The sequence below is a fragment of the Phaseolus vulgaris genome, chromosome 7 (genome assembly GCF_000499845.2).
Source record: "Phaseolus vulgaris cultivar G19833 chromosome 7, P. vulgaris v2.0, whole genome shotgun sequence".
Taxonomy (NCBI): domain Eukaryota; kingdom Viridiplantae; phylum Streptophyta; class Magnoliopsida; order Fabales; family Fabaceae; genus Phaseolus; species Phaseolus vulgaris.
The window spans coordinates 1,469,728-1,757,356 of record NC_023753.2 but is presented as its reverse complement, the minus strand read 5'-3'; the positions used below and the strand labels follow the sequence as shown (position 1 = coordinate 1,757,356).

General features: G+C 30.7%; 30 protein-coding genes, 2 long non-coding RNA genes, 1 other non-coding gene and 1 pseudogene across 46 annotated transcripts; 17 read left to right on the top strand and 17 right to left on the bottom strand.

Moving 5' to 3' along the window:
* Window positions 1–12,111: 12,111 nt before the first annotated feature.
* On the top strand, window positions 12,112–13,191 carry LOC137828620 (uncharacterized). Its single transcript, XR_011083923.1, has 2 exons — window positions 12,112–12,255; window positions 12,408–13,191. It is a non-coding gene; the product is annotated as an uncharacterized lncRNA (long non-coding RNA).
* Window positions 13,192–22,597: 9,406 nt separating this feature from the next.
* Window positions 22,598–23,975, bottom strand: LOC137828872 (transcription repressor OFP13). The gene has a single exon (XM_068635613.1). It carries the CDS (start codon window positions 23,626–23,628, stop codon window positions 22,897–22,899), a length of 732 nt encoding a protein of 243 aa, XP_068491714.1. The 5' UTR covers window positions 23,629–23,975; the 3' UTR covers window positions 22,598–22,896.
* Window positions 23,976–37,279: 13,304 nt separating this feature from the next.
* On the top strand, window positions 37,280–37,990 carry LOC137828234 (uncharacterized). Its single transcript, XR_011083843.1, has 3 exons — window positions 37,280–37,381; window positions 37,478–37,688; window positions 37,784–37,990. It is a non-coding gene; the product is annotated as an uncharacterized lncRNA (long non-coding RNA).
* A 27,368-nt stretch (window positions 37,991–65,358) lies between these two features.
* LOC137827899 (uncharacterized) lies at window positions 65,359–74,112 on the top strand. Of its 2 annotated transcripts, none has more exons than XM_068634261.1 (9): window positions 65,359–65,674; window positions 65,888–68,694; window positions 70,333–71,497; window positions 71,597–71,922; window positions 72,009–72,212; window positions 72,548–72,708; window positions 72,961–73,049; window positions 73,121–73,192; window positions 73,762–74,112. In XM_068634261.1, the coding sequence occupies exons 1-8, from the start codon at window positions 65,509–65,511 to the stop codon at window positions 73,150–73,152; spliced, it is 4,950 nt and encodes a 1,649-aa protein (XP_068490362.1). In that variant the 5' UTR covers window positions 65,359–65,508; the 3' UTR covers window positions 73,153–73,192; window positions 73,762–74,112. The 2 variants fall into 2 exon arrangements, with proteins under 2 accessions (XP_068490362.1, XP_068490363.1); XM_068634262.1 differs by having other exon boundaries at window positions 73,653–74,112.
* Window positions 74,113–82,748: 8,636 nt separating this feature from the next.
* LOC137828292 (cationic amino acid transporter 7, chloroplastic-like) lies at window positions 82,749–87,757 on the bottom strand. 2 transcript variants are annotated; one of them, XR_011083851.1, is made up of 6 exons: window positions 87,246–87,741; window positions 86,849–87,068; window positions 86,378–86,726; window positions 85,750–85,984; window positions 83,757–84,041; window positions 82,749–83,604 (listed from the first exon to the last, which is right to left on the bottom strand). XR_011083851.1 is itself a non-coding variant. In XM_068634790.1 (5 exons), the coding sequence occupies exons 1-5, from the start codon at window positions 87,619–87,621 to the stop codon at window positions 83,033–83,035; spliced, it is 1,752 nt and encodes a 583-aa protein (XP_068490891.1). In that variant the 5' UTR covers window positions 87,622–87,757; the 3' UTR covers window positions 82,749–83,032. The 2 variants fall into 2 exon arrangements, 1 of the variants encoding a protein (XP_068490891.1); XM_068634790.1 differs by lacking the exon at window positions 83,757–84,041 and having other exon boundaries at window positions 87,246–87,757.
* A 28,628-nt stretch (window positions 87,758–116,385) lies between these two features.
* On the top strand, window positions 116,386–118,371 carry LOC137827764 (transcription factor DIVARICATA). The gene is made up of 2 exons (XM_068634070.1): window positions 116,386–117,010; window positions 117,764–118,371. The coding sequence occupies exons 1-2, from the start codon at window positions 116,622–116,624 to the stop codon at window positions 118,095–118,097; spliced, it is 723 nt and encodes a 240-aa protein (XP_068490171.1). The 5' UTR covers window positions 116,386–116,621; the 3' UTR covers window positions 118,098–118,371.
* A 1,762-nt stretch (window positions 118,372–120,133) lies between these two features.
* LOC137827762 (uncharacterized) lies at window positions 120,134–122,024 on the bottom strand. Its single transcript, XM_068634069.1, has 3 exons — window positions 121,793–122,024; window positions 121,619–121,720; window positions 120,134–120,356 (listed from the first exon to the last, which is right to left on the bottom strand). The coding sequence occupies exons 1-3, from the start codon at window positions 121,934–121,936 to the stop codon at window positions 120,339–120,341; spliced, it is 264 nt and encodes an 87-aa protein (XP_068490170.1). The 5' UTR covers window positions 121,937–122,024; the 3' UTR covers window positions 120,134–120,338.
* Window positions 122,025–129,962: 7,938 nt separating this feature from the next.
* On the top strand, window positions 129,963–131,382 carry LOC137827760 (omega-6 fatty acid desaturase, endoplasmic reticulum isozyme 1). Its single transcript, XM_068634066.1, has one exon. The coding sequence runs from the start codon at window positions 130,094–130,096 to the stop codon at window positions 131,225–131,227; it is 1,134 nt and encodes a 377-aa protein (XP_068490167.1). The 5' UTR covers window positions 129,963–130,093; the 3' UTR covers window positions 131,228–131,382.
* A 1,584-nt stretch (window positions 131,383–132,966) lies between these two features.
* On the top strand, window positions 132,967–136,839 carry LOC137827761 (vesicle-associated membrane protein 727). Of its 2 annotated transcripts, XM_068634068.1 has the most exons (6): window positions 132,967–133,141; window positions 133,576–133,819; window positions 133,906–134,104; window positions 134,183–134,303; window positions 136,261–136,323; window positions 136,470–136,839. In XM_068634068.1, exons 2-6 carry the CDS (start codon window positions 133,630–133,632, stop codon window positions 136,611–136,613), a joined length of 717 nt encoding a protein of 238 aa, XP_068490169.1. In that variant the 5' UTR covers window positions 132,967–133,141; window positions 133,576–133,629; the 3' UTR covers window positions 136,614–136,839. The 2 variants fall into 2 exon arrangements, with proteins under 2 accessions (XP_068490169.1, XP_068490168.1); XM_068634067.1 differs by having other exon boundaries at window positions 132,971–133,141; window positions 133,906–134,303.
* Window positions 136,840–139,405: 2,566 nt separating this feature from the next.
* LOC137830253 (coatomer subunit delta-like) lies at window positions 139,406–145,542 on the bottom strand. The gene is made up of 12 exons (XM_068637454.1): window positions 145,335–145,542; window positions 145,149–145,203; window positions 144,541–144,580; window positions 143,429–143,652; window positions 142,773–143,015; window positions 142,510–142,684; window positions 141,995–142,299; window positions 140,778–140,976; window positions 140,540–140,693; window positions 140,158–140,220; window positions 139,961–140,057; window positions 139,406–139,822 (listed from the first exon to the last, which is right to left on the bottom strand). Exons 2-12 carry the CDS (start codon window positions 145,149–145,151, stop codon window positions 139,733–139,735), a joined length of 1,593 nt encoding a protein of 530 aa, XP_068493555.1. The 5' UTR covers window positions 145,152–145,203; window positions 145,335–145,542; the 3' UTR covers window positions 139,406–139,732.
* Window positions 145,543–147,875: 2,333 nt separating this feature from the next.
* On the bottom strand, window positions 147,876–151,271 carry LOC137830546 (small ribosomal subunit protein uS11m-like). The gene is made up of 5 exons (XM_068637965.1): window positions 151,142–151,271; window positions 150,956–151,010; window positions 150,555–150,594; window positions 149,522–149,656; window positions 147,876–149,112 (listed from the first exon to the last, which is right to left on the bottom strand). The coding sequence occupies exons 2-5, from the start codon at window positions 150,956–150,958 to the stop codon at window positions 148,238–148,240; spliced, it is 1,053 nt and encodes a 350-aa protein (XP_068494066.1). The 5' UTR covers window positions 150,959–151,010; window positions 151,142–151,271; the 3' UTR covers window positions 147,876–148,237.
* Window positions 151,272–154,636: 3,365 nt separating this feature from the next.
* On the top strand, window positions 154,637–157,127 carry LOC137828686 (uncharacterized). The gene is made up of 3 exons (XM_068635363.1): window positions 154,637–155,675; window positions 155,887–156,041; window positions 156,512–157,127. The coding sequence occupies exons 1-3, from the start codon at window positions 155,102–155,104 to the stop codon at window positions 156,764–156,766; spliced, it is 984 nt and encodes a 327-aa protein (XP_068491464.1). The 5' UTR covers window positions 154,637–155,101; the 3' UTR covers window positions 156,767–157,127.
* A 2,540-nt stretch (window positions 157,128–159,667) lies between these two features.
* Window positions 159,668–161,175, bottom strand: LOC137827952 (B3 domain-containing transcription factor VRN1-like). The gene is made up of 4 exons (XM_068634333.1): window positions 161,092–161,175; window positions 160,419–160,887; window positions 160,145–160,284; window positions 159,668–160,057 (listed from the first exon to the last, which is right to left on the bottom strand). The coding sequence occupies exons 1-4, from the start codon at window positions 161,173–161,175 to the stop codon at window positions 159,815–159,817; spliced, it is 936 nt and encodes a 311-aa protein (XP_068490434.1). The 3' UTR covers window positions 159,668–159,814.
* Window positions 161,176–164,079: 2,904 nt separating this feature from the next.
* Window positions 164,080–167,426, top strand: LOC137830545 (ribonuclease H2 subunit A). The gene is made up of 8 exons (XM_068637964.1): window positions 164,080–164,309; window positions 164,388–164,459; window positions 164,605–164,728; window positions 164,814–164,901; window positions 165,279–165,416; window positions 165,491–165,578; window positions 165,674–165,794; window positions 167,020–167,426. The coding sequence occupies exons 1-8, from the start codon at window positions 164,228–164,230 to the stop codon at window positions 167,204–167,206; spliced, it is 900 nt and encodes a 299-aa protein (XP_068494065.1). The 5' UTR covers window positions 164,080–164,227; the 3' UTR covers window positions 167,207–167,426.
* An 894-nt stretch (window positions 167,427–168,320) lies between these two features.
* LOC137830544 (uncharacterized) lies at window positions 168,321–170,068 on the bottom strand. The gene is made up of 2 exons (XM_068637962.1): window positions 169,831–170,068; window positions 168,321–168,802 (listed from the first exon to the last, which is right to left on the bottom strand). Exons 1-2 carry the CDS (start codon window positions 169,922–169,924, stop codon window positions 168,531–168,533), a joined length of 366 nt encoding a protein of 121 aa, XP_068494063.1. The 5' UTR covers window positions 169,925–170,068; the 3' UTR covers window positions 168,321–168,530.
* A 3,239-nt stretch (window positions 170,069–173,307) lies between these two features.
* Window positions 173,308–174,635, bottom strand: LOC137828972 (replication protein A 14 kDa subunit B-like). The gene is made up of 3 exons (XM_068635759.1): window positions 174,508–174,635; window positions 173,925–174,183; window positions 173,308–173,644 (listed from the first exon to the last, which is right to left on the bottom strand). The coding sequence occupies exons 2-3, from the start codon at window positions 174,178–174,180 to the stop codon at window positions 173,580–173,582; spliced, it is 321 nt and encodes a 106-aa protein (XP_068491860.1). The 5' UTR covers window positions 174,181–174,183; window positions 174,508–174,635; the 3' UTR covers window positions 173,308–173,579.
* Window positions 174,636–176,710: 2,075 nt separating this feature from the next.
* Window positions 176,711–179,021, bottom strand: LOC137830543 (ferredoxin, root R-B1-like). 2 transcript variants are annotated; one of them, XM_068637961.1, is made up of 2 exons: window positions 178,733–179,021; window positions 176,711–177,340 (listed from the first exon to the last, which is right to left on the bottom strand). In XM_068637961.1, the coding sequence occupies exon 2, from the start codon at window positions 177,330–177,332 to the stop codon at window positions 176,868–176,870; it is 465 nt and encodes a 154-aa protein (XP_068494062.1). In that variant the 5' UTR covers window positions 177,333–177,340; window positions 178,733–179,021; the 3' UTR covers window positions 176,711–176,867. The 2 variants fall into 2 exon arrangements, with proteins under 2 accessions (XP_068494062.1, XP_068494061.1); XM_068637960.1 differs by having other exon boundaries at window positions 178,388–178,882.
* Window positions 179,022–181,139: 2,118 nt separating this feature from the next.
* Window positions 181,140–181,493, bottom strand: LOC137827951 (uncharacterized). Its single transcript, XM_068634332.1, has one exon. The coding sequence runs from the start codon at window positions 181,491–181,493 to the stop codon at window positions 181,140–181,142; it is 354 nt and encodes a 117-aa protein (XP_068490433.1).
* Window positions 181,494–183,548: 2,055 nt separating this feature from the next.
* On the bottom strand, window positions 183,549–186,858 carry LOC137828356 (uncharacterized). Its single transcript, XM_068634887.1, has 2 exons — window positions 186,113–186,858; window positions 183,549–184,082 (listed from the first exon to the last, which is right to left on the bottom strand). Exons 1-2 carry the CDS (start codon window positions 186,657–186,659, stop codon window positions 183,904–183,906), a joined length of 726 nt encoding a protein of 241 aa, XP_068490988.1. The 5' UTR covers window positions 186,660–186,858; the 3' UTR covers window positions 183,549–183,903.
* A 3,301-nt stretch (window positions 186,859–190,159) lies between these two features.
* On the top strand, window positions 190,160–203,573 carry LOC137827888 (tubulin-folding cofactor D). The gene is made up of 17 exons (XM_068634247.1): window positions 190,160–190,521; window positions 190,609–191,156; window positions 191,509–191,611; window positions 193,305–193,481; window positions 194,123–194,308; window positions 195,387–195,503; window positions 195,674–195,778; window positions 196,562–196,732; window positions 196,825–197,040; window positions 197,623–197,821; window positions 198,518–198,723; window positions 198,841–199,065; window positions 199,145–199,717; window positions 199,798–200,067; window positions 201,378–201,422; window positions 202,589–202,774; window positions 203,096–203,573. Exons 1-17 carry the CDS (start codon window positions 190,339–190,341, stop codon window positions 203,384–203,386), a joined length of 3,801 nt encoding a protein of 1,266 aa, XP_068490348.1. The 5' UTR covers window positions 190,160–190,338; the 3' UTR covers window positions 203,387–203,573.
* A 4,484-nt stretch (window positions 203,574–208,057) lies between these two features.
* LOC137830540 (uncharacterized) lies at window positions 208,058–209,253 on the top strand. Its single transcript, XM_068637958.1, has one exon. It carries the CDS (start codon window positions 208,194–208,196, stop codon window positions 209,109–209,111), a length of 918 nt encoding a protein of 305 aa, XP_068494059.1. The 5' UTR covers window positions 208,058–208,193; the 3' UTR covers window positions 209,112–209,253.
* Window positions 209,254–209,801: 548 nt separating this feature from the next.
* On the bottom strand, window positions 209,802–217,034 carry LOC137830542 (ACT domain-containing protein ACR12-like). Its single transcript, XM_068637959.1, has 10 exons — window positions 216,654–217,034; window positions 215,230–215,284; window positions 214,002–214,124; window positions 213,381–213,475; window positions 212,061–212,145; window positions 211,810–211,869; window positions 210,652–210,707; window positions 210,443–210,548; window positions 210,297–210,365; window positions 209,802–210,163 (listed from the first exon to the last, which is right to left on the bottom strand). Exons 1-10 carry the CDS (start codon window positions 216,842–216,844, stop codon window positions 210,101–210,103), a joined length of 903 nt encoding a protein of 300 aa, XP_068494060.1. The 5' UTR covers window positions 216,845–217,034; the 3' UTR covers window positions 209,802–210,100.
* A 5,739-nt stretch (window positions 217,035–222,773) lies between these two features.
* LOC137827770 (uncharacterized) lies at window positions 222,774–233,077 on the top strand. 6 transcript variants are annotated; one of them, XM_068634080.1, is made up of 17 exons: window positions 222,774–222,909; window positions 223,594–223,867; window positions 223,967–224,156; window positions 224,443–224,686; window positions 225,552–225,829; window positions 226,792–226,944; window positions 227,058–227,849; window positions 227,954–228,048; window positions 228,640–228,699; window positions 228,820–228,908; window positions 229,005–229,070; window positions 229,887–230,516; window positions 230,886–230,960; window positions 231,107–231,177; window positions 231,304–231,361; window positions 231,687–231,933; window positions 232,149–233,077. In XM_068634080.1, exons 2-17 carry the CDS (start codon window positions 223,735–223,737, stop codon window positions 232,805–232,807), a joined length of 3,840 nt encoding a protein of 1,279 aa, XP_068490181.1. In that variant the 5' UTR covers window positions 222,774–222,909; window positions 223,594–223,734; the 3' UTR covers window positions 232,808–233,077. The 6 variants fall into 6 exon arrangements, with proteins under 6 accessions (XP_068490181.1, XP_068490179.1, XP_068490183.1 ...); XM_068634082.1 differs by having other exon boundaries at window positions 222,872–222,909; window positions 223,594–223,847; XM_068634081.1 differs by having other exon boundaries at window positions 222,908–223,463.
* Window positions 233,078–234,755: 1,678 nt separating this feature from the next.
* Window positions 234,756–237,449, top strand: LOC137828596 (lipoyl synthase, chloroplastic). Its single transcript, XM_068635236.1, has 7 exons — window positions 234,756–235,272; window positions 235,474–235,637; window positions 235,806–235,896; window positions 236,001–236,158; window positions 236,351–236,522; window positions 236,789–236,899; window positions 237,103–237,449. Exons 1-7 carry the CDS (start codon window positions 234,955–234,957, stop codon window positions 237,181–237,183), a joined length of 1,095 nt encoding a protein of 364 aa, XP_068491337.1. The 5' UTR covers window positions 234,756–234,954; the 3' UTR covers window positions 237,184–237,449.
* Window positions 237,450–238,526: 1,077 nt separating this feature from the next.
* On the top strand, window positions 238,527–239,492 carry LOC137828912 (germin-like protein subfamily 3 member 2). The gene has a single exon (XM_068635664.1). The coding sequence runs from the start codon at window positions 238,658–238,660 to the stop codon at window positions 239,327–239,329; it is 672 nt and encodes a 223-aa protein (XP_068491765.1). The 5' UTR covers window positions 238,527–238,657; the 3' UTR covers window positions 239,330–239,492.
* Window positions 239,493–241,390: 1,898 nt separating this feature from the next.
* LOC137830708 (uncharacterized mitochondrial protein AtMg00370-like) lies at window positions 241,391–242,000 on the bottom strand. Its single transcript, XM_068638188.1, has one exon. It carries the CDS (start codon window positions 241,998–242,000, stop codon window positions 241,497–241,499), a length of 504 nt encoding a protein of 167 aa, XP_068494289.1. The 3' UTR covers window positions 241,391–241,496.
* Window positions 242,001–242,336: 336 nt separating this feature from the next.
* On the top strand, window positions 242,337–242,408 carry TRNAN-GUU (transfer RNA asparagine (anticodon GUU)). Its single transcript has one exon. It is a non-coding gene; the product is annotated as a tRNA-Asn (tRNA).
* Window positions 242,409–242,996: 588 nt separating this feature from the next.
* Window positions 242,997–246,388, top strand: LOC137830706 (anaphase-promoting complex subunit 8-like). 2 transcript variants are annotated; one of them, XM_068638185.1, is made up of 4 exons: window positions 242,997–243,501; window positions 243,645–243,951; window positions 244,851–246,101; window positions 246,192–246,388. In XM_068638185.1, the coding sequence occupies exons 1-4, from the start codon at window positions 243,416–243,418 to the stop codon at window positions 246,273–246,275; spliced, it is 1,728 nt and encodes a 575-aa protein (XP_068494286.1). In that variant the 5' UTR covers window positions 242,997–243,415; the 3' UTR covers window positions 246,276–246,388. The 2 variants fall into 2 exon arrangements, with proteins under 2 accessions (XP_068494286.1, XP_068494287.1); XM_068638186.1 differs by lacking the exons at window positions 242,997–243,501; window positions 243,645–243,951 and adding an exon at window positions 244,094–244,276.
* A 169-nt stretch (window positions 246,389–246,557) lies between these two features.
* On the top strand, window positions 246,558–247,297 carry LOC137827950 (germin-like protein subfamily 3 member 2; annotated as a pseudogene).
* A 1,063-nt stretch (window positions 247,298–248,360) lies between these two features.
* LOC137830707 (protein trichome birefringence-like 36) lies at window positions 248,361–250,555 on the bottom strand. The gene is made up of 5 exons (XM_068638187.1): window positions 250,137–250,555; window positions 249,707–249,878; window positions 249,443–249,624; window positions 249,144–249,302; window positions 248,361–248,897 (listed from the first exon to the last, which is right to left on the bottom strand). Exons 1-5 carry the CDS (start codon window positions 250,463–250,465, stop codon window positions 248,600–248,602), a joined length of 1,140 nt encoding a protein of 379 aa, XP_068494288.1. The 5' UTR covers window positions 250,466–250,555; the 3' UTR covers window positions 248,361–248,599.
* Window positions 250,556–251,893: 1,338 nt separating this feature from the next.
* LOC137830705 (diphosphomevalonate decarboxylase 2) lies at window positions 251,894–258,014 on the bottom strand. Its single transcript, XM_068638184.1, has 10 exons — window positions 257,377–258,014; window positions 256,419–256,617; window positions 255,620–255,683; window positions 255,448–255,511; window positions 255,277–255,357; window positions 254,410–254,496; window positions 253,598–253,755; window positions 253,436–253,484; window positions 252,534–252,655; window positions 251,894–252,438 (listed from the first exon to the last, which is right to left on the bottom strand). Exons 1-10 carry the CDS (start codon window positions 257,590–257,592, stop codon window positions 252,216–252,218), a joined length of 1,263 nt encoding a protein of 420 aa, XP_068494285.1. The 5' UTR covers window positions 257,593–258,014; the 3' UTR covers window positions 251,894–252,215.
* A 3,357-nt stretch (window positions 258,015–261,371) lies between these two features.
* On the bottom strand, window positions 261,372–266,347 carry LOC137830704 (pentatricopeptide repeat-containing protein At2g35130). 2 transcript variants are annotated; one of them, XM_068638181.1, is made up of 8 exons: window positions 266,256–266,347; window positions 265,919–266,103; window positions 265,596–265,828; window positions 264,730–264,979; window positions 263,799–263,944; window positions 263,256–263,461; window positions 262,398–262,522; window positions 261,372–262,045 (listed from the first exon to the last, which is right to left on the bottom strand). In XM_068638181.1, coding segments are annotated over exons 1-8 (1,731 nt in total). In that variant the 5' UTR covers window positions 266,258–266,347; the 3' UTR covers window positions 261,372–261,461. The 2 variants fall into 2 exon arrangements, with proteins under 2 accessions (XP_068494282.1, XP_068494283.1); XM_068638182.1 differs by having other exon boundaries at window positions 265,919–266,085; window positions 266,256–266,323.
* Window positions 266,348–268,359: 2,012 nt separating this feature from the next.
* Window positions 268,360–273,695, top strand: LOC137830703 (proteasome subunit alpha type-5). Its single transcript, XM_068638180.1, has 10 exons — window positions 268,360–268,494; window positions 269,660–269,697; window positions 269,821–269,902; window positions 270,023–270,103; window positions 270,371–270,484; window positions 270,764–270,865; window positions 271,269–271,327; window positions 272,463–272,565; window positions 273,208–273,273; window positions 273,366–273,695. The coding sequence occupies exons 2-10, from the start codon at window positions 269,684–269,686 to the stop codon at window positions 273,456–273,458; spliced, it is 714 nt and encodes a 237-aa protein (XP_068494281.1). The 5' UTR covers window positions 268,360–268,494; window positions 269,660–269,683; the 3' UTR covers window positions 273,459–273,695.
* A 5,251-nt stretch (window positions 273,696–278,946) lies between these two features.
* On the bottom strand, window positions 278,947–286,612 carry LOC137830702 (protein indeterminate-domain 5, chloroplastic-like). 3 transcript variants are annotated; one of them, XM_068638179.1, is made up of 5 exons: window positions 286,447–286,612; window positions 285,785–286,032; window positions 284,963–285,359; window positions 281,612–282,771; window positions 278,947–279,283 (listed from the first exon to the last, which is right to left on the bottom strand). In XM_068638179.1, the coding sequence occupies exons 2-4, from the start codon at window positions 285,936–285,938 to the stop codon at window positions 281,643–281,645; spliced, it is 1,680 nt and encodes a 559-aa protein (XP_068494280.1). In that variant the 5' UTR covers window positions 285,939–286,032; window positions 286,447–286,612; the 3' UTR covers window positions 278,947–279,283; window positions 281,612–281,642. The 3 variants fall into 3 exon arrangements, with proteins under 3 accessions (XP_068494280.1, XP_068494278.1, XP_068494279.1); XM_068638177.1 differs by having other exon boundaries at window positions 286,165–286,518; XM_068638178.1 differs by lacking the exon at window positions 286,447–286,612 and having other exon boundaries at window positions 285,785–286,087.
* Between the last annotated feature and the right edge of the window lie 1,017 nt (window positions 286,613–287,629).

Here is a 287,629-nt window from a genome sequence, read left to right as displayed (position 1 = left end):
AAGAGAGGAAAAGTGATTTTGCAGGTCCAACGATAGTGCTTTAACATCCGCAGAAGATTTAGCCTTCTGAGGTTCAACAATGGCAGTAGACGTACCAATATAAGGATCACCTCCCACATCTGTAGTGTCTAAACCATCAAGAGAGGAGAAGTGATTTTTTAGCACCAACGACGGGGATGGTACAGTCACAATAGCAGAGACCTCCTCATGATGACCACCAATTGGAGTATTGGGTAGGTTTGTAGTATGAACATGTGATTTTTCCCGCTGAGGAGAGATAGGACGTAACTGAGGGGATACCACCACTGGATTCAAGACCTCCACATGATGAGCATCAAAAGGAGCATGAGACTCGGAGCCCTTGGCTTTCATAAGGCCAGGTGAATTCCTTAGCGTCCCCGTTTCTGGGAAATCCGAAGTGTGAGTGGGCAATCCCTGCTTTAAGAGAAGGCATATCAGCAAAATCATCCTCCACTCCACCTGATTTATCAAGAGCAGTATGACCCAAGAGTGACCCTGCTTTAGCTCCGCTAGAAGCATTAATGGTCAATTTATCAGTGCAACCTTCCACGTGCGTCGGCTGCGGATCTTTTTTACGATACTCTTTACGTTGTTTTGGGACCTCAGTCCTCCCCTGATCTCGTTCATCAAAAATTATCTTATGAGAAGATTTATGTTGAGACACAGGAGCACGACCCTGATCATGAAGCACTCGGCACTGAGCAAGCTCATCGCCTATCACCTTACAGTGAGAACAAAAAGGTGGGAGCCATTCATATTCCACACCAGCTACAAAGGTAAAGTCTGAGCGTTCAACCCAGAGATGATCAGGAAGAGGAGACAACATATCAATATCCACCAGCACTCTAGCAAACATACCCCTTTTCTTTCTCATAGTATTCTCATCCAAAACCAAAGGAGTACCAAGACATTTTATGATTGAAAAAATCACATGTGGTGATGCGAATCAAATAAAGAAGGCTTTTAATAATGAGGGACAAGATCATTCGCCCTCACATTTAAAGTTCTTCTTATTATTCTTTGCAAAAGATGAGGTCCAAAGCCCAAGCCCAAGCCCAAGAAGGACAAAGCCCAAAAAGCCCAAGTTCATCTCATGAAGGGCAAGGCCAAGTATTAAATAATAAAGAATATTGTTGAAGGTGCTTAGAGGGAAATATTAGAAACCTCTATTGTTAAAGCATCTTTTAGTCTTTAGTTAGGAGTTTTAGGGGGGGTGTATTAGTAGATAGGTGTAGGTGTAGTTTTTGGGAGGTGTCATAGTAGAAAAAGGTCACACCTCCCATGTGACTTGTTTTTGGTGGGAATTTCAAATGAGTTTATTTGAAATTTCCCACCTATTTTTCAGCACCTTAGGCTATAAATAGAGGTGCTTCCTTTGTAAAATTTAGATTGGAATTAATCTAAGAAAACTCTACTCAAATTTTGAGTGAACTTTGGAGAGCTTTTGGAGCCTTCTTCTCTAGTCTTATCTTGATGGATCATTGGAGTCCTCAAGTGGCGGCATCACTCTCATCTAGGAGCATTCCACACTTCTAGTGGCGAGATCATCCAACATTCTTCCATCTTCATGAGCACTCTCTTCTCCTTCCTTTCTTCTCTTTCCATTGTTTTTGTTAGCTTGTGTTCTTGAGATTGTTTTTGTTAGCTTGTGTTCTTGAGTTTTGGTTTGGTGTTCTTGCTGTTTTTTTTTATGAGTTTTGGTTCGGCAGTTTTATATTTCAGTCCATTCATCTTGTTCCTTTGCTTTTCTTACTCTTTTGTTCGGTTCAATTTGACTTAAATTGGTTCATCCAAATGAGTTTGGGATTTGGTACTAGTTTTTGGTGAGTTCTTGTCTTAGAACAATGATCCAACTCTAAGAAAAGTGCCTCTATAATGTCCAACTCAAGGTGATTCCTAAGAAGGTCAAGAACCTTTCTCTATATGGCTAGTGGAATCACATCATGTGGTATCATGAGTCTTAGGTTCATTCTTGTTTAATTTTTGAGTTGTGTAGCACTTTATTTCAAGAGCTCTTTTAATTTCTTGCAATTTAAGTTTCTGTTTTAGAATTTTATTTGAGTATTCTTGCTGTTTTTCTTTTACACCAAGTGTTTGTGAAAAGGTTTATGGCACTCATAATTCTTATGAGTATGGTTGCTCTTTTGGAATGGCATTATCCTTCCTAGAGTTTACCTTAAGCTTCCTTTCACTTGTTACAATTTGTGATGTGTCTTTTAATTTTTGAATCATGTCAAGTTTTGTCTTAGTCATGTTATTCCATATATGTCATTACTTCTAGTAGTACTTTTATTGTTTTGATTGTTTCTTGCTTTGGTGTCATATAATTTTCTGAATTGATGTTGATCCTTTGTGCATTTTCTTTTTAGATTTGAGTTCATACTTGTATTCTAGACCTATACAAGTTCCAATACATCATTTTCTATTATGTCTTTGCTAGTTCATCATCCTGTTTTTTTATTCCTATTAGGATTCCTCTGTTCTGAAAAAAGTGCTTACTGTTTTTCCTTATTGAAACTGATTTACGTACTTTAAAATTCTGAAATTCTGGATTTGAGATATTCAAAGTGTTAGAAAAGAATAGAAAAAAGAATCATTCAAAAATATGAAGTACACAAAAAATGATAAAAAAAATAAAAAAAATGTACATTCCTGCCAAAAAAAAATACGGTAATCTGGCAGCGATTTTAAAAAATTTATTTCTCTCAATTGGCTTACTGTTTTTAATTGATTCCAGTGCCATTTTTGAGTTAACATCTTGAAGTTTCTGTGGTATAAATTTCATAATCCAGTTCGCTCTACAACGTTCCAGTTAAATCAGTGAATATCAAGCACAGTTTGCATTTAAAATTTTTTTTTTTCCAGTAGCTAAATTTTTTTGTTTTCTTCATCTACTCTAGTGCTTTTCCTTAGGTATTCTTTTGTGTGCCTACTTTTCTCATTGAGTTCTTTATTTTCTTGATTGTCTTTCATTCTTACTCTTTGAGTTTGTCTTACATATAGTTTTCCTTTTGCAATTACCTTTCCTTGCTTATACCTTTTCTTGTTTGTCTTTATTGTTTCTTTGGTTTTGTGGTGGATTGCTCTTAAGATTGGTGTGCTTGCTTTGACATATTTCATTTGAGGATTCCAAGGCCTCAAGATCAGATTGGTGCAAGAACATTATTTCTTTGAGAGTGATCTCTTTTTCTGCCTCAATTCACTTCGGCATTTTGCTTAAAACACTCACTGTTTTTGCTAATTTTGTTTCTTAACTTGTTTGCTGTTTTTGTGTGTTTGCTGTTTTTAATTACACATGGCTGGATTTTCAAGTGATGCATCATACAAGCAGAATTCTCCTTCCAAAGCTTCAATCCTTGGTGAATTACATGAAGCACAAAGAACTATTAGACGCTTGGAAGAGAAAATGCAAAAGATGGAGGTCCAACAAGCTAGACCATCTCCTTCTATCCATGATGGGCATCATTCACATAGACCTTCAACAAGAGGTTCTTCCAATGACATAGGCCGTGAAGAGGACCATAGGAGAAGGAGAACTCCACCCCAATTCCTTGGACATAGACATCACAACCAAGGGGAGAGACCTCACTATGGCAATGGCTAGTACCAAGATGCAAAGGCTAGGCTACCTTCGGTCAAGCTTCCTTGTTTCAATGGCTCAAGTGATCCTAATGTATATTTAGATTGGGAGGCTAAGTGTGAACAAATATTTGAGATCCATGAGATCCAAGATGAGCATAAGCTTAAGCTAGCCACCCTAGAGTTTAGTGATTATGCCATGAAATGGTGGCATGGAATTGTAAAGGACATTATCTATCACAAGGGTCCTCCCGTGGACTCTTGGAACTCTTTAAAGGATCAAATGTGCGCTAGATTTGTGCCCCCACATTTTAGGAAAGACCTCATGTTGAGACTCCAACGGTTTCAACAAGGCACGCTAAATGTGGATGAATATTATAAAGAGCTAGAAACGCTTGTGCTTAAAATTGAATTAGAGGAAAGTGAGGAAGCTATGATTGCTAGGTTTGTGAGTGGTCTTAGGAAGGATATTCAAGACTTTGTTGAGTTACAAGAGTATTCATCATTGGGCTCTTTAGTTCATCTTGCAATGAAGGTGGAAGCCCAACTTGCTAAGAAAAACTCTTTCAAAAATGCTTCCAATGATGGATACTACTCCAAGTCTTGGAGAAACAAAAATTCTTTTTCTAAACATCCTTCCAATGATTCTTCTTTCAAACCCAAGGATCCTACGCCATCTACTTCTAGGCCTAAATCCCCAATTAAATCGTCTAGTCAAAAGTGTTTTAAATGTTTGAGATATGGTCACATTGCTACTAATTGCCCTTCTAAACGAAGTATGTACATGCATGAAGGCATTGTAGTTAGTGAGCATGATTCCACTTCACCTAGGCATTCTTCACCTTCTAGACCATCAAGTGAAAATGAGAGTGAAAGTCCTTGTGAAGGTGACTTATTGATGGTAAGACGTATGTTGGGCACAATTCCAAAATCTTTGAATGATACTCAAAGAGAAAATATTTTTCACACCCGATGTCTTATCAACAACAAGTTATGTTCCTTGATTATTGATGGGGGAAGTTGCACTAATGTGGCTAGTACAAGAGTTGTGGAGAAGTTAGCCTTACCCACTATCTCTCATACCAAGCCCTACAAATTACCATGGCTTAGTGAAGTAGGTGAAATCATGGTGAATAAACAAGTCCTCATTAACTTTGCAATAGGAAAGTATAAAGATGAGGTTTTATGTGATGTTGTGCCCATGGAAGCATCTCATCTTCTTTTTGGAAGGCCTTGGCAATATGATAGACATGTTTTACATGATGGCCTATCCAATACAATGTCTTTTTCCTTCCTAGGGCGCAAGGTTATATTAAAACCCCTCTCTCCCAAAGAGGTTCATGAGGACCAAATAAAAATGAAAACTAAAAGAGAAAATGAGAAAGAAAAAGAAGTAAGTACTACACCGAGTCACACCATTTTCTCCTCTAAATCCATCATGTTGACTCGTGCTATGCCTCAAATGGACCCTCCAAGGTCTTCTTCTTCTTTATCTTTTTCATTACCCAAGGTTCCTATTTCAACACCAACTTGGTTAAAATATGTTAAGGATGATTTTTTCATACCTCCTAATGGGTTTCACCATTTAAGAGGTCTTTTTCCAAAAAACATCATCATTCCCAATCAAATTTTTCCAACTTGGTCGATTTATAGGACCTCCTTTTCTGCAATCCCTTTGGTTCCATCCGCTAAGTCATGTATTCCTTTTTCTTACACTTTTGATTGTAAAAGTAAACTGACTTTGTTATATGCAGGGATTCAGAATTCGTGGGCGAATTCTCTCCAACTCGGGGAGTATGATCCGAATCAAATAAAGAAGGCTTTTAATAATGAAGGACAAGATCATTCGCCCTCACATTTAAAGTTCTTCTTATTATTCTTTGCAAAAGATGAGGCCCAAAGCCCAAGCCCAAGCCCAAGAAGGCCAAAGCCCAAAAAGCCCAAGTTCATCTCATGAAGGGCAAGGCCAAGTATTAAATAATAAAGAATATTGTTGAAGGTGCTTAGAGGGAAACATTAGAAACCTCTATTGTTAAAGCATCTTTTAGTCTTTAGTTAGGAGTTTTAGGGGGGTTGTATTAGTAGATAGGTGTAGGTGTAGTTTTTGGGAGGTGTCATAGTAGAAAAAGGTCACACCTCCCATGTGACTTGTTTTTGGTGGGAATTTCAAATGAGTTTATTTGAAATTTCCCACCTATTTTTCAGCACCTTAGGCTATAAATAGAGGTGCTTCCTTTGTAAAATTCAGATTGGAATTAATCTAAGAAAACTCTACTCAAATTTTGAGTGAACTTTGGAGAGCTTTTGGAGCCTTCTTCTCTAGTCTTATCTTGATGGATCATTGGAGTCCTCAAGTGGCGGCATCACTCTCATCTAGGAGCATTCCACACTTCTAGTGGCGAGATCATCCAACATTCTTCCATCTTCATGAGCACTCTCTTCTCCTTCCTTTCTTCTCTTTCCATTGTTTTTGTTAGCTTGTGTTCTTGAGATTGTTTTTGTTAGCTTGTGTTCTTGAGTTTTGGTTTGGTGTTCTTGCTGTTTTTTTTTATGAGTTTTGGTTCGGCAGTTTTATATTTCAGTCCATTCATCTTGTTCCTTTGCTTTTCTTACTCTTTTGTTCGGTTCAATTTGACTTAAATTGGTTCATCCAAATGAGTTTGGGATTTGGTACTAGTTTTTGGTGAGTTCTTGTCTTAGAACAATGATCCAACTCTAAGAAAAGTGCCTCTATAATGTCCAACTCAAGGTGATTCCTAAGAAGGTCAAGAACCTTTCTCTATATGGCTAGTGGAATCACATCATGTGGCCTCCAATACTCCAAAGGCAAACTATAGATTCTAACCCAGGCCTGAGTTTTTGTACTCTTCATGGTAGTTGGAACAAAATCTTTTGTCCAGGCAAAAAGTCTCAAGAAACCCGGAGATAGCTTCAAGGAACCCATCCCGAGGACCCACCGCATGTCTTCTAAAGAAGCAAACTCAAACTCATAAAAACCCTTCCCGAGAGGAATTGCTTTCCACGGTCCAAGAGCCTTCCACACCGGCTGCAATTTTTTAGTTAAGTCCAGGTGTGTGAGAGGTTTATCTCCCTTAGAAAGAATAACCCGCCCATGTAAATGAGTCTTGCATTCCTCAAGACCAGCCAAGTATTCTGTCTCATCGATCCGGACCACAATCATGTCTCCCTTAATATAAGGAGTGGGTAACTCGGACAAAGGAATATCGCATGTAGTTCCCAAAGCCTGAGCAAAAGTTTTCTTTTGTCCAGACTTAGCATATACCGTCTTCGCAGGAGATACTTCCCTATCCTTCAAACAATTCCATGGGATGATGAAACCATTAGAACCCTCCGCCATTCCAAAATACTCACTGCACCACCGCCACGTACAACCGCCCCCACACCACCACTGCGCACAGGCCCGGTCGTTGCCGCCGCCGCCGCACCACGCTATGCCCCTGGTCGACGTCGCCCGCTGCACCTTGTGGAAAGATTCGCGCAAAACGCGATCGGAGCCGCCGCGCTGGTGAAAAACGGGATCGCACGAGATGCACACCGTCGTCGCCGCCCCTGATCGCCGCTTCGCACGAGATGCACACCGTCGTCACCGCCCCTAATCGCCGCTTCGCACTGGTCAAGCGAGCACTATCGCGCCTCCGCAAAACCCTAATCGCGCCTCCGCAAAACCCTAATCGCGCCTCCGCTTTTAAGTTTTTACAAATATACTACATTATACAAAGTATGGCAGATTTTGAACCTTACAAAATTTTAGGTTATAACTTCTAAAATATTATCACAAGTAAAACTTTGATCATTATAATCAAGAATTAGAGATTTTATAAAATTTTGAATAGATTATAGATAGTGAATTCTAAAATATATTTTTAAATTTGAAAATACATTTTAAATTGTGTTTCCTAGAATTCACTTCCAAATTTAAAAATGCATTCTGGAGCACGGTCTAAAAAGTACTAATAGATTATAGAATGTGAAATCTATAATGTATTTGCATTTCTAGAAGTGAGTTTTACACTGCACAATATGAAATGTGTTCAAATTTTAAATACAAATTTTATTTTCTGGATGGTACATTCCATAAAAACAAAAATACTATTTTTAACATTTTGAAATGTACAAACTAGAAGAAAGTCATCATATTGCAAAATATAAAATTGAAACTTCACAAACAAAAATAACAAACTCACTCAAAATCGTACCACCAACTACCATGTAACACAACCACCAAGTATCTAACACAACTACCAAGCATCTAAGCTTCACAAAATACTCAAACACTACAACACCAACATATTATATGTTCACCATTGTTAATTTATTTTGAGAAGGATAAAATTATATTTTTAAATTTTAGGAGGGTACAACTATAATGTCGTGTTTTGATTCAGGAGTGAAAGTGTGAGGATTTGAGTGAGTGGAAATGTGAGGATTTGAGAAGAAAATGTAAAAAAAGTTTGTGATTAAATTGAGATATATTAAAGTGGATGTGTGAAAAAATTTATTAAAATATGTGAGTGATATGATGGTTGTGACAGTATTTTGAATTATTTGTAATGATGTAAAATACAAATTTATCCTTGTGTATAAAAAAAAATTGAAAAATGAAATATGAGTTATTTTTTGTGTAGATTTTAGTTAATTAAAATTATAAATAAAAAAATTAAAATAATTTAAAATGGAAATAAATAAATTAAATTAAATTAAATTAAATATTTTTGTGTTATATTAAAATCGTATTTTATTATTCATTTTATTAACTAATATTATTATTTTTATTAATAATATAATTAAATATTTTTTGTTAGTTAAATTTATGTATTTAGATAATTTTAGTATATTTATGATTATTTAATTTGTCTAATATTATATCCAAATCTGTCTTCACTATAGTTAAACAGACGGAAACAATGCTAAAATAAAATAAAATAAAAGTGGGGGAGAGGCTTGTTTACTTAGTTAGAAGGTTTAGAAAATTTGAAAAATCTATGAAAGGTGGTGTAAGAAATTTTTGTGTAATTGTAAGTTGAAAATGTGAAAAGTAAAAATAAAATAATATAATTTTTTTTTTGTATTTTTTTTTATCACAACTCACTTTAAAAACAACCTTATAATGAATTATAAACGTGGTCTATTTTTTATTTTCAAATCGTTTTTAAGTATAATAATTGAATGAAATAAAATAAAAATAATATATTTTTATTTCTCTTCATTTTTATTTATATTTTTTACTTTACTTTTCACCTTTTGTACCATTAAATGAACTTTAGAATTTGGGAGATGTTTCAACAATATAAAGAGTGATGTTTCAAATAAGTGTTACTAATTCCTGAAAAAAAAAACTAATAATCTTTAAAATTCACCTTTACATGAATTATTTTGGTTTTTTAAAATATATCATATTAAAAAATTATTAAATAAAAATTAATTTTAAAAAAATAAAATAATTATCGTATTAACTAAATTAAATACTATTTTAAAGATTAAAAATATTTTTTATATATGAATTAATTTTAGTATTAATAAATAGTTGTATATAATTAATTAGCAAGTATAACTTTAAAATCTAAATAATTAATAGTTAAAATCTTGGTATTTAATTAGATATTAATTTAAAAATTATTTATTAATGATAAAAATTAATTTAAATATTAATAATTTTTTTAATCTTTAAAATAATATATAATTTAATTAATATAATAATTAATTATTATTTTTCTAAAATTAATTTTTATATAATAATTTTTTTAGTAATATTACACTATATTCCTTTATAAATGAGATTGTTATAAAAGTAAAATATATTACATAATTTCATAAGATCCACTAATAATTAGTGTTCTTACTCTAAAATTTGTTGAATCCCAATGGAATGGGTTAATACCAACCAACCAAACACTAGCAAATAAAGCTTACCCTACCAATTTCAGCAGTGGACTAACTCTCCATTATTAAATGTTTTTCTTATTAAAAGAAACATATACCAGTTGCTTCAAATTTTGGTATATGTCTTCAAATTGAAAATTATTATATTTAATCGATATAAAATATTAATAAATATTTGTGTATAAAATGTTTGGATGAAAATAAAAAGAAAAATAAAACTTATAAACTAAAAAACATGCCAATATAAGTAAAGTAAAACTTACAACTAAAAAACATGCTAATATAAGTTTATTACCTGAAGTCAAGAGAACAACAATACAAAGAATTTGAAAGAACATCAAACTTTTGATATTCATGCTCGTTCTTTGAAGAAGACCTGTGTTTTCTTAACTTTCTATGTTACGTTTATATGTATGCAAGAGAAGATATCTCATATATATAAAGACAGGGATGTTAAACTCTATAATTTATAACAATATTTTTAATTTAATATTTTTTATTATGTATAAACGTAAAATAGAAAATAATAATATATTAATAAATACATAGTGTGGTTTTATAAATCAAAATACATGACAGTTAAGTCAATAACATTATTAAAACTAATTATATTTACCGTTAATGAAATTTTTAACATATATTAAAATACCCAAAGTTTAGAAAATAATTATTAATTCTAAATAAAGAAATATTTATATTCATGCTAAACATGTGAAATATAAATACCACATTAATAAAATTAAAAAATACATTATATATTATTAATTATATACATATATAATTAAATTGTTGTTTGACGCTAATAAATTGAATAAAAATCCTAAAAGTTAATTCAATTCTCTCAATTAAACAAAAAGTAATGCATGAAGATATTGATGTTTTGGCCAGAAAAATAGTTTTAGTTTTTTATAAATTTTTAAAATAATTTGGTGGTTTTATTATAATTTTATCTTTAAATAATGTAAAAACAATTAAAAAATGTATTTAAATTATTTTTACATTAATTTCTAAATAATATGGGACTATTAGATATATTAAATAAATAATATTATTTAAAAGTACAATGAAATTTATATATTCATACCTATTATACATTATATATATTTTGAAATGTCAAATAAAATAAAATTATCAGTTTTTGTTAATTGTTATTAATTATATTACATAATTGTCATAAGTAACATTATTGCATAATATTTCAAAATATAATATATTTATTTTGAAATGTATGTTTATTAAAACATACTTTATTTGATTTAGTATACATTAAAAATATTTTTATTAAGTGTAAATAATAATTATAATGAATATTCTTTTTTTTTAATAAGTCAGACTTACCTTCTTTGTTTTATTTTTTAAGTTTTTTAATTTTTAGTTAATATGATAGGTGAATTATACTCACTCTCTCTTATTCTTATGTGTCATATTTATCGATTTTTATATAAATTTCAATTTTTTTTCAAAATATTTTTATTATAGAATTATAACTTATAGAACTACAAATATTAATAATATAAGGTTCAAAACTACATCTTAAAGCATTCCAAACCCTGCGACACTTGTATGTATATACAGTCATCACACAGTTCACAACAGAACAAGAAAAAACGAGGATAAGCTAATGAAAATAAATTAACATATATAATTCATGCAAAAAGAATCAATCAAACTAATAATTTATAAATATTTCTATAAATATTGTCATATAAAATTTCAATACCAATTTCATTATTCATATAGACCACACATAGATCTATTTTCAATTACAATCATTAGATTTCATTTCAATCTCATTAACTACACATGAATTCATCGTCCTCCAGAATCACATATATTATTTTTTACTGATAAAAAAAATATTCATCACAAATTGAACTCACTCTCTTTAAACTACTAGTTTCACATACTAGATTTATCACAAAATTATGCATAAATGATCATAAAAAAAATAAAAAAAATATATATATATATATATATATATATATATATATATACTATTTTAAACCCACTTTATATATTCATGTACCTTATAATTTCAAAGGTCATAAAAAAATTCATTGTATAAAATTGTACATGACATCGGTTTCTAACCGTGTAAGATTTTTTTTCCCACTTCTCACCACAATGATGTGCTAATATATATAATTTAGATAATAATTAAAATTAATATATTATTTTTATAGAATAAGTTATAATACTTTTGAATAACAAACTATACATATACAAGAGTTTAATTTAACTTTCACAAACTTTTTCGTTTCCAAAATAAAAAGAGTATGCAATTTATTTGATTCAATTAAATCACAGTTCAAACAGAATTGGAAGAAGAACACCTAAAAAGTTTTTTACACATATTTACAAGGACTGTACTAAAAATATGATATAATGTCATAACAAAAAGACTCGATCATGACCTTCTTTCAAAACAAGAAAAACTTCGAAAAAATATACAAACCTACTGCAAAATTATTTTTTCAAAATTCTAACATTTTTATAAATCAATTTCAAAAGATATTTTATATTAGATAACTTTTTGTAAGAGCACTTTTTTTAAAAAAACAAAACAGCAACCCCTGCACCTGCACGCATATTTTTCTTTTCTTCCCTATCTCCATTTCTCTCTCTTTCCATATTCTCTTCTCTCCCTCTCTCTTAATTTTCTCTCACAATCTTCATCTATTTTAGAATCTGATCAGACCACGTTGTAGCTGGCAAGTTAAGGAACATTTCTACCTGATCAGATTTTTAAACAGAGTAAGTTCATTTTTGCTCTAAAGTTCCTTTGTTCTCTATTTTTCCTTAGGATTTAGTCATCAATCTTGGTGGGGTCAGTTGAGAAGTTTAATCCTCTCAACTTATTCTATTATATACTGAATTTTTGTTCTGTTTGGATAATTTGCATTAAGCCCGTAAATCTTGAAGCTTATCCAAACGGTGTGGAATAAAATTCTAGAAGTTGCTTGGAAAGCAAGCAATTGAGGTAAGGGAAGCTAAATTTAATTTTTAATAGCACCCTAGGATAGAAGATCTGAATGTGGAAGGGACGTGGTCCCAATATTCAATTTCTCTTGCAGGGATGTTGTGTGTTTATTTATATTGGGTTGTTTGTTTATATATTATTTAAATTTGTGAAAATATTGGGTTTTGATGATTTAGTATTAAAGTGTATTTTTTTTTATATCAAATAAACTTTTGAATATTGTGGATAACTTTTTGAATGATATTGTATGACGAAATGGTATGAAATTGAATTCATACATTTGGGACAATGTATGGACTGATGTTTGTTGTGTATTAAGTATTGATGTCGGGATAATGTAGGGACTGATGTTTGCTGTGTATTAAGTATTGATGCCTATGTGGTAACAGAGATCTCCGAGCTTCACTGATGATCTAAGTCACATAGACTAAGATATCAGGTGGTGAGAAGCTGATGGGGGAGTTCATGCACACCGTGACATATGAGATGCACGGCTTGGGTTGTATTGAACTTACCCTGATCCTTTCTGTTGGATTCGCTGGTAATCTTTGGATCAGGTGTTAGTCTCTGGTAGGACTTACTTAATACGGGTCTTCCGGAAGACGTTGTTTGTTGAATATTTATGAATGTGTAGATCCATGTGAGATCTATGTGATTGATTTATGTTGTAATTTGAAGACGATTGAATAATAGAGAAATTGGCCATGTAATTTGTTTTCTCTTTTAATTTAATTTCGTATATTATAAAATTCTATTTTCACTAGCTTACCCTTGCTTTTTGTGTTGTGTTTAAACTGCGATGACTGTACTATGTACACGAGCAGATGACCATACAGGTGCAGGAAAGCCTTAGAGGTTTCAGAGTTTTATTTTGAGCTATGAATATGAAAATATTTGTATTTCTATAAATCCTAATCATGTATTAGGAATGTTTTGAAAAACTTCAAGTTTGTATAGAAATACGTAGAACTTGTATTGTAATAGTTAAATGTTATTTTCTGGGGTGTTACACTTTTCACTATTGTATTGATGATTTTAGCTAGTTAAAATATGTTTTAACTTATTAAAAATAAATTTTATTGACTTTTTAGATTGTTAGAAGGAGACGTTAGTGATTTTAGTTGATTAAATTATGTTTTGATCAATTAAGTTAAACCAAAATTTATTGCTAATAAAAGAGTGGTGATTTTAGTGTAATATCTTTTTTTTCAGTATATTCTTTTTGTTAATTGAATTATATTTTGAGAGGTAATTTTCTATATTATTATTTGTTATCAATAATATATTTTTTTATACTTTATCAAGAAAATCAATATAAGATAATATATACATATGTTACTGTAAAAAAATCATTAAATAAAAATGAATTTAAAGAAAAAATAATAATTAGTTATTAAATTAATTAAATTATATATTATTTTAAAAGAAACTTATTTTTTTTTATCTTATCTCTCTCTTTTTTTCGTTATTCTATATTCTTCTATTTTGGAGTTTTTTTTTCTTTTTATTTCTATGGTCAATGAGTCCGGATAGTACCTACTCGGGCTCTTTTTATTTTATTCCCATGAATATTGAAGAGAGATTTTTTATTTGAATGTATTTTCTTTGAAAAAAAAATATTTATAATTCAAAGACACACTAAAAAATTATTGATATCTAAAGTAGTTTCTGTAAATAAAAAAAATATAAAGTAGTTTATATTATTAATAAATAACTTATAAATTTGTATCTAAGTACTTATCAAATTTTAACTACTTCTTCTAAGGTTGGTAGCTAAAACCTTAGTATCTAATTAATTAATTTAACTAATTTATATACCAATAACTTTTTTAGTTTATAAAATAGTATTTAATTTAGTTAATACAATAACTAATTATTTTTTAATTTTTAAAATTATTTTTTATTTAATAATATTTTTCGGTGATAATAATGTATCCATACATATTTTTTTGATGAAGATCAAGATATAAGATAGGAATTGAGAGAGTTAATTGACCTTTCCAAAGTTTCCTTTAATATATAGAGTGAAAAAAATATTATTATAAAAGAATTTCATAGGAGTAGTCTTCATTTTCTTATAAAAATATTATATCCAAATCAAACTTTTTCTTATCTTTTATCAAATCATATTTAACAAAATTTAAATTACTTAGTTAATATTATATTTTATTTTATTCAGCATAAAGTGTTAAGATGAAAATAGGAAAAAAAAGCTTACAACTAAAAAAAGTAATATATATATATATATATAAAAGTTTAGGGTTTAGGAAACCGGAAAGAAGCGAAAAGAAAAAAGAGAATGCAAAACGTAAAGACCATAGGTGTGAATATAAAGTAACATAGCCTGTGTATTGCTGGTTACAAAAAGCAAAGAAGGCCCATTTTTAGGCCCAATATTAAACTTGACCTTTTTCAACAATATCTTTTACCACAATTAACAAAAGTGTGACAAGTGAAATCAAGAATCACACAACAACACAAAGTTTGGAACAAAAACTCCTAACAAGTTTTTTTGGCAGATTTATAAGGATTGAACTGAAAATATAACCCTTAATGTAAGAACAAAAGGACTTGACCTTTTGAGAAAAAGTGTCATATTATGCAAAGCTATTGTAAAATTGTTTTTCAAAATTCTCACATTCTCATAAATCAATTTCAAATGATATTTTATATAGATAAGCTTTGCACGGTTGTATTGATTATTTTAGCTAGTTAAAAAGTATATTTTAACCTAATAAATCAATTAAAAATGAAGGTTCATGACTTTTGTGAATGTTAAAACTCGTTTTAATTGGTTTAAATTAGTTAAATGGGATTTTTAGGTATTTTAGTCTATTAAATTATATTTTTAATCGATGAAGTCAAAGCGAAATTCTTTGCTAAGAAAATAGTAGTGATTTTAGTGTAATGTCTTTTTTTCAATATATTTTTATTGTTAATTTAATTATATGTTGAGAGCTCATATTTTATAGACTTGATTAATTTTTTAATTCCTATTTTAAGGTAAAAACTTACTTTGGTTTAAATTTTAAAACACTTTCAGAAACAGGTTTAAATAAAAATAACAAGATCAAACTTTGTTAACTTACTTACAACACAATTAAAAAAAAAATACACCTCAAAATACCTTTTAAACTATAAGATCAAAATATAATCTAAAATCATAATTAAGAATTCAACAAATTTCATACCAGATTTAATCTTTTTTTTTTCTAAATACTCTCACGATTGAATTCTTTGGACAAATTTTAATTTGTTGGGTGAATGTGACAATTTCTCTAAATGAATAATGGTTGATAGTGGGGTGGCCACTATTGGTATTTCTTGAAATGTTTTTTTAATAAGCATATTTTCTTTGATATGTTAAAAAAACAGTTTTGAACTTCTTTTAATAACCAAATCCGATATTCTTATAAAATAAATAAATTAAAATATATATATATTTCAAAATCACTTATTTTAAATTTAAAAGAACAAATAGTTGATTAAATTATGTTTTGATTGAATAAGTTTGAGCAAAATTCTTTGTTAATAATAAAAAAGTGGATTTAATTTTTTTCATTAAATAAATAAATAAATATAAATCATTTAACGATGATCCAACCCTTATAAAAAATAAAGACACATCAAATTAGAGATGTATAATGATAGGAATTAAGAAAGTTTATTGATGTTTCAAAAGAGAATTTCATAGGATGCAGCAACACCTTTCACTACCACGAGGAATGCAATAACCACCATCTTTGTATCCAGTTATTTGACAAAAAAACATACACCCTTTAGGATCGGGACATGCTCCTCCTCCTACATGGCAAACAATTTCATGACGAAGTATTGGTGTATCACTGCTTGTTCCTGAAATTCATGCAAAATTTCCTTAAAAATTATATCCAAATAAAGCTTTTTCTTATCTTTTATCAAATCATATTTAACAAAATTTAACTTCTTTAGTTAAAACTATATCTAAAAAAAAATTACAACTAAAAAGCATACTAAACAAACAGATATGAGTTGAACCTGAAGCCAATAACAAAGTAATGCAAATAATTTGGAAGAACCACATCAAAGTTTTGATCTTCATACTCATTCTTTCAATAAGGTTTGTGTTTCTTTAGTTTTTCAGGCTTATGTGTATATGTATGCAAGAGAAAATATCATGTATATATATATATAGATAGACGAATAGTTAAATCCTATAATATTTTGATTGTGTATAAACTTAAAGTAGAAAATAATATATTTAATAAATATATACTATCACATTCAATAACATTATTAAACCCAATTATATATTACCTTCAATTAACTTTTTAGATATATAAGTACTGTATTCTTATTGGTCTAAAAATATTTTTTAAGATGACCAACTTTTAAAAAGTAGTTATTACTTTTAAAGGTAAGGTTTAAATTTATACTATAAATTTAAAGGCCACATTAATAGAAATCCATTATATACTATTAATTATTTTTCAAACCAATTAATTAGAAATAAAAGAATTTGGAAACATAAGTATTATGCAATAACTTAGGAAATATTTAAAATAATTTCTATATAAGTACTTTTAAAAATTAAATCAAGATAAAAAAAAAAAATCAAAGGAGTCTTTTATATAAATTTAATCAATGTATACAAGTTAAATTGTTGTTTGAGTACTAGTAATTTTTTTTTAAAAAAAAAACTCTAATTTTTTAAATTTCTAAAACAAGAATACTATGCAAATTTCTTTGAATAAATTAAATGAAGGTTTGGTCTAAATTTTTTAATTTTGAATAGTGCTTTAGTTAATGCTCACTATATTTCAAATAAGAAAAGAGTATTGAGAAACACACTACACTATCAAAGATATAAAATAAGAAGGAAAACACCATAAAATTAAATTGTTTCATCCTTACTGGAAGGCTATATCCTAAATTTAATTAAATTGCTTAATAACCTCAATTAATTCAATCTACTAAATTTTAAGTTTTTAAAAATATACTACATTAGAAAAAGACATTATACAAAAAGACATTATACAAAGTATGGAAGATTTTGAACCTTACAAAATTTTATGTTATAACTTCTAAAATATCATCAGAAGTAAACTTTGATTATTATAATCAAGAATTAGATATTTCATAAATTTTTAATAGATTATAGATAGTGAATTCTAAAATATATTTATAAATTTGAAAATACATTTTAAATTGTGCTTCCTAAAATACATTTTCATATCTAGAAATGCATTTTTGAACGCACGCTCTAAAAAGTATTAATAGATTATAGAATGTGAAATCTAGAATGTATTTGTGAGTTTTACAATGTACAATATGGAATGTGTTCAAATTTTAAATACAAATTTTATTTTCTGGATGGTACATTCCATAAAAACAAAAATATTAGTTTTAACATTTTGAAATGTTCAAACTAGAAGAAAGTCATCATATTGCAAAATATAAATTGAAACTTCACAAACAAAAATTAAAAACTCACTCAAAATCGTACCACCAACTACCATGTAACACAACCACCAAGCATCTAACACAACTACCAAGCATCTAAGCTTAACAAAATACTCAAACACTACACCACCAACATATTATATGTTCACCATTGTTAATTTATTTTGAGAAGGATAAAATTATATTTTTAAATTTTAGGAGGGTACGACTATAATGTCGTGTTTGGATTGAGGAGTGAAAGTGTGGGGATTTGAGGGAGTGAAAATGTGAAGATTTGAGAAGAAAGTGTGAAAAAATTTGTGTGATTAAATTGAGGTATGTCATGTAACACCCCATAACTTACATATAACTATTACAATAAAAGTTCTACCAGTTTCTATACAAACTTGGAGTTTTTCAAAAACATTCCTAATACATGATTAGGATTTATAGAAATACAAATATTTACATATCCACAGCTCAAAATAAAACTCTGTAACCTCTAAGGTTCTCCTGCACCTGTATGGTCATCTGCTCGTGTACATAGTACAGTCATCGCAGTTCAAACACAGTAAGAAAAACAAGGGTAAGCTAGTGAAAATATAATTTTATAATATACGCAATTAAATCAAAAGAGAAAACCAAGTTACATGATCAATTTCTCAAATTATACAATCTTCTTCAAATCCCAACATTAAAACAATCACATAGATCTCACATGGATCTACACATCCAAGATATTCAACAAACAACGTCTTCTGGAAGACCCGTATTAAGTAAGTCCTACCAGAGACTAACACCTGATCCAAAGATTACCAGCAAATCCAACAGAAAGGATCAGGATAAGTTCAGTACAACCCAAGCCGTGCATCTCATATGTCACGGTGTGCATGAACTCCCCCATCAGTTTCTCACCACCTGATATCTTAGTCTATGTGACTTAGATCATCAGTGAAGCTCGGGGATCTCTGTTACCACATAGGCATCAATACTTAATACACAACAAACATCAGTCCATACATTATTCCGACATCAATATTTAATACACAACTAACATCAGTCCATACATTATCCCAAATGTATGAATTCAATTCCATACCATTTCGCCATACAATATCATTCAAAAAGTGATCCAAAATATTCAAAATTCTATTTGACGTAAAAAAAATAACACTTTAATACTAAATCATCAAAACTGAATATTTTCACAAATTTAAATAATATATAAACAAACAACCCAATGTATATAAACACACAACATCCCTGCAAGAAAAATTGAATATTGGGACCACGTCCCTTCCGCATTCAGATCTTCTATCCTAGGGTGCTATTAAAAATTAAATTTAGCTTCCCTTACCTCAATTGCTTGCTTTCCAATCAACTTTTAGAATTTTATTCTCCACCGTTTGGATAAGCTTCAAGATTTACGGGCCTAATGCAAATTATCCAAACAGAACAAAATTTCAGTATATAATAGAATAAGTTGAGAGGATTAAACTTCTCAACTGACCCCACCAAGATTGATGACTAAATCCCAAGGAAAAACAGAGAACAAAGGATATTTAGAGTAAAAATGAACTTACTCTGTTTGAAAATCTGATCGGGTAGAAATGTTCCTTAACTCGCCAGCTACAACGTGATATGATCAGATTCTAAAATAGATGAAGATTGGGAGAGAAATTAAGAGAGAGGGAGAGAAGAGAATTGGAGAGAGAGAGAGAGGAATGGAGATAAGGAAGAATAATGGGTTTATGTTCTTTAAAAAAAAGGTGACGTTACATGTCAAAGGATGTATGAAAAAATTTATTAAAATATGTGAGTGATGTGATGGTTGTAAAGGTATTTTGAATTATTTGTAATTATATAAAATATAAAATTAAAAATTTATCTTTGTGTATAAAAAAATTAAAAAATGAAATGAGTTATTTTTGTGCGGATTTTAGTTAATTAAAATTATAAATAAAAAAATTAAAATCATTTAAAATGGAAATAAATAAATTAAATATTTTTGTGTTATATTAAAATTTTATTTTATTATTCATTTTATTAATAAATATTATTATTTAGTTAGTTCATATTTAGATAATTTTAATATTATTTATGATTATTTAATTTGTCTAATATTATATCCAAATCTATCTTCGTTTATAGTTAAACAGACGAAACCAATGCTAAAATAAAAAGAAAAATGGGGGAGAGGCTTGGTTTACTTTGTTAGAAGGGTAAGAAAATTTGGAAAATCTATGAAAGGTGGTGTAAGAATTTTTTGTGTAATTGTAAGTTGAAAATGTGAAAAGTAAAAATAAAATAATATAATTAATTCTTTTGTATTTTTTTTATCACAACTTACTTTAAAAGTAACCTTACAATCAATTATAAACGTGGTCCATTTTTTATTTTCAAATCGTTTGTAAGTATAATAATTGAATAAAATAAAATAAAAATAATATATTTTTATTTCTCTTCATTTTTATTTTTATTTTTTTCTTTATTTATCACCTTTCGTACCATTAAATGAACTTTAGAATTTGGGAGATGTTTCAACAATATAAAGAGTGATGTTTCAACCAAGTGTTACTAATTCCTTAAAGTAAAAAAAAAAATCTAATAATCTTTAAAATTCACCTTTACATGAATTATTTTAATTTTTTAAAATATATCATATTAAAAAATTATTAAATAAAAAATAATTAATTATCATATTAACTAAATTAAATACTATTTTAAAGATTAAAAGAATTTTTTACATATAAATTAATTTTAGTATCGATAAATACTAATTAATTAGCAGGTATCAATTTTAAAATCTAAATAATTAGTAGTTAAAATAATTAATTAGATAATAATTTTAAAACTATTTATCAATAATAAAAATTAATTTAATTACTAATAATTTTTTTAATCTTTAAAATCATATATAATTTAGTTAATATAATAATTAATTATTATTATTTTTTAAAATTAATTTTTATATAATAATTTTTTTAGTAATATTACACTATATTCCTTTATAAATGAGATTGTTATAAAAGTAAAATAAATTACATAATTTCATAAGATCCCACTAATAATTAGTGTTCTTACTCTAAAATTTGTTAAATCCCAATGGAATGGGTTAATACCAACCAACCAAATACTAGCAAATAAGGGTTACCCTACCAATTTCAGCAGTGGACCAACTCCATTATTAAATGTTTTTCTTATTAAAAGAAACATTTACCAGTTGCTTCAAATTTTGGTATATGTCTACAAATTGAAAAACTCCATATTCTCTTATTTCACCTCCCCCAGAATCCATTGGATGAAGCACCTTAAAATCCATGCGAAATTTAAAAATGGTTTATAAAATAATAATACCATTATTATCAAAGGGATTATGCCAATAAAGTTATTATTTAATTAACTAACTAATGGGTAATTTAAAATTTATTCATAGAGAATCATTTTATTGATATAATAGATTTTCATTTAGTTTCTTTTTATAATTTTTTATAAATAGGTATAATCTATTTTTGTATTGTAACATATGTGTTTGGTCTAGTCCTCTCATATTTTTGTATTTTTTTTTAATAATAATTTTTTCATATGATGACAGATGATTAGATGATTGTTGTTGTTTGATGTGTCAGTCTAACTATATATATATATATATATATGCAATTTCTTCCTCCACCATATCAATTTCAGCATGCACCCAATCAGCTATAGAAAATGACAAAAATACCCCTCCTAAATGACGAAAATAACCTTACACAAAAATGGGAAAAATTATTTTTGAAACTTTTATCTGAAATATTTTAAATTTCAATTTTTGGAACATATTTTTGAATTCTGAATTTTTTTATCCAGAATTTATTTTTAGTTTTGTGTTCAGAATTTTTTTTCCAGCATGTATTTTTTTATTTCTCAATTATAATTATTATTTTGGATTTTTTAATTTGAAATAAGGGTAGTTTTGGAAATTTAAAAAATTGATATGGTGGAGGTTAAAATTGATATGGTGCAGGAAGAATTTGCCATATATATAACTAATTAATTACAAGTATATCAGTAATTTCTAGAATTTTAATTTTGTTTTGGCCCAAATTAATTATGTGAACATCTCACAAATTTTATATTACTCCACACTAAAAACAATTTTAGTATTTTTATAAAATATGTTTTTACCTAATTACATTTTTAAACTTCAATGCTTCTGTAACAAAAAAAAAATTATTTCTCGTCTCTCTAATTTTAAAGTACACAATTTTTTCAAACTTTATCTAGAGTACTTTTTTGTCATTTTGTGAAACGCATTTAAACAACATGAAAACCTTGGAGGACTAAAACTAACTTCTAAAAAAGTTAGAATTAGTAAAACATATTTACCCTCTAAACAATTTAGAGGGCTAATAAAACTAACCAACAAAAAGTTTATAAGGACTAAAAATACATTACTCACTAAACAACTTGAAAGAACGAAAACTATATATTAAAATAACACATTTTTCCCTTCAATAATAGAGGCTCTTAAAATGACATTTTAAAATTTTATAGAAGTAAAATTTGATCTTTTATGAACTAAGAATTGAATTTATTGAACACGATTCAGTTATTTCTCAACTGTATCAGACCAAGTCAAGTAAAAAATATATAAATTTCAATAATATACACATATATATATAGATATATAGATACATAAATAAGAGAGACAAATTTCTGATACACCAATAATTATAAACAAGTGTAGTGCAATGTCACCTACAAAAACCAGGGAACCATGTGATCCATAGATAAGATGACAGATGGAACCCTCACTCCATTAATAAGTGTTTGTGAAAAAGAAAGAGTAAGAACTGGTTTATGTTTATGGTCTCAGAACCTTTGGTCTTTACACAAGTGTGGAAGAAAGAACATAACACATGATCACGAGGAGTTGATTTAATTAATTCTAGCTAAACATTGTTTTAATATACAGATGTATAGTAGAAGGATAAGAGAAATTACTGCTAATGCTAAGATGTTACAGCATCATCATTCCCATGCTCAACAATCTCATCACACAAGGGAGAAGAAGCAAAAGAAGAAATAGCAGAAGAATATGCAGTTGAATCAGAACAAGAGTTAGAAGTGTTAGAAGCTGCTAAACTAAAGAGCAAATCCACAAAAGCACCCACTATGAATCCGTGATTGTTCCTACCATTGACCTTGAGATACCAAGTCAAAAGCTCCTCCAAGCCCTCCCAATCCCTCACTCCATGAGACTCAACCATCTCCTCCATTGATCTCTTGAAATCCTCATAAGGGTCTTCTGACTCCATGGCAAGAACCACACTTTCTTTGAAGGGAAACCCTCTGGCCTTGGCCTTTTCCAAGATGGAGCTTGTGTCACCTGGCTCGAAGAAAAGCCTCTCTGATCTCACCCCACGCACCAACATCTCCAAAGACTCCCCATCACAGTAGTAGTAGTCTTCTGACTCTGTTGAGATGCTGGCAGATTCAGATGAGGTAGTGAACCATGACTTGGGAGTTTCGATGGCACTCTCTGAAGGGTCGAAGAACACGGAGTTAACTGTCTTGAAGATGTCATCTCGGAAAGAGAGAGTCTTGGAGTGGCCACAAGAGGGTATGAATTGCCATGAATGATGATGATGATGACTGTTAAGAAGATGCTGCTGCTGATGATGCTTTCTTGGTGCTTCTTTGGTTTTGAAAAGGGAGGGAAGTTTCAAAGCTTTCTTTCCCATTAGATCTATCTTTTGTCTGTGTGAGGAATGAGTGGTGGAGAGGTTGAGGATGTGATGGTGTTTGAGTTTCTATGGGATTTGGGAAGCGTTTTGGTTGGTGTCTGCAATAAATTTCATGAGAGTGGAGTATTTAAAGCAAGAGTCTGTGAGAGGAGGCAAGAGAATATGACAAAGAAATGGGGTCTGGTAAGTGCTTTCATGGGTGAATTTAATTTGTAGGTTTGTAGAATTCAATGTTATTCAATGCTCCCATCAACAACTGAATGTAACAGTACTTTTTTTCATCACTGTCCGCCTCATAACAGAGACAGATACTGTATATATAATCAATACATGGAGAAAATATCAAGCATATTGGAGTTTTTCTTTACCATCTTCATTAATTTGTATGCAACACATATTTAAACATTTCAATTTGCATGTAAAATTAAAAATTCTACTAAAACAGAGTCTAACGAACCGTAATTATTTCTAGTTGATGTCAGATCTCTAACACGTTCTCCACGCTGAAGACGAACTCTCCTCGGGATAGGTTCTAAATAGATGTGATGTTATATTAAGAACTGAACTTACGACTAATTCAACCTTATAAAATCAGCCACTTACGACTAATTCAATCTTATAAAATCAGCTTATAAGATTTTGCATCCATGTATGTACTCTGAATTATCCTTATCTATAGTTATAGTGTCATGGACCGAGTCCGATGTTGCGTGTTAATCGGTCGTCTGTCGATCTCGTTTTTAAGACTTTGATTCCGTATCAGCACAAATTATGAAAATCCCGAATAATCAACTTGTAAATAAAGGACAACGTTTATTTTGAAAGAATGCTAGTAATAAGGCTAAATACAGAGAAAATAGAAAAGAAGATTAATATATATATAGAGAAAGTACAGGAACAGACAAATTACACATTAGATGAGAGTATACTTATTTTTAACTGCAGTTAATATTCTAGGTTTGAGATTATCAATACTCGATATGGAATTTCTAAGAAAGAAATGAAAATGACATGGTTTATTTTATCACACAACCAACAATACATTACATTCATTATTATTGTCACGTCTCTTTGACCTAAGGAACACATTTTTCTTTATCATATCGGGAACAAGGATAAGAAATGTCTGATACTGGACCAGGAAACTGAGTCTACTTGACCCTATCAACGTTTGGAGTTAAACCACTGTGCATTTATAGTGATGGAAGGTCACCTGCTGTTAACCTTTACCTTTATGTGATAAAATTATGGAAAAGACATTAAGTGAAAAAATGTTTGTGGCATTGCAAGATTACAGAAGTAACGAAAGAGGGTGAATTCATGTGAAGGTTTTCAAAGAGGGAACGGTGGTATCACGCATTAGAATTTATTAGAAAATGAGATTCAGATCCAAAACTAGGCTCACTATTTATTATGAATTTGCTCTGCTTTTGATCTCCTATAGATATGGTAATAAATAATGTGTCATCTGGGTTCAAGGACACTTGCTTAATCGATGCCAATTCCAAATCTTACAAATTCCCCACTTCCTTTTTCCCAGTCAAATCATTGTACCTTTCAATTTATTTCTACTATCTGTGCTTTGCGTTTTCTTGAGTTGAACCATGCTGTGAAGTTACTCAGTGGTTCTGGTTGACCCTTGTGTGAATGCTACAAAAATGCGCATTTTTTGGCATAGTTATGGAATGTGCATGAATGTTTGTTGGCCACTAATAAAAAAAGAAATTCTCCCACTTTGTGATAGCATAATGCTTTATAAATATAGTTAAGTTCTACACAGAGTTCTTCAATTTCTGGTGTAGACATGCATCTCTCAAAGTTGACCAATAAAAACCATTATAAAAGTGAGAAATGGCTGACTTTTCTGCACATACAATTCACTTCAAATTAAGTTGATGGCTGTATGCCTAAATTCTATATACTGATATAAAGGAAAAATAAACAATTGTTTTTAAAATAAATAATTATAAAATTATATTGTGTCACAGTTGTAAAGTGATGTATTTTATCATATATTTTGATAAATATTTTTTTTACTGAAACGAAATAATTTTAAATTATATTATGTCACACTAGTATGAAATATTTTTTATATTATATTTATAAATTGATTGCATTTTAGTGTTAGTGTTAGTTGTTAAAGTAATATTTTTTATTGTAAAATTATGTTTCCAAAAAACTTAAAGTGATTTTAGAGTGGAACTATTAGAGAATAAGTCTCTTGTTTGTATGTTGATGAATTAAAAACAAATAAAGGATAAATGAGCGAAAAGTTACGAGTTTAAAATGTTAAGATATTTTTAAACAGATTAATTATGGAATGTCTACTAAAAATATCTCTAAGCAAATTTTCCTGTAATAAATTTTAAGAGAAAAAGTAAAAAGTAAAATAAAATAGAATAAAATTAAGTTCATTCTCATTACTTGTTTATTTTTTCATAGTTAATTTTAGGTTTTGGGGAACTTTTCAAAAACTTGTAATTTCGTTTTTTTCACACTTGTAAGCAGGCTTACACATAAATTTAGGAGACAAGTTCTTTCTCCTTACCTTACTTAAAAAATGGATTTTAATATTTTTTTTAAAAATACTCTATATAAAACAAATCACATATTTAAATAACTTTATCCACATATCTCTCTATCAGTTTTAATTTTCTTTTTTCTCCAGTCACCGCGGTTAAGATAGCAGTTCCATCATTTAAGTGTGTGAAATGATTGACAAGATTATTCATTGTATTTGACATTCGGTGATAATTTTGTTTGAATTTTGTACTCTAGTTTTACACATTTTTTTTATGAGTTTTGTGACTTAAAAAAATGAGAATGAAATAAACGAACGAAAACACAATCACCACTAATGAAAATACCACAAAATTTATCTCAATCACATATGTTCAACATCAATAACCACTATTCAATCCAGCATACTTATAAGGACATTGTTGAAATTAAAAAAATATATATAAAAAAAATATATTGAAATATAAGAAAAAATTGTTTTTTCAAGATTGGTATAGTTTAATCCTTAAAAAGTAGTATTCAGTTTCAGATTTTTAAAATAAAATACTTCCCTTTTAGTCCTTGATTTATAGAAAGGCGTTGTATATAGTTTTGTTTTCACAAATGAAAGACAATTTAATGCAAAAGATCGGAATGATTATATTTGACACATTTTTTTATAGATAAGTAATCGAATATGTCAAATTATTTTTAAAAAACTTAAAATGAACATTATGGTTTTACCGGAATTAAAAATAAACTAACCTTAATTTTTCGTATTGGAAAAGTAAATTTATTTGAAGGTAATTGTTTTTACTTTTCTCTCCATATACCAACGTTTTAGGCGTAAAACTCATAAATTTTAAAGTTATTTATTAAAAATGATTTTATGATTTGGTATCCTTTTGAGTTGTATCTTTAAAGAATAAGAGATTTACCATTTTTTCTTAGTTCATCTAAAAGTTTGGTCCTGATTAACAACTAAATTTGTTTTTGCTTGTTTATTTTTTCTCATTCGTAACTTGATACGTGTAATTTTTTTTTATCAAGAATCTTTGTTAGTTTTAAGTGGATTTTGTGGTGTTTTCTTTAGTTGTCCCTGTTGGTTTTGAATTGACAATTCTCGGTAAGTTTGTAAGATCTCTTGAGTTGACAGTTTTTAGTAAGTTTGTAGAGTCTTTCTTTTGAAAAAAAGTTATTTTGTAAAAGGGTTGGATAATCGCTGAAATGATTCATATTTATTTTTATTTTTTGTCGAGATTTTTTATTTTTTTTAGTTGGTACCAATTATTTTGTTCTAGAATAGTCCTGAAGACATGTTTGTTGAGTTTGTTGGCAATGTTGGGAGCTACCATTTGATGCAATGGTGTATCCACATCAACCACTCAACTTGACTCCATATGAACATCTATCTCGAGGCTTTAATATACTTGGGAATTAGAACCTCTTATCCAAAGCTTCACCCATATGATAAAGAAATTGAAAAGGATGCAAAAACAATAATACAAATGCTTGTACATTAGTCCATGTGACAATGGGTCCTAAAATAATAGCTTAGTTGTACAAAAAGTAACACTTAGCAAACTCGATAACAAGGTTTGTAGGGGTCCCCATGACATTTCTTATCAAATAAAGCCATGAATCTTTTAGAGAGAAACATGCCACGGAATAATTGTAGCCTCGTCAAATAAAAAGGGGAATGATAATTACATAACACGAGTTTAAGTGAATCCACAAGTACTTTGCCACTTATTACACCCAATAGATGCCTTCTAATTGAGGAGAAAATTATCAATCGTCAATTATGTTTAATATTTGTCTCTATTCAACCTCTTCTTTTCACACTTTGGTTTTCCTATATTTTCATTTCTTCCGGTATAGCTAATATAGTCTTACATCGTTTCGGAGTCGAAATAAATGACAGTTTAAATATATCTCTCTTCCTTAACTCATCGAAGAGTCTTTTAAGGACAAAACCATAATTTGAGGTCGGAACACCATCAATTTAGACGTGAAATAAATAATATGATTGTATAGTTAATATAGTCTTACATCATTCAGGAGTCGAAATAAATGACAATTTAAATATACATCTCTTCCTTAACTCATCGAAGAGTCTTTTAAAGACAAAACTGTAACTTGAGGTTAGAACACCATCAATTTAAATGTGAAATAAATAATATGATTATATCTTTTAGATTCAATCGTTTATTTGTTGTAATATTGTTATTCATTAGAAAATATATTTTTTTACATTCTTGTCTTTATTTAGTTGGTATAAATTTTCAATGTAATTATTTAATTTTTTTCTAAAGTTTTTTTTATTTTTTATTTTGTTCGCATTAGTTTAGTCTAATGTCCATGTTTTTTATCATACTATTTTTCCGTATAATAACACCTTAACATGAGTTTTTTTTTATAAAAAAAATGTCATTTTTTACCCATTTTCCTCCCAAATAGTGTAATTTCATTAATATTTCTTAAAATAAAAAATTAAAATTAGACGACTCATACCACTATACTAATTTTTAGAGATCAAAATAATTAGTTACAGTAGTAACTAAATTAGAATCCATTTTAGAAACTAAAAAAAAAATTAGTTTATAAATTAGTTTCTATTATTGTTAAATAGTTTCTAAATTGGTATCTAATTAGTTACCAAGGTTTTAACTACCAATTATTTAGATTCTAAATTTGGTAGCAAAAATCTTGGTTGTTAATTAGATACCAATTTAGAAATCATTTAACAATAATAAAAAACTAATTTAGAAACCGGAAATTTATTTAGTCCATAAAATGGTCTCTAATTTAGTCACTATAACAACTAATTATTTTTTATCTCTAAAATTAGTTTTTATTTCATGATTTTATTGTAACGTACGTGTAAAATGCAATTTCAATAAAATTTGATATAATGAAAATCATACATTATAAGTACCACTTCAGTTTAGTATAAAAATTGAAATCATAAATGGCAAGTACAACTTGTCCAATTTCAGAATAATTTTTTATTTATTTCAAAATATATCAAATGAAATTATATAAAGAAAACTCATTTTACCTATTTAATTCTTTTTAGGTGGTAGAGATTGATTTTGCACATATATTATTGGAAGTCTCCTTCAAGTTTCCAGCTACAAGCTTGATGAATGATGATTGATTTTATTCCATCTACACAGTTGAAACTCAATATTCTTGTGCCATTCCAATGTCACTAGCTAGGTGATGAAGATGTGGACATAATTAATTTAATTTCTCTAATGTCTTTGAAAACTCATGCTCATTAGTAGCACCATAGAAGTGATTCTTGAGCTGGGATCTCTGCATATCACTGTCTTCCAAATAGGTGGAAGTGAACTGTTATGTCTCCTAACCTTGCCCATGCTCCATGGATCCACATGCTACTTTCAACTCTATTATGTTTCAACAATTTTTTAACTTCAACTCATAATAAAAAAAAATAGTTTCACTTCCCAAAATGCATGTTTCAATTATTATTAAGTTTTTTATTCACTTTTTTTCTCTCCTTTTAATCCACAGTGGCAACTTCCACGTTAGAAAATCAGCATCCCAGACAAAACATATCTATCTTGCAATCTCTTCTTCCGACCATAACATTGCTAACGTGTTATTTAACTATATCCTTTTTTGTTAGTTTACTATTTAATAAGTCAATTTTCGTAGGTCAAGAACGTGAGAGATTTATTTTATAGAATAAAATTAAAAGTTGTAATCATTGATTCAAAAAAATAATACTCTGGTTTGTTGATGAAAAACATGCAAGTATTAATTTAAATCTTATTGTTAACTTTTTTAATCAATCGTTGCTTCACTTTCTAGAATAAATCCTCGTTTTAGGAGAATAGATACTATATATTTATTTATTTAAAAGTAATGTGATTAAGGAATTGACGATGATTGATTAAAGAATTTAGGAAAATATAAGTCGTGATACATAGAGTAGTCAATTTTTTCTTTTACCTTTTCCTCTCATTCAATTACTTTCATTATTCAAATAAAACAAGTTTATATTTTTTTTTCGTCAAAGTAAAATTTAATAAAAAGTTATAAAAAAAAACCCAACATCTTTAATGATATATACATGTGTGTATTTTTACCGTGAATACATTATGGATGAGATTTGGATATCTTCTTCGTTTATCGGTTGATATAACATTGTCACTGAACATAAACTTCATACATATAATATACAAAATTAATAGTATTTCAAAAAATAATATACATAACATAAACTACATTCATAAAAAAAAAATACAAAATAAACTAAATTTATGTTCTGTAATTGGGTTGGGACCCAGAGAACGATTGAAACTACTTCTCTACCTCCTCGGTCAATCGGTTTGCACTTACGTTCCTCTCCAAATAAGTTTCTTCCTTCCCTCTACTCGTTCCACTTCTCAGTCTTCGGGAAGTCCAGAGTACTTGCAAATTTAATATTTGACACTCAGTATGCTTAACATTGTATAATGACATACCTAGTTTGGAATTTGTGCTATTTATATGATTGTTATGGGCCTTTCTTATTGGGTCAAGTTCAAGAGTTGGGTCATGTTTAAAAATGCATTACCTACCTCTTGATTATTGACTAATCATGCTTAAGCGTTATTGGTTGTGTGGTGTCGGTTCGCGTAATGACTGGGTCCGAGGCATTGTCTCGGTTGTGCGGGTCCTATCAATACACTTGCCCCCAACTCAAGGATGTTTAATTCGAAGAGTTTTTGTTTGAGACCGATTGGACTTCCCGAGGTTGGATGTGACATTGGTGGCACCAAACGCGTGACGTTATATGCATTTATGAGGGGGGTTTTGGGCGCCAACTAACGAGGACCGTTGGATCTAGGGAGATCTAACGATTGAGATGAAAGTGACAATTCGTCTCCCAAACCCCTTAAGAGCTATAAATAGTGGTCCCCTATGCTCCCGACTTACTACTTTACTTGCTCCGACATCCGAAACTCACTCGTCTTGGCACGCTGCTTACCGTATTCCCCAAAAGGTTACTCATGTCTTCCTTGTCTCGTCCTACATCTTCCTCCTCGTCTCACCCTTCTCCTCTTCCTTCTCCTCCTACGTCCTTTTCGTCTTCTTCTTCTCCCAGTTCCTCCATGACTAAGCCCTTGTCGGTCGAGGCAATTCAGACATTGCCCCCGTGGAGAATGTTGTCAGGACTGACAACCCGAATGTTGTGTCTGACCAGTCGACTTCTCCTAACAATCTTTCCATCATTCGAGATTTGATTGGGTTGACCCCAAGGTGATTGAGTTTATCTCCGCCTATTGGGACTCATCTTCTCTCAATGTCTTCATGAATAAAAACCTTTTGTTGAAGTTGGATGCTCTTGATGACATCTTGGATCTTGATTACTGTGATTCGACCAACTACATTTGTATGGGTCGCTCGTCCATGCATGGTCCGTTTTTCTTTATGTATTCTTGCCTGTTCTTCGATCTTCATGTCGCCCTTCCCTTCGACGATTTCACGATAGGTGTTTTTTGGACACTCAACATTGCCCCATCGTAGCTGCATCCCACCACATGGGCCTCCCTTCAAGCCTTTTGACTCTTGTGTGACTTGCTTTGTGTCCATCCTACTCCTTGCACCTTCCTACATTATTATGTTTCGCACCTGTCTGACCCGGTTAGCTGGCTATCCCTTGTCAGCCGACCGGGTAATATTGTTTTTGCCCCCTTCATGAGCTCTTATAAGAACTTAAAGGGAAAAAATTTCAAGGTTTTTATTGAGGTCGAGGGTATGGAGATCATTTTTTACGAGCTCAATCGGTCCAAGATTCCTTTATGACGTACCTGATTTCTTAAAATGTGTGATATTTATATTACTACCATGGGCCTTACCTTATTGGGCTAGATTAGGGGGTTGAACCGTGATTAGGGTTGTATTACCTAGCTCCTAATCATGGGTTAGTCTTGCTGATCTTGCTTGAGCGTGATTGGGTTTATGATGTCAATCGACCTTATAGATGCAGGTCGTGAGACCTCGGTCGGTCCAGAGACAGATTTGAGACGTGATTTAGGTCGTATGGACCGTATTGTCAGTAATGAAGCCTAAGACATGCCCTACGAACCATACCAATATATGTAAAAACAAAAGTAAAAAAAAAAAAAAGATAAACAAAGATGATAAAATAATAAAATTTTCCTTATTTCTAAAAAATATGAAAAAAGTAAAAAATAAAAATAAAAAAATAAAAAAGCAAATTTTCTTATTCCTTTTTTAATTAAAAAGAAATTCTTTCCAAAAGTCCGGATTTCCTTTGTTCTCACCCCCTCTTTTCCTTTCATTCCTTTTTTTTACCCTCAACCCACCTTTACCACTTTTTCTGCTCACACCCCTACTATTATTTTATGCACCCCATTTGCCCACCTCTGTTTTTTCGTCTCACACCCCCTGTTTCTCTCATACTCCAAGAAAGTATCCATACTTTTTTTCTCTTTTTCCTCACTTCTATTCACCCATTTACTTTGACCACCACTTTCTCTTTACTCACACATACGGTTTTCCTGAGGAAGAAGCATAATAAAAAAAAAAGGAGAAATAAGAAGGTGAGATTTATACTATTTTATGTGTGAGATTTTCAACACGCTGAAACAGTCAACTCGTAGTATGTGATTATATTTTTATCGATGATTCAATAACGGAATAATGCCAACAATATCTAGTTATGATAGACTCCTTATAGTGGATGTGGAATTTTTAAGAAATCAAATTTGAATTAAGAAATATACTATAAGTCCAATTCAACCTAAAATTTATAAGATAAGTTTTGTATTCAATTATATACCATCTAATGTTTTAATTTTTAGTGGATGAAATTTTTAAGAAATCAAAATTTGAGTTGAGAGTCTGGAATCATATTGTTCCTTTTTTTCAGTGGCCTTTTTTCGGTGTTTGGCAACTAAAGCTGTGTGCATGAGTATATATAACGTTGGTGATGACTTGATTTGCATGTTATAGAGGGATAAACGCTTCATTTTTTTTTATCACATTCAAAGGTTGGTAAATTCTGTGTTGGCTGGTCACAATCTTTTCTAAAAGTTCTGCTGCATATATGTTTATGGGACCAATTTTGTTTGTCTTTTGTGACCTACTTGGGGCCCACAATTTCAGCCCAGGGAATTTGGCATTCCAGAAAGAGAGCTTGGATTCCACTGTTTGCACCGCACTTTTAATAACGCACCACCCTTACTAAACATGATTGGGCCCATTCTGGCCCAGTACTTTCACTGTTTGCACCACATTTTGATATATACACCGCTATACGAAATAAACTCAAGCCCATTCTTCTGGCCCAGTAATTTTCTTTTTCGCCACCCACATCTTTATTATTTGCACCGTCCGTCTCAAATAAAGTTTGGACCTATTCTGCTGGCCCCATGTCATGCTGTTCGCCATCCCGTTTTTGTTTTCTTTAAAAAAATATTTCAAAATTTGAATTTCTAAAGTATTTATTTGAGTAATTGTATGATTGGAATACCTTTTACTCCATACTTTCTTCGATGAAAATAAAAATATAAAAAATAAAAATAAAAACATAAAATCTAATAATAATTCTGAATAACAAACTATACATACAAGGTTTAATCGAACTTTAAAAAAAAAATTCATTTCCAAAACAAAAAGACTATGTAATTTCTTTGAATCAATTAAATCAGTTTAATCAGAATTGGAAAAAAACACTTAACAAATTTTTTACATATATTTACAATGATTGAACTAAAAATATGATAATATTATAAAAAAGGTCTTGATATTTTTTTTGTGACAAAAAAAATATTAAATAAAGAAATATCATGAATGTTTCAAGTATACTCATGTAAAAACAAAATATGCAAAGTTGTTTTTCAAAATCATCACATGTTCATAAATCAATTTCAAATTATATTTTATTTTGGACAAGTATTTTATCGATTATTTTAGTTAGTTAAAAAGTATCTTTTAACTTATTAAAAAAATCAATAAAAATGAAGTTTATTGACATTTTAAATTGTTAAAAGGGATCGTTAGTGATTTTTTGTAGATTAAATTACATTGACTAAGTCAAAGCAAAATTCATTACTAATAAAAAGAGTGGTGTTTTACTGTAACATCCTTTTCTAATATTCTCTTTATTAATTTAATTATATTTTTAAAAAAATAAACCTTTGTTAGAGATATATAATAATAGGAATAGAGAGACTTTTAACGTTCCAAAGTTTTCTTGAAAATAATATATTTATTAAATATATACCGTGGTTTTAAAATTCAAAATTCAAAAATTTAAGTGAACATTACGCGCAGAGAGACTTTTTGTATGGATTTTTATTTAAGTGAACGTTACCCATAGTGTTGAACAAAAATAATCGTTGACAGTTATATATTATATAATTACAAGTAGCATTAAATATATTATTAAATATATAGTACTGGTATATTATTAAATTAAAATTAACTATTAAATTATATTAAAAAAATTTAAAGAAACATAATTACAAGTAGAATAGAATACCCACATAGACATGCGGGATTTTGTCAATTCAATTACTTTTACAATTTTTTATTTAACTTTTGTAAAAAGAAATAGACATTTCCATATGAAATAAAATAGTTCTACATTTTAAATTGATTTAACTTTTGTAAAAAGAAATAGACATTTCCATATGAAATAAAATAGTTCTACATTTTAAATTGATATTGTGAATTAAATATATCTTTGATAGGAATTCCTCACATCCACACGGTGAAAATATTTCAAAGTTTTGGAATAAGAAGAAGTTAACATATTTAGTTTTTTTATTATTGATTTGGGATGTTTAATTGGTGAATTTGTAATTAGGAGAAAATTATGTTTTTTTTATAACAGGTGTGGCCAAAGTGCAAACTTTTTAAGTATAAGAAAACTTTTAGGTTTTAACATTAACAGAAGAAAAATTCACTTTGTGAAAACAAACAACTTCAGTATAACCGCACAAAAATTACATGTAATAAATAGTGTGACTATTATTAAGACTATGAAGACTAAGGTTTCATTAGACATTGCCTAAGAGATTTTGAAACCCAATCAAGATTTTTGAAAAAGAACAAAAAAGATAACCAAGAACAACAAAGGAGAGCTCTTCATTCGAAGAGCTCTTATACCTTATCTGATGTGGTGCATCAAATGGAACGCACGTAATCGTAATGGAGAAAAGAGGTGAATATTCATTATTTGATGTGGTGCATCAAATGAAACGCACATAATCACACGTCATCACAATAGAGAAATGGAGGTTCTAATGAACCCTAATTACAAATGAAAAAAAAAATGATGACTCAAACGTAAAAGAGAGAAAGACAGAGAAAAGAAAATATAAAAAAAATCTTATTTTCTTTTCTATACATAGACAGTTTGAATATATTTTACAATAAAAAGAAATTATCTAGAAAGAAAAAAAAATCAAACGAAGAACAAAAAGAAGGATGTGGAAGCTAATAATAAATTTTTTTCTTTTCTCCTGTGTGAATGAGAAAAAGGCTTTCAAAGAAAGTTGATAGTTGTGCATAGAAAGAGTACACGAGGATGAGGAAAGTGAAGAAAAAAAGTTAAAATTAATGAAACATTTTATAAAGATATTTTTATGAATAATTTAAAAATCAAGATAATTTATTTGAATGAAAAATAATATTTGACATTAATTTTTATTATAAAAAAACATAAGGGTGAGAATTAACTTATATTTGTGATCTATGAGGCTCGGACACATCTCTTAAATGATGTGTCTGTGTCGGACACACGTATCAGACATCGATATTCATATGATATTTGTGGACACATATTAGTGAAGTGTCCAATTCAAAAAATATTTGTTGTATTTCTAACAATTATAACATGACTCTAACACAATTTTAAAAAAAGAAAAATACATTAATTTTCTAAAAACTTAAATTTATTATATAAATTTTATTATAATTATAAAAATAAGGAACAAATCTTTTTTAACTAGTCCTGAGAAACATCTCTATGCTAAAAAAAACTGAAACATACTTGTACACATAAATTTTTATTACAGATTTATATAATATATAGATTGGTTGATAACTAAGAACAACAAAGGGGGAGATAAAGATCAGAGAGAAGCGCAATAGAGCTCTTAATGAAGTGTAATATTGTGTGGTTGTGAGGAAACTGGAATATTAATATAATTTGGGAGAACAGTTTGATAAAGTGGATTCATTATTGATGATCTTTTCTGAGAAATATGTTCCTTGTTGAGGAATTATTTTGTACAAAAAATGGTCCCTTTGTTTTCCCCCAACCCACGCATCCAACACCAACACCAATAATATTTGCAGGCCATTAATCTTCCCTCTTTCTCTCTCTCTCCACGCACCACTTCCCATGTGCTGCCAAACTGCACATCACGCACAAGAAAAATAAGTTTTGTTAGAGATATTACAGATTGAAGAGTCTTGTTACTTCTATAAGAATTGGAGAGTCGTGTTCATTATTCTCACAAATAACTCACCTTTAGTCTCTCCTCAATTGTTCTCTAGAGCTGGCACCACATTTATTCCAATCCTTCTAGTTCGTAAAGTAAAGTTCCTGCAAGAGGATTGAGTGCTTCTAGCATAAAGCAGAAAAAAGAGTCACTGCACTTACCATCAATGGCTTCTGCATTTTCTTTCTCTTATTCCTTGTTAGCTTCCTCACTTTTATAACTACTCCGGCACATCTCATTTCCAACACTACCTATCTATACCAGAGTTGCTCCAACCACAACACTGCACAAGGGGAAAGATTCATGCATGTAATGTTTCAGGACATGAACGAAACTGCACATGTTGCTTCTTCTGTTGATAAAAAGTTTGCAACAAGGGAAACAAATATTTTTGGATATCAGAGAGTTTATTCTCTAACTCGGTGTACTCTGGACTTATCACAGAGTGATTGCAGAAGGTGTCTGAGTGGAGTGATAGGAGAACTTATGCCTTTTAAAACTACAAAACTATAAAACTATTCTAAAAGAAAATTGTAAGTATTGTTAAAAAAGCATGTTAAACTTATGTCTTTTTAAATTTAAGGATATTTAGCCTCTTTGTTAATTTTACAATTTATTTTTTTATACTTGATTCAGTTGGTCATGAAAGTGTCATTTTGGAGCATTTGCAATTTAGTTTCGTAGTAATTAAAGACACAACGAAATTTTTTTCAAGTGAAAATAGGATTGAGAAAGGTGGATTTGGAGAAGTTTACAAGGTGAGAAAATATGACATATTAGTTTTGTATTCATCTTTAATATGACATATTAGTTTTGTGTTCATCTTTTCACCTAAATGATGATTTAATTTTTAGGGTATTCTCCTTGATGGTTGACAAATAGCGGTAAAAAAACTCTCAGCAAGCTCTAAGCAAGGTGCAGATGAATTCAAGAATGAAGTTTTATTGATAGCCAAACTTCAACACAAAAATCTTGTGGCACTCATTGGCTTTTGCCTTGAAGACCAAAACAAAATACTTATTTATGAATATGTGCCGAACAAGAGTCTTGACTACTTTTTATTTGGTTTGACACTTTCTACCCTTAATCTCTCTGTCGTTATTTATGTATAGACTCTGAGTTATATATTTCACACTTACATCTCTCACTTGAATATGTAGATTCTCAACAAGCAAATTTGTTAAGGTGGTCAGAAAGATATAACATAATTGGAGGGATTGCTTGAGGAATTCTTTATTTACATGAATATTCTCGACTCAAAGTCATACATCGTGATCTTAAACCTAGTAATATTTTATTGAATGAAAACATGATTCCAAAAATTTCAGATTTTGGTTTGGATAGAATTATTGAAATACATGAAGCACAAGGGAGGATCCAACAATCTGCTTACTAGACCCCACTATAAAAGAAACATATTTTGAACCAGAAGTTATTAGATGCGTTCAAATTGGTTTATTATGTGTTCAGCACAATCTTGATGCAAGACCAACAATGATGGAAGTTGTTTCATATTTTAGCAATCATTTGATTGAATTGTCGAAAACAGACAAACCATCATTTTTCTTGTATGGAAGAATGGATTCAAATGGCAGCTTCCCATTTTCCATTAAGGAAATGTAAACGAGTGAATTTCTTCCTCGAACCTAAATTTCAAGTTTCTATTGAACTTGTAATCAGTAATATGTACTGGTCTTATGGCCTTTAACAAGTGAAAGGTGAATTTTTGGGTCAAATTATTATATTTGTTGCTTTTATTAAATTATATAAAAAAAATCAAATAACTGTTAATGTGGACAATAGAGATATATAACTATAGGGATAGTTTATAGTAGGAGAGTTTATTTATGTTTCAAAAAATTTATATGGAAAGTTAGGTAACAAAGGTAGTGAAAAAGTGACTTTTGAAAGCACTACATAATAAGACACCCTTTATTTTTTTATGCAGCAACACCTATTACCACCAGCAGGGGCACAAATACCACCCTTATAGCCAAAGAATTTACAGAAACTTAGACAAGTATAAGCTTTGTATCATTTTCCTGTTCCAGGAGGTGCTGCTGAATAACTCTTTGCTCCTGAAATCTATTTAAAATCTAATTAACAATTATATTGAAATAAATAAAAAATTGTTTTTTATTTATCAACTTATATCTACAAATTTAACATATGTGATTAATATTATATTTCATTTTATTCAATACAAAGTGTTAGGATGAAAATATAAGAAAGATACTCTTAAAACTAAAAAACATGTTACAGAAAATAAATATGAGATTAGAGTTTAGTAACTGAAGTGAAGAGGAAAACAATACAAAATAATTTGGAAGACGCGGACACATAACGGATGCGTGCACTACACTGCGTTGAACGCATTTTTATGGGTCACATATGGTCATGTTTTTGGACACATCGGAGAAGATGCGGTCTACTCCTTAAACACGCCGAAAAGAACGCGGTGTCGTAACACCGTAGTGTGGTGAGGACCGTTAAACGGAGGTGAGGATTGCTGGAGGACGAAGAAGTCGTAACACTGTAACGCAGGTGAGGATTGTTGGACGAAGAAGAAAAAGAAAAAATAAAGGAGAAGAAACGTACTTGACAAACCGATCTTTTGAAAGTGTTGGTATATAACTGCTTGCTCCTCAAATTTATGCAAAATCTTATTACAAATTATATTCAAATTAAACTTTTTCTTATTTTTTATCAAATCATATTTAACAAAATTTAACTGACGTAGTTAACATTCTATGTCATTTTATTCAGTATAAAATGTTAAGAAAAAAATAGAAAAAAAAAACTTACAACTAAAAAAATACTAAACAAAACATATATGAGTTTATTAAGTGGAATCAAAACGAAAGCAATACAAACAATGGATATGAAAGCTTTATCTTCGTACTCATTTTATGAAAAAGATATCTGTTTATTTAGAATTTAGCTTTTCAGATTTATATGTATGGTATATGTACGCAAGAAGAAAATAACGTGTATATATATAAAAAATATATATGGATGTTAAACGCTATAACATCGTTTTTTTCTTTCTTTAATTAACATATTTTTATCGTACAAAAGTTTAAAGTAGAAATTAATACATTTAATAACCGGGAAGAAGCGAAAAGAAGAAAGAGAACACAAAACGTAAAGCTGAAATTGTATTTCGTAAAAGTGAGAAATGTGTTACAGAAAAGAAAGTAAAGAGCGTAGGTGTGAATATAAAGTAACAAGGCCTGTGTATTGTGGGTTACTTAAAGCAAAGAAGGCCCAATTCTAGGCCCAATATAAAGACTTTATCAACAATATCTTTTACCACAATTAATAATCTGTAACAAGTGAAATCAAGAATAACACAACAACAAAAGTTTGGAACAATGATCCAAGTAACAGCTGAAATCTGCAATTGAAGTATATATTCAAAATCATATGTATGTGATTAAATTCATGAATAAAGATGTTTTAAATGTAGATTAGGTGTTAAAAATAGTATGTTTTGTTGTCTAGTGAGCTTTGTGTTCTTGGATTGAGGTGAGTAATAATTATGTGTATCACTCATTATTGCTTAAGTGTTATCATAAACATTCAAATGACAGTATATATAATTAAATTATGGCTTGAATCTTAAGTAATAGAGACTAAAATATTTATTTATCATTTAGAATAAATGATGTTGAAACGACAGAGTGATTGCTTAAGTGTTAAGTATTTGGTGGTGGTGCATGAGACTCTGAAATAAATGAGAGCATTCAACGGATTTGACTCTCCAAGCCCAGGTGAAATTATGTAATTAATACTTATAAAACTTGTCAGGTGACACAATAAGTGCATTACTTAAAACACGTGGATGACATTCAAGCATTGAATAAGCCTCTGAGAAGGGAAAGACAAAAACAATTATGTGTTACTGGAGTTACGTCGCTAAAGTGGTGTGTCCAGGTGAGAAATTATTCATCGATCTCCAAAAGTAAGGTCGTTCAAGATATACATAATGGATGGTGATGATATTAATAATTGAATGTCTAATGTTATTTTCTTTTATGTGGTTAAGGTGTTAAGATAAACTTACGGTGTATTTATTAATGATGTTGATAAGATGCATACATTAGTATGGTATGCATTGTGTGCATATTGTATATGATATTGATATGATACATTACCCTTCATTGATGTGACATTTATGAGTATATAGTGAGATATATGCAATGATATTGTCGCCTCGAAAGTTGTAATATTAAACATGAAACTTCTTAAGAAACTAAGATATTATATGTTGTATTAAAGTTTTTTACAATAGATGCAGGTAATTTCCGGATAAAAAAGATGAAAATTAACTTTTACCATTAATTATTCATATTAATTAAGTGTTTGTTAGTATCTACCGAATTAAGTGTTTGTCAGTATCTACCCATACATACATGATAATAGACGTTAAATTATATTTTGTATTCAGTTGCATAAAAGATAGGTAAATTATTGATTGAAAGGGATTTAATTATAATTTATTATATTTATATTATATAAAATTTTGAGAAGTATGAATGTATAAACATACCAAGTGCTATAGAAATATTAATACTACAAAAAAATCATTAAATAAAAACTAATTTTAGAGACAAAAAATAATTAGTTACTATATTGACTAAATTAGATACCATTTTAAAGACTACAAAATTTTTTGGTTTCTAAATTAGTTTCTATGATTGTTAAATAGTTTCTAAATTGGTATCTAATTATGTACCAAAATTTTTGCTGTCAAATTTAGAATATAAATAATTGATAGTTAAAACCTTGATAACTAGATACCAATTTATAAATTATTTAACAATAATATAAACTAATTTAAAAATCAACAATTATTTTAGTCTTTAAAATGATCTTTAATCTAATCATTATAGCAACTAATTATGTTTGGTCTCTAAGTTTCTATTCAATTATTTTTTTTAAGTGTATTTTTTTCTTTATCTTTAACAAAAAAATGTTAAATGATATTAATTTAAGGATAAGTTTCATATTAATTATTATTTAATGTCTCTAACTATTTATAACTGTGCTTTGATAATAATAATAATAATATTGTTATTATTATTATTATGAAGGCATTAAAAACTTTTTTTCACAATAAAAGTTTGATAACACTCCACATGTATATTAAATTAAAAAGTTTTAAATTTAATATATGAATTTAATGAGACTATTAACTTATATTAACCGACAAAAGTTTAAAAAAAAAAGCTACAGCTTTTAAGATAATTGAATAATAGTGTAAAAGTGTTTTACATTTGGGACATGTATTTATTTTCACTGTGAAAATTTTAACACTGTAAATTAATTAAAATTATTCCTTTAAGGTAATAATTACAAAGGTTAACACTTTTTTTTTTACTTATATTACATTCCATGGTTATATAAAACGTAGAAAATTATTTTTATTTCACAGCATTTTGAAATAACCTAAAATATATATTTATTCTAAAAACATCCTACACGAGGCATCACAATTAACTAATGGAAAATTAAAATTACTATTATAAATGTTGTACATTACTAATAAGAGGCATCACAATACCAATATAACTAATGATAAAATATTAATATTCTAAATAATATTTTTTTTGTCAGAATGATAGATAATTGTAATATTAATTTACAGTACCCATGCTCATTAATTAATTTTTATTGAGTAAAAGGCTATATAAAGAAGAAAAACTAATGCTTAATCATTCATGCATGCCATTATTTAATGATTTTTAACTAAAAATTTAATTAAAGCAACATGAGAAAATGCGTGACACATGATTTTCAATAATAACGAAAGAAAAAGGAAGGTAAATCAAACTCTTTTTTTTCTTGGTATTCATTATTACACAAATACTTAAATATTTAAATTGGACTAATATTTTTTTATGAAGTTTTTTTTTATATTTTAAAAATATAATTTATAATAAAATAAAAATTAATTTAATTTATCTAAATCAAAAAAAATAATATGTAAACTACTTTAATCATTTTATTAAAAAAAAATTAGAAAATACATAAAATTGAAAATGTTTTAAATATCATTCATTTCAATATTTATTATAATTAGTGAGATCTCTACGTTGCAAAACAGTGTTAAAGTTGAGCTTCTCTTCCTCCGTTCCTCCTTCTTCATTTATGTGACTTTATTATTTTTAGTTGATGCAACTATTTTTTCTTAGTTGTTACTGTTTTTTTCATTACTTGTTCACTAATTAATATTTCATTGTTTCCATCATGAATATCAGTTCATCGATTCCCACACGAACCATTTTCACCACCATCGATCTTATCTAATTATTAAAAAACTATTTATTATATTAAATAAGGAGTTAGTTTTAAATCTAATTTAACCTTATTTTATAAGGTAAACTTTGCACTCACTTCTATGTTATGAAATTTTATAGTTCTTATTTTTAATCGATGTGAGATCTTTAACCTATTTTTCTCATGCTGAGGCTGTCAACTCATACGTGAAACTATATAATAAATAGTCTAATAGCTATCAAATAACATGTGACATGATCATCTCAACAAACTTTCAATATAATAAATTCTAAATGACTCTGATAACATATTAAGAAGTGAACTTTAAGCATAATTTTAGAACTCTTTATGAATATGTATAGTCTACCTATGTATCGTTTTTGTTAACATGTGGGTTCTGGTCTAGTCCTCCCGTATTTTTTGTATTTTCTTTCTTTTTTCTTTTTTTAATAATATTTTGTTCATGTGATGACAAATGATTGTTGTTACTTAAGGTATCAGTCTAACTCAGATCTTAAGTTGTTTAGTGATGTCTAACATGAAAACTTTTATTTTAAAAAAAAAAACTTTAAGCATAATTCAATATTATAAAATCAATTTTTTAAAGTGAAGTGTGCACTCACTTATATACTATGAAATGTCCATATATCTCTAATTGACCTGGTGTCCAACGTATTATGATTACAAACAAACACTCTTGGTAAGAAAAAACAAATAAACACATTTTAATTTATATATAACCATTTATTGTAATAGAAAATGCAATAAAAAGTCTATATCATTCCTTATTTGTAGAAAATGCAATAAAAATTCTCTATCATTCCTTATTTGTAGAAAATGCAAATAAAGATTCTCATCATTCATTTTTTTGACAAGGTGCTAATAATGATTATACCACATTATGCAATTGAAAACATAGTCAAAAGGAAAATGAATATATATTAACTTATAATGGAAATGAAGTACAAATTAACACCAACTTGTCTTGGTTTGAAACTGGTTAATCAGATCAGAATTTGCGCATAGGGGACATTTAGGGTTAGCTTTGGATACCATCACATAAATCAAACAAAGATCACAACCCATTGCAATTAATGGTGGTAGTTCTTCCTTTGGGCCATCATCAAGATTATCACCAATGTCCATTTTGGAAGCTAAACATGCTCTCTCAGATGATAATGGCAATGGAGTTCTTTTGGCACTTAGTAAATTATCAGAACTTGATCCTGGTGGTGATAGTTTCAGTTCTAAATCAATTTCTCCACAAACTTCATACTCATTTATCCCAATCTCAATCAAACTTCTTTTCTTCCCTTGCTTTGATGCTGCTTCAACCTTTCAATCAACCAAGTACAACAAACAAACATAAGAATATGATAAAGACAAAAACTTTATCAAACATGAAAAGAAGGACAAAAAGTATCATATGATTTTGATTACATTAAGAATCACATCACAGTGTTGTAATTATATATGGTTATATTAATAAAATTTGTTTATCAAGAATCACAAACAACAATGACAAAATTCTACTATTTAAATGAAGATCTATTTGTTAAATACTACATTCAATATCATTCTACAAAAGAAATTTAAGCCATAAAACATGTATGAATGAACCCAAGAAGAAATAAATTTAACTACAATTATTTTTATGGTCTATACAAAAACTCATAGTATAGTTAAAGCAATTCTCTTTGTGATCATGCAAATTGTGAGAAATGAAATGATTTTGAGACATAAAAACAAGCATTCTGAATGAATGAGTATACCTTAGGATCCATAGGTGTATACTGAAGTGAATGATGCTTAAAATTGTGTGAGCATGTATATATATAATCATTTTTTACCACGTCAAGTACATGTTTAATTTTAATCTATAGAAAATTAATTTTGTAATTATACAATAATGCTTAATTAAATAAAGTGTAAAATTATTGACATTATGAATATATTTCAATTAAATTAAAAAAATTTGCCCATGTTAAAATTATTAAAATGACGATTCATCTGACTTTCCATAATCCTAATGTAACAAAAAAAATTAATTTAAAAACATTTAACTTCAAGAAAAACATGAATTAAAAAATTAACAAAATGGCGTGAACGATGTAAAACCGTGTGATGAATGAAACCAAATTCAAATTTTGAAAAGAAAACGCCTAAGTACATTTTTATATGCAGAGACAGATCAAAAATTTAAGTTATATTGATTGACCATGAAATTATTAATGACATATTTAATTTCATATAAACTATTTCTATCACCACTTCTATTTTTATGTAGATTTATTTAATTGCTATTCTTCAAAATTTAAGGAAATTTAAAAAACTGAAAAATAAAGCAATTTTATACTCTTACACAGTCCTACATTATCATCATAAATTGTTAATGTTTTATAATTATTTAAAACATCTTCATGTAATAACAAAAAATTATCCTACATTTATTGCAAATTAAATATTTCCTACAATAAACACTTCCGGAAACTGACGCCATTAATTATTGTATTTAAATTAAATTAATAATTTGAAGTGATTTAATATTTTTATATCTCTATTCATAGAATTTTAATATAACTATGTCTCATAATGTGGGGAGAAATTATGAATTCAATATTTGAAAACAATCTGATTTAGTCACTTAATAAATAAGGCAACGGAACAATATTCATTGAAAACTTTTTTAGGCCATTTGCTTAATTTTAGTTTAGGGAATAATTTATCGCTAAATAAAAAATATTTTACAATTAATTTGTGATATATAAAAAAAAAAATTATTTCATTGTATTGGTACTTTTTTGTTTATTTATATTTTTTTAAGCTCCTATTTTTTATTTTAAGAAGCTGAGCACACGTTGTTACTACTATTTTATTTTAAATTTGTATAGTTTCGAATTGATTATTTAAAGATTTTCAGGAGTTTTAAACTGATTATTTAAAAAAATTTGGATGTTCCAATCTCAAATCCATTAAGATGGCATAGTTAGGTCAATCTATTCAAGGTATAGTTCGTTTTTTACTTCAGAGTTCCATCACAATTCTGTTCTTAGGAGGCGTATTAGTGAAAAGAGATGAATGTGTACTTAAAATATCATTGACCCCAACTTTCAAACTATCATTTGTGATTTTCCCAAGGAAACGTAGTGATATGTTTAAGTGAATAATTTATTTAGTATATGACAACTATTTTAATATGAATGATTACTAAATTAATTTATTCAAATATTTTTTGCATTTAAACAATCTAAAGATGTGTTTGTCTCCGGTAATCTCCAATTTACGTGGAAGGAAGAGAGCAGTTGGTGTGCATGTTTGGATTGGAGGTTTTGTGGGTGAGTGTGAGGATGAAAGAGTGAAGGATGTAAATTTTTGCTTCCTCTCTTATAAACCGACAAAACAGAGTACATATAAGCCGACAAAAGAGATCAGTTATAAGCCGACAAAAGAGAGTAACATAGTGAAATTAAACTGACTTAAATGTTCTTGTTTTACTGTACATGCATGTGAAAAAAACTAAAGAATCTATTAGGTAGTATTTTTCAGTTAATAAACGATTCTCATGCACGTTGTTTAGCATCAATAATCAATTAAGGTAGTATTTGAAGTTGAAAATTGATTCTCATGCTTGTTATGTAGAATAAAGAATTGATTCAAGAATTGATTCGCATGCACCTTCTCTAAAAGCAAGAAATGATTCTCATACAACTTATACATAAACCAGAATCGATTAACTTTAAAATTATATTAACTTTTTCATAATAATAGTCATAATTATCATTAATATTAATATTATATATATATATATATACTTAACATATATAACATAATATAACACAAATAAAATAATTTTAAATAATATTAAAATTTTATAAATACAAATATGAATTATTATATAAATTTAACTAACACAGTTATTTAATGATGTTATTAATAAAATAAAATAATAATAATTAATAAAATTAATAAGAAAATAAAATTTTAATATAACACAAACATACCTACTTATTTATATTAAAGAAATTATACTATTATTATTATAAATATAATAATACTTTTTAAACTTTATGAATATTCAAATTATTTATTTATATATAGAAAATTTCAAATTTTAAATATATTCGTAATTTTACATCTAAATTATTCTTCATCAAGTAATTTGTATTTTTTCCAAAAATAATTATTCAATGGTACCATAAATAATTTACATAATTTTAATTAACTCAAATCTACACAAAATACCTTGTAATTTATTATTCAATTTTTTAAAGACAAGGGTAAATTTATAATCTTACATTTTACACATTTAAAAAAATTGAAAATACTCTCACAACATTCACACCAGCCACAAACTTTTATAAATTTTTCTCGTACATCAATTATATATAACATATTGCAATCCAAACACAATCATTTTCTTCTCACTTTTCTCCTAATTTCTCACACACCCACTTCCTTAAATTCTCAAACTTTCACTCCTCAATCTAAACACAACTTAATAAGTTAGTCTCAATTAAGATATATACAAGTAAGATGTAAAAAATTATAATTAGCTTCTATAACTTATAATTTAATCATACATCAAATATTAAAATGTTAACCATACCTAATAATAATAATTTCATTGTATCTTTGTAACAAAATAAAATAAAATAATACAATATATTTGTTTTGATAGTAATTGTTAAAAAAATATATAATAACAATAATAAATCTATTAATACGTGATCATTTGACTAATAACTCATAATTTAAGGTTTTTTATCAACACTCATAATTTAACGTCGATAAACATAAAATAAAGTAACATAAATAAAAATTAAATTAGAAAACAAAAATTCAGAAATTTACTAAAAGTGAAAAGTTATTAAAACCTATAATAAAATACAGGAACAGGATAAGAGTAAGATTACACAAAATATGGTAAAACGAAGATGAATAAATCAGCATCCTTGCAAGTAAATGCAGGATAATTTCTTATAGATTAATTTTGTATAAGAAAATAAGAAAAAATGATTATATGGAATAAAGTTCATTTCTAGAATATAAGGGTTATAATAGTCTTCATCATAATTGAAACTTACCTTGTCTTTACATGTAAATTTTTAAAGAACAACAAAATTAATTTGGAGATAAAACATAATTAATAAATGGATAATGTGTGACATATAAAATAATAAAAAATAAGTTTAATATAAATTTTTTCTTCCATATATTTTTTCTTTTGCAGTATTTATAAATATATTTATAAAATTAGGATAAATATTAAATATTACATAAATTAGTAGCATCTAAGGTTTTAATTGGGTCAGTTGGTCCATTTTATTATTCCGGACCGAAGCAGTAAAGTTTAAAGGCTTTTTCTTTATATGTTTCTATGTTTTTTTTTGTATATTATTTGAAATATTTAAATTATTTTTTGATAGTCTTAGTTGATTTCAGAAGACGAGTATTTTTGTAAGTAAAAATATTTTAAGAATAAGAAATTTAGAAGATAAAAATATCATTCTAAAATATTTGTTTCAGAATATTTTGTTGACTTCTAAAATAATAAATTTAGAATTCATGTGTTTCGAAAAATATATTCTAAATATATTTTGGAAAGAATAATTCAAAAATTATTTCTAAAAAGGGTAAAAGAGTATTTTACTTGAAAATGATGGGGTGCAGGGAGACAGTTGTTGGGTGCAGGAAGAAACATTCAAGTCTAAATAAGTTTAAGCCCAGAACGCAAGGCTCCACAAAAAAAAACAATTTGAAACTTTGAAAGTGGGGTTTGAAAGAATTAATGCATTTCCACTTCATCCATGTGAAAGGGAAGAAGAAATTTGGGCGACGGAGAAGCGAATAATCGAGCAAATTTTATATTATGAAATGAAATTTTATATTATAATATCGAATTGAGAAATATACAAATATTCATCAAATAAAAAAACATCTTTAGTTTCTATATTTAAAAATAATTTAACATATATGGTTAATATTATATTTTATTTTATTCAATACAAATACAAAGTTTTTGGACGAAAATAAATTTAGAATAATGATGTGAAAGTTTTTATCTTCATACTCATTCTCTTAATATGACTTTTTTTTCTTTACATTTGCAGGATTTTTTTTATTAACAATAAAAATAAATAAATATATATACACAGTTGTTTTTAAATTCAAAACTAATCACATTCAATAATATTATTAAATTATATAACAACCTTTAATTAATATATTAGTAAGTTTATATTTTGGGTGTTACATATTAAATAAATCTGATCTGCATATTAAATAAATAATTTAAGCCGATAAAAAAAAATTATTTCAAAATATTTTATTTTAAAATTTAAAAAACTAACCTTTAATTATATAAAAATATTAATTGTTTGATATGCATTTTTTTCTTATTTTATTTTCAAATAAATTATTTTCTGTATTCATAACAATAATTTATTGAAAGATTTTTTTTTTTTAGTAAAATTGTTTGAAATGATATATTTGGTGCTTTTATTAAATTATATAGAAGAAACATTAATTATTGTGGTCAATTTATAAAAAATAAAAAGATGGAAAAGTGTCTCATTATATTAACAATTTATGTATTTTATCAAATCAAAGATAGAAGTAGTTTAAATTAAGAAAATTTATTGATTTTCCACTTTTTTTTCTTTTTATGTGGAAACTTGTCTTGGATTAGAGAGTAAAAACAATATTATAAAAGTATTACAAAGGAGTATCCACTATGCAACAACATTTTTTACTTCAGGGAGGCATGCAATAACCACCCTTCAAATGACCAAAAATTACAATAGTTTTGACAACTTTTATGGTCGTAATATCTCCCTTCTACTACTATGCAAACTGTTCTATCAATTGTTGGTGAATTCGCTTTCTCCTTAAATTTATGCAAAACTTAATTACAAATTATACCAAAAATATTTTTTTTATCAACTCATATCTAACCATTTAACTTATCGTGATTAATATTATTTTTATTTTTTTTTTATTAAGAAGTGAACTTTAATTTTAATTTAAAATTATAAAATTGATTATGTAAAGTTTTCACCTGCTTATATATATTACACACAAAAAATCAATGAGATCTACTACATATTCAATATAGAGGATTAGATGAAAATAAAAAAAAAAAAAAAAACCTTACAACTAAAAAACATGTTAAACAAAACATATATAAGTCTATTATCTAGAGTCAAGAGAAGAGCAATGCAAAGAATTTGAAATAACAACATTAAAGTTTCAATCTTCATCATATTCATTCTTTGAAGAAGGTGTGAGTTTTTTTTTTAGCTTTCTACATTTATATATGTAGGCAAGAGAAAAGTATATATATATATATTGGTTTAATAAATCACATTAAACCTAATTATATATGATCTTTAAATTTTTTTTTTACATATATAAAATACCCAAATTTTAAAAAATAGGTATTAGTTCTAAAGAAGGAAATATTTATATTCTTACTAAACATGTAAATATAAACACCACATTAATAAAATTAAAAATATCAAAGCGTAACCTACAAAGTCTTCACCATCATCTTCTTTCAAAATAAATAAATAAATAACTTAGGAAAAATATATACAAAGCTATTGTAAAACTCCATAATGTTCTTCTTTCAAAACAAGACAAATTTAGAATTTATTATTTTTTCTGATAAAAGAAAAAAAATGTTCAAAAAATATATGGAAAGTTATTACAAAACTTTTTTAAAAAAAATTGTACTGTATAGGCTGAAAAGTCAACCGAAATGTTGAATTGAAATGTTAGATCACAAGATTAAATACAAAGAAAAAATAAATATTTATTATGATTTAAGTCGTACGTAAATATAGTTTATTAGGATTTGGAAACCATACCATTAATTAGAATCAAACTTTGCTTCAATAATTATTCAATTATAATAGAATTAACGCTGAATTAATATTAAAATATTAAAAACAATGAAAATAACTAAATAACACATAAAATAATATAAAAAAAAACATAATAGCATAACTTTATAATGTTTAAAACCAAATTTATAACCCTATTTTATAGATTCTTATTATTTAATCTACATACATAAAACTATATCCTTACTTACTCCTTGCTACTTTTAGACCAAGAAAATATCTTAAATCCGCAAGATCCTTAATCTTGAATGTTTGATTAAGGCTGGTTTAATTTGAGCAATCTCTTTTTTATCATTTTCTGCCAATATTATATCATCAACATACACTAATTCAATAATGTTGTAAAAGATCCTTTAGATGAATTAATGATGAACACAAGGGATGATCATTTATAGATTGAATATATCTCATATTGAGTATATTCCATAGAAAGCAAAAATGATGACAGATTGACAAATCACTTTAATTATTAATAATTACTTTTTTGTAAGGTACAATATTGTAAAGATAATTTTTTTAAAAAAATATATATAAATAAGTATTCATTATTTATTTCATTTTAAAAAAAATCATTTAAAATTTTATCGACTCAAGTTACATTTTTTCTTAGGTTTCTTTAATATTAGAAAATAATTTTAATATGTTATGGTGTCATATTATATTTTCAAGGAAATGATAGGATATGCACCAAGCTGACTCAATTAAATTTATATAGATAAGTAGTTTGTTTTTTATTCATAATTCAATATTTTTTTCTTATTTTATTTAGATATTTTGTAGAAGATATTGGTGCATATTTGAGACTTATTTGAAAATTAAAATTTGATTCTTTAAAATTATATAAAAGAATATCTCTTAATAGGATTGATAAGAGAAATATAATTATGTGATATGATATTATTTAGATGAGTGAATTATATAAATATTTAATGTAAGATTTTTGTGAAAACTTCTATGTTGAGATATGATTATACATGTATGTGTAAAATTATGAGTAGTTCAAAATAAGATTCTCATATGTATGTGATTAAATTCATGAATACAAATGTTTTAAATGTAGATTAGGTGTTAAAAATAATATGTTTTGTTGTCTAGTGAACTTTGTGTTCTTGGATTGAGGTGAGTAATAATTATGTGTATTGCTGACTATTACTTAAGCGTTACCATAAACATTCAAATGACCATATATATAGTCAAACGATGACTTGAAACTTAAGTAATAGAGACTAAAATATTTATTTATCATTTAGAATAAATGATGTTGAAACGACAAAGTGGTTGCTTAAGTGTTAAGTATTGGTGGTGGTGCATGAGACTCTAAAATAAATGAGACCATTCAACGATCTGACTGTCCAAGCACATGCGAAATTGTGTAATTAATACTTCTAAAACTTGTTAGGCGACACAATAAGTGCATTACTTAAAACACGTGGATGATACTCAAGCATTGAATAAGCCTTTAAGACAAAAACAATTATATTTCATGGAATTACGTCACTAAAGTGGTGTGTCCAGGTGAGAAATTATTCCTTGATCTCCGAAAAGTAAGGTCGTTCAAGATAATGGATGGTGATAATATTAATAATTGAATGTATAATGTTATTTTCTTTTATGTGGTTAAGGTGTTAAGATAAACGTATGATGTATTTATTAATGATGTTGATAAGATGCATACATTAATATGGTATGCATTGTGTGCATATTGTATATAATATTGGTATGATACATTACCCTTCATTGATGTGACATTTATGAGTATATAGTGAGATATATACAATGATATTATGGCCTCGAGAGTTGTAATATTAAACATGAATTTTCTTAAGAAACTAAGATATTATATGTTGTATTAATGTTTTTTAGAATAGATGCAAGTAATTTCCGGGTAAAAAAGATAAAAATTAACTTTTACCATTAATGTTTCATATGAATTAAGTGTTTGTTAGTATCTACCCATGCATGTTTATATTAAGTCTTATAATAGATGTTAAATTATATTTTTTATTGAGATGTATGTAAATTATTGATTGAAAGTGATTTAATTATAATTTATTTTATATATGTATTTATATTTATATAAAACTTTGAGACTATGAATGTATAAACATATCAAGTGGTATAATTATATTAACACTACAAGAAAATCATTAAATAAAAACTAATTTTAGAGAAAAAAAATAATTAGTTACTACATTAACTAAATTAGAGACAATTTTAGAGACGAAAAAAATTTTGATTTCTAAATTAGTTTTTATTATTTTTAAATAGTTTCTAAATTGATATCTAATTAACTACTAAAATTATTGCTACCAAATTTGAAATATAAATAATTGGTAGTTAAAACCTTTGTAACTAATTAGATACCAATTTAGAAATTATTTAACAATAATAAAAATTAATTTAGAAAACAAAAATTATTCAAATATCTAAAATGGTCTCTAATTTAGTCACTATAAGAACTAATTATTTTAGGTCTATAAAATTGGTTTCTATTGGATCACTAAGAATAATTAGTGGTGTATTTTTTCTTCGTCTTTTAACAAATAATTGTTAAATGATATTAATTTAAGGACAAGTTTCACATTAATTATTATTTAATGTACCTAACTATTTATATATGTGATTTGGTAATAATAATAATAATAATAATAATATTGTTATTATTATTATGAAGGCATTAAAAACTTTTTTTCAAAATAAAAGTTTGATAACACTCCACAGGTATATTAAATTGAAAAGTTTTAAATTTGATATATGAATTTAATGAGACAATTAACTTATATTATCCGACAAAAGTTAAATTTTTTTTACAGCTTTTAAGATAATTGAATAATAGTGTAAAAGTGTTTTACATTTTGGACATGTATTTATTTTCATTGTGAAAATTTTAACACTATAAATTAATTAAAATTATTCCTTTTAAGGTAATAATTACAAAGGTTAACACTTTTTTTACTTATATTACATTCCATGGTTATATAAAACGTAGAAAAATAATTTTATTTCATAGAATTTTCAAAATAACCTAAAATATATATTTATTCTAAAAACATCATACACTAATGAAAAAAAAAGAAAGATGTTAGTGTGTAACAACTAACTAATAGAAAATTAAAATTACTATTATAAATGTTGTACATTACTAATACGAGGCATCACAATACCAATATAACTAATGATAAAATATTAATATTCTAAATAATATTTTTTTTTGTCAGAATGATACATAATTGTAATATTAATCTACAGCTCATTATTTATTTTTTTTCTTGAGTAAAAGGCTATAAAGAAGCAAAATTAATGCTTAATCACTCATGCGTGCCATTATTTAATGATTTTTAACTAAAAAATTAATTAAAGCAACATGAGAGAATGCGTGACACATAATTTTCAATAATAACGAAAGAAAAAGGAAGGTAAATCAAACTTTTTTTTTCTTGGTATTCATCATTACACAAATACTTAAATATTTAAATTGGACTAATGTTTTTTATGAAGTTTTAATTTTTTATATTTTAAAATAAATATTTTAAAAATATAATTTTATAATAAAATAAAAATTAATTTAATTTATCTAAATCAAACAAATTAATATGTAAACTACTTTAATCATTTTATTAAAAAAAATAGGAAATACATAAAATTGAAAATGTTTTAAATATCATTCATTTCAATTTTTATTATAATTAATGAGATCTCTCCGTTCCAAAACAGTGTTAAAGTTGAGCTTCTCTTCCTCGGTTCCTCCTTCTTCATTTATGTGACTTTATTATTTTTAGTTTATGCAAATATTTTTTCTTAGTTGTTACTGTTTTTTTTATTACTTGTTCACTAATTAATATTTCATTGTTTCCATCATGAGTATCAGTTCAACGGTTCCCACACGAACCATTTTCACCACCATCGATATTATCTAATTATTAAAAAATTATTTATTATATTAAATAAGGAGTTAGTTTTAAATATAATTTTAAGGTAAACTTTGCAATCACTTATATATTATGAAATTTTATAGTTCTTATTTTTAATCGATGTGAGATGTTTAATCTATTTTCCTCACGCTGAGACTGTCAACTCGTATGTGAAACTATATAATAAATAGTCTGATAGCGATCAAATAACAGGTGACATGATCATCTCAACAAACTTTCAATATAATAAATTCTAAATGACTCTGATAACATATTAAGAAGTGAACTTTTAAGCATAATTTTAGAACTCTTTATGAATATGTATAGTCTACCTATGTATCGTTTTTGTTAACATATGGGTTCTGGTCTAGTCCTCTCGTATTTTTTGTATTTTTTTTTCTTTTTTTAATAATACTTTGTTCATGTGATGACAAATGATTGTTGTTACTTTAGGTGTCAGTATATAACTGAGATCTTAAATTGCATAGTGATGCCTAACATGAAAACTTTTATTTTAAAAAAAAAACTTTAAGCATAATTCAATATTATAAAATCAATTTTTAAAGTGAAGTGTGCACTCACTTATATACTATGAAATGTTCATATATCTCTAATTGACCTGGTGTCCAACGTATTATGATTACAAACAAACACTCTTGATAAGAAAAAACAAATAAACACATTTTAATTTATATATAACCATTAATTGTAATAGAAAATGCAATAAAAAAGTCTTTATCATTCCTTATTTGTAGAAAATGCAATAAAAAGTCTCTATCATTCCTTATTTGTAGAAAATGCAAAAAAAGATTTTCATCATTCATTTCTTTGACAAGGTGCTAATAATGATGATACCACATTATGCAATTGAAAACATTGTCAAAAGGAAAATGAATACATATTAACTTCTAATGGAAATGAAGTACAAATTAACACCAACTTGTCTTGGTTTGAAACTTGTTAATCAGATCAGAATTTGCGCATAGGGGACATTTAGGGTTAGCTTTGGATACCATCACATAAATCAAACAAAGATCACAACCCATTGCAATTGATGGTGGTAGTTCTTCCTTTGGGCCATCATCAAGATTATCACCAATGTCAATTTTGGAAGCTAAACATGCTCTCTCAGATGATAATGGCAATGGAGTTCTTTTGGCACTTAGTAAATGATCAAAACTTGATCCTGGTGGTGATAGTTTCAGTTCTAAATCAATTTCTGCACAAACTTCATACTCATTTATCCCAATCTCAATCAAACTTCTTTTCTTCCCTTGCTTTGATGATGCTTCAACCTTTCAATCAACCAAAAAAACAACAAACAAACATAAGAATATGTTAAAGACAAAAACTTTATCAAACATGAAAAGAAGGACAAAAAGTATCATATGATTTTGATTACATTAAGAATCACATCACAGTGTTGTAATTATATGTGGTTATATTAATAAAATTTGTTCATCAAGAATCACAAACAACAATGACAAAATTCTACTATTTAAATGAAGATATGTTTGTTGAATACTACATTCAATATCATTCTACAAAAGAAATTTAAGCCATAAAACATGTATGAATGAACCCAAGAAGAAATAAGTTTAACTACAATTATTTTTATGATCTATACAAAAACTCATAGTATAGTTAAAGCAATTCTCTTTGTGATCATGCAAATTGTGAGAAATGAAATGATTTTGAGAAATGAAACAAGCATTCTGAATGAGTATACCTTAGGATCCATAGGTGTATACTGAAGTGAATGATGCTTAAAATTGTGTGAGCATGTATATATATAATCATTTTTTACCACGTCAAGTACATGTTTAATTTTAATCTATAGAAAATTAATTTTGTAATTATACAATAATGCTTAATTAAATAAAGTGTAAAATTTGCCCATGTTAAAATTATTAAAATGACGATTCATCTGACTTTCCATAATCCTAATGTAACACAAAATAAATTTTGAAAAGAAAACACCTAAGTACATTTTTATATGCAGACAGATCAAAAAAATTAAGTTATATTGATTGACCATAAAATTATTAATGACATATTTAATTTCATATAAACTATTTCTATCACCACTTCTACTTTTATGTAGATTTATTTAATTAGTATTCTTCAAAATTTAAGGAAATTTAAAAAACTGAAAAATAAAGTAATTTTATACTCTTACACAGTCATACATTATCAAGTATCATAAATTATTAATGTTTTATAATTATTTAAAAATCTTCATTAAAACTAATAACAACAAATTATCCTACATTTATTGCAAATTAAATATTTTCCTACAAGAAACACTTCCGGAAACTGACGCCATTAATTATTGTATTCATATTAAATTAATAATTTCAAGTGATTTAATATTTTTATATCTCTATTCATAAAATTTTAATATATTTTAGAGTAAATGAATAACTATTTCTTATAATGTGGTGAGAAATTATGAATTCATTATTTGAAAACAATCTGATTTAGTCACTTAATAAATAAGGCAACGGAACAATATTCATTGAAAACTTTTCTAGGCCATTTGCTTAATTTTAGTTTAGGGAATAATTTAGCGCTAAATAAAAAATATTTTACAATTAATTTGTGATATATAAAAAATAATAATTTATCACTTCATTGTATTGGTACTTTTCTGTTTATTTATATTTTTTTAAGCTCCAATTTTTTTTTATTTTAAGAAGCTTAGCACTCGTTGTTACTATTATTTTATTTTAAATTTGTATAGTTTTGAATATTTAAAGATTTTTAGGAGTTTTAAATTAATTATTTAAGAATTTTTTGATGTTCCGATCTGAAATCCATTAAGATGACATAGTTAGGTCAATCTAGTCAAGATATAGTCCATTTTTTATATCTGAGTTCCATCACAATTTTGTTCTTAAGAGGGATATTAGTGAAAAGAGATAAACGTGTACTTAAAATATCATTGACCTAAACTTTCAAACTATCATTTGTGATTTTCTCAAAGAAACGTAGTGATATGTTTAAGTGAATAATTTATTTAGTATATGACAACTATTTTAATATGAATGATTACTAAATTAATGAAGTCAAATATTTTTTTGCATATAAACAACTTAAAGATGGGTTTGTTTCCGATAATCTCCTATTTATGTGGAAGGAAGAGAGCAGTTGGTGCATGTTTGGATTGAGGGTTTTGTGGGTGAGTGTGAGGATGAAAGAGTTAATGATGTAAATTTTTGCTTCATTTCTCATAAGCTGACAAAAGAAAGTACTTATAAGCCGACAAAAGAGGATACATATCAGCTGACAAAAGAGATTACTTATAAGCCGACAAAAGAGAGTAATGTAGTGAAATTAATCTGACTTAAATGTTCTTGTTTTACTGTACATGCATGTGAAAAAATGCATGTTCTTTAGAATCAATAATCAATTAAGGTAGTATTTGAAGTTGAAAATTGATTCTCATGCTTGTTTTGTAGAATCAAGAATTGATTTGCATGCACGTTCTCTAAAAACAAAAAATCGATTCTCATACAACTTATTCATAAACCGGAATAGATTAACTTTAAAATTATATTAACATTTTCATAATAATAGTCATAATTAACGTTAATATTAATATTATATATATATATATACACACTTAACTTATATAACATAATATAACACAAATGAAATAGTTTTAAATAATATTAATTTTTTCTAACTACAAATATTAATTATTATATAAATTTAACTAAGACATATATTTAATAATATTATTAATAAAATAAAATTTTAATATAACACAAACATATCTACTTATTTATATTAAACAAATTATATTATTATTATTATTATTATAAATATAATAATATTTTTTAAACTTTATGAATATTCAAATTATTTATTTATATATACAAATTTACAAATTTTAAATATATTTATAATTTTACATCTAAATTGTTTTTATCAAGTAACTTGTATTTTTTTCAAAAAAAAAAAATTATTCAACGGTACCATAAATAATTTACATAATTTTAATTAACTCAAATGTACAAAAAATACCTCATAATTTATTATTCAATTTTTTAAAGACAGGGGTAAATTTACAATCTTACATTTTACACCTTTAAAAAAATTCAAAATACTCTCACAACATTCACATCACTCACAAACTTTAATAAAATTTTCTCATACATCAACTCTAAAATACTCCAATCCAAACACATATAATTTTCTTCTCACTTTCCTCCTAACTCCTCAAACATCCACTCCCTCACATCCTCAAACTTTCACTCCTTAATCTACACACAACTTAAGTTAGGGTTTGTTTGGATTAGAGGGTGAGGGGGAGTGGAAAGTTGAGGGTGTGAGGGAATGAAAGTGTGAAGAAAGTTGAGGTTGTTTGAATTGGGAGATGTTAGAGTGGATGTGTGAAGAAAGTTTTTGAAAAACGTGAATGATGTGATAGTTGTGAGAGTATTTTAATATATTTTGAATAGTATAAATTATAAGATTACAAATTTACCCTTGTATATAAAAAAATAATTTTGTGTACATTTTAGTTAATTAAAATAATGTAAAATTTTAAATATAAACAAAAGAATATAAAATTAAAATAATAATTATTAAAGTGGATGTGTGAGGAAAATTTATTAAAGTTTGTGAGTGATGTGATGGTTGTTAAAGTATTTTGAATTATTTTTAAAGATATAAATTATAAATTTACAAATTTATCCTTATCTTTAAAAATATTTTTATGTAAAATTGATTTAATTAAAATTTTATATATTATTCTCTTTGAATAATTATTTTAGAAAAGAAAAAATACAAGTTTCATATGATAAAAAAATGATTTAATTATTATTAATTTATTTAATATATTCATTATTATTATTTCAATTTTTTTAATTAATATTATTATTTTATAAGTTAATTCTAAATATTATTGTTATTTTAATATTTAAATATTCATATTATCAATATTAATATACTTTTTATTATTATAATTAATTTTTTATAATTTAATTATAATTTTTTATGTTTTATTATATGTGTAATATAGTTTTTAAAAAATATAAATGTGGAATGTGAATAATTCATATAGTAAATGTTGTGAATAAAATTAAGGATTTATAAGTCATTTACATATTTTGTATGACTTTCTCTCTTCCCCCTTCTCCTTTCTACGCAACTCTGAGAAGAAACATTCAGCTCCCTAGTTGGCACTTCCTCGCTCTCCCACCTCCTTTCAGCTGTTGATCCAAACACGGGAGATTCCGCACTTCTTTGCTCTCCCACCCTTCCATCTGCTGATACAAACACATCATTAGTCTCAATTAAGATATATACTAGTAAGATGTAAAAAATCATAATTAGCTTCTATAACTTATAATTTAATCATACATCTAATACTAAAATGTTATTTTTATAAAATGTTAACCATACCTAATAATAATATTTTAATTGTATCTTTATAACAAAATAAAATAATATATTTGTTTTGATAGTAATTGTTAAATTGAATGTTTATTATTAGATAAAAAATTGTATATAGTACTTATGATGAAACTCTTTATACTTCATAAAATAAATCAAGTTGTGACTTGGTCCATCCCGTCTATGTTACGGAACAATTGATATCACATGTTATTGATATCACTTGTGATGAATGAAACCAAATTCAAATTTTGAAAAAAAAAACGCCTTCGTACATTTTTATATGCAGATAGATCAAAAAATTAAGTTATATTGATTCACCATGAAATTATTAATGATATATTTAATTTCATATAAACTATTTCTATCACCACTTCTATTGTTATGTAGATTTATTTAATTAGTTTTCTTCAAAATTTAAGGAAATTTAGAAAACTAAAAAATAAAGTAATTTTATACTCTTACACAGTCATACATTATCAAGTATCATAAATTGTTAATGTTTTATAATTATTTAAAACATCTTCATTAAAACTAATAACAAAAAATTATCCTACATTTATTGCAAATTAAATATTTTCCTACAAGAAACACTTCCGGAAACTGACGCCATTAATTATTGTATTTAAATTAAATTAATAATTTCAAGTGATTTAATATTTTTATATCTCTATTTAAAAAATTTTAATATATTTTAGAGTAAATGAATAACTATGTATCATAATGTGGTGAGAAATTATGAATTCATTATTTGAAAAAATCTGATTTAGTCACTTAATAAATAAGTTGACTTTTTTAGGCCATTTGCTTAATTTTAGTTTAGGGAATAATTTAGTGCTAAATAAAAAATATTTTACAATTAATTTGTGATATATATAAAAAAATTATTATTATTTCATTGTATTGGTACTTTTCTATTTATTTTTATTTTTTTAAGCTCCTATTTTTTATTTTAAGAAGCTGAGCTTGTTACTATTATTTTATTTAAAATTTGTATAGTTTTGAATTGATTATTTAAAGATTTTCAGGAGTTTCAAATTTTATTTAAGAATTTTTGGATGTTCCGATCTCAAATTCATTAAGATGACATAATTAGGTCAATCTATTCAATGTATAGTCCATTTTTTACCTCAGGCGTATTAGTGAAAAGAGATAAACGTGTTCTTAAAATATCATTGACCCCAACTTTCAAACTATCATTTGTGATTTACTCAAGGAAACGTAGTGATGTGTTTAATAATTTATTTAGTATATGACAACTATTTTAATATGAATGATTATTAAATTAATGAAGTCAAATATTTTTTTTTGCATATAAACAATCTAAAGATGTGTTTGGTTCTAGTAATCTCCTATTTACGTGAAAGGAAGTGAGCACTTGGTGCATGTTTGAATTAGGGGTTTTGTGGGTGAGTGTGAGGATATATAAAAGAGTGAAGGATGTAAATTTTTGTTTCCTCACTTATAAGCCGACAAAAGAGAGTACTTATAAGCCGACAAAAGAGAGTACTTATAAACCAACAAAAGAGAGTACATATAAGCCGACAAAAGAGAGTACTTATAAGCCGACAAAATAGAGTACATATAAGCCGACAAAAAAAATTACTTATAAGCCGACAAAAAAGATTACTTATAAGCTGACAAAAGAGAGTAACATAGTGAAATTAATCTAACTTAAATGTTCTTGTTTTACTGTACATGCATGTCAACAAAACTAAAGAATCTATCAAGGTAGTATTTTTCTGATAAAAATTAATTCTCATGCACGTTGTTGTTTAGAATCAATAATCAATTAAGATAGTATTTAAATTTGAAAATTGATTCTCATGCATGTTTTGCATAATCAAGAATTGATTCGGATACACGTTCTCTAAAAGCAATAATCGATTCTCATACAACTTATACATAAACCATTATCGATTAACTTTAAAATTATATTAACTTTTTCATAATAATAGTTGTTAATATTAATATTATATATATATATATATTTAACATATATAACATAATATAACACAAATTAAATAGTTTTAAATAATATTATAATTTTCTAACAACAAATATTAATTATTATATAAATTTAACTAACACATATATTTAATGATATTATTAATAAAATAAAAATTTAATATAACACAAACATATCTACTTATTTATATTAAACAAATTATATTATTATTATTATTATAAATATAATAATACTTTTTAAACTTTATGAATATTCAAATTATTTATTTATATATACAAATTTACAAATTTTAAATATATTTATAATTTTACATCTAAATTGTTTTTATCAAGTAACTTGTATTTTTTTCAAAAAAAAATTATTCAACGGTACCATAAATAATTTACATAATTTTAATTAACTCAAATATACACAAAATACCTCATAATTTATTATTCAATTTTTTAAAGACAATGGTAAATTTGTAATCTTACATTTTACACATTTTAAAAAAATTCAAAATACTCTCACAACATTCACATTATCTACAAACTTTAATAAAATTTTCTCATACATCAACTCTAACATACTCCAATCCAAACACATATCATTTTCTTCTCACTTTCCTCCTAACTCCTCACACATCCACTCCCTCACATCCTCAAACTTTCACTCTTCAATCTAAACACAACTTAAGTTAGTCTCAATTAAGATATATACTAGTAAGATGTAAAAAAATCATAATTAGCTTTTATAACTTATAATTTAATCATACATCTAATACTAAAATGTTATTTTTATAAAATGTTAACCATACTTTATAATAATATTTTAATTGTATCTTTGTAACAAAATAAAATAATATATTTGTTTTGATAGTAATTGTTAAATTGAATGTTTATTATTAGATAAAAACTCTTTATACTTCATAAAATAAATCAAGTTGTAACTTAGTCCATCCCGTCTATGTTACAGGACAATTGATATCACATTATTTTTGAAGGACTTGATATACAAATAGAAAATTTCCATCTAACAAGTTTTATCTAATGCGCTTTGTATGAGAAAATATGAATCGATGCTCTTTATTTTGTCTGCTTAAGATGCACTTCAAACAAAAATCAAACAAAATATTTCACAAGATAGACAAAACGAAGACTTTGTTTGATAAGTTTTCTCTTAGATAGACTAAATTTTTAGTTAGCACAAAACACTCATTAAAATATTTATATGAGTAAAGCATATATAAATAAATTAGCTTGTACAAATGTTTGTTATCATAGAGATTATTTTGTAAAATACTATAACGAAGAGTTATATTGTCTAAATGAGTATAAGACTGTGTAAAATCTCAATAAGTTTATAATAATTTTTTATTTATTTTGTATACATTTTTCCTTTTTTTCATATCATTTAACCATTTTATTACTAATAATTTGTTTATTAAAATAATTACACTAAAGACTAGAAGTGACAAAACTGGTGAAAACTCGCAAATTTAATATCAACTATTATAATTTTTTTGTCTAGATTATTTAACTGGTTATTTTTTTTCTCTCTTTTGAACAAAATAATTTTAAAAAATAGATAGGTTAATCATTTTAAATTAGTGACATAATTACTCAATGATCAGCTCACTCAAATAAAAGAAATTGAAAAAAAAGTGATTGACGTATTTATTAAAGAACTTTATTTAAAAATATATAATAACAATAATAAATCTATTAATACGTGATCATTTAATAACTCATAATTTAACGTTGATAAACATAAAATAACCTAGCATAAATAAAAATTAATTTAGAAAACAAAAATTCACAAATTTATTAAAAGTGAAAAGTTATTAAAACCTATAATAAAATACAGGAACAAGATAAGAGTAAGATTACACAAAATATGGTAAAACAAAGATGAATAAATCAACATCCTTGCAAGTGAATGCAGGATAATTTCATATAGATTAATTTTGTATAAGAAAACAAGAAAATATATGATTATATGGAATAAAGTTCATTTCTAGACTATAAGGTTCATAAAACTCTTCATTATAATTGAAACTTATCATGCCTGAAAATTTTTAAACAAGGTTTGGAGATAAAAATAATTAATACGTATATAATGTGTGACATATAAAATAATAAAAAATAATTTTTAATATAAATTTTTGTCTTACATATACTTTTTTTCTTTTGCAGTATTATAGACATATTTATAATATTAGGATAAATATTAAATATTATATAAGTTAGTAGCATCTAAGGTTTTAGTTGGGTCAGAAGTTGGTCCATTTTATTATGCCGGGCCGAAGCGGTAAAGTTTAAAGGCTGTTTCTTTTTACACTTCTATATATTGGCTTCTTCTTCCTGCACTCATACCGTTTTCTTTCTGCACCCTCACAATTTTCTAAATCCTGAAACTGACCTTGACATTTTATTTGAAAAAGGGCACTGTGCTTACCGAAAATCGAGATCTGGGAGTGTGTTACGGATTTATCAATCAAGAATTGAATCTTTTTTTTTCGGATGAGGGGGTGTTCTGGAAGCACATTTTGCATAAATTATTGATTTCTGGATTGCTGAATCCGGAAGCCTAATTTTGTTATGGATTGGTGGATCCGAAATGCTTTCTATTGAATTATGGATTTCTAAATCCATAATGCATATTTCTGTTACGAATTGATGGATCTGGAATGCTTTGTTTGAATGATGGATTTTTGAATGTGAAATGCATATTTTGAATTATGGATTGATGGATCCAAAATTTTACCGAAGGTGCCAATCCAAAATTCTTCTGGATTTCATAATCCAGAATGCAAATAAATAAATAAATACAGTTCAAGTGCATTTTTAGAATTTTTAAAAATTAATAGGAACAATTTGGTCTTTGCATAACATTATGAGGGTGCAAGAAGAAAAATGTAAGGGTGCTGGAAGAAACTGTCCTATATTTTTCTTCCTGCACTCTTATATTTTTTGAAATACTTAAATTATTTTTGATAATTTTAGTTGATTTGAGAGAATATAAATATTTTATAAGAAAAAGTGTTTTTGGAATAAGAAATTTAGAAGATAACAAAAAATTCAGAATACATTTTTTTTTATTTCCAGAATGATAAATCGTGTTTCGGAAAATATATTCCAAAAATATTTTAAAAAGAACAATTCAGAAATTATTTTTAAAAGGGATTAAAGAGTCTTTTCCGAGAATGATGGAGTTCAGGAAGACAGTTGTTGTGGTGCAGGAAGAAGCATCCAAGTATAAATAAGTATAAGCCCAGAACGCAAGGCTCCACAAAAAAAGAATGCAATTTGAAACTTTGAAAGTGGGGTTTGAAAGAATGAATGCGTCTCCACTTCAATCCAAGGATCCCCAATTTTGAATTGTAGCGCCAAATCCACGTTCTTCATCCATGTGAAAGCGAAGCAGAAATTTGGGCGATGGAGAAGCACGTCGTGCAGATCTTCGAGCGGAAGAAGCGAATAATCGAGCAATCGCGCCAACAGTGTCATCTCTGGGAGCACCACCTTTACCCCAAACTCCTCCTCAACGGAATTCCTCCTCCTCCGTGGCTCTGCAACTCTTCTCTTCACGCGGATCCACAAGGTAACAAACCCTCTCTCTCTCTTCTCTCTCGCTGATTTTGTGCTTCGAATTATGTTATAATGACCTTGAGAAACTATAATACCCGCTTAGTGGCTAGGTTAGATAAGATATTTCGTAGAAATAGTTTCAATTAGCACTTATTATGCATGTGCCGCGACATTTTCCCTGCGGTAATTGAACTTAATTTGGTGAAAACGTTTTCTCTTTGGGCAGAGTTAAACAAAGATGACCTCGTTTCTGAAGTTGTACTTTCGCAACCGCAATATAGAGTACCTTTCCTTGGTGCATTCAGCGATCTGGATTCTGTGTCCTATGGTGTTCAATATCGAATTGGTTTGAGTAATGAAGGTCATGCTTTAGAAAAGGAGGCGGGAGGTGGGGCTCATAATTTGCCAGATTGCTCCGTCAACAGTGCTGCATGTGGCTCAAGTGGTCCTCCAGAATTCGATACAGGTGCTGTATCACCACCCCGGAATCAGATTGAAGAAAGAGCCTTGGAAATTCACGAAGACCTAGCTCGGTCTCTGTCTCTGGCAAAGGTGCAAAGGTCAAGGTCGAGGCAGAAGGCTCTGGAGCTACGTAATAGTGCAAAAGCACCCACACTATTGTCAGAGAATGATGATGATGATGCTGGTTTCTGTGCTGGCACAAGTTCAGGGGCTGTTCCCCTGACTCAACGGGAAGAACATGAAATTGAATCAGATGTGGTCAAAGAATTTCATTCCGACATCCCAAGTTGTTCCGTGAAAGAAATGGAACCACGTGATTGTGTAAGTAATTTCTCTGGCCTGAAATCTAGAAGCTCGTCTCAGAAGAAATTCAACTCTTTGAATGTTACTACTAGTTATTCTGTAGCAAAGGAAGATGGTCCTCCTCTTGATAATTTGAATGAGTCATTAGAGATAGTCAACCAACCTTGCTTTGAAAATGGAAGTATTGGCGTCAATGAAACAGAAAAATGGGAGTATCAGATCAAGGAAGATGGAAAAAGTTTGTATGATGAGACATTAACTAAATCTAAAAGTTCTAGCCAGACCAGATGTAACAGTGTATTGTTGAAGCTCGACAGCTCCTTGGGCAGTGGTAAAGGAGTTGAAATCTATGATCTTATGCAACCATTTACACATGCTGACCCAACAGATGTAAGCAAAATCACTGGTTGTAGCAATGGAAGTGGAGGGAATGCAGTTAAAGATGGCAACTCCTGCCTCAACAAACAAGAAAGTAACGTTCATAGTATGATAAAATTACTTAGAAGTTCCTGCCCATCACCAGGGCATGATCTTTTGATGACTGGTGGTTCTGTAAAGTCTATTGATAAATCAGCGCCATCACCTCAACCTTTAATTTTACAGGATCCTGTGGTGTCTGTTGTTGGGTCCTTCAGTCATCAAAATAATCCTGATTTTTCTGTAGTAAAAAGAGGATGTTCAAGTAGAAGTGGTTCTGGAAAGGTTGAAGAAGTATTGAAGTCTTCCAGATCCAATATCTGTGAGCAAAGTGATGCTTGCTCCCAATTTTCAGGTAAGAAATATTGTAATGTACAACTTACCGAAGTGGAGGCTAGAAGGTTATCTTCAAGTCCACAGTATTCCAAATTAGATATAGAAAATGACAGGAATTTTTCAGAGGAGAATGTTGCAGCACTAAGTGCTTCTGGAAAGATGAGGGCTCTGGCTACTTGTTCAAATGAAGGACGATTAAGGCCAGTGAGTTTTTCCAATTTGGATGGTGGGTCTTTACTAGCAGAATCAGTATACATTGAAACAGTGGTGGATGAAAAAGTCTTGGATGCCCAAGAAAATGTACCATCTGATGCCATTCCTGATGATAATGTTCAGCACAGGTCTGCTGCAATTGTTGGTGAAGTTGATGAGGACTTTGATGGGTTGGTTGAAGAAGATCCTTCTTGTGTTAGCCCTAGGGTTGGGCTGAATCTATCAATGTCAAAGCAACCTCCTGATTTTATTATGTCTGTGAATCCTAAGCAACTTAATTTTGATGATGTAGAACAGACACGTATGAGTGGAATTTGTCGTCCTGATTTGGAAGAGGGACAACAGGGAGTGTCACCAGAAGAAGAACCTCTGAACTCGTTGGAACCTTTAAATTTACTTGAAAAGGAAATTTCTCCTGTATGTGAAATTAACCGCAACTCTTCGGGGGAGATGCCTTTGATGAAAATGCAAGAAGTACTGATCAGAAAAGAGGGGTCACATATGGAATACCGTGCAAGCCACTCTGAGGAGGAAGACATAGCTAGGACAACAATATGTGCCGTGTCACCAGACAAAGAGATACGTATGGTGCAGAATGAATTCTGTGTTGTTACTTCTTCCTTGCTTAATCAGTCAAGTCCTTCACTAGTAGCTGGTGAAAATTCATCAAGAAGTTTGTCAAAAGAAGTCATGCCGCTCAAATTTGTTTCAGTAAACAGTAAAGTAAAAAATGATGAAAGTGGTGCTAAGTTGGCAGATTCTTCTTCTGAAGCAGTTACTGGAAATGATCAGCAAAATTCCACAGATGAAAATGTTACAAATTTCACTGTTGGGTTTCCATTTTCTGTTCCTTTGGATGATGTGAATGTTAGTTTGGCACAGCCGACCCCAAATAGCATTACTTTGTGTCAAGATGGTGACTTGTTGCGGCAGACATTGCTCAGTGATGGAAAAATTACAAGCTTTTCAGATGGCTTCCAGATTTTTAGAAGTTCCAATTATGATGTAGGGCATTCATGTCCGCAGCATAAAAGAAGGAAAATTGAAACGGAGAAATATTTACCTGCCTCTTCAAACCTCTTGGAAAAGTCACGTGATTATATTGACGAAAGGCCTGCTAGTAGAAGCTTGATTATTAAAGATGATAACCTGGAGGCTGCCCAAGAAGTTCAACAGTTGCCATCTGACCAAGAGGAGGATATTGAGCATCGGTACATGAGTAACAGCCCAACAAATGAAATGCAATACAACGGGGAATGCCAACCAACGAAAGAGACTCCACTGAAAGAGAGCAAAGAAGAGGTACAAAATATTTTGTTTTACTTTCTGAAAATATTAAATGAGTTTTTCTCTGTAATAAGTTAGTCTGCATTAGATTTCTTTCCTAAGGATTAAATATTACATATGAATTTTCTCTACACCTTGAACTAGCAGAAATGTTGTGAACATGCAAAATCAAATTGTATGTCAGAGAGAGTTGGTTAGCATCTTTGAACTTTACCATCATAATTATATCTTTGGCATACGCATAACTCGATTCATTTTAGTCAATGATCGCGAGCTTCTTTAAAATTTATTTTAGATATTATTTCTATTTTGAAAGATGAAGATTATGGATTTCAACTTTCTTCGAAATTCGAACAAGATTTCCAGCAATGTCTATGTGATGCTCCCAGGAAAACTATTTCAGAGAGCAAATTGCCAAAACTATTAAAATTTGGAGAAGTGAGAGTGCTGGAACTGAGTGATGATTGGGTCATTGTGGAGTAAAAATGATGTAGCAAAACTTTGGTTACACAATCAATTTTTATTAGAACAAGGATAGAAAACAAAGTAACAGAGGAGAATGGTGGGAAGAGAGATCACTTTTTTAAGAATCCAAGGTTAAAACTGAATCCTTATTTGAAATACAAATGCACTAATATTTATAGAAAAAACTGAGAATTAAATAAATTCCCTGAATTAAGAAAAAGACCGATTCAGATAAAAATGAAAATATAAGATTCAACCGATAATAAAACTCCATACAGTAACTCTACTATACTCCATGCAACATCTTCTATATTTTAGAGTCAGCTGTTTTAAAGATTGGATGGCCCATTTCACGGTTAATGAGCAAGTGGAAGGTTGAATTTATGATCCGACTGCCTTTTACTGTAGATAAATAACAGTGTTATGCTATATTTATATAGAAGTGGAAGCAGAAAGTGTGAAAAAGGGTTGTTGAAGAGGATGAGGAGGGAGACAATATAAGAGATAAAAGTGAGAATCCTATCTTGGTTGATAATACACGTGAATCTTGACAAATGTAAGAATAATTTAGGTAAGCTGATATTAAATTAGAAAAAGCTCTTTATGTATAAGGGTTGGACCACCCCTGAAGTGGTTCCCATTTATTTATTTTTTATTGCTGATAAAAAAAAATTAGAAAAAAAAAATTTAAAACCTAAGTGTAGAATAAGCTACTGATATAAGTTGACATTGATTCTTTAATCAGGTATTACTTGTAAGATAGAATACTATGGCATCATGTGTTCCATGTAATGCTGTTGTTTATATACACGTCTTTTTATTTTCCATTGAACGCTGTTATAGCATGCACTACCTCTCACCTTCAACGAATCTAAAATTACTTGAATTTTTGGACAGTGACACAATTTCTGGATAGTGAACGATAAATTTCAGGCAATTTTTTTTTGCTATTTATTTTTTAAAATTTAGACTTCAATATCTGTGATGTTTTACTGGATCTCTTTATTTGTCTGTGTTTACACGTTGTATTTAGCTAGAACTACACCTGTATCTGATTTTTTTTGCAATTTATACCAAAGTGAATATACAGAAGTATGTGCTTAGGTTTATTTATAGCTGTAAAAGATGCCTTTTAATTTTTTGTATAACTTTCTGAATAGACTGTTTAAATGGTTTTTCTGTTGGCAGAAACTTATAGTGGACGGAGGAGACAGAAGCGAAGACAGCCTTCTGTTGGCAGTGGCAAATCCATCAGGTTTTGGTATTGACTCAACGATGAAATGCAAGACGGATGAGAAGGTGGCGTCATTGCAGCATCAGGTTAATTGTGGACGAGAAAGTGTAGAACGTCTGAGTTGTTCTGAAAAAGGCACCTCAAGTAGAAGAATTTATCCGGAGGGAAATGCTAAATTATCAGATTGTATGTCTGCTTCTCCAGGAATGCAATGCTTGGATTTGGTTGGTACAGATGAGGCTTTACCTGAGTTTGAAGGGTTCATTATTGAAACAGCCAGTGCACAGACATGCATTACTGGAGATGAAATGGATTTGGAAACGATGGATCTGGAAACGATGGATCTTTCAAGTAACTCAATAGATAATACATCCCTTGGTAAATCTAGGTTTATGCATTCTCCATTGTGCAGTTCCATAACCCCGTACAAGTTACATAACATACCAGAGCTCTATCAGTCTTTACCTAATGGACTTCTGGAGGGCTTAGGTATAAGCAGTTCCCTTCCTCTAAGCGATGCGAGTCCAAGGTCCCTTTCTGATTTCCAACCAAATTACAAGGGCCAGTGCACTTCATCAGTTCAAACCCTTTGGGATCGGATCAATTCAAACTTTGGCAGTTCAGAAAAGCGTAAGAGTTTAAAACTAGACCTTCCCTGCATTATTGAAGTAAATGAAAATGTGGATGAGATTGCTGGTACCTTCCAAAGGGGCATTGATTCTGAAGGAATGACTGGCGCAAATAAAAGAAAACCTCTAGCTGAGATCGTAGATGATGCAAACCATTCTACATCAGTTTTACAAGATGACGTATTAGCAGGTGGGTGTGATGATGTTGTAAGCTCAAAGTTTAATCTGAGCGGGACTTGCAGTAAGGTGAAAAATAAGCTTGAGAATAGCAATAGGAAGAGATTCACAAGAAAGGGGAAGGAGAACCAGAACATATCTCTTGGAGCGAATGAGGTCAAGAGGACCACTGAATCAGTCCGCAAAAGGCCCGGTAGGCCAAAGCTCTCCGGAAAAGATAGTATGAAACGTTGCCCCATTAACAATATTGTATCCAACGTTTCTTCCTTTATTCCGTTAGTGCAACAAAAACAAGCTGCAGCGGTTGTTACAGGTTATTAATCTTGTCTATGATAAAGGTTGCGTTATTTGGAATTTACAAATCTTCTTGACATGGTCATACAATTGCTCACATAATTATTTAAACATGTAGGCAAGAGAGACATCAAAGTGAAGGCCCTGGAGGCGGCAGAGGCTGCTAAGCGTATGGCAGAAAAAAAAGAGAATGAGCGGAAGATTAAGAAAGAGGTATTGCGACTTCAGCGGGAGAAGGTAGAGCTGGAGCTGCAGAAGAGAAAAAAAGATGAAGAACGAAGGAAAAGGGAGGAACAAATGGCAACAAAGAAGCGACAAAGGGAAGATGAAGAAAAGGAGAAAGAGAAAAAGAGGAAGCGTGTTAATGACATGAAGAAGCAGCTGCAAGAGCATGAGAAGATTCGGGGAAAGAAGGAAGAGATAGAAATAGAACGCCGAACTACGGTAAAATAACATTCCCTCGTTCTCTCTTTCTCTTCTCTCTCTCTATCCTTTCAGGAAAATAATAATACATGGGCTGTCTGGTCTAGGGTGAAGAAGTCCAAGAAAACAAAACATCATTGGAAGCAAAAGAAAATCAGAAGAATTTGCGTGCGCAAGACAAAAGAGAATGCAATTTGGTGAAAATTTCTGAAAATGAATCGTTGGCCATGAGGGATTCAGCAAATTATAAATCACAAGAACCGCGTCTTGAAAATTCCGAATCTGTGAATGACTTTGCTAATAATGGAAAGGTAATTAATATTTTCTGTATTCTTCTATGTCATCGTTAATATTCATATTTAGGATGATTTCATACTACTTTGTTTAAGCCTAGGAGTATCTCCTAACAATACATGATATTTATTTCCTTGTCAGTCAAATAGTGCCAATGTTTTTAATGCGATGTCAAATTATTTTAGCGTTGATACTTGAAATAACTTTAGCTTCTACTTGTACTGGTCTTAGGAGACACAGTGCTTGTAGTAGTCAATCATTCGTTTCAAATATATAAATTTGTATTTTGGACTTGCTCTCTTGCTGTCTGTCTTTTGTAATCATCCGAAGATTTAAATATACGTCTTTATAGGTAATGGACAATTTAATCAAAGCCAGAGAAGATGGTGACTTGATAATCGAAAACACACTTCAAGAGCAATCATACGAGATTTCTCCTTATAAAGGATCAGATGATGAAGATGAAGATGAGGATGACATGCCCAATAACAAGTTTATCCCTTCATGGGCAAGGTTTGTAACTGTTCAAGCTTTTTGAGCTTTTTTTTTAGTTTGATGTCTTGGGGTTTGAATCCCTTCATAGACCCGTGGCCATTTTTTTATAAAACTGAAAGAAAAAAAAAAAAAAAACTTTAACGACAGTAAGCGTTTGGCACCAAGAATAGTAAACAGATTACTGCGGTTTGGTGATATTTATTGCTTGATGTTTAGAAACTGGTTGAAATTTTAGCTTTTCTAAAACATTGAATCTGGTTGCTTTTGCAGCAAACATAGCCTTTCTCTGATTGTTACTTCCCAGAAAATGGACCCAGAAATGATATTTCCTCAGCAAAGTTTTTGTAATATAGCAGAAGGTAAACACTTGAAATTTATAAGTTGTTTATATTATTGTCTTAAACTAACCACTAACTGCATTCTTTTGTAGTTCTTCTGCCTCGGAAGCTTCAGTTACAGTAGCACAGCATATCGATTTTAAAAAGGGATTTTGTGTTAAAAGGTACGTTGTCTCTTGACATGTATGTATGGAAAGAAGAATTTTAAGTTTTAATTTTTACTTAGCCTAATTGGGAGTTATGAAGGAAAAAAATGTTATAATATTCTTTCATTGTTTTGTTTCACTTTTATTTCAGAATATGGTGGAAGGTTTGTTTGTTCTCTTGCATCATTGATAAATCACTCACTCTTTTGGAATGAAAAATAATTAAAAGTTGATATTGTTATGAATAATAAAAAACCGTGAATGGGAATAAAAGTTGTTTTTTTTACATTAAAATGACTCAAATGATTGAAACAAATGGTAGACGAATGTGTAGAGATCATCGCTTGTGAATTGTGATGAAGGAATGATTTATGTTCTGAGCACTGAACTTTAGTAGTGAGCAAGTTTATATTTTTACATCGTACGTTATTATTTACTGGACCTAAGTTTTTTGAACGGTAAAATTAATACTTTGCAGACTAAATTGTTACGCTGTGAGAGGCTCTAACTAAGACTACGAAACAAGTTTGTGACATATATTTATCTGACAATAACGTTTAGTTCCTGTGTTTGTGAACTTATGTTAGATTTTTGTTGAGCTTCATTAAGAAGTAAGATGTAGCGGCCAAGATGAGGAATATTAAGATCATTTGACATGATGCATCTTCAACTCTCCTCCTTCTAAGGACATTCCCCTTTGTCAGAATTATTTTGTAATTGTATAGTATGAGAAAGTCACTGTATATATAAGGCATTTCCTCTTGTAAAGCGAGGAGATCCTTTCTTTGAAAACGCTTAATTCGGATTACATGTGTATTCAAGGCTTAGAAGTTTGGCTTCAAGAATGTTAGAGTGCTTATTAGTCAGATAATGTTACGCTGTTTTAAATTTGATCTAATAACATGAACAATTCTGTTCATTATTTTGCTTCACTTGAATTAAGAGCACCATGAAGTTCCATAATTATAATGTGTCCTTTAGAGAACATTGTTTGATGATCACTTGTTCTTCCAATATAATACATGTCTATCTCTTAGTCACTTATTTTGAAGAAATTCTTGAGTTTTGCCAACATAACCAACTACACATCGTTTGCTCCAATGGTATTTTCTGTCAAGCAACTATATAACCAACTTTGCCTATATTGCCACTGGAGATATTCTGTTGACAACCCCAGTCACCTATTATCCTCGTTTGTGGCATCATGCAGTGGAGGTGAACCAAAACAACTAATGCTACTGTGTTCTTTAACAAATTTGACGTGAATCAGTTTAAAGACTTACTTCTCCTTCATATCTTACAAACTGAAATCAACCATGTGTATAAGAAAAAAAAGTCTTATGAAATATTAAACATGGATAGGTGATTGACAAAGTCATTTACTCACCACACCTGCCCCCCTAAAGTCAATCAATGCCCTGGAGTTAAAAAAAATGTCAGAACCTCACCAAAACTCTCAGACATGAAAGAATCCTTCTTTAAAGTGGTGAAAAAAGTTTCTATCTCCAAAAACATTAATAATACATTGACAACCTGCTCCAGTGTACAAACTGATATTTATGATATGAAGAAAGAATATTTTCATCATTTTATAAAAAAAAAACTGAAATTTTAAACAAATAAATGGGGTTGTAGATTGATATAAGTTGTCAATATATAATATATGGAACAATAAAACAATAATCTCCCTGCTAGTGAACTTGGATATAAGTTTCATAATTTGTAACAATCACCACAAATTCTGAGGTTTTTTATAATCTTAATTGGTATACAACTAGGCAAACATATCAATCCAAATGTAATAGCAAGCATCTCGCTGTGGTGCCTCAAGCATTTGTTTCCTGCTCTCTTCCACGTCGTGTAGGTCATTATTGGTATAAACCTTGTAATAGAAGGAGACTAATTCCAATACATAATAGAAACATGTTTCTATAAAGCTACCATGAAACAAAAATGTACTTTTAACAGACAAGAGGTAACGATAAAAAAAGTGAATATAAAATGGAAATTTGCTACATTCTTGTAAGATTAAGGGAGTGAAAAGAGAAAAAACAAAGATAGGACTAGCAGCTCTTTTTCAGGCCCCATGGCAGGATTGGACCTTTATTAACGTGATTTCCAACTCAAAAGGGATGTTTCTTCCTGCACCCATCAAAGTTCTTCCTGCACCCCATCAATATTCGGAAAGACAATTTTACCCCTTTCTTTTAAATGACTTTTGGTTTAGCTTTTTTGGAATCTTCTCAGACACCCCTTTCGGTAATTTATATGTATTTTGAAAAACGTTTTTTGGAATTTTTGGAACATGTATAATACATTTCAGAATATGTTTTTCAGAATTTTCCTGAAATATATTTTTTGGGAAATAACTTTCTAGGATAAAACAAAATTAAATAGAGCATTTGGGTCATTTTAACTATTTAATGGGGTGCAGAAAGAACTTTGACGAGATCCAGAAAAGAAACACACTCAAAAGTTAGACCCAAATGTAAAACAAGTTCAAACTCCTCCACCTCCATATTTTTTTCTAGCACCCCATAACTATGCAAGCTAAAATTGTCTTTTTGAATTACAAAATCCAAAACTCAATTTTTTTCTTAATAAAATTTTTAATTAAAATCATTTTTTTAAATCTTTTAAATTGTTGAATTTGAAGTAATTTTTTCTTCCTAATTGCATAATCTAGAAATGACAAAAAAGTGAACTTTAATATTTAGGGGGTGCAACAAGAAATACATATAAGTGGATGAAAAAATGCCCTACAAACTTTTATTTGGATCAAATCCTAAAGCCCAAAAGAATATATATATATATTAATTAATTAATTAATTTACTCCTATGAGTAAAGTGAGTAGTGCACATCACTAATATGGCGGCTAAACTTTGGTTCAGATATGCTTTGAGAATGTTTGTTCTCTTTTTGAATACTTATTTCCACAAATATTGACATTCTCATTGCAACATCCATAAACTATAGGAAAAGAAATCAAACCAAAATCTATTAGAAAACATGAAGACCTTTTATCACACCTCATCATTGACATTCTCCATTTCTTCTATTTGATTAAGAAGGAACAAAAACATTTAAATATTAAGGTTGGCTAATGATTCACCTGTTTTATGCACCCATTGATCTCCATGGATATACGACACGATAGGTTCATAATTTGTTGAGAAAGTGACAAACGAAAACAGAAAAAAGAGAAAATGAAAACGAAGCGTGGTGTGTGGACCTGACACAGTTGAGTAGACAAGTGAACTAACCCATGTTGTGTCAGTGATTTGAAGTGTCTCAGTGATGGTTGAATTCTCAGAGTGATCACAAGAACAAGTTGCTTTGAATTCAATTGAGAAAGTCTTTTCATATGATCAACCATATCTTAACTAACTAAAAGCTGAACCAAAGAAACAAAATAAATAGCAGATACCCCAACCCACATGAGAATAACAAGATCAAGATCTCCCTCTCTTTCACTCAACCCCTTTTTCTATATATACTTCTTTTTTATATCTACTTTACACCAATGCACAACAATAGTAGACTCATATAGGGTGCAAGTTGAGGTCACAAATTAATATATATAGACAAGGAAAGACACCATTACAAACAACTTTTCTTTGAAGAATACAATTTTAAAATTCATCAATTTGAATAAAAAGTTTTTTTATTTTTTCATCTAAACCTTAAATCCTATAACCTAAATCTTAATTCTGAACCTTAAACCCTACACCCGTTAAAATTTATTACATGGTTGTCAACATATCAGTTAAAATCTGGTACATGGTTGTTAACATATGAGTTAAAATTTGATAGGTGATTTACTACAAGAAATTCATTAAATAAAAATTAATTTTAGAGATAAAAAATAATTAGTTGATATGTTAACTAAATTAGAGGTCATTTTAGAGACTAATTTTTTTTTTGGTTTCTAAATTAGTTTATACTATTTTTAAATTTGTATCTAATTATATACCAATGTTTTAACTACCAATTATTTAGATTCTAAATTTGGTAGAAAAATCTTAATCGTTAATTAGATACCAATTTAAAAACTATTTAATAATGATAGAAACTAATTTAAAAATAACAAAAAATTAATTTTTAAAATATTCTCTAATTTAGTCAATATAACAACTAATTATTTTTTATCTCTAAAATTAATTTTTATAATAATTTTTTTTAATGACCGTAATATGATCATCTAAGATTTTTATAATAATTTTTTTGTAATGAGTGTAAGATGATCATATGAGTTAAAATTCGGTACAAGATTGTTAATATATGAATTAAAGTTTACTACATGGTTGTCAATATATTAACCTTTTGTATATGTGTATATATATTTATATTTATATATAGTATAGATAAAGTGAGTTAATTTGTTGATTGTTTTTTTGATAAGATGTTTTGAGGTGGTCCTACTAGTTGACAGCTTTGTCTTGACATGTTGCATGAGGGAAGAAAAGAAAGAGAAATGTTTTACAATAAAGAAAGAAAAGGACTTGAAAACTTACAAGTAGTAGATAGAGTAGGGGGAATCAACACAAAGAAGAAGAAGATGAAAGTGTTGAATTCCCAAATCAAATCACTTGAAGTTGACACATTACGTTAAGTAGAGTGTGAGAGGTAAACATACAAACACAGTGAGTGAGGTAAAGTGAGTGCTGTCATGGACAATGGGATATCCCATGAAATTATAAAATACAATCTTTGCTTTTTATATCTTCATTACAAAACTGACTTTCGGCGTTGAACTTTGTCTTTTGGCATTACAAATTGGAATCCAAGTATAGTGGAAACAACCAAGGATTAATGATGGGAAATCAGAATCCATGTCCCTTGTTGGCTCTTCTTTCGTATGCTGCTTTCACTTCTTTGAATACTGTTTATTCGGATTTCAAAGTTGAAGAAATAAGACGTCAAAATCATCGTATTTGAGATATTATCTGTTCTGAAAATCGATGTTCTATCAGGATTTTGTTTCTAGAAGATGTTTCGAAGAGTTGAGAGAAAAAATGTTAAAGTCAATCATCGTGTTTAAGATATTATCTGTTTTGAAGGTTGATGTTTTGTCACGATTTTGTTTTTAGAAGATGTTTCGAAGAGTTGAGAGAAAAAAATATATTTAAACTATTAACCTCGACTCTTTAATTATGTAAAACTATATTAACAGTATCATAGCATTGTTTATCCAAACTTAGAAAAAAAAACTAAACAAATATTTCACCCCTTTCTTTTAAATGACTGTTTGTTCCAATTTCAAATCGGAGAAATAACATTATTATAGTCAATCACAACATCTGAAATATTGTCTATTTTGAAGATTGGTGTTTCGTGCTTTAACCTCGATTTTTGAACGATAAGACTATATTAACATTATTAGAACACTGTTTATCCAAACTTAGCAAAACAAAAACCTAAAGAAGCATCGATCTTATCTCATAGAACAGTTGTTATACAAAAGATACTCGACAAAGAATGATGAGAAACATTAAGTCAAGGATTCTGACTGAAGTAAAGTCTCCTTATGCATGTCACTTTAGTGGAAAAAGGTTTTACTGTTTGATTAAAGTCACAAGTTGGTTGAAAAATCTTGACATGTCAATGGGACAAAAAAACAAAGAGTCTTTACATACGATAGAACACTAGGTTTGAGTTAGTAGTAGTCTTCACATCAGATAAAAACACCTTTGCTATCTTCCAATTGCATGCAACATCAATGGAATATTGATGTGGATTACCCTTTGGGTATTACAATTGTTCTCTATTCTTTTCATGCAGATTAATCACATTTTTATCCTCCTCCACACTTTGAATCTTTCAACTTTGTTCCTTTTCAAACTCAAGTTACATTGGGATGGAACAGCTCACATGAATCAAGCTTCAAAATAAAATAAAATAAAAAGAAGATGCACATAGAAATCAATTTTTAAAATAAAAATAATTAGTTATTATATTAATTAAATTATATTTTTTTATTAGCAATAAAAAATAAATAAATAGAAACCATTTCAGGAGTGGTTCAATTCTTATACAAAAACACATGATAAAAATTTCCTATAAGAGCGCCTACCAACTTGGCAAAGGAACAATCAAACCAACACTAATAACCCTTAATGAATCAACCTCATACAAGCCAAATGATCTAAAACTCAACTATGATAAGAGATATAAGTAAAACGAGACTTTGCAAAAATCCAAGACCAAACCTTTATTTGCGCCGATGGGAACACTTCAGAAATATCTGCCACACCTCTATTGAAGATGACCGAGATCCTATGTTTCCAAATTTCACTCACTATATCAACCCAAATTGTTCTCCAAACATCATTAACCGAATTAGAAGTCTAACTCATCCTGAATTGTAAAAAACTTGACATAGGGTCCTTGCGAATTACGAGCGTCACTCCAAGTCACTCAAAGCACAGACACCATACCCGCCAAACAAACCCGCAAGTAGAGAACAAGTGACAAGCTGACTCATACTCCTCCCCACACAAACAACACAAGAAATTTCCTACCGCCACTCCGCGCCTTACCAAATTAACTATGTTATGACTAGAAAAATTATTGATTTTTTAAATTAATTTTCATTATTGATAAATAGTTTATAAATTGTACCTAATTAATTACTAAAATTTTAGCTACCAATTATTTAGATTCTAAATTTGATAGTAAAAATCTTGATAGCTAAATTAGATACCAATATAGAAATTATTTATCAATAATAAAAACTAATTTAAAAAACAATGATTTTTTTAATCTCTAAAATAATATATAATTTAGTTAATATAATAACTAACTATTTTTTGTCTCTAACATTAATTTTTATTTAATAAATTTTTTTAGTGCCAATAGAGATAAATGGGACCATGGAAAGTGAAATCAAAGATGGGGAGAAGGGAAAAGTAAGTAGAACCAAAAAAGAATAAAAAGTGAGATAGCAACATAGAGCAAAATAAAGGTTGCATGAGACAAAGATGGTTGAATTAGGATACAAAAGGAAAACATGGTGGCAACATATTGGCCCATAATATTTTGTCCATATGCTTATTTTGTCAATGAGAGACCACTAAGTAGCAAAGTTAGATAAGGCGTGGGTGTGATGATTTAGGAAGATTTCTCATACACTTTTTCTTTATTGCCATTTTTAATTCAACTGTTATACCTCAAGTTTACTGGTTCATTGCTTCTGTGAAACCTAATGTTTAAGAACAAACACTCATACTTATAAAGTTATTATTCTCTGGACGGTAATTAATTAAAGTGATGGTGCATATGAGGAATTGTAGTGGATCTTAAGAGGAACCAATGAATGATCTTGTTAATGATATGCATCTCTCATTCAACTTCATTCTTTATTCTGTGAATTCTAAAAGATTGTGATTTATAGGTTTAGTTTTAGTTTAGTTGAAGAATAAGTCACATGTGATTAGGAAAGCAGAAAGTTCAAAAATATAGAAGAAATGGTCCAAAACATGATTTGGTTTATGCTTTTGTTTTGTTTTGTGTTTTGAGTTGCATTATTTTATGCTTTCAGCGTCTAGTACTAGTGCCTACCTTGGTGGCATTCATTTTCAGACGCTCCTTCTTCATCACATCTTATTCTTACAAAATTAATGTGGAAATATAATTTTTTTATATTCGGTTAATGAAATGTTTTTGAACATGAACAAATTCCTTTGAAGTTTTGCTTTATAAATAGGTTTAATATGTTTTATTTTTCCTTTTTCTGAAAATAAATTTTTCTTAATTTATACAACTACAAGAAAATCAATTTTAAAGACAAAAAATAATTAGTTGTTATATTGATTATATTATATACTGTTTTAGAGACAAAAATTATTGGTATCTAAATTAGTTTTATATTATTGTTGGTAGCTAAATTATTAGTAGTTAATTAGATACAAATTTAAAAATTATTTATCAATAATAAAAATTAATTTAGATATCAATAAATTTTTTTAATCTCTAACATAGTATATAATTTAGTCAATAAAACAACTAATTATTTTTAGTCGGTCAAATTAGTTTCTATTATTTGGTAGCAAAATAGATATCAGTTTAAAAACTATCTATCAATAATAAAATTAATATGAAAATCACAAATTTTTTTAGCTAATTATTTTTTTTCAATGATTTTGTTGTAGAATTTAATTTAATCAATATAACAACTAATTTTTTTTTTAACATTAATTTTTATTTAATGTTTTTATATAATACTCTCAAAATAGTTATTGTGCAAAACATCGTACTCAATCCAGATACTACATTCATGAGGCAATAAAATAGAGCATTGACCTGATTAATTCGGTTTATATTTATAAATAAAAATATATTATATTATTTAGTATAATTTAATAAATTCTAAAAAATGAAACATTATTGAAGAAGATGAATCAAAAGTAAGAAAACTAAAGAATGAGCAGTTAATCCTTGTTTATAATATAAAGAAATGGAATAAAAAAAGTTGAAGCAAAGATGCAAAATGTAGCATGTATCTAACAAGAATTTTGGATTTACTAATGGTTGATGTGACAGCACAAGATGAACACAGTTTTCATAATCAGACTCTTCTTTATCAAATTATTACAATTACACCAAATTAAACCTCGGATTCTTCATGTTTCTTAATTAATGTTTCTTAATTAATTCCAAAGTTTTATGTTAATGATGAATGAATCAACACCAATTATTCTTCATCTTCTTCTTTTCAGAGTGACATCATGTCTACTTTCTCATATTAGTTGCTCCTTTCTCTCTGAAAGAGACCCATTGTCGTTGCATACACTTCTTAGCTTACAAATCACATTCTTTACCTTTATTTACTTTTTTATCTTCCTTTATTTACTCTATTAAATTACATGTCACATATTATTTTATTTTTCTCTCTTTTAACTCTCATGAGATTTATATTTAATTCTTAAAGAATAATCTTTTATTTAAAATAAATGAGTTATATAAATAGTTTTTCAAATACTATACATCACATGAAATAATTCCTCAAGTATTAAAATATAATATGGTGAAAAATAAATTCATAAATTCTAATATTTTAAAAGACTATTTATATAATTGAATTACTTTAGAAGAAGAAAATTGATCTTTTTTATCTATTTTTTTTTCTCTCACACAAAAGTATTCGCAGTTATCCTCACAAATATCAAGAAAGACAATACTGCATAGCAACCTGTTCTTAGCTGTTACAAACCTGATAATTGATAGGATTAGGGTACACAAACAAATTGTCTTTTCCTTATATTATTATGTCATTAATATTAATAAAGTATATAAAACCATAATGAATTGTGTAATCAATATTAACATATTTTTATTATAATAAACTAAATAATCACAATAATATTATCAAAATAAAAATAAAAATACTTATATTTTTCATTTTTACTTTCTTATTCTAAATTTAAAAAATTTCACTCTATTCTCTTTTTTTCTTCTTTTTTCCTTTTTCATTTATAATGTTTATAGATTTTGAAAGTTTATATAATAATATGCACAAGATTACAGAAAGATAAACAACTTTTCTCTTAAATATAATAATTTAAAAATTATATTAAAATTATTAATGGATAGTCTTTAATTTAAATTGGTGAGAATAACTTTTTTTTTAATCCATTTGTGTTTTTGGGATAGAAAGTAGAGAATTTACAAAAGGGATCATCACAAGCTAGGCCAGTGTAACTATACAATTCGCCACTTCTGCATAAGCTGCAACCTACTCTAATATTCTAATACATCTTTCTCCCCTTCAACCATCCAAAAAGGTTGAAATGATCCTCACTTCAAATTACAAAAACACATGATAAATAAAGTGCTATCTACTATCTATTATTATATACCTACACTCTGAAACTTTGGTCCTCAACTTGCTTTGATTCCACATGGATTTCTGCTCCATTTTTTACAGTCAAAGAGTGATCTCCTTGAGCGTCGAAGCTAGCATGGACACTGTAAAAGACATAGAAAAGCACTGCAACAGCCGAAAAGAATCCGAATCGAACATAGGATGGCCCATCGAGGGATCCCAACAGAAACACATTAAGAAAGATTGAGATGGAGGGGATCCAGGGCATGAATGGGACACCCCAGAATTCTGGCTTTCGAACTTGAGGGACCATGCAATGGAAAAGTTGTAATATTGCAATGGCAATAACACCAGAGACACTCAGCATCCCTGCTTTCGCCCCTCCTGTGGGTACAAATTTCCAAATAAGGGTGAACATGATTGCTGTAAAGGAAAAGGAACAGAGAAAGGACAGTGTAGGCCATGGATTGCTTGTCCCCAGAGCCACATAACGTCTATAGATCACGGCATTTGCCACCATGTAAAAGACAAAGAGGGTGCCAATTGACACCAGATTGAGGAGGACATTAAGATCAGTGAAAAGGGCGATTGCTGCTGTGAAGATCCCTGAAAAGGAAATAATGTTCGGACATGAGAAAAAAAAATGTGACACTAGAAATGCACAGTTAATATTTTGAGTCACATGGCACCACTCAAACAAGGGTACAGAGTGAGGGAAGGGAATTTTAGATAAGGGATGTGGAGAAGTCAAAACGCACCACAAAGCATAAAATCATGGAAATCAAATAGTCCATGATTGAGGGTCATGATCAGTCAATGATTCCAATGAAGAGGGAATATATTAGTCATCAAATTGTGGGGGTGGAATCAATAGAAGCCACCAATTATCTTCCATGTGAAATGCTTGGAAGGCTATTATTTTAGCAGAGTGAGTGATTCACATGTTTCCATTGAGAACACAGTTGTCACAGTCCTTGCATCCATATCCATTGAAGATAGTGTTGATGGAAGGCGTAAAGGAGGGGATAGGCACGCATACCATGCTGGGGGACCATATATTAGTATACAAAATAAAATATATTATAGGCTCACAGCACTTGAGAACATGTGACACCCATATGGCAAAATCTTTTCTAACATCTACTGTTTTGGAGTACCTTCCACACTTTCACTTTCAAATATAAATAATAATAATCATACTATGCCCCTTCTTTTCACAATTATCTATTTCAAGTGATGCATCTGACACGTCTCCTGTGCCAGTTTTCTTTCATAACTGTTATTGTGTAATTCGCACACACAACTGCTGGCCACACACCATTCACTTTTACTCAGACTCACAATGCAAACAAAGAATCACACCAACTCCTGTCAGGTAACTAGGTTCCAAGAGACTTTCAAACGGATTGGGATTTTTTAACCAAAATGATGCAATTTTTACAGGTATTTACCAAAATGGATTTTTTTTAAAAATTTATTGGCATAGGTAAGTAAGTCATGCAAGCATGTCAAGACTTTCATTTTAAGAGATTTAATTATTATTGTGCAATTACTAAAAGAAATAAAACCAATAGATAATTTTATAACAAATTATGAGAAAAATAAAATATGTTAAAAATATATAAATTATTTAATGATTGTGATTAAGGATAGTGTGGAAATTAGATTGTTATTTTTATTCAATTATATATTAATATTTGTTTAATTATTTTAATGGGAGTAAATGAAGTTATAAATCAACAGTGCAAAATAAAGAGAAATAATATTTTATTTTTGTTCACTTTTTCATATCAAAGCAATAATATCTATAAGATATCAGTGATACCTCTCGTTCAACAAACTAAGACTATATTTTTTTCAAAGGTAATCTTAACAAGAGCACAAATTATTAGTAAGGATTATACTTCCTTCAAAATAGAACAATAATTCTTACATTTCACAAATAATATTTTTATATAAATAATTAATAACATATTAATCATATTTTATAAAACTGTATAATAATATTAACATAACCAATAAGTAACTAACACAAAATTCTACCAACTTAAAGAAAAATTGGATTAAAATCAATATAGTATGAATCAAATACAACTTCACCTCTTACATTAAAATCGTGTGACATCATCACTTCAACAAATTTAAATCATGTCATGTTTACACAAAATTTTCATAATAAAATTATGTTATGTTAACCTATATAGATAGATTTTCAAAAAATACCCAATTTGATAAACACTTGTAAAATTACACTATTCTTGTTAAAAAAACCTGTTTGGATTTTCTTCAGACATCAAATGAAGGCCAATCCACCAATTTTTTTCTTTCACTTTGCAGTGAACTTCTTAAGAACAAAGTTCAAACACACTCTTAATGACACCCAATAATTAATTGATCATAAAAAAAACCCACCCTATTCAATGGTAGAGCACGATAGTAAGAGATATAGATTAAGCTCAACTCAATCCCCTCCATTGTCAACGCGACAATGCGTCAAGAATCACTATACCCATTCACAATACATTAATGAGGAAAAAAAAACACTTCTATTCATAACAGAACTTCCTCGAACACACCCCGACCAAAGAAAATGTTGTTGAAAGTGGGTCCCTTCCCCCCTCTTCCAGAAATCACACAATCAAAACCCATAACAAACATTGCTAAGCATGAAGAACACCCACAGCAGATATATACTAGAAAAAGCACCTAAGAATTAAACAGGAAGAATATATGCAAGGATTAGTGAAGTACCAAGAAAAGCAGAAGCGTTGACAGGGGTGGAGGTCCTGGGGTGGACCCTGGCGAACCATGAGGGGACCACGTTTGAGCGACCTATGACGCACATGTAACGAGCCTGACCCAGCATCGCCACCAACAGCGACGTCAGTATACCGAAACTGGCCCCCACCCCTATCACTCGTGAGGGCCATCCCCAACCGTCCGATTTCCCACTGAACGCCGCTGAAAACGGCGCTTCTGCATCGATCTGCGTACACCCAACTCACCAGATCAGATCATATCATATATCATCACTTCCATCCCTCACAACAAACACTTTTAATCTCAAAAACACCTCCATCATTCACGTTTATTACATTACGTGCCTCTTTTGTAACCAATAGCTACACAAACTTTTCATCTCCCAAAAAGTTAAACTAGCTCAAATATCTATTTCATTTAACAAATTTAAAATTATTTTTAACAAAAAGCAAAGAGACACTTCATATTGACCTACAATTTTTGTCTGCCATAACAATTGCTGATTAGACATTAGATTTTGTGGAAAATTCTTGAATTCTTGAATTCTTGTAAATGAATGCCGGTGTTTATTTATGTTTTTGAAGCTAGAAAATAACAAAAATGGAGGAATCTAACCAACCATATCGTAAGGGAGTAGTTTGGTCATGGATGCGGCCATGAGACAGTAGAGAACCGTGACGATAACCACGGAACCGGAGACTCCAACCGGAATATCCCTCACGGGATCCTTCACTTCCTCTGCCATGGTCGAAACGGCGTCGTAGCCGATGTAACTCAAGTAAACGGCGGCGGCACCTTTGAACACACCGGCAGCGCCATGCGGGAAGAATCCGCCGGGGTTTTCCGGGTTAGCGGGTTCGGTGAAATTCTTCCTACTCCCTCTCCAGAATCCTATCATTATCACGAACGCTATGAACAATATGTGCAGCGCCGTGAGGATCATGTTCACCACCGAACTCTCTCTCGTGCTAAAACACAACAAAATCAATGGTTAATGATAATAATAATAATAGTAATGATAGTAATAATAATAATAATATAGATTTGAAACTGATGAAAACAGAGGTTCAATGTTGCGGGAGCTTTGAACCTGTAGCAGATGACGAGAGTGAGGAGCAAAACGACGGCGACAGCGACGACGTCTATTTCGTTGAAGCCGTCGGGAAGAGACGGCACAGTGAGCCGCCATTTCGAGGAGGAGATTCCGATTGCGGTGCCGAGGTAGGCCGTGAAGCCTCGGGCGACGGCGGCATTGGAAAGCACGTAGTCCACCACGAGATTCGCGCCGGTCATAAAAGCTGCGAATTCACCTGCGAAAACGACGTCGTCGTGTTAGGTGAGAAAGAAAATGCGAAGAGATAGAAACAAAAAAAAGTATTAAAGGTTCATAACCGTTGGTCTCTCCACATAATTTTATATATATTTTTAATTAGTGAGCGAATATTAATATTAATAATAATGCGTCTCGCATTTGGGAGAAGGCGAACCGAAGGTGACGCGGAGATAGCTGAAGGCGCCGCCGGCGACGGGCATGTCAACGGCGAACTCGGTGTAGCAGAAGGCGGAGAGGAGGGCGCAGAAGCCGGCAATGGCGTAGGAGAGGAGTACGGCGGGGCCAGCGTAGAGGCGGGTGGCGTGGCCGGTGGTGACGAAGACGCCAGCGCCGACCATTCCGCCGATGCCGAGGGAGACGAGGTCGTACCAGCGGAGGGTCTTGCGCATGGTGGTGCCGGAGCGGGCACGAACCTGCGTGATCTCGTCGTAGGAGGTGGAGACCGAGAGAGCGCGTTGTGCAAGGCGCGTGGGGGTGTGAGAGAGGGCGCGGAGGTAGTTGCGGAAGCTCGAAAACGAAGAGGAGTCCATTGCGGAAAGGAAAAGAGGTGTTGTGAGTGTGATATGAATGGGTGTGCTTTTATAGGCTACATGCTTCAGACACAACACTTCACTCAACTATAGTTCCGGTCTACTCCAAGTATGGTAGAATCACTAAATCATGGTGCTGCTACCATCTTCTCAATAAATATTATTACTATACCCTCTTTTGAAAACGACTCTTTACACCACAATTTTAAATTCCTTCTCATCATGCCTCAAACAATACAAAACATACACTTTATAAATCAATAAAATAATATTTTCGTTATATTTAATTTAAAATAATATGTGACTGATTTGCAAATGTATATTTCAGTCCATATATATAGTCTATGTAATGTGTATGCATATATATTTAATTTATATGACATAAATTAAATTATTAAACCAACCATGCTATGATGGGTGAATGTAATGATTTGATAGATGCTTAGGAAAGTATGTTGAGTTAGCATCTAGTTTGTAATATGAAGTACATAAATTCCTTATAAAACATGTACACATACTAATAATCTTTAAGATAAATGTAAGTTGAAAATCCCATATAAACATAGATTAGTAAGAAGATTAACATAATGTTTTCTATTAAGCAAATTAACACGTGAGGAAAAAATTGTAACAATATTTTCTCTCTCTTTTTCGTATTCTCTTTATCTTCTCTCTAACTTTTCTTTCTCCGAACATTTTCTATTTCAGAATCTGATTGCACCTCACACTGACTTAGAAATCAAGGATCATTTTTATTTAACCATATTTTTAAATAAAATAAGTTTCTATTTACTTTTAAGAATTCTTTTTCTTTCGTTTTCCTTATGATTTTGTTATTAATCTTGGATTTTGTTTTGGCTATTGAATATCTTTTAAGTACAGATTCATTTGTAGTTTACATGATTATTGTGTATTAATGTTAAAATGAAATTGAATTATTATGGTTGGTGCATGAACTTTGTATGTTTATGTTTAATTAAAAAATAAACTAAATTGTTTATTAATTTATTAATATAATTATATTTTTTTGTTTTTTTTATGTTAAAAATTTATTTGAATAACCCTACCCTTGCACGTATATGTTTGTATTATGAAGTGCAATAGCTATAGTATGTACACGAGTAGTATAAATACATAACATTTAAAATACCATAAATAATTTATTTAGTCCTCTATTGAGTTCATGTAGTGGATCATAAATAGTAAAGTATTACATTAAAGTGAAGTATGAGTTGAAATTTTAACATTAAACATAAAGAGCCAGAAAAGCAACGTAAGAAGAAAAAAGTAACAAACTTATTGTCTTAGATTTTTTATTAAAAATAGTATCATGATTTTTTATATGGTATCTCAAATCTTTCAATTATCTCCTGGAAAAAAAATCTCGAAAAAATCCAACAAATCTGAGAGACATTTCTTTTGTTGTCATTGATATGTAATAGTATTATGTTTACAATTAACATATATTGAACCCCAAATTTATACGTTATTTATGAAATATTTTAGCTATATATAAATACTTTGTTCGATATATATAATTGAATTTTACATACATGTGAATAAAATCTCTATAATTTATATCTATATTTGATTTTGAAAAAAATATTTCAGAAGCTTTTAATCATTATGATACTAATTTTCGATTGTTAAGATTTATACAATAAATAAAAGTAAAGACTTACTTGCTCGAAATTCTTAAAACCTTACATTTGATAGTCTATAATAAAATTTAATCAATATACCGCAACGTTTTATAAAATAATATAATAAATTTAAATTAATGAATTTAAATGATTTATGTTTAAAATTTATTCTATACACCTTTCTATCTGGAAAATATATTGTGATAAAAAAATAAATATTAAAAAACATTATATTAGCATTGTACTATCATTAACAACCGTGTATATAGAAAAAGGAGAAGAAGGAAATAACGAAATTTTACTTTCGTCCAGATTTTTCTTTTAATTTTAAGGGTAGGGTGACTTTTAATTTTATGGGTAAAGAACTTTTGAACCATGTTCTCAATATATTAAAATGTTATATTGATAACTAAGCTTGAAAGTAAAATTAAACTACCAAAAATAGTTTAAAAGAAAAAAAAAAACCTAACTTATGCTTAAATCTGGAATGTAAACCTATAACAACAAAATCAACATTTATTTACCTGTATTATATCTGACAAAATCATCAACCATGAAATAATATTAAGGTCAAAACTTTTTTTTTACCGTAAAACATCTCATAATTTACATATAACTATTACAATAAAAGTTTTCCAGTTTCTATACAAACTTGAAGTTTTTCAAAACATTCATAATACATTATTAGGATTTATAGAAATACAAATATTTACATATTCATAGTTCAAAATAAAACTCTAAAACCTCTAAGGCTCTCCTACACCGGTATGATCATTTGCTCGTGTACATAGTACAGTCATCGCAGTTTAAACACAACAAGAAAAGTAAGGGTAAGCTAGTGAAAATAAAATTTTATAATATACACACTTAAATACAAGGAGAAAACCAAATTACATGATCAATTACTCAAATTATTCAATTTTCTTCAAATTTCAACAATAAAACAATCACATATATCTCACATGGATCTAGACATCCAGAATATTCAACAAACAACGTCTTCCGGAAGACCCATATTAAGTAAGTCCTACCAGAGACTAACACCTGATCCCAAGATTACCAACGAATCCAACAGAAATGATCAGGGTAAGTTCAATACAACCCAAGTCGTCGTGCATCTCATATGTCACGGTGTGCATGAATTCCCCCATCAGCTTCTCACCACCTGATATCTTAGTCTATGTGACTTAGATCATCAGTGAAGCTCGAAGATCTCTATTACCACATAGGCATCAATACTTAATACACAGCAACATCAGTCCATACATTATCCCAAATATATGAATTTAATTTCATACCATTTTGTCATACAATATCATTCAAAAAGTGATCCACAATATTCAAAAGTCTATTTGACATAAAAAAATAACACTTTAATACTAAATCATCAAAACCTAATATTTCCACAAATTTAAATAATATATAAACAAATAACTCAATATATATAAACACACAACATTCTTACAAGAGAAATTGAAATTGGGACCACGATCCTTCCACATCCAGATCTTCTAGCCTAGGGTTCTATTAAAAATTAAATGTAGCTTCTCTTACCTCAATTGCTTGCTTTCCAAGCAACTTCTAGAATTATAATTTTATTTTCCACCATCTGGATAATTTTCAAGATTTACGGGCCTAATGCAAGTTATCCAAACAGAACAAAAATTCAGTATATAGTAGAATAAGTTGAGAAGATTAAACTTCTCAACTGACCCCACCAATATTGGTGACTAAATCCTAAGGAAAAATAAAGAACAAATGAACTTTAGAGCAAAAATGAACTTACTCTGTTTGAAAATCTGATCGGGTAGAAATATTCCTTAACTCGCCAGCTACAACGTGGTCCTATCAAATTCTAAAATAGATGAGGTATGGAGTGATAATTTAAGAGAAAAGATAGAAGAGAGAGATGGAGAGAGAAAGAAAGGAAAGTTCCTTGCGTGAGAGGGTTTTGTTTCTGCTTTTAGACACTGGACTTTAAGCCTAACTCAACCCCATAAAACCGGTTCATGGGGTTAAGGTTTGCATCCACTTATATACAATGAAATGCTCTAATCTCTAGTTGATGTGGGATCTCCAACAATATGAAAAAAAATATTAAATTAACTTCTTAATCACCTTGAAAAATCAAATTTTAGATATCAAAACAACTCAAAATTAAGCTCTAACTCAAATTTTGTTTCTCTCAAAAACTTTATTATTACTAATTTCATATGTCAATATATATAATATTTTTGGGTTTGATTTAGAGAACTTCACTCCCTAATCCATTGCTGTGGCGAAGAAACAAATTATATTTATTTACGTAGATTAAAGTCACTCTACAACTGAGACTGTATCATAAAATGACTTGGTTTTTTAAGATTTTTAATTAAATTTTAATTTTAATTTTATTAAATTATTTAATGATATATAAGACGAATAAAAAAACTCATGTAAAATAAGGTTTTAAGAGGATCGTTATGTTCTTCGCATCTTTCAAAGTAATTTCTAAATTCTAATTCTTTTTTCGAGGTTGCGACTTTCGGCTTTCCCTTTTACCCTTTTAAGACAAGGGTCTATTAAAGTGTTTAAAACACTATTAATAAGTTTTATCACTGTTTATATACTTATTAGTGAAATATATAAAATGTTGATTTTCCATTTTCAAGTGTAAAGAAAGTTTGATTTTTATAACCTATAATTGATAAGCATATAAAATTAATCAATTACAGTTATATAAAATATAACAAAATATTTTTATTTGTATTCGAAAACAATAAATAATTAAATTTATAATAAAATAAAATATTAAAACAATTCAGAAAACAAAATAAATTTTATATTATTTAATAATTAAAATCCTATTTTATTATTTTTTATAAAAACTAAAAAACTCTTATTTGAATTTTACAATAAAAAAAACGAAGAACTAATATGAAAACTCATTCGTCATGTAAATAAAATCTAAAAACATATTTAAATTTAAAAATATTATATCGTAAGTCAATTAAAAGTTACGATTGATGTAATTTTTAAAAATAAGTATTATAAATTCAATAAACTTATTATTAAATAATAGCATAAAGTTAATTTTATATATTATCACGGATCACCTATTTATTTATTTATTCTTTGGACTAAACATGACCTACTTTTATTTATTTATTTCTAAATAGGTGAAGTGAACATTAAAATTGATATTAGTATTTTTATTTCTCCGTGACATTGTATCAGGGAAAGATATTAGAATCCAATACCTCTTACAATCCAAATCTTCTATTACTGGTCAAATATAAATGGTTCCCATCAACTTTTACATTGTTTTTAATCCTTCTTCTTTTATCAAAGGGAGTCCCCATAAAATGTATTTAGTTATTACATTCTTCTTTTCATTTATATGTTGTTTCATTTGGATATTCTGGATTTTTTTTTATAGTTAATCTCTTATTTTAGGTTACATATATTATATTTAATTGACAAAGTTGTGACACATTTTAGGTTGTAAAAGAAAAAAATATCATAATTCAAGTATCATTTTTTGTCTTGACTTTTAAGTGGTATGAGACTATATTACACATATTGCAACAAACATCCAATTAGAAACTAAGAGGAGAGTTTTCAATTTTGGTTGAAGATCCCACGTCGACTAAAGAGGAGGACAATTCAATTCATTGTATATAAGTATGTGCAAACCTCACCTCATGAGCCGGTTTTATGGGGTTGACTTTGGCTTAAAGTTCATTTTGTAATATGGTATCAAAGTCATTTTAAATTTATCCTATTGAGTGTTTGTTGGGTTTATCAGGTCACCCGCTATCAACCATCCATAATATGTTATCCACACACCTTCAATCAAGAACTAAGGATACAAGTTTTTTATTCTCACAAACAAAGTCAATAGAAATATGCATATAAATTGATATTGATATCAATTCCTAAGTGATAAGAGATTATATTCATCCGGAACATAAAAGTTATTAGCAAAAGAAATATTTAAAATGATTATAATATAGTTTATTTTTATTTACCATGTCTTATTTCGTAAACATAAAAATAGTATAATAACAAAATACCACGTGAAATGTTTTTAAAGATCACGTCCAACGTCTATCAAATATTCCATTTCCTAACAAAACTTAAAGATTCACTCTTTGAATCCACTTTGTGCGGGGCAATTGTTAACGTGCAAAAAGAATTTTTAAAGTTATGCTTTCCTATTAAGAGTTCATGATAAAATTTCCCCTTTCTCTTATTGATCAAGAGATGAGAAACTAAATTAAGATGAAACTCCTTCACTCGTTAAGGAGACTATAGAGATTTAATACTTCATAATTGATGAGATAGTTGTCTTAATTATTGTGAGAAAATAAGATTTAGGATTACTCATATTTTTTGTGAAGGGAATATGTGTGCTGATAAGTTGACTAATTTATGATTTATTCATAGAGAATCATTTTATTGGTATAATAAACTTCTATCTAGTCTGTTCTTTCAATTCTTTATGAATAGGTATAGTCTATCCATGTATAGTTTTTGTTAACATATGTGTTTTTGCCTAGTTTCCCTATATTTTTGTATTTCTTTTTAATAAAACTTTTTTCATGTGATGACATATGATTGTTGTTACTTGATATGTCAGTCTAGCTGAGATGTCAAGTTGCATAGTGATGTCTAACATGAAAACATTTTTATATATAAAAAAAAAGACTATACAGTATATATTATCCGACAGTTTAAGAATTATTGGTCTGATAAATCCAACAAACACTCATTAGGATAAACTCTAAATAATTCTGACATCATATTAGGAAATGAATTTAAGGTTAACTCGATCTTATAAAACAGACTTATAAGATGGGATTTGTACTCACTTATATAATATGAAATGTTATAATTTTGTCGATGCGGATCTTCACCACATAACCAAACCTATTCGAGTAAAGTGAAGTGAGGATGCATGTGTTTATAGATATTTATGGAAAAGTTGGGCATAAGAAATTAGTTGAATTCCATTTATGTGTGTGTATTTCCTTTGGATTTGATTGAGCAGAAAAGAAAAATGGGAGATGAAATGAAATCATGAGTAGATGCAAAGAAGATTTAGAAGTACAGAATGAGAAAAAGAGTAGGAACAAGAGAATGGAGCATTATATGCAACAGTAGGAAAAGGGATGGTGAGGAGAAGAGGACATAGGAATTGAATGATGAAGGGTGTGGAGAAGACCACTTGGGTTATGTCTTTCTCTCTGAAATTTTAAAGTTGTTTTGTTTTTGTTTTTCTTTCATCCACTCTAAACTTTTCACTCAACCTGCCACAGACATTCACCTCAGAACAACTCTCAATGGACCCAGACTCTTCTCACTCATCAAAAAGCATCTATTTTTTTCAAATATCCTTCCAAAATTAATCAAAACTTTTCTTCATAAATCATCAGATACGACAAACCTTTTTTGTTTTATTTATTTATTTTTATAATAATTATTTTTAAATTATATTAATAGCGATTTGTCGTTATATCTCGGTATAAAGCTATTATATAATTATTAAACTCAAATAATATATTCTCTTCTTAATAAGGAACCCAGTATGAGGATTATTGGACCCGTCTGTTTAAAATTATAATAGTTATTTATTTTTATTTGATAAAAACAAAAGGTTATTAATTTTTAAAATATTAACTTTAGAAAGTGTATTCACATGTTCAATGTTAAAAAATATTTTTAATTCTTAACTATCAAATTTAGTGTATTAATATATATATATATATATATATTACAATATTTTTATTTCTTAAACAGTAATTTTGAAAATTTGAGTTGTATTTTTAAATTGAAAACTTTAATGTCTCATTCAATACAATTTAATATTATGTAACTATAATAATATAAGAGAAGATACATGCACTATTCTTTCTATATCTCTTTCTTTATATACATACATATATATATATATATTGCTCTGAAAATAATATTTATAATATCAAATACAGGAAAAATAAAATATTTTCGAAGTTCTTTCAGGACCCGTATTGAGTATTAGCTTGAGATTTCATTTAGTCTTGTATTAAATACAATTATAACAATTCATATAAATGAACTAAATTTTTAAAAAAATTTACAAAAGACACAAACATCAATAAATATATATATATATAAATTATATTATATAACTTATTTCATATATCACAAATAACAAGTGAATGATTTTCAATTATGATAAGGAATCCTTAACCAAATTTCAATAAAATAATGTAATTTATTATATTTGACACTTTTTAAATTAAATTTATATTAACTACTTACATCAAATATTTGTATTTGACATATTATTGGTAAAAATTAAACTTGATCTCTTACAATAATAGGTAATAACTTTCTTCACCTCTCATCACGTGAAATATTATATATGTGATTATATTATCAATAAAAAGTGAGATATCTTCTTTATTAATGAGTTTTGTAATTAATACTACAACATTTAGAATTTAATATAATTTTAGTTATTCTCACCATACATACACATAAATGGCACACACCAACTTCACCATTGAGTATCATCACAATGCTTGAGAGTAATGCACTTGTTGTGTCATTCACAATAAATTCTAAAAATATAAATCAATTCATTAATGTTTGAATGATCATATTATCATTTAAAAACTAATATATCGCTATAAATAGTGTATTTAACCATAAGTTATCACTCAAATGTTCCTTAAATTACATATATTGTAATAAATAGTATATCTAACCATAACTCATCCCTCAAGTATTACTTAATTTGCATATCACCACTTAAACAATAACATACCAAATAATAGAATTTACATAAAAAAAAACATACAATTTCATACAAATTCAATTCCCATAATATGATTACATAAATTCATTATTAACAAGTATATACCATCTATACACTCTCCCAAAATTGGTGATGAAATTCAATAACATACATTTTGTCATCATTATATTAATTTTATAATTTGCATAATATATACACTCCAAGAAAATATAAAATATAAACCAATAATTAGTTGTTATAGTTACTAAATTAGAGATTATCCTAAAAACAAAACAAAAATGGTTTATAAAATAGCATATATTATTGTTTCATAATTTTTAAATTGATATCTAATAGCTACCAAGGTTTTAACTACAAATTTTTTCGATTCTAAATTTGGTAGCAAAATCCTTACTAGCTAATTAGATTTAAAAACCATTTAACAATCATAAACACTAATTTAGAAACCAATTTTTGTTTTATTTTTAAAACGATCTCTATTTTATACACTATAATAAATAATTACTTTTTGTCTTTAAAATTGATTTTTATTTTTTGATTTTCTTATGTTGGTTATATATATATATAGATAAAGAATCTGATTAGTTAGATTTCATTGTTTCCTTCTCAAGTATAATCTAACAACACCATAAATTTTTGGTTATTTTTTAAACTTAAAACTAAAAATTGTAAATAAACAAGATTATAATAAAAGCTTATAGCCTATTTAAAAAAATTCATTATTTTATCTGTTAACATTTATCTTTATTATACCTAAGCTATTACAAAAATATAAAAATCACACTCACTCTAATTTAAAAGAAAAAAAAAACTAAAAACTCGTGTTCTTTTATTGCTTATATTATAACAATGCATGACCATTTTTAAAGTTTATGATGATGAAAGATTCTTTGACATTTTTTCTCGGTCGGTCAGATTATTATATAAAAAGATTGTATCTGTTTATAATCTTTATGTAAATATCATATTATTCTCCGTTTTCAAAAAATATTTTAGAATGACACAAAAGTACGAGCTTTTTACGACGATTTTCATATCCAACTTTTTTTTACAGGCATAAAGTATCATAATTCTTCGAGTAGTATTAATAGGGTCAATTACTACGTCCGAGGTATTGTCCACCTTAAAGATTGGTGTTCTATCACGGTTTTATCTTTAAAAGGTGTTTTAAATGGTGAAAGGAGTATGGAGTATATAAACTATCATTGGCCTTGATTCCTGAGCGACGTGGGACTGTATTGGCATACAAGAACAAAAACTATTTTAAATATTAATATTTTTTTAATTTATAAAATATTCTAATTTCAAATTCACTAATAAAACATTATTATGTTTAATAATTTTAAAATTTATCCAAAAGAAAAGCCCAATATTTTGAAGTAATAACATTAAAAAATGTGTTGGGAAAACTAAAAGATAGCAGTTATTAAAAAATGGAATTGAGATCTGGGTAAAGAGGGTTTAAAGGCTTAAACAATGGGGAAAGAGACAGATAAAAGTTTGAAAGGTGATTAATTAAAATTTAATGAGAAAGTGGGGCCATTTAATTGTGAAAAGAAGTGAGAAAAGAACCTTTTTTTATTGGGGCATGTCCTTGGTTGATGAGTGATAATGAAGATAAGGACGGTTTTTTAAAGACAAAAAGCTTATGAGATTTTTTTTTAGGTTTATTAGGTCTTGCTTTTTACAAGTTGGAGTGGATTATCATGCATATTCATCTTTTCTTTAATCTTCTTATCTTAAATAGTTATATTCACATCTTAATTTATTTAACCCAATCACACTTTCATCCTCTAGATTAAAAATAAATATTCACTTTTCTTATATTATTAAATTCTCTCTAATTTTCTATAAACACTATATTCTCAATATATCACACTTGTTTTTCTTATATTTTCTCACCTTTATTGTTTTATTCCAGAACATCACATTAATTAAAATTTAAATAAAAAATTTATAAAATTTAAATTTAAATTTTTAAGTATAAAAACTATAACAAATTATAAAAAAATAACTTATTTAACTGTTATATATTAAAATTACAATAAAAATTATAATTTCACTAAATTGTAAATTATCCTATTAAAATATACATTTTCATTTAGTATTATTTTAATATATATATATATATTTCCAGAACCACTCATTTAATATAATATTTAAACCACATAAATCAATTAGGATACCACTAAATATAATTATTATTATAAAATTTATTTATATCTCATAATAATCGTTCAATGTTTTTCTTAATTTGAGTCCAATCAGATTTATAAATAAGTGATAACTCATTTTTGTATTTTTACTTAAACATCAAAAAGTTTTTTTTAGATGGATCTTCCTGTAAATTACCTTCTGAATCTATTTTTATAGAAACAAAAATAAAATAAAATATATATATGCGTTATTTTGAGGATTTTTGTTTACTTCGATTACTAATTTTATAACTCTAATCTTTTGAAACAATAATTTATGCTTTTAGAAAAAATAACTATCCATTGATAAAAAAATTCTTCTAACAAATGTCCCGTATGGGACTTTATTAACAAGATAACACGTTCTGGTAGTAATAGTTGAATTATATTTAGGAAGTAATATTTTTCCATTACATTTAATTTATACACTTTTCTCAGTAACAATCTTAAGTATAGTAAAGAGGTAATATTTTCTCAGACACTGTTTTCTAATAGCTCTCTTATTAAATTGGTACATTTCCACTATAATAATCTAATGACATTAAAGAGGTAACATTTTCTCATGACTTTCTCATCACTCTATTTCTGAATATCCCACCAAATAAATTAATCATCCAAACAGAATCCGTCACTGTCATTGATTTTGGAAGTGGCAATAAATATTCTATGATTTTTCATGTTTCATACGAAGAAATAGTTGTTAATTGCTACAAATTAATTCAGTGGGACACTTTATTACCCATAAATAGAGGCTTATTTTTTCTCTCAACCATTCCATATTTATTGAGGGTTCATTTTTATAGCAAGTATTTTATTTTCACATTTATTGTTATTCTTTTCAGATCTTTTTGCGATTTCAGCATTAATTGAGATTTGTGTAATTACAAACACCTCTTCTCTTGCGTTCCTTTGGGTTTCTCTGCCTCTAATAGCAAATTTATCAAAAAAAATCATTCATTCATTAATACTTTGGATTTACATGCTAATTATGATGTATCACATAAGAATAAGAAATATAAAAGATAAAAATAGTTGTAGTCTCGTAAACTTAACCTCACACGTATCAACATAAATAAAGAAATCTCGAATAATTAATCTTTATTATTAAATTAAGTTAGTATCAAGACCCATATAAATATGTGAAAAATATTTGAGAAATAAATTATATAGTGATTAAGAATACACTTATTATAAATTATATTTAATCTTCTAACCTAAAATCTTAAGACCCTGGAACAAAGTGAAAAAAATAAAATATTTTAAATAAAACATATTGAAGTTTAAGATTTGTGAAATAAAAAGAAAAATAAAAAGTTATCTAACTTTCTACTTGTTGATTAGTAATTAACAAAACCCAAATTGCCTCTAATTTCATCTCCATTTTCCAACTGTCTAGTTATAATTGACCTTTTTAATTAATGAATATTAAATTAACATTTAATATCAATGAATTTGAGTTTAAATAATAATTTAAATAAAATATCGGCTTCAAGTTTAATAAATAAAGAAAATTAAAAAAATAAAATTGGACCAAAACCAATTTTCACCGATTAATTAATTCGTATGAATAATATGACTGCAATTTTTCTTATAATGACAATTCTTTTTTCTTTCTAAAACTTGTAGCTGTGCTTGTCTAAGGAAAACTTGTTAATGTCCTTTTAAAAATATTATATTATTTCACGGATAGAAAAAAACTTGTGACTTAACTTCATTAAAAGAAAAAATATGAATCATTCATCATCATGATAATAAGAATATAAAAATTGAAGCATATATAAGAAAATTGGTCAATTGGTCTAATTATCTTTCTAATTACAATTAGTCACGAGTTTAGTATAGGTAAAAAAAATTCCAATTGTGATTTTCCATTCACATGAAAAGATTTTGTTTTGGCCTTAGGATGGTACACAAATTATCATCTTCTCTTTCATAAATATTAATGTTTTTCTTTATATATATAAAAAAATCAAGTGTGTACTAATAGGAGCTAAATAGTTATAGAACACATCAGTATCCAGTGTTAATCGATCTCTTAAGATTAATGTATTAAAGTTAAAGTATATTAACAAAGATTAAATCGTACGGAAAATTAGATAATACATACATTAATCTTTCTACTATGTTAATCTCGGTCCAATAAGATCGTATAAATAATTACAACATTCCAAACAAAGATAGGTCATTATTACAATATTTATTGTATTTGTATATCAAATACGTACTTGAGTGTCGGAAAACTTTATACAGATACGCTCATTGATCAATAACCAAGATCTGGGTACGAGAGATTGAGGATTAAAGAATAAATAATCATCACAAACAAAAATAACTACCGAGTAAAAAAAAATATTGTCTCAATTTCTTCTACAATAACAAAGTAAAATAGAAGAAAATGTCTCAATCCCTTATATATTGTGAAATAGAAAATAAATGTATAAGAAAGAATAAAAAAAGTGAAATAGAAGAAAATATCTTATACATTTATACATTATGAAATAGAAAATAAATGTATAAGAAATAGAATAAAAAAGTTATGTAATGTAATCATAACTTTCTTTTCTTAATAAAAAAACTCCCACCGACATAATTTGACTAAATTTGACCATTTCCTTTAATCATCGCAATACGGAAGAAGATTAGAGCATAAATGTTTTATAATGCAAATTAAATCAAGCCTAATCAAATAATAAATGCCTATGAAGAAATATACAAACAAAATTAGGACATTAAAAAAAATATAATTTACTAAAAAAACATTTATATATGTGTCGGTGTCTGATGTAAAAGTTTTGAACATACATTAATTGACGAAGACAAAAAAAATTGACATTATTATTTTTTTTGCAATCAACGACAAAAATTAATCACGGACCTAGACAAACTAGGCTGGCCTTATTGGGCTTTAGCCCAACAAATCCAAAAGAAGTGTTAATTATATATAAATACAACTGTAGAAGCCTATTAATATAAGGTTACTATTAGCCAATAGAATCCAAAGAAAAGGATTTTCCTTCGAAAAAATCCAACAATTTAAATTGCTAGTAAAATTTATTTTTAAAATAATAATTTACTATTTAATGATAAAGTAAAACCACTTTTAAAGAAAAAAAAAGGAATTTTAGAGTTTTTTTTATTAGTTTAGTGTAATTTGTAATTGGAATTATAAATTTATCATGAAGATTCACAAAGAGAAACTTCAATTTTAATTAAAAAAAAATATGAATTATGGGCAAATTTGTCCTTTAGATTGAAAAGGGGACAATTTTGGATTATGATTTCTTCATACTTTTTCTAAAATACAATTTAGTCCAAGCAAAACACTGTATAAAAGATGAAATAAAAACAAAAATAATAGTTTATCAGTTCAGTAAAATTGTTTAATATTCTTTTTAATTATTTTTCGTATCACATGGACTTATCTTAATGCACACATTCTCATTTGTTTCTCCAATTTATTTTTATTATATAATTTTAATATCTTTTTATATTAATATAATTTCCATCAAGAACAATAAATTGATTAATTTGAAGTTATCATACAGGAAAGTCAAAAAATCTTCACAAAATTTGGTCCTGATATCGAAGTTCTTCATTTTTTAATGCAACATTTGATACCTAACGTCTTCACATAATATTTTATTTATTTATTTATATATAGATAGATGTGTTAATAATATATGGATAAGTCAAAGTAAATTGTTGTTATTTAAAATCAAGAAATTAATTTATAATATATAAAAACTTCATATAAACTTTTCTAATGAATCAAATTATATATCCACGTGCACATGTGATTATAATTAATTTAACAATGATTTTTAGTTTTAATATTTACTATTTTATACGAAACTCACTCTTCAAAAATCAATTTAGTGTATAAAAAGAATACATAAAATCAACAAAGTTTTTAATTGATGATGGTAACAGATAGAAATTTTGGGTTAAATTAAAACTAGTCAAATTATATTATATATATTCCACTCAATCGAAACAAGATTTACACTTAAGAAAATTATAGTATAATGCAAAACATATATTTTATAATAAGGAAATATAAATTATTCTTAACACGTTTCTTTTACAAACCACGTGGAAATAGATTGGCGACAGCTATTTATGCAGTTGCTTGCAACTTAAAATTGTTTTTTATGTTTAAATTTAATATTCAGTTTAGGATTTTTTTTTATAGTCATAAAATAGAAAAATAAATTCACACTTTTTTAAGTTTGAGAGTCAATTTACTGATTTTTAAGTACATAGGACTGAAAAAGTATATTCTCTTAATATTATTTTTAAGTAGTATTGCGAAATTAACTCATTTTTTATTTTTATCTTCTTACCCACTTAAAAAACTTCTTTTAATACTCTTAAAAGAATTCTTTATGACTTATAAAAAAAACACTAGAAAATGGTTTTCATGGGTTTTATTTTTTAAAATAAGATTAATCTATTAGTTTTAAAATTTGTCGACATGCCTTTATAAATAAATAAATAATTTTTTTTAAAAAAAAATACTCTGCTACATCAGTTACATTGTAATGAATGAAATGGGTTTGCTTTTGGATTAAGCACTGTTTGAAACAGAATCGAGTTTTTTTGGATTACCACGCACTAGAAATTCCATGGTACTCAACTCAACAAAAAAAGATGCTATTTGCACACCCCATTCTACTACTACAGTCGCTTTTTAATTTTAATTCCCACAAACACCTAGAAGGTTTTTTTGCTGTGCACAATGGTTCTCATATGTACATATTTTCTTGTTTCACCTCAATATTGTTAAGATGATATGATTAAAGTCAATAATTATATTTGAGCTATTATTTACTTTAAAATCTATAAATTTTGTTACATTTCAATTTGTGAGGTTATGGACGATCATGTTTGCAAGATTGGTTTCGAAGGCCTTTTACTCTCATTGGCTTATACCTGAGGTTGAAGGACCATGAGGTCATGAACCGATCCCGCTAATAAGACGAAACGACTCAAATATTGGTTTATAGAGTTAATAGGAAGGATCTCATTTACTTCTCTTAAAGAAAGGAGGGTGTTAATGAAGATGATTGGTTGGATATGTGAGATAAAGAATAATAATGGAATAAGAGTCGGAAAAAATATTAAATACAAGAAATGACCTACTATAAGAGAAAAGGGAGACCAATTGGAAAAGACAGACTATTCGAGCAGAAACCACTGTTTATGATTAGATTATATACTCTAGATTGAGAGATATCCCTCTTTGCCAGAACACAATTCTTAAAAGGTATCTTATTGTCTTAAGAAAGAAAAATATATATAAATAATTTTTAACCTTAAATAACCTTAAATTTGAAATGATGATACTTTTGATCATACTATAACAAGAGACATTTTTATTTTTCTCAACACAAGACCAACCATAGCCAAGACAAACAAGGTCCAAAATAATTTAAAATAAGTATATTAACATAATAGGGAGGTGTATAAAGAATAAGCCCTCAACTATTTGGGCTCTGAATCAATGAATCTACGGGCTTTCCAGTCCACTATTTTGAGGGGTTGATTCTGAAAGGAGTTTAGTGTAAATTCACGAGGTGTGAAAAGAAATAGCCGAAGATGAGTGGTGTATCCCTTGAAGTGAAAGATAGCAGCGAGATGATTATGAAGTTAGGTTTGGTTAATTGAATTCATGAAAAAAAACTGCGACATTATGGGATTCTCAAAGGTCAAAGGCTGCTGATTTTGTTGTCACAACACGAAACCCTAATCAATTTCTAATCATGTTTTTCTTCATGCTTTTATACCAATTCATCTTATTCTTTCGATCTACGTATCTCTCTACCCACTCCTTATTCTGCCTACGTATTTCATTCCGCTGTATACAAATAATTATTATTTCAAAATTTTCAAAATAATAATCGTGATTATCAAGGCTACGCATTTCGTTAAGCTGTTTACAGATATTAGTTGATTAAAAAAACATGAAAAATAATAATATTTAGGATCGTCACATAAAGAATAGTATTGTCTATATTAATGTTGGTAGCTTGTCATTACTTTATATTAAAAAGAAATACACATTTAAGATATTGTGAAACTATATATTTTTTTTATATTTCTCAAGAAAAAGCTATAATTTATTCTTAACCTAAAACTTTAGTATGATGTGAGAATTTGTCGTTGTTAAAATATTTTCTAGTTATGGTATTTAATGGATGAAGATTTTTTTTCTCTACTTGAACCATGATCATAATTTTTATTATTTTTTTTATACCATTTACAGAATGATCACAATTTTTATTAATTTTCTTATAAATCATAAACCCTAAATTCTAAAAAATACTTATCACGGTATTGAAAAACAATTTTCAAACATTTCTAATTAGTTGATCAATTCATAAGATTCTCATAGGAAATCTCTATCATACCCCTCAAAATGAGTTTAGAAAATTTGAGAAACCGATACCTTCAAAATCAATGATTAAATATGACTTTTTGAGTTATAAAAAACTCAAGAAGTTGATCTCTTCAAAATTAATAATAAAAGATCATCATAAATATGTTATGTATGAGAATATAGAAAGAATAGCACAAATTTGTCTGAGTATTTATGTCCATGAATATGGGAGATAGATACTCAGACAACTGAATCTTGTGTCAAGAACCAGATTTGAACTGGTGACACGAGGATTTTCAATCCTATGCTCTACCAATGAACTATCCCGACGAGAAGAACTTCAAATAGCAATGTCTTCAAAACTGATAAATAATTTTTTCTTCAAACAATAAAGATTTTCAGAAATCGATTTCTTTGAAATAAATTACTATAAATCATGATTCAAGGTGAAGTAGTTATCTCCTATAGGATGTGAAGATGGTACACTATCATTAACGATTTAATTTGTTTTAAAATAGAAACCTATAAAAAAATTAATTGAAGAATTTCTCAAGTGTTTAACTCCAAGACGTGATCCTTAAAAACAACTTTAACAACACTGTTGCGTATTAAAAAATGCATTGAAATTAATGATATTTTGTTGCTCATGAAGCAATGATTACTTAAAAATGATTTTTCAATTAAACATATGATCCAAGACAGTGCACGCCGTCACATCTTTTATTTACGAAAAATAAACGGGGTTGTGTAGAAAAGAAGTATATAACGGAATTCGGTGTTTTTTTTCCTCGTATTCAGAAAAAAAGAGTAAATAGATAATATTTTATATACACATTAAAATTCATTGAAAGTAAAAAATTGTTAACTTTTAATTTTCTTTATTTATGATAAAAAATAGATAATATATATATTTATTAGCATTTGGCGTAATGCATTGTATTTAGTCTTGTTGGAAGGCCTAGTTGAAGCGTAGGCATGACCAAAAATAAGCAAAGAGGAAGTTATAAGATGAATCACAACCAAATATGGGAAAGAAATATATTTGGTTTGTTTTCAAATTTGCTATTTTTCTATACACTCAATCACACCCATATTATGAGTACATAGGTTCAATGAATTTCATTAGGACAAGTCTCGTCAAAACTTTTTTTTTCTTTTAAATTATGGGTGTTTATTTTTAATTTCAACCAATTAATATTATAATATATTTAATTAAATTTAAAATATATAATTTGATAAATTACAAAGTTATGTAAATTTCATCTTATAAGTCGATTTTGTAAAATTTATCTAAATTTAAAATAAATGTTTTAATTTAATATTAAAATTATTTAGAGTCTATTTTAATTTAAACTTATCTTATTAACTTTATTTCATGAAACAATTAATTTGATAAAATTAAATTAAAATTAAAAAATAACTTAATTTGTTACAATATACATCCACTACAGGAAAATCATGAAATAGAAACCAATTTTAGAGACAATAAATAATTAGTTGTTATAGTTACTAAATTAGAAACCATTTTATAAACTAAAAAAAATGGTTTCTAAATTAGTTTCTATTATTGTTAAATAGTTTCTAAATTGATATCTAATTAGCTACCAAAGTTTTAACTATCAATTATTGAAATTCTAAATTTGGTAGTAAAAACCTTGGTTGCTAATTAGATATCAATTTAGAAACTATTTAACAATAATAAATACTAATTTAGAAACTAAAAATATTTTTAGTTTATAAAATGTTCTCTAATTTAATCACTACAATAACTAATTATTTTTTTTGTCTCTAAGAATGATTTCTATTTCATGATTTTCTTGTAATGATATTTACAATTCTCATTTTTACATAATCATCGAGTCTATCATAACTGTTGTTAGTTTAACTTATCATATCATCCGTTCTCGAATCATTATCGGACCACCCATAATATATGAATGAGTTAATATCTTTGCATAAAAAAAACTTGGATTAAAAATCTTACATTAAGTAAAGATTATAACATTTACTTATTAATAATATTTAAATATGGTATAATTGGTTCTTAGTTCTTAAGAGTTAAATGTGATGAGAAGAAGATATTGTGTATGGTCAGATTCACACACAAACCCATGACATTTTGTGTATGACAGTGAATGAAAAGAAAAGCAGTGAGAAAAAGACAAAAAAAACTCTGATTATTAGTTTCTAAAGTGATGTGCCAACTTTTCTCTCACCTGTATATAGTCAACACACACCCACGTATTCTCACCCCTCACATGCACAACCCTAAACCCTAACACTCTTTTCATCTCCCTTTTTATACTACTACATCTATCCAAATATTCTTATTTTTCAACTCTGAAAAGGAGATAATCAAATAAACTTCAAACAAAGTGATCTAATAATACTTTCTATATGAAGGTAATGATTCTGAAACTTGTGATTTAGTACTGTTTTGATTAAGTTTTTTTTTAGTAAATATGATAACTACCTTTTTTCTATTTAGTTTTCTTTCACTATTGCATTAACTCTATAATGTTATTTAATAATGTGTTAAGATTATGCCTCTAGAAATTAATATAATTGATTATGCGCATGTGAAATACAGATATCTCTTAAATGATCTTAAAATTATTTATGTCGAATAAATGTATCAGTTATTCATAATTAATTGAAATAATTTTGTGAAAAAAATATATTTCTATTGAAATGTTTGTGAAAAAAATATATTTCTATTGAAATGTGCAGTATTGAGTTACATAATTTGTATATTTCTATTCTAACACATATATATCACTTATCATATATATTAATGTCATGGTAATATGTTAATAATACACTATATATGTTTTAGACCGACATGTCATGTTATATTATTCGTCAATGTTATTTCAATAAAAAAAATCTAAATATTTAAGAAAAATATCAAAACCTCAGGGTCGACATTTATTGACTTTTGAAATTTTAATTTATATCCAATCCAAATAAAATAAAATCTACAACTATTTAATTGATTAAATATTTAATTTCTATTTTAAACTTAATTAAAATTTATACCCTTTTAATTTAGATAAATTTTAATTCTATAACTTCTATAAACAACAATATTTAATATAAAATTTCAGCATATTTATTTTTACAACAATAAATAAAATCATAATAAAAAAAGTAATACAATTTAACTAAACAACCCACATATTATCATATACTGACATACTGTCTAATTTAATGTTAAATTCGGGTTTCAACATAGTTTTTTTATTATCAAATCCAGAAATATATATCAAATTCATTTGTCTTCTCTATTAATTACTTAATTATTTAAAAAAGTAATTTTCTAATAAAAAATTGAGCTTTAAACGTTTATAGATCTTTTAGTTTATAATTAACCTACCAAATAAACATATCACTGCAAACTTATATTATATAAATAACCGATTACTCTCTATTATCTCTTGACGTGTAACTTTGGGGAAAATTAATAAATTATTAATAAAATTATTCAAAAGATTGAGAAAATTTAGATTTAAAAGGGTTAAAAATGAATAATAGTCAGCTCTCGTTATATATATATATTCATTAACTTTAATCTTGAATCATTACATTAAATTTATTAAATAAAAAATTATTTAAAATAATAATAATAATTAATTATATATTAACTAAATTAAATATAATTATAAAAACTAAAAAAAATTAATAATATCTAAATTAATTTATATTATTAATAAATAATTTTAATTTTTTAAATTAATTATTAATAATTTTATAATCTAAATAACTGATAATTAAAACGAGAATTAAATATCAATTTAAAAATTATTTATCTATAGAAATCGGACACTAATAATCTCTAAAATTGTATATAATTAACTAAAATAACCATTAATTATTTTTTATTTTAATAATTTTATAGTAGTGAATGAAAAGCTAACACATTCTTTTAAAATTTAAAACACCAAGATATGTTATTTTGATATAATAGTTATATACTTCTGTATCAATAAAAAGATTATCGTGAATATAGCTTTTAAAACTCTAATAAGTAATCAAACTTCTTCTATATAACTTATTTCCTCCTCCAAAGGAAAAAAGCTTATTTGAAATAATAATAACAGTGATGGAATAGTTTGTGTAAATTGTTTGAACTATGAATATATAATTTGTTGATAGCAGTCCAAATAAGAGAAAAGGACATTTGTTTCCTCCGGAAAACTCTCATTCCAAATTCCAAAAGTTTTACTGTATAAATCAGTAGTACTGGGTTGTGTTCAGAACAGTACTGATACGATTCTGCAGAAGAAGAAAAAAATGAATAATTGAGAAAAGGGTTTTACGGCACAAGCTTTAAACAATTATTAAGTGGATTCTGTACCTATTTCAGCAATTCAACAATTGTTTTCATGATTTTGTCGCATTGAAAAAGCTCCACAGTCTTATTTTTATGGAGATTTCTGTTTCCAAAATAACGGCTACTACGCTGAACTTTCTCATTCAACTCATCAAATTACTGTTGTTAGTGTTTCTGCATGCTCTCATTCACTGCACTCTTTTCTGATATCATTGCACCTTATTTCATCATTATATATTGTTTCTCTTTTTTATCAAACACATACCAGTTTATCACAATTCACACCATCAAAAACTATCAATTTTACACTTTAACAAAAGTATCAAATTCACGACCAAAACTGCTCCAAATGCAGTTTTACTCTTTAACAATTTATTGATATTAAATTATATGGGTATTACCAGACTGGTAGTTGTTATTTTTTCATACGTTATCAATATATTGATATGACTATTAAAATACTAATATTTTAATTGTTTTTTAATTTAAATTATTATTATATTATTATAAAAAGTTATGAAGTGTGTATGTTTTATTATTTGTGGTGTCAAAGAAAAGTTTTCTTTTTCAATATCTTGATCTTACAAAATTTACAAAAACTTTAAAATGTTATTAATTAGTAATATATTATATTATTTACAAAACATGAATAAGACACAATTAATATAATATTTTGGACTCAACATGTAAATTCATACAATTTAAAAGAAAAATATAAATAAGAAGATATTTAAAAGAGATAATATCAATTTAAATTAATATTTATAAATAGACTACTAATTTGAATTTTGAAGCATCTTTGTGGGTATTTCATCACCTATTACAACTAACAAATTAAAAAATCAAATAGCTGAAAATCGAAGGACAAAAAAATAAATCCAACATTATAAGAACAATAGTAAATTATTATAAAACAATGATTTGAAAAAGATTTGTTTCAAGTTAGAGAAAAAACTATCTAATATTTCATACGATGGCACTAAGAAATTGTCAAAATTTAAATAAAGAATCCTTCTTAGAATGTAGATAGCATGAATGATCTTCCAAGAACAAAAGGTTTTTGAAATTAACGAGAGTGAACAAATTCACCAATAACTATTCATGGTGAAGAAACTTTTTGTTATCAATTATCGTTGCTGAAGTTCTTCTTTCCATTTACATTTTTTGTGATTCTAACTGAGATGTGTTTGAAATATGATGCAGTGAGTTAAAAGTTGTGTTGGGAAGATGAAGAAAAGGTGGTTGGGTCCATTTTTGATGAGGTGATGAACAGTGAAATCACGTGGAATTGCAGAGGTTAAATAATGAATTTGCATCGATGGCGTAAATCTTTAAAGTGAGGAGATAAGGGCATTAATAGTGTGTGAATGAGAGTGAAGAAGAAAAACGAGGAAGCGAAGTGACGTGGCAATTCGATCTTATCCAAAACTGAGGGAACCTAGACGCCCACGAGTAAAATTCCAAGTGGGAGCCACGTGGCATGGAACCGTGGAACCTAGTTTGAGTAGTTCTATATTTTTGTTCCGATTCGGTTCGGTTGGATTTTGGATATTTATTTTGGTGACGTTTATGAGGTTGGTAGTTTCTAGAGCGTATCAGAAGTGGGACCCATCACCTGTTCTAAGACGTCCCTGTCATTCCCACCACCATCATCACCACCACCACCACCACCCATCGCCGACAACACCACACTGCTTCACCAACCCCTCTTCAATTCCTTCTTTTCTTTTCTTTTTATGCTCACTTTTTCTATCTTTTCAATCTAGATTCTCTTCCACACTCTCCCTCACAGTGCATTATCCATGTTCATTAACAAGAAATTAACATTTTTCTTCAGATTAATTAACAAATCATTTTCTTTCTTTTTCCATTTTTTTAATAATATTTTTTTCATATGATGACAGATGATTGTTGTTACTTGAGATGTCAAGTTACATAGTGATACCTAACATGAAAACCTTTATAAATAAATTAACAAATTCTTTTCTGTAATAAAACTATTATCCAATAAGTAGCTTTTCATGGATTACATTATAAATATGTTTGCATTATCAATATATTATATTACACTCGATCATAAATAATAGCTTCGAAATATTCACTGCAAGAAAATCATGAAATAGAAACTAATTTTTAGAGACCAAAGTAATTAGTTACAATAGAAATTAAAGTAAAGACCATTTTAGAAACTACAAAAAAAATGGTTTCTAAATTAGTTTCTATTATTTTTTTTTATTGTTAAATAGTTTCTAAATTGATATCTAATTAGTAACTAAGGTTTTAACTACCAATTATTTAGTTTCTAAATTTGGTAGTAAAAACCTTGGTTGCTAATTAGATACCAATTTAGAAACTATTTAAGAATAATAAAAACTCATTTAGAAATCAAATTTCTTTTTAGTTTTTAAAATGGTATCTAATTTAGTTATTGCAACTAATTATTTTGGTTTCTACAAATTGATTTCTATTTCATGATTTTCTTGTAGTGATTTAGTTATTTTTAATCTATATAAGCCTAATTTTGAATCACTATTGTAACAATTTATTATGAATCGTCTAAAAAATAATGCTTAAAAATTAAACTAGATGTAATTCTGATCCCTATTTTTTAGTTCTATTTTTCTTAATATTAAAATAAAAGCATTTATGTTTTGTGTTGTTTTTGAGTTGTGTGATATTTAAGCAGATTGAAATAGGAAGATATTTTATCTTTTTTCTCATTTATTAGGAAGAAAGAAAAATATTGAGCGTGTAAAGTTATGACACTATCAGTGTATTAAATCAACTCCAACACAGTAAAATGTTGTTTTTATAGATAATTTAGCAATAGAGTTGGTTTACACAGTTTTAATAATAAATAGAAATTAATTTAAATATTAATAATTTTTTAATTTATATAATAATATCTAATTTAACCAATATAACAATTAATTTTATTTTATTTTTAAAATTGATTTTTGTTTAATGAAAAATATTTTATTTTTAATGGAGTTCGATCAAAAAGATTCAAATACTAAACAATATACAGAAGATCATAAGCAAATTTAGAAGAAGAAAGAGAGAAATAAGAAAGCTTAAAACTATTTAAATAATTCAAGTAGAAAGACATAATTGAATATAGATATATTGGTTTCGTGTAATTCTCTACAATGAATTTAATTATGCAATCTACAAAAACTATCGTATTTTTCAATTAACAATGTTCAACAACTAACATTAAGAAAAATAAATTACAATTGCTTACTCTTAATTGAAAATGGTACCACAAATTTTACCAATACCTAGGGTTTATAAAAGGTTTTTCATAATTAGAATTATGAAATCATGATTTGGTTAGCTTGACCAAATAAACATATATTAAAAATAAATAAAAAAACAGTTTCACCAATGATGTAATTTTTTCAGTTTAATGAAAATAGATAAAAAATTATTTACAAATTTAGACCAATAATATGACACGACTTTATTTAAAAAAGTCGAACTTATATCACACGATTTTATTTTATATATAAATCTACACCAAAATTATATCTCAATAAGACAACTTTTGTTAAAAAATTTTAGAATAGAAGTCATGTACAACTAACATGACTTTAATTAAATTTTTTATTACTATTAACTGAATCATGTAATTATTGCATAATTTTCAACTTTATAATAATTTAATGTGTTTTGAAAGTTTCATTTTAATCTTTCTATCAAATAAATTACACTGATTTTCACAATATATAGTAAAAGATTATTTCGAATTTGTAAAGTTTGAAGTTTGTAACATTGACCCTTAGTTGTTATGAAGGGGTAAAAAGAATATAAACATTGAGTCACCACTATAGTTATATCAATGATTAATGAATGAAACTATAATTTATGACATGAAATCCAACAACATCAGAGCTACCAATATATATACTAGATGTGTGATGTTTGGCATCTCACTGATTAACAATTCAAAACATAACTATTAAATTAGAATAATTTATTAGGAGAACTATGTAACATTAAATTGAAGTCTAACTATGTAACAGAACTTCAGTGTGAAACTTAATCACATTTCAACTTTTAATTAAAGTTGTGAAAATCATGTATGATTTTTTTTCTAATATTTTTAAACAAAAATTGTCCTAATATAATAACACAAGTTTAATATATATTTAAATATAAATTAAAGTGGTGTGACAAGAATTCAACTTCTTTCAAATAACACAACTTATCTAAAATTATAAATAATTTTTGTCCATTTTCATAAAAAAAAACCAAAAGTTACACAATTTTAATAAATGAAAAATGAAAAAAAAAAATTAAATATGGTAAAAAAAAATTACATTTTGGTAATTGATCTCTAACAACATGACACTTAGAAACTCATAATTTGACAATGACATAATACAAAAGTTTAGAATGAAGTATTAAAAACTATTAGAAAGTTCCAACAGCAAATGAAGTATTATACAACAAATTTTGAGAAAGTAAGTCATTGTTCAGTTATGTACACGTATCAATTTTTTTTACTGTGTATGATTCGATTTTTTCTATGGAGACACGACATTTATTGTGTCTCTGTTTTCTCAATCTTTGATGTTGTTTTATCCGTTTTCACCGAATCAAGAACTTCATAATTTCTGAATGGTTCTAAGTTTTTAACCGGCCAAAGTTCTGACAATGTTGGTTCCGTTTATATGAACTTTTTAATAACATTAATTCGGATACTTGTACGGATAAAACTTACGGCAAGTTTACACTTTACACTTATTTGTCAGACTCACACGGTTGGTAACAAAACATTTTTTTTTTAAAAATAATTATTGGAATGTGACGTAGAAGTTAATATTTCAATATAACTGAAAGATTAGTACAAGTTGAAATCTTTTAGGAAAATAGAATTAATTAGACACTAATTGAAGTTAATCTAAATTATTATTTGTCATAAACTTTCATTAGTGCCACTTTACAAGTATTTTTTTTATTAAAGTCATACTCTTAATTAATATACTTTCTAAAACAATCTATTAAGAAATTATAAAAAATATAATAATATTTTTCTGTTTTGAGAAAAACTGAAAATAAAATATAATAAATAATCACTTCACTATAATAAATAGACCTAAACCCTAATATATATATATATATATATTCAAAACTAAGTGAAAAATTAATCAAGAAACAATAGATACTATTATTTAAAATATTATTCATTTATGCAAAATCTCGCATTGCTTCGATTTTTTTTTCAGTTGGTGTTTAGAATTTTTGGAATGTATGCATTTTGTTATTTGATGCTTTTTATGTTCTTAGTATTAACTGTGTTTTTGTCTGTTTAGTTTGATGGTTATGTTATACGTTGAATTATGTATTTATTGTATAAGAGTTGATCTATCCCTGAAGTGGTTCATATTTATATATTTGTTATTACTAATAAAAAAACTGAGTAGTTTTTTATTTTTTTAAAGTTAAACTTTATTTTTTTGAAAAAAATGTGATACTTTTAATGTAATAGATAGAGTATTTTTTTTTTTCATCCAAGCATCATACCTGCACTGCAATTTTAATGCAATATTTGTCTGCAGTACAAATATTTTAATTTTTTTTCTCGAGTGTCCCAAAAAAATATTGACATTTTGAAATAATAAAAACAATTACTTTGTGAAAGAAACTTCAATTGAACATGTGAATAATACGTCACAATGTATGCACCGAATACTGAATTGAATTTGAATCTCACTCGGTGCTTCCATGCACAAACAATTTTTATCAGTTATGATTTTACATAGTCAACACAATCTCAGAAACCAAAACCATTTTGAGAAAAATAATTTATATAAGCAGCATTTTATAAAAGTTTTTCAGTTTTGCTATAAAGTGAGTGCTGTTAATAAAATAGTAAAATTGAAGATTCCATGGATAAACACAAAAGATTCTACAGTTAAATGGATTTAAGAAGAACAGAGTAAAACGGTTGGTGTTGATTTATTGGTGTCGGTTTGACCAAAGAGAGTTTTTATTTATAGAGAAAAAGATGATAAAGTTTCAGTACAACACATTCTTCCCTCTGCAGCCACGCGAGGTTTCGGGAGTTGGAATCAGAAAATGGAAATTTCTTCTATTTGCTTATCACACACACCTTTCTTTCTGAACCAATTTTGGAAGTGCTTAAACCCAACACGTTACTTCTATCTTCACTCTTACCCACATTCAAAACAAAAACAAGCTTTTCTAAACAATGGAATCGTGTTCACTTCACTATACACTCACCAAAATCAAAATCATATTCAACTAAGCTAAACCACATGCATATACATTCCACACACTACTTTTCTTTACTTTATTTCATGCGTATGTTGTAAGTGATGGAAATCACACATCGACTAGAGATGATGACAATTCATTGTATATAAGTGCGTGCAATCCTCAACCGGTTTTATGGGGTTGAGTTAGGCTTAAAGTCCACTTCTTAATATGGTATCAGAGCCATTTCGATCATATCCTAGCAAGTATTTGTTGAGTTTATCAGGCCATCATTCATAATATGTTATTCCACGCACGAGCTTCTATCTTTGTAATAGTAAGTTCTGGTATTTTAACAACTCGATAATGAATTTTTCTTTTACAACTTGTTATAGCAAAGAACCAGAAACTCGATAATTGAGTAGATCAGTTACCTAGACAGTTTAACGGTCTTTCACCAATATCAGCTGATTAGGAGATGTAAAACATGATTAAACGACTATTAGATCTGTATTAACCATTCTTAAATAAAGTTCAATGAAAATGTATAAATAAGAAGAGATTTTTATGGTGAAAAGTAAATGCTATTTAAACTCTAAACTAAACTACTTAAATTGACCTCATCTAATTTAAACATTGGAGTATTTATATAGGTACTGTACCCTCTCAAACACCTAAGAAAAACAGTTGGAGTTGAAGAAAAAACAGAAACAACTCGATAAAGAATATTCAGCTATAAACTGATGTGTTTGATTATGTTTATTTTTTTTAACCAATATTTAAATAAAATTCACTTGTGATCATTTTTTGAAAAGGGCTAAAAGAAGTTGATGAAACTAAAAGTGAGATTGAGAAGTCTAAATAAACACAGTCCCATGAAGCACAGCAGTTGAACACGTGTAAAAAAGAAATAAAAAATAAATTTGTATATTTGGGTAGAGTGATTAATTGTAGTGATTATTTATGGAAAAAAGAGAAGAAATGAGAGTGTTGGTTTTGGTAGCATGCACTGTAGAGTTTGAGAAGAAACAAAAGAAAAAACAATAAAAGCAAAAACGTGTTGGTATTGAAGACCTAATGAGGTGGACCCACCAGAACAGATTTTCCCAAACCCCACCTAAAACTAAAATAGCTTTTTCATCAACAATAGTTTAAATATTAATGTTCTTCAAACCCCGTTTTAATTAATTTCGCCCTATAAATAAATCGCGTTTTTTTCCTAAGTTTCTCACCAAACGCAGAAGCGAAATCTCCTAGAAAGCGAGACTCTCTCTCTGTTTCTCTTTCTCTCTCTCTGTTTTTCTCTCTCTACTTTTTTGTTTGTTTGGCAGAGTCAGCGAAAACAGAGAAACCAACAAGGTATTGGAACACGAAAACACGACCATAGAAGCAGAGCCTCACCTTGTTCATTGTTTTGAATTCAACTGAAAACACGACAGCTACGATGTTTCACGAGAGCAGCGTGACTCGGTGGCAGACTCAGCCGGTTCAGCCCACTGAGTGGACTCGCTACCACGACAAGCTCTTCGAGCGCGCTCTGCTCCTCGTGCCGGAGGACCTCCCCGACCGCTGGAACCAGATTGCCGGCCACGTTCCCGGTATGTCTCCGGCGGAGGTCAGGGAGCACTACGACGCGCTCGTCCACGACGTCTTCGAGATCGACTCTGGCCGAGTCGAGGTCCCGAGTTACGTCGATGACTCGGCGCCGCAACTCAGTGGCGGTGCCGGGAATTCTGCGTGGGACAGCGCGAATCAGATCTCATTCGGATCCAAACCCAAGCAGGGCGACAGCGAAAGGAAGAAAGGCACGCCTTGGACTGAAGAGGAACATAGGTTTGTCAACGATTTCGCTTCAATTCGATTCCTTCTTCTTTGCGTTTGGGGTTTTCATTTTGGATTTATTTTGTTTTGTTCATCAGGGAGCTGTTTCGTAATTGGGTGGGACTATCTTAAAAAAGAAGGGGAAAAAGAAAAAGTTCAAACCAATTTTGTGTTTTTCTCTGGTTTGATGTTCTTTTGACCGGCAAAAAAAATCTTTTCGTTTTTTTTTTTTTTCTGAATTCTACTTCTTCATGATCATTTGGTCTTACGATACGAGTTCTTCATTGTGTTTTTTTGTTCCTAAAACAATCCCCTTAAGTTCGAAGGTTTTAATTTTCAGCTGCACCTATTCATGAAAACCCTTAATTTCCTCAAAACTTGGTTTTACTCTCTTTGATTCAATAATGCTCTCACCGAGTGTACTGTGAAAGATGATGAACTTTGAGTCCTCTGTTTTTTTTTTGTCTCTATGAATTATAGTGACACAGCGTTATCATCTTCGCTTACGATCGTGCATCTTTTGTTACTGGTTTTTGGAAAACTGAATTAGAATTTCAAACAGGCAAATATCAAACGTCTGCATTGCAATATTTTTTGCTCGTCATGCATGCATTTGAAGATGGTTTAAACCCTCAATTTGCCTCTTCCTACACGTTAAACTCTCACACACAGAATCCATATTCCACTATCTGTAGCTGTGAGTCCTTATTGCAAGTGCATGAATCAGAAGGGCAGTGCTAATGAAACACACTCTTTGTGTCACAGGCTGTTTCTGATCGGGCTGAGTAAATTTGGAAAGGGAGATTGGAGAAGCATTTCAAGAAACGTTGTTGTGACAAGAACACCAACTCAAGTAGCTAGTCATGCTCAGAAATACTTCCTTCGGCAGAATTCAGGGAAGAAGGAGAGGAAAAGATCAAGCATCCATGACATAACCACAGTGGACAGTAACTCTGTGCCTGTGCCCATTGACCAGAACTGGGTTCCTCCTCCTGGTGCTTCAATGCAGCAGTCACAAGACATGCTGCAGTACCCTTCAAGCAACATGCATGATCAAATGGGTCCATTTGGGTATTCAAGCTATGGCTTTGAAATGTAAAGAATGGTAGTAGATAGAAGCTTGTTGTGTATATAGTGTTGTAGCTTTGGGTCGTATGTTTGTAAAGTTTTCATGGTTTCGCTAGCTGACAAGGGTGATTAGGAGTGTTGTTGCTAATTAAAAATTGAATATTTTAGTGTAGGTTGTGTTTTGAGTACCTTGGTGAATCCTATGAATGAAGCAGTGAGGATGAAAGGGCAGTGAATACAAATAGTGAGCCTTTTTAGAATGAATCCAATAGTAATGGAAATTCTTTTTTATTTGGCAACTTCAATAACTGCTTTTCAATTAGGATTAAGCATGTTGAGTGAATCAAAGCCTGTTTTGGTGGTTCTTTCTCCTTTATGGTAAAAGCCTGTAATCTTATTAAAGGTAATGAAAAGTGGTGCAGAACTTTTATCAAGAATAATGCGCTGTGTTTCAGACACATCATTGTAATTTCTCAGCACAGGAGAAAACTCCACCTTATCAGTTCTACCTTAAAGACCACCTTAACTAAACATCACTTTTTGTAACAAAACCAAATGAAGAGCTGTTACCAAGTAACAAACCAGCGAATTAAGGAGGAGAAACTAATGTTTTCTGCAAACCACACGCTTTCTCTAGACAACAATTCTGAATGGAAATTTTGAGGTTCATGGGTACACTTACGAGTATGTGAGTTCCTACAACATGCTCCAATCTACCATTGCAAGCTTTTTTTAGTAGCTCTAATTTAAAATATTTTATTCAGGTCATTGTAGTTACAACAGTTTTTTGGTTCTTGTCAAAAACTGTTTCACATGAGCGTCCATTAAATAACTTGCATCATCTTCGGTGGGTCATTAACGGTGTTATCTTACACTTCACAGCGAAAATCAAAACAATAGAAACAGAAATAAAAATGGGATGTTTAAAAGTACAACTCATGGACCAACTAAAAAGAGTAACATTCTTACAACATAAATATAAAAAAAAAGTACAAAGATGATATAAAAAATAGTATTTTTGTTATTTTATAAAAAATTAAAATTTTAGAAAATGATTGTATATTAGAGCAAAATTGTCTTTAAAAAAAATAGTAATTAAACTGGATGTCTTCAATCCAAACTCCAGTTCCACCCGTAAAATATAATAAATTTTTAAGTTAGATCTTAAGATTATATAGATCTCATTTTTGTCCTTGAATTATTAATAATTTTTAAGTTAGCATAATTGAGAGAGATTAAAAAATTTGATGGATTGAAAGTGTAATTATAATGATATAGAGTATTACGGAAATTCCTTCATAAACTGGGTGACCTTTTAATGCACCACCATTCTCCCAACCATAGATTGCATTTGGCTTTCATCTGAGATCTCGTGATTGTCCCCACTTTCTGTAATTGTATCATTGTCACATTAAGAACACGTGATTTCAAATCTTTTGTCGTGAGCTTTTATAAAAAATACAGTTACAAATTAAATAACTTTTTACATTAAAATTATAATTCAACGATTAAACCCACATTCACTTTGTTATTTGATCCTGCCCTTGTTAAAAATGTCATGCAACATAATTTTTAGCATATATACCTGTAAAGAAATTTATTTAAACTAAACCTTTAACGTATTTCTCATTATATTTGTCCACAAAAATTTTAAAAAATTAAAACTTGACTCAATTTTTAAGAATAAAAATCAAAGAAACCAATCTAATTTTACCATGATATGCATAAGATAAAAACCAAATTATGATGTCAATTTTCTACTAGAGACAATTATAGCAAATATACTTTATAAAAACGGGCAAACATTTCTTTACATATAACTTGGTTTTAGTACTTCAAAGAGACAAACTAAGTCTTTATAATCAAAGAATAAGCAGCCCTGTAAAATCCAAACATAGTCATTGTCTGTTCACAAGCCAAGTGAAACAGTTATATGCGTTCAAATTGATAAACGCTTAGTCACTTGAGAAAAAGTGAGAAGCTTTTATCTATTACCAAATAATTCCTAAACTGAATGCATAAACGGTGAAACTCAAAAGCTTTCCCAATATTTTCCTTAGACAAAAGTGAAAATTAACCGGAAAGGATCACATCATCATAACAAACATACCAAGTTTTGTGGATGCAATGACATGGTTTCATACATCACCATTAAAGAAATTACAGATAACAAGAAACACAATCTATATACAAAGGCCAAAGTTAACTCAGGGTTGTGTTTTATTCCCCAGGCTTATTTTCCACAAAGACATGACGGCTTGTGCGAAGGACATCACTCCTTTTGAGGTTTCTACAAAAGAAAGAAATAAGTGTTAAATTATGGTAAAGGTAGAAAGGAGAGTAAGATAAGATCCACAATAAAATTCCAATGCCACCAAGTTGCTAAAAAGCAGATGCAACTTACAAATCTAGATCTTCCATTTCAAAGATAGATTATAAAAAACATTAAATACATGGACAAGGCATAACTTGATGGAACATTCCAATCACCCCTGGCTAGTTTTGATTAAGTGCAAATCATGGTAACAGGTGACCACCCCACCAAAACTCTACCGCTATCCATGCATGTAGCACACGCAGCACTACACTTTGGGAAATGGCCCCCTTGGTTTACACCAAATTGAATTTAACAAAAAACTGAGCAAAAGCAAACAAATTATTCAAGAACAAACAGTATCAGCAGTCATCATTTTAGAACAACTTCAATGCAGTCCTTCAAGGCAATACAATTTCACTTTAAACATTGCATTGGATAATAAATAAACCATCAATTTCATCCTTGAACTATTATTTTCTCCAATGTAGTCCTCAAAGTGGAAAGAAATACTTGAGTAGTCTTAAAAAGTATTACAAATCATGCTGAGTAGTCCACGAAATATTAAAAAACACCTGAAATTGATCCAAAAACTTTATTGAAATACATCAACCAAGGGATAAAGGTAATTGATATTCAGAGGTTCAAAAAATTTCTTAAACATTTTTATTATTTTGGGGACAACTTAGACGGCAATACGATAATTTGGAGAGACCAAATTGGTGGTTTGTTTATTTACTGAAAAGAGAGAGACAGAAAAAACGGGATGAACAAAATCCACAAAATGACGAGTAGTAAAGAGAATTTTCAAATGATCTCAATTGTCAATTATTGCATAAAAGAAGTAGATAGACCTAACCAGTCACCGTCCCCACAAAACTGATAACAACGAAATCTAAAACCAAAAACTGAAATAATCAAACGGTAGAATATGATTCACAAAGAGTAAGTTCAGTGTTCTGTAAAACTCCTGTCGGTTTTGGTGCGAATAAACGAATCGTTCAAATCACGGTCACAAACAACAGATTGTTAGAAAAGAACCGCACAAATCTAACAAAAATGTCAAAAGAGAAACACCATCCATCATGTAAAATTACAAACTTCTGAAAGTTGAACTTCATCGTGATCTTTACAAGATGAAATATGAAAAGTAACAAAAAACGTAGTTTCTTGACATGCACAGAACAAATCATATTTGACAATAAAAGTATGAGTAGATCGAAAAGAAAAGCGTGCACCTTATCAGCAGTGCCTTTGTCCCCCTCAGCACTGTTTTTGTCGTTCTCAGCCTTAGCCTTCCCCTGCAGCTTCTGTTTCTCCAATCTCTCCCTCTCCCATTTCTGCACACAGAAGAAAAACATGTAACATAGGGTTACAGAGATTGAATCCAAATAGGGCGAAAATGAGAGTACCTGAATGTAGACATTCTCTTTGGCCTGTTCTTCCTCGCTCAGAACGCGACCTTTGTCGCTGAAGAAGCGACTGAAAGCCCCTCGATTCGTTGAGTCCATCGCACGAGTCACGGATCCTCGACTCACCCACGATCTCAAAGCCATTGAAGGAGTAATATTAAACGGTGGTGGCGGTGTTTCTTCCACTACAAACAAGGAAACAAGAAGTCAAACGCCCTAGAATTTTCTTTCCTTCCTTTTATATACACCGACCCATCACCGTCTCAATCTCCACCCGACCCGTTTTACCCGACCCGTTAAACCTCTTCGCTATTTTTTACCTTCGTTTAAAAATATATTGGTAATAATGATATACAATTGTTTATTAATTTCTTTGTTGGTTAATTAATTAGAATAATATATCGTGGTTTATTTTTAACTTAACTTTATATTTGTAAAATTACTACTTTTAATTAATGTTCCTGGTGAAATATATTTTTAAGTATTTAATTAGAAAATGAGCATTGGTAATGTGCTTCCTATGAAAGATTTTCTTTTGAAAGTTCTTTCTCTTTTTAATATGACTTTTTTTTGTTAATTATTTCTTGTATTGATTACTTTGATTAAAATATAATAATTGTTTTAATTCATAAAAAGACAAATATTACGAAGGGTCTAAGTTTCTCTCTCGTGGAGTGAGTATTTGAAAAGTTCAATGTTAAAAGTTAAAATTTTAGTATTATTTTTCTCTCGGTTATTAGTAATTGGAAAATATTATTTTCACACTCTATATTTCACTACATTCAGTTTAACAACTACCGAATTAACTAATAAATAAATAAATTTTAGTTTTAGAAGAAACTAATTTCTTTTTTTTAAGTGTTTAAATTTGTTTATTGACAAAACATATCCATAAATATGAGATAAAATGAGGAACAAAACTTAAACAGTTCTATAATTTTTATTTTTATTTTCAATTAAAATTAAATTTTATGTTAATGTTAAGTGAAATGAAGATTTATATTAGAAAATTATATATATTATTCAAATAAAGTTTTAATTTTATTTACCTGGTCACGTTGCATACTTCGCTTGAAATGAAAAAGTTGCAATAGATATTTATAGAAACATTTTCTTGTCGACCATTCTTCCATTAATTCTTCATGTTACTACTAGGGAGATGGAACCTAAAGAAGTGTTGATTGACTTCTTTTCCCTCCTTCTTGTTGAGCAGTTTGCTAGAACTTCAACTTGCTCCTCCTCGTCTTAGTGTTACTCATTTAGGTCTCAGTCGCTCTAACACAGGTAAATGTCAAATGACGTACCTCCAAAAGGCACTCCAACGCTCAAGTCAGCAAAGGGTACTCGGCAGTCGATTGTTAGAGTATATTTAGTAATGAGGTATCTTATTCTTGAAATTTGTGTTATTTATATTATTTTAATGGACTTACCTTACTGGACCGGATTAGTGAAGTGGATTGTGTTTAGGGGCATATTATCTAGTTTTTAGTGGTGATTTAACTTTATTGACCTTAATTTGAATGTTAATGGCTGAATGTGACGGTTGGCTCACATAAACTCGGTCAGATCGGTCATAGAGTACCAGTACAATTCATTATAATCATCTGCTAATTCTTCAAATCCTTTGGAATTTTTCTTCTTGCACATACAATTCAGTAGGAACTTGAAGTGATTAATGTTAGAAATAATCCAAATTAGTAGTGCCTATAAATAGACAATTCTTTGTATTGTTTAAATAAGAAGAACTCAATAACAGAACAGACTCTCTTCTCATATTTCTCACTGTGAGTTCCGTCTTTTGTGTGTCTGCTCTAACATCTGGTATCCAGAGCTAGGTTTTCTTCTTCGATCCAAAGGTGCTTTCTGTTTGATTGTCAATGGGGCAAACTGGTGCAAACTTCATTGCTAATTTTCCTATTCTTGATGGAAAGAATTGGGATAGATGGAGTATCCAAATGAAAGCAATTATGGGGTATCAAGAAATCAGCGAAATTGTGGAGAATGGCTACACAGATCTGGTTGAAAGAGCAACAGAAGCACAGAGAGCCACACACAAGGAAAATAAGAAGAAAGATTGCAAAGCCATGGTCCTTCTTCATCAATGTGTTGATGATGCGCATTTTGAGAAGATTGCGACAGCAAAATCCTCCCATGAGGCATGACAGATTCTTGAGAAATGTAATAAAGGGGCTGAACAGTTGAAGAAAGTTCGATTGCAGACATTGAGGCGTCAATATGAATTGATGCAAATGGAGTCACATGAAAGAATCGCTCAATTCTTCAATCGAATAATAAGCCACACGAACGCGATGAAGGCTTGCGGTGAAAAGATCTCTGATCAGTCAATGGTGGAAAAAATTCTTAGAACCCTAAACCCCAATTTCGATCATATCGTTGTGGCGATTGAGGAATCGAAAAAGATTGAAGACCTGAAAGTGGAGGACCTTCAAGGTTCCCTCGAAGCGCATGAGCAGAAGCTCATGGAAAGATCCACAGAGAAGCCTGTTGATCAGGCATTGGTGGCCCAGATTTCAAGGAAAGGGGGCTATAATGGTAGAGGTGGATACAAAGGTCGTGGTAAGGGAAAGGACTACAGAGGAGGGAATCCAAAAAATATCCAATATCAAGAACGTGAGAAGATTGATCATGCTGAAAGTTCCTCAAGAAAAGGGGGGAACAATTACTGGTGTGGTGGCAAGAAGAAGGTTGACAGAAAACGTATTAAGTGCTTTAATTGTGGGAAAGTTGGTCACTTTTCCAATGAGTGTCAAGCACCTCCAGATCAGAATGAACATAGAGGCAACCATTATGATGAAGCACACATAGCTAAAGAAGACAGTGAGGTAATTTCTGAGGAAAAACCTCTTCTTCTCATGATGATAACAAACCATGATTCCAGCTGTGATGATAAGTGGTATATAGATTCTGGTTGTTCCAATCATATGACTGGAAATCGAAATTGGTTAGTGAACTTTGATGAAACCAGAAAAAGCAATATTAGATTTGCAGATGATAGAATCATACAGGCAGAAGGGACTGGTGATGTTTTAATCAGTGGCAGAAATGGCAAGAAAGCCATACTTTCTGATGTACTCTATGTTCCTACCATGAATAGCAATTTGATTAGCCTTGGACAATTGCTGGAAAAAGGGTTTTCAATGAATATGAATCAAGGATTTCTGGAAATTTTTGATGCTACAAATAAGATGGTTTTAAAGGCTCCTATGGCACAGAACAGAACCTTTCAAGTAAATCTGAAAACTGTTGAAACACAATGTTTCTCTGTTTCAATGCTTGCTAATGATTCCTGGCTATGGCATATGCGGTTAGGACATCTAAATTTTAGAGACTTGAGTTTGCTTAGATCTAAAGAACTAGTTCATGGCTTGCCTTCAATTCAGATTCCAAGCAAAGTCTGTGACAGCTGCCAAGTGAGAAAACAACCCAGAACTGCATTCAGTTCATATACTCCCTCTAGAGCTAAAGAGCTTCTGCAAGTGATCTACTCTGATGTTTGTGGACCCTTTGATGTCCCATCATTGGGAGAAAACAAATTTTTTGTGACTTTTGTTGATGAACTGAGCAGGAAAATCTGGATATATTTGCTGAAATTAAAGAGTGAGGTGTTCCAAATTTTTCAAAACTTCAAGAGCCTAGTTGAAAAGCAGTCAGGGAAATGCATTAAGGTACTCAGGATAGATGGTGGAGGAGAATTTACTTCTGGGGAACTTGAAACTTTCTGCATAGAACAAGGTATACTGCATGAGGTGACTGCACCTTACACACCTCAACATAATGGGATAGCAGAGAGAAGAAACAGAACCATTCTAAATATGGTGAGAAGCATGTTAAAAGGTAAAACTCTTCCACATAATTTTTGGGGAGAGGCAGCAACCACTGCTGTCTATATCCTCAACAGATGTCCTACAAAGAGTTTACATTCTCAAGTTCCTGAAGAAGTCTGGTCTGGTCTGAAACCTTCAGTGAAGCATCTCAGGATTTTTGGCTCACTTTGTTATAGGCACATCCCTGATCAAAGGAGGAAGAAACTTGATGACAAAAGTGAGCCTATGATTCTTGTTGGCTACAACTCAACTGGCTCCTACAAACTCTATAACCCTGTCACAAGGCAAGTGATTTTCAGTAGGGATGTGTATTTTGATGAGTCAAATTCATGGAAGGATTTCAAAGAATCAACACCATTAATGAGCAAATGGATACTTGACTTGGATGACAGCAACACGGTTTCTCAAGAGACTCAAGAGAATGTGGTGAGATCACCACCATCCGTGAACGTTAGGCCATCAAGGGTCAGAAATTTACCTCCACATCTCACAGATTATCAACTGTTCTCTGCTAATGCTATCTCTGCAGAAGGTGATCTTGTGCAACACATGGCTTTGCTAGCTGATTCTGAACCAGTTCATTTTGAGGAAGCCATTCGCAGTGATATTTGGAGAGCAACAATGATTGAAGAAATCAAGTCCATAGAGAAGAATGACACTTGGGAATTGGTATCTTTACCTGCAAAGAAGACTCCAATTTCTGTTAAATGGGTGTTCAAGACTAAGTTGAAGTCTGATGGTACAGTGGCCAAGCACAAAGCTAGGCTAGTTGCAAAGGGTTTTATGCAAAAGGAGGGGATTGACTATTCAGAGGTATTTGCACCAGTTGCTAGACTGGAAACTGTGAGAATGCTAGTAGCCTTAACAACATGGAAAAAATGGAAATTGTGGCATTTAGATGTCAAGTCAGCCTTTCTAAATGGACCACTTGAAGAAGAAGTTTTTGTTGTTCAACCTCCTGGCTTTATCAATAAAGGGCATGAGGACAAGGTGCTGAGGTTGAAGAAAGCACTTTATGGGTTAAAACAAGCTCCAAGAGCTTGGAACAAGAGGATAGACTCCTTCTTATCAAGCTGTGGTTTTCAGAAATGTTTAGTTGAGCATGGTGTCTATGTTAAATCATTAAATCATAGTGATATCCTGTTTCTTTGCCTTTATGTAGATGATCTCTTAATCACGGGTAGTACCACAGCAGGAATTGATAAGCTGAAGCAAGATTTAAAAGGTGAGTTTGAGATGTCAGATATGGGAACATTGTCCTATTTCCTTGGTCTACAGTTTGTGCAAACTGATCAAGGCCTATTCATGCACCAGAAGAAGTACATTCTTGAGATTTTGAAGAAATTCCACATGTTAAACTGCAATGCTTCTGATAAATGTCTAATTTCAGTAATATTTCATATTAAAATATAGTCACTTATGAGGATTTATTGCTAATTTACATATAAAATAATCCCTAATTTATGAATTTATACATTTTTACATTTTTTATGATCTTTATTTGAATAAGAGTATTTTATTCCCAAATTTGGTGTTAATTGCAGATTTCTAAGGAAGATTGGAGATTTGGATTAAAGATGAATGATTTGAGCTAAAAAGATAAAGATAGAAGGTCCCAGAATGGAAAAAGATGCAAAGAAAGATTGGGCCTTTTTTATGTTTTATCATTTAGCCCATTAGCGCGACATAGGAAACAACCTAACCCTAGAAAACTAGGATAAATAGAGGGCTAGAGGCTCAACCTTAGTGTGCCAGATTGAGAGGAAAACACCATAGAGTGAATTGTAACCCAATTGGGAGAATGGAAGGTGATAGAAGTATGCGTGGCTAATTCTACCCTTTGGGATTGGGAGTAATCTGCTCAAACTCTTATGTATTGAGGTGATATTTTATATATTAATATTCAGTTCTTGATTGATTATTGGTATTGTTGTTTTACTTTTAATTCTCCGTGACAAATTGAGAATCTTAAATCTGACCGGGAGGTATTTTTAGGGTTCGGACCTAAACAACAATACTTAACATATTTGAGTGCTAGGAATAGACTTGAAATGTTAATTGCTATTAAACGTCTGAGCTTCGTTCTAAGTTGTTCTTATAAGTATGCGAGGGATCGATAGTTAGGGAACATTCTTAAGGATTTTATATGCGAGGAATCGATATAAATGATTTTTATACGGGCATCAATTTCAATTAAAGAACTTAATATTAACATGCTAATCAAAATACATGAGAGTGAGAGAGATGAAACTTAATCTCAATTTTTCCAATTGAAGCAACTAATTCTTTGTTTGTTTTCTTATTGATCAGTGCCAACATAATCACTTCAAACTCTTTTTTATTGTTTTGTTGTTATATTTAGCGAATATTGTACTCGATAATTCACTGTTCTTTGTGGGATCGATATCCGTCCTTAGGGACAATTATTACTTCTGACAAACGTGGTGCACTTGTCGTAAAAAGTCATCAGCTTCAGAAACTCCAGCAGAGGCAAATACCAAATTGGACAACTGCAAAAATGAACCTGCTGTTGATGCTACTATGTATAGACAAATGGTGGGGAGTTTGAGGTTTATTTGTCATACTAGGCCTGAAATTTCCTTTAGTGTTGGTGTGGTTAGCAGGTTTATGAGTGATCCAAGGCACTCACATCTAGTGGCAGCAAAAAGAATCTTGAGATACTTGCAAGGAACACTGACTTTTGGCATCATTTTTCCACAACAAGAAGAAAAGGTTGAACTACACCTTGTAGCCTATTCAGACTCAGATTGGTGTGGAGATTTATTGGATAGAAGGAGTACTATGGGATATGTTTTCACAATTGTTGGGGCACCTATATCTTGGTGTTCAAAAAAACAAACTGTGGTAGCTCTTTCCACATGCGAAGCAGAATATATAGCCGCCTGTTCTGCTGCCTGCCAAGCATTGTGGCTATCATCACTGATTCAAGAATTGAAGTTTGAAACTGGAAGTGTTGTTGAACTATTTGTGGACAATAAATCAGCAATCGATCTTGCAAAAAACCCAGTTTCACATGGCCGTAGCAAGCATATTGAAACCAAGTTTCACTTCCTTCGAGATCAAGTGTCCAAGGGAAGAATCAAGCTCACATATTGCAAAACTGAGTTGCAGTTAGCTGATATAATGACTAAAGCACTGAAGGGTGAGAGGTTTAAAGAACTAAGAAAGCTGATTGGAGTTGTGAGCTTGTAGTTTGAAATTTTTAAACAGATATGAAGGCAGTTTTCTATCTTAATCAGTAGTTTTATTTTTTCTGTCATGAACAGTTGTATTTTGGATTATGGTGGGGTGTTAGAAATAATCCAAATTAATAGTGCCTATAAATAGACAATTCTTTGCATTGTTTAAATAAGAAGAAATCAATAACAGAACAGACTCTCTTCTCATATTTCTCACTGTGAGTTCCATCTTTTGTGTGTCTGCTCTAACAATTAATTCAGTTGGAATTGTTGGATAGATGAACTAACCAGTGACTTGCTTCAAATGAATTGGGTGATGATCTTGTTGAGAGATTATTGTTTTCTCTGTGATGATTTGTTAATTGGAGTTTTTAACTTTCATCTAAAGGATAGTTTTCAAAATGTTCCCATAAGTATACTTCATCTATAGGATTTTGAAAATGAGGTCTATAAATGACGACGATTAAAATCAGAGACTGATATTTTTTCACCAAATTCAAGAACTACATGTTCATGAGTAATAGAAATGCTGGCACACGGATTCTGGAATCGCCCCCGGTAGAAATGCAGCTGATTGTTTTTCCTTTTTCTTTTCAATTATTCTGCAGAATCTCTGAAGATTCCTCTGTCACTATACTCCATTTTTGTCATATATTTCTTATTTTGTTCCAGTGCCGTATTTTGGCACGTTGTCATGGAGCAGTAGGAATATAACTTATTCGCTTCTTCCCCACTTTACACTAACAAATTTAGATTTGTAGACACAAACATATTTATCAAATTATATTACTTAATAGAATTAAATAAGAAAACCTTTCTACTTTCTTTCAATTCTTCAGTATTAGTTACTGTATATATATATATATATATATATATATATAGTAAATAGTTGTATTGTATGTGATGTGTGGCGAAACATGATTGAAGAGCTAGCATGTATCCAAAATAGCACATTGGTTTTAAATGGCGGATTTGCAAATTACACTACAATCCCTCTGTGCTTTCGGTCGGTTTTTGCCATTGTGTTTGGTATTGCATGTCAGCATCACACTGACATACACCAGTTTTCTGCATGGACAGAATTCCCTCTTCAAAATTTCAATGTGCTTCTGTGCCGATTACCTTCTGCACTGTCGTCCTTGTTTTGTTTGTTTCCACAGATACACGAAGTTATTTGTATATGGTGTGTATCATTACATATTTATGGTACACAAAAACTGAATCGTTACTACACACAGGTTCTAGCAAAGAAAACAATGGCTGGTGAAGGTGTCACCAAATCTGAAGTTCAGCAAAACACTCTCTCAAGGGTTCCAAATACAAAGCCTCCGTTCACTCTTGGCCAACTCAAGAAAGCCATTCCCCCACATTGCTTTCATCGCTCCCTTCTCTCTTCATTCTACTATGTTGTTTGTGACCTTTCACTGGTTTTCATTCTCTATATTGCCACCACCTACTTCCACCTTCTTCCTCACCCTCTTTCCCTCGTTGCTTGGCCAATCTATTGGGTTCTCCAAGGTTGCATTCTCACTGGGGTGTGGGTGATTGCTCATGAGTGTGGTCACCATGCCTTTAGCAAGTACCAATGGGTCGATGACCTAGTTGGTCTGACCCTTCACTCAGCACTTCTAGTCCCTTATTTTTCATGGAAAATAAGTCATCGCCGCCACCACTCCAACACGGGTTCCCTTGACCGTGATGAAGTGTTTGTCCCAAAATCCAAATCCAATGTTGCATGGTTCCACAAGTGCTTCAACAACCCACTAGGAAGGGCTGTTTCTCTTCTCATCACGCTCACACTGGGATGGCCTTTGTATTTAGCCTTCAATGTTTCTGGTAGACCCTATAATCATTTTGCAAGCCACTACCACCCTTATGCTCCCATATATTCAGACCGTGAAAGGCTTCTGATCTATGTTTCTGATGTTACTTTGCTCTGTGCCACATACTTTCTGTACCTCGTTGCAACTGTGAGAGGGCTGGTTTGGCTGGTGTGTGTTTATGGGGTGCCGTGGCTCGTTGTAAATGGCTTTCTTGTGACCATCACATATTTGCAGCACACACACTCTTCATTGCCTCACTATGATTCATCAGAATGGGAGTGGTTGAAGGGTGCTTTGGCAACTATGGACAGAGATTATGGGATTCTGAACAAGGTGTTTCACCATATAACTGATACTCATGTCACTCACCATCTCTTCTCTACAATGCCACATTACCATGCAATGGAGGCAACCAATGCAGTGAAGCCTATATTGGGTGAGTACTATCAATTTGATGACACCCCATTTTACAAGGCATTGTGGAGAGAAGCAAAAGAGTGCCTTTATGTGGAGCCAGATGAAGAAACTTCTCAGAAGGGTGTGTTTTGGTACAGGAACAAGTTTTGATGAAGCAAACAATGGGACAGAGGAAGAGTTACAAAGTTCTGTCATGTATCAATTAATTAGAAAGTTATAAATAAGTGGTTTGTGAACAGTTTGTTTCCATTATGTTGCAAATGAAAATATAATGTATTCTTAATTATATGTGGAATATGCTTTTATCTTTCTTACACAAATGCTCATAACATTGTTATTTGGTAAGAAAAATGATAGTTTGAAATGATTTAAAGTTGTATATATTTTTTTATATGATAGGTTTAAAAATAAATATATATAATAATATAAAAAATATTAAAATAATAATATTAGGAATTATAATCTAACTATATAAAAAAAAATGTAATTTGTGAATATATCATTATTCTATTGATATTGTTTCTGTTTAACTTTTTTTTTCTTTACGAAATTAGGGTGTTTTTTAGGTTAAAAATAAAAACAGGTAAAATTTAAAAATTATTAAGTTGTGATATGTTGACACCATTTCAAATATAAACTGATTTTAATAAATATTAAAGTTACACTAAAGTAGTGTTAAGTTGAATGATTTTAAGGTGACACTACTTCGTATAATCTTATTCTTATTTGAATAATTTTTTAAATTTTTTTTTATTTTGATAATGTGTGCAAAATTAATATTGTGGAAAAAAAGAATTTACTAAAGATAAGATGATGAATAAAAACATGGTACATTTGGACTTAGAGCATACATTATCAGGGTCATACAGATTTATAAATTTAATATATTTTTTTTTGTAAGATATTAAAGCATTAATTAAAAATAAGACTCTTACGTTTACACAAAATCTAAAAAAAATTGTGATAGACTAAAATCTACGATTAAAATAAAATATAACTTGTACATGGCTTTGAGCATAAGTACATTTCATTAAAAAATTAAAGTGTATATTTGTATTATAATTATTAATAAGTTTTATCTTTTAATCAGGTAGTTGGAATCTTAAAGATAGTTTTGAGTATGCAATAAATTATATTGGAATTTTTATAATTTATATTAAAATAAAATAATTGAGAAAGATAAATTGTATTGAGAGATTGAATATGAAATAAGATAAACCAATAATATTTTATCCATATACTAAATAAGGAATTACAAGAATTATTATATTTTCTGCCAGTGACGAACGTCGGAGTTCTCAGTATCCGGTTCGTACCGGTCAACATGACTAAATTCATTAAACTCCGTATAGGAGTAACAAGTCTAAAACAATAATTAGACATTAGGGTAATGTACTTTTAATTATGATTCAAACGGTAATCTAGCTCAATAATAATGATTTCATAATAATCATATATTGTACATTAGTTATACTAAACATCGAATATCGAGAATTTACTTGAATATGTAGGAGTATTTTTTACAGGTACTATCCCGACCGAAAGTTTAGGAAAGAGTAAAAATCAATAAAAAAGAACTAAGAGACAATTGTTTAGTGAAGTAAAAAAAGGAGAAAAGTAAATAATAGTTTTCTCCGTCTCTTTCTATTAAACAACATATTCTATTATATTAAATGATTTGGTTATAGTATAAATTTTAATAATAAAAAAATATCATAATTAAATGGCAAATTTAATTTTTTATTTTAATGTAAATATAATTTAATTTTCATGTTTTTAGGATGGGTGTTACTCATTAACGTTCGATATTTTTTCTAATATTTAATTAATAATTTAGAAATATACGACCAAATTTTAAAAACTATATATGTTCTTTACATATTTGTCTTAATTGAAACTTGTTCTTGTTTGATTGTAAATGGAGCGTGGGTCTCGTTTCTTCTTATCTTAATACACACGCAAAGGAGAAAACAAAAAAGGATAAAACGGGAAAATTGAGGAATTTGTGTTGCACAGCAGCAGTTGAAACACCACGTTGATCTTCTCCTTCGCTACTTCACTCAGGTTGTTAGGTTTTCTCTCTCTCTCTCTCAATTTTCATCTAACAAACAATTCTCACTCAGATTCGTAAATCTCTCGATTAGATCACTCACCAACTCTAACGTTTCGAAACCCCTATTTTTCCCCATTTTCCCGTTTGTCCCATGAAATTAAGGATCTCAAACGAACGGGATTGTTGAGTTTCAGTTTGACTTTAGATTTTGACAAATTCAAACTGTGAATGAACTGATTGAAACCGGCTCCTTATCGTGAATTGAGATTTCTATTGCGATCATTGTATCTTGAATTGAATCAAATTAGGCTTGGGTTCTGACTTCGATTTGATTAACCATTTAGGGCGTGTTAGGTCAATATTTGCAAGTTGCAATTGCAGTATGTGGGTTTTTGTGATTGGTTTTTTGTTGTTTACATCTTGGATTGGTTGTTGTGGGATTCAGGTGTTGGTGTAATTGTTTGTACCTTCTGGTGGTGGAACTTGTTGGAGATTGGAGATGAGTCAGAGGGGTTTAATATATAGCTTTGTTGCCAAAGGAACTGTTGTTTTAGCGGAACACACACAGTATACGGGGAATTTCAGTACCATTGCCGTTCAGTGCCTGCAGAAGCTACCTTCAAATAGCAGCAAATACACGTATTCCTGTGATGGGCACACCTTTAACTTCCTCATAGACAATGGATTTGGTATTTGTTTTTATGTATTATTGCCTGCTCTACTGATTTGACTTTCAATACATATGCCAATGTCAGAATTTTGTTCCCCTTTGCAGTTTTCCTTGTTGTTGCTGATGAGTCGGTTGGAAGGAGTGTTCCTTTCGTATTTCTTGAACGGGTGAAGGATGACTTTATGAAGCGCTATGGAGCAAGCATTAACAATGGTAGTACCCATCCACTTGCTGACGATGACGAAGACGACGATTTGTTTGAGGACAGATTTAGCATAGCGTATAATCTTGATAGAGAATTTGGGTTCGTTGTAACTGATCCTTTTAAATTTTTGTTTTCTTCTGTTTGTTGTGGTTTTAAATTTGCGATCTGGTTGTGTAGACCAGCACTCAAGGAGCATATGCAGTATTGCTTGAATCATCCAGAAGAAATAAGTAAACTATCAAAGTTGAAGGCCCAAATAACTGAGGTTAAGGGGATAATGATGGACAATATTGAGAAGGTACGTGTATTGAACTAAGCCTAAAGTGGCTACTATCAGATGTTTCTTAGCTCTGAATCCCCTTGCACAAATGCTAACTAGTTTATCTCTGGATATATGTTATTGTTTGTGAGATTTTCCTTAATTTCGGGGAAGGGTGGAAGGAGTTGTAAATAAGGGATGATAACATTACATTAGTATTGCAACGCTGTTTCAAACTAGTGAATTTATTAATATGATTTCCTCGTGGGACTCATAAAAATTTGAAGCCCGTATACTTACTATGTATATGTATTGCTACGACATGACACAGATATGAACATACAGAAAACTCTTTCAAATGTAAGATATGATACTGCCTACATACACTAACATGAATTTAGGGGTGGATAAACACTTTAAATAAAATGCACAAAATGTTAATAAAGAGACATTTACCATTGCTCGAGAAACACATGCTATCTTAGTGTCGATAAAAAAATGTAGAAAAATAAAAAAGGCTAGGTAGTGGGCTTGTTATCTCCCCTTCCCATTTCTGAAAAGTGAAATTATATTCTATGGACAAGTCGATTGAGGATTTTTGTGCTCTTGTAGTAACCATGGCATTCAAGGTCCATTTTTTTCTTAACAAAATTACCCACAATATGGGATCCATGAGAGCTCAAATTGAAGTTAAATGTCTGTTGTTCTCATAATTCATTAAACTGGACTTTTTTTTTCCCATTTTTTCTTTGTGGACCACCAATGGATTTTTCATATTGCTCAAGAAGGGAAAGGACAATTTAAAAACAGAGAAGGGCAAAGAATGTACCCACTGCATAGGGATTGTGCTGCTTTTTTATTGTTATTGTTAATTTTTCCTATTGTCATCTTTTATGTGTAATATCATTTGGTTATGTTCAAAGATCAAATGTTAGGTTTGTGTCTATTGAAGAATTACTCAGTGGATGATGTTCTCGACAAGTTAAAATAAAATACTTTTTAACTTTACAAACTCTTTTATTTTGTTATCAACTTAATATTAGCTATTTATTTTTCTTGTTAATAGAATAGATGAAAGGCATGTTAGGGAATTACTAATAATTTCAAGATACATATGGATAAGGATATTAGTTATGTTTCATAATCTCTCTGCAATAGCCTTAAAAGAGAGTTAAAAAGGAGGAAAAAATAGCATTGCTGTTCAATAACGAAAAGATGCATACTTTTGAATTTTGGCTTTAGGCCACTGAGGGGATTGAGCCACCTGAGGGTGAGTATATGAAGACTGGCTGTTGAGTCTTTTGCACTTGCATTCATAGAAGACTGGCAGCTTCTGTTTATTGAGCCAAGATTTTTGGAAGGTTTTTAGTCATGATAATAAAAAATATTAGTTTCATAAGAGATTTTTCTCATCTGGCTAGTAAAATTACATGGCTCATACAAGAAATGTTTTCATTTATTTCAATTTTATGTTTTTAGGCATACTAAAAGATGCTCTCCTATCACATAGAATCATTATATTGAGGGGAGAGAGACATTTCACTGTGTAGATATACCCGCCATTGTGGGTTATAAGGTCCTCTAGCTGTATTTAGAACTGCACCTTTGTCTCTCTGACTGAACCTCATGAAGCTACTATAGCATATTAGTAGGTTCTTCAAAGGCTTTAACTCAATAATACCCTTTTTGATTACTCATAAAATGTATGTGCATAAAAGCATAAGTTCAGCATTGTAACAGTTAGAGCAACAAAAAGGATGTTGACGCCCTTAGTAGCTTTGGTGGATTAATATTTAAAAAGGTATGCTACTATAGAATTTGACCCACACGTAATTTAGGGAGAAAAGAAGATTTTCATCACATTAAAAAACTGTCATGGAACTGGTAAACCAAAACTAGAACAAGAGACTGCTTAAACATTTCAACTCTTTTCAAAAGCCACTTTTCTCTCAAAATATTAAGCACTTCTAAAACATTTGTATTTTCCGTCTTGAAGGTTTTGGATCGTGGAGAGAAGATTGAGCTGCTGGTGGACAAAACAGAAAACTTGCAGTTCCAGGTATGTATTATTGTCCAAATCAAGGATTTGCATATCTCCTTTTTCAATAAATACTTTGTTTATCTAAAAGAAACAATGTTTGAATCAACTAGCCTGAATTCTGAAACAATCATACTGATGCTATTGTATTTTCCATTCAAATTTAGGCTGACAGCTTCCAGAGGCAGGGCAGGCAGCTGAGAAGGAAGATGTGGCTGCAGAATCTCCAATTTAAGCTGATGGTGGGAGGAGGAATCCTTACCTTAATCATAATTCTGTGGGTTATTGCTTGTGGGGGATTTAAATGTTGATGGAGCCACAAGAAGTTGAAGTCTGTATAAGGCAAGGATGCACAAAATGATTTACTACGTGTACATGAAATTTGGCACTGGAACTTATGGTTACTGTCATAGACTGTAATTAAGCTTGTGAGGAGAACTGCTAGTTATCTTGAATCAGGCTCATACTTTAGATGTCATCTATGGATTGGTTGTGTATATCATTGCAACAATATAAGACTATTCCCACTTTCCCTCTCTTCCCTCTCTATTTATTTCTTTAAATTCAAATTGGGTTATGCCATTGCATGCTTCCACAACTTCCATTGTCACATTAGCAATAGCTGCAATTATATCCTAGATTCACGTGTAGCTAATCAGTAAACATTTAGGATTATCAATTTATTATTACATTAACGTTAATCATGTATAAAGCAACTCCAAAGCTATGATTAAGGACATTTCAGTCTTACTTGGGTCTAAGGTAAATCGTTCGTAAGAAGATGCGTGTCCTAAGATAAAAGGTAATAACTTATCGAGAACTAAAACATTATTACTTCCCTTTGCTGATTTGAGCACCAAAATATAATTGCAATTATTTTTTTCGAGATCGAAGACCAAAGACTCAATGATCGTGAAGAGTGACAATATTTACTAGGTTTATTCAGTCTTATAAGAACATTTTTGACATTCATTGTGGGTTGAAGACCTTATGAAAGAGTGGTAACCATGTACAAAATGATGAGCAATGGCATGCATGTTCAAGAAGAAGATCAGAACAAGTACACCAGCCAATTGGAGCTGATGATGGAACTTAGAGTTAGAGACACTAAAAAAGAACAAAAAGAACATATTCTTAGAAGGACAATGGTGGTCCAACAAGGACTCTCACACACAAGCACAACAGCGAAGGGGGTGCACAAGCCACTATGGAAGAAGAAAAATGGAAGAGAAATGAAAAGTAGGGTTATATATAAATTCACCTGGGAATATTTTGGCCATTTCACTGACCCATGAGAGTGCACATCAAATGATTGGGGTGCAGAATGAAGAAGCGAGAGGGACAATGTTCCTGTCGAATTATTTTTTTTAAGTTCATCTTTTATGTTTTGAAGGATTGAAAGTTGATCATAAAGAACTATATATTATAAGATATTAGGATATGGCATGCGCAGAAAGTAAATTTAGAATGGCTTTGAAAATTGAGACTGTTAAGAAAAATACTAGCGATATAGTTAATAATACTATTAACTATACTCAAAATTTAATTGATATTAGTAAATTGATTAACTGTAATTCTATCAGTTTGCTATTTGATGGGCCAACGTACTCTAAATTTTTTATATAAAATTTTAATAGTTTAGAGATAAAATAAAAGTACTCTAAATATTAAATGAATTTGAAAAATAAAAAGTAATATTAACTCTACTATAACTATTAGATGAACATAATTAATAAAAAATATAATATTATAACTATCCTGAGTGTTGCAATACATTAAGAAATACCAAATTTAATATCAAAACTATCATAAATATTAAATGAATTTAAAACATTCTAAATATTAAATGAATTTAATAATATGCTATTTGCTACTAAAACTATTATAAATATTAAATAAATATCACAATAATGTTAAAACTTTCGTGAATACCACAGGAATTTAATGGAATTAAAATTACTCTCAGTATCAATTAAATTTAATATTTAATATTAATTTTTTATCAACATTAAAATAAATTAATAAATGTAAATTTTAATATTAAACCTACTCTATAAAGTGAAACTATTTAATGAAATTTAATATAAAAACTCTTAAATATTAAAATTTAATAAATATAAATTTCATATAAAAACTATTCTTAACATTAAAAAATTGATAAATATCAATACCCAAATGGCCTAAATAGAAAATAAATTTAAGAAACGTTCAATAAAAATGTTTTTTTCTAAATGTTTGTCTGTTCAAGTTTCGATTTATTTCATTTTTATTGTTTTTTTGGTTGATTTTCTTTTCTTGGATTGGATCCATTTATGAACATCCTTCTCATTTGGGTCCTTTACACAATTTTTTTTCTTTGATAAAAGAGCTTAAGTACTTTTCCATTTCAATAATATTTGTAATGCAATAAGGAATACAATGGAAAAAAAACTCTGGATATTCTAGACAAAAACATGAGTTGACTTATTTGATGATGTGCCAAGATATTGAATATTATAATGAATCTGCTTTCTGTTTGATTTGATCCATTATGCACCTTATTCACTAGTCATTTGCAGTCATTCTTAAATATCAATAACTTATATTGGAGTTGGCTAACCCTTCAAAGAAAACACTCTCAGATTCCTTTGCGTCCTAATATTAAAAAATAAAACAATTTATTAAAATAAAAAAACTATATTTAAACGAAAGGAAAATCAAAAAAATGAAATTAGAAATTTGATTTGTCTCCCAACATGTTTGAGACCTATCATCGTGAGTTATAATATCCCCTAGCTATAGTTAAAATTGTAACTCTATGACAGGACTTTCTTTTCGGCCATGGTGGTTTCATGAAATTGCCTGGGTTTGGTTTCGTAACATATTAGGATGTCCTTCAAAGGTTGTACGTCAATAAAAACATAACAATTAGACAAAGACAAAATATGGTAGTGAGTACGTTTGGTGAATGTTTTTGTCATATGGGCAAGAAACTCATAAAAGACTGCAACATTACATAACCAAAGACGAGAAATCCCAACATTACAGAACAGGGGGGAGGAGAGATGGTAACGAGATGATTGTAGCAGCATAAGTTCCTAATTAAAAACAGAACAGATTCAAATTAGAAGTTAAATCTCCCTGTCTAATTGGTTTACTCCCATCTAATAGAATAGTGCATTCCATACGCATGTCTCAGAGAAATACAAGACTCGTCTATCACACAGAAAAAAGATTGGAAATGCATCCTTCCACATAAAAAATACATGCTACAGATACACACACTCAAGTATTTAATTACGATATATCATACTTTGCGAAGTAAAACTAGTAAGTACAAATTCATGAATTGAGAGGCGAGTACATCTTGGGGAAGAAAAGCCTATTCATAAAATAACTTCGCTGTAAAAGCAAAACTGTTATAGGAGCTCAAATTCAAGAGGAAAGTCAATCACACAACTTGGTAGTTATCGGTTATCAATTGTGTTCTCTGAGCAAACTTGGGGGGATTACCACCCTTTAATGGTATGATGTTGGTAACCTGCAACGAGCAGTAAAAAAAGGGTAAGTTTAAGCTCTATTCGGGTCAATAAATGTCAGTTTCAACTAGATCATTTTGAAACTTCTTTTCAAATAGCACCACTGTACAGCCACAGCTGACGTAAAAATATAAACAAACCTTGAGGTCACTGAAGGTATCAGTTGCCAAAAATCGGACTGAAATAGGAAAGAAAGCTGATGAATCTGCTAGTGGAACAACAAACTCCATGGACCCACTGCCAAATAAATTAGTCAGACAACAAAAGTAACCAGAAATTAAAAAGAGAGAGAAAAATAATAAATTAGCTATAAAAAAATACTCAAGATATAGCACACCTGCGGTTGGAATTATCAATTAGAAGGACAGACCACTCCAAAATGGAATTCCTGGAATCATACCTACAAAACCAGTTTTATAACAAATCAAGATCATAACCTGAAATTAAATTATTTAGAACCAAAAATAAAATAATAAGTATTATAATAAAAAAATCATGATCTAGAAAAAATCACAGAGCTTACTAATCCATGCAAATCTGGTCATTAGATTCAGTACTTACAAGTTTCTAAGACTGAAAACCACCATTAGCATGTGCAAGTGTAACATGGATAGATTCTAATTCAAACCATAAGTTTATTTACTTCAAAATTCAACCCAAACCACTAAATATGGCCGTCCCTAACGCTTATTTGAGAGGAAGGAAAAATAAATCCGTACCTCCATTCCCCGTCAATCTGCCTAACAGATGGGGCTTCACGAAGAGCTGGAAGAGGTACAGAGATCACAACATTCCGTAGATCAAACATTGATGAAGCCTCATATTCAATGCTGACATAAGTTTCATTTCCAGAAGAGGAAGGCCAACAGTTGACTGCAATAGACACAAATAGCAGACTAAGTTATCACTACATCAATACAAAGTAGTAGAGCATATCAATTATAGTTATAAACTCACTTGTCAGTGGCACCATTGACTCATCAGTACTTTGCATTCTCCACTTTAAAAGACCAACACCTCCAGCATCACTAGCTTGACCGGTGGGGAAAGGTCTGTTGGGATCCTTTAGGCCTAGTATAGAATCATTGGCAAATAATTCTTTATTCATGTTAGGGTGTGTCTTGAAAGAGACAGCTTGATTGTCACCAGTTTGGACCTGCAAAAGTAAGGCACAATATACAAGTATTAATAATTTTAATCGACCTCCTGGGCCTATTTCAGCATTCAAAACCAGTCTTAAGCAAGAAAAATATCTAGGAGCACTACAGATGAAGGATGCTCGGGTCAGGATCAACATTAATTACTGTGCAGAAATTTCGAAAACAGTAGGTTGCAAAGAAACAAATAAAACTGAACATAAAATAAATCATTAATCATTCGAATATAGGCTGACAATTGTATTTCAAACATACAAATACCTCTTTAGTTTTTTCTTATTCATTGATGACCGAAACTATAAATTCATGCTAAACAAATTGATTTTTTCAGGAAACCCTTTCATATACACTACATACCAAAAGCACCAGAATACTTCATGAACAAACCAAGGAAACAACACTATCATCACACTAAAGGCATTGTAACCATCACTATCTTCCTTTCAATTTCATCTTTCTGCCTAACTGAATTGCCACTGCTATATTATTTGAATGACAAGGTACACTTAAAGCTACTTATATCTATGTCTCAAATAAAATGTCATGCTAAACTTCTGGTTAACTTATTTGAGGATTGAACGAGGCTTAAACACGGGCTTTTTTGAAACATTATTCTTTTGAAAATTAAGTAATTGTCTACTACTATACTACTCTTATAAAGGATGCAAACTGTGAAGAGTGTATGTAGACAAAGTAAAGAAAACAATAAAAAACAAAATATATTAGTCAGAGGAAAAAAATCTGTTTCATAAATCTAAGGAAATGGTTTTTGACATGACACAATAGAGTTATTTGATCCATATAACTGATCTCACCTACCAGGAAAGGCTTTTATTCTTTTCCTTGTAGGAAAAAAATATTTCATGTGAACTTCTTTACCGTAATACTGATAGATTTAGCAAAACATTTGTCATATATTTCATGACAATAAATAATCAATTAAAAAAAATATTCGGATTTTAAAAACCAGAAGCCTAGTGGACACACATTAAGTTATAGACAATGAGAAAGTGATACCTGTACTTGAATATGTCCATCCTCTTGGTTAAGAATTTGGAGAGACAATGTGCCTTGAACATCAAAATTACTGACACCACCATCTCGTTTCAATGTCACATTTAGTTTCTCCTCAACACTCAAAGTGATGGGATCAGTAGGTGGTGGGGCAGCAGCACGAGACTGGGAGAGTTTTGGTTGAACATCTTCAAGAATGACCTCACCTTCTGCTTTCAATGATTCCAAAAACTGATTTGTCCTCTGAGATTTACCAAGCTTCATTCCAAGACCTTTTGGTGGAGCAGTGGCTGCTGAAGTTGGACGACCTAAGCAAGAGGTCAATGGAGTAGATAAATGAAAAGGCTACTCACATTTAACAAATGTTAATTCTGGATATATATATATATATATATATATATATATATATATATATATTAGAGTAAACCACAACCAGGATACAGCATGCTTCAACACCCTTTTAAGTCATTACATAAAAAGCATTCTAAAAGGATTCAAGAAAACCTATGAAATCCAACCTTTAGGCTTGGTTGAAAAGGAATCAACATCAGAAGCCAATCCAAAACCAGAGCCGCTTCCAAAACCAGTTCCACTGCTAGATATACTCAAATTACTAAAGCTATTTTCAATTCTTCCAGAGCCCATAGACTGCAATGGACCAAATCCTCCTTTATCACCTCTGTTCTTTTCAATCTGCAGAACACATGACTTGAATAAATGATATGCAATCCCAGGCTTTAAATATAAACATCATCATAAAACATACATCTTTCAATCATACCTTGCTTTTATCAATCTCACTAGCTTTTCGCTTCATAACATCCTTAGTTTCATTAATCTTGCTCTGCAAAACCAACTTGTGCAGCTTCTCTTCATGACTCTCCATCTCACAGTATTGCTTAACTTGTGCAACAGTCACATTTTCCTTGTGCCCAAGGGAGATGACTTCATCAAATGCAAAAATCAACTCAAAGGCATGTTTGCAAATACCCTCTTCATCAAGGGAGTAAGAATATTCAGGTACCTAAAAGTATTTAGGAATGAACTCACTGTAACATTGATACTTGACAAAAGATTTACCCAATGACTGTAAATAGACCAATAAATCCAAAATAACCTCCCACTACCAACCATTAGATCAATCTTAAACCCTTTCGAGTCTTCCTATAGAAATCAAAATACTAAATGCTATGTTTAACGTAAGAGAAGCGTTTAAACTGAAAGACTGCACCATTAATACTTCGTGAGAAAACCAATATGACAGGAAAATTAGTAAACAAGGCACAGATGACAGAACAATTTCTATATTCATGCCCAGAAGTCATACTAGAGAGAAAAGCAATAATGCCACAACCCAGATAACAAAAGACAAGCAATTGAAATCAAATTTACATAATAACATAAGATGTCAAACTTCAAGCATCAGAAAGAGGATACAAGTTTTGAGAGAAGTCTCAGAGTTTCCAAATCTTCCAGTATGTTGCTGTTTTTGTTTGTTACAAGAAGCAGGTACAGTGCTTCTATTGGCTGGTAAACATAGCGCACATTCTCAGTCTCAACATATGTGTGTTGTTTTCCAGTCCCAACCAACTTGGGAAATGCTGCTAGAAGACCCTCAATTCTTATGCGAGTCATGTCCACAAATTGTCTAGAAACTAGCACTGCAAACAGAGCAAAAGTCCTGAATGTATGAGAACAATGATGTCTAATACATAATTATTTAGGCACCACCAAGTTCAACATCAATTCTAGATTAAGTTTTTCTTTTGAAAATAAAAAAAATAATACTGAATTTTAAAAAAATCAAGTAATGACAATTTATTAAGTATTACATAGAATCGTACACAACTAACATATTGAATTAAAGGATTTCATAAATATGCCGCTTCAAGTGTGATGAGACACTAGACTATACACTATACAGATAAAAACATAGAAAAAAGATTCGGGCCATGTTTCCCAATTTAATCATACAAAATACTGGGTCAGAATTGGTTTTGCCTCCTACCAGAAATGTGATTTTGGAAAAAAAAAATGAGTATGCTTGCTATTGTAAGGTAAGATTGTTTTTGCCTCAAAATCTTAATTAGGCTAGAAGTGATAAAAAGTACCTTTTACTTGAGGTTGAAAAATTTACAATTTTGGCACAAATTTATATGGAAATATAATTGAGCCGAAATCAGTTTTACAGATGCGCTCATCCAAACCCACTCGGTGTACTTCACAATCAATTTTACATATGCTCACCACACACACAGACCTTCTTATTTATTTTTTTAATGGTGCAGAATAAATAACCTAGTTACAGCTTCTGGGTGTTTAAAATTCAAATTCCGTTCATACTCTAACTATGAGCTATTTTTTAAAAAGATGCACCTTGAATTGACAGTATGTCTAATGTGTTTATCATAACTTCGGTGAAATTTCATTTAGTGGGGTACAAAAAATACAGCGACTAAACATGAAAATCAAGCCGGACTATATCAACCAAAACAATACCATCAACCGCGACGGAACAAATCAGGTGAAGAGGGCAGCAGAGAACTAACCTTTGCCAGATTTGCTAACAATGGATGCAGCAAGGACAACCTGTTAGACAGGTAAAAAAAATTTAATGGTGCAGAGGGGAAGTCAAAAAATTGAAAGAATAAGCACAACCCATTCCCAAGTAAACCCTGTCCAAACCCATCCCCAAGTAAACCCTGTCCAAACCCAACCCAACTGGCATTTGGAGAGTAAATTGATCTTACAATCAAGAATATTACATTAAACATTCACAGTTACTAGCTATATTCAACATAGACAAAAACAAAACATGCAGCATAAGCCACGCCAGAAGATCCAAGATTACCAGAAATTGTACCATGGAGATTAAAACATTTCATAAGATTTTCATTCTAACGCAGATCAAAACGTATCACTAAGTTCCTGTATTACTAAGTCCATTCGGCCTGTAAGTCTAGATCACGGGATAAAACTACAAACACATTATGAAAATAAGGGGAGAACCATACCACACCAACATCAACATAGCTAACAGGTAAAAAAACGACAAGCAGAATGAAGTAACAGAAACAAAATAATCAGAGTGAAATAGTTGAACAGAAACAAAAGTAAGTCCTCGATTATCAATCCAGAGAAGTGTAAGGAGTGTTACCATCTTTTCCGCTTAATTTTTGAAGCGGGTAAGTTTTTCTTCTGTCGAATTGAATCTACCAAACAAAATTAAACAGAGTGTTAGAAGGCATCAGATCCAGAGGTGAAGTATTCAATGAGGTATAATTGAAAGGGGAATCTGAAGAGGGAAGAGAATAGTGAAAATGTAGACTGAGAGAGAATTTACCAAAACGCGATCTGAGATCGGAGAGCGCAGATCTGATCTCAGAAGGAGAGAGCGAAGACGAAGAACCAAGGAGAAATAGCTTCACTGATGAGAAGAAAGATTGCAATGGAAGACAAAACCAGGTTCAATCTAATGAAAACGCTAAACGGTGCGTTTCATCTTGTATTTTTTATTCTCAAGCCCAACCACACTAGAAAAATGCATACTTATTTTATTGGAATAAAAAATATACAAATATATAGTATAATTAAATCATTTATTTAAATATATAAATTATATTTCATCTATAACTACATAAATTCTCCAGATTCTTCTATTATGTCCTTAATTGTATAATTTTATATTTTACTTAATTATTTATGACAATGTATAATACAAATTTCTCGGATTTATGTACACATTCTTTGTTTGTACTGTCTCCAATGATAAAATTTTATTTTTTACTTACTTACAATAATAATTTTTTTAAAAGAAACTGTCTAACTCCTCAAATTAAATATAACTGTAAAACTTCTACACCCTAATTTTATTTTTTTTGAAATTAAAAAATTGAAACTTTTAAATATAATAAGAATTTAAAAATTATATTTGGTAACTTTTTTTTTTATTTGAAAAAGAATCGAATCAGTAGAAAACATCTATTCATATGTCATTATTATTATGATGATGATGAAAGTAGTGTGTGATGCATAGTTCTTTTACAATTTCTATGATTTGTTGTTTAAAACTGTGCTCTAGCATGAAAAATGTAAAATGGAATGATTCCACTTTCATTCGTTTCGACAAAAACTCAAAAACCCTGATATGAAATGTATGCTCCTTGTATTGAACCCAGACAGAGATACGGACATAGATACGACATGAACACGAAAATACGATTAAACTAAAAATTATATGATACGGGACACGGCTATATATAAATTAAAATGTAGTAATATATTTTGTTATATAAAAAAAATTCAAGAAAAAATAATCTTTAACTTTTACTTTTTGGAGATTTTAATATTTTGTTTGAGATTTTATCTGAGTTTTAGTATGGAAGAGAAGAGGTTTTTAAAACATCGAACCGCTTTCTGATTTTTTTGACGTGTCCAAGGAGGAAAATGTGTTTGACGTATCCAGAAAGAGGACCGTTTCCGGTCCAATAAAAAGTGTCTGACACCGCGTCGGACACGCTTCCGCCGTGTGTCCGTGGTGTATCAGAAACACTGACGGCGCCTTTTTAGCCGTATCCGAGCTTCATAGATTGAACCATGAAAGAAAAACAAAATCATTCACTTGATATTCATGTAGCTTCTTTTAAGCAACACGTGTAGAGATTCACAACACTGAGTTCGACTATGAATGACACAAAGCAGGATATGGATTCTCCAACTGCTGAATAAACCATATCCAAGGGTATTTATATTTGCTGAATAAATGCATTTTTATTTTTCTGGAAATTGGTCTATTATCTTTTTGGATGGTAAGAAAAGGTGTGGTTTGCTAACATAGTAATCACAACCAATTAAATGTTTTCAATATCTATAATATTGTTTAGATAGATTGGTGAATGTTCACTACTATTGCATTTAATTTAATAGTTCCTCACGAGACGAACTTCATAAACGTCAATCTTGTCAAATCTAATGGAAGAAAATATGACAGCATTTGAGAACGCAGCTTAAGAAAGGGTTGTTTGCTAAACTCGTGATTTCATTTTGTGAAATTTGATCTATCAAATTATAAAATATCAAACTCCTATTACCAACCATTCTTACATTTAGGAGAAAGAATTTAAAGTCACATTTACAAGGTAAAAAGACTTGTTTGATGAAAGGTTTTGTGTTAAGTTCGGGCTTCATGTGGTTTGAACTTTGAAAGTTACATGTATCGTGTTTACATCCCAAAAATCTTCATCTTAATGATTGTTTTGGTGCAGATGTTGGAGATGAGGGACTTTTCCTCTGTGATGGAAGCCATGAGAAGCACAACAAAACCACTGGTGATAATGTTGGGCCTCTTCTTTTGAAAAAGTAAAATTATGATGATCATGGATTGTTTTCATTGGAGAATTACATTAAACTTTTGAAGGAAGTACTTTTATGGATCAGACTTCGTGGTTTATGCTGTGAATGTGATTCCTTTGTAATATTTTTGTTGAAGTTGGCTGCGAGTGTCGGTGTCTTTTTTATCTTCATCTGCGAGTGACAGTGTACAACATGTGAAAGTAATTTCTGAGGTGGTCATACACCTATAATATAGGCTTAAAAGATATTGTATTTATCCAAAACATATACTCAATGAGATCTAAGGACAGCATTTATTTATAGAGTATCATACCTAGAAAACTTTTATCAATGAGCTTATAAGAGGATCTAACAATGAGACTAATTAATTCACTTTCAACTAATTGAGAATCTAACTAATTTTTAGTTAACATCATGTAAAGTACCGTTGATAAATCAGCCAATTCATTTATCGACAGACAACAATTAAAGTTTGAAGGTTTAAGGGGAATGCGTGCCACTCTGCAAATCTTGCCTTCTACAAGACTCCAGATCCAAGAAGAATCATGATCCCCAATTTATAGCTCTTCAAACTGTCAAATCAATAGTATGAAATACAAATCTCCAACCATGCTACAGATCCATGATCCCTTAGAGAGAAAAAAGCATTTTTAAAATGCAGAATACTAATAATGGCTGACTATTTTAGTAAATCCTATTGCAGAAAGTTCTGGTTATTGAATCTTCAAAATTGTACAAGCTGTAAACAAGAGGAAGCAAAGTTAGAAGTAACGACAAGAATCATTATGAAATGTGCTAAAGAAAAGTATCATCATGTATGTGCCCGAAACACCACCTAGATTGTCTAAATCGAAGTAAAATAATGCTTTCTCCAACCACCTCAATAACAAACACCTAAATACGTCGTTTCTTTGGTAGTCTGCATCCATTATGGGGTTTTCTTGTGGTATCTTCAATGAATACAATTGGATTTCTACCCCCTCGAGAATCAGCAGTAAAACCCTCCTTCCAGCTCAGTATCGCTTGCCTTTTTCTCCTGAAATGAGTAAATCCATTCACTTTCATGACAACAGATTTCAATCCCAAAGCCCTAGACCTCCGGCCCACAACTTCCGCAGTTGCTTCGGCGGCATACCTAGAAAGTTTTTGCCCTGATTTCAGGTCTTTCAATGAACCAGCAGAGCCACTGAGTTTTACATTTCCTTTAGAATCTGTTACAGTCACAAAGGTATTATTCCGTAACATCTTTATATGAACATGATCGGCATCCTGCTCATACTGAACATCTGAACGAGCACCTTTAATAAAATTATCTTCACCTATAGTTCCTCTTACAAAGTCCATAGGCCTAGAATTCAAGTCAGTCACAACTTCATCCTTGCTTTTGAGGTTTACCATCTCTATATCTTGCACAAAATACCCAGGAGGTTTACCATTTGCTTTCACGTTCTGGCCCACATTAGTCCACATTCTGGGATCTATGTTCTCTCTATTCTGCATAAAATTTGGATGAGCGTTGGCATCTGCATTCACATTCTGGCCCAGATTATTCCACATTCTGGGATTTATGTTCCCTCTATTCTGCATAAAATTTGGATCAGCGTTGGCATCTGCATTCACATTATGGTTCACATTATTCCAGATTCTGGATTGTCTGTTTTCTAAATTTTGCATAGAGTCTGGACGAGCATTCTCCTCTGCATTCACATTCTGGCTAGTTTGAATCCTCCTCCTATCAAAATTTGAACTTGAAAATCCTCTAACATGTCCTGCGGTTACAAGAGAAAAATCCTTATAAATACTGTTGGGGGATGAGCTGGAAAAAAATTAAACCTCTACATGCAAAATTAAATGAAAATAGTTATTTTCAACCATTTAAAAATAAGTATTCGATTATAAGCCCCAAAGGCTACATGTCAAGAAGATCTAAATAAACAAAGTAAACCCCAAAGTCACTACTGCACCAATATTTCTAACCAAATAAAAGAAAATCAGTTATAAAATTAACTAAAGATAAACCCCTTTATCTATAGGCATCCAAACGCTACATGTCAAGAAGATCTAAATAAACAAAGTAACCAGTCACTACTGCACCAACATTTCTAACCAAGTAAAAGAAAATCAGAACTAAAACTAACTAAAGATAAACCCCTTTAAATATAGGCATCAGAAAATCACCATGCTGTGAAAAAGATAGATTCTCAGTCTCAACACATGTGTGTTGTTTTCCAGTCCCAACCAACTTGGGAAATCCTGCTAGAAGACCCTCAATTCTTATGCGAGTCATGTCCACAAACTGTCTAGAAATTAGCACTGCATACAAAGCAAAAGTCCTGACTGCATGAGAACAATGATGTCTAATACATAATTATTTAGGCACCACCAAGTTCAAGATCAATTCTAGATTAAGTTTTTCTTTTCAAACTAAAGAAATAATCCTATTCATTAAGTATTACAGCGAATCGTATACAACTAACAGATTGAACTAAAGGATTTCATAAGTATGCCGCTTCAAGTATGATGAGACAATAGACTATACACTATACAGATAAAAACATAAAAAGAAAGATTCAGGCCATGCTTCCCAATTTAATCATACAGAATACTGTGTCAGAATTGGTTTTGCCTCCAACCCGAAATGTGATTTTGGAAAAAAATGTGTATGCTTGCTATTGTAAGGTAAGATTGTTTTTGCCTCAAAATCTTAATTTGGCTAAAAGTGATAAAAAAGTACCTTTAACTTTAGGTTGAAAAATTTACAATTTTGGCACAAATTTATTTGAAAATATAATTGAGCCGAAATCAATTTTAAAAATTCATTTTCATTCAAAATCAATTTTACAAATGCGCTCATCCAAACCCACTCAGTGCACTTCAAAATCAATTTTACATATGCTCACCAAGACACACCCAGACCTTTTTTTTTTTTTTCTAATGGCACAGAATAAGTAACCTAGTTACAGCTTATGGGTGTTAAAAATTCAAATTCCGACCATACTCTAACTATGAGCTATTTTTTAAAAAGATGCACCTTGAATTGGCATATATGTCTAACGTGTTTTTCTTCACTTTGGTTTGGTGAAATTTTCATTTAGAGGGGTACAAAAAATACAACTACTAAACATTGGAACCAAACCAGACTACATCAACGAAAACAATACTATCAACCAGGGATGAACAAATCAGGTGAAGAGGAGAGCAGAGAACTAACCGTTGCCAGATTTGCTCACAATGGATGCAGCACGGACAACCTGTTGGACAGGTAAAAAAAAAATTAATGGTGCAGAGGGGAAGTAAAAAAATTGAAAGAATATGCACAACCCATTCCCAAGTAAACCCTGTCCAAACCCATCCCAACTAAGTTCCTGTATTACTAAGTCCATTCGGCCTGTATTCTAGATCATGGGATAAAACTACAAACACATTACGAAAATAACATTTCTAGCGGGAGAATCATACCACCAATGTACATAGCTAAAAGGTAAAAAAAAAAAAAAAACAAGTAGAATGAAGAAACTAAAGGAAAACAAAAACAAAATAATCAGTGTGAAATAGTTGAACAGAAACAAGTAAGTCCTCGAGTATAATCCAGAGGAGTGTAAAGAGTGTTACCATCTTTTCCGCTTAATTTTTGAAGCGGGAAAGTGTTTCTTCTGTCGAATTGAATCTACCAACAAAAATTAAACAGAGTGTTAGAAGGCATCAGATCCAGAGGTGAAGTATTCAATGAGGTATAATTGAACGGGGAATCTGAAGAGGGAAGAGAATAGTGAAAATGGGGACTGAGAGAGAATTTACCAAAACACGATCTGAGATTGGAGAGTCGCAGATTTGATATCAGAAAGAGAGAGGTTTCACTGATCAACCATGGTGAAATGGTTTCACTGATCATAAAAATTTAGGGTTTAGGGTTTATCTTGTATTTTATTTTTTTTCAAACCCAAATAAACTAAAAAAAATACATATTTATTTTATTTGACTAAAATTATATAAATATATACTATAATTAAATCATTTATTTAAATATATAAATTATATTTTATCTATAGCTAGATAAATTCTCCAATTCTTCTATTATGTCCTTCATTATGTAATTTTATTTATGACATTGTATAATACAAATTATATTTTATCTATAGCTAGATACAAATTTATTTTTACTTACATAAAGCAATATTGTTTTAAAGTAACTATCTAACTCAATTTAAATATAACTGTAAAACTTCTATACCCAAATTTTATTTGTTTTAAAAATAAAAAATTGAAACTTTTAAATATAATAAGAATTTCCAGAATTATTTATTTTTTATATTTTTTTAAAATAGAAATGTGGACTTACATAAGCCTAATACAACTTTTTCCACTGGTATTTATAATGAAGACTTAAAATTATAATATATTAATACTGAGAGAGTTTAAACTTTGAAATTATATATTTTGTGTATAATTTAAGAACAAACATATTAAAGCAAACTTTGTGGAATATATGAGATGTGTTTTGAATAGGATTTGCATAACAAGTTTTTCATAACATTTTTTTTTATAAAATAGATAAAACCAACCATTTTATCTTTCTTTTTTTCCTTTCAAAAAGAGTGCAATGACAATGAAGAATGGAAGTGGTGTATGGAAGAGGATACTTTAATTCTTTTGCTTTTAGTATAGGGGTGCACTAGTAATCATGTTGGTTCAGGGAGAAAAAGCCTAAGAACAATGGGTTGTTTCATTATTAGAAAAAACAGAATCAGTATTGTCAATTTTCCTCACATGTAGATCTTCATCAATAGGTTAAGGCAATTACTTTCTGCACCATAACTGCACCCAATTTCAGTATAAAAAGACGAAAATGCCCTTAAATAAAATGGGATAATACATTCATGACTCCCTTTTCCAAAATATGTTTTTCGATTTTTTTTTCCAAAACAAATTTATTGTATTGTGGATTTTTTTATCCAAAATGGAAAATTGATTTTTTTTCTAGATTTTTATTTCCGAAACACAATAATCTCTTCTCAATCTACTTTTCCATAATATATTATTTTTAATTTGGATTTTATTTCCAAAAATTTAAAACTATGTACGACAAAGGTTAAAAAGATTGGGTGTAGGAAGATTTGTCATGGTTAGTGTAATTTGATGATTTTGTTGCAAAGACTAGAAAACTTCAGTAAGAATACGGTTGTAAATCAAACATGTATACCTATTGTAAAAGTTGAAACTTAAGATGTTTCCATTGCAAAAAAAAATTGGAGGTTGTGGCATATGTTACCAAAGATTCTCGGATGAGAGACTCTGGAAGAGGTTGCAAAAATGCAACAGCTTTTTGAAAAATTTGCAAAACCTCGTTGTTCACAGTTGCCGGTTAGGGTTTCTTCTCTTCAATATTGGGTCTTTCACAATCTTCACACGTCTTCCTCCTCTTCATATGGTCTCTTACCTTTTTTGGCACATATATGACATCAGTTACTAACCGTCGGAACCACCAGAACAACACTCTCTCTCTCCTCTTTTCGTGGATTTTTGAGTTTCTCTCCTTGCTTATAAATAAGAGGCACGAGAATGCTCCAACATCACATCTCACACTCACGCTTCCTCTCTTATTTTCTTCTTCATCTTCCTCTCTTTCTCTCTTCCTCTTTGTTATTCTATGTTAAAAATAGCTTACTAGTTATGATCCTAAATTTTTTTCAAAAAAATCATTTTGTATCTTGTAGAACTTATGCAATACATCGTAGATAAACCCTTAGATCGAAAAATCAACTTTATTCATGTTTTAAAATCTCATTTACCACAAATACTAATTTTTTTCATATGAATCCTTTTAGGACAAGGAGCCCACACTTTATTTTTTTCACACAACTTTTTCCATGAAATTTAGTGCACCAAACAAGTTAGAAATAAATGATTGAATTTCCCACCACAACTTGATCACAACTTGTTCCAAATACTGCAGGACTAAGGAAACAACATTTGTAATAACTATTAGGAGTAAAGGCTAAAGTTTTGATTGAATTAGAGAGTGAAGAATGATGTTGTTGGTACATTTCTAACCAAAACATGGTCCACCACAAAGAACATTATTATCCACCCCTCACCTACGAAACTTACATATTCACATGGCTACTTCCACATGTTCTGTTTCACATTCAGCAACGGCTAGTTGACCCATTCTATCTCTCATAAATCAACTTTATGTTCATATCTTATCTCTAACTATATTTAAAAAAAAATTCAACGAGTGTAATAATCACATTAAAAAATACTTTATTATAATTTTTAATGTATAATTAATAACATAAAGTATTCAGCCATTCAATTATCAACTCTGCTTCTGATCTACTACTTTCAGAATATCTATAGTTTTCGTTTGCATTTATGTGGCGATTAATAAAAGAATGAAAAAAATAAAAATATTTATCTTTTAATCCAAATCTCTTAACCATTAAGTCAATCCAAGTACATTTTTTTAGCTAATTATAGAATATTTATCTGTACTTTGTATAAAAAATTATAAAAAAATTGTTCTTTAATAAGCAAAGAAAAAAAAATGGCGGTTGAACTTGACTCATTAAATGTAGTCACGACGGCGAGCATTGCAAAAGACAGTGTTGCCGATCAAATCGAGGAAACAAAATATTAAATAACTTTTTCTTTTATCTCTTTTTTAAAAAAAAAAATGCACGTCTTCTTCTGCATTTTTTTAAAATTAAATTTTCTATTTTAATTATTATAAAATTATGGAGTTATAAATAAATTATATGATAAAAATTAAAAGTAGTTTTTTTATATAATAAAGAAAATAAAAATAAAAATATTGAAGCATGTAACATAAACACGGATAATAATACAAAATAGATACAGACACATAAATACGTATAATTTTTAAAATATAGAACACATATATACATATAATTTCTAAAATATAAAATAAACACAGATCTATATATTATATAACTATGAATTATATATAAAAATTTATGTGAATAAATATGTTTTAATTTTTGGTAGTAAAAAAATATTTTTTATGACTATGAACTGATTTAAAAAAATTTGTTCATTCGATTTATACTCATAATAAAAATTTATATAATAAATTTAATTTTTTTTAAAATTAAAATATATATTTTTTAAATTGTTTAAAACTGTGTTAAAATTATCAAAAACTCAATACATATTTTTTAAATTCGACACTTCGTCATTATATTTTACAAATATACAAATATTTTAAGAATATCAGTGTGTTTAAGAATGTCAATAAGTGTATTAGATAAGAATTTGACGAGTCTCATACATAATGAATGAATGGTAAATTTGGTGTTGACCAACAGTGTTTGCATTGATTTTTTTGTTTGTGTTTTCACGTAATGTTTATTATAACAGAGAGACGCAGTAGGTCAGAAGATCACGTAATGTGAAGGATCAACTAAGCCCAAAAACCTTGGCACGTGCTGAACATGATGCTTCCACTCTCCCACACTTTTTTCATACATGTTTTTGTGTTCATATAAATTTGAGTGCAGAGAAAGTGAAAGGATTTTGCTTTCTCTGTTTCTTCAAAACCAAGCATAAAATCCATTCATGGCTTCACCACTTCACAGCAACAATAGCTTAGCAATGGAATCTCAAATACGCTGTCGTTTTCAGTTCGTTTGAGCGTCACACATCTCAATTCAATTTTGTTCATAATAAGTAAGAACAAACACTTTCACTGCCATTGTTATCTTAATCCATTCCAATCCCAAACCCAACTATTTTTTTATGGGGAACTGTTGCGTGAAGTCGGAGAAATTAACGGCCGAGATAGTGCCACGCGACGGGGCGCGAGTGTATCCCACCGTCCGGCTGCACGGCTCGCCGAAGAGCATTCTCGCGGCGTACATTCGGTTCGCGCTGCTGCACAGGGCGGTTTCGTTGGACTTCGTGGAGACGGAGCGCGTGGGAGGGGGCGAGCCGGAGGGGGCGGTGACGCTGCAGGTGGGATCGGAGGTGGTGTCGGGGTCGCGCGAGACGCTGCTGCGTTTCATCGACTCGCGGTTCCCGGGGCCCTCGGTGAGGGGCGGGAACGGGCGGGAGGTCGAAACGGCGCCGTTGCTGGCGAGCTTGACGCGGGTGCAGCACACGAGTATGCTGTGGCACGTGGAGCGGATGGTGAGGTGGGCGGAGGATTTGACGACACGTGGCGGAAGGAAGACCGTTGATCCTTCCATGGGGACTCCCAGGATGGAGATTAGGAAATTCGCCAGGAGCTACTCGGAGCTGCTTGAGATCATGATGGAGCACGCGCAGATGGAAGAAACCGTCTTGTTCCCTATTTTTGATCACGCCGATCGAGGTAGCTACCAACACAATTTTCATGTTTTTTTTTTAAATTTTTGTTGTTGTTGTTGTTATGGTTTTATGAGATTCTTGTCACATACTTTGTTGTATATGGTTTGGTCATAAAGCCCATGTGAAATTTTACTTGCCTTTGAAGCAATGTTGTGAATGGATGAAGGAACGAATATCTGTGTTATTTGGTAATTGTTTCTCAAAAAAAAATGCAGGGCTTGCTAAAGCTGCAAAAGAGGAACATGCCAGGGACCTACCTCTCATGAATGGCATAAAAGAAGTCATAAAATCTGTTGGGGTTTTGGACTCCGGCAGCCCTGATCACCAAGAGGCTTTGTACAGCCTTTTTACTCGGCTGAAGTCATTGCTGGTATGTTCTGTTCCTAGTAATTATAATCTGTTTGTCATGTTCTAAATTTGGATTTTATAAATTCTATTTGAGTTCTGGCATGGTTGAAAACCTGTTGAGAAATAAGAAATCTGATCTGGGATGTGGAAACTGTAACTATTAGTGTGTGTTTGGAAACGGATCTCAGATGTGATTTTTTTAGGTTACAAGTGAACACCATTGGTTTTACAATTTGTGCTTTTCACACTGTGAATGTGTTTTTTAGGGACAAAATGTCTTTACAAAAGCACGCTATAGCTTCTTAGTAGATCTGAACAACCAAATCTGGATTATGGAACCAAACACACTATCTGTGGCTTTATCCATACTTAGCAAGAAAAGACTTTGGCGATTGTATTTTATTTGCATTTTCTCTAGTTCTTTTTACCAATGTCAATTTGATATCTGTGTGTGTGTTTATTGGGGGTGTGATTTTGTTGATAATATTTTAGGGGCAATGCAAACAACATTTTGAGGAAGAGGAGGTGGAATTACTTCCACTAATGGAGGCTTTGGAGTTGAGTAAAGAACAGGAAGTGAGTGCACTAGAGCAGTGTTTTGATGTGATGCAGGGAACACACGGTCGGTTATTGAAGCTTCTTCTTGAAGGTCTCCCTTCTTGTGATGCTATGAAGTATCTGGACTTGATCAGCAAGTGTAGGGACAAAGAAAAGATGGAATCTATGCTCAAGATGATAGTTAAGTGATGATAGATCTTGTTTATGGGTTCAATCTTTGTGCACACATGGATGAACTGTCAGGCTTGCTTTGTCCATAGATGTAAAATTGCTTTTTTTTTAGCCAATTCTTCTTCTAAAGGAAACAAGTACCCAGCATATGTGTGGGGTTTCATGGTTCGGCTTTTGTGACCTGTGACATTCTGCTTGAACATGTCAGCCTGGCCTTTCGGTTAAGGAAACAGAAAGAAGGACAGCATTTGGAAAAGCAGGGTGTTTTCTTTTGCTTTTTTCTTTTCCTTTTCCTCATGATAGTTTGGATAAGGTTGTCATGAACACGTTCCTAAATAATGTACATCCAAATATATTCAAAAGTAAGTTAAGTTTGCCAGATTGTTTTGATTGGTAACTTCACATTTTGTTCAAATTATTTAGCCAAGTTCATGTTTGTCCATTAGCTGATAGCTCACATGGTATCTCTTCCAAATATCCCTTCCCTCTGGCTAAAGCATCAGATTCAAAGCTAGCTTCCTTATTACTACATAAAATTTTCTCTTTTTTCTGGATCCATTGTTCAAAACCTTACAAATTCAAATAACTAAGGTAAAAACTTGAATGCCTTGTTAGTTGAACAGGGACAGAGATACTAATCATTTGAAAATAGATCTATCAAATCTGTAGCTAGAAGAATAAATTCATTATTATCTATAAATGTTTTACATAATTTAGTCAGCCATAACATCATAACTAACCATGGTCATTTGGCTACCTATTTAAACCAGTAACATAGCCAAATTCCATCACCACCACACCATCATCAAAAGATTTCTGTTATTGTTATCATTGTCACTGGTGTCTACAATCTACTCTTCCTATCTTAACCACCTCACTGCCATTATATCATTAATAATATGCCATACATCTCATTATTGTTACCTTCACTGCACTCATCTTCATTACAGTCACACACCATCACCAGGGGAGAAGTTTCACTATCACCAGAACCATTCAACCACTAACCACCCCTTCAACTTTAAATTTGATTGTTACCTTTGCCCTAATAATGGACTTATCATAAAGTAATTGTGTAATTTTAAAATGCTCTCTCAGTGTAACCTGTCTCATTTGATTTTCTTACTTCTGTTTCAAGGTTTCATCATCCATTTTTGGGTTAAAACCACAGAAAGTGGGAAAATGGTGCATAAATGAAATTGTATGTCATCTTAATCTTTGTGTCATGATATATATAAAAGGAAAAGGACAAGAATGGAGACAGAAGAAAAACTAGGAGGATTTTTTGACAAAAATAAGACAGATGCGCATTTTTATTAGAAAATGATCATGGGTAGGATGCACCTATCACATTATAATTAATATCTATTTTATATAACAACTTAGATTATTGGGATCATGCAATTTTGACATGATGGGGTTATTTTTTTTGCTTTTACCAAAATGGAATTCGTTTAAAAAAAATACAAATTTAGACAAGTCGTGCTAATTCGACACAACTTCATATGCACAAATCGTCTCAATTAGACAGGACTCTGCCATGTCATACGGAAGTCGTGCCAACTTGGCACGACTTCTGCCCTGTCATACTGAAGTCGTATCAAGTTGGCACAACTTCTGTCACGTCATATTTATTTATTTATTTTTTTTTTTTATATATTGGGTAGTAAGTTATGTAATGTTAAAAATTAATTTGATACATAATTTTCTAAGAGTGTTAGTTTTAAAGAACAGAAAATTGGATAATCAGCTTATTCAAACTTTGAGCCATTAACTCCTGAGGACATTGGCGTCAGACATGGTTTTCTACTAGCCAAAAAGTATATTTTGATATTTAATGTCTCGTGTAGGCAAATTTTTTTATATTTTGATATTTAATGGTGTCGGACATGGTCCCGATTATCTAATTTGTTGTTCCTTAAAACTAACACTCTTAGACAGTTATGTATGAAATTAATTTTTAACATTACATAACTTACTACCCAATATATAAACAATAAAATTTTTATAAAAAATAAAAAATATGACGTGCAGAAGTCGTGCCAAGTTGGCACGACTTCAGTATGACGTGGCAAAGTTATGTCAAACTGAAACGATTTGTGCATATGAAGTCGTGCCGAATTGAGCCTAAATTTGTAATTTTTTTTAAACGGACATTAATTTAGTAAAAAATAAAAAAAATAACTCCATCATGGTCAAAATCTTAAATAATAATTCATTATATTAAACAAAACTATGCATCTATTGGTAGAAATCACAGTATATTAGAGATATTATTTTATAGACTAAAAATAATTTTTTAAAATAATACTTAAAACAATATCTTACATGCGTACAAACAATAAAAGCATTAACAAAAGAACATGCTCATGTTTATGACTTACTGTATCGATAGTTTTCATTATAGACTGTTGTAATTATAAAATATTTAACAAATTATTACAAAGATTAAATAAATTAAAGTTTATATAAAATCTATTGATTAGTTTAATCGAATATATATATATATATATTTATTGTAATAACTTTAATAACTATAACTATTTTCTGGAATTAAGAATAAAATATAAAAAATTGGATGACATTTTGTCAGACAAAAAAATGAATGCAAAACTCAGAACATAAATATATTTATCTATTTTGCAGAAGTTATATGTTAATACAATTGATTGATTTTAATACTATTTGCAGAATACACATAATTAATATAATTGATCTATTCAGAAGACAGTGTATTCATCAATATAAACAAACTGATAGTGAAACATATGCATGTAACATCACAGCAAATATTGGAAAAACACATCTTCATTCACCCACTAAAGAGGAAGAACTTTATCTTCTGCATCACTGAAAACTTTCAGTGGTGTATGCATTTGGAGTACTTTAACAAATTCAGATATTAATCAAGTAAGAGAACTGAACATAAATTTTCATTAATGATTCTAAAAAACATTACATGATTATTGAAATGATAGATATTCAGAAATGAAAGGAAAACCACAGCTACAAGAACATAAAGTAAGCAAATGGACATAGCTATAGCTTTTGAAAACATGAACATAACTAGCTTCTGAAAACATGAACTCGAAGCAGTGGACCTGCAGGTTCAACCAACTCAAAGATACAAATGTCACCAACTTCCAATTTACTCTCTTTTGCAAAGATAGACCAACCAGAAGAGAACCTATCATATCTGTCACCACCACTGAGTAACTTCACATACCAAGCATACGAGGACCTATTAGCCATCTGCAACACCACATTCTTCTCGCAGTTCATGTTATCCAAAAACTTGGGCACATATTTCTGTGTAAAGCAACAAACAACAGTGAGAAAGAAACTCATAATACCTATAATAAACTGGTCAAACAATGACTTCATATTAAGATTTACCGAAGCATTTTCTTCTAAGTTAGAAGGCTCTATCACAAGAGTGAAATAGGGATGTTTTGATTTAAATTTGTTGCTTATTTTTCGAGCTTTTAGTGTTCTCGGCAGATTCAAACAATTTCCACTCTGAGTTGGATTCACACCTGTGAAATGCAGAAATAGAATAAGTCACAACCTTTTTGAAATTTTAGACCCCTATTGAATTTGACCATGTTAAAGTATATTCATTTTGTCAAATATTTTAGGTGCACTAGAGATATTTTGGTGAATAACATACATTGTGACCTGATTAATGGTTGAACATGCATCCCTTTATCAGAAGGAACACCCTTATCAGCATGCACTGGTTGTACAGTGGAGTCCCTTTCCATATTACACATCAGAGTTTCTTCAAACACTTGATGAGAAGAAACCATTGATGATGCCACTGGTCTTGCATTTTGCTCCTTCTCGGTTGCATTCACGGGGTTAACTGATGCATTAGCAGAAGACAAACAATCTAACTCTAGGGCACTTTTATCAAGTATGAGTACATCAATTTGGGAGGTTCCACTGTACTTGAACACCACAAAATATCCATAACTTAAGGAATAGTTTTCAGCAAACTCTTTCCAACCCTTTTCAAACCAAACCTCACCATTCTTTTCTGTCCAATACACCACCCATTCCTTGAAGTCTGAAGCCCTAAGAGACACTGGATTTGGCAAAGAACCCCCATATCTATTTGTGAACTTGTTGGGTAGTTTCTGCAAACAAACAATTATCAGTATCCTATACAATGTTCATGTTTCTATCATAAATATGCAAACAAAGACTAACCTTTTTTTTCTGTTCTAATCAATCCTACATTGCATGTTATGAAAGTGTGATCTATTCCAAATTAAACAAGAAAAAGAAAACAATATGAAACATCTCATGCAGATACATCAGATACTAGTAACAATACTTACTATCCTTTCAACATTAGTTTCAAGAATAATCTTGAAAAAGTGGATTGGTATGGTTGCACTTCCTTGACCGAGATGAGAAGCCATGATCTGAAGATGAAAATCTATATGCAAATTTCACAATACATAACTCCAATATATATTGCAAGTAGAACCCTTGCATGCTGTGATCCAATCCAATGAGGTGAAGTGTGTACAATTCTCAAGACAAGGATTCTTGGAACTGAACAAGTTGTAGTTTGATGTTTAGGCCTTGAATCCTATCATAGCTTTAACTCATCCACTCATGTTCATTGCTGCACTTTGAAACCCGCAATTATCATTTATTATTAACTTATCAATACTCTAGTCAAAGTAGTAGTCTGTTTTACCTATAAAGTTCATCTATAAAGTTTTAATGATGGTACAGACATTTACAGAACATTCAAATTAAGAATTCTCTTACTCAAATACTACTATTAATATGTAAAAAAAATGATTTTGGTAGACTTTCAAATGAGAGTTAAAAACTTGATTTTTTGGTGACAGTTTACTATCCATCACTGTAACTATATCAACTTCTGAAATTAAAATCCTCTGAAGGAATCTCATGACAGAAAGTGTAGTAGTAAGGTCATGAAAAAATATGAAAAAATAATTTCATTTCTTATTTTTATCAGGTTAAAATTTTAAAATAATATTTTTTAGTTGTCTGATTACAAAATATATGATATTTTAAATTTAATATCATTTTTTATCATTCTAAATTTTAAAATCAACAGGGTTTCTCAGGTGAGAAGGAATATGTATGTATATTACTGTCATATTAAGTTTTTTTGTAGCTTTAAATTATACATATTTTTTAAAATTTTGCTTAATTGGTTATTTTATTATTATAGTTTATTTAGTAGCAAAATGTTGAAAATACTTACATTGGTATGTTTAGATGGATAATTCAAAAGAGTGGTTAGATTGAAGTATAAGGTGTTTAGATAAATAACTTAGAAAGTAATTCAATTATTATGAGTGGAAATTGAAATTCTATGAAGAAAACATTAAAATTCTATTGACAAAGAGTGTTATAGGTCACAATTGCCAATTGAACTATCTTGCACACTCAACACAATACTTTTTGTTCATTCAAATACTTAGATCTCATAATATTTAAGCCTGTAACCCTTATTTTAAATTTTAAATCATTGTTTGTAGCTGGTAAGTACTTATTTTTTTTTTATGTTGATGAGGGTAAATAAAGTAGATTTGATCGATTTATAAGGTTTAAATGTAACTATTATTTCAAAATAAACCAAATTCTAATTTAAAAAGAATTGGACAATCTTCAACTTTTAACATTTTTTCAATATTTTTTTACAAAACTTCTGATAATAGTTATAATATATGAAGTTTAGGGTTTACATGATAGATACAATATCAAAATATTTTGTCAAATATTGTTTTCTCAAAATTATCTACTTGAGACTAATAATAAATTTTATATTAGTTTATTGATAATCCAGATTAAGTCTAGTCCACGATCAAATTTCATTAAATATGGTAATGTTGTGAAAAATACAAGTAAGTATTATTTAGACATTAATCAATTAAAATGATGTGTATTATTTGGAAGCAACTACTTATGGCTAAAATGATGTGTATTGTTTGAAATGTAACCATTATTGACTAAGATCAAGTACTCTTGAACAACTATATATCACTTTTGGCTAAGACAAAGTATTAATTGAGCGATATTGAGCGATATTCACTCTTAACTAAAATTGAGTATTCTTTATAAACTAACCACTATTAACTAAATTTGAAGGGGAGAGTAATCTAAAAATTTCACTACAGACAAAAATTGATTTTATTGATAGTCAAAATTCGTTGGTAATGCCAAGATTTGGTATTTACCAACATACATAAATCTGTTAAATTCATCAGTAATTAATAATATTATTATTTAGTATTATTATATTTATTAAATTTAATATTATCATTTTGATACATGAAAAAAATGAACCAACCAATGAATACATGGAAGAAACTATAGCCACTAGACCAAATCAACTTAGTAATCATTTTATGATGATGATGATTATTATTAGAGATCATATAGAAATAAAGATTATGTCTTACTACACTCATACAAAAAGTGTGTACTCTTACGTAGATAACTACAAACACTAACAATGTTCTTTCTTATAACTACAAGACTAAAGATTGTTTATGAATAAGAGCTTTGTTTTTCTTATTGCAAGAGTTTCATCAGTCTTTTTTTTTCATAAAAACGTTCTTTATACATGGATGGGAAGTAAAGAATGGTTGCAAAAACATTTACAGCTATTATGTGTCAAACTAATGGTTTTGTTGTGTTATTGCTTCTTATATGTTTCATGTGAGTATGTTTTGAAGTTGCCAAAAAACACATAAAATATTATTGATTGAGCATTAAATGTGTGTGACTTTTATGACAACACTTTTGGAACACGAGATTCACAGGTTCAGACAGACAACTTTCTTTCACCTTTTGTGCAAAGCACATAGCCTAATACATCTGATTGACTCTACAATACTAACATCTCGCCTTCTTAAAAAAATTGTCAGTGTGAAACAACTTTCAACACATTTTTAAAGATATTGATGTTGACAGAATATTGTTATATCTCCTTATGAATTAATGTAAATTCTCGATAATTATAAAAGTGAGCATTTATGAGTTTGACATGTACCATAAAATGATTAAGACTTATATGTCACACAAAGTAAGCTCATAAAAAAAAAATTTAATACTTCATTATTTAAACACAAAATAGAAAATCTTAACATAGTCGTTTAATATAGATTTAACAAGTTTAGTATTCAATAATGGACTAAAAGTTATTAAATTGATACTTGAAATGTCAATTTTTTAGCTATGAAAATGGAATTCAAGCAAAATATTCTTACTTTATTTAAAAATAATAATAATTAGATAATAAGAAAATAGTTATTAACTAATGAGTATATGGATGAAAAGGGTGGTAAAACCAAAAAGGGAAACCCTAATTGCTTGTTGTGGCGGGAAACAAAAAAAACAAAGGTTTCTTCACAATTCACCCTTTCTCAAAAGCATTTTTTTTTCTGCTTTCTTTCAATTTTCACTTCACTGTAGACAAAGGAAAAAATGGGATCCAAAATTCTTCCGCAATGGGCATCCAAGCCTTGCGCCATGGGAATCGACGAGGCTGGAAGAGGCCCTGTTTTAGGTTCGCATTCCCTTTTTCATTTTTCCATTCTCCAAATGTTTTTCTCTTTCTTTTAACATATTTTGGAATTCGTTTCAGGACCCATGGTTTATGGTTGCTTATACTGTGCTCAGTCTTATATGAAAACCCTAGCCACATTGAGTTTTGCAGGTACCACACCATGCCAAATTGTTATTATTTTGTTCTATATATCATATATTATTGGAAGGATTTTTTTAAGATTTGTTAGTACTTCCACTTAGTAGTTCAATCCATTGAAATTGGAGGTTTCTCCATTGCAATTCTGTTGGTGCAGATTCTAAGACACTGAAGGAAGAGAAGAGGGAAGAGTTGTTTGAAACTTTAAAGACCAATGAGTCTATTGGATGGGCTGTAGATGTCATTGACCCTCGGGAACTATCCGCTAAAATGCTTAAGAAGTAAATCGATTGAGCTTATTCATTCCATGTTTCATTGGGTTTTTTTCTATTTACTGACTACACTTTGTTGTTGTGATTTTGACAGGAATAAGATAAACTTGAATGAGATTTCACATGACTCTGCCATGGGTCTCGTTGATAGGGTACTAAAAATGGGAGTGCTTCTAACTGAGGTTAAAACCTTCCCCATTTTATTTTAGCTGATTCATCTATTGCTCAAATGATTTGAGGTTCAATAAGGCTGGTTCCCATGCCACCTCTTTTGTGTGTTTTTCGGATTGCTGTTTTTCAGTGCAAAAAGCTGACGAGCTAGTATGTTGATATATTGAGAAAGATGTTGGTTATCTTCAACTGAATGTTCTTTCAAACACGCTCTTATTCATGACTTTCACTTTCAATTGGCACCGGATGTTTAGTTTCTTTTCTTATGTGGTGGAATTACTGAAAGAGAATCTGTTAAAACATGTTATTTTTAAGTGTATAGGGTTGATATTAAGAATATGGTAATTCAATTACTGATGCGAGCAACACACAATTTGTTTTATTACAGGTGTATATAGATACAGTTGGAGATCCAGGGAAGTATGAAATGAAGCTGTCTAAAAATTTTCCATCCATCAAATTTGTGGTTGCAAAGAAGGCTGATAGCCTTTACCCCGTTGTTAGTGGTGCAAGCATAGTTGCTAAGGTATCGGTTTCCTTTATAAAATTTCCAGGGTTGAAGTCCCATAGCCTACTTATAACCTTAATCCAATCTTTCAGGTCACAAGGGACCGTGCTTTAAGAGAATGGGTACTTGATGAGACTGCTGAAAACATGCAGAGGAACTTTGGCTCTGGATATCCTGGAGGTGAGAAGGCTGTGATTCTATCACATGTTGCAGTATCTATCATTCCGATTAACATTGTACTTACAATAAATCTGGTTGTGTTTTCATTTGTGTAGACCCCAAAACCAAGGATTGGCTAGAGGATCACAAACATCATATCTTTGGATTTCCAACATTGGTTCGATTTAGTTGGGGAACCTGCAACTCTTATTTTAAAGATGTAGCACAAGTGTTATGGTAAACTTCCTTTCTTAAGCCTTGGGGAAATCATTAACTTTAGAGCACACGATTCCCTAGCTTCTTCTGATTAATACGTGTTAATGCATTCACCATATGAATTTTTGACATGAATTATGGGGTTTTAGGTTGAGGAAGGAAGAGGTGATAAAAGAGACTAAATACTTTTTAAATTGGTACTACCTTAGTATGGTGTGATGTATATGTATTGCAATGTGATATGCTCGCGAAACTTCAAATTAGTCATTTAGTCACTATAAGTAACATTCAACAATTAGTTCCTGCATGAAAAAAAAAGGTTTTAGTCTCTGTAATATCTCTGACCCCTATTTTTACTGTGTTTCTTTTGTTTTAGTCCCATAAAAACTTAAATTTAGTCATTATGCCCTTCAGGGACTAAGGTTTTTTCATACAGGTTGATTCATAATGAGTGCTGCTAATCGAGACGAATTATTAGTTTATGCCTTAGAGCCCTAACCCTTACTATACAAAAAACAAATCATTAGATAAGGAAATATGGTAACCAATTTTAAGAGATGATGCGGAATGAGTGAAGTATGATATGATAAGAATTTTTCATATATTGTGACACCTTCCATTTGCGTTCTTGAACTTAGCCTACCTGACTACACTGGATCATTCAGGAATAATGCTAACATACTGCTAGGTGCTATTTGTAACAACCATACTTACCTAACTCAGATGTTGGGTTCAACTTACAAACTAAAACCTGTTCTGACTATCATTTACTTTAAATTTCTTTCGTATCTTATCTTCCAATAGAGTACTATTTTTTGTTTTAAAGGCTTCAAGGTTTACTTGCTACCAGTATTAGCAATCTCCTAAAAGCCTAAGGTGTTAGCTGTTGTTTAATGTTTCACGTGAATTTTGAGCTTGAAGCATAAAGAGTGCACAAGTCCTTTATACCTTTTGCTTTAATTTAATTACGAAGTGGATAGGAAAACTCATAACTCCTGGCCTTTGGTAAACTCTGTCGAAACACAACCCCTTTGGCTTCCCCTTTTGAAATTTGATAGCTTAATCCTTTGAAAAGAATGATTTATTGCCTCGCATCATAATTCATACCTATGATTTGGATGAAATTTGATTCAATTGCACGGCCACCCACCCTGGATATGGGCGAAAACATCTTTCCCTTTTCTGTTTTTATGTTCCAAATTATTTATGCTTATCAGTCTTCATTAACACTTGTAATTGTTTACAGGGAGTCTGACAATTTGGATGAAGATGGCGGTGGTGGAAGTAATAGTAATGGCAAGCGACAATTGAAATTAAGCAATGTGGGTTTTTTCTCCACATCCAAGAGGAGAAGTGAAGAAGTAGAATCAAGTGGTAAAGGACGCTGTAGGTTTTTTCAGGCTCGTAAACTTGAGCACCTCACTAATTTCTAAAACTGATGCTTAAACACTGTCCCCTCTTTGCGTTATTCCAGTCATTTCTAGCCATGTGAACATTCCAATTTCATCTTTGGTTAACATTGTCTGTATATAGACTTTCTTGGATGATACTTCACTCTAACAAGATCTGTCTTGGGTAGTATATAAATTTAAATTAGTATACTTATCTATTGATTTGAAATTGCAACCGTCGTATTAAACATTTATTTCTATTGATATGACTCAAAATGTCCTCTATTAAGCTCCCCTGGCAAAATTCCTGTGGGGATACCATTTCTCCCCAACAGGCCTACATGGGTATCTGGCCCTCTACTTTAAAATCTAGAGTTTCTTCAAGGAATTGGCAGTAGTGATTTTGATTGAATACACCTTTTATTTGGATGATCATTACTAAAATCGCCTGTGTTCCCCTTTGTGCAAAGCAAGATAGCAAACAATAGATTGTGTTTAGTTTAAAATGCTTACACTCAACATGCAAACACTATTTGTTTTGAACATTTTCAATGAAAACTCTTTGCATGCGTTCTTAATAATATAAGTAATATTTTAATGTGAGTTTTACAAACATCAGTTTTTCAAATGGAAGAAAATTGTTTTTTATACGAGGAACTTTGTTCAATTTTAAAAAATACATTCAAATTTCTGAAACTGACATTAGCTTCTATAATAAGAAACTCTTGTAAACAACTTTTGTATACTCTTAGATTCCAGAAAATGATAATATATTTTTAATGTGCTAGGAGCAAAGTAAGACTTTGCTTTCAGTTTTGTTCTTGCAGCCTTTTCTTTAAAATCAACCCACTTGTTCTATTGGTTTGTCTTTTGTTTCACTCTGATAAAAGAATATAGTAAATGGCAAAAATATATAGTTAGGATAGAAACTCTTACATTTGAAAGAGAATTTGTATTTAGCCATGTACCATTCTTTTCAAGTGGAGGGACATTTAAGGGAAGTTAATATTCTGTACATTTTCCTTTACCTATACTATTAATAAAGTTTAGACCTGCAATTTCATATAGGCATATAATTGAGTCAACCTGGTCCTGTCCACCCACACTGAATCTGTAAACCTTTCTTTTTGGTACAGATTCTCAAAAGTCTATGGTCTTTGTAAGTGCTTTGTTAGATATTTTGCGCACTGAATATATTTCTTGCAATCAGAATAAAGTTTTGTTCATAAGAAACAGATACACTTTAGCATACATTGCCTCACAGATTCAAACTAAAGAAAATACATCACTAGATCATCAAACACTATTCCTTGAAAGAACCTGTAACAGTTGTTACAAAATATACAATGAACCATTTTTGAGCTTTCTATATCAACAAAAATGACAGTATGAGAGGATAGATCAGGACTATCATAAGCATATTGGAAAATCCGATTTTGTTAAGGTTGCAGCTTGCAGCACCATGATGTTGGTTATTTCTGTTTGCAGCACCTGCTGTATAAACAGGTATAACTGCTGCACCTCCTCCTCGTGTTTCAGGTGATCCTGAATTTCCATTTCCGTGTGAGTGACCAGCACCTCCTTCTATCTTACGTCCATATAGTACCTTACGTTCCAACTTACTCTTCTGCATAATTTCTATGTAAGAAAAAAGGATTATAAACCCTTCCCAAATGAGAATTGCAGAAGAAAATGACGTGGTCTATTATTACAAAGACATGCACACACATTCCACTGGTAAATGTTAGTGCTATATAATGACTGATATTCACATTTTTGTTAAATTATTGACTGCAAAGTGGAGCCCTATATAGGTTTGGAGACTCCTCTTAAATTGTAACCTTGGGACCCCTTCACATAGAAATCTCACTCAGGCTGCTGTAAGAAAATAAGGGTAATAAATCCATTCACTTCCTCATACTAGTTAAAGATTTGTAAGCAGACAAGTAATCCAAAGTGAGTTCTTAATTTGGTATTGGATACCCCCAAAAGTCCACTAACAATGAAAGACGGAGACATCTTTCAAAAGTATATTTTTCTTTTCTAACCGACCTGTACTGAAATTCATATTCTTTGTCCTGCAATGGACTTTCAGCAAAAGGTTATTATAGCATCTGAGATTTCTGATAGTGGGAGACAAGGACCACTGAAAAGGTAATAGTCTATTCACAGAAAGAAAAGAAGATGGTACGGTTTAGGGAAGAAGGACTGTAATAGAATCAAACTATCACTATACTAAATCATCAGAAGTTCGACAATTAGAAAACTCAGCATGATTACCCTGTAATAATAGTAATACTAATAATTCTATTAAATGAATGTGAACCTCATCATATTATTATTAAGCTCCTTTTCCACAATCTTGATATAATTAATATCCTACTCTTTGTAAGATGAACACCATGGCATAGCTACTAACTGAAATACACTAATATATGAATTCATATCTGTTTCTGAAGTGAAGAAAAAATATACAAAAAAAGCACTTAGACACAACAATAAGTGTTATTTTTACTATTTTTCAATGAAATCAAAGTTTTCACTCTGATAATCAATGTGAATTTTATGGAACTAAAACTTCAGTTTTGATTGGAAATGAGTGAAAACATAAAATGCTGTATATAAATTTGAGTGTATGCACAGTTGCTTAAAAGAGATGACAGTACCTGAAGAGAAGGTGTTGTGAAGGGAATATGCTGGAGTAAGAGCAATGAGGCAGAAGAAGATGAGAAGAGAAAATCCTAATCCTCTGAAACCCATTTGTAGGTTTAGCAAGAAACCTACCAAAGATGATTCTTTTTTATATGAAAATGAAAAATGGTTTGTGGGTGAGAGTGATTGTGCGGGATGAGGAGGTGGTTGCAGGTTAAAATGAATGATTTTGAGAATTAAGAATATATTACAAAGCAAAGTTTGGCCTTATCTTTTGAAGAAAGTGGCTTCACTGTGAACCTTTTAATTTATATAAGAAAGTAAAGTAGAGTTTGTGGTCCAAAATCCAAATGTTAAATCACGAATCTCTCATCAAATCACTCTCTCATCTCAACACTGATTACAAATTTCAACCACCATCGTTACGTGTCACACCCAAGCTCATAACACATTTTTTTTCTTCTTCATACTTGCTCTTATGAAATTAAAATTACTATTTTTTGCTTTATAAAAACAAAAAGTCCATTAATTAGTATTTTATCTCTATAGGGTATAGACACTGATACGACACGAATACGAAGATACGTAAAATTTATAAAATGTAGGGTACAAGAACACGGATCTATATATTATATAATTATGGATTATATAAATTGACAATAAAAATTTATGTGCATAAATATGTTCCAGATTATTTTTTGAACCAGAAAGATGTTTTTCATGATTGGTTCAAAAGGATTTGTTTCTTATTTTTGTAATCATAATAACAATTTATACAATAAAGTTTGATTTTTAAAAAAAATTGTGTCAGAACCGTACTAGAATTGTCAGAAATCTAACAAATACTTTTTGAATTTGACATTTCACAGATACGTATCTTACAGGTGTCATACAAGTGTCGATGTCACCGACACACCATTTAAGAGGAGGGTCCGAACTTGATAGTTTATACCCCACTATTTACTAACACAATTCAATAACATAAGAATTTAGCAATTGTAATCACATCATCTCTAACCTAGATATTATTATAAAATTAAAATGATATTTTACACACACAAAAACTTATCTTCAAGTATATAGTAAAAAAGTGTGATCAATTTTAAAAAATAGATGAGATTTAAAAGGAAGTAAATATAATAAGAGAGAGGAAGTGTTTTTTTTTTGTCAATGGGGTTTTAAAAACCATGTGTATGAGTAAGGCTCAGATCATTTGATGAAATGATAAACAATGAGAGGTTGAATTATTAGAGAAGAGATAATCTAAATTTTATAAAGTTGAATAAAAAAAAATTGCTATGATGAAAGTCACAAACACACACATGTATATAACACTCTAAATCCAATTAATAATAATTTGTTACATGTTTTCACGTGAAATGTGTGTTAATCTGAGTTGCTTTTAGCTGTAATGGTATGAAATCTCCAGCAATGTCGCATTCATGTTGGACATAGTTTTTGAATTAAGAAGAATAAGACAAAAACACTGATTTGGTAGATCTACAAACTTCACTATTTCACTACCACTTATTTTCAATACCTTTTTTAGTTTCTTTCAATAACATCACTGTTGATTATAACCCTCTTCAATCCTATTACATGGGATTTAAGAATTTTAAGAATTTTGTTCTCAGTGATACATTCATAAAAATTTAAAATGAGTTATGCAATCTTTAAAAAGTACCATATAAGGAACGGTTTTATATAAGGATTGTTTGGATCCAATACTAAATTTGCAAAAAATTTAAATAACAGGTGATATATCAATAGTACTCTCCTTTTTTAAGCCAAAAGAATTATTAGTTAACTAATATTAATTTAATTACAGTTAAATAATTTTGATTCCATTTGAATTACGTGAAGTGAGATAAAAAAAAAAGGTTAGAGAGAAAGCTGAGGAATGTTTGGAAAGGAAGATTCCTTGAAAGTCCTTTTGTGAGAATAGCATTAAGGCCAAACAGGTGAAAAGAAAGTCAGCATCCAAGGCACAAGAAAAAGTTTACTTTTCATATTACTAAAAACATAAAATAAATTCATTTCATACTATTAAAAGATAAAAATATTTATTTATGTTTAATTTAAAATGTTAATATATATTATTAAAGTTGGTTATTACATATGAGAGTAATTTTTAGATGTGTCAAATTATTCTTTTTCTAATCAATTTAATATTTGAAAAAAGGTAAAAAAAATATTACATTATCTATAATCATGACAAAATTATAGAAACAAGTATAAATCATTTTATAAACACAAATTTTCAAACTCTATTATTCGAAGATTAAATGAATCAAAGTCTTTGCCTTTTTAATTTTTCAAATCTTGCTAAAGTTAAAGAAATCATTTTAAAAAACACTTGGGTGATGAATATACGCCAACCATGACAAATCAGAAAACTACGAATCTAATAAAGAAATGTAAGTTCTAAAGCGGAAAATTCACAATTTTTATAATTTATTATTTTTTATGACCAATTAATTAAGAAATAAAAAATAATAATACAAATTAATAATTATATGTACATATAATTTTGTAAAAATAGTATCAAAAGAATTATGTAGTTGTTACTTTTTAAAAATTATTTAATTATTTTGAAATTAAAATATTCAACTATTTATTTTATTAAATAAATAAATTATTTTTATTTATTAAAGAATAAAATTATCTAATTAAAAGATGAAAAAAAAAACAAATAGAGTATCTCTTTATATAATGAGGTAATGGCATAAGTATATAATATACCTTTTTATATACGAAGTCTCATAATTTCTTTTACTTTTATCCTTCCTGATACTTTTATTCTTATCAGAAAAGTGTGTGGGAACTTATCTTGATGAAAGGGGAAGATGATACTTTCAGTATTCTCAATACAAAGAAACTATGAAATGGTTTGAATCACTTCTTATTCCTTGATAGATGTAAAACTCATGTGAGGTGTCAAGAAAGCTAGATGCTTGGCTGGTAAAAGAAGAGATATGCTGAAGACAAAGATCTCGAACCACTTAGCTGAATCATGGGGATAAAAATACCAAATATTCGGGATAAAACTGCAGAAGACATTGACCATGTGATAACAAGTTACTAACTATTAGGATATTTCGACATTTTCATATCCTTCTAGCATTCAAGTAGCTACATTTGCTCATGAAAGACTCACTCTAAAACACACCAAGTGATTGGAAAGCCTTTTTATTCAGAAAAGGAAGTTTATGATGCACTTAGAAGAATGCATCCAATAAAAGCACCAACTATGAACAATACTCTAATTTTATTTTATCATAAATTTTGAAGTGCTGTGAGTTGAGGTCTAAAATTTTGAAGTGCGGTTAGAGACCAAAACTATTGCTAATAAGCTATAGAGGTACTCAACAAAGTAAATAATCTATTAGAATAGAGTAAATCTACACAGTACTCAAAAAATATAACAATGGACATGTGTGAACAAGGTAAGATATCCAATATATTTTAGTTAGGTGAAGAGTAAAATAGTCTAAATGAAACTAATACCTTTTTCATTGGAGTGTAATTGAAGACACTGGAGACAGTTGCAGACATGAGCCAAACTAGACATATAACACGAGACATAAGTTAAAGAAGATTTAAAAACATCTAACAGTTTGAAGAGAGTATGTGTACTCGGCCATTTTGGGGATTCCATAAACTCAAACGTAATTCCTAGATATACACGTAAACGGATGCTTTAGCATGAAAAACAAAATCTTCAATCGTCATCCAGTTGCTGAGTCAGCATTCTTTGATCTCCCTAGAGAAAGAGGCCTTTGAATTCACCATTTGCTAGTTGGCACAACTGATTAAAAGAGTTGGTATCTACAGAGAGTGCCATATCAAAGCCAACACAAATGAGTAGGGACAGAACAGTAGAAAATTAGAAATGCTAAACAGTTTCTGATTTTAGTTCGTATGGCGCCAATGGTAGAGGAAGAGAGCAATCACCAAATAAATCTAATTTGGGTTTTAAATTTGCACAAAAAACATGTTTGGAGAAACATTTACTTCAAGTGACTCTCGTTTCCTATTTTGAGAAGATAAAAACGAATATATCAATTGACAATAAGTGAGAAAAGTTCTAAATTGTAATGTTTCGTACCAAATGTGTTGCCAAAGTCAGTCCATATTTCGGCATCAATAGAGTTGCTACTTTCCGCAATACCAATGACCTCAATAAAATTCATAATGGGGACTTGTGGCAACCCTTTTATTGTTAATTGAGAATCATCAGTGGATTTTGCTGTGGCAATCCCACCACCAAATTGATTCACCTGAACCACTGTTCTTATTCTCTTCCCTATAAAGTTGGGAATCAACTGAGCATTTACAAATACAGCAGGATTTGACGTGTCCATGGGCTGAAACAAAAAGGGGGGAAATCAAGCTTTGCAGGTGAGGTGAAGCTTAAACAAATGTTTAATTTTCTTGCAGGGTAATAATGATTAAATAATCTGAAAAAATAAACTACTCTCAAATTTCGACCCAGAACAAATAATCACATCACAGCAAGCGTTGAAAGTGTTAACTGTTGAAAAGGAATTTTCACAAACATGTTGAGTGCACAAAAACTGAGCATGGGTGTTGTATACAACGGATCACCCAACCCCTAAAGTTAAGGCAAATTAGTGAATAAAATTCTAAATATAAAAACCCAAAAGAACAAAATTAAAGGAAGAGTGAACCTTTGAATAATTGGAAGAAACCCTTTGCTTCTGTGTGCGTAGTTTGAGAGAGAGTGAGAAATGCAATTTGAAACGAAGAGTGCGCGTAATAAGGAACAGAGCGGGAACCTTAAACGATTGCTTTTTCGTTTGGCGGGAAACTAATACCTCAATGCACTTTCTTTTTTATTTATTTATTTATGTTTATATTTCTTTCTTTCTTATTTTTCTTGTTGCTCCAATCTTCCTTTTTTTTTCATTTTTCTTGAGTAATAAATAAATTGTTAGTGCCTCTTTTAAGATGCTTTAATAGAGTAAGAATTATTAATTGAGAACTTATTCTTCTTCAAGACAAATTTTGGGAAAAATTCTTTAAAATATTAATTAACAAAAAACTTAATTTTAATATCATTAAAATATATATAAAAAAATCCACCTTAATTGGCGTCTAGACGAGTACAAATTTGGGGAAAAATTAAAATATTAATTAACAAAAAAATTAATTTTAATATCTTTAAAATATATAAAAAAAATCCACCTTAATGTCGTCTATACGAGTGCAACATGAAAATTAACATCTCATAAATAAACTTTGTTAAATTCTTCCTCTGAATTAATGAAAAATCAGTTTTAATTTTTTAAATAATTTAAATAATTTTACATGAAACATAATCTCACATTTTTAAATAATTTCAAAATCTCATATTTTTAAATAATTTCGGTTACATATGTATCTTTTACCTCTCTTCCAATTATGACTTTTGAGATAAGAGTTTCATTATTCAAACTTAAGTGAGAGAATTGACGAAAAGATTCGTTATAAATAAAATCAAACAAAAACACAATCCCACCGATAAAAACACCACAAAACTTATTTTAACCACCAATGTTTATCTTCTGAAAATGAAAAAAAAAATACATCACACTCTACCATACTTAAAAAGATATTATTGAAATTTAAAAATATATAAATATATGAATGTGCTCGAAAAAATTGTCATCAACTCCATCACTCAACTTCTAAACTTAAAAAAAGCGTCCACGAATAAAATGAAAATTTAAAATTATGAATTATAGATAGTTGGAAAGTGTGTTAAATCTTACTTCATAATCATTAATTACATTTTGAAAATTCTTTTTTAATTGACACAATTAAGTTGTTGAAATTACGTTGCTTCATTTGAATTACTTCTGAATTTTCGAAGTTGGAGTAGACTTCTGAGTTTGATATTTATCTAAAAACATTTTTGTTTCATTTCAGAATTTATTTTGAGTACCATTTCGTCTAGTTTCCAGCAAAACTGGTTTAAGAATATTTTATCAAACACAAATTATGAATTTTTTATTCACTTGTGTGCATTTAAAATGTGGGTAGACTGATTTTTGGGTTTATGTTTTTAATTATTGTCAAAATAAAAAACAATCCACAGAAAATTATGCAGACTTTGGTAGAATATATGCTTAATTTGGGACATTTTCAAAAGAAAAAAAAAATAGCATTTGAATTAGTAACAAACACTAAGAAATATAGAAAATCAAATTATATAATTATAAAAGATAAAAATATCACTCCCCAAAAGTAAGTTTACGCCCAAAATAAAAATATTTAATGAATGCCAATAACTAATAAATAAGTGCTAAAAAAAGGAAAAAATAAATAAAATTGGAAGTTGTGCTTCCACGCATGATTTCTATGTAAAAAGAATTGGAACTCGTGTTTATTAAAAAAATAATCAAAATTCGTGCTTCTGACTTCACAGTGAAATTGAAAAAAAAGAGACATTTTTGAAAAAGGAAAAGGTTTAAATAGCTTAAAAACCACAAAAATATACAAATGAAATGGTCCATATAAACCCTAAACTCACATCCTATGTAGTTTTAAATTTCCAAAATTATTCTTGAAATGAAAATCTAAAATTGAAAACAATACATTCCTATAAATTCAAAAAATTGTGTTTTAAAAATAAAAATTCAGAAAAAAAAAATCTCAATTCTAGATAAAAAAATCCACAATATAAAAGATTCGTTTCATAAAAGATTCGTTTGAGAAAACATATTTTAAGAGATCCAAAATGTATTTTTATATTCCAAGAGATCCAAAATGTATTTTTATATTCCAAGAGATTCAAAAATGTATTTTTATATGTTATATAATCATTCATATCAGAACACAAAAAACTAAGACATTTTAAAAAGGACCCAACATTCACTTAAGTTAAGGTAGTTCTTTAAAAACAAGTTCTTATTATTGGCTAAACAAGTTCCACATAAATTTAGAAGCATTAAAAATGTTGAACAAACACCAAATGAGTTTCACAATATATATCTACCGAGCATAAGCCTTATTAAGAGATAAACAAAAGACACCACATCATCATCACTTAGCAGAGATCTTCCTCCTTGTGGGTGTGAATCACACAATCTGATGTTGGGTATGAGACACATGTGAGAAGGTAACCCTTCTCCATTTGCTGTTCTTCAAGAAAAGATTGATCTGACTGATCCACAGCACCTGTAACCAGTTGTCCTGCACAAGTGGAGCATGCTCCAGCTCTGCATGAGTATGGTAGCTCCACTCCAGCATTTTCAGCTGAATCCAGAATGTAACTGTCATCAGGGGCTTCAAATTCATTCTCTTCACCATCTGGTCCAATCAGTTTCACTTTATACACTGCCATTGCTGACACTCTAAAGGGTGATGATTTCAGTCCAAACACTTTAGACACATTCTTCACAGAACTGAAAGATGATGGACTCTTGAAAAGAGCACAAGATCTCCTTGCTGGCACAGATCCAGACAAGGAAGCTCTGGGAAGTCTCATGGTGGAGATGTTCACAGTTGCCATGTTTATACCTGAATCCAAACACAGGTAAATTGTTTTTGTATGATTAACCACTTAGAAAATCACTACAAGCTTGCTAGTGGGAGTAGAATATAACTGAGCAGGAAGAAGAACACTACAGTGTGAAACAAGGTCACTCATTATTCAGAAAAATTATTCATTAGGAGCACAACAACAGTCATAAAACACGTTTCAAACATATATTGAACATTAGAACAACAATGGCAAATGAATCAAGGATAAAGTACAAAAAACCCCTCCATACTTTGGCCCTTTTCAATTAACTACTCAAATCTTCTTTGCAATACCTACCCTCCTCAACTTTAATTTAAAAAGGTTAATTTATTTGTTAACTATGAAGGCATTTTCACTCTTTCAATTCAACTTCAGTTTTTGCTTTTAATGGCCTGTTCGGTGATTCAAAAAATGACTTCAAAGGATAAGTTGAGAAGGTGTTAAATCACTAAAGGCAATGTGTAAAGTAAACAATAACTGTTTTAGAAGTTAAATAGAACAACTATTTTCAAATTAAAGGAATCTGTATAAGCACGAGCAGCAAACAATTTACCCAGAAATGAAACACAGCACATCCAAACGCCATCAGAATGCTTATAAAATAGTGAAAAACTCAAGAACTTGCCATTAAAACGACTCAACACACTCACTCAACTACCAACCTTGATTACTCAAGTTCACATATAAAATATAACTGATATCCTTTTGTAGTTGGGAATTTTTTCCAGGAAAAAAATGACAAGATTGGATATCATGCACTAAAAATTGGAAGGTGGTAGATTTTTCAAACGTTCAAGAAATTGTATTTGCTTTTGCTGCACTCTAGGATACAGGGTAACTCATATTGCCAGAAATTGCTTCTCAATAACGAACCCAGATCAAGGATTATACCAGACAAGTTGGAAGCATGTAAACATAGTTAGCCTAAATTATGAAAAACAAATCAGCTGCATGCATCCCAAAATACTAGGGATTGTTGGTGAAATAGAAAAACGATGAAATAATCATAAACTCAGAGTGAACATCATCCAAAAAACTCACACCTTTTTTTGTTTCCATAGCAAAGGTTTTCTCTTTCTATCATCATACTGATCCCCGTCTCCACCCCTCTTCCTCCCAGCAACAGATATTGAAAATTTGACAAAGAATTAAAAAAATCCACGGATATAAGAAAGAGGGTGCAGATCAAAAAAATTGAAAACATCTAAAGATCCGTGTATCAAACAGAAAAAGAAAAGACCACCCAGTAAAACAAAAAGCTCATCACACACAAACACAACATAGAAAAGCAAGAACATGCAATCTATATACACAACAAGTTAAACCCAAATCCAAAATCAAGAAAGAGACTGCAAAAAGAAGCCAAAAAAGTGGGGAGAGAAACTTACGGCCAAGAGATGACAACGAGGGTGACTTTGTAGAAGTGAGAACGAAAATAAGGGTACGAAAGAGAGTTTATATAAGGACAATGGAATGAAAATAAAAAAGGTAGCTTGGGGTTGATATGGGAAAGTGACCCTTTGAACGCTCAGTGGGTCAGAGATGAAGTCGGCGCAGGAAGTTAAGACCACTTGAGCCTATGTTTCATGTGACCTTTGCAAAATACCTAAGTTCATTGAATTCTCCTGTGGGGTCATGTTTTTTAGGTCAGATTAAGCTTTTAATGGAAGATTAGTCTCCTAATTACAATGGTTAACAGCTTAAAATTAATCAAACGAAGCCCCAATAATTTTTAGGTCACAATCATGCACATAACTTTGAAATTGGGGTCAGAATACATACAAATGTGAAGTCGCCTTGAAAGAAAAAGACTACACCTTTTAATAGCACTAAAAAAATCTTGAAAATAAATAAACCAAGTAAACTCTATTGAATTTCAAAGTTTTGAAACAGTATTATATGTTAAAGGTTTAGGATGCATACCAGAAAAGGAGAACTCTCTCTATGGGTTTAGGTTAAGGAAATGCCTGGCTCCAACCTGAATGCTATGTTGAATTGAACAATTAGCTATGCATGTCACACTTAGATGGGTGTGACTTCTGGGACATAGTCCCAGAAAAAAAAAAAAAAGGAGTGTAAAATTGTGTAAGTGGTTTATTTATTTTTCGGGATTAGCGTATCTGGAATGTTTGAATTGCTTTAGTAAACAACGAAAAAAGAGATAATCATCTCTAAATCGATAAACATTAACGTATCTGACGTGTCTGGATCTGCTTCTGTAAACAACGAGAAACATTAACGTGTCTGACGTGTCTGGATCCGCTCCTGTAAACAACGGAAAAAAAAAATGAATCTCCTAAATCGAGAAACATTAACGCGTCTGACGTGTCTGGATCCGCTCCTATAAATAACAAAAAAAAAAATGAATCCCTAAATCGATAAACTTTAACGCGTCTGACGTGTCTGAATTCGCTCTTGTAAACAACAACAAAAAGAGTGAATCCCTAAATCGAGAAACATTAACGCATCTAACATGTCTGGATGTGCTCTTGTAAACAACAACAAAAAAGAGATAATATCCACATACAGTATTAAGATATTATTATGTTACTCTTATTTTATTGATATTTTTTATTGTAAAAAAGACACTTGACTAAAATATGTTTGGTGTGACGATCATAATTAACTAAAGAGTTTTTAGAATGCTGAACATAATCAATTATGAACTATTATGAACTATTTGTTGTGAAATTTATAATTAGTTGTGAAATTTATAATTAGATGAAATTTTTTAATATATTGAGATTGATTATGATGACTTTATTATGTGTATAATGGATTAACCTTCTATAGTCTCATTATAATTTTTTTAATTTCTATTAGTTTTGTTTAAACTATATTATTGATTCACATAATTGAGTGTGGCTTTGAATTAATTTTTTTATAATATTGTTGTACTAAAAGTAAAACATGTTAATATTTATTTATTATCATAAAATATATTTTTTGGAGAAATAATTTTAAAAAAAATAATATCTTATAAATTTATAAAAGTAATTTAATTATTTAAAATTATTTTAAATATTATCTTAAAAAATAAGAATTTTGTATTTTTATATTTTTGTCTTAAATTTATATATATATATATATATATATATATATTACATTTTTAGCTTGATTTTGTTAAAATGAAAATTATGTCCTTAAAGAACTTAACTCTCTTTAATATTTATTTTTACTGTCTTCCAAATTATTTTTAAAATATTCTTACAATTTCTAATATTAAAGTTTATATTGTAATAAAAAATATTTATATCACCTCTTTCATGTTAAAAAACTTGTATTTTTAAAAAAATAATTATTCAATCCGAAAATAATATACATAATTTTAATGAAGTGAAATTTACACAAAAATACCTTATATTTTATTTTTCAAATATTTTTAAAAATAGGAGTAAATTCGTAAACTTATATCTTAAACATATAAAAAATAAAATATCTTCTTACAATCATCACATAACTTACCAATTTCAATAAACTTTCACCATAAATTCACTTTACATATATTCATTCAAACAACCTCACTTTATACACACATTTTCTTCTTAAGTCCATTTAAATTCTCACACATTCACTTTCTAATACAAATAAAGGATAATTCATCATAATTCATATTTATTGAAATAAATGATAAATTCTTTTCCAATAACCTAACTTAGAATATATTTATCTATTTATAAAACCTATTTTTTTTAAAGTCTTAAAGAAGAATACCCATTTATAGATACAACCACCTTCAAAATTAAGAACTCAATACACAAAACCATATTAAAATTGTGAATTTATACTTTGAGTCTAGCCATATATACAGTGTTGCATTGAAAAGGAAAGTTGAATGTTGCAGGCTGCTGCAACATTAGCCAAATTATGAAGACCAAAGTATAAATATGGTGCAACATTCACAAGACAGCTACAAAGATTTGTTATAGCTTCATAATTGTTGGCTCTCTGAAAAGCCACTCTTGCTCCTTCACAGCAATGTGCAGTTGGAGGATTTGATGAATCAATAACCAAATAAGGCACACATTGAACAAGTAAAGGTTCATAGCCATTGCATGTGCTTGGAACTTGTGCTGTGATGAATGTTGTTAGTGCCAAACCATAAGCCATAACAAGCACCACAACACCAAACACTTTCTTCTCTCCCATCTTCTCTTGATTATGTTGTTGTTACCTTGTTTTCACTTTCATGAATTTGTCCAAACCAATTCTTTTTATGGGTAATAATAGGTTTATGGTTTACAACTGATATTTTTTATACAACCACGTTACAATTTGTAATACTATTGTTTTATTACTTTTTCATATCATTTAATTTTAAATTTACTTATCCTTTATTATATATATTTATTTATAAACTCATCACATAAAGGGTTGTATACAACTCGAAGAGTTGTCAAACTATCATTTTTTTATGGTTAAGGATACGTTGACAACTCATAATTTTTTTATACAACTAAATTACAACTTTCAATACTATTATTTTACTACTTTTTCATATCATTTAATTCTAAACTTACCATTTATTGTATATGACCCTAAAGATAGGGTTATATCATTTTCCTTTTTTTTTATCTAATAACAATATTTTAAAAACTAAAGTATCAGTTAATCTCAACTGCTATGTGATCTCCTTAATCATTTAATGAAAATCAATGAGTTTACTACTAATTAATGTAGATCTGTTTAATCACTTAATGGAATTCAATGAATTTTGTTAAATCAATTAATGTTTTTAAACTTCTCAAAGTTATTTTCTTAACTCTATTAATCTAATTAATTAATGCGTTTTCAGTAATTTTATCCCTATTTGACAAAAGAGTCAAAAAATCACTTTAGTGCATCCCTGTGTTCATTGACAAAAATATTCACTAATGAAGAATATTTTTGAAAAATAACACTATTAAAATTGTAGATAACTTTTGTAAAATTAACCGGAACAAACTTTTTAAAGGATTCATATAAAAAGGATATGGGAGAATATCATTTAATATAGTAGAAAATTAGCTCAAATTTAGTTTTCTTAGAAGTAAAACGTAAACTAAAATGGTTATAATTATAAGTTTATGCAATAATAAATTTAAAATATTTGTTCTTATATTTTAACAAAAAAATCATTTTATTAGAAAATAGTATATTTGTTTTGCATTGTTGTGCTTGTTAGGTTTGAAAGAAAAAACTACAAAATATTGGAAAACAAATTAGGGAAAATAAAAACAAACAAAAAATCTAAATATTTACTTTTTGAAAGTTTTGTTAAGAATTGTTTAATGTCAATATGTATTAGACCTAGTAAGAAAATTCCACCTTAACTTTGGTCAAAGTATGTTCAAATCAGCTTCAACTGAAGTATTTTCAAACTTGAGCTCAATTAAAACACAGATCTTAATTAAAACATCATCAGCTCAATCTCAATCAAAAACATCTTTTAGTTGGTCTGAATCAATATATATTTTCAACCTAAGTTAAAAATATCTTTTAGTTGACAAAATTTGAAGCATCTTTAGAATCATCTAGAACATTAACTAGACATCTTTTATCAATATGGTGTTTCTCCTGCATCCTATATTTTTCTTCCTACACCTTACATTATTTGAAATATCTAAATTATCCTTGATATTTTTAAGATGATTCTGAAATAAAGAATATTCCATAAACAAAAGGTATTTCTAGAATAAGAAATTCAGAAGACAAAAATCATTACAGAATATTACATTCTTTTTTACTTTTATTCCAAAACACATTTTTTGACTTCCAAAATAATAATTCTAGTATTCATAAAATGTGTTCTGAAAAATATGTTTCATGAAAATCTTGAAAAGAGTAATTGGTAGTCATTTTTAAAAAGAGTAAAACAGTATTTTTTTTAAAATGATAGGGTGCAGGGAGAAATTTGTTGGGATGTAGGAAAAAAATACCCTTATCAAATATTGCTTGGAACATGTTTAATCAGAAACCCTACAATGCTTTTCATTTAAAATTAAAAATTGGCCTGGAAGTGTTGTATAATAAATTCCAGCATGTTTTTTGTCATAAAAAACTCATGGAAAACAATACTATTCCTTATGCAACGAGCAAGTTGAACTTCTATGCGTTGGGTAACAAAATGGTTCGTCTTGTTCTATTTTGTTCTTTCTTATTCCAACTCTAGCATCACTTCCAAACTAATGTTTCATTTTGATATAGTTCCAGACTAAAAACAACTGACATAAAATATGACTTGTATTTACCAACAAACTACACTTGGAATCATCGTTCTTGGACATTACACATTGAAATGATGTCTATTGATGTTACAGCTTCTCATGGTATGTAATCCCACTATTCCCATCAGCTTCAACATGATCAAAGCAGAAGAAGCTGACTACAGAACAATTGGCAACCAAATATTAGATTTTGGGCTCACATGAAAACAAGAAAGCTAAGAAAGTAAAGACACGAGGATAATCTATGTTCCTGTAGTCCTTCGTTTGCAAACTGTATGGAAAACAATCACACCATGAAATTACCAAAAGAATTAGATTAACTCGAGGAACCCACGCTCATGTATGTCTAAAATCTACTTCTTCGGCGCAGACAATCTGTGTCTGGACCATTCTTCAAGGGCCTTGCGATGGAGAGCATTCATCCGGATGTAAGGTCGTTTTTGCTTGATCAGCTTCTCGGCATTCTTCCAATCCTCTGTGATGCCTAGTGCTACTAACAGTGCACACATAACTGCTACACTTCTTCCATGGCCTTTACACCAAAAAACAAAAAACTAAAATGAGTATAAAGGTAACATTGATAATTTCATGTAATCTACCTCGTTGACAAAATAGCAGCTGTAATAATATTCCTAATTAAAAATAATATCTTCATATTTGCAGCTCATGTAGTGATAGGAATAATGAAGAACAACCACAAAGTGACAAACACGCAGTTAAAAGGACGGGTGCGACACATCAAAGAATATGTTAATGCTACTAATAATGAGCGGCAAAGCAACCAGTTTATCTTTTAATATTTTTTCATAGCTTAGTGAGAATTTGTTTTTCAGCCTTCGAATGACACATTTCATTCTATTCCTAGTTTTCATTTCCCCTATTCAAAATAGGTGAACCAAATCCACTAGTTAAAACAATGTACATCCCCTTTGGGTCAATTCTATTCCTAGTTTAATACTCCAATGCAGAACACTACAATCGCATAATTATGCGTAGTGATTGGAAAACTTTGTTCAACATCAAAACTAACAGCTCTCTTCTTGTTGAACCAAAGAATTGCATTTATCAATCTTCACTGGCAATCATAGACAGATAAACTACCAGAACAATACGAAGCCAAAATTATTCTTCATGAAGGAGGCAGAATGCCACTCCATTGGCGATGTCAAACCTTTTGTAGTTAGAATTGATGAAAATAGAATACAACACCGGAAACATGCATTATTATTGTAATCAGATTCTTTCCTCTCCTGGTTCTATAATGTTTCCTTTCGGGATGCTGTGGTTCAAATATCTATAACCTTACATAATTGGAAAGTTGTTTTTCCTTTGATTGGTTACATTAGTCCCATTTTTTAACTGTTTGTCCAACGCTTCTTCTATCTTTTCCTTTTCTAAATTCCAATTAGCCATTCAGAGGACAGAGAATATTGCAAATGACCTTCATCGTTGGGTTTTTTCAAAAGTCTACTGAAGTCAAGTCCCTTGTTTGGACAACAGCAATTAAAACAAACAGATAACAGAATAAATTATCATTTATCATATAATTGACCATTGAGTTACAAATACAAAATTGATTTATGAATGTCTGTCAAATCTTGTTTGGATAAACTTCTCAAATCTCGTATTTGTACGTCAACAACAAGGAGACTTCAACTTCAACTTAATCTCAATCTTATACTTATTTTTACTTATTCTCTTATATTCACTTTCTGACCTGAACATCAAAGCATCTTTCACAAGTAGATCTCCATTTGGTGTTATGTTCAATCTTCATTACGATCAACACCTTGACTCAGACTTAAAGATTGGAGAACATTTTCCACAAAGAACTCAGTCCAAAGGCATTCAATTTCCGGTAAGAACATAAGTTCTTAATGAAAAGTTTGTTATCCAAACAGGGTCTTAGTGTTGCAATTTGCATAAACTGTTTACAGGACATATATCACAAGAAAGACAAGGAAGCAACACTAATACAAGGGAAACACCAATCGATTACTTAAAATGGTTACATTACAAAGAGTCAAGGTCGACCACATGAAAAAGTGGCTCACATGTTTTAAATTTTAACATAAAAGAACATGTTTGACAAAGATTACTTATAGAGATTTCAGCCGTTTCGGGATAACAAATTTGTTAGCAATTTCAGTTGTATATTTGTAAAAAAAAAATCCCGGAAAAATGAGTTGTTTTTATGAATCCATAAACTTGTAATGTATGATTATTTTCTCACAGTATTTTTATATTGTGTTGAAATGGACAAGTCCAACAACATGGTGAGCTAAAAATCTATTATTAGAACATCTCCTCATTGTTTTCTCCCCTCCCACAATTTTTCCCCCCACAACTTTGACAAGTGCTCTTCTGCTTACTGTAAAAATTGATTTACACTACAACACTAAATGAATACAATTACCTTAAGACCACTTATCAATAAATTTATCTACACAAAAACAGCACATTTCTCATTGCAGATTACATAGAAGAAACAGAAAAGCAATACTAAAGAGCATTCATATCCACCATGAATATAACTTGAAGAAGCTGATAAAGCTCACTAACCATAGGCACAGTGAATGAAAATGGGTCTGTTGAGGTCTCTCTGCCGAGAGGCCCACTTAACAGCGGATTCAATATCAGCAGGTTGAGGCGACCTCGTGTCCCACGTGGGAATGCAGCGGTAGGGCAACCCCGCAGTGAAGTCCTTGACACGCGGGAACTCGCACGTGCAATCAACAATAGCAGGGTCGCCAGGTGGCAGCATGCGAGGCGAGGATGGCCAGCCTCCGACGTAGAGAGAGTCGTGAACCTGCGTGTAGGGAGGTTCTCCGCTTCGAAGCCTCCGGAGCACAGAGAAAACGCGAACGAAGTAGATGTAAGGGCTGAAAATTATGAGTGAAAAAAGAGGGAAGGTTCCGTCGGTGGTTTTTCCAAGAAGCATGGGAAGGTCGATTGAAGGGTGAGAGGCGATTGAGACCAGGAACGAGATGAGCGAAGCGTAGAGGAAAGGGAGAGCGAAGAGAGTGAAAGCGAGGTTCTTCAGGAACAGGAATATTAGGAAGAACGTTGTTGCTTTCAGCGCTACGAGGAATGATATTCCCACACCCATGTTCTTCTTGCGATTTTGGATTCGGATTAACGAGGAACGAGAATCGGTGAATTGAAATGATAGAGTGGTTTGAGGGATTGTGGGTGGAGAGGAAGAAAGAGTGAACCCTAGAACTGTGCTCACAAGGTGTTTGGTGAAAGTCCTTTTGAGAATGTGGTGTCTTTACACGCTCGCATGGGTGGTTGCTTCAAAATTGACGCTGCTTCGGATCATTGGCATGAAGAGGGAATTACGAAACAAAATGAATTCATATCTCTCAGTTATCTTCACATTTTATGTGTTTATTTCTGCATGAATTTTGAATATGAAGGATTTTGTAAGTAAAAAGTGTTTTTTTAGAAGATAAAAAAATAGTTTCAAAATACTTTTTTGAATTCCAAAATAATAAATCTAAAATTAATAAAATATATTTGAAGTCATTTTTAAAACAAATAAAATAGTCTTTTTCAAAAATAATAGGATGAAAAAAAATTATACATTTTTTAATTCTGAAATAGTAAATCTAAAATTAATAAAATGTGTTTGAAGTCATTTTTAAAAGAAATAAAATAGTTTTTTTCAAAAAATAAAATGGTGCAAAAAATAATTTGTTGGGATGCAATAAAAATACCAACTAAAAATTAAATACTTCCTCTTACAATATTTGTTCAAAATTTTTAATAAATGTGCCATTTTTCGGTAAATTCTCTATTTAGCATCATTTATACTTTTATTTCTCTATCTAATATAACATACTTTTGTTTTTATTTCTCTATCTAGCATCCTTTTGTTTTTATTTTCCTATCTAACACTCTTTTGTTTTTTATTTTTCTATCTAGCACAATTTCAAAAATAAATAAATAAATAATAAATTAAAAAATAATAATTTTAAATGCATTAAAAAATAAATATTTTTAATATTTAAAATAGTTAGAAATATAACTAATGAATAAATAAAAAATATCATTCATTTAATATTTTTTTATTATTTTGTAAAAACTCATTTTTTTAATCATTAATTATATTTCTAACTATTTTAAACATTAAAAATATTTAATTTTTAATACATTCAAAATTAAAATTATCAAAAAATAATAATTTTTTATTTATTTTTGAAATGGTGCTAAAGAGGAAAATAAAAACAAAAATGTGATAGATAGAAAAATAAAAGTGTAAATGGTGCTAGATAAGGAATTTATCACATTTTTGCTTTTCCTGGTAATGATTTTTTTTGAAAAATTAAAATCGTATTATTTGACAGGATTTTATTTTCATGTGTTAGAATTTTACGCTCAACTTCTTTAAGATAAAGTTATAACATATTAACATGATTTTTTAATATCCACATTTTTTTAAAAAAACAGTCTTATTTTGACAAAAAAAAAATTGATCCACTTTCTTAAAAAAAACCTATTTATTTATCCATGTCTAATAATTTGTTGCTCAATGTCTTTTAAAAATCCCTTTTCATACATGGTAAATAAATTGGAGAAAGCCATTAAGGCTTGTGCCATATTTGTTTGGAATGTGTTAATTTCATTCAAATTCCTTTATTTTTTTATTTATATTTTTTATGTTTTGCAATTTTTTGCTGTGAGAAATCCATAACTTTCTATCTTTCTTCTATTGTGTCACCACAATACACTTGTTAAGTGGGAATTTACTTTCACAAATTATTAATAAATTTGAGCCACATTATTAGTAAGCGTTGCAATTACAAGGAAAAATAGTTTTTTTTTTACAAATTCATCTCAACATAATTCACTATGTTGGGTTTATCTTTATTATTATTACTTATGTAATATTTCTACATAACTTTCGGTGTTTAATTCATAAAACTAAATGTACCTGATAAAAAAAATAATATATACTGGGATACTTGGTCTCTTATGCTTTTTCCATGTATACTTAATGAAGATAAAATAGATTGGATTGCTACAATAGAGGGCCAAGAAATATTATAATGTTAGAGATTTACATTGATTATAAATTAAGATATTTCATTTTTTATGAGTAGGTCTAAATTTTACAAAATTGGTTTTATGAATTTGAGTTAGGTTTAAAGTTTAATTATTAACATAGTTTAAGAGTCATTGAAAGTTGATCTTACCGAAAGTTTGTTAGACCTATCATGTCACCCATTATTATACTGTTATCAGACAATCCATAACATATATTTTAATGCAGGAGTCGGTAGCCTCGATGTGAATGAGTGTTGAAGATCACACATCGATTAAATATTATGATATTTTATTCTTTATAAGTAGGTGTAAATTTCACATTCTTCACCTCGTAATCAAGTTTTATGAGATTTAGTTAGACATGAAAATATGTATAATCTCTAAAATGTAAGACACGAGACACTGATTTATATATTATATAATTGTTAATTATATAAACTCACAATAAAGATTTATGTGCAAGAAGTTTTAGTTTTTTTTTGTAGCAGAAAGATGTTTATCATGACAGGTTTAAAAAGATTTGTTATTTATTTTTATAATCATAATAAAACTTTATATAATAAATTTGATTTTTTAGAAAATTGATGTATTTTTCTGTTTTAAAATTGTATTAGAACCATGTTAAAATTGTTAAAAATTCAATAAATATTTTTTAAATTTGACACTTCACCGATACATATCCTACAAATATCGTATAAGTGTCGGTGTTCAATATCTGTGTCCGACACACGAACATACTATTTAAAGGTGTGTTTGAGTCATACTATTTAAAGGTGTGTCCCAGTCTCATGGTATCTCATCCATTTCTTATTTTTATGATAAAAAAACTCAAAATCCTTTATTGGTATAAAAGTGAAAGCTAGCTCTTACAGTACTCATGAATATATTTTCACACCACCTCCTCTACTTTTAAATTTTACTCAAATAATTTTTAATTTTCTAAAATTATTATTTTCAACCAAATATATTACTGAAAACAATACTCTCATGCACAATACTTTTTTAACGAAAAATATACTTATTATATATTAGCGAAAAAACTTATTTCAATTCAGAGAAATCAAATTAAAAAGAACACGATTAGAACTTAATTCGACACATCTTCGGTAAAATATACCAAAAACCATTTATTAAGTAAATTTAAGTTTATTACAAAATGTAAAATATTTGTAAACTTCCACATTATTATAAATTATTAAGGTAAAGGTAAACTTCTCTTACATTTATAACAATATATATTAATGAGAACATAGGTTCAAGAATATTTGTATATTCGTATTTTTTTATTTTATTATTATATCTATATTTTTTAAATAAAAAATAAAGAATAAAATAATAAAAAAATAATAAAATCAAATTATAAGAAGAGATAAAATTATATTTTTTTAAGAGAGATGAAAATATGAAATATTATACGTTGTTTTACACACTTTTTCTATTAATTTATGAAAAACTATTTCTTTACTATCAATTTTTTTTTTTTTTTATGATTTTGTCCCAATTCTCTCATCTTTAAAAATATAAATACAAATAATAAAAAAATTAAAAAAAATTAGAAACATATTTAAAAATATAAAAATTTGGAAGGAAAACGATACGGCGGTGAAGAGTCCAGACCCGGCCCATGATCACCTTTTTCGATTCAAATCGAACTCGAACTCGAACTCAACACTCCGACGAATAGTGCTGCTTCTGTTTGCACTGAAGATCCCGCCAAAACTTCAACCACCTCAAAGGTGATGGAAGCGATTCAAGAGACGGCGGTGACGATGAATCAAGAAGAGGACGAGTTGGATTCCAAGGAGAGTGTGCTCCAAAAGTACTTCCTCCAAGAATGGAGCATCGTCAAGTCGCTCCTCAACGACATCGTTTCCAATGCTCGCGTCTCCGACACTTCCTCCGTCCACAGAATCAGATCCATTGTACTCTCATTTCTTCACTACCGATTATCTTCATCCGTTTATCTATTTTTTTGTTGTTGAAGAATAATGATCTCTTCTTATATGCAGTTGGACAAGTACCAGGAGCAAGGTCAACTTCTGGAACCCTACCTCGAAACGATAGTTTCACCTCTGATGAACATTATTCGTTCGAGAACAATTGAACTCGGAACAGCTTCCGATGAAATTCTCGAAATAATCAAACCTATATGCATAATTGTGTATTCGTTAGTCACGGTTTGCGGCTACAAATATGTGATTAAATTCTTTCCGCATCAAGTTTCCGATCTCGAACTCGCCGTGTCTCTGCTGGAGAAGTGTCACCACACGAATTCGGTGACGTCGTTGAGGCAGGAAAGCACGGGGGAAATGGAAGCGAAATGCGTGACGCTGTTGTGGCTTTATATACTCGTGTTGGTTCCTTTTGACATTTCCACTGTTGACACCAGTATTGCCAGTGATGAGAGTTTAGCTGAGTTTGAGCTCAGTCCTCTTGTGTTGAGAATTTTAGGGTTTTGTAAGGATTACCTTTCAACTGCTGGCCCTATGCGAACTATGGCTGGGCTAGTCCTCTCGAGGCTGCTTACTCGTCCTGATATGCCGAAAGCCTTTACGAGGTTTATTTCAGTATGTTTTGTAGATTGTTTTAGTGTTAGTTAAGCTTTCTCTGCGGTTGCCTAATATATTTGTGTTGTCTCGTGTTGTGGTGTTGTTTGTGTGAAGATGATTTTCGTGTCAGTCAAAAGTTGATCTCAAACTCCTTGTTTTGTGGATTGTGTTTACAAATATAATGAATGGTTTTGTTTGATCTCTTGAAAGTGTCTAGATTTGAGTTTGGTTAGCTCACGGCATTACCTGTTATCACTTCAGATATCTTTGGGCTTGTGTGCATGCTCACATCTGTGTTGTATATAACCTTTTGTTTTACTAATCATCATCTGTGTAAACTGACTTTTTTAATTGCTTCAGCTTTGTTAAGTGGACACACACGGTCATGTCCTCTGTAACTGAAGATCTACTCCATCATTTTCAGTTACTTGGTGTCGTTGAAGCACTGGCTGCTATTTTCAAGGTTTGTTTTTTTATGTATTCTTTTGTTTAGACCGTCAAATGAAAAGTTTTCATCTATAATTTGTGTAAGGATTTCTACAAATTATTTGAGGGAGAGAATGGTGCATAATACGCTAGGATAGTTTATGTTATGTTGTGGTTAATTGTGTTGCTTTATATTTAGAGATCTTATCTTTTTGAAAGCTTATCTTATTGGAAGCTTATCTTATTCTTACACATGATATGTTCACTTATTTAATAGGACTATTGAGTATTAGTATAACCAGGACTGTTGAGTTAGTTAGTATTTGTATCTCATCTTCAGTTGGATCAATTCAATATTCTCTGATTTTGAGTATCTATTATATTTTCTTGTTTTTTGCTTAGATTGCACGGTTTCAGCAAAGCGTCGAAACCATACTGATTGTGAGTTTACAAAATAGGGTCTATGTTATGAATCCGGTTTGTCATAATCAAGTGGCCATGCAAAACATTGCCTCTATCCTGGTCTTTCCAGGGGTGTACTATGTTATAGAGATTGATAGTTCATCTGTTAAAAATTTCTTGCCAAAGAAATCAGTATGTTTGTGAATTCTAATGACCAACTATGGTATTCTTCTGTGGGATAATATACGTATGTAGCAAGCCTGATGCATATAATATATATGTACCAACTTGAGAGGGAGTGTCGAGATGTCTGTATTTCACTAGAAATTCTAATTTGATTGCCTGTATATATCAAAAGTAGGTGAGGAAATACTGGATGTTTTCCATAAGTAGTTTTTCGATTCCCTAAAATATTGGGATGTAATAATGTGATGGTGTAAGTATAAATGCAAAAAGTTCACAGGTAAATTTTCAAGTTGGTATTGAATTGAAACTCTTGTTTTTTTGGGTTTGAGAAAAACATTAGTTGTCCTGTCACTCAGCTACAATCCTGGTAAGATAAAAGTTCTTGTCTGTCCAGATCAGTTCAATTGGAGGAGTTTGGATCTTGCTGTGGTATGCTTGATTACCAAGAAAATTCTGTCTTGTTTGTGGTCATTCCAGCTGTCAAGTTGATGTATCTCTAACAATTGTAGTCTCTTCATCTTCTCTAGCACTTCTCTAAGTTGTTTTCCAGCCAACTCCGGTGGAACAAGCTTAAAACTTAGGCTACTGGGTTGGTTATAATACAATATCAACTTAATATTCTATTATTCCGTGTCTTTATTTTCTCCTTCATCACCTAAAACAGATAAACCTGACAATTCCAGCAAAATATTAATGATTTATTATAGCTCTTCATGCAAATGGGATGTTTCCTTCAAAATTGTTATAATCATAGAAATAATGAACTGATTATATGTAATCAGGAATATCTAGATTATATATGTATTATTATGAATATTTTTATTTATTCCCATATCTTAATTTTGTTATTAGAGGATATCAAATCTTCTCTATTTATTGTATTGTATAGATTCTTTTTCTTAATATAAACAAAGCACCTGTGCTGTTATAGAAGCACACAGTTTAATGTTTCTCTTTTTTCCTAGAGTTTAACAAAAACCAAGAACAAAGGCAACTACCATAATTTAAATTTGATTAGGTGAACCAGTTTGCTTGACGACTAGGTAGCATGTCTAGCTTTGTGTATAACTTTTAATCAAAGCTGTCATGTGCCTATGTTACCTTTAATGTTTCTAACTTTTATAATATAAATCTGTGAGTAGGCAGGTAGTCGGAATCTCTTGCTTGATGTGAGTCCTGTTGTTTGGAATGACACTTCAATGTTGTACAAGTCTTCAGATGCAGCTCGAAGTCCTTTGCTCCGCAAGTATCTGATGAAGTTAACCCAACGAATTGGGCTTACTGCTCTTCCTCATCGTTTGCCCTCATGGCGATATATGGTTAGCTTTTCTTTGATCCAAGTTTTTTAGGATCTCGTTTCTTAAATGTTTGATGACACCTTTGTTTTTGTTCACTTGTTGTGAGTATGTTTTCCATATTTGTTTATTTTTGCTTTTAACTGGTGGAATACAAAGCCACGGTAATTAATAAATTATGGCTATATGCATCATTCAGACATGCATGCTATGCTGACAAAACAACAAATGCTCACCATGCCAGTCAAGAATGTAGAACTCAAAACAGAACTAGAGGATGAAATTAGAGCCCTTATTGATAATGGAAATATGAAGAGTTGAAGTCAATGGTCCCTTAGGCACTTTGGCTACAGTATCAAATTTGTCCGCCAGAAAATTTGGCTGCTTTGCATGAAATAATTTTTAGTATGTTACAGACCCAAGTCAACTGAGTTGTTGTGCTAATTGCTAAGAGTTAAATTGAAACTTAGCTTTAATTAAGTTGTTTGGCCCTTTCATCTATGCTGACTGTATCAGTGACATACATTCGTACTTTTTCCATCAGTATTGGGTTACAAATATCTGGGTGTTATGGCTACTTTTAGCTGGATATCATAAGCAAATGTAGAAGCTTCATGTTTGTCACCATTTTTTTTGTACCTAATGACTATATGCCTATCATGCAGGGAAGAGTTGCCAAACTAAATGTTTCTTTGAATACATCAAATAAAATTGATCAGTCTAATTTGGGTGTGAACGAAAATGATTCCAACTCAAATGAAATGTCAGACAGGGGGGAAGATGAGGATATGGATGTTCCAGAGAATGTTGAAGAGATTATTGAGATGTTGTTATCTGGTTTGAGGGATATGGTATGTCAAAAGGGTGAGATTTTCTTATAGTGAATGAAAAATATGAAATTTTGTCTAAATGTATGCTGCTGCTGCATCTGAAATGAAATGGTTGAATTAACATCTTTGTAAGTGGTCTGTGTTAAAAAACCATGGAAGGTACTGAAAGTTGTAATAACTCGGTTGATGTTGTGTATCTGTCATTATTCATTAATCATGAAATTTTTATTTCAAAAATTGCTAAAACCAAGATTGTTGATGTCTTATATGAATTTGTATGAGATGTGTAATTATTGTAATATTATACATATTTTATGATGTCACTGATCCTACAAATAGATTGGATGAATGCTGTTGAATATGAAAGAGCTCTAACATTATTTGATATTAGTCAGTTGTCTGTGTTTGAGTTATGAAAATAGAGAGTCTATTCAAATGACTTAAAACACTGCTCCTGGATTTTTGCTGAATTGTAGTGCTTTGTATCACTGCTGGCTACTGTATTTATACTGGTTTCCATAGATCCTGAAACATGTAGTGTGATTGGCGTTGTATACTATAATATTAGTTGTAGAGTAAACAGCATTGCTCTATCAAAATAATTCTAGGGCCGTTGCTCAACTGTATAATCTCTTAGGATGACTGGTTCTTTTATATAGTACTAGCGCTCTATCAATAACACTTTACAATTACCAATAGTTCTGAGCATGTACTTCGTCCATAGCTTTCACATGACATAGTACTAGAATTGGAGACTGTAGCAACCACACAATTGATATATTGCATAACAGCTTAAGCTTTTAGCTTATTTCATTTAAGGACTTCTGTCTGAAAATTGATGTGGACTATACTTAACTGGTGTACGTGTCATGCCTTTTTTCCCTTCATGTTGAAAAATATCAGCAAGTAAAGTGAAAATAAGTGAATTGTCAATTTTAGTGATAAAAGGAAATGCCATTAGCAATATATACTCTTGTTTAAGCATCACAAGAATTCACAAAGTGCTAACTAATTAAGCTGATCATGTTTTCTTCATCCTATTCTCTCTCCAAGTGCTTTCATCATTCACTGAACACATTATGTTGGCATTGGATTGTAGGATACTGTTGTCCGCTGGTCTTCAGCAAAAGGTATTGGGCGCATAAGTTCACATCTGACCTCATCTCTTTCTCAAGAGGTTTTATTGTCTGTTTTGGAGCTGTTTTCACCCGGCGAGGTGTGATACTAAGCTTATGTTTGTTTATCTTCTTTAGAACTGGAATTTACTAGTTAAATTTTCATTCACCTAGGTTTACATATATGTAGTTACTGTATGAGAGGTTTACTGTGTTAACTATTTAGTTGTCTGGTACCAGTGTTATAGCTCACATGTAACACTTGTTTCAGGGTGATGGTTCATGGCATGGAGGTTGCTTAGCTTTAGCTGAACTTGCTCGTAGAGGCTTGCTCTTACCTGCTAGTCTTCCAAAAGTTGTTCCCGTTATTGTGAAGGTGGTTAATAATGGATAGATTGTATGCATAGATTTGTGACTACAAACTATCTTGGCTGTTTACAACTGTTTAGCTGTATGAACTTTGAAGTACTTTATTCATGTGCTACCTAAACATGAAACTAGAACAGAGAACCTTACAGATAACCTTGTCATCCTGTAGTACCTTAGAGGATATTTTGTCATATCTGCAGCTTAAAGAGTGGGTTTCTGATATTGTAGTATTTTATTTATAAAAGCAGAGAAAAAAATGAGTAACATAGAGTGGGGTAGTAACAAATATTTTATTAAAAGGCTCTAAACAAAGAACATAATCCACATCAGATTACAATCCCTTATTTTATGTGCATAACAACATTACTTGAAATTAAAAAACAGAGCCATAACAACGTAACATTTAGAACATAAACAGCTTAAAGAAATCCCTAAATAGGAAATAAACTGTATAATTGAACCAACTTTTATAGGCACGTGTTTAACAGATGTTTATGATTGAGAAAAATGAGGGATAGGCTGTAGAGGAAAGGGAGAAGATAAAAAAGGACTTGACCTTGGAAATAAAAAAAGGCAATTCTTCCCTTACCTAAATGTTCATTAGTCTTATTTTATATTATATAATGCCTATGAAGCTTTAGGCATCCTTCCTTAGCAATACAATTTTCTTGCCTCTGTTCCAAACTTTTCATTTTAGTTTTATTTCTGAATAAAAACTCAAGTTTGAGCCCTTATTTGAGAGATACATTACTATATAGCAGTGGTATTAAGTATAAGTCTTGTTTATTAGGCACTACATTATGATGTTCGTAGAGGTCCACACAGTGTTGGTTCTCATGTACGTGATGCTGCTGCATATGTATGTTGGGCGTTTGGACGTGCATATTATCATACAGTTATGAGGCACATCTTAGAAGAGTTTGCCCCACACCTCCTAACAGTGGCATGCTACGACCGTGAGGTTCTTATATCCTTTTACGCCCTTCTCTTGACATTTGTTTTAGAATATTCATATCATGTGAAAAGAATGGCTAACTAACCTGTGATACTTAGGTTAACTGCAGAAGAGCGGCGGCAGCTGCTTTTCAAGAGAATGTTGGAAGACAAGGGAATTATCCACACGGAATTGACATAGTGAATACTGCTGACTATTTTTCACTTTCTTCACGAGTAAATTCTTATCTTCATGTTGCTGTTTCCATTGCTCAGTATGAAGGATATCTTTTTCCATTTGTGGATGACCTGCTGGACAGAAAAATTTGTCACTGGGTATGTTCTGATCACATGTCTCTCTCTCACTCCCTGAGCTGCTAATTCTTCTGCTCCTGTGTTGACCCTAATTGCAATTGCAATTGCAATTGCAATATGGATTTTTGGTTTACTTTCTAATTGAAGGCCATATATCACTCTAGCTTGATTTCTGGATGCTGAATCGAATAAAATTTTGTTAGGGAAATCGCTAATAGAAGAGAGATGACATAGGTATTTTCATTGTATGTATGTTTTTTGGTCAATATTATGATGTTTGACGAATTTTTTTCTATCCAGGAGTATACATTAGGATTTTTCTTGTAGTTTTATTTTTCCTTAAACTTATTTTTAAAAAAATTCAAAGGATGAAAAGGAGTCATGCCTTATGCACATATTTGCTATTCCATAGGTATGACTAAGAGTTAAGAGGACGGTCTAGCCTTAAATTTCAATTATATTTAATTTCTTATTTCTTATTCCTTGTCTCTGTATATTTATTGGCATAAATTTGTCATATTTTGGCATTTACCAACAATTTATTTGTTGCTTCCTGTTACTTAATTTATTTTGAGAGAAGTTATTTGGAAATTACACCTTCAGGATAAAAGCTTGCGAGAACTTGCTGCAGAGGCCCTTTCATTTCTTGTAAAATATGATCCTCAGTATTTTGCAAGCACTGTCTTGGAAAAGTTAATTCCTTGTACTCTTTCATCAGATTTATGCATGCGCCATGGTGCTACGTTGGCAACAGGAGAACTTGTTTTAGCTTTACACCAAAACAATTTTGCTCTTCCCTCAGGTTGATACTTTCTTGTGACTTTTGATTTTGTTACTGCCTGTTAGTAATGGAAGTAAAAGAGTTTTCTTCTATCAAAGCCAGAGAACCAAAATAGTAATGGGGGCTGTTGTTATTGAATTGTTATCTTCCTTATGTTAATATATTTTTGGCTATACACATTCATATGTTTGGTCCACAATTTAAACTTGCTTTTAGAAATTGAAGGGATGATTTTCAAATTAGATAAACACTTGAAGCCTTAGTCTTTAGAGACTTAACTATTCAGATAACGACTAAAATATCAGACACTCTTCCTCTTTTCTCTCTCTTTATATTCTCATTTGTAAATGTGCTGATTTTCCTTCTGACTTTTAAGTTATTATATGACTACCAAATTACACAATTTATTACTCAAACGAGTTGAGTAATTTTATTTTCTCTTTTTTCTTGTATGAGATTGAAGGATCAATTATTTCAAACAAAATATTTTCTGGAAGAAGCCTTCAAATTAAATAGCCAGAACTATTTGAGTATAAAAGTCTTTGACTGAGGGATTAGATATGTGGGTTGTGGGTGAGGATAGATATATAGTAAGTTTTAGATAAGTTTTTATTGCCAACTATTGGTCATATGGTTAAACCTTTCTTTTAATGAAGGTGATTAGTTTCAAAATATTTATGATGCCAACTGTCACATTTTTTGAATTGTCATTGTCAGATAAACAGAAAAGTCTTTCTGGTGTTGTACCTGCTATTGAGAAAGCACGGCTTTATCGTGGAAAGGGAGGAGAGATAATGCGTGCTGCTGTTTCTCGATTTATTGAGTGCATCTCCATATCTAAAGTAGTGTTATCAGAGAAGACAAAGAGAAGCCTACTTGATACTCTCAACGAGAATTTGAGACATCCTAATTCTCAGATACAGGTTCTATCCCTTGGATACAAGCAATTTGTGCTACCATTTTAACTTTTGTTTAATATTGTCAGCTTATGCTAGTTGGGCATTATATATTGACGAGTAATATCAGCATTTGATGTTCAGAATGCAGCTGTTAAAGGTCTGAAACACTTCATCTGTTCATACGTGCATGCTTCAGATAATAAAGGTACAAATGATGTGACAGCAAAGTACCTCAGTATGTTAACTGATCCAAATGTAGCTGTAAGGAGAGGATCTGCTTTGGCATTAGGGGTTTTGCCATATAAATTATTAGCCAGTCAATGGAGAAATGTGCTTTTGAAGCTTTGTGGCTCCTGTAAAATTGAGGTGCTTCATTTTGCAAATGCTATATATTATACTATCTTAGGTTCAATGATTGTGTTAAACAATGTTTTACCATGTGCAGCAAAACCCTGAAGACAGAGATGCTGAAGCACGAGTAAATGCTGTCAAAGGGCTCACATTAGTGTGTGAAACAGTAATTGATGGAAGAGAAGATACTGCTACCACTTTTGTCGAGGATGATTTTTCCCTATTTAGACTGATAAAGAATGAGGCGATGACCAGTTTATTTAAAGCTCTTGATGATTATTCTGTTGATAATAGAGGTGATGTAGGCTCTTGGGTTCGTGAGGCTGCATTAGATGGCTTGGAAAAATGTACATACATGCTCTGCAAGATAGACAAGTCGATTTGTTTGTCTGAAAGATCAGTTGCAAATGAAATTGAAGCTACTGCACCTTTGACTGCTGGCATGCTTAAGAGCAAGCAAGAACTTTCTTTATTTGATGAAAATCTTGCTACCAATTTAGTTGGAGCTATTTGTAAGCAAGCTGTGGAGAAGATGGATAAGCTGAGAGAAGCAGCAGCAAATGTTCTCTACAGAATTTTGCACAACCAGATGATATATATTCCCTATATACCTTTCCGAGAAAAGTTAGAAGAAATCATTCCCAAGGAGGCAGATGCACAGTGGGCTGTAAGTTTAAGTAGATCTTTCATCAGTTCAAGGTTGGTTACATAGTATTTTTGTGTTGAAAGACTGCTGTTTTGTTGCAGGTTCCTTCCTATTCTTACCCGCGCTTCATACAGTTACTTCAATTTGGTTGTTATAGCAGAGATGTGCTATCAGGTTTGATTATATCTATTGGTGGGTTGCAAGATTCTTTGAAGAGGGCATCACTCTTGGCCCTGTTAGAGTATCTAGAAGGGGTTGGATCTGAAGATCCAAATACAAGAACATCTAGGGTTTACATGCTATCTGTTGACATCCTGTGGGTTCTCCAACAATACAAGAAAAGTGACAGAGTTATTGTACCCACTTTAAAGGTACTAAATTTCTTAAACAATACTTAATTATTCTTGCTTTGTGAAATTGAATTTTCAAGCAATTTTATTCTATTTATATAACTTTTTCTCTTGGAGAAAACAAAATTTCTGAATGTGAACAAAGTGCTGGCTCCTAGCCAATATCAACAGCCCATTATGTGACCACAGGCATAATAGCATTGCAAGACTAGCAGTCAATTCTATGTTGAACATGGCTTCTTTTATTCTTACAGAAGGAGTTTGATAGTTAAGTATCAATTCCACATAGAAATATATAGAAGAGGGTGTGGGAGAGAGAAAACCTGGAAGGGAAGGAATGTTTCTGTATCTTCATTTTAATTAGCTTCCTCTACAATGAACAGAAACAGTCATAGCCAACTGGCTGAACTGAACTAACTGTTTGCCCGACGAGAAAAATAAACAGTTACAGCCAGTTGGCACATGTCAGCTGGCTGGACAGAAGTTGTTAGGACTGACTGCAAGCAAAAATATATAGGTGGAAAGGGTCTGTAGGTTTATTTTAGGAAAAGGAAAGGGTCAAAGTTGTAACAGGTTGTTAGTCAGTTCTTTTATTTTTTCTGTAACCTGGTTTATTGCAATTCCTATAAATAGGCCCTTTTCTGTGTAAATGGAGATTTTTTTTTTTAATTTTCAGTTTACTGGTCATATTCCAGTTTAAAAGGGAGAAAGTTCCTTTAGGAGTAAATTCATATGCTTTGGTTTTAGGATGATTCTTAACTTTCTTTCAGCAATAAAGAAGCATATTCAGTATTTATTTTCCTTATCTGGGTATTAGTTTTTGCTAGTAGAAACTGTTTATCACTAATTCTGAAAAAAAAATAACCTAACAGAGGAAACAGAAAACTAACTCAGTACAATGTTCACACACTAGTGAAGCACACTGTTGACTGCACTCAAAACCAAGAGACTTCAGACTTCACAAATGACTTCCTGAAAAAGAACGGTTTGGTGTACCCTAGGATATAGCATAAAGATTACCCGTAATGGCCCAACAATTCACTATATTCACTTCGGTAAGACTGATCCATGGGTTGTAAGGATCTTTGTTCTTAGCAATTAGAATTCCTAGCCATTTATATGTTTCTGCATAGAGAATCCTAGTTAGCACCCTACCTAAACGGAATTCTAAAATTATTTCATAAAAAAGTTCAGATATTTTCTTTTTGTTTCATATATAATACTCATGTTTACCTCCTCTGTTATCAAATGCAAATTTATTTATACAAAATCAATTTGCACTGTTTATCCATGGATCTCTAATATACTGATGAACTTATTCTGCACTCCAGACCATTGAGATCCTGTTCAGCAAAAAAATATTCTTTAATATGGAGGTTAGTCTGCCTTTCTGTTCTTCATATTTCTTGTGAGTAGGTTCTCTAGTACTCCTTTTATATATATTTCTGGATTGGTTTGCTGATCAAGTATTCCTTTATATTTATATGTGGGTTATGTGGTCATCCTTTATATTTGTTTGAAACAATGAAAAAAATTATAAAAAAAAAGAATAATGGCTAATATGAGAATGTAACTTTCTGCAAAATCTCTAAGATGCATTAAATCTTCATCATGCACCCAAAATAGCTACTTCATTTGTTCATTTAACCTCTCAATCACTTTCTTATTTAACATGTGTAAAACTTGTTGGTTGTTTGTGCACTAAAACCAATTTGGTTGGCATAATGTTGAAATGTCGGGAAACAATGCCTCTAAAAAAAAATACATAACTCAGCCACCACATATTAAGGTTATCTGTGCATCCTCCATTGTTGTTTGTGAAATAATATGATGGTTATACTTTCGTATATAGTGGTGGCAAGCTTTACAAAAGTTGATGCTCTTTTCTTTATCATGACAGGAAAATATCTAAAATTTTAGTAACTTGGACATTGATTGGATAATTGTAATTTTTTTAGGTAGAGAGTTATGGCATTGTTGAAAGGGAGAAAAAGAGATGCTGAAAACTGTGTATATGGACTGCACAACAAAGTCCATTTCATACAAGCTGATGACAATAAATACATAATATGATATGCTTGTAAACTATATTCTAATAAGTCTGATTCTAATCAGATATTCCTATAATTATAAAGATTCTAATTGAATAAGGAAATAAATCAAATATAAAAGAAGAAATCTTAAGAGATAATCTAAGATACTCTAAAATATTCTAAGATAATATAATTAGATATTTCTTATATTTCTAACAAACAAGTATGATATATTATAGGTAGCAGTGCTTAAACAACTGAGAGAATTACGTGGCAAAATAATTTAATAACACAGAATCATGTGAGCTAAAATGGGATTAAGAATTGCACAGAATAAGTAAGATAAGAAAATAATCCGATTACAATAGAGTGAAAACTGATCATAGTGCATATTTTTAATTTATGAAAATGAGATATGGGATGTTTTTTGTTTTTATAATTTCCATTTATTGGTATTTATTTTTCATATGCTTGCTGAGAACATGTTGATAAATAATTTGCATTTTCAGGCTCACTCTGCAACTTTTTGTGCTGCTGTTTTGGATTGTCTGTCAATTGAATTGAAGGGATCAAAGGACTTCTCTAAGTTGTATGCTGGTATTGCCATACTTGGTTATATAGCTTCAGTTCAGGAACCGATCAATATGAAGGCCTTTTCTCAACTTCTTGATTTTCTTGGTCATCGTTACCCTAAGGTGATTCCCTGATATTCACTAGTATGAGATTCACGACTTGGCATATTGTTTTCGCCTAACTGCAATCCCATGCAAAGCAGATAGTTTTTTTTTTCACAATTAAGAGATTGTTTGTTTGTGCTTGTTTTATATAAAAAAAATTAACTACATATTTAAAAGTTATGATGGGTTTCTTTTTTAAAAATAAAGTGTTTGTGTTTTTCATGAAAGATGAAAGAGTAATTACTTTTTTTTAAGCTTGAATAAGCGGGTCACGTTACTTCTGTTGCTTGCTTTGTGGCTTCTCATATTTTACTTTATTTCTTTGTGGATGTTAATCAGATTCGAAAAGCTTCAGCTGAACAGCTGTACCTTGTCCTCTTGGAAAATGGGAATCTTGTGGCTGAAGACGAGATTGATATAGCTCTTGAAATTATTTCTGAGACTTGCTGGGATGGCGATGTGGATTTAGCTAAACACCAAAGATTAAAATTGTACGAGATTTTTGGTCTTGAGGTGGGACCTCTTGGCAGCAATAGTGATGGAACATCAAAGAAAACCGGCAGTAAGAAGCCTACAAACTTGGACGAAAATGCATCATATTCCTCGTTAGTTGAGTCATCCGGGTTTTAATTCTTGTTGATCCCATACCAGGTTTGCTGTTGTATAATGTAACTTGGAATAGGTGATATGAAATTTTCATGTGCATTGGTTAATTTTCAGTCACACTCGTGTCCTCAATGGCGTTATGCATTTAGTAAATTAACTATTAAGCAATGGAGCTGAAGAGGAAAGAAATTAAAGGTTAAGATTGGGTTTCTGAGTTGTTTTTATGTCTGTCTTTTGTCTACTAATTGTAGATCCCACACGATTCATACTTTCAGAGTTATCGTGCCTAATTGACCATTACTAACGTGTAGTTGATCATTCCGTCCGTATTGTGATAATGACTAATTAGTAATCATGGCTCTGAGCTGTTCTGGAAATTTCTAACTTGTACTCTTAATCTCCTTTAATCATGCGCAACGTTGTCTTTCCCCCCCATATTTTTTTTTATATTTTTTTTCTTAATAATATTTTGGTTACTTAAGGTGTTAGCCTAGCTTAACCTATAATGATGTCTATCATGAAAAAATTTATAAAAAAAATGTATGATAGTGATTCTTACACTTCAATTGTGCAGTTTTGGTCCTAATTTATTTTGCAGGTATTGTAATCAATTCTCTCCGTACTGAAATTTGCTTGCGTCATTCAAGTTGGACTTAGATGCTGACTTGTCCATCCCTTGACATTAACGTTGGAAAAGCACTTTGTAACAATGCTAATTAAACAGCATATATAAAGGAGAGTCCTGGTGTGTTTCACTGAGTCCCGAATTCACTCACATTCCAGGCACTGGCGTTTCATCCCTCGTTGAATGAGGGTTTGAAAGTCTTTCACGTTTTCCACTAGCAAAAGCTATGTAGAGGAAAGTTGAAAATAGTTATAGGGTTGCGAATGCTGGGGCGAATGCGAATCCCAAACTAGTACAAAAATTGAAAAATTCATCTTAAAAAATCGAGAAAAGCAATACATTTTTTACATATATTCTTTAACATTAACTGAAATCAATTAAACCAGAGTTTTGAATAATTGTGACCAATAGTATGTATTGTTAAGTATTTTGTTAACATTCCTCAAATAAAATGTGGCTTGCATGATTTCTTATGCAAATGAGAGGTAGAACAGGTCAATGTGTGGAAGTCCTACTATTTGTCCGGTGATGTTGTGGTGTTTAGTCTCGTTTTCAGTGGTTCTGTAGTTTGGATGTGATTTGTGATGGTTAAGGTAGTAATGATGCAATTAGTGAATGCCAGGAATTGATTACATTTGGTACGTAAGGAATTGGAAGAGGCTTGGTATGGTATAAACTGAGCAAGTTTTATAATTATATTTTACGTCTGTATTCTAGAGTTGTGTTTCCTTTGTTTTCTATTGATTTGAACTATAGAATGTAGCTTGTCCCTTGTGATGTGCATTTGTTCGAGTGAAATCATGTGTATAAGCAAGCGAGCAAGAAGCATTGGTGCAACTATAATACGCAATTATAGTTACATGTGGATTCTGTGTAAAGGACATAGCACTGCACGCTCCAATACGCAAAGTAGCATAAATGCACAATCGAAATAACCCTTTTTCTTCAAACTTTTATGAGTTTGGCAGAGCCAGACGAAGATTCCCCCTCTTCACTCCTTTCAAAGACGTTGTTAGACTATTGTCCATTCTCTTCCCCACTTTCGATGCCGTAGGGAATTCTATGTACTGTTCACGACTCGAAATTTAGGACCCAAAACATGTTCATTTTTCCTGCCTCCCAATCACAGAGATGGAAACTTGGAAACAAAAACTCACGCGCACCACCATGTCACCTTAATTAATTGTTTTTAAATTATATTAGGAGTTACTGTGGTAATATTTCACACAATTGAGTTCTAACACCATAAAAATAATAGTTAATGTCACCTTTGTTTCTTTTCCTATCTAAGGAAGAAAATTTCATTCACCAATAATGGATTGCAATTGTTGGTGAAATTTGAAAACATAACAACAACTATATTTTTAAATGTAGAATGGTTGATCTTTCTGAACTTTTCTCTTTAGTATAATTAAATGTGTGGTCTTGGATTACTTCTAAATTGTTTCGGTTTGATTTTTTTATTCTGATTAGTGTCTTAATCTGATATGTTTTTTATTAAGTAATTAGGGGCTTCCAGGTTTTTCTGTTTAAATAGATTGGGTTTGTGGTGTTAGTTTGCTGTTGTATTTCTTTTAGTCTTGTAGGCTTGTTAACCAGATGTAAGGGAAAATGTGAGAAGTTGTTAATTTTTTTTTTTCTGTATAAGAATTGAATAATCCCTAAAATAATTTTTATATTTTTTTTGCTGATAAAAAAAAATCAATAGCAACAAGAATGAAGTATCTTACCTTCTCATCTATTTTGTTCATTTTCCAAACATTGAGAAAATTTGGCAAAACCTTGATGAATGAATTCTATACTCACGTCCAACCCTTAACTGATTAATTACTTTTGCTAATACGAATATCTATCTTTTATTGCCTAATATTTTATCTAATGGAAACTAGTACATGTGTTAATTCATATAAATAATTATAATCCTAATTTTAATATAAAACTTTAAAACAATGATTTTGTAGGTTTCTTTTTATGTAATGTTCATTTTTATTTTTTTTATTGAGCGTGAGAATCTAATTTATATTTTATTCTTGTTTATCTTGAGGTGATGAAATCATATTTTTATAGGTTGTGACACAAATCAATATGATCATGTCTATTTTATGGTCAACAAGAAACATTTATAACATTGATTCTTTATTTAATTGATGTGATATATGGTATTTTTTACATCATTATACAACTCGTGTTATTCACCACTTTTTATAGATAAAATGTACAGCAGTAGAATCTCTAAAATAAGTTATATAAAAAGAGTTTTTGCCTAATTTGATATTATATTCTTGCCCACATTTAAGAAAATTGTGAAGATAAGAGTCAAATGGGCATACTCTACTACAAACTTGCGAAACTTCTAAGAAATTTCTCAAAGTGCTTCACTCTTACAAAACGTTTCAATTTCTATCTTAAAGAAAATGCAGAGAATCTTCAACTGCACATATATTAAGGTGAAAGAAGAAAAAAAAAAGTAGTGAGTTGTATTGTAATAAAGCTCAATGATACAAATATGAATGTTGCCACTTCGTTTGTAAAGATTCTTACATGTAAGATTGTACAAATATATAATAATTCAATGTTAAACGTTTAGCCTTATTCAAGTAATAAATCTTTTTCAATCTAATTAAAATTAATTTTTAAGCATTTTCTCACCAATTTTCTACCCGGTTAAGACAAGTTGTTCATGCTGACATGAACTCATTTTCAGTGTTAAACTCCAAATTTGTGAAAATATAATCATCCTCACATATAAACGAGCTTAATTTTTCGAAAAGAGAATATCTTCTTGTTAAAAAATGTAAATTTGTAGTGATTTAACTACAAAATCATGTGATATTATCATAATAACCACATATATAAGATATAAGATAAACTAAACATTTACGCAAATAGTGTCATAATAAATCTACTTAACAGTGTCGTCAAGAAGTTGTTAAATGTTATTTTATGAAGTGATGGATATGTCGTAAAGTTTCAATAAAACAATATAAACTCCGAAAGATGTTATTTAACAAGATATATTTTGTTGAGTTTTTGTAAATATATCTTCCCTCCAAAATCAACTAGAAATCTTTAATGCAGTAACTATTATAAAAAATTATATTAATTAAATTCTAATGTAAAAGATAATAATTTAGGATAATGGTACATTGACAATACTATTATTTTAATATTTTTTTATGACATTTAATTATAAATTTGCATTTTATTATATATATTTATATATAAATTCATCACCTTTAGAGTTGTATTATATGTAGCACAGATACGGATAGGACACTGATACGACACGAGTACAGACACGGAGATACGTATAACTCTAAAATGTAGGACACGGGGACATGGATCTATATATTATATAATTTTGAATTATATAAATTGAAAATAAATATTTATGTGCAAAAGTATGTTTCAGATTCTTTTGGGAATAGAAATATATATTTTATAATTGGTTCAAAAGAATTTGTTTCTTATTTTTATAATCATAATAAACATTATTGTATTTATACCTTTTAAAATTGTGTTGGAAACGTGTTAGAATTTTCAAAAATCCAACAAATATTTTTTGAATTGAACACTTTGCCAATAAGTGTCCTACGAGTGTCGACACCGATACGTGTGTCCAACACGGATACGCCATTTAAGAGAAGTGTCTGAGTCTCATATACAACTCTCAAGGTTATCAAAGCATTATTTTTTAATAATTTATTAAAATGAAAATTGAACCTGTATTTTACAGTTTGAATCATAAATCGAAATTGGCATCTCTAACAGGCAATAGATTGGAGTTACGTTTTGTCTATAGTTGGAGAATGGTACAATTCTATTAATTGTAACAGCATGTGGCTGTTAGCGTGAAATTTCCTTAATGGAAAAGCAGCTTAACAAACCAACTTGGGTTGTTTCAGCCTCTTCTTTCTTGGCGTAAAATTCCAAAAGCTTTGCCTTATGAGAGACGCAGCAAGTGCACCAACTTTTTTCCCTTGTGAAAGGAACTTCCTGGCCTTCACATACTCATCATAGCTAACTTCATCATGCACTCCAAAATAACAGCTCTATAAAAGATCCTTTCATTTGGTGTGCCCTTTGGAACATAAAACAGTTGTGTTAGTGTTTCTTTACTGTGTTGGAATTTTGTTGTCTTTTTTTGGTGTTGAGTTTAACTAGTAAATTATTACCTTTCTTTCTTGTGTTGGCCTGAGAGGCACTATGTTAGAGGGGCATCAACTTTTGGGGTTTGGCTTCTCTGTAATTGGTTTATGGCACTTCTTCAACCACGTCAAGCTCCATGCCCTCAGTTCCAAGTCCTACACATCAACCCTATGGTTTCCCACCACAATATCCAGATACTTGGAGCTCCACTTCGTCATGGCAAGCTGCACCATCTTCATTGCCATGGAGCTCTTCATTGCTCCCATTCATCACCAACCATTTGACCCTGATGGAACCATTCCCTCCACCCATCTCCACAACTTTGAACACTCCTCCATGGCCATGTCTTTCTTGGTCTATGCCATCTTTGCCATAGTTCTTGATAGAAAATGCAGCAAAGCTCAAAATGAGCTTACTCATTTGCTGGCAGCCATAGCCTTTACACAACAATTTCTTCTTATCCACCTTCACTCCAGAGATCACATGGGACCAGAAGGCCAATACCACCTCTTGTTGCAACTTTTGATCCTTATTTCTTTGGCTACAACCCTCATGGGAATTGGCAGGCCCAGAAGCTTCTTGGTCTGCTTTGTACGCTCTGTGAGCATTTTCTTCCAAGGCGTGTGGCTTATGATCATGGGGTTCTTGCTCTGGACACCAGGATTTCAAGCCAAAGGTTGCTTCATGCACCTTGAAGAATCTGGTGAATATTTGGTGAGATGCAGTGACGATGAGTCTCTTCATCGTGCTATCTCCTTGGTGAACCTTCAATTCAGCTTCTTGTTGATTGGAATCACCGTTTTCGCAATGTCTTTCTACTGGGTCATTGTTAGAATATATGGTGAAAAGGTGGAGTATGTTTCACTGATAAAGGAGGAACACTACCGTGAAGAAGATGGTTTTGTGAAACCTAAGGGCGCTATCGACGACGTTGAATCCCAATCTCCAAAGAAAAGCAAGCAAGAGCAGATTTAAATTGAGCACTTTGTGAAACCAAAGACAGTGTTGGTGTAAGTGGTCCATTTTCAACATAATTATTTTAAAAAATTAATTTTACTGTTATAATTTATTATTTGTGTTTAGGATTTTAGTCAACTTAAACATCATTGTTTTCGTACTTAATAGTTTCCAATGCTTTGTTGGATAGGATAAGAAATTAAACTCTAGTACAAATATATTACTTAAATTAAACTCTACTATGCGACAAATTATTCGCGACATTACGGTTATTCCGAGTATACTTAAAAGTTAATTAGGAAAACTCTATACACAAAAGCACGATTAGCACAACATGTCAGCCTATAAAAACGAAAAAAGACAATATCTCAACTATAAGACAGTGATCAGTGAAAGCACACAAGTTTTGGCTAAACAAAACATACGATAACAGAACCTGGTCTCGTTCTAGGTTCGTAGGATTTTGTGAAGTTAGTCTCTTTTATCATTTGCAATGACGTGTTCTTTAAATGACAAAATGTTGAGCGAAGGATGGTTACAAGATGGTGTTTAACGATGATTTTTTATGTATTTCTTTTTTGCAAGTGCTATTTACTCTTTTTGAAAATAGTATTCAAAGAGACCCTAAATTCTCCAATTCTGCTAATGCTATGTTTGTGTTTTACTACAAAAATAAAATTATAAGAATCGTAGAAAGCAACAAACAAATGAGGCAAAATTCATGTTCCGTTTTTTTTTTAGCTTTCATGTCTGATTTAACGGATGATGAGTAAGTTCCAGGTATCCATAGATCCCAAACCATAGGCAACAGAACATGTATTCGTTCCATAATTATAGTTACAGGTATTCATTCATTGGTTCCATAGGCAACAACAGCAACACGTACCCGTTCCATGATGTGGTAGCAGTAAAACTGCCACATGACTCTCTCACGTGATCACGAGCTCACGGCTAATTTAGTATAAGAACAGTTACAGTGGCTTGTTTTACAGGTAAAGGTGGTTCCTTCAGTAACTATCAATATCTGTGTCTGGCGTCCGCAGGTAGTAACGAAGACAGTTCACCAAAACCTGCTCATTCAAAATCACAAAAATGAGTTTGTTCTTATGCAATTAAATTCTGGGGAATGACATGGTGTTGGATAAAAGAAAAGGCATCAAGATTTTAAATTGTGTTTTCACTACTTTTAACACAAAGGGTTACCTGAGACATCGAACTGTTCAATGCAGCCCCACCGTAACTGACATGAAATTTATCCTTAGCAACCAAACCCTGAGAGAAAAGGGGGGTAAAGTTACTTAAGGGTAAATGGGGCAAACAGAAGGCGACAGAGACAAAGAGGAAGATACTTCTGTATCAATCTCAGCCGATTCAACATCAATGTTCACATCTGCGATGACTCTAATGATTTCAACAAGCAATCCAGGCTTATCTGCCGTCTCTATACACAGCAAGCTGATAAATATTTAATTAAAAAGAATTAGATGACCCCAGGCACCTATTTCATATTTGGTTGTTTGTTATGCTAATATTATTTCACACGTTGTAAGATGCAAACCTCCTCTTGGGCCCATCTTCCTTAACTTGTATATGAGTTTTGATATCCTCATTAGACTGCATAAAACAGAAAAAGAAAGTTGAAATTAGCAAGACTGAGACCATGCATCGGACCCATAAATCATTTCACTGAATTGTTTACTTGCCACCATCAGAATCTGGTATAACCGACCTTTCTTAGGGTTTTGTGAATATGTAGCAAGGACACTTGTTAGGCAATGAGAATAGAAACTAAAAAAATTACAAACATTTAATATTTTCCTTCAAGTTATTAATGAAGACCTGAGTAATAAAAGCTATTATAATCCCATCAAATGCAAACAAAACCCTTATTCTATATAAAAAGAACCAAGCGTCTTTTGGTAATCCAATCTACATACAGCATGATAATATGCACCAGAAGTGTGGCATGTATAACTTGAACTTTCCAGTACATCAATTAAGCAGCCCCACTTAGTCACGGCCAGCAATAATGCAGGCAATAATTAGACATGGAAAATTATATAAAGAAAGCCATAGTGAAAATGGAATCTGAAAAGTGAAGAATGAATCTTTATCATTTAATATTAATAATCTCAAGAAGTCTAAAAAAAGGTCATCACGTAATCTCTTTGACAAGATTTCAGAAGAGAAACCTAAATGGTTTTCCAGTGCAGGCACTCTCAAATTTTCAAATAGAAAGAGATACACAAAATACAGGAATGAGTATAATTGGTCTGCATTCAGAATAATGATGTTTGATCTCTAGCATGTCAAAATCAGGAGGTAGCTCCCAAAAGTTTTAATTAAAACCATTGAATAATAAAAAAAGAAAGAGTGAAAAAAGAAGTATCCACCACCTGAAAATAAAGCGACAACAACATTCTATTTATTTATAGAAGTATTAGCATAAGATTGGCAAAGCCATCTACTGGGAAATTAAATGCCAACATGGATGCATGAATCAATCATATATGATAGTTTTTTTTTAGGCCTTGACATTCGCCCAGGCACACAAAACTTTGGACTATCAAATAAATTAGGAAATGGTTAATAAATATTTGCATCCTTCCTCAAAAAAAGTAAAAAAAATATAATAATAACAACAAAGCAGAGGTCTTGATTAAATAAGCAATGTTTATTTTATTCAAGAAACAAAAACTTGAAGAGTACTATTCACCTTCTTCTTCGGAGACTTTATGCCAAATACTTCACCCATCGCTAGTAGTTCACTTGACTCCTACAAAAATTATATAATATTTGTGAGTAAAGAAAAACTAAAAATTAAGAACAAACTAAAATGTATATTGGGAAAAAGTAACTAGGAAAAGTTGTGTTTGTAAGAAATTGTTGATTACAACGAAGCTTTTTGTATGTAAAAGTAATCATATAAAAAAAATCTACAGGCAAGAATCTATCAGACAAACTTACAGGATGAAATTTTAACAGATTGTTAATGATGGTAAGTCGAATTCTCTCTAACATATCGGGATCTTCAACTTTGCGCCCAGTATTTCTGAGAATATGAACATCAAATAAGTCTGTAAATACTAAAAAGCTTCAATGAAAGCATTAATAACAAAATAGACAATCAATAATCAGTGGATTTATATTTATTTTCATACATTGATTAATGCAACATACTTTAGAAATAAGAATAATTTGATTACCTTTCTATTGTTGTTCAATGTTTGCAAGATCTGATATGAATAATCTCAGTAACATATGGTTATAATTTGACAGTCAGGTTAATAAAAAACACACTTTTTATAAGTTATTGATGGTGGGAGAATAAGAGCAACTTACACCTCAAGTATTCAAGAGAACAAATTTTCTCATCAGGAGTCTCGAGAAAGATTGATTGAATTTAGCAACACTGAAGACTGTAATTCAGAAATTCCCTAACATGCTCATTTCTAAATAAGCGAAAATTACAGAACGTAGCAGAACGAAACCAAATTACACGAGCATAGCTCAAGCTAGACAGTTAAAAAAAGTCTGGGAAATGCTTCAAGGAGGACTCTCCCAAACTTTAAACCATCACCGAAACCCAAATAATGAAGACATCCCGAAGAAGCATAACCTTGAGATATAAATTTCAATGGGCTAGCACACAAAACATTAACCATAGAATTGACACCCTCCCATCAGAATGCAAACCACACTTAATTTGGATAACTTGATGCAGTAAAGAAAAGGCCATGGAGGGAAAAGCCAAAAACCCATTATGGAAACCAAATTTCGAAGAGATAAACTTCATTTCCTGTTAAGATCTACAACAAATTTCCTAAGTAACAACCCTATACAAAAGAAAATCCCATATAAGCTTCTCAATTCTGAGCCATAACTAAGACTGCAATTAGGAAGCCCTAAAAGAGGCCACAACACAACTAAGGAAGACTAAAAAGGTGAGCCTAAAACTAAGGAAGGTTTCCAATACCACCTAAAGAAAATAAATCACCTTTCAACCTATCTAACATCCAAGAGCATGGGGCGATCCATTGAGTTAAAGTATGATTCTCCTGAGTCCAGACTCGCCTCCTTAGAGAGAATACGACAATGACTAACAGATAACAGAAATTTCAGTTAAAGATGAAAAAGACAGAATGATGTCTTAATTTATCAAAGAAAAGGAATAATTATCAGTTTACGAGCAAATTCACTCATGTTGTTCATTTACCGCTGAATTTGTTACTCAACAAAAAGAAAACACTGTAAAGAAACTGGAAGAAAAAGACAAGGAAGACCTACGATTGTGTAATGAAAAATTTTGTTTGCTTCACTAATCCCTCTGTGGAGACGGTTCCTTTTGAAACATCCAGTCCCAGATCTTTTAATGCTTTCATCTGCCTTGATGTGAACAAATAAAGATCAATTAATGACAACAAATATAAAATGATGTTTAGAGAGAAAATGAGCTAAAACTTCTAATAAAGTTCTATATAAACGATGCCCTTTTGTGACAAAAAAAAGTGATCTGAAACCCTAAAATGTTCTGCTTTCCAACATAATCTCAAACAAATTATTGATTGTAAGCCTTCTAAAATTCGTGATGGTTCCAGATCCTTTTCTTTCTTCAAAAACTAAACTATACTGCTCGCTAGTTTTCAGGCAAATAAAACCAGCTTGAAATGAACCAATGAGGCTTGTTTACTAAGGGAGTAATGACATGAACATATGTAATAAAGAAATATAAATAAAAACAAAGCAAAACGTGCGACCTGCCTATGCATAATAAAACTTATCTAACCATCAAATAGTGACAGCATCACTTAAACAACAAAATCACAATTTAAGGATAGCCCATCGTAGAGATTCAACTTGATTGAAAAAATTTAAATTGCATAATTTAATTTCCAGTAGCCAAATCACCGTGTCAAGAAGAGCACCAAGGCGATCCCCAAAGCTAAGCTGCACAATTGTTGCTTCAGAATCCGAGTCTTGATCTATTAGAACTATTGGCATAGGAACACTGTCGGGATTGTCACTGGATTTCTGCACAGTATGAATTAACCAATAAAATATATCACAAATATATGTCCGAATAAGCATAGCATACAAAACCAGAGGGCTCGTGGCATATGTAATGAATTGTTAACAAAAGCTTAGACTCTTGGCAAATATATCTATCAATGATAGCAGTGACTATATTAGACCAGCACAAACACGCCCAAGACTAGGTGAATATAATACAAGATTAACTTGTGAAATACACAGGAGTTTTGAATGTAAAGTATAAGCTGAACTGTAGTGCAACAGACATCTAGTCCAGTAGAAATTCACATTTGAGAGAAATTTCCCACAAAGAAAAAAAAAACTGCTTGAGACCTGCATATAACATTCTCAATAACATAAAAAGTTTGAGATAAACATGATATCACAAGATTACATCCAAAACAGGTCAACTGATTGAAGGATTGATAATGGGAAGACTACAGCAGCCCTTCAAACCATGCTAAATTTTATATTTATACCTCCTGGACATTAAGATAGGTTATCTGCATCATCTAGATGCAGATCCTCGGGGATTCAAGTAAAGATCCTCATCAGATATAGTTCACTGCTCAAAACCATCTAAAAAAACCTATGATTTTTTTATTTTATTTTTTTGTTTGAAAGTATCATATTCAAATTTCAAAAAGTTAAAAAGTTTTCGCTACAAAGGAAAATATCAGAAGGTGCAAGTGGGAAGGAAAGGAAATGATAGGACTTTAGCCATGGTTCCTCAGCATATATTTGACAGCTCTATTTGACTGCTAGTAAAGAAAAATATTTCGTATAAAATGGAAAAAAGAGGCAAAAATGATACCAAGAAAAGTATCTTTCTAAGATCAGGAAGGAAATAGAAACACTATGCACTAAAATGTTATGACACAAAATCCCTATTTAGTCCGAAACTATTTTTTCTCTCCTAATTAAGTCCCTCGCTTTTATTTATTTGTTGCAATTCAGTTCCTTGTCCATCAAAATTATACAATTTATGAATAATAACAAAGATTCTAAATCACACATAATAAATTAATGTTTACTAATCATATTTTTCAACTGAAAAAAAAATGGTAAATGTGAATGACATGGGGGCAAGAAACACAACACTGACCAGTGAAGCGGAACCAACAGCATTCACATTATATGCAGAAGTAAATATAAAGTTCCTGCAAAACATGCCAACCAGTAGTTAGAGACAAGTGATATAGATACATCCTGGTGACTACTAAGAATATTAAATTTCCATTAGGGTCACAGACTAGAATGCAAACCCTATCAATAAAAGTGACCAAACCAACCTACATTAACTTAACAAAATAGCACCATCAAACATATCGTGGTCTTAAAACCATATATGGGATCAAGAAGCTACAGATTAAAGGACCAGGATTCCAAGGTACCAAGGGATGCATAATAAGTAAAAAACAATAACAAAATTTGAATAAGCAAAGTTTACTATAATGAGGAACGGAAGATTCAAGAATAAGGGTTTCCAAAGCAGGAGTGAAATGGGTCATTCCTAACTAAACATTGGTACTAAAAGAGAAGCCCTTAAATATGAGAAAGATCCCTGTATGGATTGATTAATACATGGATTTAAGGTTTAGAAGTATCATACCACTGAATTAACATAGGCATTGTCACAATTATATATGTTTCATACATGCCCAGCTGTAAATGCTTGAGGTACCAAGGCCACTGCCTCCCCCTCCATATAAGAAAAGAATTTATAGTTTTGACTTACTCAAATAATACCACCAATTTTTCAGTGTAAACAAGTGAAATGAATAAGGGATATAGCATCAACCACAACAATGCATTGAGTTAACTGATTTGGAACTACCAAACTCTTACTATTTAGCATTTACCATGAACTGAAAGCGGAATTTGATTTTGAAAAGGGGCATTGACAAATTGAGTGAAAGAAGTTGACGTGCAAATTCTTCCAAAACATCGGGACAAAAAAATATTAGATCAATGATCAAAGGGAAAGATAAAGAACTGACAAAGTCATCCAACTTTGACTCTTGGTCAAACACTTTAGATAAACCCGTACATTTGCTCACTGAATCACTCCCACTGAATCTACACACAACAAGAGTAGGTCTAACCAAAATATCTAGACACAGGCACTGAACCCAAAAACAATATAAGCTCACAACTAAATAATGGTCCCACTAGAATCCACTTTCTCCTCAAATTTTATTCCTCCGAGCATTGACTAAATTTTATAAATAGAGAAATACAACCAAAATTTGAAAAGCAAAAGTCAACTATCAATATCCGATCTCTAGTTCCTACTCAATTCCTTCAAGAAAATCAGTATCACACTTCCGATTTCACCCCATCCCTACGGAACATCACATTCTCATTCTCATTCTCTCATTCAATAACTTCCGTCTCTATCTATCCACACAAAACTCGAATCGCAGAGGAGTATAACACCGTAATAATTGACATCAACAAACACTCCGATTCCAAAAACTACCATAGAAAAAAACAGGAAAAGTAAGTGCGGCGAAGAGGAATTCTCACCTGTCCCTGGAGAAGGAGGTTGAGGAGAGGAAGACGACGTCGGAGGGAGGAGAGAGGAGCGGAATGGAGCGCGGATCAGAAACCCTACCACCGTGTAGGGCGAATGAAGGGGCGAGGAAAAGATTGGTGAAAGCCATTGCGATGTGACGATTGAAGAGAGTGGAAGTTGAGTTGGTGAGAGGTGCGTGCATAGGACAGTTACGTTATTATATACTAATGCGATCAAAATAGTAAACTCTGTGCTTTGGCCATTCGGTTGCTTCGATTTGTCTGATTGATGCGTGTAGTTGGTAGCTGCTGACGATCTCTTTGAGAGCGACGAATTAGATAGCCACGTCGGATCCAACTCTACTTGTTCTTTCCTAATCTAAACTCTGTAATGAGAAAATTATTAAAATATAAGTATATAAAAAAATAAGATAAAAACAAAATTAAATATGATGAAAATTATTAAAATATAAGTATATAAAAAAATAAGATAAAAACAAAATTAAATATGATGAATATTAGATTTTATTATCTTTTAAATTTTTCTTTTTTGTCACTGTAATAATAAAAATTAGATATGCATAAAATTATGCAAATGAAATATAAAAAAATTGCAGATCATTGTTGGGGTAATTTGAATTATATCATATGTGATTGTCCAAGTTTTTATTCTTAATTGTTAGTTATTAGTTATCTTTGTATTCCTTAATTGTTAGTCAACCACCACTAAACAATGTATAGTGTGAGTACAATAATTTGTTACAAAATCAAATCCATCAATTATCATTAAACAATTTCTTATGCTACTGTAAGAAATTAATTTGTTATTGTAATGAAAAATGATAGTGTGACAACTCAAAGAGTTGTATACAACCTTGATGTGATAGGTTTAGAAATAAATATATATAATAAAGGGTAAATTTGTAATTAAATGATATAAAAAAGTATTAAAATAATAGTATTATGAGTTGTAATGTGGTTGTATAAAAAAATGTGGTTGTCCATGTATCATTGCTCTATTCTAATCTAAATGTTTTAATTGTCTCTATACATTTTCAAAATTGTAGTCACATCTTATATCTCATTTATGTGGTTACTAATGAGCATAATAATATTTGTTCTTATAAATAATATTTCAAAATTATGTAGTCACAATTAATATTTGTTCTTATAAATTATTGGAATATAATAATAAATAAAATCATTATTTTAATTAAGATTCATATAATTTGTTTTATTTGGGTTTTAACTATTATTTTGTTAATTTTGTGTTTTTAGAGTAAAAAATGTTTATCTTTGCAAATGGGCTCAATATGCAAAAGTCCAATCAATTTGTTTTTTTTTAATTAAAACCAGAAGCAAATTTTGAGACAATTTTATACAAAATATGAGGAATTAAGAAAAAAATCGGAGTCACCTCGTATTCTTTAATGCTTTTAATCTCTTTTATATTATTTTGTTAAACAAACATAAATAATTTTTTTACTTTTACTCTTATTACTAATCCAATTGTGTTGTAGATAGTTTGAGAGCTAATTTTCACTAAATTAACACTTGAGTTTGTTGAGATGATTTGGAATAATAGACCTTCTATAACTATCTTTCATCGTTATTAGACGACTTTTTTTATACTCTGGCGGCATAAAAACTTTGATTTGAATGTCAAACAATATGCATATCAAATTTGACGTCGTTGTTAGAGAAATCTATTGAATGCAGTGTTTAGTCTCTCCCCAATCTGAGATTTAACTTAATAATTTTCTATTTTTCTTATCTTTTACTAATAAAGATTTTGTTTTTCTTATTTTTTACTAGCAAAGTTTCTTCTTTTTTTACCTAAAAATTTACTTGTTTCTAATCTGATTTTTTTTTTTATATTTCATTTGCGTAATTTCCTGCATATCAATTTTTTTTATTATAGTGATAAAGAAAAATAATAAAATCTAATGTCCATTATATTTATTATTATTTTTCTTATATCTTAATTTTATTTTAATTTGTCTTATCTTTAATTTCAGTTTTTTTGTCGTTTCTATTTTTCCTTTTTTAATTATCGTTTTTGCCATTTTATCTATTTTTGTTTTTTATTTTTGTTGTTTTTATTTTTTATTTTTCTGTTTCTATTTTTTTAGTTCTGTTTTTAATTTCTATGCATTTTTTTCTCTATCTATTTTTTAAGCATTAAATAATACAAATGCTACATTTAATGTTTAAAAAAATAGGTAGTGGAAAAAAATATAGAAATTAAAAATGGCAATGGAAAAATAATAGAAACAGAAAAATGAAAAATAAAAACTAACAAAAGTAAAAAAAAGTAAAAAAAAATAAATAAATAAAAATGGCAGAAACAATAATTAAAAAATGAAAAGATAGAAAAAACTGGAAAAAAAGATAAATCAAACTAAATTAAGTAATAAGATAAAAATAAATTAAATATAATGAATATTATATTTTGTTATTTTTATAATTGTTTTTACCAGTATAATAAAAAAGTTAGATATGCCTAAAATTGTGCAATTGAAGTATTAAAAAAAAATTGCAAATCATTGGTGAAGCAATTTGAATTATAACATAAGTGGTTGTCCAAGTTTTTATCCTTAACTACCTTTGTATTCCTTAATTGTTAGTCCACCACTAAACAATTTATAGTGTTAGTATAACAAATTGTTACAAGATCACATCTATCAAGAATCATTAAACAATGTTTGGTATTAGTGTAACAAATCAACTCTCTTAGATATTGCAATGTGAATGTTTTTCATCTATGTACAAAGTTGTAGTCACATCTTACATTTTATCTACTTATTTGTTTCCTGATGAACATAATTTTATTCGCACTTAATATTTTTACTCATAGATTATTGAAATGCAATAATGAGTAAATTTATTAATTTAATTAAGATTCATATAGTTGAGTTTATTTGGGCCGCATTAACTATTATTTTTATTAATTTTGTGCTTCTAGAGTAAATAATATGAAGAAACTGTCTATCTTTGCGAATGAGTCAAATATACAAAAGTCCAATTTGATATTTTAAATTAAAACAAAAAGAAATATTTGAGAAGATTTTACACAAATCATGAGACATTTTTTCCACCTAAGTTGGAGTTGAATCTTTTCCATTGTATTTTTCACCAAAAGTGGTGCTTCCAGCATGGAATGTGAATATGATGGCTTCTTTATGTCCTGGTCAAGGAGAGTCAATAAAATACACAAAATACATCAATTTCTCTGAGTGCAAAGTTGCTTCCTTTGTTTATTTTTATGCATTTTTTATCTTTGTATTTTTGTCTTTGTATTTTTGTCTTCGCAAGGAATGCTAAATTTTTTGGTTGATTCCTCTTGTGATTTCCTTATGAGTTACAAGGTTTTAATCAATAAAATTTTCATTTTTTTTCAATTATCTATAACAGTTGTTTTAATATTTTAATATACTGGAAAACTTTTTTTTTTGTGAGAGGTTGTACTTGAATGCATGATTGAAAGTCAACCTTATCTTAAAATTTGGTTTATTTGTTAGTTCGTGTTATTCTAATTAATTTATTATGCACATTATTTAAGAGAGAATATATGCTTCACTTGAATCAAATTGACGTTATTCAATCTAGTCTAACTATGTTTGAGGATTGAGAAATGACTAATCTTTAGAGAACCTGTGAATAATTCAATGATGGAAGAACTTGGGAATCAACCCCTTTTTATTGTTGCTTTAATCTCTTTTATATTTTCGTGCTTAACAATCACAACTCCCTTTCTTTTATTGTTATTATTGCTTGCATGTAGGTTTTGAATTCTCTTCATTGGACTCATTATTGGATTCGTTGAGAGAATTTGGGGTCATTTCACCACTTTTATACTATCATCTCGCTGACGTTAAGTAGTCAATCATTGCGTTAGATGGATTACGATGTAATATTTTTAATTTGACTGCTAAACAACAATTATCATGTACACGATAAAATAATAAGAAATGTTTGATAGTTGTAAGTATATTAAGCCTTTTAACTCGTTGCCTTTTAATCAAGTGGTTTGAAGGACTCACTCATGAGTTTGGAGACAAAATAAGTTAAAGGTGAAACTAGTGTGCATAATAAAGCCATAAGAAGTTTGATAATTGTAAGTATATTAAGCCTTTTGACTTATTGCCAACTCTTATAGGAATAGTTTGGAGGACTTATAAGTCAACCACTTATAAACAAGTAGACTGAGATAAATATATTTTAATAATATCGCCATATAAATGTATCTATATCTCAGCACAAATGATCATGTTGATCATTACTCTTATTTAAACATCAACCACTCATAATAGTTAACGTTCAAAACATCACCAGTCATGATAATTCATTAATTAATTATTAATGTCTTTCAAACCTCATATATGATACAAATCTTTTATCCATATCATTAATGAAATGTTAATATGTTTAATAACAACTTATTACAATGTGTTGATTTTAATTGTTATAATAAATATTTATTTTACCATTATGTGGCGCTACCCTGTTTGTGTGTGACAACTCATCTCGGTGGGCCGAATTTACATTTTTAGTTTGCTAGCCCTTTAACCTTACTTTTTTTTTTCAAAGATTACAAAATAGAATGAACTTTTAAAAAAATATTAATTTTTTTTATCATATTTTTAGTTTATACTATTACAAAGTGGATATCCGATAGCGGGTGGCTTGATAAGCCCAACAAATACTCGTTAGGATAGGCTCGAAATGGCTCTGATACCATGTTACAAAGTGGACTTTAAGCCTAACTCAACCCCATAAAACCGGCTCATAGGGTTGAGGTTTGCACCCACTTATATACACTGAAAGACTCTAATCTCTAGTCGATGTGGGATCTCCAACATATACAATTAAAACATCAATTAACTAGTTTTAGTTAGCTTTGTCTAGTCTTTGGGAGATTAGTGACAAATTGAGTCAATATGAGCTAGATATACTTGCTTTTAATCCTTACTATTTTAGTTTCCTTCAAGTGCTTCAAAGAAAGTTTTCATTTATGACATCTCAAAATAGATATAAGAAATCCATCTTCCAATTCCATAGAGAATTGAACTTGTTCATCATCTTCACTTAATGATTCATCCTTATTCATCTTTACAACCAATAACTCAAAGACAAAATTGACTTATTCTAAGAAAATACTAAAAGAGATAGATTCAACTTGATTTGCTGACAATATGACTCTAAAGCCTTTTGATCATCACCTATAAGAGATTTAAAATAAGTTTGCAAGGTCAAATTCTAATAGATAGATTTAAAAATAACCCGTTTGATAACAACAAATTAAGGACTTGTTGCATTAGTCACATACTTAAGTTAAGAGACAAGAAGTAATCTTATTGTAGTAAAATATCTAATGGACACTTTCTAAATATGACATATCAACCAAAAAATATCATCTTGAGATCCTTAATCATCAGCTACAACATCATAAATATTATTAACAATAGAAAATTTTTCAACAAATTTCTTAAACTTTTAACCAATAAGAGATCTAACATTCACTTGAGTAACAACAACTTAAAGAGAAGTATCCTTGAACTCCGACCACTCCAATCCTCACTTCAAACTACATTATTTATCTATATCTAAACCTCTATACCATAATTATATTATTGTGCACATTAATCTTTTAAATAATTTTTAATTAATTAAATTTTATTTTATTTATTTAATTTAGGAGGTTTACGTATTTATATAACGTATTTAGGATAAAACTTTAATTATTGAAAATACATTTTGTCTAGGGCAAAACATTTTAAACAAGTTTGTTCCTTAAATTGTTTTTTATATGGTTTTGTTCTTCTACTAAAAAAAAGTTAACAGTATCATCACTTTATATTTATCAGTTCATCTCCTATATCTTAGAAGACACTAAATTAATAAATTTTTCAAATTATATATATATATATATTTATAAAAATTTTCATATATTAAATATCACTATTCAACCATACTCAAATAATAATAACACCCAACTTATATTAATTTAATAGATGATATTAACCACCGTATTAATTTTTTTTCTTATAAATAATAATTTCCCAGTAAAAGTAATTTTTGGCGATAGAAAATTGTCAACCATTGAGTTGACGATGAGCATGTTTCCGAAACGGGATAAAGGGCTCTGATTTGATAAATATTGCGGGACCCTTTCTCTCTCCTCCACCACTCTCCAATTTACCCCAACACAAACAAACCTCTTATTCTCTACAATTCGATCTCTTCCGCAATCCTCTGGTCAATGCAGGTACTCTCTCGCCGCTTCTCCACTCTCTATTCCTTCTCCTTTCTCTCAATTCCTTCTCTGCTTCCCTCTTATGCCGTCAATTTTGCTTGCATTTCTTCGAACCCTAGTTTCTGGTTTCTGTTTCCTCTGGATTCGGATTCTTAGGTTGCGAGTCTTTTTCGCTCGTTTATTTTCGGGAGGCAAATTTGAATTTCGAAACCTTTTGCTCCCGCGTTCTTTTATCTTCTCATGCTTCTGGATTTGAACTTCAGCTCGTTGCTTCAAACCTCGAGCTGTTTTTACTTCGTTTTGTTTTCATTTCAGCAATGTGCGTTTTGTGTGCCGAGGAACCACGCTTGATCTCGTTTAATGTGATTTTAGTTTGTATGTAATCGCGTAGCGTTGTTATTATGCATTATTACATGGGCAATGTGAGGTTTCTTTCCGTCTCATTTTGTTGTTGTGTGTTGAAGTTGAAACCGCTTACGTTTTATGGTAACAGTGGCGTTGTTTGTTTTGTAAGTAGAAGTAGTTTGAGTTTCTGCAAGGGTTGTCGACATTTTTGTGCGTCTCGGGTACGTATGGCGTGGCATTAACCATGGGTCACTTTTTTTGAGGTGTACTTGCTCTCAGTGATATTGAGGGCGGGTTGAAATTGTATGAAGTTGTATATTGATTATGGTTCATGGTATTGACTTGTTGCAGATACATTTCAAGTATCTAATTACTCATACATGTTTATGGTTTAATGACTTGCTGTCAAGAGATCCTTTGCTATGTGAGTTGCTAAGAGAAAATATGGTGGAAGATACTCAATACACGTGTTGGTTTAGTTAACACTGACGTATGGCGGGGAATACTAGGTTTGATTTAACTGCTGCCAAATCAGAGGAATTGGCTTTCAAGGGGAGCTTTACTAATGGACAGAGAGGGAATTTGATGAATGGCACTTTGGACAGGTCTGCAAGCTTTCGTGAGGGTAATGAGGGGAAAATGTTTATTTCGGGTACTAATATGTCACGGGGGAATTCCACATCAGCAGGGGATTTGACTTCTGTTGCTCAATGTTTGATGTTAGATCCAATAACCATGGGAGATCAAAAATATACTAGGTCAGGTGAGTTAAGACGAGTCCTGGGGATATCCTTTGGAAATACTCTTGAAGATTATGCTTTTGGAACTGCTAATTTGAAGGCTCCCCCTCCAGTGGCTACGGAGGAACTAAAACGATTCAAAGCAAGTGTACAAGAGGCTTCTGTCAGGGCTAGGTAGTTTGAGGAACTTTGTACAGTACTATTAATTCTTTTCTTCAAGTCATACCAATATAATATTTCTTCACATTGAATATAATTTTCAAGCAATTGTGTAACAGAGAGCTTGCATTTGTAGCATGTATAACTGAATGCCTACCATTTTTATAGTTTGTTTTCTCTCGTTTTGGAATTTATTTTGACTAAATTGTCCAGATCTGTTTAAAACCTGATGACCTGGACTCTTCGTTTATTGTCACTCGAGTAGTCCTCTTTTGTTCTGAAGTTTTAAGATTCCTCTCAGATATAGATCAAAAAGGTTGGATGAATCGTTAGACAAATTGAACAAATGTTGGGAGGCTGTAAGCTTAAAGAAGCAACTTCGAAACGATTTGTTGCCAAATGAAAGGTTGGGTGGATCACCCTTCTCGAAGATGGGAAGTCAGACTCATCGTAGCCCATCAGAGCCTGTGAATCAAAGACTAGAAGACAGACCTAAGAATATCATTCTGAATAAGCGCATCCGTACATCAGTAGCTGATACACGGGTTTGTAGCCAGTGTTTTAATTAATTGTTGCATTTTCTATAGCAACATTTTGGTTATATGACATTCAATTCATTATTATTGCATTTTTTTTACTGTAAACCTTATTAGCAGAATAGAATTCTAATAGTACCAAACAGTAAAATAGATTTTTTATGGTGCATAAGGTATGTCAAGGTGATAATTTTCTCTTGATTCTGGTACAACTATCTATATGTTTTGTTTGAATGTGCTTCTCTGAAGGATTGGATGTTACACTATAGCGATTGACTTGAGTGAACGACTGGAATATTTAATGTTGCAACTTTATCAGTCATTTTAATAAGGATGCATGTGGCTGAATTTTGAAATTTTAATGGTTATAGGATGGGCTAAGTTATATATCTTTCATATTTTCAATATTCACTATTTAAGAAGATACAAGCCTAGGTACAGGGAATCCTGTCTCTGGAAGAGACTAACAGACTGACCAACATCAAGCATTAAAATTTGTATGTATAACAAGGTTGTAATGTATCAGAAATGGAGAAAATTTACAATGAAGTAGCAAGAGATTCCATGCTTTCAGAATTACTAACAGATATATACTTATTTTTTATCATACCTTCACTATCAATAAATTTGTTTTATCTGGAGGAACTCGACTTGAAATACATATATTGCACATATAACTTTTTGAAGGTCATCACTTTTTGTAAAGAGCAATTGATAAATAATTGTTGCTTTGGTTTTCATATCTTAGATACTGACTATGCCATGTTCCTTTTCCTTTATTTTTTAACTAAATCCCATTACATTTTTGTGCCTTGTCAACATTTTCTTCAACATTCATATTTACTCGGTGTATGTTTTGTTGGAAAAACACCAGGCTGAAGGATTAAGTAATAACAATGCAAGGCAACCTTTGGCCATTGGAAAGGATAGAGACAACATCAAGGATAGTAGCAGAGGTTGTGATATTGTTGAAGAGAAGATTCGAAGATTACCTGCAGGTGGAGAAACATGGGATAGAAAAATGAAAAGAAAACGTTCCATGGGTATAGTTGTTGCCAGATCCATTGACGGGGAAGGAGAGCTGAAAAAAGTTGTGCATCTAAGGCTAGCTAATGAGTCAGGTCTGCAAGGTTCTGATGCTCAAGGTTCGAGGTAACCAATATTTATGAAATGCTTTGATTTCTGATTTCTGTTTTGTAAAGAAACGGTGATGATACCTGAGGTCTTGGGAAGTGTTCTGAGTAGCTGTAGAAATGAGTTATGGAATGTTAATGTATACAAAGCCGATTTATCATGGTGATTTATGAATATATTGTGTTTATGCATGCAAATCAACTTATCAAGTCAATTTATTGAGTTTAGGAATATTTTTGTGTTTAGGCAGTTATTAGTTCCTTCATATAAAATATTTTCACTGGAGAGGAGTACAAAGCTACAAAAATGGGTATATTTGAGGTGGTTTGACTTATGGACATGTTATTACTATGAGGCATTAATGATAGTAGATAACTGGTTTCAATAAGATTTTGCTTTTTTTTAATATGATTTATTTGATGGCTTTTATTATTTGGGTAATGGCATCCAGTCTATTTTGTTCATCTTTTTTGGGAACAAATAATTGGATTTTTTTATTTTCAGGGCATGGACCATTTAGAAAGAGAAAAGCATATATAGAGAGAACCCTTAATTCTTTGAATATAATTGCTCAAGGGTATAGCATGTGAGTGTTATTTTATTGTAACTTAAGAGGCTATCTGCTGCCTGTAGTGCAAATGCTTATAAATACAAATGATATAGCTTCTATTTCAGCACTCTTCCTCAAGCTAGAGCAGATAAATCACTCTAATCATGTTATAAAAGCAGGAATTATATTGTGTTAGGAAGGACAATAAAAAGCTTCGTGGTTAGATACTAGCTCAAAAGGGAAATTCCTTTAGTAGTAAATCTACTGGGGTTCTGCTGAGTCTGATTTTGCACTTAGAGAAATATTTAAAATTTTATTTTTTTCCTTGGTTTTAGGCACATTTAGATTTTTTTCTTATTTTCTCAGTCAGTTATTTTACTCTGAATAAACAGGAAAGGATAAACTGTTTTGAACTTTCTGTTTTTCACAGGTCAGGATATTCTGGCAGTAATAGCAAGCACGATGGTTCTTCATTGCCTCCTACGTCCAATGCATGTACAGCTTCCAATAATGAGCAAGAAAAGGTGTCAAGGGGTTCAGTTGACGGATTAAATAAGGAACGGGTTGTGCTTAAAGGAAATAAGTATGTATTTGTCATTCATATCCATGATGCATTTGTTATAAACAGCTTTTAGTTCTCTATTATAAAATTACATTACAACTTTACAACTAATCTCTTTCCTCCCCCTTTTTTAGGTTTAATGTCCGTGACAATAATTATACAGGTGGTATCCATACTTTGTCGAAAGGCAAAGGTTCAAGGCCTCCACGAACAGGTGCTTTGATGGCTGGAAACTCATCTGTTTCTCGATCTTCTGAATTACATGAAATTCGGGAACAAACTTTAAATGTGAACAAGCCTCATTCAGTTTGTGGTACTGTAAATCGCAAGCGTCCTTTGCCTGGAGGATCATCTTCATCCCATATGGCCCAATGGGTTGGACAGAGACCCCAGAAAATTACTCGCACTCGAAGAGCAAATGTTATATCCCCTGTCGTAAGTTGTGATGAAGTGCATACATCATTAGAAGGTTTGTCCCCTTCTGATGTTGGTAGCAGAATGACTTCTACTAGTGTTAGTGGATTATATACTTCCAATGGTGCTATCAACGGTGGCATTCAACCAGGTAAAATGAAACATGAAAATGTTTCATCCCCAACCAGATTATCTGAAAATGAAGAATCTGATGCTGGTGAAAATGGTGAAAATAAATTGAAGGAGAAAGGATTGGAAAGTAAGGAAGTTGATGAAAGTGCCATAAATCATTCTTATAATACAAGTTCCTCCATGTTAACATCAAAAAATAAGAAAGTACCCTACAAGGAAGAGATTGGAGATGGTCTGCGTAGACAGGGAAGGGGTAGTAGGGGCTCTTCAGGCTCTTCAGTTTTGAAGAGTGGCATCCTGCCAATGAAAGAGAAGTTAGAGACTTCAACCTTGATGAAGCCAATTAAAAATGTGAAGCCTGCTTCTGAAAAGAATGGAAGGTATAATTCTCTTTCTCATTCTCTTCTGGTCGTCAAATCAAAAGTGGCACTTTCCCACTGCAGTAAGGAAAGTTGCAATTTTTTTAAGACTGTCTTTGTTTCAGTAAACCAGGGCGCCCTCCTTTGAAGAAATCATGTGATAGGAAAACTAATAATCGAACTGGGCATCCATTGACTAACAACTTCCCTGATATATCAGGTATATCCATATGTTTGAGTCACTACTTGTTGCATTAAATACATGGAATTAATTAAAATATCATACTTTTAATGCGGTGAACTTTTATTTTCTTGTTTGTTTATACCTATCTGTATACAATAATTTATATAAACTTTAATAGTGCTTTCTGACTCCTGACTCTTTTCTTTGCAAACTGTCGATACTCCTCCTCTATTTTACCCTTGATTCTTCCAGAAGAAAACCCTAAATCATATATTAGATCCTAACTTCTGTCCGGCATCATTTATGTTTCTTTTATAAAGAGTTTTAGCTATAAACTCTACTTGTTAAAATTTATTTAAAATTACAAAATCACGAGTGCATCTCATTAAATAAGAAGTGAGACCAATATTTTTGTATTTCCATAATATATATATATATATATATATATAAACTTAATTACTTAATTAAAGTTTATTGCTACTATTTCTCTTTTGTATTCTTGCTCTGTTCAAGGGGGTTATGTTAGTTTTCATTGGTACTTTGTGGGGAATTTTGTGCATACAAAATTTATATGATTGTGTTGCCTATTCATTTTTGCACAATGTACTAAACCATCTGAACTGCCAGCGGAGGATGATGACCGTGAGGAGCTATTAACTTCTGCTAACTTTGCTAGCAATGCCAGCTGTATGTAACTAAACTCAAAAACTGGTTTATGCTTTTGCAGTTGTATACTTGCCAGTTGCCACTGTGTATACATATATTTGTAAAAGAATTCCATTTATATGTTGCTTTTGGCCTTGGCAGATATTGGCTGTTCTAGTTCATTTTGGAAGAATCTGGAACCTATTTTTGCTCCTGTCAGCTTGGAAAACATGTCCTACTTGAAGCACCTGGTGGGTGCTTTTACTATATCTACTTTTATGAACTTTAAGTGGAATTTAATGGAGGCATTTTTTTTTTCTCTTCTCTTATGTTATACTTGATATCAGGTTGAAACAGCAGATGTTGATCTAAGATGTCTGTCTCAAGTGCTAGGCCTTGGAAGTGATGCACTGGTAATGTATAATATTTCATATTTGCAGCATTTTACCTGCTTGATACCTTGTAATGTAAATGTCAATTGGCTTTGTACTTGTAACAATTTCAGTACTATTTTAGTGAGCATGTTTCATGCTTTTAGTTGTAATTTGAATTTGATGTTGCATGTAGCTCAAGTACATTTATTTTGTTAGTTACACAAACCACTTTCAAAGTAAATCTAAATAGCAATTCTGAAGCTGTCCCATTTTTATGGTTCTTGCTATCATTATATTTTTCAATTCTTTTGCATCAATATATATTAGCAAATAAGATCATCCCATTGCATTGACGTGGTAAAACCTCTTCCACAATTTGTTTCTGAAATTTCTGTGTCATTATCTTGTTTAATCATTTTCCATAATTGAGAAAAGCCAATTATGTGCTGCTCATTGCATTAATGCCTCTTCCGGAACATGTTGAATGATATCTCTCTGTCTGTTTCTCTATCTTGGGAAAACTTGTAGGTTCTGGTCCATTTGATTTTTAAAGTATTGCATGTGATTATTGAACATTATACTACCTTGAAAAACCATAGAGCATACATTAATTTTTGAAAAAGGTGACATGAACTGAAATGTTAAATGAGTTTAATTTTGATATTGTCAGTGTAAAAGATTTTTAAGTTGTCAAATGTCAACTAATTAGAAATTATCTTTGATATGACTTTTACATTAATTATTTCAGAAGTGAAAAGTCAACATTTTTCAACTATATTTATATTGCCAATGTTTTTAAAAAATTCGATGTTAATTATCCATTTTTTGACATTTATCTTTTATTTATATTCTCAGGGTAGACTTGCACATACAGAAAACCCTCTGTCACAAAGTCCTCTCTCTAGAGAAAGAGACAGAAGCGCCGTAAATCAAACTGATTCCAAAGAGATATCCTTAATGGATGACATGGATGTTGATCAACATCTAGATTTTAGTATTTTGTGCAGAAAAATGGATTCGGAAGGAAACAAAGTTGCACCATTGTATCAAAGAGTACTGACAGCTCTGATTATTGATGATCAAATTAATGAAGATATTGTTGGAGATGGAAATATGTCTTTTCTGTGTGAAAGAGATGATTTTTCTCAGCTGCCTTGCTTCTTTCAGGGTGTTGAGAACCAATCTAGCATCAAGATGGGATATGAATTCAACTCTGGCAAGGTTTCTTGTAATGGGAATGCTATGCATACTAGTTGCACAAACATCCCTGAAAAAGAACCTGGTGTTTCTTTGCAGATTGATCAAGGATCATTATATCCAGAAACCGAAAGGCTGTCCATGGTATCTGAAAATGGATATGATGGGTCTTTGGGTATGCACATAAATTCATACCCATCATCTTTCAGTTGCCATTTTGAGCAAATGAGCATGGAGGATAAACTCTTGCTGGAGCTACAGAGTGTTGGCCTATATCCAGAACCAGTGGTAACCTTCTAATTTGTAGAAACTTTTAGAAGCCGATAGTTCGTCGTTTATTCATATAAAATTGGATTGTTAGATAGTTTATTGTTTACTTACCTATTTATCTAAACAAAAATAAATTTCCTTACTATAAAGTTGGCATGTGCATTGTTTATGCTTCAAGCTAAATGATCGTGTGATGGTGTTAAGAGATTTACTGTTTATATGCCTCTGCCTAATTTAATCTCTCAGGCACAGGACATGATCGTTATATGTGTTGCAGAGAGACATTATTGTTTAAAGAGTTTACGTATTGAATATGGTTCACTTTGTTCATTTTTTAAATCAATGCTTCAATTATTAACTGATCTCCTTGTTGTTGTCTTATAAAAGCCTGATCTTGCTGATGGAGATTGTGAAGCAATTAATCAAGATATTATTCAATTACAGAAAGGACTCTTCCAACAGGTTTTGATTCTCTTGTTTTATGCTTGATATGTCTGCTGAATGTAAGGTAGTTAATTGTCTAGGGAGAAGAATGTGCTTATGATATTTAGTTATTCTTGATTTATTTATTTACTCAATTATCTACGCTATTTGGATTAATTTCGCAGGTCAATAAAAAGAGAGAATGCTTTATGAAACTTATTCAAGCAGTAGAGCGAGGCAGAGAGATGGAACAACGGTACTAAATTCGAAATTATGTAGTTTCTTTCATTAATTGATTATACTTTTGATGTTGATAAATTGTTACTTGGTGTATTTTCATGCACCCTCACCAATAACTAATATATGCTTTATTAATTTGCAGAGCCCTTGAACAAGTTGCTATGGACAAACTTGTCGAGCTGGCTTATAAGAAAAAACTGGTAAATAAGTTTTCTTACTGTGCTTTTTTCCTGTTTCTTTGTGCAACGAATTGATAATTTATAGATTGTGGATGTTGTCACAAGTTGCAACTGGCTATTAATTTGAGCTATTTAACAGATTATTTCCAACATGTTATTTGTAATTGAAATGCAGTGTATTTTTTTGTTATTATGGAAGTTAGTTTTCCCTTTCCTGTCGTGTTAATAAACATGTGGCATGTTCTCTTCAGATTGTTCTTTTGAGAGTTATGCTGTAATAATGCTTTTATCAAGAAAAATTAAGGTAACATTTGCTCCGTGAAATGACCCTTGATAATTTTTGCAGGCAACCCGTGGAACTAGCGCTGCGAGATACGGACTTTCTAAGGTCTCAAGGCCAGTTGCTCTGGCTTTTATGAAGAGGACTCTTGCTAGATGTCACAAATTTGAGGAAACAGGGAAAAGTTGCTTTTTTGAGCCTGTCTTTAAAGATGTCCTATTTTCTGCTCCTTCTTGTGACAACAATACTGGTTCAGCTGTTGCCGCAAACCTATCACTTGGCCACAATTCTAAGCAAGAATTTTCACCATCAGGTTTCCTGTTTTAACTATGTTTTAATTATTTTGGAATTATTTGTTATGGTACACATACTCGAAAAAATTTAGCTGAGGCATCATGCTTGTCAAGAAACAATTTCCTTAGGCTCTTGATTTTTGCTTAATTTATTTTATATCTCTGTTCCTTTTTTCTGATATCTTGATTAGGAATAGGAGGTAATTGCTTAACAAATTGGGCCTTGTTCTTGCAGGGTATTTTCCTCACAAGGAGCAGGATGTGTCTGGAAATCTAGACCATCCCTCTGACCAGGATTTTGCTAGAACTGGACCAATTGTAAACAGAGGGAAGAAAAAGGAACTGCTGCTTGATGATGTTGGTGCTAGTCCTTCTCTAAGATCCGCATCAACTCCGGGTAGTTCTTTAATAGGTGGAGCAAAGGGAAAGAGGAGCGAGCGAGACAGGGACAGGGACGGAAAAAATTCTGTCACAAAAGGTGGTCGTTCTTCTGCAAGTCATTCGAGAGGTGAGCGTAAAACGAAAGCAAAGTCTAAACCAAAGACAGCTCAACTATCTAGCTCTGGAAATGGTTCTCTTAGTAATTTAATGGAAAATATTAACTCTGAGCATCAATTGGCTTGTGGTTCTAATGAATTTATTTCTAGTCATGGCGACAGAAAAAGTAAAACTGGATCTGTACCTCACAATGTGTCCACTGGAACTGAGGAACCCATGGACATCACAAACATGCATGAATTAGACTCCATAGAACTAGGTGTAGGTAATGAACTTAATGGACCTCAAGACCTGGATTCTTGGCTGCTGAACATTGATGACGATTTGCAAGACAATGACGCTATTGGCCTAGAGATACCAATGGATGATCTGTCTGATTTGAACATGATTTTATGAAGACGAATGCAAGATACTATATATTCCCAATCCCATGCAGTATTTGGTATTTTATTAAGAAGGGTGCTGTATCGGTAGAAAAGTGTTCATACAATTCATGCCTCTGATGACGGGAACTTGCCCATTCTTTTGTATACTTATTATCTACAAAATACCAAACATAGAAACCCAAAGAAAGGGTTAAAGAAAAAGAAAAATCTAGTCAATTGTTCATATGATCTAGAATCCTTTAGGTTGTAACTACTACATTCTTCAACAAAATTTTGCTCATCCCGCTGTGCATTTTCCCTGATGGACTTTTAAGTTATTTTATTAAAATTACTATGTTAGAACCTGTCAGCTTTATTATACTCAATTTCAATCACCTGCCTGTATTTACTATCGTGTTGTATGCTATCATGTTTTTTGGTATAGTCATAGCTATAAAATTTGGTCTTAACTATCCAAATCTCCCTACAAGGTTCATGGTTTTGTGGTGTGCGCCGAAGAAGTTAAGTGCTTTGCATGAAATGATTTGTTTCGGTGTGTGGCTGCGTAGAAAACTGGTCTAAAATGTTATTGCTGTTTAAAGGACTTTCCTGGCTTTACTTATTATTTGTTCACTTGATGATGTTTAATGGTCTATTTGCCAATGCCTGGTTCCTATAATGACATTTTGGGTGATTTCAAAATGGCCATTTCTTCCTTGTATTCTGAAATATATTTTTGAAATACGCCAACGGAAACTCCACTTTGTACAAAGGGGTTTTCTTGGCTCGGGAAAGATTATGAACTTTTACATGGTTTCCAACACTTACACAGATTCTGACCTGTTTTCTCTGCTTTGAAATTTCTTTTGACAGTTATTGCTTTAGAAAAAGTAAAAGAGAGCATACAAATTTATATTCTGAATCGTGTTTAAAAAAATGTGTTTAATATTTTGAATGTATTCAGCCTCCAAAATCCAAAACTAAAACTAAAATATTTAAATTTACTGGGAATGCAGGTTGAAATCATGGGATATAGGAAGAAAGTGCCTTTCAAAAGTTTAAATCTTGAAATTACCAAGGCAGCATGTAGACTTATTTTTGTTTTTGTATTAAGTTCATATGATTTTAAAAATATCAAATATTATTATTTTAACTTACAAAAACGAAAATTGTTTTGTATGTGTAAAATGAAGAATTTGTTATTTTTAAAGATTTTAAAGTAAATATGTAATAAAAAAATTGATATTTTCATATTATTAACAAAAATATGTAAGCTTAAAAATAAGAAGTATTAGTATTTGTATAATTGATTATTTTCAAAATCTGCAACACATTATTTCAAAATCTTATCATATTATTTTAAAATTTGATTTTTTTACAATCAGTTCTTGAAATAGAAATTAAAAAGCACATTTCAATATCTTCTTTACTATATTTTCGTGAAATTTATACTCTAACCGTGACTCGGCCTTGAGCTTTAATTAATGAATGAGATGGAAGAAAACAAGAAAGAAAAAAAATGTAAAATTTATAATTAAAAAAATAAACATTTTTTTTCCATTCATTTTAGTTTTCAACTAAATAATACAAAATTTAAGCATTTTTCCATGTTTCTTTTTTAATAGAGATGTCTTTACGCTAATAATGTAAAAAATAATATCAACTAAGTGATATGGGATATTTATCACTTTTATAGTAACTAACATTTCAGAACTTATACTAACAATAAATAGTTTTGAATTTAAACTATTACTTTTAAACAATTATATTATGAAATATTTCAAAATAAAAAAAAAACAATTTTCTAAATAAAACAATAAGTAAAATTACATTTATACTTTTTGAAAATTTCTCAAATTTATTTTTGTAGTTCTATTTACAAAATAATTCAGAAACAGAGACACACTTTATTTATTTATTTAATGAAGGCATAAAGAAAATAATTTGATCTAAAAAAAAGTGAGGGGCGTAAGGAAAATGAATTATGTGTGTTCTGTTTTTTTTTTTTAAATTTTCTTTGGTTTGTTCAACCATTATCACCCTCTTCCATATTTATAAAGCAGTATCAGAAAATCACACTAGAATTCAATTTGTGAACGGAGAAACCAATGGCAACAACTACTACAACAACAAAAACTGCATCATCACAATTTCTCTCATTTTTCCATTCGCATTAAAATGATTCGCCAATCTCTCTTCAACCCTCCTTCCATCTCCTTCTCAACCCCATCTCCCAGACCTCATAAACGCCATCGTTTCGCTCCTCCGACTTCGGGAATCATTCGATGCGACGCTTCGTCTGTGTCGGTAGAGAAGAAGGTTGTTGGACCTGGTGGGCTGGGCCCGCACACGGGCCGAGACCCAAACGTGAAGAAGCCCGAGTGGTTGCGGCAGAAAGCTCCTCAGGGTGAAAGGTTCCAAGAGATTAAGGGATCCCTTTCCCAGTTGAAGCTCAACACTGTTTGCGAAGAGGCGCAGTGCCCCAACATAGGAGAGGTTAGCTTCAATTTTCTTCACTTTTTTCTTCGCTGTTTTTTTGTTGAGTTTTGGATTGTAATGTGTGTTTTCAATTTTCTTCACTTTTTTCTTCGTTCTTTTTTGTTGAGTTTTGGAATGTAATGTGTGTTTTCAATTTTCTTCACTGTTTTCTTTTCGTTGTTTTTTTGTTGAGTTTTGGATTGTAATGTGTGTGCACAGTGTTGGAATGGAGGTGGAGATGGGATTGCAACTGCTACCATCATGCTTCTCGGGGATACTTGCACACGTGGGTGCAGGTTTTGTGCTGTTAAGACCAGTAGAAACCCTGCACCTCCTGATCCTATGGAACCGGAAAACACTGCCAACGCCATAGCAAGTTGGGGGTGAGTGAGTGTGTGCATTATTCTGCAGTTGATAGTTTGATTTGATGCAGAGCAGAATGAATGATCTTCTGCATTGTTCATTAGCTAATTTGCGTAGATTCATCATGGCCATATCAAAACTTTATTAGATCTCATTCCCTTTTAATTCCAAGTTACCGTTTTTTGCAGTGTGGATTATATTGTCCTAACAAGTGTGGATCGTGATGATATACCCGATGGGGGAAGTGGCCATTTTGCTCAGACTGTCAAAGCCATGAAGGTGCTTTGAAATACTAGAATGTTGTTTCATAATGCATTTTACAGGGTATGATATGCAAATTGTATATGCATACTGATTGTTGCCTGTATAATTTGCTTTTGCAGAATCTCAAACCTGAGATCATGGTCGAGTGTTTAACCTCTGATTTTCGGGGTGACTTGAATGCTGTAGAAACTCTGGTTCATTCAGGTTTAGATGTCTTTGCTCACAACATTGAGACAGTCAAACGCCTCCAAAGAATTGTTAGAGATCCTAGGGCAGGGTAAAGTTGCATTGTTGCTTCGAGAGCTTTGTCCTAATATCAACATAAACCATTGCTCCTTAAAACTAAAAGTAAAATAAAAGCTAATATATATAATTTCTTTAATGAGGAAAAGTAGTTATACTGGAAATACAGAACCTTTATGTATATGGAATAAGTATAGTATTTCTTTTATGTTGTATATGATTGCAGGTATGAGCAAAGCTTGTCAGTTCTAAAGCATGCAAAGCAGAGCAAGGAGGGTATGATAACAAAAACGTCTATAATGCTGGGCCTTGGAGAAACTGATGATGAGGTGAAGGAAGCAATGGCTGCTTTAAGGGCCATCGATGTTGATATTATGACATTTGGTCAATATTTACAGGTACAGATAACAGACGTACTCTATGTACAGTATCATTCTCATAGATTAGAAACCAAATCTTAAACTTCTATCCATACTTACAGATTGTGCTAATTATTCACATGATGTCATAATTCTAAGTTGCAATAACATGTTTTATTGAATCTGCATGGGGTTTGTGTATGGTTGCTAGAGCTGACATTGGCAATACACCTTGCAAGTCTTCTTTCTTATTGATTGCTAACTTATTGTGGGTATAGCTAATTCAAAAGATTTTATTGTTGCAGCCAACTCCCTTGCACTTGACTGTCAAAGAGTATGTTACCCCTGAGAAGTTTGCTTTCTGGAAAGAATATGGGGAATCTATTGGTTTTCGTTATGTAGCTAGTGGTCCACTGGTAAGCTCTTACCAAATGCATTAGAATTTGATTGTACCCTTCTTGTGGTATGACTCACTGTACATATGCGAGTCTGTAATAGCCATTTTGTGCTTTAATTTGCCTCCTCATTAGCTCCACTTCAGTTGATAAGTGGTACAATTATCTGATCATCTTCATTGAATCTATGGAATCCTTACTGAAAGTCCTCTTTTGTGTTCCAGGTGCGATCTTCGTACAGGGCCGGGGAGCTGTTTGTCAAAACAATGGTGCGAGAAAAGTCCAAGAACGCGGCTGACTCATAGTTATGTCTTTGGTTCTATGATTATGTATACTAGGCAACAGCAAACGAGGTTTTAGCATGTGCATTGCTGAGGAGGAAAATGGTTAGGTGTGGAGAGAAAATTCAATTGTTTTTAGTCAGTCAGATTTACGCATTCTTTGGTGTATGTTTCATTATTTAAATTCTTCAGTAGATAACAGACAATATAAGTAAATTAAATTGAGAGAGTGAAAAAGAACACAAATTTCGAAGACATCATACAAAAGAATAGCAGTTGATTTACATAAAGGAGGGTGTTTTCTGTTGTGCATTTGGTTATTGGTGGACATAGGTGTTTTTTATAGGTTACTCTTGTTGCCATTTTATTATTTAATATAATTGAGAGTGTCCAAAAGAAAAATTCTCAATATTTGTGCTTAACAGTCATCGAAATAAGTGGATTTTGTTCACACTCTTAATCTCCGGTCATAGAAAGAAGTGGATAAACAGTGTTTTAGTAAAGGAGAAGATAATGTCTTGAACTTTATACCTGGGTTGTGAGAGACTGTTCATGAAGTAAAATTGCACTTAAATGGTATGCTTGTGAAATAAAATAACCTTGTTTAGAATTAATTTGATTTATAATGTACTTTCTTTCTACTTCGATAGTTTTAAAAGATAAATCATTATCCATCAAGTTTTTAAATTTAAGCTGTATATATTCCAGACTTTACTATATTTTAATTGAATTTGACTTAGTTTTTTAATTGAAATTTGAACTTTAGTGTAAAGAGATTTTGTTAAAATATAAGCAAATATTTGGGATGATAGATTTTATCACTAATAAACTTACTAAAAAGGTTATAGGAGTACATTTGTTAAACGTTTCTCTTTAGTTTTTATTTATGCTGATACTTTCTCTTATATTGGTAACTACTAATTTTAAAGGGCATTCTATAAAAAAAGTCAATCTCTGCATTCATTAAAGATTCTCTCGAATGTTTTCCATTTAACATTCAATTGTTTTTTCCTCAATTTCAAATATTATTATAATATAATGTTAATCCAATTTTATTTCAATTTGGAGCATAAAAAAATTTCTCTTTTTATTATTAGATCGAATGAGTGGGTTGGGTAATATTCACTGGCTTCGCTTAGGTGGGTGTTCTTTAAGCAAATGTTGAACTTTAGGACCAGTTCTTTAGCTTACAAGACAGATAAAATGCAATGAATAAAGCAAAATAATGAGTTGGCAAATGCTGTCATTTAATGGCCAACTAATGAAATTATCCTCTCTTTCTTTTTTTCTCCAAAGCAAAGTTGCCCAAGAAAGCATGATCCCCTATAAATTGAACTAGTGCTCAATAATTGATGAGACAAATTGAGAACAAAAGTCTTCTATTCTGACTCCACAACCCACTTGGTTCACACCAACTCAATAACTCTATCCATCATTGTGTACATTACTTCATCCAAAACAACCAACCAGTTCCTTTATTTTCAATATCACCTTCCAAATGTTGATACTGCAAAAGATTGTCACATTCCCTTCCAAAACAATCATCAACAAAATAGCAGTTCTTCTAGTTTCTTTGCTTTTCATCATTGGTGTTCTGGCTTCTGATCCTGATCCCCTCATGGACTTTTGTATAGCCAAATCAGCAGAGAGCAGCTTAACTTGCAAGAACTCATCCACAGCAACAGTGGAAGATTTCACCTATTCTGGCATAAAGTTTCCTGGGAACTTCAAGCAAACTGGCTTTTCTTCCAAGGGAGTGAATTCAAATGTGTTTCCGGGTTTGAACACTCTTGGAGTGTCATTTGTTAGAGCAGATTTTGGTGTTGGTGGTGTCAATGTGCCACACTTCCATCCAAGAGCAACAGAGGTTGGTTTTGTGCTGGAGGGAAAGGTTTATTCAGGATTTGTTGACAGCAATAACAAGGTTTTTGCCAAAGTGTTGGAGAAAGGAGAGGTCATGGTGTTCCCAAGAGGCCTACTGCACTTTCAAATGAATGTTGGAGATGGCCCTGCTACCATTTTGGGAAGTTTTGACAGCCAAAATCCTGGTCTGATGAGAATTCCTAATGCAGTTTTTGGTTCTGACATAAAGGAGGAGCTTTTGGAGAAGGCTTTTGGACTGAGTTCCAAGGAGCTTTCCAAGTTGAAGAAGAGGTTTTCTTCTATTTAAAATGTTTTTTTCGATTATGAATACTAGTAGACCTTTATAAGAAGGGCATAAGTATCTTCAGTAGGAATGCATGGAGTCTCAAGAAGGTGCAGATATGTGGATTCTGCCTCCTTGTATTGAAGCTTTTGCCCAAAAGCATCTATCAGTAAATTATAGCAAATTACATCTGGCTTGTAGGAGCTCCTTAGCAGTATTCATCTGCATATCTGCACAGTTTTTTCTGTTATCAAATACCAAAACAAACTAATAACTTCCTTAAACAAAAACAAAAATTTAGTATCACTTCCCTAGTATTCATGTCACTTTAAGTCCCATGAAATAGACTATGACAAGTGGTAACTTCTTCAAGATCCAGAATACCTAACTGAACTTGTTCAGAAAATTCAGGAAAATTAAGTGCATTGAGCTTCACAATAAACGAAGCTTACCACAAGTTGGAGACCCTGGAAACTAAAGTGAGGGGAACTCAAAACTTCATAATCAGCCAACAGATCAATGCATAAAATGGAAGTTTACAGGTGAAGCAAACTTGATTGATCTGAGATTTCCATCACGAAATAAAATTAAAGTACCAAAGTATGGAAGGAAGAATGAAAGATCTTTGTAGAAGAATTGGATTTTAAAATAATCAATGAAGATGACAGTTAATACAATGCAATATATACAATAGAAGGCAAAGAAAGTTCAGTGAGGCATTCATTTGCAGAATTGTAAAATCAAGACAAAGTTTGCATTAATAATCATGAATTTGCTTTTCCAAAGGTCAATTCATCAAGAGCATAAGAGTCACTAAAGAAATGACATGTACCTGTCAGACACTTACAAACTAGGTCACTCGATCGACAACAATGAAAATTATGAAAATTCTATGAATTTTAATCATGTATAACCAATTTCAGATACTATATAAGTATACTTGATATATACAGGTATATCACAAAATAAAAGTTGCATCAAATTCTGGCTTACTCATTGCTTACAAAATAAATTACATCTTCTTCTCATCGATTTCCTCTTTGTGATTTCTCATGCTCTCTACATGATGTTGTGTGTTCTTTGACTCCCTCTTATAGGATGGCAAAGCGGGTTCACGCGTCCCGCATAATGAACTTAGACTAGATTCTCTGTCCCGTCCCGCATAAGGGTTAGTTTGCTTGTTTTTGGTCTAAGGATGAGATTCTTAATGATAGTAGGTTGTATTCACCAATTTTTGCAATAATAGCTTGTTCTGCAGCAGGATTAACTGCATTTTATATGTTTTGGATTTATTTACTTGTTTTTGAAGGGTATTTAAACGTTCATTTTTTGAATTTCAATGGAAAAAAAATAGTTCATTCTATTCAATATCTTTATGGGGGAAGAAACAAGTAAAACTTAAAATAAAAAACGAAAATTTTTTATTAGTTTTACTAAAAATAAAAAAGAATGAAATTACTTCTTTTTTTATCCGGAAGAGATATCTACATCGCGTTAATCAAAATATCAAAAATATATCACGTCTTTTTTTTGGTATTATGGATTTTGGCATGAAAAAAACTGCTTGCTTATATCCTAATGAATCTAACAATACTATGCAATTTTCTATGCTTGTTTTAGTGCTCTTTACTTTATTCGTTGGGGCCATAGGAATCTCTTTTAGCCAAGGAATAGATTTGGATATATTATCAAAATTGTTAATTCCGTTTATAGACCTTTTACATAAAGATTCAAAAAATTTTGTGAATTATTATGAATTTTTCACAAACGCAACTTTTTCTTTGATTCTAACTTTTTGGGGAATATTTATAGCGTCTTTTTTTTACAAATCGGTTTATTCCTATTTAAAAAATTTGAATTTATTAAATTTATTTGAAAAAAATTTTATTAAAAAAAAATTTTCCGATCATTTTCAAAATATCATATATAATTGGTCGTATAATCATGGTTATATAGATGTTTTTTATGAAATATCTTTCATTTCCAGTATAAGAAGATTAGTGAAATTCAATTCTTTTTTTGATAAAAAAAGAATTGATGGAATTACGAATGGAATAGGTATTACAAGTTTTTTTCTGGGAGAGGCTATCAAAAATGTGGGGGGTGGGCGAATATCTTCGTATATCTTATTGTATATTCTAGATATATTAATCTTTATATTAATTTATATTAATTTTGTTTTTATAAGATATTAGAATAGAAACACTTTATTGTTACATCGAAATAAATAAATATTGACGAATCTCATGAATATTGAACTTGGTAAGAAAAGGGGATTGAAAAACTGAAAAAGAAGATTCTGAAAAAATATTCTTTGAATACTAAAATTACGTATTGAATTTGGATTCTTGTATCCATAATTCAAAAAGTTTTTTTTACTATTGCCGAAGAACTGAAATAAAAGATAGGGTATAGCTATGACAGTTATTGTATGGGGTCTACCCAATGCTAAATGCAAAGGCGCATAATAGATAGACATGAAGATTATGAGCTGTCCCGTAATAAACCCAGTTGTTGCTGATATTTTATTCTCGGTTCCTTCTTCCACAAGTCTAGCTCGAAGAAGGAAGAGATAAGAGGGCCCTATGGAAAATGTGGTCATAAATCCATAATAGAGTCCGACCACAACTATCGAATTCATTATCTTCATGCATAAGAATACTAGATTCTCCAGTATAAAAGATTCAAAAATCATCTCAAACCTCTCTTTTTCTTTTCTATTGCAATTTTTGGATTATTATATAACGATTTTTCAATTTTTCATCATTTTCCATTTATAGAAATAGATAGACTAGAAATAGAAACGACATCTCTTCTCTCAATAACACCAAAGATAGGGATATTCAATGAATGGAATTAGTTTATGGATGTAATATAATGAAATAGAGCCAGTTTGAGATTCCCTATGAAATGAGGCATGGAAGGGAGCCGCTGTGAAGAAATTTTACGAGTTACGAAGGAAACTTCGAGCTCCTATTGGTCATGGGTTGAGAACGGGAATTGAACTCTATGAGATCGAATTTCCCGTTGTTCCTCAGTAGCTCAGTGGTAGAGCGGTCGGCTGTTAACTGACTGGTCGTAGGTTCGAATCCTACTTGGGGAGATTTCATTGATTCCGAAATCTATAATTCGGAATGAAGGAAAGGGTTTGCTTTGACCGTTAAGAAGAGTAGATAACTCGTTTCCCCCCGCATTTGTTTTTTTTTAATAGAAATTCAATGAAAATGTTTTTTACTTTTTGCTATTAAAAAATTGTCAAATTGAACTTATATATTTGTTACTATCAAACATCATTATTTTTTTCTTCCATTTCAAACATAGTCAAACATCAATAATTCAATTAAGATAAAAATCAAATATCAATATGTTTCATTTCAAAAACATTAAAAATAGTTAATTCAAAAACATTAAACATAAATATCACTACAATTAACATAGTTAATTCAAAAATATTAATATTTTTTTACAGTCCAAGTTGTCACTGCTAAGCTCAACCCAAATCAACACACAACCCTTTTTTTTTGCAAACTAGTGGGTCAGCCCGCTCCGCCTGCAAGTTATGCGGGACGAGCTGAAGTGAGTCAATGGATTGAAAAACTGAGTTTGCTCCGCGTTTTTTACAAGCGGGCTGCAGATCGACCCGCATGACCTGTCCCGCTTTACCACCCCTACCCTCTTCCTCTCTCAATAATTTCAAAATTCAAACTTTTTTGTCCCAGGACGATTTTACCCTCCGCCACGTAAGCAATCCCTGCCACGTCACGGTTGTCTTAAAGGAATGTTTTCGCTTGGAGGAATGAGTTCCTTTTGAATTTTCATTTTGGTTCTGTTCTCGTGGTTTTCATTGTTGTCGTCGGTCGTCTTGCTCTTGGTGGTGGTGTCGCCGTTTTGCTCCGGTGGTGGAGGTTTTTTTCTTGTGATTTGCGGTTTCTCCGGCATTGTTGCGGCTGTGTGATCAGTGGGTGTGTTGTTGGCGGTTGCTGCGGTGACAGTGAGTGGTCGGTGTTTTGGTGTTCTTTGACAGATATCTTCGAAGAAAGGTAGGATTTTTGTGGGTTTAGCAAAAAATCAGTGGGTGCGATTTCGTTACTTTCAGTGCAGCAGAAGGCGATGAGTTCCAAAGAGAGTTGCAGAAGCGAACTTCGCATCGCCATTCGCCAACTGAGTGATCGATGTCTCTACTCTGCTTCCAAATGGTATCCCAACAAAAACCCTAATTCAAATAAAATTTGGGGTTTTCAATCAGACATTTAAGTTTGAATTTTGAACGTTCCCTCTTTGCTTTTGTATGTTATTTCCGCAAATGGGTGGTTTGTTTCTGATGAAGATGTGGTTTCAGGGCAGCAGAACAGTTGGTGGGTATTGGGCACGACCCTGTGAAGTTCACTCCTTCGAACACCAGATTTCAGCGTGGGAGTTCAAGCATTCGCCGGAAGTACAAGACTCATGATGTCACTGTGACCCCAATTGCGGGTGTTTCGTATGTTGCCGCACCTGTGATGGAGGAAGATGAGCTTGTAGATGATGATTTTTACCTTCAGGCAAAGGCTTATTTTGATTGCCGTGAGTATAAGCGAGCTGCTCATGTTCTTCGTGATCAAAATGGAAAAAAGTCGGTATTCTTGCGCTGTTATGCTCTCTATCTGGTCAGTTTTTTGTTTTTTTGTTTTTTTTTTTGTATTGAATGTGCATAATTACTGGTAGGATTTTATATGTTAGTGTGTAGTGAAATTTCTGATGCATTATGGATTTGAATGTTCTTTTCCCCATAATTTGTTTGTAGTATTGAAGAGAATTTGATAGTTCATTCATTTCATGTTTTTGGCAAACAAATCGTCTTTGATGAATACAACTCCATAAGTGCACTCTAGTAGAGGCAAAAGGTTTATGAGAAGTTAGGGGAAGTATACAAACATGGCACAGTACATGCATTTCAGTTCAATTTCATGGCAAAATCCATTTCGATGGGAGGTGTTTTATCCTCTAAATAGATTGTAATTAATAGGCACTCTGCTGCTATATGCCATTGATTAGTTTATTTACATGTACTACTGCTAAATGAGTTTTCTGCTGGACTTTACTCTATAAGAAAGGGAGCCTGATGTTACTTGGAACTATTGTGAAAGTCTTCCAACAATTAGAGTACAAGTAAAATGTAAATTTTATATCTTTGCTTGTTGGGTGGTGATTCTTTAACACCACACAGAGTAAAATACATACACTTCAAACTCCAATAAATTATTATTTTAATTATATTTATTTTATTTTTTAATTAAAAACTTTATTATTATTATAATATATTGTCAAATGTGTGTTGTTTACTATTTGAGTGTTAAAAGAAACTTTTCCTTGCCTGTTTATGCCCTATATTTAAGTATATCTCACATATTTTTTAATGTTTATTTATGAATCTTACAATTCACAGTAGAACACGTTTCAAATATGGCCTCTCCAATACATCATTTTTATCTTAAGTATCAACTAACATGATCAAAATACTTAAGTTTACATTGTTACATATTCATATTTTTTTTACTTTATACAGGCTGGAGAAAAGCGAAAAGAGGAAGAAATGGTAGAACTTGAGGGGCCTCTGGGTAAGAGCTTTGCTGTCAATCGTGAATTAGTATCTTTGGAGAGGGAATTGTCAACACTTCGCAATAACGGTAAAGTTGATTCCTTTGGTTTGTACTTGTATGGTCTTGTGCTCAAACAGAAAGGCAATGAGAACCTTGCCCGTACAGTTCTCGTGGAATCTGTGAATAGCTACCCTTGGAACTGGAATGTCTGGACTGAGCTGCAATCCTTATGCAAAACAGTTGATATATTGAATAGTCTTAATCTCAATAGCCATTGGATGAAGGATTTTTTCCTTGCCAGTGTTTACCAAGAATTAAGGATGCACAACGACTCTCTGTCACAATATGAATACCTACTGGGAACCTTTGGTAATAGTAATTACATACAGGCACAGATTGCAAAAGCCCAGTACAATTTGAGAGAATTTGATCAAGTTGAAGCAATATTTGAAGAACTGCTTAGCAATGATCCATACAGAGTAGAAGACATGGACATGTACTCCAACGTGCTTTATGCAAAGGAATGTTTTTCTGCTTTGAGTTATCTTGCCCATAGAGTATTCTTGACTGATAAATACAGACCTGAGTCTTGTTGTATTATTGGAAATTATTACAGTTTAAAGGGGCAGCATGAAAAAGCAGTTGTGTATTTTAGGAGAGCTCTTAAATTGAACAAAAATTTCTTATCTGCTTGGACACTTATGGGACATGAGTTTGTTGAGATGAAAAACACTCCTGCTGCAGTAGATGCATATCGCCGGGCAGTAGACATTGACCCACGTGATTATCGTGCTTGGTATGGATTAGGACAGGCTTATGAGATGATGGGCATGCCTCTGTATGGGCTTCATTACTTCAAAAAATCTGTATTCTTGCAGCCAAATGATTCTCGGTTGTGGATTGCAATGGCACAGTGCTATGAAACCGATCAACTAAGCATGCTTGATGAAGCAGTAAAGTGTTACACAAGAGCAGCAAATTGTAATGACAGGGAAGCAATTGCAGTGCACAACTTAGCAAGACTTCTTTCAGAACTGGGGCGCCCTGAAGAGGCTGCATTTTACTACAAAAAGGACTTAGAGAGGATGGAATCTGAAGAGAGGGAAGGACCTAAAATGGTTGAGGCTTTGCTCTATCTTGCAAAATACTACAGAGCACAGAAAAAGTTTGAAGAAGCTGAGGTATATTGTACACGTCTTCTGGATTATACTGGCCCGGTGAGTCTAAATATTCTACTCAACTTTCAATTTGAAGCTGGTTAGGGTTAGTCTTCTAAAATCATCAAATACTTTAATTAATTTTTGCAGGAGAGAGAAACGGCAAAGAGTATACTCAGAGGAATGCGTTTCCCTTCCATGGATGTTGAGCATTTTCCTCCTAATTCCTTTTGACCAACCACTGGTGTTTTACTACAGTTTTGAGTTTTTGTATAGACCAAATCAAACTCAAAGGAAAACAAGGAAATTACAATTCAATCTTAATTCACCTCTTCTATTCTGTTTTCTCTTGTTTCATTTTTGTTTCATTACAATTCAATTTTAATTCATCTTACCATTTAACTATTTGGTTAGTGTGTTGGTCCCAAAGTTTGATAATTAAAGAAAATATAACAAATGAAAAATTCTGGAGAAATGAAAACAGTATTTGGAAATATAATATACAAATAAATATTTAATGTTCAAAAAGTAAAATATAAAAAAAATTACTTCATCATTGATGTTCTGGCTTCTGCTCCTGATCGAGTCTTGGACTTTTGCATAGCCAAATCAGCAGAGAACAGCTTAACTTGCAAGAACTCATCCACAACAACAGTGGAAGATTTCACCTATTTCTGGCATAAATTACCTGGGAACTTCAAGCAAACTGGCTTTTCTTCCATGGCAGTGAATTCAAATGTGTTTCCGGGTTTGAACACTCTTGGAGTGTCATTTTTAGAGCAGATTTTGGTGTTGGTGGTGTCAATGTGCCACACTTCCATCTAAGAGCAACAGAGGAAAGATTTATTCAGGATTTGTTGACACCAATAACAAGGTTTTTTGCCAGAGTGTTAAGGAGAGGTCATGGTGTTCCCCAAGAGGCCTACTGCACTTTCAAATGAATGTTGGAGATGGCCCTGTTACCATTTTGGGAAGTTTTGACACTGGCCTGATGAGAATTCCTAATGCAGTTTTTGGTTCTGACATAAAGGAGGAGCTTTTGGAGAAGGCTTTTGGACTGAGTTCCAAGGAGCTTTCCAAGTTGATGAAGAGGTTTTCTTCTATTTAAAATGTTTTTTTCGTTTATGAATACTAGGATTCAAATAGAAATACTGAACATGAAATATTTCAGTGAGGATTTAAGATTCACACATGCCAAGTGGAAAATTTAATATTTTATACCTACCTGTGGCAGAATGTGGCTGATAGTTGTTATTTTGGTAAGTATTCCATCAACAGAAAGTCATTGGATTGATTAATAGTTAATTATTTTGATAAATCAACCCTTTTTACTTCAAGGGCTGATTTTAGAGCTACCATAATTAAGTGTAAAAGTGCTTCCGTTTTGAAAAGTCACTTCCCTTCAGTTAAGGATGGAGATTAAGAAGAGTTTGAACTGATTGGTACTTTATTTCCAACTTCTTGCTTTTTTTTCAGTACATATTTTAAAGTCAGCACAATCATTGACATTTGGTTCAATTATACACGTTTGAGGACATGTTTCTTATTTGTGTCTTTACTCTTTACTTTCCCATTCTTCTACGTTTTGCTTATGGCAGGGTGTTTTTAAGCAGCAGCATCATTTCAAAGAAGCTATAACTTCTTCAAAAGCTCATTTCTTAATTATTCTCCTTCCCCCGTTTGGTTGTTGCACCTTTTTTACTACCATTTTGATTTGCTTTCTCTCATGTGCGCTTAAGTGTTATACTATTTTTTATTGTGGAACCAAACAGGTCATGACTATAGGTGTCAAGCACCTTCAAAAGGAGGACAAATAAAATACTCTTCATATAAATAAAATTAAAGAATTTTATCCATTTAGTTTGTAATATTCTATTTTAAGGTTTTCTCCCACTTTGTTTAAATTTTATAATTTTTTAAAATAAGTTTGAAATCTAACCTTTAAAATCTCAATGGAGCAAAAGTGCTTTCATTAGGATATGTTTTGATATTATAATAAGAAAATTGAATTTAAGTTTAACTCAACCTTCAATAATATTCAATAATACTAGTTTTACTAACAATTACATATCACATGTCTAGAATACTTTGAATCTCGAATAGAGTATAACCAATTACATATTAGATCATACGTCTAGAAGACATAGAATCTCTAGAATATTTGGAATCTCGAATAGAGTATAACCAATTACATATTAGATCATATGTCTAGAAGACATAGAATCTCCAATAGAAACATTTCCTAAAAAGATTGGATGTCAATTAACATATGAAATAAAGCTACATAATTAAAACACTAACATAGCAATAAAAATGCAATGAAGTCTAAATTTTAAGACTGTTTATCTACTAAGAAGATGGGTTGGTTTTGCATCAACACAAGTATTACTAATACATAACATACATAGGCATTTTCCTTACTTCAGTAATCTCCACTTAAAATTATAAAACTAAAGGGTAATTTGGATGTCCTGTGGAAATCAGAAATACAAATTCAGGTATAGTGTTATCCATCAGATAACATTGATAATGAAAAACATACAACCAAATGTCATGGTTTAGAGCAAAGCACTTAGCATCTCATTCCAAATGTCTGGCACCCCAGGGAGGCACCAATGGCTGCAATCAGAGGAAAGACCTGTGCCTGCTTTCTGCCTCTCTTCATTCACTGCCTTGCTATACACTGAAGGATGGCCGTCTCTTCTGAAAGCAGTCATCGTTGTAATATCTTGCAGATATACTGGAAATCTCATTCTCTTTATTACTCCTTGCAGCACTACCAGAGGTTCAGGAACATGTAGGTGGCTGAAAAATTGTACAGGCTGCCTCTGCTTATAGCATTTCCAACCATTTTGCCTACATGTAAACATATGGAACAAGAGTAGCTGAGTGTAGTAAGAAAATTATACATCCTGAGCCTCTAAAGCGAGCAATTCAATCATTGATCTGAAAATTTATGGCTGAAATTACATGCATGTATTTGAATAGCAATAGTTGATTTTCTCAGCAGCAATTGAGATTGTACACTCTATCTATGCTTATTATAGAAGAGCCAAATCCCAAAGAGTTTGTTTTAATTAGGCAATAAAAATTAGATTGTACCTGTTGTGCCTGGGTGACATACTTCGAAAAATGATTCTGGTTTTTCTAGGATTCAAATTAAGATCCACCCATCTTGCCCATGTACTGAGTCCTTTCTGATAGGCAACCATAGGATTCATGTTTGTGATGATACTATTTCCCTCCATGTAATAATCCCACCTGATATTCATCAAGACTGAATCCATTACTATGTGAAGCTGGTAAATAGGTTAGGTATATATCCTTTGGTGCATGGCCAAGGACTACTTAAAAATTTAAATTGTGTAGGAAAAGACTTGAGAATGAAAAAGCTTTCTTACGAGCTTGTTTGACCAGAGTGAGTCCACCAGTGAGCTGAATCAAATACAAGAATATCAACTCCCCTCCAATACCTTGCATTATCTTCAATCAAATCCAAATGTAGAATTCTCTTGTTGTTAGACTCTTTCTTCAGTTCTACCAACAATGGTGCCCAGAAGAACTCAATTGATGTCTCAAAATCCTGCAAAGTGAACAATAATATGGGGTCAGTCATTTTCAAAAGGAAAAGAAGAATAAGCCCCATTGTTTGATTGATCTCCTACCATAGCATGGAAAGCCATTGAAGGACCATTATAGGTGACCTTTTTCCGATCAGTTGGAATAACTTGTTGAACCAAGCAAACAAGAGATTCCCACTGGTTTCTCATTATGGAATCACCCACCAGCATTATTCTCTTGCTTCTCATTTTACCAAGAAACCCCAGTGCATCAAACCTGAAGGTGTCGTCAAGAAGCAAAATTTATATACAACTTTGGCCAAGAGTAGAATTGATTTACTAACTAATAACTGCCTAAGCTCTATAGTTGCAAGTAAATTGGCCAAATTCATTTTCCAACTGAATTTTGAGCATTAGTAACTATTGTCTATAGCAAACAAGGAAAAATTATATGGATCATGCATGCATATAAAATAATGGTGAAAATCTGTTGGCATTGTGAAAAATTGACTAAGTTTAGGTACTGTAAAAACACCTTGGGATAGAACAACCATTTGGCTTCCACTTCCATTTCTCATAGTCAGAATCTGGCCTTCCATTCTTTTGACAAGTAACTGCAGTGCTGAGGTAGGGACAGTTGGAATCATAGAGGGGGTATGATTGATCAAAAACCCATTTTCCTACAGAAAAGTCACATTTTTTCCAAGAATCTCTCCGGGTCTGCACCATGTTAATGTCTTCACTTTCCATGGCAATCCAGCTGAGATCATCCTGGGGATTGATCAGTGATAATGTGCAGTGGAAGAAACATAGGAGGTTGGTATAGAAGAGAAAGGGTAGCAGAAGAAGCTTTAGTTTTGCCATGGAAACACAATGTGAGTGGTCTAAAGGAGGGAAGGCCTCTGGAATTTAGAAGGGCCTTGTGTTGAAAAAAAGTGTTTCGTCAAGGCATGACTTCCGGTGGTGTGGACCATTGGGGTAATTCATATCTCTACCACTTTTCTTCTTTTCACCATAATTGCTCATTACCTTTTTACTTCTCTAATGATTATATTGATATTTAGAGCATTCTGCAAATAGTATATTTGACTCATGCCCATAACTTCCTTTTGATTAATAGATTCATAATTTGAAGTGGCAGTGGTAAACGATTTAAGGATTGTTGCCACTGATTGATATTATTTGAACTTTTTATGAAATGAGGTTAATGATCCATGCATAGGGCCATTACACTTTATTAGTCTAATCTACGAGTATAGATCCAATCCTAAACGTGCATGAAGGCATTGATAGGAATATGATTATTAAAACAGACATTATATTATAAATGAAGACTAACTTCTACGACCGTATTGGAAGCGCTTTAACCATAGAACCACATTTCGACTTGGAACAGCATCAAATCAATGGAGATTTTTATTCAACCATACCAAAGACAGGTTACACAGTTCACTGTTGCCATTTTGTATGTCGTTTTGATATCTCTCAATTGTATTTGAATGAAACTAAATTGATATTACTGGAGTGTATTGTATAAAAGAAACTGAATTGTTTATAAAGACTTGACTATTTTCAAATGATTTTTTTTTGTAATTTTTTTTATTTAGTGTTAAAAAGAAGAAGATTATCTAAGTATCTAACTCACTGGTCAATTTATGTTGGAGAAGGAAATAAGTTTCATAGTCAAATTGTCAAATCCAATTCATAATTACCTAAATCCATAGATTTTTCTCAAATCTAAATCCATATTTTTAGATTTTAAGTACAATCCATTTAATTGGATATGAATTAAATATAGATTGAATACATTTTTGAATTATTTATATTGGATATATTGGATTTTGACTTGGACCAAACCCAGGTTGAGACAAATCAATTTGGACCCGTGTTGACCTAAGTCGGCCCGAACCCACGTCAAGTCAAGTCAGTCCAGGTTCAAGTTGAGTCTGTCCGGGCTCAAGTCGAGCAGAGTCAGCCCAATCCAAAGTCAAGTTAACCCAGACCCAAGTTGAACTGAGTGGGCCAGAGCCCAAGTCGTGTCAGCACCAGGACATTCAAAGTGTTGCAGTGTTGACTGCTTCCGAGAGGGAAAATAGAAAACGTAACAGATTGGACATGTTTTGTGTTATGCAGAGAGGTGCACTAAGCAGCAAGAATTATGACGGTGTTTGATAAAAGGACTCAACCAAGTGATAAATAAAAGCAACTCGAGTACTTGCGCAATACAGGTTGTGTTTGGGTGCAAGGTTACTTGTGTGTAGGCTTGAACAATATGGTACGATGGAATAAATATAGCATAATAGGGAAATTGATCGCATAAAAACTATCAAGTTTAGCTTACACGCTCAAGTGAATTGAAGGTGCTTTGCTCAATACAGAAACGGAAAGAGACTTATTTTTCTTCATCAAAATAGCCTAACTAGATCTGAAATAAGAATTACAGATACTATGAAAACAGGAACTAGGAATACCTAAATAAACAAACTGTGAATCATCATGCCATGGGTGCAGGGGCTTCCTTGAAAGGGTCCTCCGGTCAAAATGTTTTGGGCTCATAAAGCCTGCTGCTAGTCCAACGAAGAATAGATCAACCAGGAGAATACGTCCCATAAACTTACTTGGGAAGGCCAGTTTCATCGTTAAGAAGTGCTAGACTGCTATCAGAAAGCAAAACAGGTCCCCTTCCAGGTCTGGTACATATGAAGTAACTGATATCCCCCCTGTATTTTTGTGATGGAATGTTATCTTTAATTTCTGGAGGAGGTGGCAAAGCTTCTACATCCTGTATTCCGTTGATCCCAGCATCTTTTGCAATTGACTTGTCACCAATAATGTAACTGAAGGGAGAGTGTTTTGCAGGTAACTAAGAAATTCAAGAGATTGACAAAACTAAAGAATAGTATGCATGCAACTTGAAAAAGTTAAAAGGCACCTGTCGAGGTCATCTGAATTCGGAGGGAAGTAATAAAGCAGCCTCTGAACCAAAAGTGTAGCAGCTTTCCTGTCACGTGCAATTAGAACAGCATTTGGCCCAGCATCAAATGTATAAGCAACCTGCAAGTCAAAACTACATAAATATTTAAATAGAAATATACAGACCTGTATAAATTTGTTTGTTTACGTGTGCCAGAGTACACAAAATTGGAGATAGGAAGTAGTTCTCTTTCCATTTGTTTCCTTGCAAGTAAAGATGAAAAGCAAGAAAGGAACCTCCGAAGAAGTCAAGAACACTGGTGTTTTGAAGCATGATCAGAAATTTGATCGAGTAAGCCATTTCAAAAGCTTTGTAAAACAAGTAGGCCATATTTCAGCACTCCCATAAACTAAATTGTTTAGTTCTTTAAAAAAAATTCAGGAGTGAAATGCCCATATCTTGAAGCCTTATGATGGGATTTGTCTTAATGGCTTCCATCTGGTGCTCAGCTCACAGTTATACAAGGAAGTTCTTATCTCTCACAAGCAAAGAGACGATAGCCTTCTGCACTCGCATTAACTAATAATGTAGTTATTTTTTTCTCTCATCTCAAATAATTCTTTCATATAAAGAAAAAAACATGCTTAAGAAAACAAGTTTGGTTATTATTTATATGCTGCTAGGCTCTCTTAAAAATAGTAATAATAATAACAAGAACAACAACAATAATAATAATATTTCTCAGATTATTCAGCTATTAATGAAACTTGGGGGATATATCCTTTTCAAAGTATATATGTTATGACTGTAATACGGCCTACTTACAGAAAGAAAAGATCGGTCCCTAAGTTTGAACTTGAAAATAATTTTAAAAACTGTGCTACATATGACAATAATAAGACCCATAAAGTAATTCAAACCTGGGGAGCTTCTTCTGAACGGTTCCATTTTTCAGCTATGCTGATTATTCTGATGAAAAAATGTACCATCAATAATAAATTAGGAAAGAACCATTCCATACTTGTAACTCAATTAAATCGACATTATATTAATAACCACATCTTGTGAGTATAAGAAACTACCTGTGGGATGTATCATTCATGTAAAATATAGGGGGGGATGTATCCAGGCAGACTGCATGAAACTGGTTGCTATCAGCACAGGCCAATTGTGAGAAAGATGCAAAATCACGATTTTTAATGGCTTCTTCCATTTGCAGTATCCTCTTTGGCACAATTTCCTATTGAATCCAAATGAGAAAATGACAAATAAAAAAATTGTCCAAACTAAATCAGTGAGATAGTTATTTACTTATTATATTACAAAGGGCAAGGAACAGCCCCACAAACTTTCAAGCAATAATCAATAACTAGTGTTTGCATTCAAACATTGAAATTGACAGCATAACAGTGGAAAATAAATTCCACGGTTAACAATGGTAAGTAGGTTGAAGTAAATTTCTTAGGGAGGACAAAATGCATCAGAATAACAATTTTTTCCCTGATTTAGTAATTAAAAGCCCATAATGTCAAGGTGCTAGGAAAAAGCCCAAGGAAATTCCCTTTCTTTAGTGTCATATAAGAGTATTTGGGTAAATAACTCAATTAAGCACTTATTCAGCAAGAGCTTATTCGTAAGTATGACTACCAAAGCTTATTGAAATAAGTTGATACATTTTATTTGTTAAGCTTCTCCACAAAACTTGTTGAAATGAGCTAAAAAGACCTTAAAGGAAGGCCGTGAGTCATTTCTACATGTACAAATTAGATTCTTTGAAGCTGTATTGAAACAACACCCACACAAGAGAAATAACTTCATTGTAATAAAAACAAGAGCAGTAAAATAACCATATACATGGTTAGAGATGCAAAACTTGTACACAGGGATGTAGTACCTTTGCCCTGTGTTGTAAAAGTAAACTTGTTTCAACACTCTCACGCATTCCAGAGGTGCTACTTGTTTCCTTCTGCCGTGAACTAACCTAGAAATAGATAGCAAGATGAATATTGAGTAAAGTATGGGATATGAGATGATACAGTGTACATAGTGCCAAGATGAATTGGAAACATGTCATTTACAAAAAGAATAACATGGCATAGACATACTAAAAAACAAAATCAAGATCTAAATTTAGTATACTTACAATTCAATAATAGATATATGTAGGATACATTAATAATACAAAGAAAATTTTGCAAAAAAACGATATGATATCAAATAATAATGAAGCATTTTAAACAATTCTGCTTCATAAATAATGAAAAACTCAATTGAGAAAATTAAAAAGTGAAAGCAGCCATATAAAATTCAAAAACTTAACTTACACCGGTGTTGCAAAAACTTAATCATAAATGATATGGACAAACAAAGTTTAGAGTTCATTGACGGGGTAAAAACAAGTAAAATTTCAAGTATATGGAGTTCTATGATCTGAAGAAAACACATATCCAACTGATAATATGATTATTATCAGGTTGGCAAACTGAGAAATCATAACAAAAGTGTTTCTGTAGGATAAATAAGAACATTAAATGAATAAGAAGCACCACCTTTAGTAAAAAAAGTCGATACCAAAGTGAAGTCACATTTAGCAAAATAAATAGACAAAATGAACTGACTGCGACAGCTTGAAAGAAAGAAATGAAAACTAGAAACCTATGGGCTTTACATTGACCACAACAAACCATTTTTAATGAAATATTAAGTCAAAACTCAACAGCAAACTCATTCACTTAATAAATAAAGACAAAAAGTGTCATACCACAGCAATTACAATAACAAGATCATCCCAGTGCTTTTCATCAGCAAGTTGAACTGCGAGACTATCACTTCCATTATCCTCCTATAAATGTCAAAAGGTAAAAATTAGAAATTGATTCTCAGATAACATGGTACTGTATCAAAATATAAATTAGAAAACAAATAAACTTACTTTTCCCATCACCCACTTCACAAATCCCCCAAATAAGCTGCGACAAGCACTACCTGATCCTTGTCTGCGCATAAATGACAATTTTCAAAAGGGCAACATGTTACTACAATTCAAACTGTCCAAACAAATCCGTAACAGCTTACAAACTAGAACCCATAAATAAAAGAAAGACCTTGCAATAGCAGATAGCTGGCTTTCATCTTCTTTGACATTCATTAGCTTCCCGAGGGCATAAGCTGAAAATAGAAAACAAAATCATTATAACGGGTGGTAATTTATATTATGCCTAATATAAAATTAACAAGCACCGAGAACCTTGCTATTTCCAATAAGAAAGCATGCAAATTAGATCAAGATTGTAGTAGGCAGAACAAAATGAAATTTGAATATCTACACATAAATCCATAGAATATATAGTGAGATGCAAAATTCAAAATATTATTGAATAAAGAATGACGCTGGTCCTCTATGAGTCCAATTCTAAGGAATAAAACATACTTCATGAAATAAGCCGGTTTGAACAGGAAAATCATTCTCCATGGCAGAATATTGAATCAATAATAAAACACACTTCAAGCTAATTGTTATCAAAGTCCAGTATCCACAGGGAATTTTATCGTATCAGTACCGACAAAAATTTGTTTTCCTAGTGAGTTTATTTATCACCGTACTTGCCATATTTACTCTGGAATAACCAATGCCCTGTTTGATTTAGATCTTAAACCAGCTAAAGCAGCCAACCAGTCACTACCAGATTTGATAGACTGACTCAAGCAACCAGCGTTAAGTTCAAATTATGGAAAGCTGATCATTTTAAAGTATAGAAGGCAAAAGAAGTCTTGTTAGAACTAGGGAGCAAATGGAAGACTGTCCAAATCCTGGCCAGTGGCCACAAAGCAATCCAGTCAATTGTCACAACTGGTGAATGAAAGAAAGCACAAATAAATAATCAAGATTAACGTGTGCATTACCAAGGCAGGCAAAACCCGCAGCTGATGAAGCCAGCCCTGCCGCAGTAGGGAAATTATTGTATGAAGCAATGTGGACATGCAATTTGCTCCAATCCTCCTTTCTGATCTTGATACCCTTTTTCTCATCCTCTACATCACAAGCCCGACTGCGAATCTCCCTTAAACAGTTCTGGAACCTGCCCCCCGAAAGAGAAATCTCCTACACTAACCAGCATAATCAAATTCCATGAATCAAAAAACAAAAAGAAGTATAATAAGAAATTTCTATGTCATCATCTAGGCATGCCAGAAGGCCTCCTCTTTTTTATCCCTTTTCATTTTTTACTTGTCCACCTTTCCAACGACTAAACATTATGGAGAAACAAATCTACATATAAGCAGTTACCCTTTGTGCAAGTGCCAGAACGGAATGGCACAAAGAGATTCAAAACAACGCGGTCAAATTGCACAATGACGAAGACTCTTGTGTAAACTTTTCAACAAAAAAATTAACTTCCTTTAAGTTCCATGTATAAAAAAAAGTGCCCCAACCAGAGAGAAAGAAAACTCGAGGCACTGTGGGTTGGGGCCATTTCAACACAAATCCTGCCTGCGCCATTTTTTAGAAGAAAATTAAACGATTTAAGAAAAGTAAACAAATCAACAATCTACCTAACTTAAAATCAGCTCATGCGAAAAAATTAACTCAAGAACAAGTTTAATTCATTTGATCTAGTTGATTTATTCCTTTTCTTTCCCTCCAAATTTATCAAAGATTCACTCTAGATGCTTTTGAAGCGTAATCGCCTGCATGACTTCTTCACCAGCCTGAAGACATAATAACTCCGCTTCTGTTTCTAACAAAAACCAATCCCCAACAGATACGCACGAAAACGTTGATTCAATTCCCAACAACCCACAAAAAACAGACAAAAGAAAAAAAAAACATGAACAAGACAGCAGAAAAATAAAAATCTACCTTGCCATTGAGCCACATGCGATCCTGCTGGAAAGTGGGACTAACAGCAACAGTGGTGGTGGTGCAGAGGTGAGCAGGATCGAGAGTGACACTGATACTATCGTTAACCGGTAAGATCAGGGTTTCGTCTCTTTTCCCCCAATACTTGATAACAGCAATGTTGGTTGGTGTCTGCGCAGTCACCATCACCACCCAATTTTGCGACTCACTCGCCATTGCAATCGATCAGTGAACGTTTTCCGGAAAATTCAAATGGCGCAGAAAACAGCGGGAAAGTGAAGGGAACAAGAAAGGGAAGAAACGATTAGGTTTAAAAGGAAGAAAAGAGAGAGATCTGAGATTGTGAATGCGGAATTGAAATACAGAGAGAATGATTGGAAGCAGAAAGCGGTGTTATATAGCATGAAAACGAAACCGAAACCAAAGGCAATGCATGGATCATTAACACTGCATCGATTTTACTCATTCATTCCATTTTCATTCTCATTCATAAATAAATGCATGCTTCTTCTCTTCTCTCAACAACTTCACCGGTATTTAATAATTACACTTCATTTTTCACAAAGCCATCACTAATTGTAATTAGTTAGTAAGTAGTACTTGTGTATTTGCTCTTAATGACGGCGAATAAGTCACGTGCTATTGTGTCCGAATGAAATACACATATCAAATATCGATATTAATATCGATATTTTTAGGATATATGTATCGGTGAAATGTTTAATTTAAAAAATATTTATTGAATCTCTAATAATTTTAGCACGACTCTAATACAATTTTAAAAAAATAAATACATTATTATTTTAAAAACTTAAATTTATTATATAAATTTTTATTATGAGTATAGAAATAAGACAGAGATTAGGACAAGAAATATTTTTATGCTAAAAAAATTGAAACTTGTAAACACATAAATTTTTTTTTTGTCAATATATAGATTTATTTTTCTGTATTCTATATTTTAAAATCTTTCTGTCTATCCGTGATATACTATAAGTAACGAGATTTTTTAGCAATTTTTTTATATTTTAGTAATTTATTTGTAGATATTAATAATTCAAAAATAATACTTTCACGTCTCAAAAAATAAACCTACTTTAAATTTCACTTTAATAATATATATATATTAGAATTTTAAATTGAAAATAAAATAAATATAATTAAAATATTATTATTCTGAGTTGTCAAGTTCATTTGGTAGATGAGAAAATATAATCATCCTTAATAAATATTATGATCTGTGGACTTTATTTTATTAACTTGCAATATTAATGGTTATTAATTAAACTGTAATATTAATAAAAGTATTTTAGTGCAAAAGAATTAATACTAGTTATAATTTCAAAGAAATATTTACCTACAGTAATTCCTATCATATTCAAATTGATGACATTTTTCATCTAAAAATAATTATTGACAAAACTGATCCATTTTCATTTATTTATTTCCTTTTAAAATTCTTTTTCCCTTATTTATTTTCCCCAACTTATCAAACATAATTTTAATTCAAAATGAGTTGTGTTTTTCTTTTACAGTACAATAATTTTATTTTAAGGAAAGTTTGTACCACGCGCAACACCTTCCTTTGTATTTAGTTTTGTAGCATCCTCGTGTACCACGAGCAACAACACATGACACATTCATTGTCTTGTGCAATGCCACCAACTTTCCACATGCATGGCGTGCTTCTATATTTCTAAATAACCAAATCAGGTCAACACAAAATCTCAATCTCAAATTAAATTCTACCAAATTAAATCATTATAAACCTAAGTTTCCTTCTATATTTTTATAAGTTACTTTATTTCTAAATTAGTTACTCCTTTCAACTCATTTTGAATGTTTTGGTTAAAAAAAAATATTTTGCTTCCTATATCGAGATGAACCATATTATCCTGTATCAGGAGTTGTCTGATCGACCATAATTAATATATCATAGTAAATTAATAAGATATATCACAATTAAGTTAATTTCATTTAAGTTATGATACACAATAAATATGACTCATCAATGAGAGACCTCGTTACAAACCTTATAAACAAACATGTTATACAATAATAATGTACGTCGTAATAATATATTAACAACACTTAAAATATTGGGAACTGATCGTCTCGGAGAACCTTCTGTGTACTCTTAACCGAGAGATGAAGACTGAACACGAAAAAAAGAGAGAGAAAAGTGTGACTAAAGGAGAAGATTCAATTATCAGCTGATTATAGGTATTCCATAAGCCCTATACAAGTACACTTTCTATTATTAAAAGGTTAGATTACTCCACGAGTGTTTCTTCCCCTTAATCGGTTTCTTAGTACTTTAGTCCTTCTATTCTCGGATTATGATCAGTGATGGGAAATACTTGCAAATATACGTTGACGCTCAAGTTAGTATGATTATAGTTCGCAAGTGTCAGGGTTGATTGATTGTTACCTTTTTTGTGTGTCTCTCTAATTATACCTTCTGGTTGAACTTTTGTTGATGTGAGTTTGCATTTATGGTTTAAAAAGAGTTCGTCACAATTTAAATATGCTTTGCAAATAAATAATGACATTTTAGAGTTTATTGCGAGTTTTATAAGACATGTCGAGATTTAGATATGTCGAAATTTGCATAGTTTGTCAACGAAGTTTGTTTTGTCATCTTACCATATAAAGTAGCTTTCCATCATATATTTAATTATTTATTATTGAAAAATAGTAAATGTATTTATAATTTTTTATATGAAATATTAATGTTGTGTTTGTTTTGATGTGCTTATTCTTGTTGAGTAAGAGGACTACATTGTTAAAAGGACAAGTAATGATTTGTTAAGAAATGCTAAAAAATATACGTTGACCTTTCAAATAAAGAAGCACATGTTACTCTGTAGATGCAATGAGCATTAAACAAATGCATACAATTGCTTGGTTCCTATGGCGTGTTTATTTACACTAACAAATGTGTCTTTCTTTCTTTTAATTCGTTTAAATTTAGTTGAAGAATTTTTACATTCAATCAGTTATCCCAAAGAATATAAGTAATATTTTTTTTTTAATTAAGTATTTATATATTTGTTCAATCTTAATATATACTCTCATACTCATATTTTGTTTTTTAATTAATAAAACACTTATAATTATCAAGTAAATTAAAATCTTTAATATTCAATATTTTTTTCATTTTTATTTTGCAACTATTTTACTTCTTTTGTTAAAATTAATTTTATTCTCTCTCAATTATTCTAAAAGTTTAACCAAAAATTAAGTATCTAAATTAAGACATGACAATAGGCCTTTGCATGACAAAAAAAACAGTGTTATTCTACTTCATTTAATGATTTTTCATCTTATTAAAGTAAGTGTAATTTATAAGACTTAGACTCTTAATTAAATGGTGTATCCGTGTCGGATACATGTATCAGACATCGACACTTGTACAATGTATATATGAAGTGTCTAATTCAAAACATATTTATTGGATTTCTGACAATTTTAACACTATTCTAACACAATTTAAAAAAAAAAATACATTAATTTTATAAAAACTCAAATTTATTGTATAAATTTTTATTATGATTATAAAAATAAGAAACAAATCATTTTGAACTAGCCATGAAAAAACATCTTTCTACTTCAAAAAAAAAAATTGAAACATACTTGTGCACATAAATCTTTATTGTCAATTTATATAATTCATAATTATATAATATATATCCCCGTATCTTACATTTTAGAGATTATAGGTATTTGCGTGTCTCTGTCATATCATGTGTTAATACTTTTTAATATTTTGATTGAAAAAAATCATATGTATAACACTTTTTCTTTATAGACTCGTATCCCCGTATCTTACATTTTAGAAATTATAGATATTTCCGTGTCCGTGTCATATCATGTTAATACTTTTTAATATTTTGATTGAAAAAAAATCATCTGTATAACACTTTTTATTTATAGACCTGTATCCCCGTATCTTACATTTTAGAGATTATAGGTATTTCCGTGTGCGTGTCATATATCATGTTAATACTTTTTAATATTTTGATTGAAAAAAATCATATGTACAAGACTTTTTCTTTATAGTGGCAGCTCAAATATCAAACAAATTAAACTGGCAATTCAGTCTTCATATCTTTGTGCATTGTTCTGATCACAGTAGTAACCTGCTCTTTCTGATCTTCATTGGAGCATGCTGCAAGAAGCACCTTGGCTGTTCCTCCATCTGGGTAGCAACCAGCATCAATCATTTCTTCAAATATCACTAAGCATCTTAAGTAAAGCTTTTTCTTGGAGTAAGCTCCAATACGTGAAGTCCAAGTCACCACATCAGGTTTCAAACCTTTGCTAGGTAGCAACTGAAAAAACTCTTCCATTCTCTCAATAAACCCTGCTTGTCCATACCTATTGATCAAGATGTTATATGTACTGATATCTGCTGCATATGATCCTTTTTCCATCACTGTCAGAACTTCTTCCATCTTTCCAAATTGGCCTAAACGTCCATAGAGGTTCAGCATGCTGTTCAGAACATAGGTGTCTAGTTTCAAACCAGATTTACACATTTGGTTAAGAATCTCCTCACACTTGTTCACACTCCCCATTTTGGAATAGGCAGACAGAAGAACCATGTGAGACTTCATTGTTGGTGTTATTCCCACCCTTTTCATGTCTTCAAAAACAGCTTCAGCATCTGAATTTCATTCATCATGTGAAGGAAAAAAAATGTATCAGACCAGTCAAGTGGATGAACAGATCTGAAGACTATGTGCCACAAGATTTTCAGCATCTTGGTTTCAGTGTATCTTAAGTACAAACCCAGATCAAGATTTTGAAGTATATACTAATTTTCACCGAATTTGCAAGAGATTTTTCATCTTATGCTGAAAATAGAGAATTTTTTTTGGTGGGGTGGGGATATTTGAAATAATGTTCTTTACTGACAGATAATGCAAGTTTTTGGAATCAATTCATAAGATTTTCTGATAGGCTATTTCATTTGAATCAACAAAACAAAATGATAACTTCTAAGAGAAGGTAATTACCATCTTGTAAACCGGCTCTACCATATGCATCTACCAATATATTATACGAGGCTCTATCTGGTTCACATCCCATGTGCTGCATCAGTGAAAAAATTTCTGCAGCTCCATAAGGATAACCTGCACGACTGTTGAAGAAAAATTCTTGAGTTATTTTTCCTAGTTATGAAACCATTATAAATAATAACAGAGAACACTAAAATAAATGGTCTTGTACTAAATTAGAGAGTAAACTTTATGTTTAACTCAATCTTACAAAACCGATTGATAAGGTGAGATTTGCCCTCATTTACTTACAAATACAAAACCGGAAGGCCGAATAACCGGTCTATCGGCATGTCGACCTAAAGCACTTTTAAATGACAGCCACGTCAAAGCACAATCTACGAACGCTAACTCTGATCAGGACACACAAAGCATAATTAGGAGATTATTGGGTTTGTGCTAATCTCTCTGGTAGGTCCAGGTCCATAAAAAATATAAATAAGATGAGACGCTCATGATGATGAAAGGTAAGGTTCATTTAAAGCTAAAACAAAATCAATCACTTCGATAATTGTTAATTTAGGCATCGAAGTGTCATTGCAGGTACCCACTTTGAACTGACATAGAAGACAACAGAACTTGAAGAGGAAGATAGTTCGACTTTAGGGGATATTTGGTGCCGACTAAGTTGTAAGAACACTATGAAATGGTTTTGGTTTGGGATTTCCAACATAAGTCCATTGCAATTATTAAGCTTCTTTTGCTGAACATCTAAAATTTCATGGCTATCTAAAAGAGAAGCGAATAGAACAAAACAGATTAAAGGGGTAATAAATTCATAATCAAAGAGGCATTTATGCTGTCTTACGTAGCAACCTGTAAGATTCCATGAGGGCATTATAAGTATATACATCAGGTTCAAGCCCTGCTTCTTGCATCTGCTCGAACACTTCTTCTGCTTTCTCGCACAGTCCTTCTCTCGCAAATGCGTTCACCAGAGCAGTGTATGTGCAAATGTTAGGCTTGCACTTTTGGTTCATCATTTCATGGAACATTTTTAAGGCCATAAAGGCTTTACCAGCCTGCATAATTTTCAAATTTTAAAAATACTATGTTATGACTGCACTGTAAAGCAAACACTAGAATGTATGCATAAAAGTATACATATCATAACCACATCAACATTTGAAAATTATGTAATGAACATCATGTTGGCTCTAATCAAGGGTCAACCTTTATGACATGAAAACTTGTCATCTTTGTAGTTGTGAAGGTCATCAACAATTACACACATTTGGTTTAGTTGAAGACAGTTACAAAATTTGTTGCCTTTTTTTGAAACCCATCAGATCATATCTTACAGAAAATGTAAAAAGTAAAATTTCAGACAAAAAATAAAGAATCTTAATATGCTCTCACCTTCCCATATAAATTTATCAACATGGTATAAGTTTCAGTAGTTGGCTTGCACGCATCCCTCTTCATCCTTTGGAAAATCTCTTCTACTTTGTTAGAATTTCCTCCTTTCATCAATCCATTCATATAAGCATTGTATACAACAGCACCTGGGTTATTTATTCTCGTATGGTTAGCTATTTTAAGGGATCAGATTTCAAGCTATGAAAGATGGATGAACATACAAGTTTTCCATAAAAAATTATTGGGTAGAGTTTGGAATAACCTCAATAAATGCTGAAGAAAACCAAAGTTGGTGAAAACAAGTTACATAAAATGTCTTTTTTTCACTTCCCTTAACATCTTATCTCTTCCCTATGTTTGAAATCTAAAATTGGATATTCACCATATCATTGCACATTAAAGTTGGCACAAAGCACAAAATCCTCCTTTCCACTATCCAAGGTTCCTAGTAACCTTATTTAAATTAGTATCACATTAACATAATTTTTTTTTTACTGAACTTGAACTTGTACCGGTGATCATAACATTATAAATTAATTTTATAATAAAAAATTATTAGTTTTTATATTGACTAAATTAGATACTATTTTAGAGACTAAAAAAGTTATTGGTATCTAAATTAGTTTTTATTATTAATAAATAGTTTTTAAATTGGTATCTAATTAGCTACTTAAGTTTTAGCTACCAATTATTTAAATTCTAAAGTTGATATCTAAAATCTTGGTATCAAACTAGATATCAATATAAAAATCATTTATCAATAATAGAAACTAATTTAGATAACAATGTTTTTTTTTCTCTAAATTACTATCTAATTTTGTCAATATCACAACTCAAAAATTAGTTTTTATTAAATGTTTTTCTTGAATGTCTTAATCCTCAAAGTCAGAGTTGGATAGAAGATGTGTGGATGAACAATTCAGGAACATACTTGAAGGAAGACCATAACTTCTCGTTTCTGCAAAGACTGCTTCAGCTTTTTCTAGCAGCCCAGACAAGCAGTAGGCCTTTATAAGAAGGGCATAAGTATCTTCAGTGGGAATGCATCGAGTCTCAAGAAGCTGCAGATATGTGGATTCTGCCTCCTTGTACTGAAGCTTTTGCCCAAAAGCATCTATCAGTAAATTATAGCAAATTACATCTGGCTTATAGGAGCTCCTTAGCAGTATCCATCTGCATATCTGCACAGTTTTTTCTGTTATCAAATACCAAAACAAACTAATAACTTCCTTAAACAAAAACAAAAACTTAGTATCACTGCCCTAGTATTCATGTCACTTAAGTCCCATGAAATAGAACTTTATTGGCAAAAACTTTACCAACAAGGTAAATCTGCTAGAAGCAGAGAAAGGTTGGTGAAAGAGAATGACAGTAGTTATAAAGTAAAAAAGAAAAGATTTGAGTGTGGAACTACAAAACATCACAATCATCTGAAGACAAAAAGGGTTAAGAAAGGCCTACACTAAAAATTGCTATGATGTAACATCCTTGTATGTTGATACAGATATCCAACTCGTGCATGGAATAACATATTATGGATAGTCTGATAACGGGTGACACGATAGGTCTAGCAAACAATCGCTAAGATATGCATAAAATGACTCTATACCATATTTTGAAGTGGATTTTAAGTCTAACTCAACCTCATAAAACCGGCTTATGAAGTGAGGTTTGCACTCACTTCCATACGATGAAATAGCTTAATCTCTACTCGATGTGTGATTTACGACAAAGGCAATATCCATGCAAAAATGAAAAACAAATTAAAGTTTGAAGGCAGCAATGTGAGTTTCTGACCGAAATGATTGAATCCCATTTTTTCTTCATCCGAAGTTGAACAGCCACAGTGAAAATATCATCCCATAAGTCAAGAGTTGCAGGAAACATGTCCAGTGAACTCCAAATGCGCTCACTCTCCACACCCTTTTCAACAAAGTCCAGAATCTCCTGTGCAGCTGGACTCAACACAGGGAAAATCCCATCAACAAACCCAGAACCATATTTCCATCCTCGTCCTCTCAAAGAACCACCTGGTCATAGAAAACCACACACTTTTCAAACATGACACACACATGTTTCAATGAACAAGTGAACACAGACATGTTCATAGTGTTTGTTACTTTTTTTCCTGGACACTTTTTTGTGATTGAAGTTCCTCAGTTTCCCATTCTTGTCAATGTAAGCGCTGTCTCTTTTGAACTTCTCCAGAGCCACACTATTGGAATCGTTGGTTTTCCATTCAGAATCATTCATGCAGGCTCGTGGTTCTATAAGGGTGTGGCTTAGTCTGCATATAGAATTTAACCTGCACATAAGTCAGCACTTAAGTTTCAGTGGCACTTCTCAAGAGTGAAGTGGCATAACTATGTAATGTGTCAGTGCAAGAGACTGTGCCCAAACATGTGTGAGAAAGAATGGCACACAAAATTGAAATGAAGAAAAGTAGAAGGAGCTTACATGAAGGCACGTAGGAGAAGGTCTGAGTGTGGATAATGAATGCTTGGATTTTTTCTAAGTAGAGAAAAATGGACCTTTTGATATTTGAACAAATGGACAAATGAACAAAGAAGCAAATATCAATGAAAATATCTTAGGAAGGGTTAAAAATTGAGGAGCAATTTCATTGCTTGTAAGAATAAAATCTATCATACATCTGTTATATATGTAAATCTAAATCTTAAATAATAAAATTTGTTATATATTTGAATTCTAAATCTTAAATTCTAAATTCTGAATCCAAAAACTATACATTTTAATAAATTGTATACTAAACACTATAATAAACTGTATGAAAAATGTTATTTTGATAACTATAAATTAGAATACACCAATTTATAGATATGATTTAATTAGTAAAATTTTAAAATTGTTCCATTTTAAAAAATATATATTTTTCTTTTCAATGTGATGTATTATTGTAAACATGACATCACTAAAACTATATATCTAAATTATATAAGAACAATAATATTGTTTTGTGAATACTTATAATAATAAAGGTTGAATCTAAATATCAATACTTATTACTTAAAATTCTCAACACTGAACTTACCTAGTGAATTATACACTACAAGAAAATCATGAAATAAAAATAAATTTATAGAAACTAAAATAATTAGTTGCAATAGTAACTAAATTAGAGACCATTTTAGAAACTAAAACGAAACTTGATTTCTAAATTAGTTTCTATTATTTTCTATTATTGTTAAATATTTTCTAAATTTGTATCTAATTAGCAACCAAGGTTTTTCTACCAAATTTAGAAACTAAATAATTGGTTGTTAAAACATTAGTTGCTAATTAGATATCAATTTAGAAACTATTTAACAATAATAGAAAATAATAGAAACTAATTTAGAAACTTTTTTTTTTTTGTTTTTAAAATGGTCTCTATTTTAGTTTTTATTGTAACTAATTATTTTGGTCTCTAAAAATTGGTTTCTATTTCATGATTTTCTTGTAGTGATATATCTAAATTATAATAAATAAAAATAATAAAAATTTAATTGTAATTCTTTTTCTTTTAGTCTTTTTTGTCCTGGTTTTTGGGTTTATAATTTGATCTGACCATGTCAATAAAATATGAAGAATATTTAAAAAAAAATTGTTGTTTATTTGAAGAAGGGCTAAAACACAAATTACAAACGAATCATGTAATGTGAGTTTAAATTATTTTGAAAAAAGAATTTGGGATGATTTACTTGAATAAGATTATAAGTGATATATTTTGGTTGAACAACAGTGATTAGTATTGATTGTTATTGAATTAACTCTTTAATAAAATGGTTTTATTTGACCAATTTTTTCATTGAAATCAGTATATTGATTTATGTACACTGGTTTATAACAATTTAAAGTAATATTTCTAATAACAAGTTAATTAATATATATTTACAATCTAAAAAATAGTTAGTTAATAGATATTTTACATTAAAAAAAATATAATCTTCTAAATTATGTAGAGCATGTGTTGGGTTGGGATAGTTTTTGTACAAATGCATTTTAGATAGTAGCTGAAATTTGTAAAATAAAATTAAAAATGAGTTATTTATTATCTTCAAATCACAACTTACAACTTTTCCACATTCTATTTTTTTTATAAAAATTATTTTTTACAACTAAAAAAAAATATTTCGAAACTATTTTTCAGACAAAATTTAATCTGAGTACAATCAATAATCAATAAAAAAATATAAATACTAAAAACATGATAATAATTAATAGTACTTATAAGATTAATATTAAGTAATGATAGATAAAACAATTAAAACTAATAAAATATTAAAAAATTAAAAAATTTAAATAAATCACCTAAGAATAACTTCGTCTATAAGTAAAAACTTTTAAAACAAGCTTCTTTAAAAAAGTTTATTTGTGTTGATTAAATTAATTTATAAATTAGTTAGATGAAGATTAACTAATTTATTTATCTTACTAATTGATCTTAAAACTCTCAATGATATGTCAAATCTAACTACTAATTAGAGAACTAGTCTGAAATTATACCTTTTAATTTTTTTACAATATTTTTTGTTAAAATTATTTAGTAGTATTAATATTATTTTATTTATTTATTTAATTTTAATTTTAGTTTTGACTCTTTTGAGAATGCCCCTTGAGCAAGCAAATTAAGCTCAAAAGCGGAACCCTCTGCTGCAGTGCGGGGCAGTCACAGCATTCGCAGATCGAATAGAAGGTAGGGTTTTTCGCTTTTCTGTTTTCAATTTTTTTTTGCATTGCAAGTTTGATTTCACTTTCCCCTCTTTGATTCATTGTATGTTACCCAATTATAATCTGTTCTTGTCGATACTTTGGACGGATGATCTGATGCCGTTTACTCAACTGTGTGTGATTCATGGTTGTTCGTGAGTCGTTGGTTGTTTTGAGCTGGGTATGCCTCTGTATATACGAGAGCTCCTGCACCAGCCATGGTGATTATTCGGTCAATGTCACACTAAATGGGTTGATTGATGGAGGCATAGAATGGGAAGAGGGTAAAAAAAGAGGTAAATAGAGGGCGTTTGTGTGTTAATGTTTATGGAAAAAATATCAAAGGGTGAGAGAGAGCAGGGTTGTGGGAATGAGAGCTTGGTTTGTGTATGTTTTAAAAGAAAGGAAAAGAATCAGTGGGAGGGGGTAGTGTGAATTAGAGAGGGTGGGGAGGTCTTGTGTATTGCTTCCCCTTTTTGAGAGAACGGGAGAGAGAAAAATGGGGATGGGAGGGCGGGGTTGATCTTGTTCCTTTAGGTTTTTAGGTACTGTGATTGGCTAAAAGAATGGAGAAAAATATCAGAGTGGATCAGTATCACGTGTTAATAAACATAAGAGAAGTGTGTGTCTATGAGACTGGTTTTTGGTTTGCCCAATATTAGATTATTACTGAAAGTTCTACAATGCTTGTATTGGATTTATGATGTTAGATTGATATCTGCTTACTATTTTAACGAGACTACATTTCAATTACTTGTAATGAGGCTACAATAGCAGCTTATTATTGTAAGTTCTATCTACTGTGCTTGTGTTTGTTTTATATTGTTAGATTTAACTTTCTAAATTAATATTAGATTGTTAAATTATAAACTATAGTGCTTGAGACTTTATAGTGTTTGATCAAGAAATGAGTTAAAAAGTGGTAAACAGTAAGCATGGATGGAGATGGGGGTTTCAATTTTCAGCCCTATCTGGGATTGTGGTCGGGGAAGGAAAAATGTGTCCCCACCCTGCCCTGTTCCTATGCCTACAAAACCCATTGAGGAGCAAACCAAATGCCTCTTCAGTAAATCCAATACCCACAATATATCCCATTCTTTACTCATGCCCTTCTTTGTTCTAATCTCTTCTGCTTCCACCATTTTATGCAGTAATTTCACCAAATCTTTTCGGAGATGTTTCTCACAAGGTGAATTCCCCCATTCTTTACTTCTAACTTGCAGTTCAGGCCTTTCCTGAATCAATGGGTTTTCCTGAATCAATTATTATTTTTTTTCTAATTGTTTAATTGTTTATGTTGTGATTGAAATAGGACTGAGTATGACCGAGGAGTCAACACCTTTTCTCCTGAAGGTCGTTTGTTTCAGGTTGAATATGCAATTGAAGCCATCAAGGTGTGTTGCTTCACCCTGTTCTTTCTCTTCTGTGATTATTTTTGTCCATATCAATAAAGAAAAAAAAGGGTTTACTATTCCTAATTTGTATGTTTGTCAATGGGTTTTCTTGGATTGCAGCTGGGATCAACTGCAATTGGGTTGAAGACTAAAGAGGGTGTTGTCCTTGCAGTTGAAAAGCGCATAACTTCACCACTGCTGGTCTGTTTTTACTTTTACCATTTACACATAAATGTGCTGGTTCCTGATATAAAAAAATGTGCTGGTAACCTATAAATGTTAGGTTATATGATAACCGAATAAATTATTGTTAGGTCCTGCTTATAGTGAACCTATAAATGTCTGCCTATATGATAACCGAATTTATAGTTTATATGGATTTTATTGAACATAAAGAGACATGATTAACTGGTAGTGGTTACTTGTGCTTTGCGCCTTCATTGATAAAAGCTTAAAACTTTCTTTCAGGAGCCAAGTAGTGTTGAGAAAATTATGGAAATTGATGAGCACATAGGCTGTGCAATGAGTGGATTGATTGCTGATGCTCGAACACTTGTTGAGCATGCACGGGTGGAAACTCAGGTATTGTGAACCTTATAGCATATATTAGGCAGTTGCTGCGATGCATGGATATGATGCGTGTATCGGATACAATGCATATTCGATACAGCGATATGCTTACTTTGAAAATATCAGGATACGATACCTAACATATACCTATTGAAAAAGTATTAAAAATTCTTTAAATATAATAAATGTATAATTGCAATTGTGTAGATCCAAATTAAAACCACACTTATGGGTGCATCATCGGGTAGTTGATTAGTTAATGATTGATATATTTTGGTTTATTGTTCACAGAATCATAGGTTCTCCTACGGTGAGCCAATGACTGTTGAGTCCACAACCCAAGCTCTTTGTGATCTCGCCTTGCGTTTTGGTGAAGGTGATGAAGAATCCATGGTAAATAATTCTCAGCTTTGATATTTGTCCCTTTATTTGTTTGCTTGCTTTTTTGTGATGCTTCTGTTTAGGAAAAAATATTTTATGAACATTTCTTGTGAAGTTGCTTCTTATGTATCTGCTAGAAATACAGATGCTTTGTATATTGCATTTGACAACCGTTGATTGGAGATATAAACAAGTGTTTATTTACAACAAATTTTCTTAATGCACTGATATCCTGGCATTGCATCCATTGTTGAATGTTTAACATTATAATTTATAAATATACAATTCTTCATGTAAGGTGCTTAAGAAGCATATGCCAATAAACCTTTTTCTTTTGTACAAAATACTAAATAACAGTTACAGTAGATCATCATGCATGTATTTTAACAGAATCCATTTCTTTTCTCTTTGGCAGTCTCGACCATTTGGAGTATCTCTTCTCATTGCTGGCCATGATGAGAATGGGCCTAGCTTGTAAGTATTTGTTTCATCTATTAAGCAATGGCTACTTGTGGGTGATGATGTGATGGAGTTGTCCTTTTGATTTGTTTTCTATGTTTAGCCAGTGATTACTTTAAAAGTTTGTTTGTCTGAATTTATGATACTGATGGTCTTTTTAAATTAGTGTTATTGTTCCTTTTATCTTATGCTTTTATCCGGTAATTTGTGAAATTATAGAAAGGAATACTGGACAAAAGATATTTCAATAAAAAATAATATTTTGGTTGATCATGATCATAGATTGGTTCCTTGAGTATAACTTATCTTCTTCTGTTGTTGTTACTCAAGGCCTTTCTTTATAATTTATCTCATTACTCAAGAGCTTGTTTGTTTAAGCTTAAAAAAGTAATTTTGAGGCTGTGTAAAAATGTGAGTTTTTGTGGAGAAATTTTTCTGAAACTATTCATTGTAGTTTCTAAAAATATTATGAAATCTGATATTATTCAGATTTATTTTTATTAAAAGCTTATGGATTACCCAAACATGTTATAACATATTTCAAAAGATATTTTTAAGAAAAAAGGTCTTAAAGTTGGTGTATGTTACATCTTTCTTTTTCTAAGGTAGTCGGAACTTTGACATTCTCAGCAGATGCTTCATAGTCATGTAATACTGTCGCACCTTATTGCACTTTGTAGTTTTAAGATAATGCTTTTTTTGGTTCAACAATGTGCCTTCTTTTACCATTCCTTTGTGGCATAAATTAATTGTATGGTTCAGCTATCTACCCTGTTAGTTCTACTCTAAATATATATATATATATTGATGTTTTTGTTTTGCAATGGTAATCAGTTGTTGGCTGCAACTTGCAACTTTTTCTACCTTAACAAGAAAACAGTTTAGGGTAGCATCTAGGGTCACCTATATATAAAGGTTTAAGGCTCAATTATAAACAATTTTCTTATTCATGTATGTCACAGACGACTAATGGATATTGTTGTTTAGACAGTAAATAAATGCACATCATTATTCTGTTTCTGGTCTACTGCCTAGGCTTTTATTTCTTCATTCACTGGATGATATGTAGTTTACCTCTGCTGGTCTTGTTCCCAGCCCTTTTCATTTTGGACTTCTTACATTTACTGAATTTAAACGTTCTGATTTTCAGATATTACACTGATCCATCTGGCACATTTTGGCAATGCAATGGAAAAGCAATTGGTTCAGGGTCGGAAGGTGCAGACAGTTCTCTGCAAGAACAATTCAACAAGGTATCAATATTTTTATGTTTAATGTGTATAAACCTTCTATTCTGTTTGTAACAGTAAACTTATAGTTGATTACCTCCCCTTATAAATAACGTTTTACAAAAGGTAATACTATTTTATCTGGAATCACAAAATTAAACTTCAACTTAAAGATTTACCTAGTTTCCAGTTTACTTAATGAGAAGATAAAACTAACAATTCCACTGATCTGCAGATTTTTGTTTAAATCCTATTTTCATATCCCCTCTTACCATTAATATACTTATCTCAACTGTTCAGTTGAGATTGTTCCTTGTTTTTAGTGTTTATATTTCTACTGATCATAATGAATTTTTTGCTTGTCTAGGAAAAAGTCAAACTAGTTAATTTTTCTGATAATTTTGATGGTCAAATTAATGCCATTTTCCTATTTTGTTCTTGAGTTCTGTGAATCACTGCCTATGTTTGCTGTAAAGGACATCTTTCATTCTAGAGGCTTTAAGTGCATGTTTGGTTCGATGTTTATTTTGAAGAAATAAGTGTTTCTTTTAGGTCCCTTGGAGCTTTTAAAAAATCAGTGATTATTTTTCTATAATTATGCTGAACCATAATATGCTGAATGACTTGAAAGCAATGCAATCTGGTGTTAATTATTGTGTTGTGCAGGACCTGACTCTTCAGGAAGCCGAGACTATTGCTTTATCCATTTTGAAGCAAGTTATGGAAGAGAAGGTAAGGAGCAAATCAAATGCATGTTTTGCCAATTAATTGACGCCCCTCCCTGAATAAAAAATAATTGTTTTATTTTGTGTTTTTCATCTTAGGTTACTCCCAACAACGTTGACATTGCCAAGGTGGCTCCAACATATCATCTTTATACCCCCTCCGAGGTGGAAGCTGTGATAAGTCGTCTATGATTTCCTTTTCGTGACTTCCTCTGTTCAACATTTGTGTTTCCTATAACTCTCTGTACGTCTAATTATTTAGCATTCTGCGGAATATTTCTTTGGTGGATGATGCTATGTAGTGCTATACTTGTGACCAAGTTGTCCACTGTACCAGATTTTACAGTCATATTTGCTGCATTCGGTCTAGTTGAAATTGAGGACTAAAAGGGTTCTAATGTTTGGGAAAATCCATAACTGTTACCAGAATACCGTGCTTTTCTTTTACTGTGTGAAATATTGAGGAATGGGTCCAATTTTTCGCACCTTAGAAATATCTCTGTCCATTACTTTTTATTCAGGAATAGGCATTTCAGAATATACTTTTACCTATTTTGGAATGAGAGTAAACAGAGATACTTGTAAGGTGCAGAAACAAGTATAGATCTAGGAAAAAAGAAGGGCTAATTCTCCAATTGTGATCTGCACCTATCATTTTCTTTAAAACCCCATCTAGAACTTCCTTATTTATGTTAGGGATATAAATATTTGAAAGATTAAGGATAAAATAGACAATTTCTAACATAAAATATTTGAAAGATTAAGGATAAAATAGACAATTTCTGTGCAGGAGTTAGGTGTGGGTGCAGGTCACAATTCAATTGATAGAGAATTAGCCAAAAAGAAATGCAAATGATCCATGCACTGTGTACTATTAAAAGGAAAGGAAAAATCAAGATACTTAAAAAAAAACTTTCTTCCTCAGTCAATTGTATCACTGTAATAGATGCAGTTCCTGATTGGTTATTTTCTCTTAAAATATATATCATTTTTATCAAATTTTTCTAAAAAACCTTTCGTTGTTTTTTTTTCCTCTAAAAATACTTATATTATGAATTTTTTAATGTTTTTTACAAATAACTTTCTAGAATCTATTTTTATATTTATGTTATTGTTACTAGATAAACGCATGCCTGTGTTTGTATATTTGAAAATTTTAGAAAAGTAATGAGTTATTGCCTTTCATACACAAAAAGTTATAAAAAATTTAAATGTATTTTAATTTGTCTTTGTTTATTTGAAGTAAGAAAATTGAAAAATAATAATTAAATGTAGCACTTACAAGTAAGTTAGTAATTATGTATTTTTTCTGTAAATGAAATAGTTATATTTAATGACATCAATTAGTCTTTGTGTGTATTGAGATACTTTAACTAAAATGTAATGGAAAATTGAATTATATGGTTTGTATGAGAAGAAGCTATATGTTATAAATAAAACAAACTTTACTCTTAGCAATTTTTTTGAAGAAAAATAAAATAAAATCAGTGTTTTCATAAACTAATTTACTATACATATGAGTACGTTTTTAATATAAAGAAAATATTATTTTTAGTGGTTTTCCATATCTCTTATTTGGTTTCGTACCATGCTTTAGAATTTGGAGCATGTTTTAAACAGGAGTGCAACCTTTTTTAGATGGAATTTCACTCGCTATAGTACAATAATATACATAGATGTAAAAAAAAAAGAGTAAAATATATTTTTTATCCTTTCAAGAAATTGATTTTTATCATTAGTCCAAATTTTAAATCTCAAATATTTATAGTAAAAAAAGTTATTGGAGTAAAAAAATTATTGGAATGGACTTTTGTTAGTTTTTCTTTTTACGTGACAAACAAAATTTTTAAACAAAAATATTAAAATAGTTTATACTGTTATAATATTATAATATAGTTAATATTGAAACCACTAATTCATATTTAACACACAAAAATACTCTAAAATGGTGAATAGTGTGGGTGTGAAACTTACAATACAATTAGGTTTTTACTTCCTGCACCTCCTTAATTACTAACTGCACCTCAGAGAGAGAGAGAGAGAGAGAGAGAGAGAGAGAGAGAGAGAGAGAGAGAGAGAGAGAGAGAGGAAGAAAGAAAGAGAGTTAGTTTGAAAACCTCATTCTGAAAGTTATCATTTATATTTTAAAATAATTTATATTTGGAAAAACTTATTGTAGAAATTCCATTTTGAAAAACTCGTTCGGAAATATATCATATATATTTTAGAAAATTTATTCTGATAATTTTGTCCCAAAATAATTTGTTCTAAACTGGATTTCATTTGATGTAGAAAACTATTTCTGAAAATTTCCAAAAATAATTATTCTGACATATGTTCAGAATAGATAATTCAAAAATCACTTTTATAAAAGGTAAAAAATAGTTATTTTTAAAATTATGGAGGTGTCCGAAGAAAAAGCCTACCATTATGGGCCATGAAGCTGAACTTGATTCAAGCCCAAGTGATGTAATTTGTTGATTCAGTATCCTAAACATGCCTTCTATTTGAATAAATTGAAGAAATAGTGAAATAACTAAATATATAATATAAAAAATTTATACACTAATTAAAATATATTTTAATCCCAAAAGTCATATTTTTCACTTTATTATTTTTCTTAATATATTAATATTTATTATTTTCTTGTGTTTGTTTTTTATTTTTTAACAAATTTCAAAACAGTTGAAAAATATGCTCTTCTCAACCTATATATTTTTCCTTTATAAACAAACAATGACTTATTTTTGTTACTTTCATTTTATCACATTTCTATTTGTTTATTCTTTATTTACATAGAAACAGACAGTGTAAAGTAATCAATTCGTTCAACTAATTTTTTTATGGTAAATTGTGTAACTGGTCAGTATAATTCCATTCATATGCATATATATTGAAAAAATAAAATGTCATTTTAATTAATTTTATAATATTATTTTGATAGTAATTAAATAACAACTCACACCTTTTTAAAAATTATACATGAAAATGAATTATCATTTCCAATATATCATTATATATACAATCTTTCCACACACCTTTCTAAAGATACTTGTTAAATATTTTTATTATTTTACAATAGAAAAAGGTGAAGGGTAATGTAAAAAAAAAGTGTTTTCTTACGGATTTTGCGAGAGATGTTGCTTTTTTACTGTCAAAAAAACATTTTATTTCCTATTTTTCAAAATAAATATAGGTGATTAATTAATTGATTAAATATATATTTTTCCTAATAAGGTAATTATTGAAATGTATTTTTATCTATTTTCCAATTTATTTGCCAAACAAATTTTCAAAATGATTTTAAAATATTTCATACTGAATATTTTTTACAGTTTAGACCTAAAATTCGTTTTTTACGTAATAAAAAAATATCAGTAAAAATCAATTCTAATAATCTTTTAACTACCAATATTCATAAAATTTAAAATTTAAAAACCAATTTCATATTAAGAAACAAAATTTTCTTTATAACATCAACGAAAAATATATTTAATCATAAATTAATGTATAAACAAATAATATATTTAACCTTAAATTAGTGTATTCAAATGAACCTAGGTTTTTGGGAACATTGGACACTCTTAAAAAATAGACAATATGTTAAATAACATTAATATTCAAATAATCAAAGAAAAATAGCTAAGTATTTTTTTTTTTAAATCTAGCAACATTATTGAAGAAACAAAGTGTTGTATTGAATAACACCTACATTTGAAGTTGATAAGTAGAATAGTGCAACACATGACGTAAAACACTGTCCATGCACCCGAAAGAAAAAACTTAACAAAGACATGGTTTTTTTCTTCCCATATGTTTTTTAATTTTTTAATATACCAATAATCATAAAAATATTCTTTTAAATTATACATCACGAAATGTCTTCCTGCAATCATTTTGGAAACATTTATTCTAAAATATATAATTTGAAATGGTTTTTAATATTGTTTCAGATTATACCTATCCGTCATCTTTTTATTTATTAAAATATATAATTTTAAATTTACTTAATACATTCTTGATAATTATTTTCAGGACATATGGAGGATTTCAAAAAGATAGTTTGTTGTTTTTACAGTCATTATTCTAAGTAACATTATTACTTAAAGAAAAATCAGAAAAATGTTTTTAACCTAACAGACTTAAGAGGGGGTGAGGGTTAAATTTATTGAACATAACTTACATTATCTCTAACAATATTAACAATTTATTGAATTAAGAGCATATTTTCATTATTATAATTATGCATGAGTAAATTATGAAGATTAAATTGAGAAAAATAAAAAATAAGATGGAAGAGTAAGTGTTAAAATTAAAGTAGGAATTTCACTTATATTCAAATTAGAACTACTTTTTATAAAAGACTCCGTCTAGTTAATGAAAACAGAGAAGAAGAATTAGACACATCTATGAGTTAAAAATTATTAAATGAAAATCAATTTTAGAAACAAAAAATAATTAGTTATTATAGTGATTAAATTATAAACCATTTTATAGACTACAATAATTATTAGTTTTTAAATTATTTTTTATGATTGATAAATAGTTTCTAAATTTGTATCTAGATTTTAAATTTGGTAGCAAAATCATTGATAGCTAATTAGATACCAATTTAGAAACTATTTATCAATAATAAAAACTAATTTAAAAACTAATAATTTTTTTAGTCTCTAAAATGGTTTCTAATTTAGTCATTATAACAACTAATTATTTTTATAGTCTCTAAAATTAGTTTCTATTTAATAATTTTTTATAGTATTTTTTTATTAATAAAAAAATAAGAATTATTTAATGAATAATCAAACTCTTATTTTTTTATCAACAAAAAATAAATAAAATAAAATAAAACACTTCAGGATGTCCCAACCCTTATACAAAATTTCAAACAAAGTTTTCTATGATGAAACTCTTATACACACTATCAACTATCAGAAATAAACATGACACATTCAAAACATTCAAACTCAAAAAAAAAAATTAACACTTAACAACAATTTAAGAACACCAGTCTCCAAATCAGAAAATCCAAAATAAACTCCAAAACAAAAACTACTTTCACAGGAAAATTAAATTATTTTATATGATTGATAAATAGTTTCTAAATTGGTATCTAGATTTTAAATTTAGTAGCAAAATCTTTGATAGCTAATTAGATACTAATTTAGAAACTATTTATTAATAATAAAAACTAATTTATAAAATAATAATTTTTTTCGTCTCTAAAATGGTTTATAATTTAATCATTATAACAATTAATTATTTTTATAGTCTCTAAAATTAGTTTTTATTTAATAATTTTTTATAATATTTTTTTATCAATAAAAATAAATAAATAAATAAATAAATAAGAATTATTTAATGAATGATGAAACTCTTATACACACTACCACAAGAAATAAACATAACACTTTCAAAAAAATTTAAACTCATACAAAAATTAGCACCTAACAAAAATCCAAGAACACTGTCTCCAAAACAGAAAATCCAAAATAAACTCAAAAACAAAAACTACTTTGACAGGAAAATTAATGACAGAGAGTGTCAGATGAAGCAAGAAAAAGAAAAGTGTGAAAATTACGAAGACGAACAGTTAAAGGCAGTGTAGCAGAGTTGGATAATTAACTTAATTTAAAAAAAAAAGATTTGCAAAGAAGCATGTGACATAACGGGACCATCAGGATGTGAAGATGTCGAAGAACATTTAAGCAGAAAATGCCAAAGTATATATGAACAAAGTCATTCATGGCACTGAAGTTTAAACATAACTAATGTAATGCATTCTCCAATAACAAAATCTATTCAACTAAACCATGAAAATCTTCAACCTGCTTTGTTTATTATCCCAATAAACATTTAGAAAGTTGGTAGGAGTTGAAGAACCCTAATTTTGAACCCTAATTTGCTTGCGCTATTAGTAAATTGCAGAAACTTCCACATGTGCTTCCCTAATGCTGCACTTTACAAACCCTTAATTAGATCAACTCAAGACTCAAGTTTCAATGGAGCCTCTTCAAATCCTGAAAAAAAAAAGAGACTGTGAATTTTTTTTTATCAATAAAGAATAAATAAAATAAAATGAGACACTTCATAGATGTTTCAACACAGACACTTCAAAGGTATCTCAACCCAAACACTTCAGGAATGTTTCAATCCTTATACAAAAAGTGGTCAAGACCAACCACCAAACAAATCCTCAATTGAAAAACATAATAAACACTACAAGAAACTAAATAATTGGTAGTTAAAACTTTAGTTGTTAATTAGATACCAATTTAGAAACTATTTAATAATAATAGAAAATAATAGAAACTAATTTAGAAACCAATTTTTTTTTTTAATTTCTAAAATAGTCTCTATTTTAGTTCATATTGTAACTAATTATTTTGGTCTCTAAAAATTGGTTTCTATTTTATGATTTTCTTGTAGTGAAACTACATCAACAGAAATCATCATCTACCTTATCAGATTTCTTACGACAAGGCTTTATTCAAAACAAAAATTAAAGTGTTGCCAAAACTGAAAAGATTCTTCTAAAACTGCTACTTAATTACTTAGCTAATTAACTAGAGTACCACCTAATTGGAGTTTCCCTATATATAGTGCGACAAATAATACACTCATTATTCTAACAACTGCATGCATAGTTAACTTCAATAACAGATGGAGAATAAATTCAAATATTATATACTTAAAAAGAGATTATGCTTTTTATACCACAGTGAAATGAATAAACACTAATACTTAAATCTCATTATAAATTTTTAAAATTGAAGTACATTATTTTTTATAAGTGATTATGTGATTTTACAAATGACTGGTTAATAACTTATTTTAAAAGGTTCTAACATCAAATACTTATAACAAATTAGTAACTGATACAAGCAATTGTATTGCAAGTCATACATGCATTGAAATATTAATTAATTCATTTATGTGTCAAATGAATATATTAATTTATCTTTAAAGGAGGCAATTAATATATATAAAGGATATATACAGAACAATAAATATAAGTTATTAAATAAAATTTTAATGGCTAAAAATTAAAGTTAAAATTAAAAACTAAGTACACATAAGTTATATTAAGTTCGTTAAAAAAAACTTATTAAGAATATGATTTTTTTAAATAGTCATGTACTTAATTAATTTTAATCTTAATCATTGTCCTTTTACAAATATAATTTTATGTTCAAGATTTATAATTCTCATATCCTAAAAAATTAAAATATTCTCTTGTATCAAAAGCAATATCCACTTTCAATGAATCACCTTACATGAACTTTAAAAAAAACCTTTTATTTTTAAAGTAATTATGAGTCTTAAGGAGAATTTAAAATGTATATAAACAAAACATAACATCAAAACAATATATTATCAGTGAACTTAAATTTTCCATCACTACTTACACAAAAACATACAACTATATCCTGCAGCACAAATAGCCTTTCAAAATACTGTATATATATAGAGAGAGAGGTATGTGTACGTGTACATTGTTAGATATACTCATTGGTTATTTTCTTAAATATATATATATATATATATATATAAAGTATTTGAAATTCGTCAAGATAAAACATTCTCTGCAAGACATTTAACAAAATAAGTATATCTAACAATCTACACATAAATGTATGTATAATAAAGTCTTTTAAATTCGTCCAGATAAAACATTCTCTGCGATGCATTTAAGAAAATAACCAATAAGTATATCTAACAATCTACACATATACATATATATATACATACATATACCTCTCTCTCTCTCTATATATATATATATATGTGGTACTATATATAGTTATATGACAGTGGGAGAAGATGTGAATAAGAGGAGGTATTGTATTGGTTAGATGAGGGGCCACCAGTTTGACACTTGTGACTCTGCCAACCCAAAATATATCCAAAAATGAAAGAAAATGAAAAGGAGAAGACAAGAGAAGAACCAAAGTACTGTACAACGTCCTTGTCCACCCCATGCAAGACAACTTGTCAGACCACACGCTCTTTTTCTCAGTACACTCATTTTTTTCCCTTTTTTTCAAAAGTACCACCATCTTTCTAACCCTCATTCACCTTCACCAATTATACATCAAATGCTTAATATATGCATCTCACATTCTCCATCCCTTCACTTTCATCTTATTTTTATCACATCAAATGCAACCCTTAATCACCCTTACCAATCATCATCCATAAAGTGTCACTAATTATTACTATATTCATTTTCAGTTCATCACGAGATGTTATGATTGATATAACAGTTTTAGCTGATAAAATATGTAATAACTGATAAACAGATACAATTGATATCTAAAATATCATCTAATAAGCAATAAGCGTACCTTTGTATTGTACTTTGTTGGATGATTTTCCTCACTGAAAATTCCCTCCACCACCTCCAAAAGCTTGACCTGACGGCGCAGCACTGTTATTATTATTGCTGTTACTGTTATTTCTTTGATCTGCTGCTTCCAAAGAACTCAAGTTGAAGCCATGGTGTTCTCTGTGTGGAACTCCTCCACTCCCACTCATGCCTCTAACTATCTGACCCACACCCAGAAAATCGCGGGTGAGTCTATCAGACCCTCCAATGCTGCTGCTTCCGCTCATTGCATGCACTTTTCCCTCCCTGTTGTTATGATCATATGCTTCAAACCCACCTTCGAAAATGGAAGAGTTTCCACTCACAGCGAACGAGTTCATCAAGTCTTGCAGGTTGCTGTTGCTCTGCTCGTTCACGTTCCCTCCGAACATTCCGCCGCCGTAGCCCGCAGCATTCACCCTGTGTTGCTCGGATTTTGAGCCGCTGCTGGAGGACGCGCTTCCGAAGCTTTTCAGCAGCGAAGCGGTGCTGTTGCTCGACGAGGCACCCATCTGTGCGGCTTTCTGAAGCAGTGCAGTTGCGGACATGTGAGATAGCGCGTTTGCATTGGCGTTTGCGCTCACAGCGTTGTTGCTGAAGAGAGAAGGAGCGCTTGAAGTTGTGAAGAAGTTAGTGCCCTCGTTGTTGTTGTTGCTGCTGCTGTTGTTGAAGTTTTCTGAGAATGAAGCATTGGTGGTGGCTGAAAGGAAGGGAAGGTTGAAGGGTGAGTTGGTGTTGTTGGTGAGGTGATCAGAGAGTTGCATTAGTCCTTGTTGGAAGGGTTTGTTTTGGAGCAGCCCTTGTTGTTGCTGTTGTTGGTCGGGGTGGTAGTTTTGGTTAGGTTCGATGAAGAAGGGTTGTTGTTGTTGGGAGGGTCTGAAGGGAGAACCTAGGAGGTGGTCGAATTGGCCGGTTCTTGCGGCGGCGGCGCCGCCTAGGCGGAGGAGTTCTGTTGGTTGGGTGGTGGGGTCTTGGATGTTGGAGATGTGAGAAGCGACCTGAGAAAGGTTAAGAGGGATGGTGTTGGCGGCGGTTCCGAAGAGGTGGGTGCCAATGGCGGCGCCAAGGTTTGGCGGCTGTCTTGCACTCTCTTGAGCAAGTGCATCGCAGAACGCCCTGTGGGTGATGAAGCTGTCTCTCCTGCATTCATGCCATGGGATTCAAACAAAATATTCATATATAAAACAAGCTTCTTAATTTTTATATCATTAATAATTTTAAAACATAATTATATAAAAAAATTATTAACAATTTGTTAATAATGTAATAATAATTACATACGACCATCAACTCTTACAATAATTTTTTTAAATATATTTAGAATAATTTTTAATTACTTAACAAATGTTCAAGTTAATCTAAACTGATTTTCAATATTTTGCAGGAAGTGTCTCATTGTTACTTATCTTATAACATGATTTTTTAACTATTAGTCTTCCACATGATATATAATTAAATTTTGTTAATTTTTTTTTCTTGTGAATCGCTTATATGTTAGTTGGAGATTGATCTTAAATTACACAATATTTTTTTATTTACCAGAGAATATAAGAATGATTGAGTGAATTTGTTAAAAATAATTCAGAACAAGAAAAATTAATTTATATAGATATACCTTATAAGTTTTTTTTGCTGATGTTAAAAAGTATTTTTAGAAGAAAATTAATATACATACGTACACAGAGAGATAGAGAGTTCATAATGATTTTTAACCTTGATTTAAAACTTTTTAAAAATGACATGAAATAGTTCACTTGAGAAATAATATAAAAAGTATATAATTTAAACTTGTCACGTATCTTAAAGTAAGAATAGATTACTAGAATTAGGACATGGCTTTTCCAAGTAAAAGACAATGAAAATCTTAATCAGAATCACTTAAAAAATGTTAGCATCCAAACATAAGAATAAAAGCCTTAATTGTGCCGAGGACAAACATTTTGCGTGTATTTATGAAACGAGTAATAAGAAAAAAATAACATGGTGACAACTCGAGAAGCAATGAGAAGATAACTGAGAATTTCCAAAAGGGTACAGAAGAAGTAGGTGGAATAACTCAAGTAGAAGATGATAAAAAAGTTTAACCAATGAATTAAGAAGTGCAGTGTGAAGGAGGTGAGTTCAGGAGTGTTGAATAAATGGAAGCAAGGAATAGTATTGAATGTTGGTGTGAGATGGAAAAAGCATGATTGTGAGATTGTGCTGAAAGTGGACTTGGTTTGACTAGAATGCTATAAAGATTGTGAACAAGTATGTGCCCACTTTGTGAGTTAATGATTAACATTTATTAGGTACTGAATATCTCTGATGTGAATTCAGCATGACCACTCACTTGCTCCCACCATGATAAAACCTCAAAATCATGTGGTGGAAGGAAGAGAAAAGTAGTACCACAACTAGATACATAGAAACAGAGAGAGAGAGAGAGAGAGAGTTGGATGCTTGATTAGGCCATAACGTTATCATGAAAAGGAGAACCTGCAAGACCACAGTACTGAACGCATTCAGCCAACCCAGAAGAAAACAAAGGTTGTAACATATCACACAGATATTCTCTCTCTCCTCTTCATGGCTTAGCAACACGTGAATAGAAAACAAAAGAAGAAAAAGAAAAAAAAATGGCGGTGTTTTCGAGGTGAAATGGGAAAGGGGTTTATGCCTTTTGATGAGAGAGAGAGAGGGCTAAAGAGGGTGCTGTTCCTCCGTGTGTTTGTTCTGAACGCCCTATAACCAAGGCAGTTTCCAGAGATTATTCACGTGGGGGGATGTTTCCATCCATTTCTCTTGGTTGGCCACCGTACCAATAGAATCGAATGATGACAAAGGAAACCATACCAGAGAGAACAAACCAAGCGAGTGGACACAATCTTAATCAATCAAATTGAAAGCAAACCATACTCACAACATAAACAAACCATCTAACCCCTTTTCTCTATTAAGAATTGGTTAAATACTAAACAAATGCTCCAATTTTTACTATATGATATTCTCTGATAAACTCAACAAAAAGTTGATTGGATAGACTCGAAAACAGTTCTCATATTATATCAAGAAATGCACTTTTAAGTCTAATTCAATGTCATTAGTAAATGAGTTGTGTGTTTGAACACAAGAATCTAATATAACCCTTAAGCCAACCCCAAAGAAGGCAAAACAAAAACGAAAGCAAACCAGACACTGTTCTCCTTCTTCTGTTTATGGCCATTTGTGGCTGTGTTAGGCTAAATTTTGCATAATGAGTAAAAATACTTAGTAAAAGTTGAGTGTTTGGAAAAAGGGTAACAGCAATAGATAGATGTTAATAATGAGTACTATGTTTGGGGTGTTTTACCTGGAGAAGAGTGTACCACAGTCACATCGGTATTCTCTGGTGCCACAAGTCTTAGAATGGGCTTTCCAATCTGATTGAACAGCATACTTCTTAGAGCACTTGTCACACTTCCACTTCTTCTCACCATGTTTGCGAGAGTAGTGTTTCTTAATCCCTGTGAGGTCTCCAAGAGCTCTTGAAGGGTCATGGTGGACGCATGTGGGCTCAGGACACAGATAAACCTTTCTCTTTGGCTCTTTTGTAGTCTTCTGCTTAAGCTTCCAAGGCAGGTTGTGTCCTCTTCTGTGTAGCTGTAGGTTTTGCTCCCTTTGGAACCCTTTGTTACACACCTCACATATAAACCTGTTTGTTGCCATTAGGGTCTTGGGAGATAGTGCTATCACCTCCGCATCTGGATCTGTTGCCATGGAAAAATGCCAAACAACAAATTATTACAAAACTCATCAATTCACACAAGGTAAAAAAAGAAAACAAAAAGAACATACTACCAAAACCTGCAAATCAAATCGAGGAAGCTTCAAGACAAACATTTCCAAATACATTTGTTTATGAGCAAGAAACCATATATGTATAAGAATCACTTGAGTGTGATCCAATCCATATACAAACATCCAAATACATACATGCCCTTTTAATTTCAGTCCATCTTAATTACATTTGTTTATAGATTAGGGTTCCCTAGGGAATTCACACATACCAAGTGAAACAAAAGGGTACCAAAGAACATTTGTGGAATGAAAATAGATGCAATATCCATGAAAGGAAAAAAAAAATTATAGATTAGATCTTGGTATATCTGATTAAAAAATTGAAGATACTTGCATGGTGTTCCAGGCTGGTTTCTCTTTTTCTTCTGGGGTGGTGGTGCAGCTGGAGTTGTTGAGGAAGATGGTGTCAAGGAATGCTGCTGCTTCATCTGGTTCTGATCGTCTTCTCTGAATCCAAAGAGTGATGCTGAGGAAGATGATGTGGCCATGTCTTGCAGCAAGCCCTATATATAAAAATAAGCCTCTTCTGCTTCTCCTGGGAGTATCCTTTTCTCCTTGAACCCCACAACTGAAATCAGAATTCTGGAAAATCCACATGCAATTTGAGTCCTCCTCAATTCACAACCCCAAAATCTCAAAAACAAAACTCTTAAGCAATTAATAGAATTCTAGCAAAGGAAAAACACAGAGAGAGATATAAAAGGGTTGGGATACCTCTATTTATTCATTTGTGTTTGCTAATAAGAAAAACATAGAGGGAGATAGAAGGGAGAAAGAGAGATTGAAGAGGGAGAAATTAATAGCAATAGCAATAGCAAATATTCAACCCCTCCATGGACAGTGGCTGGTGTTAATATTCTCCTGAGGTTGGCTTGTTATAAATGAGAAATTTGAGGTGGCAATGATATTACTGAGTTTCTTCACTGATTTGGTGTCATGCAGATACACCAACACATATTCACAAAACATTTTCCTTTTTTCTGTATTATTCTCTACCTTTTTTCCTCTTGAAAAGCTTTTCCAGATTTTGCTCACTTCTCCCTTGTCATAAATGAAAATTTTACACTAGCAAAAATTAATGAATGAGAGAGAGGGTAAGGCCTAGGGGTCGGTGGACCCAATCCTCAGCCACATAACGACATAGGATGTGTGAAAGCAGCATGAAACAGCTACACCACTCTCTCTCTCTTTCTATCTCATATTTCGTATCTTCTCACTCACTCCCAGACAAACTTTCACTCATCACACAGCCCCACTGGGCCTCACAGAAATTTCAAAAGGAAAAAAAAAAAAAAAAGGACAATGAATGAAACCCTTAAACCGTAAAACCAATGGTAAAAGAAATGGCAATTAAACTAAGCAAGAGAAATGGTTATTAACACTTAATTGGTAAAATGGTATGAAGGAATATATAGGGATGTTTTGTTTTTCTTGGTTTTGTGTGCAAATATTATTATTGGTTTTGGTTTGTAAAGTGGAAAAGAAAGCACCTGATGGTTGATTGGGTGAGGGGTGAATGACACTGTTTGTCTGAAATTCAGCGGAGGCAGAGTGTACTGTACTGTTACCGTTTAGGGTCACTGACATGGAAAGGGCAAAAAAGGATTCTGAAACTCTATGTGCTGTGTTTGGCTGACTTGGGTTGAGGTCCTTCTTCCCTTCTGTTGTTGCATGCAATGTATGCAGTGCCTGCCTGGTCCTTCCCAAGGGTCACATCAATGGAGGGTCACAACCAAGGCTACTTTCGTTATTTTCGAACAAAAAGTGCCACAAATCACCATCACAACACCCAAGAAAGGACCTAATCCAACCACTATGGATAAACAAATCACCAAGCAATTTTTTAGAATCAAACTCACTCAAGAGGTTGCTAAGTATATATATCACAGCTTAATCCTCACTCACAACTGCTAACTCAATGAACACCATGCAGCAAAGATATGGACACTCATACAATACGGAAATAATACAAATATATGTATAACTTTTTAAATATAGGACAAAAATTTATATATTATATAATTATGAATTATATAAATTAATAATAAAAATTATGTATATAAGTATGTTTTAGATTTTTTTTTAAAAAAAAAGTTTTTATAATTGATTTAAAATGATTATTTTTATTTTTATAATTATAATAAAAATTTATACAATAAATTTAAATTTTTAAAAAATT

What these genes read in the sequence shown, in the direction of transcription:
- LOC137827888 (XM_068634247.1), top strand. Translation starts at nt 190,339, where the DNA reads ATGGAAGCGATTCAAGAGACGGCGGTGACGATGAATCAAGAAGAGGAC. An exon ending in TCCACAGAATCAGATCCATT is followed by an intron (nt 190,522 to 190,608) that starts GTACTCTCATTT and finishes TCTTATATGCAG; the next exon opens with TTGGACAAGTACCAGGAGCA. An exon ending in ACAGAAAAATTTGTCACTGG is followed by an intron (nt 197,041 to 197,622) that starts GTATGTTCTGAT and finishes TTACACCTTCAG; the next exon opens with GATAAAAGCTTGCGAGAACT.
- LOC137827764 (XM_068634070.1), top strand. Translation starts at nt 116,622, where the DNA reads ATGTTTCACGAGAGCAGCGTGACTCGGTGGCAGACTCAGCCGGTTCAG. An exon ending in TGGACTGAAGAGGAACATAG is followed by an intron (nt 117,011 to 117,763) that starts GTTTGTCAACGA and finishes TTTGTGTCACAG; the next exon opens with GCTGTTTCTGATCGGGCTGA.
- LOC137830705 (XM_068638184.1), bottom strand. Translation starts at nt 257,592, where the DNA reads ATGGCGAGTGAGTCGCAAAATTGGGTGGTGATGGTGACTGCGCAGACA. An exon ending in ATGAATGATACATCCCACAG is followed by an intron (nt 253,485 to 253,597) that starts GTAGTTTCTTAT and finishes TTTTTTCATCAG; the next exon opens with AATAATCAGCATAGCTGAAA. An exon ending in GTTCAGAAGAAGCTCCCCAG is followed by an intron (nt 252,656 to 253,435) that starts GTTTGAATTACT and finishes TTTGACTTGCAG; the next exon opens with GTTGCTTATACATTTGATGC.
- LOC137828912 (XM_068635664.1), top strand. Translation starts at nt 238,658, where the DNA reads ATGTTGATACTGCAAAAGATTGTCACATTCCCTTCCAAAACAATCATC.
- LOC137830542 (XM_068637959.1), bottom strand. Translation starts at nt 216,844, where the DNA reads ATGCACGCACCTCTCACCAACTCAACTTCCACTCTCTTCAATCGTCAC. An exon ending in ATCTGTTAAAATTTCATCCT is followed by an intron (nt 211,870 to 212,060) that starts GTAAGTTTGTCT and finishes TAATTTTTGTAG; the next exon opens with GAGTCAAGTGAACTACTAGC. An exon ending in TAAAGTCTCCGAAGAAGAAG is followed by an intron (nt 210,708 to 211,809) that starts GTGAATAGTACT and finishes TGTTTTATGCAG; the next exon opens with TCTAATGAGGATATCAAAAC.
- LOC137830708 (XM_068638188.1), bottom strand. Translation starts at nt 242,000, where the DNA reads ATGATTTTTGAATCTTTTATACTGGAGAATCTAGTATTCTTATGCATG.
- LOC137828292 (XM_068634790.1), bottom strand. Translation starts at nt 87,621, where the DNA reads ATGGACTCCTCTTCGTTTTCGAGCTTCCGCAACTACCTCCGCGCCCTC. An exon ending in CTATCTCCGCGTCACCTTCG is followed by an intron (nt 87,069 to 87,245) that starts GTTCGCCTTCTC and finishes TCGTTTTCGCAG; the next exon opens with GTGAATTCGCAGCTTTTATG. An exon ending in ACTCTCGTCATCTGCTACAG is followed by an intron (nt 86,727 to 86,848) that starts GTTCAAAGCTCC and finishes GTTGTGTTTTAG; the next exon opens with CACGAGAGAGAGTTCGGTGG.
- LOC137828972 (XM_068635759.1), bottom strand. Translation starts at nt 174,180, where the DNA reads ATGGACACGTCAAATCCTGCTGTATTTGTAAATGCTCAGTTGATTCCC. An exon ending in TGACTTTGGCAACACATTTG is followed by an intron (nt 173,645 to 173,924) that starts GTACGAAACATT and finishes CACTCTCTGTAG; the next exon opens with ATACCAACTCTTTTAATCAG.
- LOC137830546 (XM_068637965.1), bottom strand. An exon ending in TGTGAGCAAATCTGGCAACG is followed by an intron (nt 149,657 to 150,554) that starts GTTAGTTCTCTG and finishes CTTTGTATGCAG; the next exon opens with TGCTAATTTCTAGACAGTTT. An exon ending in TCTATCTTTTTCACAGCATG is followed by an intron (nt 149,113 to 149,521) that starts GTGATTTTCTGA and finishes TTGTAACCGCAG; the next exon opens with GACATGTTAGAGGATTTTCA.
- LOC137827760 (XM_068634066.1), top strand. Translation starts at nt 130,094, where the DNA reads ATGGCTGGTGAAGGTGTCACCAAATCTGAAGTTCAGCAAAACACTCTC.
- LOC137830704 (XM_068638181.1), bottom strand. An exon ending in AAAAGTGTCCAGGAAAAAAA is followed by an intron (nt 265,829 to 265,918) that starts GTAACAAACACT and finishes TTCTATGACCAG; the next exon opens with GTGGTTCTTTGAGAGGACGA. An exon ending in TAGAGCCGGTTTACAAGATG is followed by an intron (nt 262,046 to 262,397) that starts GTAATTACCTTC and finishes AATGAAATTCAG; the next exon opens with ATGCTGAAGCTGTTTTTGAA.
- LOC137830540 (XM_068637958.1), top strand. Translation starts at nt 208,194, where the DNA reads ATGTTAGAGGGGCATCAACTTTTGGGGTTTGGCTTCTCTGTAATTGGT.
- LOC137830707 (XM_068638187.1), bottom strand. Translation starts at nt 250,465, where the DNA reads ATGGCAAAACTAAAGCTTCTTCTGCTACCCTTTCTCTTCTATACCAAC. An exon ending in CAATGGCTTTCCATGCTATG is followed by an intron (nt 249,625 to 249,706) that starts GTAGGAGATCAA and finishes TTCACTTTGCAG; the next exon opens with GATTTTGAGACATCAATTGA. An exon ending in CACTCTGGTCAAACAAGCTC is followed by an intron (nt 249,303 to 249,442) that starts GTAAGAAAGCTT and finishes GATGAATATCAG; the next exon opens with GTGGGATTATTACATGGAGG.
- LOC137828596 (XM_068635236.1), top strand. Translation starts at nt 234,955, where the DNA reads ATGATTCGCCAATCTCTCTTCAACCCTCCTTCCATCTCCTTCTCAACC. An exon ending in AGTGCCCCAACATAGGAGAG is followed by an intron (nt 235,273 to 235,473) that starts GTTAGCTTCAAT and finishes GTGTGTGCACAG; the next exon opens with TGTTGGAATGGAGGTGGAGA. An exon ending in GTTAGAGATCCTAGGGCAGG is followed by an intron (nt 236,159 to 236,350) that starts GTAAAGTTGCAT and finishes ATATGATTGCAG; the next exon opens with GTATGAGCAAAGCTTGTCAG.
- LOC137830702 (XM_068638179.1), bottom strand. Translation starts at nt 285,938, where the DNA reads ATGGCCACATCATCTTCCTCAGCATCACTCTTTGGATTCAGAGAAGAC. An exon ending in AAACCAGCCTGGAACACCAT is followed by an intron (nt 285,360 to 285,784) that starts GCAAGTATCTTC and finishes CCATGGCAACAG; the next exon opens with ATCCAGATGCGGAGGTGATA. An exon ending in TGTGGTACACTCTTCTCCAG is followed by an intron (nt 282,772 to 284,962) that starts GTAAAACACCCC and finishes GCATGAATGCAG; the next exon opens with GAGAGACAGCTTCATCACCC.
- LOC137830253 (XM_068637454.1), bottom strand. An exon ending in GTGAGATTGATAAAAGCAAG is followed by an intron (nt 142,685 to 142,772) that starts GTATGATTGAAA and finishes TGTGTTCTGCAG; the next exon opens with ATTGAAAAGAACAGAGGTGA. An exon ending in ATGGACATATTCAAGTACAG is followed by an intron (nt 140,977 to 141,994) that starts GTATCACTTTCT and finishes TTACTTTTGCAG; the next exon opens with GTCCAAACTGGTGACAATCA.
- LOC137827761 (XM_068634067.1), top strand. Translation starts at nt 133,630, where the DNA reads ATGAGTCAGAGGGGTTTAATATATAGCTTTGTTGCCAAAGGAACTGTT. An exon ending in CCTCATAGACAATGGATTTG is followed by an intron (nt 133,820 to 133,905) that starts GTATTTGTTTTT and finishes TCCCCTTTGCAG; the next exon opens with TTTTCCTTGTTGTTGCTGAT. An exon ending in TGATGGACAATATTGAGAAG is followed by an intron (nt 134,304 to 136,260) that starts GTACGTGTATTG and finishes TCCGTCTTGAAG; the next exon opens with GTTTTGGATCGTGGAGAGAA.
- LOC137830545 (XM_068637964.1), top strand. Translation starts at nt 164,228, where the DNA reads ATGGGATCCAAAATTCTTCCGCAATGGGCATCCAAGCCTTGCGCCATG. An exon ending in TGGCTCTGGATATCCTGGAG is followed by an intron (nt 165,579 to 165,673) that starts GTGAGAAGGCTG and finishes TCATTTGTGTAG; the next exon opens with ACCCCAAAACCAAGGATTGG. An exon ending in GATGTAGCACAAGTGTTATG is followed by an intron (nt 165,795 to 167,019) that starts GTAAACTTCCTT and finishes AATTGTTTACAG; the next exon opens with GGAGTCTGACAATTTGGATG.
- LOC137827762 (XM_068634069.1), bottom strand. Translation starts at nt 121,936, where the DNA reads ATGGCTTTGAGATCGTGGGTGAGTCGAGGATCCGTGACTCGTGCGATG. An exon ending in AAGAGAATGTCTACATTCAG is followed by an intron (nt 121,721 to 121,792) that starts GTACTCTCATTT and finishes TTCTGTGTGCAG; the next exon opens with AAATGGGAGAGGGAGAGATT.
- LOC137830544 (XM_068637962.1), bottom strand. Translation starts at nt 169,924, where the DNA reads ATGGGTTTCAGAGGATTAGGATTTTCTCTTCTCATCTTCTTCTGCCTC. An exon ending in TCACAACACCTTCTCTTCAG is followed by an intron (nt 168,803 to 169,830) that starts GTACTGTCATCT and finishes TTTCTTACATAG; the next exon opens with AAATTATGCAGAAGAGTAAG.
- LOC137828356 (XM_068634887.1), bottom strand. Translation starts at nt 186,659, where the DNA reads ATGGGTGTGGGAATATCATTCCTCGTAGCGCTGAAAGCAACAACGTTC. An exon ending in TTTCATTCACTGTGCCTATG is followed by an intron (nt 184,083 to 186,112) that starts GTTAGTGAGCTT and finishes TTTGGTGTAAAG; the next exon opens with GCCATGGAAGAAGTGTAGCA.
- LOC137830703 (XM_068638180.1), top strand. An exon ending in GCATAACTTCACCACTGCTG is followed by an intron (nt 270,104 to 270,370) that starts GTCTGTTTTTAC and finishes ACTTTCTTTCAG; the next exon opens with GAGCCAAGTAGTGTTGAGAA. An exon ending in GATGAGAATGGGCCTAGCTT is followed by an intron (nt 271,328 to 272,462) that starts GTAAGTATTTGT and finishes TCTGATTTTCAG; the next exon opens with ATATTACACTGATCCATCTG.
- LOC137827899 (XM_068634261.1), top strand. Translation starts at nt 65,509, where the DNA reads ATGGAGAAGCACGTCGTGCAGATCTTCGAGCGGAAGAAGCGAATAATC. An exon ending in AGCTGCAGCGGTTGTTACAG is followed by an intron (nt 71,498 to 71,596) that starts GTTATTAATCTT and finishes TTAAACATGTAG; the next exon opens with GCAAGAGAGACATCAAAGTG. An exon ending in ACTTTGCTAATAATGGAAAG is followed by an intron (nt 72,213 to 72,547) that starts GTAATTAATATT and finishes ACGTCTTTATAG; the next exon opens with GTAATGGACAATTTAATCAA.
- LOC137827952 (XM_068634333.1), bottom strand. Translation starts at nt 161,175, where the DNA reads ATGGCTTCTCATCTCGGTCAAGGAAGTGCAACCATACCAATCCACTTT. An exon ending in AAACTAATGTTGAAAGGATA is followed by an intron (nt 160,888 to 161,091) that starts GTAAGTATTGTT and finishes GTTTGTTTGCAG; the next exon opens with AAACTACCCAACAAGTTCAC. An exon ending in ACCATTAATCAGGTCACAAT is followed by an intron (nt 160,285 to 160,418) that starts GTATGTTATTCA and finishes TGCATTTCACAG; the next exon opens with GTGTGAATCCAACTCAGAGT.
- LOC137827951 (XM_068634332.1), bottom strand. Translation starts at nt 181,493, where the DNA reads ATGGGAGAGAAGAAAGTGTTTGGTGTTGTGGTGCTTGTTATGGCTTAT.
- LOC137828686 (XM_068635363.1), top strand. Translation starts at nt 155,102, where the DNA reads ATGGGGAACTGTTGCGTGAAGTCGGAGAAATTAACGGCCGAGATAGTG. An exon ending in TTTTGATCACGCCGATCGAG is followed by an intron (nt 155,676 to 155,886) that starts GTAGCTACCAAC and finishes AAAAAAATGCAG; the next exon opens with GGCTTGCTAAAGCTGCAAAA. An exon ending in CTCGGCTGAAGTCATTGCTG is followed by an intron (nt 156,042 to 156,511) that starts GTATGTTCTGTT and finishes ATAATATTTTAG; the next exon opens with GGGCAATGCAAACAACATTT.
- LOC137827770 (XM_068634078.1), top strand. Translation starts at nt 223,735, where the DNA reads ATGGCGGGGAATACTAGGTTTGATTTAACTGCTGCCAAATCAGAGGAA. An exon ending in CTTTGCTAGCAATGCCAGCT is followed by an intron (nt 228,700 to 228,819) that starts GTATGTAACTAA and finishes TGGCCTTGGCAG; the next exon opens with ATATTGGCTGTTCTAGTTCA. An exon ending in GCAAGAATTTTCACCATCAG is followed by an intron (nt 231,934 to 232,148) that starts GTTTCCTGTTTT and finishes TTGTTCTTGCAG; the next exon opens with GGTATTTTCCTCACAAGGAG.
- LOC137830706 (XM_068638185.1), top strand. Translation starts at nt 243,416, where the DNA reads ATGAGTTCCAAAGAGAGTTGCAGAAGCGAACTTCGCATCGCCATTCGC. An exon ending in GCTGTTATGCTCTCTATCTG is followed by an intron (nt 243,952 to 244,850) that starts GTCAGTTTTTTG and finishes TACTTTATACAG; the next exon opens with GCTGGAGAAAAGCGAAAAGA. An exon ending in TTCTGGATTATACTGGCCCG is followed by an intron (nt 246,102 to 246,191) that starts GTGAGTCTAAAT and finishes TAATTTTTGCAG; the next exon opens with GAGAGAGAAACGGCAAAGAG.
- LOC137828872 (XM_068635613.1), bottom strand. Translation starts at nt 23,628, where the DNA reads ATGGGAAAGAAAGCTTTGAAACTTCCCTCCCTTTTCAAAACCAAAGAA.